At 39.4% G+C, this 288,358-nt stretch overlaps 3 protein-coding genes across 5 annotated transcripts; all 3 read right to left on the bottom strand.

The window, feature by feature from the left end:
- Nucleotides 1-142,667: 142,667 nt before the first annotated feature.
- Nucleotides 142,668-184,223, bottom strand: TRIM66 (tripartite motif containing 66; the record flags this gene model as incomplete). The annotated part of the gene is made up of 20 exons (XM_079537534.1): nucleotides 142,668-142,727; nucleotides 143,055-143,273; nucleotides 143,871-144,023; nucleotides 144,796-144,870; nucleotides 146,095-146,218; nucleotides 147,725-148,032; nucleotides 148,865-149,027; nucleotides 149,731-149,791; nucleotides 152,256-152,484; nucleotides 152,669-152,938; nucleotides 161,233-161,394; nucleotides 162,168-163,060; nucleotides 164,402-164,519; nucleotides 164,665-164,811; nucleotides 165,647-165,761; nucleotides 166,422-166,538; nucleotides 168,056-168,188; nucleotides 170,990-171,137; nucleotides 174,364-174,467; nucleotides 184,004-184,223. 20 exons carry the CDS (start codon nucleotides 184,221-184,223, stop codon nucleotides 142,668-142,670), a joined length of 3,819 nt encoding a protein of 1,272 aa, XP_079393660.1.
- A 2,748-nt stretch (nucleotides 184,224-186,971) lies between these two features.
- RPL27A (ribosomal protein L27a) lies at nucleotides 186,972-189,776 on the bottom strand (the record flags this gene model as incomplete). Its single annotated transcript, XM_079537329.1, has 5 exons — nucleotides 189,764-189,776; nucleotides 189,440-189,503; nucleotides 189,089-189,164; nucleotides 188,096-188,270; nucleotides 186,972-187,100 (listed from the first exon to the last, which is right to left on the bottom strand). Exons 1-5 carry the CDS (start codon nucleotides 189,764-189,766, stop codon nucleotides 186,972-186,974), a joined length of 447 nt encoding a protein of 148 aa, XP_079393455.1. The 5' UTR covers nucleotides 189,767-189,776.
- Nucleotides 189,777-191,911: 2,135 nt separating this feature from the next.
- Nucleotides 191,912-277,905, bottom strand: DENND2B (DENN domain containing 2B; the record flags this gene model as incomplete). 3 transcript variants are annotated; one of them, XM_079537114.1, is made up of 19 exons in its annotated part: nucleotides 191,912-191,946; nucleotides 192,350-192,436; nucleotides 192,575-192,814; nucleotides 193,737-193,848; nucleotides 194,805-194,846; nucleotides 195,804-195,981; nucleotides 211,022-211,170; nucleotides 213,587-213,727; nucleotides 217,239-217,316; nucleotides 225,153-225,222; nucleotides 226,705-226,814; nucleotides 227,467-227,651; nucleotides 230,631-230,675; nucleotides 231,556-231,652; nucleotides 234,179-234,394; nucleotides 237,203-237,351; nucleotides 248,232-248,368; nucleotides 251,438-252,649; nucleotides 277,826-277,905. In XM_079537114.1, the coding sequence occupies 19 exons, from the start codon at nucleotides 277,903-277,905 to the stop codon at nucleotides 191,912-191,914; spliced, it is 3,363 nt and encodes a 1,120-aa protein (XP_079393240.1). The 3 variants fall into 3 exon arrangements, with proteins under 3 accessions (XP_079393240.1, XP_079393242.1, XP_079393241.1); XM_079537116.1 differs by lacking the exons at nucleotides 234,179-234,394; nucleotides 251,438-252,649; nucleotides 277,826-277,905 and having other exon boundaries at nucleotides 248,232-248,361; XM_079537115.1 differs by lacking the exons at nucleotides 225,153-225,222; nucleotides 226,705-226,814; nucleotides 251,438-252,649; nucleotides 277,826-277,905 and having other exon boundaries at nucleotides 248,232-248,361.
- Nucleotides 277,906-288,358: the final 10,453 nt, after the last annotated feature.

Here is a 288,358-nt window from a genome sequence, read left to right as displayed (position 1 = left end):
TAATGACCCACCTGGCATCCACTGCCTGCACCTCACTTTGCTCCCAAACCAAAGCACTCGTGTAATTTTGGTGTTAGCACATCACACTACAAAGTACATTTCTGCTGACTTTCCCAATCCAGCCAGTAGTAAGTTTTACCAAGGCTGCTTACATTTAAATACTGCTTTCACTAACCAAGCAGATCCATGCCCTTCCATTTCACTTCCTCTTGCTTCTTCAAGAAAGTTTCTGTTGTGTTTGCTCAAATCACTGCCTGTTTCTAACTGCACGATTTGAATTCAACAAGAACAAGGTAATTAGGCCAACAACCACACTGCATCACTTTTTCCAGGGTAACCTCGTCAAGTCTGAGCATTCAATTTCTACACAGAGCACACTCTTACTTCTAAACACATTATTCTTTGCTATAACTGGTAGAGATAAATCCACTTAAACAGTGGAAGAATTTAAAAATTAATTTGTAGGAAAATAATGACAGGAGTGAGGAATAGCCTTCAGAGATTCTTTTCAAAGACTTAATACAGAATTGATTTAAAAGAGAATGTGCACAAAGCAGCCCCCTGCACAGAGCTGGTTCTGTTAAGCACTTGAGCTGGTGCACATTGGCATCCAGGACCTCCTCTGCTTGACGTGTTTGCAACACATAAGACCAATTAGCAACTTGTATGCTTCTCTGAACTCCCTCAAAATTCTCATTTCAGGATTGTTCAGTGAAGGATAGAGAGTGTTATACAACTCATCTGCTTAAATCTGAATTATACAAAGGTTTATTGTCATTGTCTGTTCAGAAATCCTATTGCTCCTGCTGAAGTAGGTACATAAATCCAGTACCAGGAATGAAGCCTGCCTTCTCCATGCATTTTCCTCATTTTCCTGGTAAATTACAAACAGCTAAATTCATGACTACGTTTTCTGTATTTGTGCATAGCAGGTAATATTGAACAATGTTAAACAAGAAAGGACTTTCTTTGGGAACTTATGGGCAAATCTGCATCTTCTAGAGTCTGTAGTTTAAGCTCGCTGCATTACATCTGGTTGGTTGGATTTTTAAGTGTTGAGTTTTTTGATTATTTTCTGGGGATTTGTTTGCTTTTTAAAATAAAATCCTTTCATATATTCAAGAACCTAGGACAATTTCTGTTCTCTTCTAAAAATTTCTCAAAACATGAAAAAAAGTTTGATGGATGGAGGAGGCTGACAGGTATGTTGAATCACTGAGCCACTTTGGCCCATCTGAGACTGTCAGAAAACAAAGGAAGAGTCCATAACTGAAAGCGTCAGCTCAGGTATAAATTCACTGAACCAGTATGACCTCAAGAATAAAGTTCTAATTATGATATGCATGGCAGGTTCTCTGAGAAATAAAAAATACACCAAAAGTCACAGATACTATTGGGACTTTTTCCTTCCTCGTGTCTGTTATGTTCAAATTGTTTTGTACATCAAGAAGTTGAGCATGAAAATAATCCACTGACCTAAAAGGCTGAAAGTATTGTATCACGGCATAGCGGAATGATCAAGCTTTTTCCTTTTTAAGGAAAAGTACTTGTGATAATTCTCGTTTACCTAATTTGCAAACTATATAGAATCAAGACTTGAAATCTTTTTGTAACATTATATCCCTCCTGGAATGAGTCCATTAATAACAAGTGTTAAATAAAACAATAAAAGCAAGGATTTCAATTGTGAATATAGCTAGATGCTCAGTTTTATAGATGTTCTCCAAGGGTAGCATTCTTTGCCACTCTTTAAAAAACTCCCTCTTCTCACATCCCAGCATGCTTACCAGGTTAACAGGGACATAACTCCATACTTTGCAACACAGCAAATGGGGAAAGGAAATTTGGACAACACACAGCAGATAGTCATCTGCTTTTGAAAAAGTTAGATAGCCATCTTAACTCTACACAGAATAATACAAATTTTCAATTTTAAGATTACACAAAACATAATTAAGGATGATTGAGCTACTTTCATCTGCAAGAAAATCAACCACTGAATCTAAGATGGAAATAAAAGCTTAAAATCAGCACTGGAATCATTCTGCATGGGGACATCCAGAGTTTCTCAGTCGGACCTTCTCAATTCACTCTATGAAAAGCCCTGCCAGAATACCTCCCAAGGGAGGTGTCACTCAACACCAGTACAGCTAGCAAAGCCTGTCCTTATTAACACGTGTTGGGATTCATCTAATCTAGCTTTAGACATCCAAAGGGTAGACATTTAATTGTGAGTTTGTCACTGTAGGCTTTTCTACAGTCAATGGAAATAAACAGGCATCTCCAGGGGGCAATTCATCTGACTTGCCTATTTTAGGCTGAGATGAATCACTCTCTGAAGGTGCCCATTTTTCTTCAATTGACTGCAAAGTGAATCTACAGTAACTTCCCCAGATTTAGACATCTACATCTCATATTCTGTTAAGACTTCTGAACTCTACCTACTGCTTCTGGAGCTCAAATCAACATCTTCAATAAATCAGCAGTGTTCAGTAGAAGTGAAGTTTTCACAGCAAACTACCAAACTACATTTCTGTTGATTTTCTAAACCCTGCCATGTATAAGAACATTGACTTTGCTTGAGTTAGCTGCAGTTCCAAACCAATAAGTCTCCACAATACAAAAAATTAAAAGCAAAATTGAGTTTAACTCTGTCTGTTGCAGTAATAATGCCTTGGTTTATTTTGTCCTCTTCAGATCTGACTTCTACAGGGTAACTCTTCCGACTCCATCACTGAAGCACTTTCAGTACATACTCTTGTATTGCTATAGAACACAATGAGCATCTTTCATCAGTAATTTTTCTTTCCATATAGTCACAACAAGCTTTTACTTCCCAGACACATCCACTGACACAGAATTTCAATTTTTAGTTTTAAACCTACTTCGTAGCAGCATGCAAGTTGGATGTTCTACCAAAAGAGTAACAGTGTCATGTATCTCCCTTTCATAAGCAAGATCTTCCAGATACATATTTTTCCCCATGGGATAAGCTGATATTGAAAATTCAGAAAGGTCCTTTCAGTTGTTATTTTTAGACAGATAAACCATTGGAGAAACACCTAGCATTACCACTGTATTCACAGATATACTCTATACCTTAAGGCTAAAATGAGTCCTCAGATAGAATCTAGTCCATGATCCATCAGCATTTAAATTAAATGACAATCCTATACGTTTTCCCTTTAATGAAAACCTTTTGCTGTATGTCTTCTCTAACCAATGTACAATGTATCCCCATCTCTTTCAATCAGAGCCTGAGCCAGCAACAGCATTTCTGTAACACAAAAATACAAAATATTCCAGTTAATATGTTGCCAACTTGTTTGCTTTAAGTATGCTTCAGATTTTTTTTTCTTCTGGCTTTTAAGAAGTCAAAGCTTACAAAATGACTTAGATTAGTAACTAAAATTACATACGAGAAAAGCATAATGGGAAAAACAAAAGGGAAACTAAGATGTGAAACTCTCTTCACTACTAAGATCTCCTTTATCAACTTGTTCATTTTTAATATATCACAACTATTATCATTAGAAAGAAAGTTTGGGCATGTGACCAGTTAAACAATCAAATAATCAGTTTTGTTCTGCTCTACCAATTCATTTCAGTTTGCCTAACCTGCAATTTCACTCTATACTGTGTTGCTACAGAGCAACATAGTTACTCAAAATGTGCCTCCAGCAGTCAGTCAAGTTATTGGGTATCTGGTTACTGATCTTCTTGAAGTTGCCTTCTGGCAGATTCTCCTCTCCCACTCATGTGAAGGCAGAATACTAACCCTGGCTCGAGTAAATCTGTGTCTAATGCCAACTCTGAAACCAGAGCTGCCACCTACCAACGTCCTATCCATTTACTGAATTTCAGCACATCTTAAACGTTGTTGTATGTAACTGTCTGCATTTAGATGCTATGCTTAAATGCACTTTTGCAGAAGCACTGTGTAAACTCTTTGCCATCATTCATAATAGTGCCAGAAAGGAACATATTTAACCAGAATTTCAGCTTAAACCCATGACTGATCTCAAATGGGAGCAACATGGTGGGTTTTTTTTTTTTCTATAAACAAGTGTTGCAAATACTCTTTATACAGATCCAAAGTGTAAATCACGAACAATTTATTTCCCAAGCAAGTATTTTATTTAGGTGGCTGCACAGTAACCATGGGAAATCACTACTCCTACACACCGAATTTAAGAGATCAGACAGAACAAAAATAATCTGGCCATTTAACCAAATACTGAAAATATCAACTGCTATATAAAAAAGAGATTACATGCTGCACCACAGGCCCCTGCCAAAGCTGCCAGCAGCCTCGCTGAGGACCAAGTTCAGTAGTGAGGGGGTACTCACACTAACACTGAGTGGGATGCTCTGGTTGCTCTCAAAGGTGGTAGGACTTCAAGTGTAGATGTGGCACTGAGGGACATGGTTTGGTGGCAAGGTGGGGATGGGTTGAGGTTGGACTTGGTGATTTTAGTGGTCTTTTTCAACCTTAATGATTCTATGCTCTAAAGGGAGCAGGAAGTGTACTGCCTGTTCAGCAGATTTCATGTCTGAATTTCTACATTCCTCAACGGAGCACATCACTGCACACAGACACTCAGGTGAGCAAGCATCACAACAAGGTCTGAAAAAATGAAGGCCTTAAAAATGGCCTGAGCTCTCAAAGCTCTTGAAAAAGTACTTTAGCACAAATTCTGGTTCCTCATTGTATCTTGAAGAGCCACCCTTATTTGGGGAGCCTAGACTCAAAGGAACAAGAGAAAAGAGGCAGAAGCAGACAGCTTCTGCCCTACAGAGTAAGTGCCAGGAGCCAGCAGAAACTGCTGGATGACAATTACAGGGCTACAATCACACTGCCTGTAATTAGCAACAGCAGAAAGAAAGCGTATGTTGGTTTAGGTTGCCTAACTAAAGTTCACGACTGGACTTGATAAAATTGCCCCTTTTTCTGAAGGCTTCTTGTTCCTATGCATTCCCAAAACCCCCAGCTCCTTCTATTTATTTATTTTTTTTAGGAGAAGGAGTTACATTCTCTGTGCACTGATGCAATGTAAAGTGTTTTCCTTCAGGAAATCAGCACCTATTTTGTTCATAGCATTATTTTTGAAGATTAATTTCGGTTTGATTCCTCTCCATGCTCTCTATACTCAAGTAGATAATGGTCTACAATTTCAATTTTAAGAAGTGCAGTATTATTTCTTTGCAAGAAAAAAAAATTCTGGAGGACAAGAGTGACACATAAGAAATGTTTTTCTAATACAGTAAAAATAATTATTCTGCACTTATGTGAAGACTTTACAGTCATATTTCAAAGCAGAACAAGATTTTATTACCAAAATAAAATCCTGACAACCCAGACTTATGAGGGGTATGGTGACACTAAATAGAAAGCCTTATGAGTGTCCATAGATGAATATGTTAAAGATGTTGAATGGAAACATTTTCCTCCACAGTACTGGCGGAAGACTGTCAAGTTTAGGAGCAAATACTTTGGCTTTAATTTGTCCCTGTAAAGCTCTTAGGCTTTGGCTACTAAGGAGAGAAATGAAGAGGAAGTATCTACCCAAGTAAATTGCATGCCCTGTAAATCACAGCACTTGGAGCCTTGGCTCTCATAGTAAAATAAAACGTCTGGATATAAAACTAATAGCAAGTTAAAGAAAATACTTTCTGTGATAGGACATATTGGCACAAACAACCTGATTATCATTGTTAAACTTCCAGAAGAAAGGTCAAAAGCTAGCTTATTTCTTGGACCCCACCATCTCTTTCATTCCAATTGTGTTCATGTTGACGATACTTGAACTGAAGAGATGAAGCAGAATTTGGCTCCAGAAAGCTCAATAACAAAATTCCACTGAACTTGCTGGATTTCATTTGTGGGGAGTAAAATATTCTCTTAAATCTAAGTTTCTTGCCCCTTGGTCAAGTCTGAGACGAAACGTCTACACGTGGTTACTGCAGGAAACCTGAACTGAGTCATAGGTTATTAACTGGTTGTAGTTCATTTTATACCAGAAGGCACTCTTCTAATGTGCCATCTGAAATACACATATACCAATGCATTGGTCAAGCCACCAAGAACACCTGTAAATACAACTGTGCCAGGGAACTTCCCCATTGGATTGGAATGACAGGATCAGCAAGATCCATTTCCTTTCTCACCAGAATGCCCTTGGGTGAGGGTCAACACAGCTGATCAGTGCACATGCCCAACTATCAAAGTCAGTGGCTATTAGCAGTATTCAGCCCTTAAAAATGATCGAAAGCATCACATTGTGAACAAAACTATGAAAACAGGTCAGAAAAAACTGTGAAGACGTACTTCCATTTGCATCAAAACTAGTTGGCACTAAACAAGAAGTCAATGGACATCAGTAAACATCTCTCATGGTCCAAAAATATCAAACATTACTCAACATTATAGGCAGCCTTACCTGATCTCTCATCAAAGCAAAGCAAAAGCCAAAGGGCACCTTTCATCCATATAACTCCTTGTATACTATTCTGCTGCATCACATCTGATATAAAACTTTTCCATACTCTGTGTTTCACTGGAAAATTTCCAGCCCTATGAAACATTACTAAAGTATTCAAATTCACACAATACGAATATATGAAAAACAAGGCTTTTTCCACATAAACATATTCACTTGCATTGCTTAGCAGAATGACAATATGTTATTCTGGACAATCAACTCTGGAATCTTCCTCCAGGAACATACAAAGCATGTAACATCAGAGGAAAAAACTCCCTAACACTTCATATCTCACAAGTGTTAATTGCACAAAGCTGCAAATGGCGGGAACAAAAAATAAATCATTAAGCATGAAACATTTTGCTCTGCTTTTAAGTGTTGTGGAAATGAGATAAAAAATCCCCATGTCTAAACACCTTTGTTTCATATTTACCAAGTGATACTTGGAACAGACTGCAAACAAGACAAATCTCTGTATTCTGCAGCCTTTGAATGGAAGAGGACCAGCAACAGCTTGCAGATTTTTCCTACAAATCTTTAATTCCACATGTAAGTAGAAAATAAATGCAAGAGCTGCTTCCCTCTTCAGTAACAAGCAAACCCAGCAAGTTCAGGAGCTGGCCAAACAGCACCAGCGACTACTAACAGATGAAAGAAATTGCCATAGTCCCTTTTCAAAGCTAACCAGCTTCAATGACTTTTCAGGCAGCCTACCTGGTTTGTTTGCAGTTTTAATACACTGGTGGCTACTTATGCAAAAAAGGGGAAAACTAATTAAATTTGTTTATGTATGTTATCGTGTGGAGCACTCATTTCCAGACATCAAGCTATGAATCATTAAATAACTGCTAAATTGGTCTCCAGGGATAGATGATGCCTCAGCGTTGGGCAGGCCCCCATCCCAGCAAAGCCAGGTGTGCTCTGCAGCGAGCAGGCATTAAAACTGCTTTAAAGGCCACGAGTTGGGTATGCAGCCAGGTCTCACACTGTGCTGTGAGTGGTAGGAAATCATGAGAACAGTGACAGCCCTCCTGTCAGTGTTACTCCTCCGCTTGATTAATGAGGGCATTTGAAAGACAATTAGCCAGAGCAGGTTTGGCTCCAACTAGCTTATCAATCAGGCACCCTCCATTCAAAACACTATTGCTTTCTTTTGTTTTTCCGTGGCAAAAGAATTGTATCTGTGGTACACAAACAACCAGGGACCTTTAGATGATATTTGAAAAGAAGAGAGCAGAATGCAGCTAGCCACAGCTGAAATAGTATAAAAAGAGAGGAAAAAGCCACAAGGTACTGATTACTGCAACTCTCACCATATCAGACACCTCCAAGTTTAAGCTAAGTTTTCAGCAACAGCAAAAAAACCCAATTACAAGTGGTCAAATTTGTAATGAAAAAATAAAATATTCTTTCATTAGAAAGCCCACTGTGAGCACTACTCTAGCTTCAATGCGTTTCAAACTTGAACTGTTTCAATTTAAAAAATGAATTTGTTGTAATAAATCATCAGTCAGATTTATCCATTAGTAATGCACCCATATTGCTTTTCAACTACCAGCGCGGGGGGAATTTAACATAATGGTGACTTTTCTTAGACAGCCCCTCTCCCAGGAGGGCATTTCATCTCTCTGCTTTAGTTGAGAGCTTTGCCTCAACTGGGGTAGATCCTGGCCCAATGTAAGCTATCAGCAAGATGGAATGGCCTATTTAAACTATTCAAATATGTAAATGCTTTTCCTCAAGATTTGCGTTTCCATTGGAACAACTTTCATCAAACTAAGAAAATGGTGATTTTGTTTTTTCCACCTGTCAATAAGTAGAGCTGTATTGCTGGCTAATGTACTTCAATTGTTCAGGTACTAGTTCTGAATAATTCTGAGCTTCAAAGAGTAAGATTGAGTCTGAAGCGTGATGTACCGCTTTTCCATTCTGTTTACAGTTAATTTTCCCTTGTAATACCAGATCAGAAGCATTTTTAATGCACGACTATTATAGTACTAAGTGGCTATATCTGCAATGCTAGCAGGCTCTTTTAAAAAAAAAAAAACCAACATTGCTATAATCTATTTCAAAAGTGAGTTCACAAAATAGCTACATTGTGTGTGTTTGAATACTGAGCTAATAAAGAAGCAAATTAATCTCTGATTAGATTAGTTAGAGTACAAAGACAGAAGGAGCTTCAGCATAGTCAAAAAAATCCTCTCTTGCTTTCTCATGTTGAAAGTATATAATAGTCCAGCAGACGTGGATAGAGAACTATAATTGTTTATAAAAATCTGGGACAATTCCCACTGAGAGCTCAGAGCTTGTCACGGGGTTAATCTGCCAAACTACTTTTGTTAAGATCTTCACCGCCCCCAGCAGTGGCACCCACCAAGGGAGCGCTGCTGTCAGCTTGCCACAAGCAGTTCACCTCCTGGCCCTGATCCAGGATCTGCTGCAGAGCACCAAAGGCTGTTTCAATGGATTTTAAATTGGTCCCCACACTCCTTTGAATTACAGAGGTGGTGGTGAAGTATTGGGAGATACCAGCTGAAAAATAAAGACAACATTAGTGGGTGTTAGATATCCAGCGAGTTCCCGGAGCCTTACTGTTTCTTGTATGGCACAGCATGGCTCTGGATCAAATTCTTCTCTTATCCTTACTGCTTATTAAAAAGCCTTTGGACAGCCCAAACCTGCACCCAAGCATCATCGTCCTGGAAAGAACTAGTTGACATTAATAAAAACCAGGCCTGAAACCTGGTAGCACTGAAGCCCTAGAAATGCTTGTAGTGCTGTGCTCAAGTCAATGTCTGGCCTTGCTTAGTTTACTGATGAGGACATAGCCACTATATTCTACTTTAACTGGATTCAGGACACACTAATTGGCCCCTTACAAGTCCTAAATGCTACAGTGCTTCAGCAAGAGAGTGGAAGTGCTGGGATAAATGCAGGCTCTGACCTGCACTATTAGCTTGTGATCATTTCAGAGAAGGGGAGATCAAGTGGACAGAAATAGGTCCACTATTTTTATACAGATTAATGCAAACTGCCAGCTTCCTCTGAATAACAAAATGTTAGAAGGATCCTGGGCAAGTGACAGAAGCTTTGGGTTTTGTCATCACCTCTAAGAGAACAATTGTCTCTTTCTCCCCTTATTCATCAGAGACAGAAAGCATCCAGACACTTTGCTTTCTCAGCAGTTTGATGAAACAGTAGCATGAATGAGAACAAATATTCTGCTACACACCCCAGGTATTACAAATTCGGGGTTGATAAATGATTTACAAAGAAAAAAATTAGGGCACTTCATGAAAGCAGATCCTTCCATTTCCAGTGATCCTCATCTCCATCTGCTGCTGGAGACAAGTCACAAATGCCTTTTGTAAAAAAACAAGCAGAGATGTTTATTATCAAACAGAGATGATTACACTGCAGATTTGACCATTGCATGGACATTACACCTACTCCTCTGTGATGCAAGAGGATTTTTTGCAGTGTTTTAATTCACAGGGGCTGAAAGCCAAGAAAAGCATTAAAGAAAATGTCAATAGCTTTAGTTAAGAAATGCACCTTGTTCTTCTCTTCCAAAGGCATCAGATTGCTTTCCAGACAACTGCAGACATTTTCTTCTCCCTACAAGCACCTATATGGTTCTTCCACTGGCTCCATCTCCTATGGCATACTTAGGGAGACTTCAAATGTTTCAAAACAGTTTGAATCAGAATGGCTTGGAGTGGGAAGAAACCTCAAAGACCACCTGGTTCCAACACCCTTACTGTGGACAGAGACAAAAGCTTACACTGAGCACAAGATCAGGCTGCCCAGGGCCCCATCCAACCTAGCCTAGAACACCTCCATGAACAGGGTATCCAAACTTCTCTGGGCAGTGTGTGCCAGCACCTCATTACTCTCTCTGTGAAAATTTTCCCTGACATCTAACTTTTGCGCCCAGCTATTTGGAACAAAGAGCCTAGCTAACCAGAAGCAGCAAAGAAATTTTGTCCCTCCAAAAATGTCAAACAAGACCTAGATCCATGCAAGCATATAGACTTACCCCAAGGAAAAAAGAAAGTGAAGGTGAGTTGTAGCCATGACTGAAGAAATTCATTCTTTCACTGTCTATTTGAACCTCTGGCTCAGGCACAGTAGTTTAATTGACTTTCATAAATCAGAAAATAAATAAATACAACTCTGATCAGAAGGTGCATAAAAATGACCTTGCATCCTTCTTCCTTGGGAGAAGGTGGAGAATAGCTATCTGTTTAGGACAGATGGTTTTCACCTGGGCAAAAATGACAGAATATGCATCTCAGTTGACATTCCATTAACTACAATTTAGAAATTCCTCCTTAGCCTTATGCATTTTTTAATGCAAGTAAAGTTTACCTTCCTAATTGGCTCACTAAGTAACACATCATTGTTATTAAAAGGAGAAATGAAAACTTGCTGACCTAACATCCATGGCTATGATTACTTTTGTCAATTATTTTACATTTGGAAAGCCAAACAAATGTTGTATATAAAAACTAAATACTGCATTTGGCATATCTTCAAATTAGCTGTCTCACCATGCTTATAGCAAGCAAATTAAATGTCCTGAATAAGCATTAATCATCATAGTAGGCTAATTATTGTCAGTTAGCTATCAAATAACATAGCTATTATACCTTTCAAAGAATTTGGGAAAAAATGTTAATAAGATTCTAGCTTCCTAAAAACTACATAAAGAAATAAATAGTAGAGTTTTTACCACTGACCATTTGTAGAAATACATGTACATTATTTTGACTAGTTTGAATGTTACTCCGGTTTTCTAACATATAAAGATTTAATGTTTTTCAGCAAATGATATTTAATCTGAAACCCTTTTTGTTTGCAGGGTACACCTGCATCTTCTTTGCTTTCTTTGGCCATTCATGACTGCCACAGTGCCTACAGATAGCAAGGAATTTAAATGTTTTACACAGAACTAAATGTTTTAGAAGGGATAAAGTATGCATGAATGTAGAACTGCCACTTGGAGCCAGTATGTTAGGACCTCAGAGTATACATTTAATAAAGCATGGATGTATTCTTGAATGTAAATGGATACACAGTGCTTAAATGGAAGTGAAACACACAAATATACAAGTACCAACACATTGAAAATTAAGTCTTAAGCTTTTAAAAATATCCTTAGAACAAATGTGCAGATGGCTTTCAAGTAGCCTGTCTGGTATTTCTCTGCAGTGACAGTGAGGAAAAGGCTTCTCCCAGCCGATTCATTTATATCCCCTCACACAACACATTTGTCTCATTTACAGAGAGGTTTCCCTAAGGTGCCCACTGCTGCAGTATTTCCTCTCTGCTGTTAATGTACTCACCTTCACACTGCCTTCAGGACTGGGGAGACACCGGCGTTATTTTACAAATGGAAAGCTGATGTACAGAGTGTGATTTCTACAAAGTCCCAGAGGAAATCCACCTCAAGAGTGGAGATCAAGGCTTCCTCTCCCTTTTTCTGACCAGGTTGTTAAAAAGGGCTCCAAGTTGCAAAGAAAACCTGTGAGAAACGAGTAAAATCTCCAGGACACTCAGGTCTTTCCTTACTGTCCTTGACCACAGGACCATCTCAGGGCAGCATTTCTGCAGTTATTTTTTTTTCACTAAATTGCTGGGTTACCTAAGTTTTTCTGCTTCATAACGGTCTGTCTATAACACAGGGTTAAAGGAGCATGAAATACAAAAACAGGATAACTCCACAGAAAATTCTAGAGATAAGAGAACAGTTAGCAAGGTATTGACTGGCAAACAGTTATTTCCAGAATATAACATCACTTACCAACCCACCGCTGCCATTTAAGCACCCAGAGTACAACAGAACTTTCTGAGCATCTCCATAGGATCTCCAGTTTAGAGCTCTTTCCACTGACATCATCAACTTTTAGGACAATGCCTGTTTTATAGGATGCAGTTGCCATTCCTGTTTAAATTCACCTTCTTTGTACAATCATATAACTGTCAATGTCAAAATACCTATTTTTCCAAGAAAGTAGGTTACGTAATACGAAGTAATAAAAGCCTGAGGATGACCTCCCTCATAATTTGCTGCCAATCTTGGTCCCCAAGTGTTCTTAGCCACATTGTTGTGCTTGCTGTCCAGTCACTGAGAATGACACTGATTGTGGCCAGAATCAGTTTCTACAGAACACCTTCGGAAGTGGTCAATGCAGTGAGGGCTCTCCACTGATAGCAGCCCTTTGGCGTCTGTCAGTGAGCCTGTTCACAGTTCATTTGCTTCATATGGCAGGGACATGCAAAGCACTGGTGTTTCTCTTCATCCAGACGTGGTATCTACAGTTTTCTGAACCCTAAATACTCTTTGTCTATACAGTTCATTCACTAGACTTTTTATTACATGAGAATACTGGAAGCTTCTTTGATGAACTCTTTTCATCATAGAAGTATGTTGACAGCCAATAACCAGGTTTCCATTTTTAATTCCATGTATTGAATTCACTATCAACCTTTCCATTAGCTTACTCGCAATCAATTGCGAGCTGACTACTCTGTACAAATCAAAATTTACAGTTTTACAATCTGGTACAATATTATCACCCCATGTTTTAAAATGTGTGCAAAAAAATCACATGCTTTAACAGAAATGTAGGTAGACCAGAGATCACCTCAGCTACGTCCTTTAGGACTCCTGCATTGAGATCCCGTAATACTGCTTGAACTACTACTACAAAAAAAAGTTTATTTTTAAAAGATCATTTCTAAGTAAACTATTAAAGGGTTTTTACGTTGCTCATTGCTTTGAGATGGTATTTGGACACAATACCACGCTTCCTTCCCAGTGCAGTGAAAGTATTTATTAGGTCATATCTGGCAAGTGTTTTTATTCATTAGTGAGAGATTTTTTTTTTTTTTCAGGATGAGGAATTTTGAAGTATCCATCTGTTAAAGGATCTAGACAATTATTGGAGTGTGGGATCGTTTTTTGGTAACTAAATATGCCATAAAAACTGTTGTCTTTGATCCTGCCAGCTTCATTTTTCAATTTTTGTTTCTAGTCTATGGGAACTTAAATGTAGTTACCAATTGATATAGAAGGGTATGTATAGCATAATAATCATTTATTCCAAGTGTGACTTCTATCTGTCTCTGATACAAAACAGAACTTCTAGATTTTCAGTGTCAGGTACTCTTAAAATAACTCTCAATTTTGATTCCCATTTTTCTCCTTGTGATTTTCAATTTCCACTGCTTCTCAATGCAGTTTTGCCATTCTCTCCAGATTAAGATATTCCAGTTTAGAGTAGCCTGATGGGGAAGTAAGGTAAGGCTACGATGCAATTGTTTTGTTCTTTTATGGGAAGGCAGCATTTCAGCCCAGAGCTCTATGAACCACCAGAGGTGATGACCAAGCAAGTATTTTGGCATTAACTGTGGGACTCGGGACACTTACATACACTGCTCCTCTGAGAGCTTGGGTATATTTCTACCTCCAGCATGACTGAGATGTAGAGAACATCGACGTTCAAATACCACCTTGCTATAAACAGTGGCTACTGCCCTACATAATTATTAAGGATGATGAGACCAAGGAAGGTATTCTTCCATAACATTTTCTTGCCTTGCCATCAACTACTGTGGGTTTGCCGGGTGATAACAGACTGAAGAGGAAGATGACTAATAATAACAGCTCTTAAGAAGAAAAGGAACAGAAAATAAATTTACTCTCCTAATGGACATAACAGCCAGTCTTCCAGATGAAGATCCTACTTTTCTTTGTTAATATAACCCTATTTGAATGCAAATAAGTCTTTTGAACAAGTTGATGTAAGAAGATACTCAAGAAAAACACAGCTGAGGTCTAAGTTTTCTCCTTCTCTCCCACACAGATAATATTTGATAATAAAATATTTTTAGTTCATTTTAGATCAAAAGTCAGTTGTTGCTGAATAACTCTGCTAAAAAACACACTGCAAAAGCTCTATAAGAAATGAGTAGGGATAGTGTCATTGTTGCTGGAATGAATGTGAAATTGAATGTAGCACGTAGTGTCACAGATATTTCTATAAGGATAAGAAATAGAACCAAGAGAACTGTGGAATATCTTTTCATAAAGAAGTTGTCCTTTTCTCCTGCATAGCTGTGTATACTCATGAAGTCTCCTGGAAGTGGCAAATATCAAGTATTTTAATTCTTAAGTCAAAGCTTCTCTTTTGCAAATTATATTGAACTACAGAGAATCCATTAAACAGATAACAGCTGAACAGATCCCAAATTCATCCCGCTCACACACCTCACAAGAAATAAGAGATAAGCAAGTTTAAGTAATTATATAAATTAAATAATCTTTTGATAAATTTTTCTCAAAATGCCTTTGAAAAAATCTATTCTAAATGAACGGAACTGATTTGTGATTGGTTAAGGACTATTTTTGCAACAGCTGTTTAAAAAAATATTAACTGTACAAAAGGCATAATCTTGCTGTTCCAGCAGAACTTGACCTCAATAGATGGAATGATGTGGGATGATTGAGAAAATATGAAAAACAGTATCAGAAAAGTATCAAGAAAAAAAAACCCAGAACATTTTTTCCATCATCTTTAGAATCAGAACTTTCAACATTACTTTTCCTATTTGTTAAACTGGTTAGCAAAAGTCATGGAAAACCTGACTGACTTTTCAAAATATCAGCGCAATCACAAAAGTATAGGCAGCACCTAACATAGAGCTGTAACAACTAACCATTCAATAAGAATTTGTTTTGCTTCAAATTCTGCAGCCTGTTATGCAATGCACACTAGAAGAATTGCTACATACTTGGGCAGATAAAGTGCTTTGATAAGATGGACATATACACTGATTTGTCAAGTATTATATGTGTTCAAGTAGTGAAATAGACTCCAGCTGTGCTTTCTACCTCCTGGGTGATATAAAATAGTAAGTATTCATTATGACCTTTAGTCAGCAGCTTAATGGTAATACTAATGGACCTGCAATAAAATTTAGCTGACATACTGCTTAAGAATATTCTTTGGCTATTTTGTGGCATTAAGTTGGCATATGTAACTACATTTAAAGTCTAGATTAAATAATGCATTTTCAATTAAGAATAAATCACACAGTTAAAAGAATTTGGGTAGATTCTGATGTGACAAAAATACCTGTTCACAAAGAACAATTCCCAGCTAAACATCGGCATTTAAATTTTAGCAAACAAGGCTAGATGTTTCAGATACCAGGGCTTGACATGATTATTATTGTTTAGCTAAATGGCAGCCTGTGAGAAAGCTTGGTTTACAGACACAGTCTGATACAAGAAACGACATGAATTTTCTAACCATCATTACAGAAGGAAGGAGGTTAGGCTGCTGTATTCAGTCTTACCAAATAACATTCCAGAAGAATCAAACCTTTTCTAACAGTGAGATTTCTACATTGTTCTACATTGCAATTGCCCACATCAGTGGTGCAATATCAGAGAGCCTGCAGTCTTACTTAGGCCTGTTCATCTTAACCATCCTTATAGTAGTGTTTACTGGACAACTGACTGGGGATTTTCCTAGAGTACACTGGGCGCAGTCCAATGTACAAAGTTCAGTAGAAGAGCTTCCTAAAACTTTGCTTCTAAACTGCAAAAAAAAAAAAAACATTACAGGTCTGGCCTTCTCCAATGGTTGCCTCTCCCTGTCACTATACCCTTAAGAAAACTTAAGATTTTTTTATTATCTGCTCTTCTTTTTCTCTTAAATATACTTTTCTTATCATGGGATAATTTATGCTACAATATCTTGGGTTTGGTTCACCTCCAAATGTGCTTCACTGCTTAATCACATTTTTTAAAAATCTGATAGAAATGGTCTGATAAAGATGTTTAATTCTCTGTCCCAGCTCATGGGTAGTGTATGAAAGAACTTTCCTTCTGTTATGTTGAAGTTCAGAGGTTTTTGGTTCTGAGATGGATATTTCTGTAAGGTGACAGATGTGGACTGATCCAGTACGGATGCACTACCCATCTAAAGACCAGAGTTAAAGAGATTTTTTACAGCCTGAGGATAGCTTTCTGCAGAGAAGCTGAATAAATTATTGAAATTGTAGTCTCTACATAACCATGGATATGAAAGCAACAATAATTTACTTTTAGAAGGCTGAGTGGAAAAATACATTTTCTTCCAACTTCCTATTTTACCCTAGGATTTTATTTTTATTAATATGGTACAAACCCCTATTCATTCCTTCCAAATTTTCACATAAGCCTTTCTTGCAATGTTTTATCTGCATATTATTATTTTAAGGACAAAAGTATCTTTCAGAATAACGTTATGTATCTGTTATCCTTCTAGCACCAGCTTCCATTCCTCCTTTTGATATCACACAGCCTACATCGGCACTATATTAAACCTAAACTAAGACAAGCCCCCTGCTTCATTTTTATACTACATGATACAAATATGTCTTTTTCTCCTACCAAAAACAATTTCAAAAGTGTTTCAAAAGACCTAATAAATCTAATTTGGATACAACTCACAATTTTACACCTGTCTTCTGTGGATTTGATTTGTCTTCTACACACATTTGTACTAATGAAGTCTAATTTTTAAACGGCTTATATTCACAAACATCCCAATAAAGCCACCAAAACCAGTTTTATCTTCTACATTTCTAATCTGTTTGTCCACGTACAGAAAAAATGCAATTGATGCACAAAGACATTTTGTCTGCATATATTGAGATGTTATCTGATTAGGGAGGACTTAATGAAAAGGGAAGTCACAGAAATGTTGATTTGGAGGGCTGCAAGGGAACAATGCTGAAAGACAACATGCTTTTCTATAATTTTGTCTATGAGAATAGGACAAGCAAATGCATCCAGATAACAAAAATAATGAAATATTTTCCAGGAAGGATTTTTAGAACTGCTGAAAACAATGCTAACTTTATTCCCACACAGGTCTTACAACCAACTTCAATAACAGTAGACTAATTTCAAGTGCTTTTTAAAGTCCTGTGTAATGTATCCCAGCTATAACGAAAACACAAGAGAAACAAGGGCTTGTTGAGGCAGTTTCACAACTTCAAGGATATGTAACTGAACATTATTTATACTTGGAGACTGAGAGAGAAGGCGATAGCAGGCAACTTGTAAAATCAGGGCTGCAGTGCTACTAGCAGAGCTTAGATGTGTCAAGAGATAGAGTGCACACACAACTGACTGCTGTCTTCCTTACTTCCCTACAGACCATTTTGCTTTCTGTGGGGCAGAAGAGATTGAAGCAGTCCCATAAACAGCCACCCATTGACAGGAACCCACTTACCAGTAGCGAATTAAGATCTCTGTACAAATATATTTCCTTTTGGCAAGCACAGGGCATGATACACACACTACTATAATGAGATTTATTTTGTGCCACGTGACAGAGACAGTGGTAAAGAACACCATTTTCATAGCTGGTATAGGGAGTGTCAACTGTAGTTTCCAAATCCCAGACTACAAAATAAAGGTTGCATCTAAACTGCAATTCTCAGAAACTATGGCATAACCTAGAAATATCCAAGCCAGCAGTAGAAGCAAGTTCACCCCAACAGCAAGAAATTCAACTGATTTTAGAGAGAAATGACCATCATCACACACGCCCAAACAGGAGAGATCCTGTGTGGAGACAGTGTATATATTAACAGCACACAGATCTGTCTCATCCAAGCTGCACACGGGGGAGTTGTGGAGAAAAGAGATCCTGGCAGGCTTCACTGATGCTAGAAAAGCTCTATCTTCAGGTAGCATCATACAGGCTGTGTCTCACAGGCACCACTACACCTTCAATTACACATGCTGATGCTCAAAGTACAGTGTTACAGATTGCTGCTATTCTTTATTTCTCCCCCAAATAAGGTATTTCAGAATGAATGCTGTTTTTACAAGTGGCTGGTCAGCCAGCACACTGAAGAAAGGCTGGAGCACAAGGCTGATTGCTACCTTGCTGCTCAATACTACCTTCTTAGCACAGGCCAGATGGGGTTTTGCCTTCCTAAGTGTATGCAAAGCTGGGAAACAGACCATAAGAATCTATGTCTTTTTTAAGCACCTGTAATAATACAGATGCATTCCAGTGAAAACAAGGCTACATGCAGGGTCTCTGCTAAACACAGCAGTGCATACTGTCTCTGCTAAGAGTAAATTACTCCGATCACACACTTCCCACCACAATCTCTTTTGAGAAACACCCACGTACAGTATTGCTTTAAATTGTTTTCTCTTTTTCCAGATCAGCAGCTAGAAACTCTCCCATTTTCTGTGCTTTCAAAGTTTTCCTTTTCTGTAAAAAGAAGGCATTACCACCTATTCTGTAAACTAATTAACTATCCTTTTTAGCTATAATTTCTCTTCATATAAAACATTTGTGAAAGGTCTGTTTTTCCCCATGCCCTTTTCTCTCTGCTGGCTCTTCATTATGACCATGCCTAATTGTGATGAGCTGTCCACCATTTACTCTACAGGATTGTATAGCGCTTTGTAATGTGCCTGCCACTGATGTACTTACAATTGGAAGCAGTTAACTCTTTAGTCCTGCTTCCTTGTTCAAAACAATGACCTGCATGAGGAACTAGGGCTAAGCCTTAATTAAAGATTTTTAAAAGTCTCAATTTTAAGCCTGAGTTCTCTAAATTGAGCATTTGTCAAAGGCCCAGTCACAGCTCCAAATGGAGAGGGGGAAATCCTACAGAGGAGAAGAATAGGACAGTTAGAGTGAAAGTTCTTCTCAATCAGCATCTTAAGCATGCAATCTGTACTGGATCTATTAGGTCTGCGTTATCCATATAAACCCATTGATCTCTTTCTAAGCACTGCTAACAAACACTAAGTTTACTGATATTCACAATTTTTGTTTTCTTGTTTGTCTTTTTTGTTTTTCGTTTTTGTTTTTTTGTTTTGTTTTTCTTTTGGAAGAGAATCTAACTCAACTGTTAAAACAGAAGAGAGCAATACAAACATGAAACCAACTCCTCTTTCTGCACTGGGAATTCCAGCATTTTGTTGTAAACCCAGCACAATACATGAATATGTCAAGAGAAATATCCTCACTCTCCCTCTCTCTCCTATTTCTCTTTCCAGAGTCAGGAAACATTAGCAGTTTCTGCAGTTCCAAAATTATTCTCCCCAGCATGCAGCAATTCCACATGTAGCTCCTTTGCACTCTTATTTCAGGGAAAATTCCCTCAGAATTGCACAAGGGTGGTTCTAAAGACTTGCATATTCAGCTGTCCGAATATTTTTACTGTTCTTCTATAGACTGTGATCATCTCTAGAGTTGACATTCATGAACAGGTATGAATTAATGATTATGCCTCTTGATCAACTCTGCACTGGACAGAGGTTATAACACTGATCGTTTTTCCTAAAGAAAACAGAACATTTTACATGTGTTGCATACCTGCATGGACAGACACCTTTCTGAGCAAAAGTGTTCATAGTATACAGTATCTTGATATTGATATTTTTACGCAAAGTAAAACAACTCTTTTTCAGCAAAGTGTCTGGATTCTGGGCTGTAAGACCAGAACTGCTAAATCTCAGGCATTTTAAAGATTTAAAGCACAGTTGTGGGGTTTTTTTGTCCGTTTTTAAATGTAGGGTCTTCAAACTTGGGACAGTACTGTTGTGCTGTTCAAGACCTGGCTTACGAGTGAGTAAGAGCAGCAGGCAGAAGAGCAGAACAGCACATGAACTGAACATCAAACTACACTTATCCCAACTCCCCTGAAGGATCCAGGAGAGAACAGTAGCACAGTGTACCTGAAGCTTAAGTGCTTTTAAACATTACACAAGGAATTGTTTTATAAAAAGTTACAACTCAGGGCTCTCCTGTTTACATCTGCCCCTTAATGTATTTGCTTATTCTGTTGTAACTGCTGTCAGTAATGTCAGGAACTAAGGTGACAGAATTACTCCTGCATGTCAGCACAGCCTGCTACCATGGGAATTGTAACAAAACCAGGCACCAAAAGCTCTCCTCTCACAGATACGTTTTGTTACTCTAGCAGCTGAGGGACCTTGAGCAGAAGGATTTCTTAATACAGTAGCTCAGGAGTGCCTACTGCACTCCCACCTCTTTATCCACATGCAGAGAGCCCCCCACAAAACCAGAGCTTGTCTACCACTGAGTGCAGCTGCCTGCCTTTAGCTGTTCCTATCCCCCACAGTGGCCAAAATACAAAGTAAACAGCATGCCAAATAAAAGCAGAAGCATGGTTCAAGTTTCAAGACTAACCTCAATGCTTTATCTTAGGCCAATTCCCTCAGCAGATTTTTTTCCTCATCTTCTGTAATTTCTTTCTGCAACTCTGAACACCCATCCATCATTTGCTCACTGAGCATAATTAGCCCTCGATTATCACCAGTTAGGTTTCCACCTGTCCCTTTGCACCTCCCTGTAACAAATCATGGCAATTCTGGCACAATTGACTGACACATTCAAGCCATCACCCCACCAGCAGGGAGCCAAGTCCTCTGGCTGTAAAGTCCACACTTTGCTCTTGGGTACTAAAATCTCAATGAGCATTTTAACACACAAGTAACTATCGTATGTGACTTGTGTCACATCCACTGAGAAAAAACAAGCCATTGTTAATTACTTTTGAAAATATACCACACACATGGTAAAAGCCACTAGCTTTCTCCTTGTCAGAAACCAACCCTCGGAAAACAACTGCATGGCCATTCCAAGCACTGCAAACCTTTTGTAGCACTGCTTCCTTTCCTTCCTACCTGGTCGCCTCAGTTTCTGCCTTAAAGGAGATCAACTTTTTTTCCAGAACAGAAGCAGAACGTGGTCTCCTGTGCTCAGTTATGGATCAGCTTGTTAACATTCCTCAACTGATAACTGATAAGAGTAAGCAGCCCATTAACTGTTGCCCAGTTTCCAAGGGTCAGCTATACACTTTCTATACTCTTTCCTTGATAGGCAAGGGCACAGTTTCCTAGTTTGGATCATTTAAGCTCTCTGCTTTTTTTTTTTTTTTTTTCCCCCCTCTATTCCTTAGTAATTTCACTCTCTTCCTTTTCCACTTATAAGAAAGGATCCTAAAACTGTTCTAGCCTGAACTGTTTCTTGGTAGAAAACATACAACATAGCCATGCTATTTATGCACTTGCCAAGCAAACAAAAGAACAAACCCTAAATTTTCAGCCAGGGAAACGGGTTTACTTCTAGCTAACAGAAAGCAATGTCTTTCCAGCCTATAGGTTTTGGGGACAGCCTTCACTAAATAAAAGAGAGGGGATTGTTATGAAAATAGCAATTGCTCTTGTTTTGTGTGAAAGTGTACACCTCACATTCTGAGCTATAAAATGTGCTGCATTACCCCCTGGCAAAGGAGTGCTTACAGAAAAGATGAACAGAATGCACATCTGCATCAGGAAACTGTGTACATCACATTCATTTCACAATGAAGTCTTTTATTAATAATATCTTTATAACTCCCATAATTTCCCATATGTTCCAATCACAGTTGTGACAGCCCAAGAAAATCAAAGTTTCCTACACAATTCTCACTGATATGGCCTGCTGCTCAGTCTTATTGTTATTAGAATAATTTGCTCCCAAGTTCTGAAATGAACTCTGTGCCCAAGTAATTAAAGCTCTTAAAGTTTCTAGTCCTTTGTTTAAAGAATTCGTCCTTGTGCTCTCTATGCCCCATCAGCTACCTAATTAGCAGAGCCTTTGCGTGATTAAAAATTCTCACAGAGATTCTGCTGGATATTTGCCTCTCTTAATGAGTGTTTGTGGACAGCTGGGAGCGGGAGCTAGTTCCCTCCTCCCAGGACCTCCAATGAATTCTGCAGACCTCTGTCAGGGCCCAGGAGTGAAAGCTGTCATTTTAGTAATGTGGATGGAAATTGGTCAAAAGCACTGTGGTCCTTGAGGAATGAAAGGCCTTGAAATATAAATGAAGATGAATATTCATATTTGGTTCAATAAGTGCCAACTATTAATATACATGTCTGTCAGTAAGAAAAGTCAGAACTTATTCAATTGTGCCTGGCATAATTTGGCTCCTAATTCACAATTATCCTCCTATTCTTTGCACTACATTGCAGTTAATTTTTCAGTTAAAAACTTGCAGGAAAATGAAAGCATTGTTATTTCCACAAAAGTATTCTTTTCTATCTTTCTTTTAAGAATCACCTGTGGCTTTTTCAGAGATGATTTTGACTATCTTGCTCTGATTTTTCATATCTTGTTCTCTCTCAATATCACCTTTCAAAATAGTCCAATCATATACTTCTGGAAGCACACCAATTTTCTTCTGAAATTCTCATTAAATTCCCTATCCCCCCGTACTTACTTTAATTCCAACCCAATTCGAACTTCATATCTGCTAGGATTTTTAGGGATCACTCAGTTTTTAAGGACTGCAAAATGAGATTCCAATATCAGAATGGTTTTTTGTAGGGAGGTAGTTGTTTTCGGTTGGTTTTTTGTTTTGTTGTTTTTTTTAGCTGTGCTGGTAGCGTGATGGGTTTTGTTCCTTCTTGTTTTAGTTTGGTTTTGATGATCTTTTTTTTAAAGTGGCGTTCATTTGGATAGGGGAGGGACAACCAAAGGCACCACAGAAAGTCATCTTATTTTACTATCAGCAATAAACTGCTGATTTCTGAAATGGAAGACCAGGACTACAGAAAAATCTTGGTAGTATTCAATGCTAGATAACCCAGCTTCACATGACAGTGATTTCTTATACAATGACATTTGAGAAATTACAGCTCAATAACTTTCCTAATCAATACATTCTTATTTACCACTTTGCCCCAGAACCCATTTGCACTGGAGCCAACATACACGAGACACTGCTGAAATTACCTAGTTCTTAGAAAAATAAGAAGTATTGGAGAAAACACAGCAAAGTGGGATTATTGTTCGGTTTATGAAGATGATCTGATAAAACTGAAACTTCTACATGAGGAGGAGATGCAAATGAATTGAAATGTATTTTGGGTATCTGAACTAGAATCCATGGGAGATGGAGGGGGGAAGCACTGAGGAGAGCATTCATTTCTTTTACCACAGTACTACAGATCACAAATCAAAAAAGAAAGCTCAAGATGAAACAACCACCAAACCTGCTACATCACCAAAAGGATACACAGAGGCCACAGGCTGATTTAATTCGGCTTTATGCTGGAAACCTAACAGGCCCAAATCCTGCAGAGACATGCTTTTCTAAATGACAGAGGAACACTTATTGTTTCAAATTTAACTTGGTCAGGTTCCTGCTGACTTATAATGAGAGTTCACCCAAGTAAGGCATAGGTAGGAATCAGTGAGACTGTAGCCTAAGGAAACGGCAGCTTGAGTGGAGGATGTGAAACACAAGGCTCACAGTGGAATGAAACCCTTGCATAAGAGGAGAAGATGTCCTGGGCATTTAAATGCAACTAACCAGATTCTTCTCTCATTTATAATAGTCCCAGTCCATTAACTTCAAGGTGGAATGTTTGTGAAGCCTGCAAGTTAAACAGCTTTCTCTTCAAAGCTTTCAGATGAGAGAACTTTTTTTCCTAAGCATTCCTGTCCACATATCACAGGGCTTTTTTTTTGTTTGTGTCAATAGGAAATGATTATTCATTCTGCTTTCTATGTGTAGATTTGTTTCAGTAGAGAATGGTGATCAGCTGTTTTCACTTGCAGTTTGAAAAATGGAAGTACTAAGTTAGGACAGGTGTGGGTACACATTAGCAAGGCAATTAGGTTTGGAAATATTAATTTATCATTTGTAATAAGGTCATGGATTACAGATCTATATTCATGATACACCTATTATCTCAGAGGTTCCAGTTCAAAGGATCTAAAAGAAAGAGCGTTTCGTTTTGCATGTTTTCAGACACCTGCCAAAAGCTTAACTTTTCTGGGATTGGAATTGAAAAGCCATGACTCCACTTCTGTGGCACGATATTCCAGACAGAAGCCATATGATGGACACTAGTCCAAAACTCAACTAGAGCAGACTGAAATATTGTGAGCATTTTAGACTTACGATTAAAAATGGCTACGGTTCCATGAAGTCCATGTTTTAACTGCACATGTCTGCCCATACTTGCACAGTGCTCATAAGTCACAAGCCCAGGCATATCATCAGGTCATTTTTCACAATCCTTTTGAGTTTATTGGCTTTGCTGTGGATTTAATATCCAGTCTGTGTCAGAAGAAGGTGCCATTTGCGTTGCTATCATTACTGGTCAGGATTTTTTTTTTTTTACCCCCCAATGAAATGAACACTAAAATAATAATAATAGAAATAATAATAATGGGAGAAAGTCAGTTTAGAATATAACAGACCAAAAATATTTGCAAGGGTATCCATCACCCTCATTTTCTGTGATTTCATGTAGCACATTACCAGAAACTCGAACATTGTAATTGCCATAGCAGAAGCCCAAAGGTCAACTAATTCTGTCTCATTTACAGAAATTAGCAGCATACAGGTGCTGCAGTAGGCAGTTCACTAATCATGTGTGCAACTACCAAATAATGCACCCCTTTATTTCCACAACTCACTGTACACTTATGCCCATGTTATTTAAAATATATATATATATCTACCTGTGATAATATAGAAATTAGTAGAGCAAAAGTAAATTAATCGGCTAATTAAAGGGCATAAAAGGAATGTAATATTTGAATTCAATGCTTGGCAAAGGCTTTGATGAACAGGCGGAGTTGGCACCACACTGTAGGATGCTAACCAGTTTACCAAACTGAGCAGATGCAAACTCCCAAGCCAGGAAACCTTGCTGAAACAGCCATCTCCTGTCTCTGTGGTATGGGCAATGGCTGCAAAGCACCCCAGATGCATGCTCAGTCTTAAACATACACAGGAGTTCAGAATGATGAGTGTGGCAAGAGCAGGAAAGTTGATGACAGCAAGAATCAGCCATGTGGGAAAGATTATAACGGCATTTGGTTACTCTGCACTTCTCCAGGTACTTGGTTACAGAAGATACTATGAGATTCTAAACAAGAATGCTGCTCATATTTAAAACATTCGCAAAGCGATTATCATCCATTCTGCATATTTAAAGTTAGTCTTTAGAAATCAGTCTGTTCATTTACCTTGCTTTTGAAGTCTTTTTTTCTTGTTGTTGTTTTGTTTTGTAGAGGTACAATGAAAAAAAAAATCAAGGAAAAGAAGTGTTTGATATTTTTCTTAGAGCTTTTTTTTTTTTTAACTATTCTGAACACAGCAGTATTAGGTTCAGAAATTGTATCATCAGCCACATGTGCTGCAGTAGATGAAAGTCTGGTCTCAAATCAGTATGGATATCTTGGGGGGATCATTACAGGAAATCGGTACAGAAGAATTCTCTTAAGGAGGGATTTCAATTGAGACAAGGAGATCATTTGACACACAAAGCGTTGGGGGAACATGGGGACTGTGAGAATGAGAGCAAGGGAAGGATAAACAGGAGATAGCCTTCTTTCAAATAATAAAACCATCACACGTAGGAAAGAGACTATCTGTGACTAGATACTGTCACAAAAATGCACTGAAATTGGCCATAACTGCAAAGTCAATAAGATGCTCTTAATCTTTCAATAAACAATTTATTTTTAAAAGTTATTTTGGAGCTATTGAAGCTCCTGGGGTGGGGAAGTAAATGCATTTTAAATGTGCTATCCAGTATGCAGTATCACAGGCTTAAGTTTCGTTTTATCAGATGTATGGTTCAGTCATTTGAACTCTGGATTAGAAGCCAAAATTCCTCCAACTCTTAACACTGACTCCTTTTCTGGCATTGAACAAATCATTTAAGGTTAGATTCCAATAGCTCTTCTCATTCAGAAGGGCAGGTACCATGAAGGTAGAAGACAGGAAAGAAAAATTCACCATTCAAATCACACTGCTTCTATAACCAATGTAAAAATAATCAGTTTTTTGCCAGGTGGTTAACAGAATGAATTACTGTAGTTAACATTGGAAAGAGCTTTGGATATGAGGGATGCTAATTTGAGCTGGAAAAAAGTTCTAGCTAAAAGAAGGACTTTTCAAGCTCTAAGATAAAAGTCCTGAAGTAAGCAAGGGCAATAAAAATTGTTTTGTAAACACATTACTTATCTTCTTTGATTTCTCCTATTATGTTCCCTACTTCATCAATATAGAATGACTACAAACAGAAAGGAACAAAGAAAGAAGGAATAATGGCAAAGCTATAAATATTTTCAGGTGTCAAATGCCCCAAAAGTCATAGCATTAAAGTACAATTTGTCATTAAGCATTTGCTTTTAAGAATACTACAGAATACACCAGGTTCAAATAGTTGCTCAGACCAGAAATCACTCAGAGAAGACAGCATTTCAAGTTCTCATTCGCTGGCTTGATCCCAATTCTGCCACTTTAATGTCTCAGCAACAGCAAGGAGGGTTTGGGGAGGTCATTCTAGCAATTGACTCGTTCATCAATTATTACTAACCCTTCTCAAAGATACTACGACAGTTGCATATATTTTCATTACACAACTGGCTTAAAACAAATCTCACTGCCCAAATTGGAGATAGCATTGTACTATGTAGAAACCTACATTAAAGATCCAGCATCAGTCTCTTGCTTCAGTGGTGACTTCAGTCTGATTTAATAGGGAATACACACATCATTAGAAGATTTTATTCCTCCTTACTCCTTTCTGCTCTAATCCCTTCTGACAGGCCTTATACAGGACTTTGCAAAGTATACGGAACCAACATCGGTTCAAAATACATTTATCCAAGCAAGATACTTTAAGAAGAAAAATGAAGATACACAGAGTCACAGAAACATAAAGGCCGGAAAAGACCTTTAAGATCAAGTCTAACTGTCAAACCATCACCACCATGCCCACTAAACCATGTCCCTCAGTGCCAAATCTACATGTTTCTTGGACATTTCCAGGGACAGTGACTCCACTTCTTCCCCAGACAGCCTGTTCCAATGCATCACCATTTTAATATCCAACATAATAAATCAGGACTAGTACTATAAGCCCTTCCATGAGAAGAGTGAGCTAACCTAGATTTGAATTCATTTGCCAATAGCCAACCGTACTGTTAAAGCATATTCTGCAACTATTTGATTGAAAGCTGTGAAGTTAAGTCCTGAGGAGGTGCCAGAGAATTCCAAGATGTTAGGAGGTTTCTTCCTCAAGGTGACAGAAGGACCGCCACAGAACAGAAAAAAACACCAAGAAAGATGAACAGATTTGCAGTTTGTGAAGTTAAAATGTCAGATGAAGAGTGGTTATTAAGAAACAAACTCAAGAAATTAGCTACTGCTGTAAAAGTCAGTTAAAACTAGGCAATGTACTCCTATGCAAACATAAGATAGGGAAAAAAAAAAAAAAAAAAAGACTTACAGACAAATGAAACACATAGCACATTAGTGAGTTTATCCTTCACAGCATACTTAGACTTCTTGGTAGCTTCAAATAGAGGCCAGGGTAAACCTGCAATCTATGTCCTGAAATTAGACTCAAGACATTCAATTTATGTAGCAATTAAAAATAGAGGCCAAATCATAAATGTGCTCAGAGAGCACCCATCCAGCAACACAGCCCAGCTACCTCTGGAAATCTGCCCAGTTTGTTGCCTTGGCTGCGTAAGCATGTAGTAATGCTGAAAGTACCAAAGATGGTCCTTGAATTTCAGCCCGGCTTCATAACTTGCAGAAACAAGCTCAGGTACCAAGGGAATATTGTAAAAAGTAATGCTGGAAACAGTAGGGAAAGTTAACACACTAACACTCGTTGGCATTACCAAGGGACTCTTCAAGTACTTCTTTATGTCTTGAAACACAGCTTCTGCCTTTAACCATGCAGAAAGCAGACAAATGGTGACCTAATTACTATGAATTCTTCCATAACTGCTCTGCTAGTGTTCCAAACCTTGGAAAGAAGACACTTGCTTATTCTACTCTTCCATTTGCTGCACTTGATGACCTCTCAAGTGTTCATTTCTGAAAAATGAGTATAATTTATTGTGGTGAGTAATATACTTTATTCTGGGGTTTAACAGATGCATTTTAACTTTATCAGCCTCATTTCAGTCTAGAAAAGTCCTGTGGAAGATTTCCTTCCCCTCCTCCTGCACCCTCCATGGAAATCAAGCTCCTCTTGCATCCTCTGTCGGTTTAGAGTTCTGTAGCTATTGTATATACCAAAGAATATTTCTCAGCACAACCCCATTTTTTTTTTTTTCTGGCAGATCTCCAAAAATCAAAGACAAGGAGCCAGACATAAAGTTATGTTTGACCTACAGTATTTCTATACTGCCATTCCCAGTTTTGTGTTACTTGAGCACTGGTTACTTCTTTATGCAGATTGAAGATTTAAATATTCCATTCCATCTTTCTCTATTTCCTAGGTATGGCAGATAAAATCTCATTGTTTTGTTTTTCATTTAACAGATCTCTGAACGGACCTAATTTAACCTCATTTCTTAGAATGAAGTAGAGAAAGTTCACTAACATTAAGGCAAACATTTAAATAAATATTCAGCTATTGCAAAAAGCATGGTTTTTCTCAAAAAAGAAGTGAGATCCAAATCCTTCCCAGTTCTTGCAGGACTGGAAAAGAATAAAAACTGTGCACAGCCAACTCTTTTCTTCTCTTTTTCTACACATGAAGACAAAACAATCCTTGGTCAGATATTGACTAGCTTTAAAACTCTACACTAACCTCATTCTTCTGATATACGTTCTTGAATCATGGAATCATTAAAGGTTGGTAATGATCTCTAAGATCATCAAGTCCAACCATCAACCCATCCTCACCATCCCCACTAAGCCATGTCCCTCAGATTTCAGATCTGTCTGTCACAGAATTATCACATCTGTGTGGTTATACTCCCTTGCTTTCAAAAGCAAGGTGGCTGGCTGAAGATTGCCTAACTGGCATGTAGGATTGGGTTTTGTTGCAGACACTTTCTGAATTTCCCCAAAATTTCCATTCAAAAGAAGTTCACCACAAATCTGGGATTTGTGGCTTGATCAAAGATTTTAATGTGGGTGGAGGACAGAAGCAAAGTACAGCAGTTCAGGAAAGCATATTAAATAGCAATCAATAGTGTGTCTCAAGTGCCAAAAACTCCCAACTTTTCAACTACTATATTCAGGCTAGTAGCTCCTCAGAGCCACTTCCTCAGAGACTTATGCTACAATCATATATATGTATGTAAATATACTAAACTTATTACCGTGCCTCTAAATATCTTTGCAATAAGAATTAGTTTAAGTGCCATGTCCTCATTAACAACATGCTGTGAAAACATGTATATAGCATGAGTAAGAGGGAAGCTGGACTTCTTTATTTATTTTTTTTTTCTATAAAAAAGAGCAAGGTCACATCTCAGCAACTGAAAAGTAGCAGAGCTCCTTTCATCAAGTTTTTAACTAGAAAAATAGTATGCCCATTTCTTTGTAATACACCTCTGGGCTTTTTTATTATGACTTCATTTCCCCTTGTAATATTGGAACGTCTCTATAATTGTAAAAGTGTAATAGAATCTAATAGAATTTCATTTGGAACTCTGAATGGTCTATGCCATCTCTGCTCATTTTGAGTAAAATAATGATTTTTAATGTCCACACATGGCTTCCCATGACCTTATTCAATCTTTGGGTTGATCAGGAAATATATTGATTCAATTACATACTGATGACAAATGAACTAAAAGAAAGAGGAAAAAAAGGTCAGCATATATTTGAAAATGTAAATCTTAGCAATGTCTTTTGGGTTTGCCCAAAAAAAAAAAGTCATTTCAAAATGCCATTTGTGGCTAATAGTGTGGAGTTCCAGTTCCTATCTATGAGCAGCAAAGAAATCATTAAAGTGTAAGGAGCGTACTCTCCTCTCCTTTTATCATTACAAAATCCTCTTTCCTTTAGAGGTTTGCATGGAATGACCTCCTTTGGCTAAAAGACCTTTTTCCCCTCACTATGAAGAGAAGACTTCAGTTCATAAATACATGACACGTCGCACTTATTTTTTCTTCTCTTCCTTTCTCTTCCTCTTTTTTTCCTCTTGTTTCCCTTGTAAAACAATTACCAGAGCAAACATTCCACCATCACCACTTCATACCCTCACTGTTTTTCAACATCATCACACCTTTATCCCCTCATCTTCTATCACATATAAAATGCAAAATGGATTGGCGTGCATCAGTGGAGTTATTTCCAGTTTAATAAATTGTAAGTGTCCATTTGTATTGTTGCAGTACTTGATGGCATCTCATACTAAAACCCTTCTTAATCTAGACTGTAACTTCACATCTGCTCTGCGAAGCTGGGCTCTGAACCTTGGAAACGAAACATTTAATTGCTATGAAGCTGTAAGACGTGAAAAGAAATAAAGAGCACTCCAGAGCTGAAGCAGTCACTGCATCGTTAGCTTACGTGGTAATGTGGATTTCACAAAGTATGTTACGCATCCAAGGCTTTGGATTAGCTGTCTGGTCAGTATCATTAACTTTGAAGAGCAAACCATGGGTTTGCTAAAAAGAATCCAACTGGCAGCTACCCACATTGACTTCCAATTTTTCACCAAAAACTTTCCAGTGTGAAAAGCCACTGCCCCTGGAGGATGCAGTTAAGCCCATGAGTGTACTCTCTGGGTCCCCCCCCTGCATCTGATAGTAGCATTGCAGAGCACTGAGGCTTTTTGATTCAGAAAGTACACTCAATGTGAGTGGAGGGAGGATCACTGCCTACCTCTGTGTATTTCAGTGAAGAAGGTCACATCTTATTGGGGAGAATAACTTTCATCCACTCCCAAGACAGCAGCAGAAAGCTACGCCCCTCGTGCCTTCTGAGAGTCCATTCAAATCAGTCTCAAGCCTTTAGTGAAGGACTGAAGGGAACAGCAGCACAGGGAACTGACCCATCATCTCATCCAGGGAGGTACTAGCCACACTATCTCTTTCTGCAGACAAATCTTGCTTTTTAAATTTCCAGATCTATCATCAGGATATACAGGAAGGCAGACAAAAAAAAAAAAAATACAGCTCACCAGGATATGGGCAAAAACTGCAACATCAGAAACAAGATTTTGTCCAAAGCAGTATATTTGTTGATGCAAATTTTTAGAAAGCTATGCACACTGGAAAAGATCAATCAAGCATTGATTCTGAAAAAGAAAACACACGGAGAGAAGTGGCTGCTTTCTAGAGATTAGTGTTACAAAATAAATTTCAATGTGTCATAACAAGATTTCTCAGCTTTTTTTTTTTTCTTTTTTTTTCAGACTCAGTCCAGAACAAAAGCAGATACAGTTTCCAGGATCTAATCAGCTTTAGAACTGACTAGCACCACAGAACTTAAATTAAATTGATTTTTTAGTTTAAATCACTCCCCTTTCCCACCCTCCCACCCCAGTTTTGACTCAAATACTTGAAGAAAGTCTTTACTCATTTAGAACAAAATTACCATGGGAAGGACGTTTTGCTGTTAATCATGCAGTGGAAAATGCAGTTCATTGACAATAATCTCTTGAAAATGTAAGCATGCAATAACACTTCTAATCTGCAGCATTTTTTCTTTGACTGGAACAATGTTGGAGGATTAATTTGTCTACAGCAGAGTGCTGCTTTATGCTACTGGTGATTGCAGGGCTGACTTTGCAGTAGCAGAGGCCCTGCAGGCTTTTGGGACAAAATCATCAGTTTTCTGGGAAACGAACGTAAATTAAGTGTATTATTTTCTGCAAGTAGTAAGGATGGCACAATGCTTTAAAGAAAAAACAAACAAACAAACAAAAAAAGCCAACCAAAAAAAAAAAAAAAACAACACATACGCGCGCACACACACACACACACACACACAAAACCCAAACGTTTGATTCAGTAACAGGTATTGGATAATGACACAATGGAAAGTTCCATGAAAGCACAGAAAAACAAAATTAAAGACCAAACCTCAGACCTCCACGTCTGATGAAATTCAGAACTAGTCTATTCTTTCTGGGCTATATGGTGAAATAAAATATAGCATACCATGCAACATCACCAAGTATGATTAAATTCCTCCAGCTACTCGGCGGAACTAAGGCACAGCATACTTACATAAATTCTATTTGCCTAATATTCTTTCATTTTTCAAAATCATTTAAAATATTATAATAAATAAATACATAAAATATTACTTACTCCAGACGCAATATTCTGCAAAATCTATAAAGTTCAGATCATAAAAAAGCCATTCAAATCTAAATATTTTCAATATACTTAAATATTGAATGTTTTATATTATTCACCATGATACAACTAGTAGCCAGTTACACTGAAATCTAGCAGAATATCGCATAGACAAACTAGACTTCTTCACAAGTCAGCTACCATAAAGAATTCTGTCTTGTCCTACTTCTCAGCAGACACTTAATGGCAAAGTGTGATACTGAAGTCTCATATTACCACGACCTCATTAATTTCACAAAACAGACTACAGAACATTTGCTAGCATACTCTAAAGTATTATTGTAAATTATTTAAACTAAACTACACTTGTCAAACAAATGACTAAATTACATTTTGTGCTGCAGAATCCTAGATTTTTTCACTCTGGTCATGTTTCCCAGCTTGCTGATTGTCCAAACAAAATAAATGCACCTGCTGGTCTCTTTTTACACCTACGTACCCTGAGACCAATCATCCTCATGCCTTGTTGCTCTGCAGTAGCCTCATATACCACAAAGTTCAGATGAAAACCGCATTAAAGCCCATGGGTTGTTTGGCTCAGCTGAGTCTTGCACTTTGACCTATGGCAGAAGTCAGCTTTATGTGGTTAGGAAGGCCACGAGAGTTCTCAGTGGTCAGCTTTGGATTCACCACTGGGAACAAGACGACTCCTTTCACGCAATACCAAAATCACTGGAGCTGCCAACATCATTCTAAAATATCTCCATAGCCAAACTACTTACTATTCACCACTGCCACATCCTTACCTGTCAGATTAAGTGCCAAAAAAAAAAAAATATTCACAGTAAGCTCCAGTGGTCCTGACCTATCCTTTAATAACCTGATCATTCAGGTTAGGCACACAGGAACCCACACAAGGACTGCAGATGTATCTTAGTAATGAAGGGTGAATGAAAGAACTTGTTTGCTATGTCACTTGGGGTACAGACTGAAAATGTCTTAAATTAACATCATTTAGAAGAATTGAAGCTACAGGTTATTAAATATCAACTTTGTGCCAGGAAAATTAAAGACACTAATTTATTTTTATAATGCTTTGAATTATTGTATGGCATTTTTATTTCTTGATAACCTTTCAGAGTCTAACCCCATTTAATTTACATACATAGTTAGCAGCTCATTAACAGCTCGTTAGAAACACCAGGAAAAACATGAGACAATAACAAATCCAGTGCAGCAGAGGGGACCAAAAATCTATTTGGGAAATTATACAGAAATTTATGCTTCTAAATGATAAATCTATGGTGCTTTGCCAGTACCGGGCCTTCAGGGCTCACAATTATTACAGAAAAACAGTAAAAATAACTCAATTTCTATAGCTGACTATTCTCATATTTATTCAGACAATACTAGAGGACAACACACTGAAAGATGACCATACAACACAGGGGAAGGAAGACACAACCAAAGTTAAATATTTCCTCATGTAGAGTGCTGCATTAGACATGATTGCAACCTGGTAGTTCGTTGAGGATGATCATTAAAACTGAGCTTTTATGAAATATTATTCCTTTTTAACTTTTAAATTATCTGCTTCGTTATCACAAAAGGCAAACGTGAGTGATCTATTCTCAAGGAAGCCACAAGAATAGATGTACCACATCAGACAATAGCCTACATAGCCCAGCAAGCTATCTTCATCAGTGGAGATGAGCAGTTTAAGACAGAAAAGACTGTTTCAAAAGTAATCATTTCATGGGTGCCTCTTCTGGCAAATAACAAGAGAACAACTAGGTTTGATTTCTGCACTCCCAGTGTGTCATGCTGAATAGTGACTAATGGACCTACCCTTCATGAAACTCTTTGACACGGAGACTCCATGCACATACTATAAATAAGGATGCTGCTTTCATGAAGTGCTATTAGATCCATGGAGGAGAGCACTTCCAGTGAGAATTGTCGTCACCTTGACATAGGAGAAAGAGAAACAAGTGCTGCCAGGAAACCCAGCACAAATCTCAGCAATGATGTCAGATAAAATAGCAGACTAGTGATACCCAAAGAGTTGATTTGAGGACGCCTAGAAGTATGCGGGCCACAGAGACCACCTGAGAAAATTTCCACATTAGAAGATGAAACATGCACATCCAACAGGGAGAGCCTATTTCTCCAAATGCTATACACTGTCAGGTTCTCTGAACCTTCTCAATTAATCTGCTAGTGTACTCTGGCAAAAATTGAGTATGTCTTACATTTTTCAGAGTAACCCCCCAGAATTCCATGGATAAGGTAATCTAGGATGGACTTACTTCAATGCCTTTCCCTTCCTTCACATTATTTCCAAATTTTTTACTTAAGTATATTTAAAGTTCAAAAACCTTTGTGCTTGCACCGCCTTCTCTGTTGGGTAACCAACCAAAGTGTTTTCTTAAAACTTTGCTAGACAAATTTATCTTGTATTTCTTCCCCCACCTGCCTACCATCTCAGTAGCCTTTCCATACTACCAGTCAGGCTGCTACTTCTGTTCAGAAGGGCATTACTCACACTAATGTAAACTATTTCTAAAAATCCAGCCCTAAGAGTCACCTGTAGAATACGAGTGTGCTCCTACTTTACCAGACAGCAATGGCACCAGGATATTTAGCTAACTAAAACGATTTATCACAATCACATGAGTGTAGCTGTGTGCATGTGTATGGCGATCTCTATGTTGCGGCCCCTTGCTCTTCCTGGCTTCATCTGCATTTTCTATCTTTTGCTCTCAAACCTGCTTGCTGTCTCCCACAAACAGAAGCGTGCCCTTAGTGATTTTTTTTTTTTCTTTCCTCTCAGTCGCCTGCCAGCTCTGCAGCTGCTTCAGCCATAAGCAGCACTTGAGCAGAACCGCCTGATCGGGCACACGAAGCTGCCGACAGCCCGCACGCAGCGCTCCGCGAACGGACGCCGGCCGGGCTCCGGGCCCACAGCGAGGCGGCGGGCGCAGGCCGGGGCGGTGCTGCCACCTGCTGCCCGCAGCACGGCGGTTCGGCCCGGCCCAGCTCAGCCCAGCCCGTGGCAGCTGCCGGGCCGCTGTCGAGCATCCAAGCCGTACCGGGCCCCGACGGAGCGCCCCGCAGAGCCCAGCGGGCGGCAGCTGAGCCCCCTTGCGGCGATTCGGTTGTGGTTACGACAGCAGCAGAGCGATGGAAAGGAAAGGGTTAATAAACCTTGGATGAGGTCACTCTGCAAATACTACTAGATAATATTAGCCAAACTAAGCTTCAAAGGAAAGCACCTACCCAACGCACTTTCTCTGTAATCTTTAATCAGAGAGCTGACTCCCTTCCAGAGTATTGACAAGCAGCCCTGGCTGCTAAACTCGCACTATTAAGTGCAGCTGCTCATTCGCTGATGAATTCTAATTTCAAATTAGTCTAATGTCTATACAGACATTTAAAATGATTGCAGCTCTGAGCTTAAACGTACAATGAAACTTCTCAGGAGAACAGGAGGGTTTTTTAATTGTAGGATCGCTTCCTTTCAAGCAAGAGAGAACATATTAAGGCAGAAGATAGCCACCTCTCCGTGAATTTTCCCACTACCTTCACAATTAAGGAGGTGTTTCTAACAAATTTGTGTAATTAAGCAGCATCTAAACCAAGCTATAAACATGGGAAACCGAAGTTTGAATAAAAGCTATGCTGTTATTTAACCAGCTACAACTCGACTGCTCATTGTTTACCCACTCCAAATCCTCCTCTTCTACATATTAAGATGTATCTCATCCTATAAACCTAATATTATCTAACTGCTTTATATCAACCTTCCAGTGCATCATATCTAAGGCCTTTAAGACATCTCTACATCTTTTTTACTCTAGTCCATCGAACGATCAAATATTTTAAAAATCATTTGAATCAATCACAACAACTCTGCTTCCATTTTACATTGATGCTGTTTCTTTACAGCAGGAAAAGAAAAAAGAAAAAAGAAAAAGAGTAGCTTCTGCGGCCCACATATGAAAGAGTCATGCAAATGAAATCAGTCTGTGTTGTAGCATAGAACGAAAATCTGTGATAAAAGGAAAGAAAATGAATTAATTGAGAAGTGCATGTTCTGATGTAAGAGAACAGAGTGTGGAGATCCTGCAGCTTTGTACAGCAGAAATGGTGAGCATTTGGAACTCTTTAGGATGCCTCTGCATGCAGCAGTTCACTGCAGCGCACCCTTCATAAACATCCATAACCAAAACACACAATACTGTGGGCAAATATAACTCTTTGTATGGAAGTTTTCCTCCATAGCTAACCTCACCTACGCACTTAAATATGCACTTGAAATTCTTGGAAGCTTCCCCTTCACATCATGTTAGCCAAGAAAACAAAGGTTGGAATCCACTTAGTCCATCATCCTATCCATTTCCTTCCAGCAGAGCAACTGCTGTGGTTTGGGCATTTAATTCAAGAATCAAAGCGAAGCACCCTCCCACAAGCAAGAGATTTCTGATGCCTTGAAACATTACATCAGGGGAAAGGCTAAAGCAGCCATCATTCTTTCCCTGGATCACAATGACTCTGGACCATTACACTGCAGCACTCTTCTAAATTTGTACCAACTTAAAATCACAGTTCAACTCAAAACAAAATGGAAAACAAGTTGGTGACATTGAACTATACTTCCAAAATTACATTGTACTCAAGTAGTCAGAGAGTGCCTGTTCTCTACATTTGGGATCATTTCTACTGTGTATCACCTTAAGTACAAGGTGAGAACAAAAGGAAATGCAAGAGTGACTTCAGACAGAGCGCTGAGGAGAATCCTTTGATCCGGGCTGGGGAAAAAGTCACATTTACTGTTTGCCCAGCAGAAGTCACGCCGGGTGACTGCATTCCCTGCACAAAACATGCAGTGGCCATCGCTCACTGCTATCCAACAAAAAGCAGCTAAAATCGTGTCATGCCACAGGAGAAAATACAGAGCATAAGTGGCTAGAATCCTGAGGAATAGAGAGATTTATCACAACCGAGATAAGAAAGGACTAAACTAGTCACACAGGCACAAGATCATCATAATTCTAATCTTCTATGCAAAAGCATTTGAAAATATGAAGTATGCAGATGTCAGTGCTTGATCTTAAAAGGGAAGCTTTTATTTTCCATCGATCTAAGGTGCACAGAAGAATAAGATGCACAATGGGGATCAGATACCTACTGAATTTGGTCCTCATTCCCTGTTGCATATTTGTTAAGAGATTTCTTTTTAATACTTTTAAATTCATTATTGTAAGTGTAATCTCAGTCAAGTCAAATCACTTCATTAATTAAAGGGGATTGAAAAGGTCCTTAGCTACTGGATTCCACAAAGGCCCAGGAGCTCAGGCCTGTTTAGAGGAGGTCGTATTTCATTTGCTGCCGATGTCAAACCAGTACCCGTCAGGCCTCTGCCAGGCCCCAGAGACAAGCCAATCAATGTCTGCTCACTAAAGCCCCTCGCATGAATCCATTTAAGCGATGTGGATGCTTCCTGTCGAAAAAAGAAATGGTCTCTTGGTATCTCTGATAGAAATTAGCCACGAATTAAAAGAGAAGCACAGTTGTTTTGGAAGAAAGCCAGAACCAGAATTAATAGGCCATCTGAGCCTCTTGAGTGTTGAATCCCATTTGTTAGCAATTCTTTATGAAAGGCTTCCCCTCCCTCCACCAGCTCTGACCAAACCCTGTACGCTGCCTCCTGAAACTCAAATCATTCAGTTACGTTTTAACCAGCTGAAAAAAATATGAAAAACGCCACCTTTACTACACATAGCTTTAGAAACTTGTTTGGTATTTGTACGGCAAAAAGCCATTTGCCCTTCATTTCTTCTAAAATACACATTTCCTCATGACTCACCATCTCCCCAGACTTGCATGCAGCAGGACCACTGTTACAGATGGATTTGCACCAGACATGAATTTGGCTCAGTATAATTCAGTAATTTTGGCAGAATCTTGTGAAGGCTTTCACTATACATTTAATTACTGTTATCCTGTGTGGATGGAATAATCTATCTTGTTGCCAATCCTCCGAGCCTCAGAAGTTTTTCCATATGAATTTAGTAGCAGTGAAATTAGAGAGCTTTTAAAGATCTTGACTTAAAATGCTCTAGACTTCCAGTTTTTACAATCAACCATTTAGTTCAAGTCTAAGTTAACAAAGTTAGCTTAGTTTTCTCCAGTTTTTGTCGTCTAAGCATAGGATTTATTTTTCCAAAAAGATAGCTTCAAGTTCTGTGTGCCTAAATAGAAAAAAAAAACATCAGATTTTATAGAGAACTAAATATTCAGTTCTCAGACTTCTGAGGTGGCACGTCTCAAAAATCCTACCACTAACATCTGTTCTTCTCAGTACCTAAGTGAAGCTATATGATCTGGAAGCTCCAGTGATGGATCTCATTATCCAAACACATGAAAAAATAAAACCACCTTACCTCTGTTCTCATTAGCTTTTTTCTCTTGTTTTGCGACTTCTCTTGTTTTGCCATTTGAGGTAGCATATTGCTACTTCAGACTGTAACGTTTATCATGGTCTGCTTTTAATTCTATTTGTATAATCCCTGGAACAGTGAAAAGTTAATCTAGGTTGATGCTTTGCATGCTCAGGCTATGCAAGTAAATAATTATTAATAATTTTTTCAGCATAGAGTCAGGAATTTGATTAGTTTTAGAATCACTAGCCAGTTCAAATGATCTCACTTGGAGAGAACGAACACTTGGAGCAATAAATGTTTTTCTTAAATTACTTGTTCAGAATGTTGATTTTTGTGATAGGGAGGGTTAAACCTGACCTTTATTGGCTTCACTCCAGTAGAACAAGGAGGCAGGTTTATTGCTTATTCTGTCTTGCAGATTCATGCACCTCAAGAACTTACAGGACAGAAGACATCGCTTGTATAATTTAATTTTTAACATGTCTGGGAAGATTGCCTCTGCTCAAAGAAACCAGAAAACTCGAGTGATTATTTGGCTACTTCACAACTTGTCCTCATTTTCAAATACTTTTTTTTGATTATTGAAGAACAAATAGCAGAATTATATCAAATGTCTCTGCCACCTTAATTCTATCTAATTGCAGTATTATTTCATCATTTAGGAAGTCTTGGCAAAAGTACCCCACACGCTAGAACACATAGAATAATCTTGTAGAATCTTGTAAACAACCAGTCTGCCAGGCATCGGATCTAATTCACTTTTACTTGATTTGCATTGCCTGACTTAGTTAACAACTAAAAGATACTCATTTCTAAACAGTTCACCATATAAATGCTCCTCTTCCCCTATTTCTGAAGGAGGCTGTGCTATTTAATCATCTGTGATCCGTTCTTTTGTTTAGTTCTCAAAGCGTTGCAAAAAGAAATGAACGTGACAATTTACTTCCCATTAAAGGAGAAGGAAAGTTGTCTCCCATTCTTCTTCTTCTTAAGCTATTTCAAACCACATTAACTATGACAGTAGTAAAAGGCTGTGGACACATCCCCATTGAAAAGTTCAAGAATAAGTCACCATTTTAAAGCACCACTTCCTAGTGTATATGGATCATCACCAAGACAACTGCTCAACACAGCTTCAGCTAGTGAAACACAGTAACAGGTCCTTCACTAACGACAATCAAGTTTCTTCCTGGAGAAGTTCATGCCCTACACCTGCAGGTTTGTAGAAGACATTTGGATAACGCTCTTAATGGTATGTTTTAACTTTAGGTCAGCCCTGAAGTAGTCTGTAAGTTGGACTCCATTATCTTTGTAGACCCCTTCCAAATAAAACTACTCTATCCTATTCATTACATGTCCAAAGTGAAAAACAAGGACAGTTAGAATGTAAAGTTTGACCTAACTTCATTTTTGCACATATCAAATATAAGCAAACCACAAACATTTCTCCCAAGTCACCGAAGTCAAAGATTTACTCTGCAAAGATGCACTGACTACTCTTACTCTGAGGAGAGATGACTGGGCCAGACATTTTTAATTATAAGGTTGACAGGTTAGATAACAGACATGGGTGGGCAGAGGAGAATACCACAACAACAGGACCCCCACCACATACTGCACCAATTTGGTCAAATGCCTTTTCTCATTCACACCCAGAAGAGGATAAAAGGAAAAATGCAGTCAGTACAGCCATAGCAGTACTGCCAAACAGGCCCAAGGAGGTCTTAAAATGGGTAAATGGAAGAACAGACACAGCTGGATTGAAGTGGTTTCATCATTTCCCAGAGTTCATCTAGAGGAAAATACAGGAACCTGAAGCAAAACATGGTAAACAGTGAGGGCTTCAAGAGCATTTTTCCAAAACAAGGCTGATGAACAAGAAAGGAGAAAAAGATTTGACTGGTTACAATGTCACAAGTAGGCCAGAATTCAGATCAGCTTTCAGGAAATCCAGATCCCAGCTGTCTTGCATATCTGTCTCCATCACAATGCCTGATGGCCTTTAACCACACAGCTCAATGAGACAGTGGCACACCGAGTACAAACAATCTCTATAAAACACCTTGTTTTGGACAACTGCTTTGGTTTGCTTTTGCAAACCCTGTTCCAGGTCACAAGGAATGGTTCATTCTGTCTGCTGAATGTACACAGCACTAGCTTCTGCACAGTAAGCACCATGTTCCAGCCCAACAGCTCTCCATAGGTTGCAAAATACTGAAGATTCATACTTGCCTAGTACAGTTGGTCAGCTTTCCCTTTTAATTTATCTTACAGTCTCAAGCGAATTCTTTTCAAAGAACTATTTTTGGAATTGCTGTTCTCTCCCTCCTCTCAACAGGATTCAGTGGGATTAATTGATCTGAAGAGGTGCTGATGCTATTAATATGGCTGTTACTTCCAGAGTGGCTCTGAAAACAGCATGGATTGTTGTTGCAGAAATGAATATGAACCAAGAAACGTTGTCTTAAAGACAACAAGAATATCAACATGGCTTAGAAGCCATTTTCTGCCTTTCAGAAGTGTTCACAGAAAACACACACAGATAAGAAATGAGATACTTACTATATGCTTTAGTTATATGGTGTATTCTACACTAAAGGTAAACCAGGATGCACGTCAGAAACAAATGTCACTTGTAAATAGTTGCGTATGTTACAGAAAATAAAGATACTTCATGACAAAAGCCAGCAGAAACAGCAGTGTGCCGTCATCCAGATATAATCCTTTGGAAGGTAAGTAGCATACAAGATTCACATTGCAAGTTACTATGTGAATTTAAAGTATTTTGATTTTAAGCCACTATTAATTTCAGCCAAATACATAGTAAATCAGAAAGCAATGAGGCTAAGACAATGAACAGACTGAAGAAAACTTCTGAAGTCTGTAAATACTCCTCAGATATCTTTTGTAGGTACAAAGGATAGAAATACTATATGCCATCTTTTCCAGAAGTAGAATTCGGGTAGATATCAATCAGCCTCAACTTCCTTAGCCATATCAAAGGCATCCTCAGAAAAGGCTTTTGTACTTTCCCTTCCAACAAAGTTGAAACATTAGAGCCCTTAGTTGGATCCCATCTTTCCTGACAATTTATGTTGTGCTGAGGACAAAGCAGAAAAGTCTCTCAAGCAAATGGATTTTTGCATACGTACTTCAGAGGCTGTAAATTGTGCTATTAGTTAGATCTGTCTTACACTATAAGTGCAGACACGACTTCAGAATTTTTATTAACGTCAGGCTAGGCTACAGCATAAGAGCAAACATAGATACAGCTGTATGCTAGTTCAGCAAAGCACCTTTATTAATACACTGGGAAGTTATAAAATTAATGCATTCTATCTGCAGTAAGCAGCACAGTACTTGCCCTATCTCCAGACAAGCAGTACTGGAAGCAGGGATTCAAACAAACTTTCCAAAACCTTTTATCCTGTGCATCAGGTAGATCATGTGCCATACAAATTTCTCCTGCGGTTTTTAAGTACTCTTGTCTTTAAGGACTCTCCAGTATGTGATGAGCCCTGTGTGTTTGTTAGGGCACTGGTAATGGCTCCATGAATGTTTTCATGAAAATTTCATTAACTTAATATTTTGAAAGCACTGTGCTAACTACTTAATCCAAACATTGTCAGCAGGAGATGAGGAATGAGAAGACATACATAGAAAAGGCCATATCTACAAGGAAAAAAATTCACAGGGATTACTTCTGTAAGAAGCAGGTGTGACAGCCATCCTTATCCTACTAACTGGCTTCCTGAACTTCTTAGCTTAATGTCTCTAAAAGGCGTGGAACATATCTTGGCATCTTGCTGCTGATTGGGGTTTAACACATTGACTTCAGAGTAAATCAGCCCTACCAGAACACTTAGAATTTCATCAGCTGCAAACAAGAGATTAATTCTTCAGAGGGAGAGTCTAATTGCTTCTCCAGGTAGCATAGTAAAAGCAAGGTCAGATGAAGTTATTCCCTAGCAAGACTCTTCTCAAATTTCCTTTGAACGTCTCTTCTCTGTGTAAATGAATATTTATGCTATCCTGGGATAAGAAGAAAACTACTACAAAATAAACAAAAACCCAGCACCCCACCTATGTTATGATTATTATATAAGAAGAAAATCTTGCACCATGTGGCATTTATAGCCAGTTTAAGAGCTTTGTCTACTTCCAAGGCAGTTAAACGGGCATTTGTGTATGTATGAAGTGTGAGTCCTTTGTTAATGAGGAATTAAGGTCCAAAGCAGCTGAAGTCTAACGTTCACTATTTGCTTTGAGCACTTTTACTATTGGTGCCAGCTCAAGACTCAGTTTAGCAAGGCACCAGGCACATACAAAAGCTCTATTCCATCCCTGTTCAGCAAGTCCTTACACTAGCTCTTTCCATCTCTTCAGAGTGCCAAAACTGCAAATGTTTCCTGTTCAGGTGCCAAAAACGCTAACTTCCCCACATCATCACCTAAGATGCTGTTCAGGTTCATTGGGAAACCAAAATAGTTCCAATGAACAGCTAAAAAGCAATTTTTCTTCTCATTAGGTTCCTTCCCCCCCTCCTCCTTCTCCTTATGTTTCTTTGTTTCTTTCTCCTTCATGCTATAGCAAACTTTGGCAGCAGTGCAGAATGCTGATGAGACACACACTTACTGGGTGAGATCCCAACAGCTTTTTTTGGCCAATACCTGGCACAGACTGCCTCCTCTTTGAGAACTAATGGAGTTTGCTTATTAGGCTGTCTTGAAAAATTTTAGTGCTTCATTATGGTTCTCTGAAAAGCTTGCAAGTTTTACAAAACTACCACATTAGCAAAGTCTAGCAAACCCTTAAGCATTCTTAGAATTAAGGCACCAAGCTGGCCTTTCTTTTGAGAATACAAAAACTTCAACAAAAGTATTTTTATCACCTCTGAAAAAATAAAAAAAGATGATCACTGGATATATGAAGCACTTGCTCGTTTACTTTATCGCTGTTCTCTTTTTAAAAACCATTGGCAAGTGTAAAGTAACCACAAAAGGCAATTATATAGTCTTTATGATATAGTATTACCAACGTCTCTCAATTCTGACTTGTCACAGCCCTTTAACTGCCCTAAATAAGGCCTGTCACTCATAGTCTGCACTCCACAGTGAAATGATAACCATTAGCATCCAAACTGAAGCCTTAAGAGTATTTGGCAGAAGTGATTTGTCTGGTCTCTAATAGTAGAAGAATAATTCCGAAACATTTTTCGCTTTCTTAGGTCTGAAGATTTACAAATCGCTGCTCCAAACCCGCTCCTGCTATTTCTGAACACCAAGACTCAAGGTAACCATCTCTCTTCCAACACACATCTAAATAGATGGTTCAAAAATTATTTGACTTAAATTTTAGCAGTGATTGCATTTATTTTTTGTGCTGCCCAGCGTCCAAGTCTTATTGAAAGAAGAAAATTCAGAACTGTTAGTAAGTAAGGTTTTCTAAAGCTACCATTTACTATGGGAAGTTGAAGGTTGGGATGTGGGAAAATGGGCACATCCTATCTAACTTTTCTGAACACCAACCCTCCAATTTTAAACATGATTTCAGAAAGAAAAATAACTGAAAAACAATTTGAAGGTGGCTTACAGAGACAGAATTTAGACCGCATTTTGCACATCTAGAACAAGTTTTCTAGCCATTTCTTGATATCTCATTTGATTTTTTGGCATCTAAAACAAGTCCCATATAACTCCTGTCATAGAAATGGTTCTTAGGGCTGTGAGCTTGGATTTGGTTGCTTTCACTATTTTGCTGTTAACCTAATAAAACACAGTAGTCTAACAAAGGGAACCATCAGCAGGAGAATGTGCTTTATCATCCAGTTGCCTCATTTTGTAAAGTTCAGTTAGGAACTGTATCTAAGGTATTTTTGATTAAACAAGTCAAAAAAGATCTTCTCTTTACCTTGAAAATGATGTGGTCAGGAATTTAACTGAGCTGAAAGGTTTCAATTTCATTAGGGCTTTAAAGTTTGGTGCTTTTTTTTTTTCTTCCAGACATAACTAGCAGCCTTTGTTCTACACATCAATACAGTGATTTGCATAAAGTATTGATTAGAAGTCATTATAATCACAAAATGTTAATTACACCAATTAATTTCCAATCTGTTTGTACCTTAAGCCTGTTTGCCTTCAGCACAGAAGGTTAAAGCAAGAATGAATCAGTCTTGGCCTTCTCTCTGGGGACAACTTTTTATACGTTGAAAACTTTTATCCTGTGAATAGCAAATTCTGTGCATGACCAAGCTTACTCCTTACTTTCTTTAGTTTATCTCCATACTATTTTCAAGTATTATACATAGCCACCAAATCACTGGTCTTCTCTCCACCAAGCAGTTTCTTACAGTCATAGTTAGTTTGTGGTTTTGAAGATAATGGAGTACATTAAGATGTTCTAATGCATACCAGCTACCAAGTGGAAAAAGCACTACTATAAGTCAGGTAATAATTCAATGCACTGATCGCCTCTGAAAAAATCAGAGCCTGCAGTGTTACTCATCTGATCGCATCCCCTCTTCCCTTTCTGCAGAAAGTTTCATTTAATCCATTTGTAGGTATACATCAGTTCCTGCAACACCATAGGTTCTGCTCCTAAAGATGGCCCCGTCATATTTGCTCTGAATACTTCAACACAACCCCATTCTATTAAGGGTTTTAGCAGCCCTCTTACTAGCCAGGAAAGGCAAAATAGCTGTCACACAGGCACAGACAGCGAGTCCACTTTCCTTTCTCTTTTCTTGAGCCATCAGTCAGGTGATTATCTTTTTACAAAATATTTCTTGGAACAAAATACCAGGTGAGTCATATTTAAGAAAATATTATAAGGCTCTGCTTAAGGGGATATCATCAACTCAAATGAAACAATAAGCTGACGGAAACTTGCATTTGATCCTGAACCCTAAAGTGCTTGTTTTGGAATGGTGATATCTCCAGGTCTTTAGAGACTTCTCTACTACTTGAATGAGAAATCACTTCAACGTGATGTAGAAGCTGTCTGTGAGCCCTGTTATCAAATGCTCACAGAGATCAGACCGTGAAGGATAACTTTCTTGTATCAGGACTGCAGAATTCAGAATACAAAACTTTTCTGTTCCACTGAACAGATCATTTCTTCACCAAAATGACATATAATTTAATCAACTGCATGCAGCATATCCACTGCTTTAGCAAGACTCATTAGTAATCCCTCAACACAGTTTCACATTTGTCTCAGACATTAATAAGATATCTGTACAGGTAACTCCTCTATTAGCCTGTATGAGAAGCTGCAAAGTTCAGGGAAAAACATTAAAATGAAAGGCAACCACTGAAGCTGTTTTAAGATGGGGAAATATACAGCTTACCTGAACTTAAGCTGAGCTCCTCTGACTTGCTAAGTGTTGTTCAAATAAGGATAACACATAAGTCACAGTCCTGGATCTTTATATACGTTTCTGAGGTTATCAGAGCATTGTAATATTAACTCTACTGAGAAATAGTTTCGACTTCACACTTGCATAACTCAGCAAAGTCATAGATGGAACGCCTGTCAAAGTCAGTGCATAACAAAATAGATGTAAGGGTTCATGCAACAAAGAAAGATTTTGAATGGAACAGGAAAAGCATCACAAGAATATGCATCAGCTAATGCAGTTGCTTCAACAGAAAAACTGTTTCTAGAGGTTTCAAGTTCAAAGAAGATTTTTAAAACCCTAGAAACAGATTAAAATGTGTTGTATAAAATGACAGAGTTCTGCGCTAAATACTGGAAAGCTGGCTCACCTAAGATAAAAAGGATTTCAAATAAAATAAGTTACTGCAAGCCTCTCACAGTAAAAAACAATTAAAAAAAAATAAAAAGGAAATTAAGATTTCCTTATAGTTTAGCTTTTGTAATAGACCACTGCATTTTAACAGGCAAAAAGCTAGGGGTGTATCTTTTTAAAATAGAATAAAAATCTCCCTCAGCCCCCTGCATTATGGTTACAGGCATAAGCTGATAATCAAAAGATGTTTAAAAGAACACACGCACCTCTTTTGCCATCCCTTTGGAAGGGATTTCATGGCTTAAAAACCACAGCTGGATAAAATCAAGTGCAAAAATACTTGTACTTGCATTTCTGCCCCCCCAGCACTGTTTCTTTAAAGATGAAATTCGGGTTTCAAAAAGGGAAAAGCAATTGAATGCAGGCCTAAACCTTGGGCTCTGTTAATTACTCTGTACCTCCTTTCACATTTCTTTCAAGAGAAGTACAATGGTAGCAGCTGGTAAGAACCTCACAGCCAGAAATCCAGTGGAACTGGGGCACCAGAAGAGTAGTGAGAACTCTATCAAAATACATGCCTTCTGGCCTTTTACATATTCCAGGGGGCTATAAGACTTGGGCAAGAATGAAACACATGCTGAAGGGTTCTGTGTTGCTACATTGCCTTGTTTCTGTGAGAGGAGATGATCCGCATGGGAAGCACCCAAAACACCCAAAAGACTACTAATGTCTTCTCAACACAGGGAATCTTGACCATCCATCAAAGAATTATCAAAGACAGGTTTACGAAGAAGTCAGACTACAGACCTACTATCATTTATGAGGTAGGGAAGACATATGGATATTTCATGCATGTCAGACAAAAAGAGCATACGATTTCCTGTCATGATCATTTATGAGGTCCTGACCTCAATGAAACCACTCTTTACAGTGCCTATGACTTGTTTTCTTTGGTAATTTCTGTGAATTAGCTTTTTTGCTTAGCCGTGTTAACTAATTTTTTATAACATAAAAAAGCCTTTTAATGAATTAACAGAACAACTGCGCTTTTTACCTTTTTTTTTTTTCTTTTCCCTGCGCATTGATACAATTTCATAGCAAAGACAACTTTACATAAACTATTTTCCACTCCACTGAATATTATGCCGTTGTACATGAATATATTTCTTGGTCGATGCTAAGGCAAAATATTGCTGTAAATGCTGTATTTTCATAAATGCTATTCTTTGACGATTCATTCTATGCATAGTGTCAAAACCAAGTGTTACTGGTGGACTTGTATTAAGCTGCCAGCATAATTTCTTCTGTTGTCCCCAGAGTTTTCACCTGAGAGTCAAAGGGAAAAAGAGATCACTAGCTAGTCTGTATTTCAAGGCAATGAATTGATTGGCATTGAGGGAGAAGCTTTAGTGATTTGAAAAACTCCAGTCAGTAACACAGTAACAGAAGTAGAAAGTCAAAAGGTGGGAGCCAAAAAAAAAAAGCCACTGAAACAGCACCAAGACATAAAGGCAAAAACCAGAATGAACAAATGAAAATTCAGAGCCAGCTATGGATATGGGTAAGTTAAACAGTGATCAGTGAATGCTAATTCCAGCAAAAATATTGCAACTGCAAGTTTCTGATAGCACATGAGAAATCCATATGATTGTGATTCTGACAATGCAGAAGGTGACAGACAGCATGACTTTTGCAAATTCAGACTCCTTTTAAGTATCTTTTGGCTCACTTTGGGATATACATTTTGTTCCCTTTTGCATTAGCTTAAATCTAAATTTTGAGTAAGTGACTCCAGGGTTATACTATTCTAAAGGAGACTAAAGATCAGTGCTGCCCAGACTTGTTTCTGGAAAACACCCAAGAATACTAACAATAGATACATGTTTTATTCTAGCTCTTTGTGTTGGGAGCCATTAATTAAACAAAGTGCATTAAATCCTGATGCAGTGATTTTGATTCCTCATCAACATATCTACACCCATTTTTTTCCCTTGGCTTTTAAAATTTTTTGATTGCTGACATATTTTTGTTTGAATACATCAATTTTGTACCTGCCTAGTTACATACCATATAAGTACACATTATGAGTCACCTTAGCCTTTTTAGGGTTTCTGAAACATCACATAAGATTTTATCCATTTTTATAAAGATATCCATTATTTCAGAATGACTGAACTTCTGAGATGTAGGTTTTGTCACTTTCTGGAAATAACAAAGCCATAAAACCGTTTCTTAAGCTATGCTCTAATTGTTCTGAGTCACTGCCAAATGTGAGATAGCAAAGAACACACTTATCGCCTTCATCTAACCTGTATATCACATAATAAAGTCATGCAAAGTAAGGATATGTTCAGAGGCAATTCTGTCCAAATTCCTATTTACCCACCAAGATTGTCTGTCACCTTTCAACAGCAGTGCCAAAGTGGTTCCCTTAACACAACATAATAGCAGGAACAAAAATTCTAGAAAGAGATGTTGGTGAATTCCTATTCCATTTTCCTTGAAATAAATACCCATTAATTTCATTGAGAGCAAGAAGGGTGTAAGACACGGTGTTTTTTTGTAGGAGAGTTCTGGAACAAAACTCTATCAGAGACCACAAAGACAATAAATTCTTGCATATTAAAGTCTAATCATCCACACCAAAACATGGGCTAAATAGCAAGGAATTCAGATCTTCAGCTGCTTTTATCCTGGGAAATTCAATGTTTTGTGTGAACCAAGTGAAAATGTGGCCCTGTGTGAGGCTGTAGCCTAGAGAATATAGGCAGAAAGAGATGAAGTCGCCACAGAGTTGTCTGAATACATTAGATCACACTTGTTCTTGAACATGTAATCTTCTGTGGTTTATTCTAGAAGCTGATCACTGCAGAGAGCATCTGGCCTATCAGAAAAGGATCTTTAGCCACCACCTTCAAAAAGACTTTCAAGACATGGGTTACAGGAGACAGGGTAGTCTAATTACAGACATGAGAATTCAGAAGAACCAGTCAAACATATTACTAAAGCCTTCCATATGCAGAAAGTTTGGGACGTAGCTGTTTATCATCCTTACTTTCTTTTTCAGTAGCAAAGCTCCACCTCACAAAAACAACAACAACGAACACCAAACAGTGAAAAGAAACACATTCACATGAAGTATTTGTTTCAGCTTCAGAAGACCAACCAGGAAAGCCCAGGAATGGATGCAACTTAGGCTTGTCTAGTGAGGCTAAGTCAATTTGCATAGAATTACCACCTATAATGCTATTATTTTATTTCTTAGCAATATTTGATTTATTCATTTACAAAGCAGTAGCTCTGAGGTGTTTGCTGATGTGAAGTTCAATTTGAAATTTCCCCTATGGTGCTGCAAGAAAACTTGTATGACTGCTGCATTGGCCTGAGATGGAAGGGACATTGAGTCATTAGCAGTAATTGTGCACACCAGATAGGTAGTTCCTGGCACAGAAGCAATCTATCATCATCCTGACTTAGTGCATTGCAAATTTCAGCTTTTACAGTTTAAGGTCTCCATCATCTCAGTTCATATTACCTAGTGCCGAAATCTTCACATCTAATTAATGTTGGAGCTGCAGAGCACCTGAACAACCTGCATGCCAAGTGAACATATTTTTATGTCACTTTTAAAGCTATTATTCTCGGAACACTGTATTGATGTGCAGGGTTTAGGTTTCCTGCCATGGAGAACAAATTGTGACTAGGACTTTGGAGTCAACGTCAGTTATCAGCTGAGCATGAATCCTAAACGCAGTGACACTGCCAACGAGCTAATCTGCTCCCAAAGTGCTTAAAGAAAGTGAATATCAACATGGAATAAAGAATTTCTGTTAGTTTTGCTTTAGGGTGATTAGTATTGGAATACAATTTCATTTTAATATCCACAGTCAAGAAAGCCTATTAATAAATTACAGGTGAGAAAAGCCTTAAGAATAAGGAAAAATTGGAGGATACATATTTTTTAATAATGACTTGTGCAGCTGAACCTGGGGATTTAAACAAGACGAGGTTAAGGTGTAAACTATGATTGCAGTCTGTGAGAACGTAAAAGAGTAACAAAGTCATAACAGATGTCTTCAAAGGCAAAAGAAAGAAGTCCAAGTGTCTGGTAGCTAAAAATCAAAGATGAGTAGAAAAATGCTAGAAATTTAAAAGTAACTCTCATATACAATTATCAGTGCATAAGACGCAAGGGTGAAATTTCAGTCTTAAAGGCCTAAGCTGAGCCTCAAAAACTAAGAAGATCTATAACTGGTACACTTTGTTCTGTATATGAAATAACAGTATGTGTCAAGAAATTTGCAATAGAAGTTTGTCATTCTCAAGCTCATAGAAGAATGCTTTATTGATGCGATTCCATCTCCCTTCACCACCTCAAGATCCCTTTATTTTCCCCTTTTTTATTTTCTTCACCATTAAGAATCCTTATAAGCTGAGTGCCCCCAGTTAATTGGAGGAAGAGGTCAGGATGAAGTTCCCTCTTCCTTTTTCCATTCTGCATCCAAAATTAACACACATGCTTTGGGCATGAGGGCAGACTTTTATCACTATTATCTTCTCTACAGCTGGAGATGGAATTGGAGATGCTCTGCCAGTAAGATGGGCTGCATGAGATGGAGGACATAGGGATGATTAACCCATTCACTCCCACCACCTAAGACAACACCAGTTCACAAAGCCAAGGTCCAAACACTGTAGCTGTTGCCCTTGTCACTGTGGAGGCCTGGATGGTCTTGTTCTGTGTCTGCATATAATGCCTTTTGTTGTTTTTTGAGAGTTTTTTTGCTGACGATCAGGGACCAAGTTTTCTAAAAGCCCATAATCAACAATAACCCCAGCCACTTTTCCAAAACCTCTCTTATAAGCCCATGTTTATTGCTTAATCAAGCAGCTTAGGCTGCTCCATTCTGAAGTCTACAGAACTGCTTTATCATAACTGACTACACTTTTGCAGTAATCTTTAGAATGATGAGCAAACCAGACAATATTAATAAAAAATGCTTCAAATGAAAAAAATATCATGTTCTCTTGTGAGGAATATCTTGTAGTCAACTTTTAAAATTTATCTGTGAAACATAGGCAGTCTAATTACTGCAGAAGATATGAGTTTTAGGCCCATCTTTTCTTCTATTAGAATAGTATAATTTAGTAGAAGACTCCATAGAAAGGAATCTGAGAAGAAAGAATACTGAATTTACAGTAAGGTGGAATAGCACTACTTTCTCACTATGTTCAGCTGAAGTTAACTACGAACAAATAATGCAAAACAAGATGGGGCTGAATTGCCAGTCTTAGCTGTGATCAACAATGGACATAAAAGAGAATGGAAAGAGAGGATGTGAATACTTGCAGAGGTACTTGAGTCCGCAGCCATTACACCTTCCTAAATTTTCCAAAATAAAACTAGTTCTTTCCATTCTTGGTCCTAGCTGGATTTCTTGTTTTCTGGATCTGCTGTATCTCTTTAAAACTTTGTAAACTTTACCATGAACAACATCCTATGGCACTGAGTTCTCTAGATTTACCTACATGTTTGCATGTGTAGGAAGGAAACATCACCTCTCTTCTGTTTCTCCTCAAGCCTGCTGGTGCTTTTATTTGATGTCCTTTACTTCCTGTGCTGGGAGGGAGAGCTGGGGAGTGAATATAAGGGAGAACATTACCATCCAGCCATCACTATTAGATTCCCTCACCCTCTGTCCATTTAACTGAGGCAAAGGACAGGGCAAAGCAATAACTTGTAATTGGATAAGCACAAAATACTTCCAATCTCCCTTAGCCATAAGTGACTGTCTTTTGATGCACTTGTATTCAAGGAATAAGACATTCCTAGAGCACAGGCTTTGACTTCTGGTATTTCTGTACTTTAAAAACGCAACTTTATTATGGACACACACAGCTATCCTTGCCACATCTGCCCTAAGATTATTTACAGTATTTTATCTGCTTTGTGAGGAAGCCTGCAATGAAAATAATCATACAGAGAGTTGAAAATATGACTTCCATCTAACAACAGTACATTCAAATGCTTAGTTTTCCATCAATTTCCAAATGAATGAGGTTCATTGTATTGAGAAATAAAAACAGCTTGGCCTTTGACTTCTTTCAAGATTACTCTCTTACATTAGTGTCCTCAACAGTTTCTTGCAAGCTTTGAAAAAATTAGATGGAATTCTAATAGATGGCATTCAAGGAACACAGACATCCATTTGTTCTTTACTCATTTCCACCCACTCTTACGGCCAACAAGACAGAGAAGCATTTAAAGTAAATACACATTCAAACATCAGCACAATGTGCCTCAAGGAGAAGAGAAGGCACCGGTGGTAAAACCTTATTGAGATGTATTGTCAAGTAAAAAGATCTACACAAAGATCAAAACCTCATTTTCACTGTGTTCATCCTTCATAATACATCGGTAGCTTTGTCTCTTCTGTTACGTTTTTTCATACTTACTGTTCCTAAAGAGAACTATTTAATTAAACTCAGAGATTGAAGGAGGCTTTTCGCTAAAATTTGAATTTAATTTTGTTTTGCATCCATTGTCAATGAGCATAAATTGTAGAGCTATTAGTGATAGTCAAAGCTTCACAGTGCTTAAGCAAAGCAAAATGGAGTTTGACTACACGCATATTGACATTGCAATCAGCCAGGATATATGATTGGAGCACAGTCATATATGTGCTAGTCCTAATCAAACTAATTTAATCAGTAGAAGAGAAGGTATTATACAGGATTAATATAAGCTTAGGGTAAGCAGTAAGAGGAGTGGTAAGCTTGTACAGCCATATCTCTTGTATGTCTTTGTGACACTTTGTCAGAGAAATTATTTCATACATCCTGAGTCCTTAGGAAGTACCTGAGCTCTGCACAGTCAGCTGGGCATCAGGAAGGGAGGTAATTAATATCAGCTGGCAAGATGTGCTTGCTGAATTTGTTGGGAAGACTGCACTCATTATTTACCTACTAACATTTGCTTTACATCACAACAAACCAGATGATGCAAGAGTCAGGTGTTTAGTTCAGCATTATAGCTCCTTACACTAGGAATTTCCATCTGGTCAGGGGTCAGATTTAATTCTTTTGTGTTCGTCAGATTGAACTAAGTATGAAATTACATTCAATTTTTATTCCATGCAGACAAAATCCACCACATTTACTTAAGAGGTACTGGAGAAACAAGCCCTCATGTTAAGAGCTGATAAATGGAATGGATGCATCTTCAACAGTGTCAGCATCTGGGACATTACTATTTTAATATTTACTTTGTCTGAAGTGTTTTATTTTAAGAGTGTAATTCTCACCTCTAGAAGAACTAGCATGATGTAGCAAACCATTTTTACAGATTCATCACTAAGCACGTACTTCAGAATAGTAAATGACATTCAGAAATGAGTCTGGCCCCAGTGGTGGTCAAGAGCAGATGGGAGGGTAAGAGATTCTACCTAAAATGTCACAACATGAAATGGAAAAGTGAATACATGTGAAAAAACTATAAGGTATCAGTGATAGCATCCAGTGATTTCCATTGCTGCCATACTGAGAAAGAAGAAGCCACAAAGCTCTTGAAGTTTCAGTTTCAAAGTTAAATCTTAGTGAACTTAATTTAAAACTTTCATCTCACTGGAAATTAAACAAATTCCAGTAGGAAGAAGCAAAAACAGGTTAGCTCCCCCACATGCAAGTATTTGGCTTGGCCTAAAGAATTTGGCAGCTAAAGCCTGAGATCCAGACAATCTATTTAGCTCTGACTTTGGACTCATTTGCAGACTCATATTCTCTTTCACTGCAATGATGACTTCATAGAACCTAACCTTTATTTCTTATAACCCTGCTCAAGCAATAGCCAGGCACAACAGCTACTATGACTGATCTTGATGATCTGGCTCAAAGGGAATTCGTGAGAAACATAGCACAATAGCCAAGAACCTAATTTGAGCAATGTACCCAACTAACCACAGTGCTGGGCAGTGTGCAACTCAAACCAAATTTGGAAGAACATCCAGCCCATTCCAAATGTGGAAGAAATTAATGTCTTCAGTTTGTATGGAAATATGACTATGAATTAATTCCACAAATATGAGCAGGGACACTTCCTGCAGAGAGCCCTTGCACTTGGATGTGCAGAAATTCCTTGCTGCTACACATCCTTGGTAAGTGATTAATAGTGACTAAACTTTGTAATCTAAGATATAATCTTAGCAAAAATTAACTGTATACAAATAATCCTTTAGACATAAACCACTGATCAAGTCCAGGACTAAGTGCAACTGAATCCACTCCTAGGCTCATTACCTCTTCAGTTCAAGATGTTTAGAAAGCAGAGTTTACTCTAGACCTTGAGGCTCACTGTGAGCATGTCCAGGATGAACATGTTTAACCCTATCCTTAAGCAGTAAATAATCAAGTGTACCTTCTCATTTTTAATCCTGTTAAGTCACTATCTTATTTATGATTGAGCTGTGTTGAATCAATATTTTATATCAATAAATATATTGCTGCTTCTGTCTTATGAGTGAAGCTTATCATTCTATTTACTACAAGTGCTCATGATTTGATTTCTTTTCTTTAAAGTAAAACCATTACAATAAGTTACAGAAAGCACTAAAATATGGACAATATATATGGACAATGTCTTTCTAGCCTTACAAAAACATATTAGGGGGCAGCACAGCAAGTTGTGACCACAGAATAAAAACGAAAGAAATTTCATAAAGCCTTTCCATCAAAATTTTCTTAAAGTGCAGCAGCAGAGCAAGGAACTGTCTCAGGTATCATTGAGGAAATATAGCTAGTCCCCCTCCAGCATTTTTTCTTTAAAAGAAAAAAAAAAAAGTTAAACAGTTTCATTTTTTCTTTTTTGTATGTCATTCAGTTTTCAAATGCATGCCTAGCTCGATATATTAACCTACTCTATATATTCTCAAGTTGTGTATCACTCATTCCACTGCTTCCTACAGTTTTCAATAAAGTTTCACTTTATAAGGGATGGCACTACTCCACCCATCATCAATGCAGGATAGCATGGTTTTCACTAAACAGTTGCAACATGATTTCTCTCTGATTTCTACTATTCTGCTCCACTGGAAATGACACAATGCTAAATATATAAAGTAGGAAGCAAAGGCGATTTACAACTCATCTCCAACAATATTCTTCCATCTTATTAGCCTCCTCTAACATTAAGATATTACCTATCCTTGAAAAAGGATAACTGAATCTTGTCCTGAGAAAGTTTACTTTCAAGTTGCATCTAAAATTGTGCTGGCAGAGAGAAATAGCCATTCCAGCACAGACTTGTTTTTTTCTCCTCGAGGAAATAAAAAGTCCCACAGCTTGTTTCTATTCCCGAGACATGTAGGACACCTGCTGCACCCTCTCACCCTATTCCAAGTGTCTCACAGAAAACTTCCAAGTACAGGTTTACATGTTCTTTTATACACTGGTGATTGTAACACAACGGAAAGCGCAAGAAGACAGCAGAGCAGAAAGGTCCCAGATCACAACAAGTAAGGATCCACCCAGACACAACGGTAGTGGACACAAAAATAAGAGAGACTGCTTACTTTCAGAAGGCCTATAAGATCCTCAGGTTAGAAGAGATCTCCAGATGACATACTGTCACCTCCATTGCCAACCCTTAAATGGAGTCTGGGAAGGGGCAGATCCTGGCTCCATCCCTTCCTGTCATTCAGGTTCACTGCATGCAGCTGAGCTCCCCTGGGTTGGCCCTGCCTTCCTACCAGGTGCTCAGTCACTGGTTTAAGCCATGACTCAGCATTCCCACTACAGCAATGATTGCTCTTCTTGTGTTAGACAATTTATGGAATAAAATTTTTCCATATACAAATTTCACCAGAGAAGATTGCAAAGGTGTTCTTCATCATGTTACTAAGAAGAGCAACCATATCTTTTTCACTGCAAACTGCAAAACTGTCGCTTTAGAAGTATAAACTGGAACTTACAAAGCCTTGAGTCAAATGAAATATCATACAGGCATTTTTCTTCATAACATTCAGTAAGTCTGAATTTATAATATAATTTTACAAAATGCAATTTATTTCTTTATTAGGCAAATGAAACACACCTCGTTTAGAAGCATACAAGCGTACACAGTTAATCCCAGTCTTGTCTGTTTTTATTGTCTTTCGTATGTACCTTTGTTTGGGTAGGAAAACTCCAGAAGGTTTTATATTGGGTTTTTCTTCTCTTTATTTTAGTCCCACTAAAGTAAAAGATGACAGGTAATAATGTAATGTGTGGTAGAAGGAGAAATGCTGACAGATATTGTGTTACTTTGCTTCAATTAGGCTCTAATTACTTCTTCTCTTCAATTAGAAAAATCACATGAGCCAATTATGCCAGATAATGTGTGCTTATCCTATTCAAACTGCACAATGGGTAAGGTCTATTCACATTGATTATCTTCAATTTATGCTTTTAGCCTTTTTTTTCCTTCTGTCTGCATGGCCCATTACAGTTTTAAAGTGGAAGCTCTTAAGCAGTTCACAGTATTATGATATCATTCATAACAATTGTTATGTTTTGATGGAAGAATAATTTTGATGCCTTGAATGCAGAGGGGAGAAATCTCTTTGGATTGAATGTATTCCAATTTTGCCATTTTGGTTAACAGTATTCCCATAGTTTTTTAAATAAATATGATACAAGGTGGTCTACCATTAATGGGCAACTGACTAAACAGTTGGTTCTGTGAGAATAAAAAAGGATTTCAAAACCAAATATATGGTATTGAATACAATAACTCTCTCATTGTCAGCACAGAGGTATCAGTCCTAAAAGCCCCATCAGACCTCATTCGTGAACGATCTGAAGAGCAGAGAGCAATCAGCAGAGGAAGAGTGATAAGTATAAAACCTGAAAGTGGAAAAAATGTAAGAATGTTTTCCTGCAAAATAAATGAGGAAAAAATGTAGTGTAAATCCTCACCAGCCATAGAACAGCCAATAAATTTGGATGAACAGAAAATACTAAGAAACAAATCTGAATACCAGAGACAACTTGGAGAACCTCAGGATTTAAAGGATTCTGAACAGCTAAGGAATTAACTCCTTTTAATGCTCCAAAGATCAAAATACAGAATACATCTTTTGCTTTCCAGCAGCCTCTAGAGATGCGAAACACCAGGTAATCAACAGCTGACTCCAAATGACACTCATCTCAATCAGTGGGAATCTTTCTTTCTTAAATAACGCAAACTATGCTCCCACGGGATTGGTTAGATAGAATTTATAGGAAGAGGAGTTGATTTCCTGGGGAACTGAGTTGAAAGACAGATGGAAAGACAGAAAGAGCAAATACAAACAAACAAAAATGCAGCAAGAGGTTCTCAAAAGCAGTATTGTTGTTTCATCAGAAAAACAAATCTAGACAAAAGCAAAAACAACAAAAAAAGATCGCAACTGCAAGAACCATCCGCCCCTTGAGTGCTCAGTCATCCTAGAAAAGATTTGCACTGACCACTAGAGGCACAGCTGTCTCTCCATAATGCACAAACTGCAAGACAAAACAAGCTTCCTCCTGAGTGAAGGCAATCACCATAGATGCTACTGTTTAAAATGTGAAAAGGATTATTTTACAGTGTTCCTCATCTAATATATATTATGTGCCACTGCACAGCCCAGTCACTCAGCATAAGGTGTAACTACAATTGCTTTTAGTTGCCTTTTATCCATACCACTCTGAATGCCTTTGCATCATCAGCAGATGTTTCTCTTCTTCAAGTTTGGAAGATACATCAGTTTAAGCTCTTTTTAGTCCACCACATTATGTTCAAAATTCACCAGAACTTAATGGTTTTTTATTTTCTTCATTTGGCCTCAATTTTTAAAGGAAATTATTTTGCTATTAGCAACTTTTCCTGCCCTACTATTTAGCTGCCCTAAACGGTTTCTATCCTTTCACAAATCTTTACAATCAGGCATTATGCATTGGTCCTATGCTTCCAGTACACTGTTATTAAGCAGCATCTAAGCTGCATGCAAGGATTTAATTCTCTTGGCTGTCCCTTTTAGTTTCTTTTTAATGAGCTTCCTCATTTTCACATAAATCTCCTTTTTGAAAGGGAAGCACAACTGCAGACGATTTTTTTGCCTCTTTTGCTCCTGTAGGAATACTGACCCTGTGTGTGTGGTGATGACTTTATTTAGTAGCTATCCATACAAGATTTTGAACTAGTTCAGAAACACTGCTCAAGTCCCTGTGAAGAATGCACTGCCTTCTACGGGATTGCTAACTGGTTAGTTTTTACTGACAGTCAAAATGTTTATGGTATTCTTCTGCATGACTTCCATCCAGAATATAGAAGAATGGAAATTTGCATTATCACTGTATTTCCTGGCCTCAGCAGTTTCCTGATTTACAAGCATTTAGAACAACAATTGTTTTTTATGTTGCCATCTTTCAAAGGAATTAACAGGGGAATATGAATATGAATATCCTACATCTTCAGGAAATGTTATTTTAGCTGGCAAAGTATAAGATCAGAAGCTAGACATTTATGGAGTTCACATTAAATATAACACGGAGGTGTTCAATATAAGGGTCATTAATCCCTCCTGATAAGCAATGGAGAGGAGTCAGTAGGGCTTCTTAGGTAAGTGGGGAAAAAAGTCCAGAGAAATTTCTGCATACTCACAATGAGAGCCAGTAAAGTAGCTTAGCCTAAGTGCTTAGCTTCTTGATGGGTACACTAGGTGAGATGAATCCCATCCTAAAAGTTTTCTATTATGTTAAAAATAGAGCATGAATTAAGTATAAAACACTTTGTTAAATAAACCAAATTGTGATGGTACAGAGGTTAAGTCACTTAAACTAGTTTTCAGTTATGCCTTTGATATGCAAGTATGACAAATATGAACACACATTAGGTATAAATCTGAGCTCATTTTTACATGTGGCATAAACATATTCCCTAAAAAGAAGGCTGCTCAAGAATACTAAATTCACATAGTGCATCATAGGGTGGAAGCTATAGAGTTTTTTTTTAAAAAGGTACATGTTATATTCTGTAAAATTACAATATGTGTGTTTATCAATATATAATTAAAAATAACTTTTTACATGACATAATGAATGTCATAATGGAACTCTAGCATTACAGGGAGAATAATAACCTGTAATAGGCAAAATCATTTTACAGTTGGCTGTAACTAAGGGATATCAACAACTGATACAGTGATACAACTGAGACACCCCACATTTCTAAGTTGCCACAGCGTTCTCTACAGAGTTGTAGGTAAGACAAGCCTGTAATAATAATAAAATTAAATAATTAAATAAAATCAGAATAATAAAATAATAAACTGTGGATAGGCTAACAAGGTTCTCTACAATTAAAATGCACTGTAAAACTCAATGTCGGGATTTTCTCCCCTCCCTCCATCCCACATGTCTTTGAAGGCCAGATCTAGGTCTCGTCAAAGTCAAGGTATCTCACGGTCACCTGCCATGTGGGAAAGGACCCAAGAGAAAAAGAATTTCCTCACAGAAATTTTGCAGTGGCAGAAATTTTTAAAAGTTAAAATATCAGATGCCAACAGACTTCTAGTCAATCTGCCAGATCAAAGACTGGAATATGTTTAAAAAAGAATTGAAACTCTTGGAAGATGATGTAAGCAACATATTCCCCTCCAAAATCTTCCTACCATCACTCAAAATTCAGTCAACTTCACAGTCTTTCTGGAATTCAGAAACACTTTCTGAGTCATGAAAATGACATAGAAACAGAAGCTAAATTTTTAAAATGCTTTTTGCACTCGAGAAAAAGTATCAAACAGATTTGTTTTTTAAGACTAGACTTCCATTTCTCAATGGCTCACACCTCTTCTTCAATTTAAGGACATTGAACATGGCAGCTCTTGCCAATTTGATTAGGATGATTATAAAGTCTTTATAACTGCACAGTGAATCAATCAAGTTGTATCAGTTCATTTTACTAAATAGAATCAATTTCTATAAATTGTATAGAAAGAGTTGACAAACTAATTGTTTTTGTTTGAACTTGGATTCTTCAGTTGAAGGAATGGTAAGGTCATTGTTTTAAATATAAAGGGCACTATAACATCAAACTGGCAGAGTTATTTCCATCATCTAATAAAAATAAACCACAAAGAAGTAAAAGCGTGCAGTTCCTGTCACTATACTGGCTTCTCTGCATAAGCAGAAATAGCAGTACCAACACCAATAGTTCCGTGAGTAGGTTACTTTATTGCTTAAAAAAATAAAATCTTTCTCTCTAATCCAAAGCACTCCATTAGTGGAGAGATCATACAAGAAGGGCTGCTATTGAGTTCAGACATGCTCTTACCTTAATAGAATTGCATCTTCTTTTTGCATCTCTTCAGCACTATTACGTGCTTTCCAGCTGGTAAGAAAAAGAAGGAATAAAATTAGATCTTGCATATACTTGCAATTATTTGGGAGCAGGTATGCTACGGTAATAAAAACAAGGTCAGAGAGATGGGGTAGCAAATCAGAAAAGTAGTAGTTTTTCCATGTATACAAAAAAAAAGGAAGAAAACTCAGGTTTTAAAATGTATGTGTGCAAATTCATTGTCTCCTGGGTTTTTGTAACAGTTTAGAAGTGAAACGCAGCTTACGAGCATGAAGTATTCTCATGGTTGGTTTAAACTACTGTAAATTGCACTGCATTTACTCCCTATAAATACTACTTAAAAAAAAAAAAAACAATTACAAACTATAAGTAAATGCTTTTAGTTGAAACGCTACTTTTTATAGAAGCACGATATCTTTATCATTTGCCTCAAAGTTTCTGAAATAGATTACAAGACAGATTGAACTGAAATATTTTACCCATGATGAGAATTCAAGTCAGTCTCTTCCTATACATTACCTGTTCTTAATCAAGAACTTTTGTATATAAATGCAAGCAAACACAAACAGACGTCAACAGGAATCAAACAGCACAGCAGGGAAGCAGACACCCCGAGGAAGCACGAGAGATCAGACTGTCAAAACAATTTCCTAGTTTTAAATATGAACAATAAAGACGTGGAGGTTAAAATTACAACCTCACTGAAAACGTAGCTATGCTAAAAAGATCACATTTCAAATGGATTACTTGAAATCAGTTTTAGCACTAAAATGAAAAGCAAGTATAAGCAACTCAGTGGGAGACAATTAAGATTCTTCTAGGTAGACAAACTGCAGTAATCATTCAGATCTGGTTAAGGGATTTATGGTTAATAATTATAATTACAGAACTGTATCTGTGATGAATACTCTGTGTTGGGAATACAATAATATTGCATTTTTTAACTATGAAATAATTCCTGGGAATATTTAGCTCTTTTTTTTTTTTTTTTGGCATCTCACCCATTTTATGAATCAGCAGAAGATCTGACAAGATGACAAAAAAAAAAGGTTTCCTCCTCCCTAGACTTATATATGCTCAGGTATGCCCATTGTTACTGCTGTTCTGAACAACTTACTGAATGTGGCACGTGCTCTCATATGCATTGTTTTGTCAAACAGGATTTTGGTACTCAATTTAAGTATACGTTCACAAGCTCTACAATGATTTGGATCTCTGCCCTTCATTTCTGGAAAGGTTAAGATCTTCCCTGTTCTAGTCCCCTTCTTCTCCAAGAAGGCTACACTGGAAATAAAGCAGTGTAATCTTCCTTGACTCCAGGTATTAGGCCTGATTTTTCTCTCTTCCCCATCCACAAAGGAGAGGGAGAAGAATCTAAAGGCCTTGCTGGTGGTACCTTCCTTCATTCCTTTCCATGCTCCTCCCTGCAACAGATGGGCTGCTCAGCTGGGTTACTGTCCTTTGTGTCTCAATTATTCTCCTCTCTTACCCTCTGAAAAACAGCTGAAAGTTAAATATAGGGAAGAGAAAATACGCTATTAGTAAAAGTTGAAAGGAAAAGACTCTCTCTTTTTTTCATAATTAGACCCATTCTAATAAACTAAAGCAGGTGCCACTGCAATATGGCACTTAATCACCTCCAAGGTTCCTATCTAAAGTATTATTGGTGCCTTTCAAAAACAAAACAAAAAAAAAACAACCAAAAAAAAAAAAAATAATGAAGATACAGACTTAAAATTCTTTAAATAACTTTTCAATTTCTGGGCATCCAGCCCAACAAGTCCTTACTGCCATTGTAATGCAAGTAATAAATAATTATCTTCCCTCTCCACTGACTAAGAAAATGATTGTTGCAATTTCACAGTTGGGGGGTGGGGAAACAAAACAGTGACTTTCCAGATTCCCTGAGCTTGTCAAGGTCTCTTCTTTTTAAGGCATCAGTTGACTCTCCTATTTCCTACAGAAATCAAGCATTCTATAGAAGGAAGCCAGTCAGCACTTGAAAAAAGACAGGGAAAGGGCCTGTTCTTATGTGCTGTCTGGCTGGGTCAGCACACATATGGAAAGATTTTGCGAGTTTGTACATCCAACGCCTGGAGCGAGGATTCCTCATAGAAGGAAGATAGAAAACCCTACTGAAGGACTCCACAACAGAGAATTTGACAAAATGTCGAAGCACCGAGGACAATACATAACTCAAAGTAATGCTGCATGTTCAAGGCTCTTCATTATAATAGTAGAGGCAGACATGGAACAACCGAGACTTTCTTCCCTGTAAAACAGCAGTCTAAAGTCAACTGCTAATTCAAACAATTCTGGGTATCTTAGCAGCTGCAAACCAGCACGATGGAACTAGAGCCAGAAGATAATGCTGAAAAGCAGTTGTTAGTCCACAAGCACGGTTAAAATACGCTTAAATAATACTTTTCAAAGGCACTTAGTATATAGAAAATCAAAGTGCAGTTGGAAGAAATTGAATGCATCAGATTTAGTGCATAAAAAAAAGGCAAGTCATTAAGTGTATTTTGGGTCCACCTCTTCACTGGAAAAAAACGAGACTAACAATAGAACCAATGTGACATATCCCACAGTGACAGAGAACATGCTGGGAACAGCTTGTCTGGGCACATCATGTACAGCAGACAAGGTAACACTGCACACCACGTCCATGACTTTGGCTATGTCTCCAGGAGCCAGCACGCTCCACAGGCTCTGCACTCCTCTCCATTTGGCATTCAACACCCCTTCCCTCTTTCAGCCTGGCATCTGCAATGCAAGCAGCAACACGCTGCTGTACCAAAGCACTGCTCCAAGGTCAGGACAGCAGAAAACAGCTGCACATTCCCTTCCTGCTCCCACCCACCCATGCGCAATAAATCCACAGCATCCTGGTGCAGCTGTACTCCCAGTGGTATCACTGAAAATAGCCCTGCCCTGCTCACCCAGCTCCCTCATGAGCCAGACCTGAGAATATACTAAATCCTAGACATTGTATTTTGAGAAACAGCTTAATGGAAGTTACCAAGGGATGCAAATTAGACTTCATAATAAAGAGACATGTACCAATTCAAGTTTGAGTCCAATTCCCAGAATGGCATTACCTGTGTGGCGTTAACTCTTTATTATTCAAAAGATTGCTAACTGTTCAGATCTGCACAAATGCATTCATGCTTCATTCATTTCAAGTCAATAATAATGGATTCTTACTATTGATTATACATGAGCCTTTTTGTCCCATCATAATGAAATTTTAATGTTGATGGTCCCCAAACTATTATTTCAACCGAATAACAGTGAGACTTGACAATTACCATGCTCTGCGAATTGCAGGGAGAACTAATAAGGTCATCCTTAATAACTTTTTGTTTACTTGACATTTGGTAATTCTATACCTATTATGTATTATTTTAAAGTCAGAGGAGTGCTTTGCAAAGAAATGTTGTCTCCCCATGGATCAAGATACTATTCCAGCAGGAGGAAAGCCTCCTCACACCTGCTACCTGACCTGTACTCGCTGCCACAACCTACGCCCCGCAGCACAGGAGCAGTGTGGCTCTACCACCACAGATTAAAAAAGGTAACTACAAAATTACAACAAAAACACACCTGTGTTGTTTTCAGCATTTTTAGATATTGTTTTTTTTTGGAGAGCCACAGGTGATAAACAAGGTGGTGGCTGCCCCAAGGCGCTGACAGGAAGCTCTGTGGAACCTCCTAGAAGCCACACAGGGTCCCTCAGGCACCAGAAGGAACCACACACAGCCTCTCACACTTGACTTTTTCCCCTAAAAAGCAAAGAGTGGCAAATGGGGAGCCCTGGGGGCACATGTGGTGAGGGATGAAGGTTTACATGAAGAGAAAACAGCTGTGAAGAAACTGCTGCATGGATGATGCAGCAGCAGCTCTGGAGGCAATAAGGAAATGGGATTCAGGGCAAACACATGCATAAGCATAGTCAATATTCGTAGTTTAATTACTTGTATAAACACTGCCATGTATCTGAGCTCCCCAGGAGTGTGTTTCCACACATTGCACCCATTCAGACCTGTCTGGATGCTGTGGTTTCCTACAGGAGAAACACTTGGTTGGTACAGGCCTGTCTGCACAGCCAGAAAAGACACAGTGCTTATGGGTCATCCAATCTTGGAAAGAAAATTTCCATGAAAAGCACTTTTCTGTTTGTTCTGGTCCATGTGCTTCTGGCAAGGTGGCTAAAACCAGGAATGTGGCTATTGAAAGAAAATAAATAAATAAATAAAAGTAAATAAATGGCATTGAAGATGGATTCTTTTTAGAAAGCTGGAAAGACTTGCAAGGGACTTGTGGAGGATTCCACAATCCCAGCCACTTTCCAAGCAAACACCCACAGTCACTCAGAGGAAACAGCAGTGCTCCTCTCACCAGGGCACAGTCATGCTCACCTGGCACTGCTTTAGTGCTTGGGATCAGCGGGAAAACAGGAATCAGCAGAGAACTCTCTTAATGAGCACCATTTCTGAAGCAGGAAAGGGAAGAAGGAAAGAACAAGCTATATTAATAAACAAAAGACATCCCAGGTCTAGGGTTACTTTCCTGCCTTCAGTGTTATATGTGCAGTTTCTTGGTTATCCTTTTCCCGTACTGCAATATCCCGAATACAACAGGGATACAAATGCTAGGAATAACTATTTGCAACTGATACAATCTGCTTCAATTACAGCATTCTCCAGACATACTGAAATAGTTAGGGTTTGATTTGATGTAACGCTTAACTCAAGATAGGCAATTTGACATGGTTAAGAATGCACGTGAGTAGAGGAGAAACAAGTACCAAGAATCTGTACCTGATCCTGCTGAGCAGTAACACCTGCTTCCATAACTTCACTGCTTGTCACTGGTTATGCAAATGGAGAGACAGGATTTACATATGCTTAAATTTATTTTTTCACTGCTTTATTTTACTGTCTCCTCTTGAACAGTCCTTTCATGACACTGTAGTAGGCCAGGCAAGGGAGCAGTACCCATTCATTATGCTCTGAAACTCCTACTAAAGAATTTTTCCTCACCTAAAATTTGCAGCAGCTGCTTAAAACAGGGAAAGAACATCTACCCATACCACTCACTATCTCCAGTGCAAATCTGCCTTTTCTACAGATCTTTATCTTTTTCTTATCAAAGACAAGAATGCAAGCTTTTTTATTTAACAAGCCAACCCTTCCCACACCCTCCCCTATAAAAAGAAAAAAAACCAACAACAAGCAAGCAACCAAATAGTGACAAATATACATAAAAACAGATATGTTAAATATGTTATGAAACTGCATGTCAATGCTGCCCATACAAAGAATCCTTCAGTTTCAGGAATCAAGTTTCTTTACTGGCATTACGTGGAGGATATTAAATTAAAAAGGTAGAAGAAAGAGGTCTTGCAGTGAAATTCCCAATTAAAAACCTCCAAGTGATTTTGCACTGAACCTGGAGTAGTGTATGGGGTAAAAAAAAGAACAAGGACCTGAGAAAACAGGATCAAGAATGAAAAAAGAAAAATACTTAAGAAAGACTGCTTCGGCTTTCTCAAGAAAATTGAGTTCTGTTTGGCTCAGAAAAGGATAAAATGTACAGAGGTTTTTCAAAGTCTTCCTAAAATTAAACCAAAGTCAATTACAGCTCAGTCTCAAATTGAAACAAAAAATTATTTAGAAGACAGGCTATTTTTCCAGCTTTTTTTCCCCCTCATCTTAAAAACATCAACAAAATGAGAAATGTCTCTATTCAACCTCAGCCTTGCTCCCAGTGCGATCTAGCTGTGGAAGATATACTGTGCATAAGTCACAGCCAGGCCTTTTTTGTATTTTCAGAATCATGGATAAAAGAATTACGAAAATCCCTGTCGTCATATATTGGTATTCAGATTTCTAAATTCCTTTTTTTCCCCTAAATTATATGAAAGTGTTATTGCTGCAGGGTTCAGTTTGCTTTTAAAGCTATTTGGGATGAATATTAGAGCTATCGGGATTTCTTGTGAAAGTACACACACTGAGACCTCATTTATTATACTTGAGTGATCAATATATTAATAAAAGTGAAAGCAGGGAGTTGGTTAATTATTTCCATTAACAGAGCAAATGGAAAGGAGAAGAAAATGCCACCATTCAAACAATACCAATTCTAAATAAGACAGAAAATCACTTCCAGCAGCAGTCATTAAACATCTGGACAAAACTTACACAGAGTACACTGCTTGGAAAAAACACAGATCACCACACCAAATCTGCTCTAACTATAATGAGAGTAATGTACCCCAGAAGCAGTCTAATCAATAGCTCAGATTTTGTACAAGCATCCACTCTACTAAAGCAGAATTCTCCATAATAAATAGATGTTTAATGAATTGCACAAGGATAAATACAACATACCTTAATAAACGCACTTATTCCCTCCTTAAAGATAAAATGGAACAATAAAAAATGCACACATCTAAAACTCAGGAGAACAAGTTTCTACCACAACAATTACATGAAGGCTCACGTATTCCTGCTTCAGATAAAAGATATACATTTGTCTTGTTGTAAAAGCTGCCTAAAGTTTCAGATACGTGAAATTTTTTTTGCTTTGCTGATTACACAGTAAAATGTAAAAGTTATAGCATAATCTTAGACTTCAAGAGAATTCCAATCTCTCAAATAGATCTGCACCACCACTGCCTGTCCTGTGTCTGATCACATCACTCCCTCTCACTGCTCTGCATCGTGAAGCTAAGCTCTCTTAACCAATTTTGAGCTCAAATTTACAAACATGGGGAAAGTTTCATTTGCATTTGAACATCCACATTCAGAGCTCGTAAGTAAACAAAATTGATGCCACCTCCTGTCTTTTTAGGGAACTGTAAATATTCACATGCCTATCATAAATATGATTACTCATATCCGGCTTTAGTGCTCCCCTCCCACCTGGAGGTCCCAGCACCACTTGTTACCAATGAGTTTTGGGAAAGGATTTGGGTGTCTCTTGGATTTTCTGGGCATTTTTCTGCTTTGCTGATTTTTCAGGACATCTCTCCCTCTGACTGCTGTTCTGCAGAACGTCATCTCTGACCTCTCCTGTATTCTTCCAAAACACTCTGCCATTGTATCACTGCTGCACCCTCCGATGCCTTATCAACAGCTCGAGAGTTAATGACGCACCTCAGCAGAAACAGCCTCACAGCCATTATCAAATGCATCAATATTGCAGTATATAATAAATCCTGAGTTCCATTGGAGCACTATTTGTTCACAACAATTCATTTTCCAACTGCACCTTCCCAACCTTGAAATCAGAGCACAAGCAGTTCCCCCTCAAAGAGCTCTTGCACGGATGTTTCTTGGACAAGCACTTGCCTTGCACAGCAGAACAAGGTTTTCGATCTCTCCTGGCATGCACCCATCGTACGCCAGGAACTATAACATAATTATTTTTCCTGTAATTTGTTCTATTCACTGAATTTTAGTTCTTAGCTCAAAGAAAAGATGTGCCTGTCTGTTGGGCAAAAGCATTGCTTTTCTTTTTTTTTTTCTTTTCTTTTTTCATTTTTTTTTTTCCTAAATAAAAGCCAGAACCAAAAGCTTCTGTTTTGAACAAATTAGTCTGTGAGACATTATACTGAATTCTGAAAGCTATACACTCTCAAGCCACCACCTTTCTTAATCATTAAAGAGCTCAGATTTGTGCTACAACTGCATATTCTATTTCTGAATGCACCAAAGATCTTTTAGAATCAACAGCCTTTAACATGCTCCCCAATTACACATTTGTCACTTTTCCCCTGAAAAATGAGCTCCAGCCATCAGAGGACAGCATATCTGGCCCTACAACAGGGACGTCGATGCTGCAGAACCAAAATCAAGTATTCAATTTACAATGTCAGAGTGTGGGCCCTCCTTGTATTACATAGCTCCTGTTTTAGATTTAAAGATTGCTTTCTATTTGAGACCATATGCCATAAAGACTGACAGTTTTGCCTGTAGCTGGAGAAACTATTAAGTCTTGAATTCCCATGCAAAACTATTTTCACAAGTGACATGGCCTGAAATCTTGTCATGAGTCTCCATTCTTTTAGACTGGGTAACCATGTGTTGCACTAGTGTACTGCCACTGCCATCTTTGCTTGTCATAGCAATGGTACAGTTTGAGCCATTGCAAACCCCACTAGCAGCACAAGCTGGAGCTGGCCTTAGGATTATCTTGATAGTGAGCTTAGAGTTAAGTTATAGGCCAACCAATAACTGCACAGCGATTGCCTGCCAGAACTAAGGCATATCAGTATTGATGCAAGAGAGCTTGAAATTTCATTGAAGTGACTTAATTCCCTACCTAGTTAAACTATAGCTTCCTCATATTAAAAATCTGAAGAAATAGTCAATCAAAACCATCTTCAATTTGGCCATCAGCACTCCCAGGGCTTTGTTCACCTTTTGGGAGCATGTTAAGACAAGCCTTTTGTGTTGTTATCCAAGTGACTACTGTACCTCTCTTCTGTAATCTTCTAGTTATCCTCTGTGTTTCCAAGTTAGAGAACAAATATAAAAATCTTAATATTAGGGACTAACAACACCAAGAAATTCTGATAGACAGTAGAGATGCTAAAAGAAAATGGCACCTGCCTTTCAAGCTGATCTTTTGCAGCAGTTTTAGGGAATCACCTGTTCTGCCCTTGTAGCAAGATTCTTCATTGATTTATTCTCCATTTGATCCATTATATTATATAGCACTTTTGAGCAGAGTACGCAGTAATAAAACAAAGTATAACAATTAGCAATGACAAAAGCATGAGCCAACAACTAGCAGCCTCGAGTGAGGACAAAATATTAGGCTGACATAAAAAGGAATCAAATCTATGGATGAAATGCTTTTAAGAAGTCAGGATAAAAGAAGCATTAAAAGAAGACATTAATAGTGCAAAGAGCAGCAGATGAACAGAAAAGGAAAATCCAAAATAGCAGGTCCAAAAGAAGCAGCATGGCATCCTATTTATAAATAGCATTTAGAAGGATTAAAAAAAAAAAAAAGAATAAAAAAGGATTGCATGGGAAAACTAAGGAAGAATCACTTTCAATCTGGGGAAATGATGAGGTAAAGGAAGAATTTGTTGCCAGGAAACAAAGATTAAATTGAAAATATGTCTCCAGTCTTATACAACGGACTGGGATCTGAATGTTCTGTTTATAGATCTGTCTCAGATCTGCACTGACTTGGTCCAATCACAACACTCAAATCCCATCTTGCAAAATGAAGGTGCTTCCTTTCTAATTCTCATTTAAATTGTTAGAAATACATCTTCTTCTGTACATTCACATGTTATCACAGCAGCAGCTGCTGCACAGGTCTGTATTTTAGGAGAGGCATTGGTGAACAAACGCTGTGAGAAGAGAATTGAAAACATGGCCAAGAAAAGAGAACACAAGGTGTGTGGCCTACTTAGAAGTTGGCTGAACAACAAAAAATAAGTAAATAAATAAATAAATAAATTAGGTGCTCTCTATGCGAGTAACATCGTGGAAGCAACTATAATTTAAGAGGAAAAAACAAGCACAGAGCTCCCATATATAGCCAACTGACTAGCATGCCAAGTAGTAAAGAGAGCTCTTACAGGATGCTCCCCCTCCAAGAGAACTTCTACCAGACTTTGGCTTCCCCAGAAGCTACTTTTAGGTGAAGCCTAAATGATGGATGGCATCAGGATGATGCCTGACTGCTGTGTTTTATTTATATTGAGACATAACCTTAACAGCAACTGACAGGTAACAGAGATGCACGTCTTCATTCCTCTGCTCCTATATGAGCATCAGCTTCACCACTTTCCAGAGCTTGAAGACCCTCCTTCCCCTCTCACAGGTATATCCCTCTATTCAGCAACAAGCTGCTTCTGTTTTAATACACTTTATGAACTTGCTAAAGCACATTCTTTAAATCTGCACAAATCCACCTCCACTCAGCACACCATTAACGTAGCCCTGCTTACTGTAAAGCTTTGCTAGCTATTAAAGAAGATACACTTGAAAAAAAAATCACTAAGGTGGCTCAGGCAGAACAGGTATCACGCTGCCTGTATTACTTCCAAACTGGCTGACAGTGTTATTTGCCAGCACAAATTATCTCTGAGTAGTTCTGCACATCTGCAATTTTTAGTACCCACTTTCCACACCCCCACACACCTCCCTTCATCCTTATTCCCATTAGGAATAGCCCAGATTCTTTAATTGACAAGAGACTGCCCACAGTTTGACATTTTTATGTTAAACTAACAGTCACATTACTTTTTCATTTTTAAAAGGTACTATTCTTGATCAGCGCCAACACACATATTATTGAGTGCCTTTCAAAGATGGCATTTAAATATTGCTAATGGAATTTCTTTGTAATCAGTCACAGAGAGTTTAACTCTACCACACAGTAAAGCCTTCCTAGCATCTGCCATCGACTCAAATAACACAAGATTCATAACTAACTCTCACTTCAGTTTTTGTAAACATGTTAAAACAAGAGAGTGGCTTTTCAAAAGAGAGCTTTGTGAGTGCTGCACTGGTAAATCTCATCTGCAGATGTGCAGTGTTCGGTGAACCTCTGAAGACTTTTCTGATCATGGCAATTAAAATAACAATTATGCAAGGAACTCAGACCCACTTGGATTTCTTCTCTGTTGTCAAGCTCCTTCCTTTGTCGACAGAGATAACTCTATTATTAGCCTTACCACAGATGCATATTGCAGCACTAACAAAAGTGGTTTTCAGCCTTAGACTCCTCTCCTCTTACTCTTCAAAAATAATCTTATTACCCACACTAAGTTATTATGTTATTGAAATAAATTCTGGACAAGTCGGTGGGTTTTATTGTAGAAAACAGCCAACCAGCTTCCTTTAATCTGCTCTTACTCAGGAAGACATGAAATATTTTTAACACTTCAGAAATCTGCCACCCTAGTTTGGATAAAAAAAAAAAGAGGTGGTTGGCATCATTTTGGGTAACATCACTCTGGGGATCACAGGCCAGTGTAAAAAGGTTGGCCATACCCTCTGCAAGGCTGGGATTTGAGCAGTTCCCTAGTTAATTCTAGCCTATCACAGCTACCTTGATAAATACTAATGAATCAGACCCTGTCTCTATCCGTGCAATGGACTGTAAGTTTGGCATCAGTGCAAAATGCAAATTTGAAATCCAGGGGCAATTTAAGTCAAATACTGCTTTACAAGGAAGTTCCTGATGGTGCAGTTACTAGAACTACTTGTAATTGAGAGCTCAACCTCATCTTACATAGAGCACATCCTAACAAACTGTATGAGCTTTCTGTCCAGGGAAAGGAAAGAAAACTCCTCTTTACATATTAGGAAAAATTCTTACAGTGCTTTGCCATCTGTCCTGTCCTGTCAATGTCTGTCCCTTGGGAAAAAGTAACTCATCCAACCCAACTGTGGGTTTTTGTTTCATCTACACTGATATCTCATCTATTTTTTCTTTTTTAAAATAACACTGGCTCAGCTGTATGCTATACCAATGGATACCACAGGGTAAAACTTCCTTTAGAAGTTTAACGTCTCTTGGTTTAATCAAAAATGACAATCAAGCAACAATTTAGGTTGAAAGGGACCTTAGAAAATCATCTGCTCTAAATTCTCCACTTTCCAAAACAAAAGCAGCTTTGTTCATGCAGCAATCACTAAAGATTCCCTAATTTCATATATCTCTGTCATGACCCCTTAAGAAAGCAAACTAATCAGCTTTCAGTCTCATGTAGTAAAAATACTTCCTCTGTGTTTTTTCATACCTCTGAGTACTTTTTCTCTGACATGTCTGATGCTTACAGGAAGAACTGATCATTAGGAATAATCCAATCTGATGGAGTCAAATCCACTTGGCATCTGGTAACGGGTGGTCCCCCCCAGGGCTCAGTACAGGGGCTGCTTCTATTTAACATCTTTATTAACAATCTTGACTAGGGGATTGAGTGCACCCTCAGTAAGTTTACAGATGACACCAAGCTGGGAGGGAGCGTTGTAGCATAAACACCACGCTTGATTTCACAAAACCTGTTTTACTTCTTCATCAGGTACAGTTTGGATACACTGCAGGCCTAATCTTAACTATCAGTGACTCAGCCACAAGGCTTCTAAAGATTTCACATGCACCAACTCAATTCAGTCTCTTCCTTTAGCCAAAAACTTTTGGTGTTGCATGTTCTAGACAGGGAAATTTATGGGTACCCCCTATAAATTGAACCATTTATTATCAGAAACCCATTCTTCTGATGAACATATTTATCTTTGGGATCATCTCATGCTGGAAGGACCCTTACTTCCTAACACTAAAAGGGTATGTTCCAAATTCCCTGAAGAGTTCTTAACATAAACCAAGGATTCTACAGTCTGTTTTCCTGTTTTGTTCCATTATTATTTTGCACCTCCCTAAGCAGAAGTGGATTTGTGGTAAAGTAAAAGCTATGCAAAACAAAAGTTTTCTCTTTTTTTTTTCTTCCTAAAGCCACTAAGTAGTAACCAGGGTTTGAATTTTGACTTACCAGTTATCTGAAAATGTAATTGCAGAGACAATACGCAAGCAACCCTTGAGGAACAGGTAAAGAAATTCAAGAATGTGGGAACTGACAAATGGTTTTCTGACATCACACACATCAAGTTACAGATGAGTGAAAATTATACGGTGCACTCAAAAAACAGTTAAATTTTTTCCTCCATAAATGATGATTTTCAAGCTTTTAAAATTTTCCTAACACAAACCACATTATTTTGAATGATCAGAAACCCCAATTCTACTTGTTTTCCCACTCAATAGCTTAAAATGAAAAGTTATTCTTGAATACAAATAAAACTGTACTGTGGAATTGCAAATTTTAAGTATTTTGGGTCAGCTGGAAATACAACTATTATTAGCTTGTTTGCCACCTGAGGGAGAAGGTAGAATTAAAAAAACAAAAAAAAAAAAATCACAAATCCTGTGCACTCAAATGCACTCTCAACTGAAATATAAGCACAGTATCTCTATTGCCACACTGTATTAGCTCAGTCAGAGAAGGACAAAGAGATTTCCTGGTAGCCAGAAGGTGGTCAGAGCCTGACTGAAAGACCTCAGAAACCCTAGGAACCACAGAAGTGTTAAGGACATAGCTAAACTGTTCCCTGGCTAACACTGTCACATTAGTTCCAGAAATACTACCAACATTGTGGCATTCCCACAGGTAAACTAATGGAAAGCTATTCAAAATGAGAATCCTTCATGCAGGTGGGAAGGTATTTCTTCAATCTCAGGTTTAACTGTGTCTCAGCTGTGACCTGGAGCCCCAAGAGCTCCCCAGGAGCAAAGAAATCATGCTAAGTTACAGTGTGCTTATACTAGGCTGCTGGATGCTAGCACTGAAACTATTGCAATCTCATTTGTGACAAAAACCGCTTGAAAACAGATTTGTGTTTTTCCCCAAGCACAAAAGCATGCTCACTGACTCACTTCAGTCTTCCTCCCCTCCTCCCCCCCTCCCCCCAGGTTTTCCTGAGTTACATGGCATTTCAACCACTTAGAAGCAGAAGTCATGATTTCCAGCTTTCAACAGTTATTTAAGAGTAGCTCCTAGAGCCAGGGGCTGCATCCTGCTTTCAGTTACACCCAGAGATCATTGAAGTTACTCCAGGCTTCTTAGCTGAACAAGCCCACTCAGTGTAATGAGCTACCCATGCTTTAATTATTATTAATAATATTCTTTATTGATTCTCTTATGGATATTAGCTGTCAGCAGGGGCATCACAGCATGAATGGAGAAGGGGAAATGTAATAGAAATGAAATGATAGCCTGGAACTAGGCACGGAGAGACCTGTGCCAACCTTGTACTTTGGAGTCCACAAAGGCTTGTGGCCAAACACGTGAGACGTCTTTTAGGTTACACAATACGGAATAGAAAAGAACAAGGTGATACCGTTGCCTTGCCTGTTTCTATTGCAGGAACAATCCACAGTTTTTCATAGTTTATGGGCTGTAGTTAATAACCTAAGCTCAGATATTTCTTCATGTCTATTCAGAGCTCACTGTGTTCTTGAGGATTTTAATAGCTTAAAAAAAAAAAAAAGTGTCCAACTCACCTGATTGCAAAGTTAGTTTCCCATTTGTCAATCGATACCCTACTGTTTTGCAAAGTCTGCTGGCAGAGACCAAGAGAACAGTATCTAGCAAGTTGCACATTCCTCCCAGCCAGTCTAATGCAGGGTAAGATGTTAATGACAAAACCTAATTGCAACCACTTACAGCAGCCACCACTGAAAAGCCCCAAGTCTCCTGCAGGTACTGCCAAGTCAGCAGGTTCCTGCTGTGCCAAGCACAATGAAATGGACCTTTCCCACTACGCTCACAGCATGTAGGGCCTGTAGGAATGAGCCCTGCTCTCTGCAATGATACCTACTTTATATGCTAATACTGTTACAACAGCACATTGGGACTGCAACGGTCTGGGTTCTAGCTCCAACCAGCTACTAGAAAGACAATTTAAGAAAGAACAAAAAGATACAATGCTGTAAAGCTTGCTCATTGCCAGCCCAGTGAACCAAAGCAAATCTATGTCACAGTAATTATATTTGCACTGTAAATCTAGGCAGTAGCTCTTCGGGTGATATAAATTGGCATTAGCCCATTACAATCAAGGTAGCCTTATTGATTTAGGTGAGCTAAGGCTCTTACACCAACTTTCTATCAGCTTCAAACCAAAACCTACCTCCAGACCCAAATCGACCCATAAACAGTACACTTCTAGAATGTCTGCAATTCCTCTTCCCTGTGTGATTTTTATTTCTAAGAGCTGAAAGTTTGACCCATGGTATGCAATTTCTTATGACTAAAAACTGTGCTAGGAACAGGCAGTCACAGCTTCAGGTTTAATCATGACACCAGCCTTAATTATAACAACAAATCATGTGGTTTCAGACAATGCTGTATCAATGCTTCTGATGTAAAGGCTGAATTTTCAGGAGGTCCAGATGCTCTCCTACAATATGGAACTTTGTTTACAGCCTCAAAGCTGATAATTTGCTTTCTTGTTTTTAGGACATAATGGCATTTACATGCAGCCACCTAACAGGAACCCATATGAAATGTGTTGGGTTTTTTTTTCTCCTCTATGAATTAAGAACATCTGAGATGTAAATAGTTCATATGTGAGAATGGGTATTCTATAGCATTATGAATATTTTTATATTTTAACTATTCAGCTATTGGGATTAAAAAAAATGTTGGGGGCATCTGAACAATAAATCTTCTCAATCAAAATTCACCAGGCCAAGAACATGAATCAGAGGTAGCTTTCCAATACTTTAAGCAGGACATTAGCTACAAAATTTCCCTGAGAAGCTCATTTACAGCATATGGAGAACTTCTGTATCTATCAACAGATTATTCTCTCTCCTAAAAATACAATCTGAGATGATCACTTTAAATACATACACTACCAGACTGTGTACATGTAGCCAGGGCAGAATATATCTTTATACTTCAGGGTACCCTGCTAATCACATGCCATCTGGTAATATATTATATATTCAAAGATACACATAATATATCAAGACACATACTATAGGTGTTTTATAGTGTGAGGCAGGAAGGAATTTATCAGATGTATTCACACAAGTGTAAATAACTTCTGATCCAGGAGAGCAGAACAGTTTTTAAAGTACAATGACATTTTGAAAGATCTGCATTATATCTAGAACTAAGAATTTTTTTTAATGAGTCTGAGCACTCAGTGATGCATTAAAGACTTCATCTGATTCCCATAAAAGTAATTGGAAAGACCTGCTGACTTCAACCATCCCTGAATCAGGCCCAGTAGCACATTAATTGAGGGTGAGTTTACATCTGCAGCAAGCCTAAATTAGTTCTCCGGACAGTAAATCATGGTTTCATGCATTAAATAGTGATATGCAGTTAATTTTACTTCTTGAAAGAACTCTGTTAAAAAGTATGCATTTCAAAGCTTCTCACTACTTAACATTTTAATGCTCAGGAAAATCTTTATTATATTGGTTTAGGCTGCATGCAGAAGCAGGCAGCGGTCCCTTGGAAGATGAATGTAGATGTTAAATTGCTCCTATCCAGAGCTAAAAAATGAAATGCACTATCAGATGATCTATTTATCTTTTTTTTAAAAAAAACAACAGATGGGGTTTTGTTGGACTGTGTGTGTGTGTGTGTGTGTGTGTGTTTAAAGCTATGGCATTTAAACTCTGTTCTACGGAAAATGCATTTAATTTCTGTCTCCTCTGAGATGCTCAGAGTAAGGTTGGACAAGCACACTCAAACACTTCTATTCCACTGCTTTACCTTTTGCTGATCCTATCAGATTGTCATTAATATGCAAAGGATGGTATTTATTCAGCTGTGTAGGATTTTGTTTTCAATCCTCTTTTCTTTGCCACTTGTTTCATCTCCTATTCAAAGAAAGGAATGATTCATGCTTACATATAAATACGGTATAACAACTTACAGAAGCTGCAGAAGACTCCATTTAGGAAAGAGCAGAAACAAAGCTATTTGAAGATCTTAACCATCATTTGAAGTAGTTCAGAAGACATACCCTGCTCCCCCTGCAGGGCTTCACATCCACCTCAGCCCAACTCCCATAGCCGTGCAGCGAACACAGGCACCCATAGTGCTCAAGGAGTCAGGCACGAGTAACTCCAGAAACACCTGCTGGACAGGAGAGAATGTGTGATTTCCCTCTTAAAATTCAGACCCAATAAACTAGGTATCATTGCACAGAGCAGGGCTCATTCCTGCAGGCCCTACGCACTGTGAGTACAGTGGGAAATGTCCATTTCACTGTGCTTTTCTTCTGATGCTGCAGATCGCTCTGAAGTTCACTGAAACAAATAATAACAAAACAAGATACCCAAAGAAACTAGATTTCCTTCTGGAAGGGAGACAAGTGGTGATGAGGAAAGAGGCAAGTATCAGTAAATCTCATCCACATAAATCAGTATGAAATGAAATATGTGCAGCATACTGGAAAACTTGTTTCCCAAGCATTCACTTTCAACTGTCTTGCTATGTGATAGCTTTTTTTTTTTTTTTAAACAAATCAGTCCACTTTCACAGAAGAGATTACTGACATCCAATCTTGTTTTCAGTGACCTCCTTAGAACAGGACTCTTTTTAGCAGAGTCTGTGTAGTCTCCACATCTTGGTTCCTTTACAGGTTTCTCAAATTGGGTTTCAAGCGTCTTAAATTATGGTCACCTCAAACTACATATCCCTGTTCCTTTTACCCTGCAGCTTATTACTCTTAGTAGAGTTAACCCATTCCGTCTTCACACCAATGCCAGCAATCTCTGCAATTGCTGTCTGTAATTATGACATCATCAAGGGTTAGAGATCACCAATAAACAGCACAATATTATCATAATAGAGACGGGAAGAACAGAGATCAAAGAGTATGGCCACACTGCATTATTTGAGTGACATACCGAACTGACCCAACTGTACCCATCCATACCTAGGCTTTTCCTTTTCATGGGGTCAATTTTACTTAGAGAGATGTGGTTTCACTGACAGATAAGCCTTTATGGGGACATAGCCAGAGTGTTCTTTGACGAAGATGCTGTATTGCTGTGTTCATATTCTTCTTGCCCCCCTCCTTTCCCTCTCCATCTTCATTCTAACCTGTCCACCATCTGCAGATTCAATTGTTCAGAGATCAAATTTTGATTCCTATGCATGCCAGATTTCAGCATCTCTTAACTACAAGAAAGACACTCCTACACTCTGCAGGTTACTGGCTTTCTCAGTAATTACTTCTTCATCATCATCCCCAAGGGGGAAGAAATCTGCTGTTGCCCCGTTACCAGCTGTCTTCTGATGTTACTGTAACTCCTGTCTCCCTCAAGGTATTCTTGCTATTATTCACCCTGTATTTTCCGATATAATTTGTGATATTTTTCATATCAAAAAGATCACACACATTTATTTGTACATACAACTCACTCATGTCTAACCCAGGTCTCTAACTTGTGTTCAGGCTGCCAGTCTGGAGGCTGCTTCTAATCTCCAGACTACTTTATATTCTGTATTTCTTCCACAAATCTTTGCTAAAATAAATTTTGATGCAACTTTAACCTTGTCACAGCTTAGAATCTTGAATGCAATGAGCCTTGTATGGAGTAGAGCATGCAACATCCTCCCTGGAGCACAGGGGAGCTCAGATTCTCTTTTAATTCTGTTTCTTCCCTTGGCACTGTTCCTGATTCTCTACCCTTGGAGAAAAAAGCTTGCTAGCTTTGATCTAAGAAATAGAAACCATTTCTTTTTCATTTTAAGCTGCTAGTTTCTTTACTGCCAGTTTTCTACCATCCCCATACAGTTCTTTCTGAGAAGACAGTCACGTTGGTAGGGGCTGGTGTAGTCTGGTACCTGGAGACAGGTCTGTCTTGATAGCTCCACAAGATAGCAAGCATTGGCCTGGCAATGACAATCATGCAGGCCATTTTAAATGGAGTCATCTTGTGTAAAAGATCAGACACAGTTTATTTTCAGTAAAATGAATCTAAATTAGATCTACCCTTATCTAAGGCCTAACAGTCTTTCAACAATTTTGTCTTTGTATTGAGAATCAACACAGCCTTTGAATCCAACTTAAACCTTTTCCCTGAATGAATTTCAGCAGTGTGCTAGAACATTTAAGCTAGAATATTGCATTAATTGTTTCAAGAGGTCATTTTTCTTTGGAGAATCCTGATGAGCAAAATTTGGGTACTAGCTGCCACCTTCCCAGCAGCAAACACTTTCAATCCCATCTGCTGAGATACAGAGGTGAAGAAAAGAGGAAGGGAATGAAATAAGGTTGCTTCACTAAACACGTTGCGCCAAACTCTTCATCTCACCTTGTCGTATCTCCCTCATATTGCACACATATTTGCAGTGTACTGTACTTTGTTTTTTATGCATACATATAAGAAAGAGTCTCTACGACGTGTGAACCAGCAGGAAGTCTGTCGGCTGCTGGAAGGGTACTGTTTTTTTTTTACTGTTACTTTATCTTACTAAGTGCAAAATCTCAATTAACCTAGCATTTAGGTCAGTAGATACTGTAATCTATTTCTAACACATTTAATGCACCAACACAAGTGGCTTAGGGTATAGCTGGTGAAAGGAGGAGAGGAAAGCAGTTGCTTTTCTTTAAGCTAATTTACACTATTTTTCCTCACAGTAACTTTGTGATTACTAAATTCCCAGACTCTGAAAATGAAGCATTTCTATCAATCATGCTATTCACAAGCATGTCTTTTGGTCACCTATGCTGTGCAGAATTATTCCTGCATCTTTTTTAACCAAGTTAACATTTTATGTATACTATTATGCAAGCACTTAGAGTTTGAGTTCTCAAATGGATTTGAATGGAATAAAAGAGCCAGGTATCAACTGACCTCCAGTAAAAAGCAGTATTGTCTTTCTTGTGCCTTTGGAAAAGGGCTACACAAGGCTGATGGTCTGACTCATGGAACCTTCCTGTTTGCAAGTATTTGTTGAGCAGGTCTGTTGAACTATTCATAACAAACATTGAATTCACAAAACTTATCAGGCGCTTATAGCAGTGTTTTTATTCATGAATATATTCTAAAATGCATTGTTTAAAACTCACCCAGTTACTATAGAGACAAATATTGCAGGCAGTGGTGTAAAATAGATGAGAGAGCAGCCCAATTTGTTGATAGCCCAGTATTCAAAACAGCTCAGAGAGAGATTTACAGTAGAGGGTTATTTCAAGACTGAAGGCAAATACATTGCAGAGATGAATCTAAGCATATGTTACCAACACCCCAGAAGAAACAAAGCTAGTCCTGGATGTGAAAGTGTTTGCAGATACCTTCACTTTACATAGAAGAAAAGGAAACAATTTGCCATTCACACTGAGAGATAACAGCTTGCATTCTTGTCTGGCCAAGGCTCCTTGACCCCAGAGAGGTGGTTGAGTTCCCCAGGGAGGTGGTTGAGTCATCATTGCTGGATTTAAAAACCCTTTGGATGTGCTGCTCAGGGACATGATTTAGTGGAGGATTGTTAGAGTAAGGGTAGTATGGTTAGGCTGTGGTTGGACTTGATTATCTTTAAGGTCTTTTCTAACCTGAGCAATTCTATGATTCTATGACATCAGGAAAATGACTGTCTATGTGTTTATGTGACAGTTTGCATGCAGAAACTTATCTTGACCAAAATCTCTAGATGTTGCTTAGATAATGACTATGCTTCTGAAAGGGTTAGTGGCTGGCTCATGATTTCTATGACATACAGAATGTAGTGCCCTATTCTAAGCAATGCAGCCTTATTTCCTACAAAATGCTTTATATAACACTGTGTCAAAAGCTAGAAATATTTCCTAACTACAAGCCCTACTTTCTAAAAGCTAATTAAACTGCTCTAGGATTGCAGGATATGTAACACCAGAAAACAGGGAAATGTTAACAGTGGTGGTAAGAGGATCACGCCGAATGCTGATGTAGTGATTCATACATAAGTCTACCCAATTTTTCAGCTGCAGTACGCATTCACTGCATATAAATTCTTCACTCAACACAGGCAGTATGCAGTTAGCTCTGTTCCTTGAGAACTCAGCCCCTTATCTGTATGCACACTGCTTTTGTTCTGAGCCTTTCTTCATGTTCTCCCTCTCTTCTTAATTAACAGAAAACAGTTATGAATATTAAAGAAGAAATTAACAACAGTGTAAATAATTTCTGGGTGTTTGTAGATTCCATATTTAGTTTTTAATTAACCCCCACTGGTTTCAAAAAGCTGTTTAAGAGAAAGATATACTTTCAGAATTTCCCTGGTGTTTAAAAAGAAAAGGAAATAAGGTAAAACTGTAAAGCAGCATCTTGACATTGTGGACTCCAGAATCACACGAGGATGTCATTCTGACATTATCTCTCCTCCACTCAGCTCAGATTAGGACCAAGTTTCACTAGAACTGTTCACATACTTCTGCCTCCACTCAACAAGAAAAGCACAGAGGATCTGGCAAAATGCCGTGTAATTGCAATAACATAAGTCATCTTCTGCTGAGTTAAATTCCCCCAGAATCTAGGAATTGGTCAACTTTAGTGGGCAGTTAAATCCCATATTTTTATCACCGACCACACCTAATAGCTGCTATTTTAGAGAAAGATGCCAACAGCCCTGGTGTAGCTATTACAGAATCCACTTTTTTATGTGTAAGTTCCTTAGTCATCCCAGTCTTATGGCCTTGGGGATTTTGTTCTGACTTCTCCAACTCTTGTCACAGCCACCCCATATGTCCTCACTCACCACTGAAACATCCAGTTTCAGTCATCTGATCAGATTATCCTCCTGCAAATTCAGTCGGCAACTATGGTCACAGAATAGACTCTTCTGGTTTGAAGAAAAGTTCCTCACCAGCTTTTAATGGGCTTATTTTCCCATTGTGTTGGCACTCATGTAACCTGAAAACACGTACCTTGAAGTGAATTGCTGCCATATACACAGGCAAGCACATGCATATCACATCATCAAGAGCAATTTGTGTCTATTTTGCACTTCTAGAAAAGATCCAAATGAGACATTCCCAACCATTGAGCTGTGTGCAACGAACACTGTTGAGTCAGTGGGAGATCTGCATGTGAGACAACTCAAAGTAAAAAAAAATATATAGTTTAAAGAAGCCCCAGGAAAGCTTTAAATTGCACTTCTCAGTGCCAGTAACGGAGTAGAACATCCTCTCCCTTGTGCATAACACCCATTAGTGTTAATTTGAGTTACCCATGTTCACTGGGAGCAGAACATGGCCTGGTGCTGCTAAAAGAATTCCTTGGTTTCTCACCAACACCATTTATTCCCTCTGCTTCCTCACACAGCCAATGTGCACTCATGTACCAGGGAAATACTCTGTGTTCTGCTCTCAGCCCGAAGGCTGCACAGCAGGCAGAAATTTCTAATCTACAGGAGCCTAAAAGGTAGCTTCAGAACAACTGACAGATACTTGGGTCTTGTTGCCTCTGCAACAGCAAAATGACAGTACACTTGCATAAAAAAAGATACACAGGGAAAGATGTATCACACCTAAAATTATACTTTTAGGAACAACTATTGAGATGTTACTGAGAAAAGCTGACAATGGCCACGAGTAAGGCAAGGCCTCTTCCTGCACAAGGTGGTTTTTGTGCTAGCTAGGCCATTAGCAAATTTAAATCCCTACACATAGGAATTAATCCTGCCTCAGGCAGCATCAACTTACACATTAGCTCCTTAATGTAACAGCCGCAGTGCTGGAAATGAATCATCTGGTACAAATATTTTCCCACATGATTTTCCCAATTCCTACAATCCCTATTCTCTTTTTCAGAAATCTTTTGTACACAGTATTACCTTGCAGGGCTGGAATTATCATGTCAGTATCACATGAAGTTATTTTTATCCCATATACAGTAACTCTGAGCCTTTTCTGTGCGTGCGCGTGTTTGGATCTCCAACAACACTCAGTGAGTTGTGCACAAGGGGAATTGCGATGTGACACAAAACCAAGGCTACTGCTGACCAAACAGCAAAGATTTTAAACGTTCTTATGAAAAACCCTTTGTGCATTTTTCTATTAGCAGTTGGGTCATAACAAAGGTGCTGTGTATTTGTGAAAACATGTACAGATCAAAGCACCTTGAATTTCAGGACAAGTGATGACTTAAAAAAAATGCATTCTAAGTGCCTGATTTATAAACTATTAATAACCTAACGAGGGACAGAATCTATTGTGTTTTACTTGTAGACTTCTCATGCAAAAATTGCAAAATAAGTATTTTAAGAATGAGCTGGATTGATTTCCAACTTGTGGTAAAAATCAAGCTGATTTCACTGCATCTACTTTTATAAGGCCAAATTCATCTGTATTTATGAATAATAAATACCTTTTCAGATAATCAGAATGAGATTAAATATATATTGCTATCTTAAATAAATCTTAAAAAATCTATTTCATAAAGAAACTGCCTTAAAATAGTTTGAAAAACAGTCCTTTAAATTGCATATCTAGATAATGCTTACAGAAACATCACAGAAAGAATGCATTGATAGAAATTAATGCAAGAAAGTCACTAGAATAAGAACAGCAAAATTGTTATAAATAGGTCTCTCAAACTGTTTCACGGGAAAGTCACTAATGAAACCCTTGGAGAGACTATAGGCAATCTTCAGTTCAACAATTCAACTTCCCCTTCACCCCCAACATATTTTCTGATGTTCCCTAAGGTGCCTGTGCTCAGAAAATACCTTCACAGAAAGACAAGTTCAAACAACTTGAAGAAAAATGCATGTTATGTCATTTTGATAGGGTGAGGCTATCACTTTCTTGTTCAGAGACATCTCTGGCACATCAACTGCTAAAGAACCAAGGACACTGCTGCCTAAGTCAAGGTGATGAAGCCTCTTTTAGTTAAAGCATCGTACTTTTCAGTAAATGCTTCTGACATAACCCTTCAGCTGTAGGACACATGTGCAATATGTTTCTTCTCTGCAGCCTTATGCCCAGCCAAATAGAGTACTCTCATTCCTTTAAAGAACTTTGATCCCTTTCCTTTAAAGACAAGGAATCCAGAACTGGAGATACCAAAAGATAACGTGGTGGATTGATCACATTGCCAGAGCAAGATCATCACCACTTTTATGTATTTGATTGTTATATCAGCATGGGCTTAAATTACTTCATCAGCAAGACTGCCACCACTCTCCCTCGGCAGATCATTCACATACTGATAGACATAAAGGGCATAATTTCCCACGTGCCTCTAATTCTTTTTTTAAAATCTATCTCATTATAAGCGGATAGGTTGATATTTCAACAGAGAATAACAGAATTAAGCACCTAGTATAACTCTTAGCTGTGATCTATGCACTGCTGAAAGGTAACAGTATACTACAGTACGACAAGTAGAGTCCATTCATTGTGCAAAGTGCTCGTCCCCTCCATTATCACTGAAAAATGTACTGCGTTTTTAGTTTAAGAGTAATGTCATATGTTGATGCCTTGCAATTTGATGGGATTTCCATTCATTAGCAGTAATAAAAGAACGACTTTTTCTTCATCAAATTATTCTAAATGACAGGAAAAAAAAAAAAACTATCTTAAAAAAGCATATGCACAGCTGCTTGCTTTCTTGTGCAGTTGGGATCGCCCATCTCAGCGCATTAATATTGTATCAGAGGATGTAGATCGCTTTTTCATTCTTAATTGGTACTTAAAATTTTCTCTCTAGTGAAAATACTGATTGATTTGGTGTTCAAATGAACTTGTTCATCGCAACTGCAATTACCCTGAATACTAAGTGGTTTAAAATAACTTATAACAAAAAGGTTGATTGAATGTACCAAGAAAAAAACTGTCGTTGAAATTAACATTTTAACTTCAGAGCTATTTTATAGTATACCTGAGTAAATAATGTTCTGAAGGAAGCCTGGAATAAGTTTGTTCTAACTACACTCAATTTTTCTGTATTATTTCTCTTTATTGACAGCTTTGAGGGGTCAAAAAATACCAAACTGTTAGAGATAATGGTCAGACTGTATGACAATAAGTGGTGCTCCTTATTTTGCTTTTTCATTTCCGAATGAAATCAGCTTTCTTAGTTTCAGAGTTTTCACTGCAACCACAAGAACTAGTTGCTTTTCTTTTTGGACATGTAAGAGAAACATGCAGATACTTCTGACAGCACAGTGCCTTTTACAAGTCTCTAACTTTAAGACAATGCTGAGCCTGAAACCCTCCCCCTTTGTAAGGGAGTAGCCCAAACTGACAACATTCTACAGCTTCTAGTACTTTGGAAAGTGTAGGTTATATGACACCACTTCATTTTTATCTTCATTTTGCAGGAATTCATTTGTTCTTAGTGTTGTCCATTGTTTTGCTTTGTTGTTTTTTTTTTTTCCACTCCCTGTTCTGCTCCAGCAGCGTTGATTGTTTCATCAGCAATGGTCACAACTCAGGAGAAGAGGGTTTATGCAAGTCAATTAACACTGCTGTAGAGCAGAGCCCAGGAGAGGAATGGACATATGGTATGTGATGATGTGCAGTTTACTATTTTTTCATTTCTTAGTAAAGAGAATGAGCTAGAGGACATTCTTGGTCACATTAAAATGAAAGACCAACTATAGAGCTTTACTAATCTGGCCTCACTTAACATTCATAGATGTTTTACATGTCAAGTAACCTAACCTCTTGAAAATACACAGGAATGAGATTGAAAAAAAATGGAATTCTTTCGCTATACCAAATATTTGCTTTCATTATACATTCATTAGACTAGGAGAAGAGCTGGAGGGCAGAACTTAGGCTGCTTAATGTTTATTAAAACATCTTTTGTTAGACATGAAAAAGTCCTAATAGGTCATCAAATTGATATCATTGCCCACTGCAATCTGACCCATGTTTATTTCCTCACATGCATCTAATCAATTTTTATAGCTGCTCTACAGTAGTCAATTAAGAGTTCAAATAATAGTAATGAATCCACAGCTCCAGCAGGCTGGAAATATCTGCCAGGATTTCCTTGTTGAGTATTTTTTTACTGTGAGAAAGAGAAGTACAGGGAAGCGAGCTCCCGAGCACCAGCCTTAGGGGCACTGGCATAGGTCTGCTTTGCAGCCCAGGGTGGTTCACTCTGGCCAGCTGCGGGTAGGTAGAACACAGGTCTCCACAGCTCCATCTTGCTGGCAGGAGTCAAAACAAAGCATACAGCCACTTCCCCCTAACTTCTGAATGGAGAAAACAGGACCAACCATAGGAGCAGCCAAACTATTTGAACATGGTTTTATTTCATCAAGCCAAATGCACACAGCTTTGGCTCAAAGTGGTCAGAGGACCTTCCCCCTTTTAACAAGCAACAACAAAGAGGTTTCCCATGCTCTCTTTTAATGGGGACACTCAGTGAATGGAAAGTACAGGAAAGAGCAAGCAGAGTTTATATACTCTCCTGGGTACCTGTGGCTATGAAGCAATGTGTTGGCAGTATGGAACATTTCTTTTCCATCTTTCCATAGGTGTACACTCCCCCAGCACGTAGTAACTTTAACTGCATGCTGTTCCTTCTTTAAGTCCATATAGGCAATATAGTGTTAATTAATACACAAACATGCGTCAATACAGTGAGGCCTTTTTAGCCATGCAGACAGACAGCCAATCTCACCATTCATACATGCATGTGATTCTAACAAAGATGGGAAGCAAACTAACATGTAACCCCCTTCTCCCTCCAAGTTTTTGACCTTTCTGGCTACTCCTAATGAAACTGCTGCTCACAGGACCTGGCAAGGAAAGCCACCTATCGATCAGCAGCCACAACAGAACAACAAGGCAGGATACAGCAATGGTTCTGGCAGCTGAAATGAAAAATGAATCTGCCTGTCTCTAGCTGGCCAACTCAAAACCAGGTTAACAGTACCTGAAATTCATCACTATCTAATGTCTTTGTGAGATGAGACTGATGTCAGTTTAATTTAATAGGCCAGGCTGAAAAATGCGACAATTCAATAATTGATTCATGAGTGGATTAGACATTGCTGCCTCAGGGGTGGCAGCATCCACCAAGGGGTGGGATGATGGTCGGGGCAGTAACAGCGTTATCAGTGTTATCTGCCTCACGCAGTACAGCTGATGAGTCTGCTGGGCACCAGCCCGCACCCACACTGCTGCAGCAGCAGGCAGAGAGGCCCTGAGCACGTCTTGGGAGTAAAAGCCTACCCTTTTGTCAACTGGTAGGGGATAAGCGGGGGAAACTAGTGCTAGAGACGTCTGTGCTGTACACCCTGCTGGGAACAAACCACAGACTACAAGGTACAGAGCTGTCAGCCAGGTGCTTTCTGCAAGCACTGAAATTCACTAAATAAATAAAGGGAGAAAAGGGAGATGAAAGTAGTCCTTTCAGCTCTTTCAGAGACGTTCCTGCTGACTTTCCTCATTCCAGACTCATTCCGGTCTTGTTTCCCTACTGGATACCTGTAACAGCAGTTACCCTTGGGCTGCTGTTTCTCTCTCCAACTCTTCATCCTCACAATCTCTTTTCCTTTCATGGCATGTATTAATGCACCACCTTTTTCAAAATGCTTCCTCAGTTAATGCTGAGAAGCCTCCAACAACTCCATAATGCATTCTTCAGCTGTCACACTTCAATTATGACTGCTCCTTATATGTATCTTTATAGGCAATTAGCAAAACGGTTACTTATGGGTAGGCAGTAATCGTTGTTTCAATTGCCATCTTTTATTTGCACAAGCAGAATCAGATTTATCAGTGGCTGATCATTTTCCACAAATTATAAGACATAATGTTACACTACACTTTCTCACAATATTAGCAAGAAAGACTCACTTTTAGAATGTACTTTATGTAAACTTCACTTCTACACTAAACTCAAGCTTTATCAGAATACAGTAATTATTCAGATAAACCTTGCATCACTTATGTTGTTCATTATTATGTTTTAACATATTAAGGACAGTATAACAATTTTCAATAATGGAAACTCCAATCTGGATGTAGAAAAGCAAGCCATGCTGCATGCTGTAGAGCTCTTAGCAATCTAGGAGTTACCACAGCAAACTTCCACCTTTGGAAAGCAGATATTTCAGAGGGGAAGAGTCAGAATCTTGGGGAATTAGAAGATATACATTGTTTTTAAGAAGTTATTTCCAAGGCTGCAATCAGACCAAGCAGAGGACAAGCATATGAAAGTGTGCAGCCTTGAAGTCACTTTCACCAAAGCCACACTCTCATGCAAACCCCAGTCCTGACCACAGGAGGGGCCTTCCTGCTGCACCAACTCCTCCAGCACTCTCACAACTGCTTGCAATTGTCTGGTCCCAAGCACCCCACCTTGTCTTGCTTGGACATTGAGGAAATCACCTTCACCTATCATTGCACTGACATCACAAGAAATAAAATGGTGTTTTCTCATTTTGTCTTCAGAGGACATAAGCATTTCTTGTGCTATGAATCTGAACCTAATACTAGTAAAGGAGAGATGGAGAGAAGAATCAAAAAAAAATTCACAAGCTTATTCTGCTTTCTTAATAAAGTTACTCAAGTAATCAGAATTGGAGACTCCTGAATCAAACAGATCCTGTATTCAAGATACTGTAAGTACAAAAATGATGCATAGCTATTATAAAAAACCTATTCCCTTTCTACATAGACCAGGGCATTGTCTCAGCTGCTTTCTTCCTGGAAAGAAAGTCTGTGTTAGACTCAAATATGGATTAAGCTTTAATATCCAGACAACATATAAACAACAGCCGTTCATTCATTAACCCCTCTGAATGTAACAAACCAAAATCTATCACATATGATTACTAAACAGAAATTCTAAGTAGACAGGCTGAGAATCCATGCTAGAAACAACACAGAAATAGCATAGTAGGAGTAGCTGCAAAATATTAACTGGTTTGCTCCATGAAGGAGGAGTTAAATGATGGTGTTCTTTTAATTCCTATTACAGACTATTAGGATATGCCTTCATGCTCACAAGTGAAAGGTGCTATATCTAGACCTGGCTTTACTAGTGTAACCAATTTAAAGCCATTGCTGGCCACTACAACTGCAATTTTATTGTCTTCAGTGATGATGCTAACCAGTGCCTTAAGCTCTGGCAAGCTCAGGTTGCAACAAGTGCCCTGTAAACCTTGAGAAAATGGCCATTTCTGCTCCCCAGTGCTCAGGGTAGCTAGGGAACATTGACAGTTTTTAGGCTCCATTGACATACTACTCCTTTTAAACTTGCACTTTGGCCAGCGGTTTGGTCCCCTCAGATTTCTATTTTTATTTCTTTTTCATGATGAATCAAGACTTTCGGAGTGCTTCTTTCCAGGAATGTATTTAGTTCTTTCTACCATTGTGCTGCTGAAAGAAATCCAACCTGCTTCTAAACTCGGCAAAAGAAAACCTAGGAGTTCTATGCTTGAAATGAAGGCTGAAGTTCATCAAGAGGTGATCCAAATGAGAGGCTGACACTGCCCTCTTTAAGGAGCAAGGGATAGATTCTCACTCCATGTAAACTGTCAGCCTCTCCGTGGAGTCCTGGTGTAAACTGTCAGTGCATCAAGGTCAGAATCTGCCTCAAGCCATGTTTCTTCTGAGATTAAAATATTAGCTGAATGCAGCTTCAGTAAAGGCATTTTGTATCTGTAATGGTGAACTGAAATATCCATGCTTGAATGATATGCTGTCAAGAGGAGTAATAGGTTAGCCTGCCAACTTAGGTGGAGCCCACCACTCACCCTCTGAGCAAACTAATGATTCAGCAATGGCTGGTGGCTACAGATCTCCTAGTTTAATAGTGCCACATAGAAGATGCAGAAAGGAGACTTTCCAGGGAATTCTTCCTTCAGAGGTGTGCATGTGCCACTTAGTGCTGCTCAGGACAAAGAGAATCATACACTGATGGAGACTTTAAATTTAACTTAACTCTGAGGCTCATACTTCCTCATTGCAATGGAGTACACTGTGGGTGTGTAGCACAATTTCTGGTGCATGCCCAGGGGTCTACTCAGGCTACAAGGACTTTATTTGGAGAAGCTGATGCTATGTATCCCCACTTTCTCTCATATGAATTTATACATTAAATTTAATTCCAGTAAGATGTTTGCTAACAGTCACAAAACTCTCCAGAGAGGAAGGAAAATAAAAAATAAATTCAAAATGAAAAACACTGTAGAAAATTTAAAGTTTTTTGGAATTATTTTTACAAAGCCGAAAGAATGAATCATGGTCAGTGTAATCACTCAGCCGTTCTATAAAGGAAACATTTCCTGCTGTCTTGGACCTGTTTCAATGGCCCCATCTTGTGTGCTAGTTATTTTTAAAGCAAGATTTATTTACTGTGTAAATAAGGATGGAGGTGGGGAAGAGAAGAAAAAAAAAAAAGCCAACAGAAAAAACAGCAGTCAGTCTTCTCTTAGGAAAATAAGACTTAATTAAAAAGTCTGCCATTGCTCTGCACTTAATTAGGGCTAACACAGCTGTTAATAAGTTTCTGATTGATAGTAAACCTGATGTCTGCACAGAAAACTACTTACTTGGTTCAAAGATGCTGATAGTTCCATACAGAAAAGATTCTGTTTTGTAATTGTGCATAATGTTAATATTTGAAACATCCTTAAGGGTGATTGTACCTATTAAAATTTCATATGTGAAATGAGAAATAAATGAATTGGTGTTGCATTTTTAAAGGATCGGATTACTGTTGATTAAAGCTTTGTCTACACTTGAAATTTCCCAGTAGAACAGCTCTACCAGTGGTTCTGGTAATAGGAGGACAAGCAGAGATAGGCTGCCAGCAACTACCGCCATTTAAATTACAATGTCATATAGATCTGGTGGGTAATGTGTTACACAGGACTGTGGTTATAATGTGGCTGTTACAGTTACTGCTGCCGACCTCAGTACTGTTACTGAGCTTGCAATAGGAAAAAAAAAAAAAATGGAAGAAAAAGCCAATATAAACGCAGTCAGAAAGTCCGTGTTTGTCAGTAAAGCTGAGACGGGTTGGAGTATTTATCTACCACATGAGATGTTAAATATCAAGCAGCAGTAAGTGAAGGGGAAGACATAGTGGAAGGACAGAGCAAGAGGGAAAGAGGAGTAAAATGATTTGGAAGTGGAGGACGAAAGCATCTGAGGATGGTATACTTCACAGAAATAGGAGGAAAGAGAAATGGGCTTCTAGAGGTAAAGGAGAAATACGAAATTCCCATGCAATCTACTTTTAATTTTTCAATAGCGTTCCTCCATGTAGCAAATACAGTGAAGAGACTAAAGTAGGCTCTGAGGGTTGAAAGAGAAACACAGAAAAGCCACATCAAAAGCAGAAACGAGAAAGAGATTTGTGGAAGAAGAAAAGAAATCTTCTGACAAATGAAAAAAAAAGAAAATCAACAGAAAAAACGTAGGTATTGAAAAGAGTGAAAAAAGGCATAAAGAAAAAAGAGGATAAGGAAGAAAAAGGAAAAATGCATGGAGCTTATTGTAAGAGCTCTGTTTTGTTTAACAAGAGGTTTAACGCTAGGAGCGTCACTGATATAATGAAAGTTTCTTCTCTGGTCTTCGGGAGGATGAGGTTCCACTCTTCTGCAATTCCAACACAAGCTCGACTGCTCTATCCCTTCCATTCCCTTGCCGGAGCCCTGCTGAGGATGGGTGCCACCAACAGTGCACCATGCTGCCTTCTGGATACATGCATCCTGTGGCCTCCTCTCCTGAAAGAACTCAGTGCTGATCGGGAGGCTGGTGATCAGCTGCAGATCTGACAGACAGACATAGGAGCTGCCCTCTTCCATATGAGCCTCACATCCCCATAAGCGGTCAGTAAGCGCCCACACCTCGGGATAACAGATCTGCACAGGACGTGCACACAACAGCATTGTGTGAACATCAGGTCTGTGGCCAAAAATAAGAGGAGCTTCAGAAATGCCAACATACCTAGCCTAAGAAGAACAAGCAAAACAAGACCAGGGGTACAGAATGTAATCAGAACAGCTGAGATCAAAGTCAAAACTGCTGAGGAGCCAACCACAAAGCATTCACATTAACTGAAATATCTTCAGATTGACAGAGCTAGGAAACGTTTTAATACATCCAGAAAGAAGAATGCACCCATGACAGGTAAATAGCTTGCACTTTAAAGATAAATTAGACTTACTGTGTTCGACTAGTGCCGTAGAAATGATAAAATCCTTTGATATGAAGTAGTAAGTCTCCAAGCTTCCTTGGTTCTAAGGAGTACTGGTGATAGAAAATGTCAGCACATCTGCTGGGCTCCTGAAAATTTTACCTGTGTTAGAAAGGAGCACGTCTGGAAACAGAATAGCAGCACCCTCAACACTGTGCCCCATCAGGGAAAGGAGTTCACCACTGTGCAACTACAGTGATCAGGTAGGACTGCCCCGAGGTTGGCTAACGATGCAGCTGCTGTTTTAATTGAAGCAGCCCAGGCATGCCCTTCCAGTGACTCTCTCGCTAAATGAAAAGAATGAGCGGTGTCAGTTAATAGCTGAGGAGATGGTTATTTAGGCCACAATCTGACCTAACATTTCGGTGTCACGAGAACCAGAAAGCAGTCTGGACTTTGTAAAACATTTGAACCACATCAAATAAAACCAGTGTGACTATTAGAGCTCATATGTGAGGTAGACTTCACTGCTGTTTGAGTGCACAACAAAAAGAGAAAGAAAGGACAGCTTCCTACTTACAGTAAAACTCTTACTGAATTCTGACGGAAAAGCATAGAAATCAGTGGCTGTCTTCCAACTTGTTGCATTTTGCAGAGCACAGCTTTTGTGTCTAGCTGCTCGACAGACCTCACAGCTTTGATCTCATCTGAAAAATGGAAACTAGAAGAGGAATAGTCCCTAAAATGTGCCCGATCTCTGTTTTTCACTGAGAACGTGAGTGATCCATTACCTTTTTCATATTTTAATCTGTCAAAAAGTTCCTAATTAGCTTACTGTAAACAAGAACTCTCCAAGTTTTCAGAGGGGCAGATGCTGCACCCGCAGTAGAATTACTTCACACTGAAATAAAATCAAGGTTGCTGCCAACTGTAGGAGGAGCTTCATGATTATCATAAAGAACAAGGGGATTTTTAGCTGCTGTCTCTCCTCAGACTGATGTTTGCAACAGAATTACTCCAATGAGCCTCAACAAAGAATTTAAGGAAATGTTTATAACTGGTGAGGAGAACATAAAATACCACAACGGCAGCCTACTGGTGAGACCTGTCCATAGAGAATGACTTTGCCTGTGGAACTGTAAATCACATTGCAATTTACACATACATATAGTAAACGTAAACTTAATGGTAGCTCATCCCTTTGAAAATGGAGATTAACAAACTTGTAAAGGCCGTTACTCTAACACCTGCTTTATTTAAAGAATTTAATCAACACACTGGAAATTCAGCTGAGAGAACCACAGCACTTCCATTGTACTTAAAAATACATTTTCTATTTGTCAAGCTTAAAATAAGTTCTGCTTTAAAATAAACAATTGACAGCAACCTAAAACAGCAGTTACAAATTCCATAGACTGAAGCACTTGTGCTATAATGCCTCGAGCAAATTTATAAGCAATTTCCTAGAATATTCTCGCAGTGCAAAGCACACAGTTATCAGGAATCCCTATTACAGATTCCAGCCTCATTTTTCCCTCTAAATGTTTGTGACAAAAGTAAAGAAAGTAAAGGCAAGTAAAACACAGCAAAATGGATTTGTGAAAGCAAACTGCCTACCTGGCATAGTGCCTGTTGCTACAGAACAAATAAATTATATACCTTTTTAGGCAATTCTATAATTTTTTTCTCTAACAAAAATACTATCAGTGGATGTCCTCTTATAGGTTAACAGTTCACAATGTTGTTAGGTTTCTCAGTGTTAAAGGAAAGCCAAATCTCTCTGATTAAAGGGTTCAGGAGATAGATAAATAGACAAACACTTCAGGATATATTTGTCCGTCTTCATACAGTCTGCTCAATCTGGCACATATAAGAGTTGCTTACTCTTAAGTTATTCAGAGCTGATGGATGTCCTACGGTTTCTTTTTGGTTCTGAGTGAGACAGCAGACTTTAGTATGCTTTTACTCCCCAGTCCCAGGGTTGGATGTGGCGAGGACTTGTTCAACTCTCCCAGAGCCTAGTTAATAAAATAAAGGCTACATCTTTAAAAACATACTCAAAAGGTGGGAATGACATGGATATGAAAAAAAGCATGCAACAACTACCAAGTATTTTTCTGGTGTAACTCTACTGTATTATCGTAAAAATATGTCATCAAAATATAGGATAACACAAGAGCTGCATTATAGCATTATTTTTAATCTCTCCTATGATACAAAGAGACAAGCTTGCCTTTAAATTTAAAATCCAGTTCTGAGGCAGAACTTCCTTGCTTTAACAACCATATTTGACTATTTTCCTGATTCTAACCTCCACTACCAAAGCTTCTGAGTCAATTCCACAGTTATTAACTCATCACAATACTCAAATACAACTCTAAATCATGCTTTCAGCTCTCATAAAAATGGTGCCCTCTAATATCTCTTTCTTCAGTCTCCTTCAAGGTCAAAATTCAGCCAGCCGATCAATGGTTTTCAGGGTCCAAAGTCTGATTTTTGGTATAATATTCCTCTCTTCAGAAAACAAGGCAAGGCTAATAAAACAGCAGGATGTTCCAAGGTACCGTTCTTTAATTGGTAAGAATCAGTAGTGTTAATAATGATGTAATTATCATTATAAAAGTTTACATCTACTGAAGAGTTAAGCTTTTTGCTTCAGTATAGTGACAACCATTTCTTGGCTTTCAAACATCATTCTGTAAATGATCTTGAAAAAGGAAATAATATTCAGTACCAGCAGATGAAATTGTCCCAAGTTTTTAATGCTTAAAATCATGCCCTTAAATCCACATGTAGGAGACCAAGTATCTACTAAATCGTGGACATCTCAAAGCATATCGGGCCCTCAGCATTATGTTTCCTACCTAAAGGCAGACCAGTATTATATCAGGACATATGTAAAGGAAGCAGACTGCAATTATACATTGCTTTATCCCTTAAGTTAAACAGTCTCCCAATAAAATGTTAGCAAAGGCACTTCTTGAGAAGATACTCACAACGCTGGATGTGGGGTGAGATTCTTTTTACCAAGCGTTACATTTGGAAAAGCAAGTGTGCCACTTCTTTCTTGCTGATCTGTAAAATACGGAAGAGGCTGAAGTAATAAGCTGATACACCTTGAAGGCTTACAAAGGCCCTGGAGAATTTGCATCAGTGAATTAAATCTGAGCATTGCTGTATTTGGGGGAAAGGAACAGTTCAGCTGAGTGAAAACATCTGTACATCTATCAGCAGTAACATTCTTACACCTCTAAGCTCCTGGAAATGTGCTAAGCACACTTTCAATCCTCGGTGAAATCATATTTCTCCACCCCTGCAAAACACAGAGAAACAGACCTCAAAAAAGAAAAAGAGAGATAAATTAAGTTAATGCAATATGGGAAAAACAATCTGAAGGTCTACATGATGCTCAACTCAGAATTGGCATCTGTGGTCAAAAAAATCAGGAAAGAAATCTTGGAGGCATCACAGAAATGCTCTCTGGAATTTACATCATGCATTTGTAGTTGTTGAGATTGGTACTGAGAAACAGACAATATATAACCTTTTCCTAATACATAAGACTTTCATGTCTCTGCATCTTTAGCACTGTATGCAGTTCTGGTCTCCCCATCCCAACGATAACATACAGGATTCAGAATGGCAACTAAAATTGTGGTAGAGCACTAATATCTGAGAACAGATTGAATAATCTGGGACTTCAATTTGGTGAGAAGGCAGCTGAGGAGAGATGACAAATTTTATTCAATAGTGACTGTGAGACCACATTCTGTACTTCTAGAAATAAGGGCCCTTCAATGCAACTCATATTCCACATCTAGGCTATAGGCTATCATAAAAAATGACCTGTAGCACTAGCATCATCACCTCTGCCTTCTCAAAGCTCATCTCTAACAAGAAGTAGTTTTCAATATTTAATATAAATTCTATCCCTATTACACTCTGAAAACATTGCCTCACCAAGCTCTTCAGAAAGACTGAGACCAAAGAAGGCAAACCTACAAGACTTGACACTTCTGGGCACATTCAGCAGGCAAAATCTTGATGCCCATGAAGCCTGAAAGAAAGGATGGTTGTTTCGGTATCTCCAGTTAGGGTGACATGAAACAGAATTTCTAGAACTTTGATTTCGGCATATCAAGTGTATTTAAATCCTTTCTTGTATATAGACCCCTCACTTTCAATTCACACAAGAATATTCAGCTGTAATAAATATGCATTAATACTCCATATCAAAAGCTCATTCTTCACCAAGCAGACTCTTTGAAAGCGGAATCCACCCAATGTAACAATCATGCCTTTAGACTGCAGCACAGCAAGCTACCTTGTGACTGATAAATCTGAGAGCCTCAGAGGTCACAGCTAACACAGAATCCCTAGTATTTGCATTATGTTTTTTCCTTACTGCAACTGAAAGATAAAGAAAGGAACTATGAAAGAAGACTCAGTATCGTAGGCAATCGTGGGAAGAAATAAAATGGCTATCCTAAATGTTAAACTGGACTTCAATATTAATTGGGGGATTAGATGTTTCTTCTTTATGAACAATCAATCACTTCTTTTTTTCCTGTAGTTAGCATCCCAGGATGGCTGTTTACATTGAATATTGCCATCTTATGACCCTTTTATCTGCCACATTTCTACGTCCATGCACACATACACACTTGGAGAGAACAGGAGACATGACATGGTACAGAACTGATACCTGAGTCAAAACGGTTTCACAGTACTTACACAACAGTTGTGCAGTGGAGAGTTCATCTTACATTCTAATATTTATTTCTATTCTTACTCTACATCAATTGGTATTTATAAAATATTTCCTTTGCTTGGAAAAATTGGCTATGAATATACACATACCAAACGATGAAGGAAGAAAAGCTCGCAAGCAGTAGACAGGAAGTTTTCAGTTTTAAAAAGCTCCTCATCTTTGGCAGATGCAAATTTACATCTGCAATTATAATTACACTGGGCATAGCTGAAGGCCTCTTTTGCAAAACTAATTACGTAGCTAAGTATGTTGTGCGCAGTGAATTGCGCCCACAAAAATCAGAGGCTGAGTTTAGGCCTTTTTAAACGATCTAGGCCCTACAGTGCACAAGATAATTGCATGCTGCATAAAAGAGGGAGTTTTTTAAGAAAATGGGCCTATTTAAGTTAATTATCTATGCTGCCTCATTTGAACACCTGTTGGTTGTAATTCACAGGCACCTGGTGCCAGCAGTCAGCTCACCAACTGACAGACCATATTGTTTCTGCTTCTTTTGTTTCCATTTCAGTTTTTTTTCTGCTCAGTTTTTAAGAAGCAAACCATAGCAGAGATAGATATACAACTATTTATGGAAAATAAAGTATTTTCTTTCCAAGAACAAGCACATCGAACATACCCAGAAATACACCAAGTTTCAGCCCATTGACCTTCATTCTGTCAGTCTCAGTAGCACATCTACCAATTAGAAAGCACTAAGGAGAAGAACAGGCTGAAGTGATCATTCTGTGGAACTGTTTGGAGCGTTGGTCTGAAGTATTTTAGGTGATACATTAGGGAAAAACATTCACTTACAGCATTGGGAAAAATCTTTTAGATAGCATCAGTAAGCTGAGAGCAGGCAACAGAATTGGCAAATTCTTGATTCCTTATCAAATGTTCAGAATCCCATCAGCATACCACTGAGAGAATTAAAACATCAGAGAGACCAACAGAAGAGCCTCCAAATGAGGCACAATACACAGCAAATGGAAAAAGAATGTATCTAAAAACTCTAGAAAAGCTCTGCTATCAGGGGTAAGTTGACAGAGGCAAAGAAACACCTTGATGCGTGCAGAGAGGTCTAAGAGTCAAAACAAAAGTCAAAGTAACTACAGACAAGGAAAAACAATGTCGCTATCTTGCCTGTTTCCCAATGTTTCTACACAGGACAAGAAGCTAGAGACAATAGTTCTGATTTACTTCAAAGAAATCCTGAGCACAACTGACAATTGTAAAACAAGATTCTGATCGTCAGAAATGGAAAATCTAAGCATCAGGTAACTGAGATGGAATAAACTGAGAAGGACAGCCACAAACCAGCAAGTAACTATGGAGCAGATAAACAAAAGGGAACTTGTGTACTAGAAAAATATCAGAGCGCATCAGGCAACTGCTATTTATGTAATTGAGAGATGATAACAGAACCTGTTATTTTGCTGGTAGCAAAAATACTGAAGCTGTCTCAAATTCCCTATTTTGTGCAGAATTAAGGCGTGCATGTGAGATTAAATCCACTTGCGTTCTGAATATTTTAGCCCTTGTTGTTCTTTTCAAACACCTCCTCTACTGAAGCACAGAAATCACCGCATTAAAGTCATCCTCTCATATGTCACCCAACCTGCATGCCATCCCTCCAGTCAAGAGAAGAGAAAGAAATACTGTGATCTCACCCTGCTCCAGCCTTTGCCTCCAGGCAAATTTATACAGCAGGTTGAGCCTGGGGCCCCTGCACCTTCCCTGAGCTGTCTCGCCACTGGGCTGCCACATAGGAGTCACACCTCTGCCAGTCTCTGAGAGAAAGCCATGCTTTGCACTGCCTTCTGTCAGGAAACTCATTAGTTCTGTCTGAAGACAGAAGAATCTGAGTGCTCTGTGACTCTCCTCATCCTGATTGCCGCAGCTCAGCTCCAAGCAGCCCAGCACTGCTCGGGGAGAGATGCAGGCAGAGAAATATCCAACCCTGATAGTGTTAAAGAGGCGTCTGGATGAGGAGCTACAAGATATGGTTTAGTAGCTTGTGGTAGCAATGGTAATGGGAGGACAGTTGGACTAGATGATCTTATAGGTCCTTTCCAACTTCGTGATTCTATGATTCTATGAACCCCACACAGCTAGGAGATTGGAAACGGGAAGGGGAGAGGCGTCCTTGCTGAAGTGTGGGCTCTCAGATGATTTTTTTCAGAACCATTATGCATCTTCAGACACTTCAGTCCTTCATTGGATTGCATTTCTCAGGTCCTTTGGAAGTGCATTTCAATATTTTCCAAAACAGAGACACATACAGATGCTTGTTGCTTATTACCCTGCATTCAAGTGACTCCTGTACCTTCAAATTCCACCCAAAATCAAGAACACAGAATTCTAACCAAGAGCCAAACTCCAACATGCTGAAAACCTCTTCCAAGAAAAGCAAAAATCAGTAGAGGGAAAGAGGCAAAAATGTTACAACATGAACAGAGGCACTATCTTTTGTTAAATCAGCCCTAATACTAAGTTCTTGTGGGAAGTGAAGAAAAGGAGGTAGAGTATTCTCACAGCTAAAGTATACCATGATCCTAATGATAGACAGTATTAAGTAGGAAAAAAAAAAAGGAATAGAGAGTATTTTAAAAATCTAGCTTAACAAAGCATTTGGAAATTGGAGTTTCAAACTGAAATACATGCATCCACAATAATATTTATTGAAAAACAAAATTTGCTCTGTATTTCATGATCATTATGCTTAGTATATAAGTAACATGCAGCTGCAGGTTCTGCAGAAACACTGCCTAGAGGTAATTTGATATTTATTTGCCTTTCTTGAAAACTTAATAGAGCTCTGCTACTCTGATGCCTTTTTTTGCTTTTACTTTTTGGTAGACTTTAATAAATGAAAATATATCTGGAAAAGTTTTAATTGGTACAAAGCTCAAAAAAATAATCAAAACTAGTAACAGAACTGCATTAATTAGTATTTCTGGTAAATAATTAATCATCAACCCTTTGCATAGCCCCCAGCCAAAACTATATATGGTCTTAATCTGACAACATGTAAACCTCCAGAGGCAACAACTTACTTGAATTGAACTCGAGGTCATTTGTATAGCTGTAAGTAGATGGCAATTTTTAAATGAAAATTTTTAGTGTTGAAATATTGTTCCAGAATATAAAATCACTGCACCTACATTTAAGATGCCAGTTTTAATCATATGGAGTGACTTGTGACTTCATAAATTTTTGGTACAGAGGGTAGGGATTTGCTGGTGGGAGACTGTGGTGCCAAGTGCATTTACTCCTGCGCAGAAGCTCACGTGCCACTCGGCACCAAGGGGTTAATTTTTTTACACGCAGAATTCTCTACATGATAATGCACTTCCAGGTTCCCCATCTGGCTATTGTAAAATCACAAAGGCTATGAAGGCACGAGCATGAAGTAGAAACGGCTGTCCTGATTTTCAGTGGTGATAAGAATCAGTAACTCCCACTGAAGTAAGTTGGAAGCCACAGGTGCTCAGTAGCTCTGAAAACCAGGCCATAGCAAGATATCTTAAGCAGCACCCATTAAAGAAATCTACACGTCACTGACCACTGCCTCCAATGGTCATGGCAGGCTAGAAAGACCTTTTGCATTACCTTGTGCAGCCATTCTGACGTTCCTAGCTCCTTACACTAAACAAATAATTTTTGCAATTGAAGAAAACAAAAAAAAAAAACAATATATGAATTGAAAACCTGTACTGAATGGAGGTGGGAATGTATTTACAGGTCCACCGATATTCAAAAAAACAGGCATGTTGGTCAAAAACAGAGCCACACCAGGACCGTGTGCCACCATAGCAACCAACATGGGGTTGCATTTACAAATTTTATAGTTGAGACAATTGGTCTGCTGCCTACTGCTTTACTGAATAAAAGCACCACAAATTCAAATCTATTAGAATTCCAACCTAAATGATTCTATGATTCCAATAAATATTGGTTTGGCTATGGAACACAGTGTCAAAGAATTTTCTAGCTATTGAGCTTATCCAAAGCACATCAGTTACGATCTAAAAAATGCTGATGGATTTGGGAGATTTTGATATGTCCCCAAGAAGTGTTCTGTTTCTTACTGTTTGTTTCCTATCTCTTTTTCCTCCTACTGAAAATAGGCAATATAGCATCCCTATATGCCAGATACTTAAGAGGTGTAGCACAAGAAGAAGGGGACTTAAAAAAAAAGGTTAAGAGTGACTTCTAACATAGGCAGATGGTTATAGGACAAGGGGGAATGGTTTTAAACTGAAAGAGAGGAGATTTAGGTTAGATGTAAGGAGGAAATTCTTCACTCAGAGGGTGGTGAGGTGCTGGTACAGTTGCCCAGAGAAGATACGTTGCCCCATCTGTGGAGGTGCTCAAGGCCACAGTGGATGGGGCCCTGGGCAGCTCAGTCTGGTGGGAGGCAGCCCTGCCTGTGGCAGACAGTTCGGACCAGATGGGTTTCATATCCCTTCCAACTCAAACCATTCTGTCATTCCACGAAGTAATGGTATCTCTTCAAAACTCACCATGAGTCATAGGTTATAAAATAATTATAAAATTATAATATATAATTATTGTGTTTATATATTTATATTAAAATGCATATTATATTTATATAAATATTTATATAATAATTATAAAATTATAAAATAATTTGTTGTGGTTCGGTGAGAAGGATCTACTTTCAGAAGTAGTCTCACTTTATGTTTTGCTAAAAAACCATCTCATTGTTAGCTGAAATGAGATGCATTAACTCAACACATTTTCATCTGAGTGCTTTAATTCAGAAGAGAATATTTTACTTGCAGTGCTACTTCATAATATCACTTATGTCAATTTATTTTTAACATCAGTTTCACTTTCCAGAAAATGCATACTACTTAAAAGCAAAAAAAAAAAAAGAAAAAAAAGAAAAAGAAAGATCAAAACTACTGATTTGTGGAATTCATGGCAATTCTGTCCATGTTTGTTTTTTGTGAGCATCACAGAATCACAAAATGATCCAAGTTGGAAAAGACCTCAAGGATCATGGATCTCCAACCCCCCTCCTACCAGCAGGGCCACCAAACTCCCTATTTAATACTAGACTAGGCGACTGTATACTTGCCAGTCTGAATGTTTCCCAGATAAGATTTTCAAAGCACTTCTCCTTGTCTTATTAGGTCAGAAAGCTTCTCTTCTAAGCTTGCTACAAAAGCTGGCCCATCTCACAGCCTATAAGAAAATTAGGGTGAGTGAATGAATACCTACTATTTTTTCCTCGTGAGGCAAAAACTGCCTATTTTGTGATCACTGTAAAATAAAAAAGTTCACAGGACTGGAAAAACTTTAGAAGACCTCAAGGAAAGTAATTCACGTTCTGAAAAAATACCTCTTTCAGAGAGGTTTAAAGGGAAAAGGTTATGAGGTTAAAAGGTGATTTGCTCTTGTTCACCAGGTTTCTGCATAAGGAAAAGATAATTGATATTATAGCAATTTTTCAAGTGGTGGCCAAACATTTAACAATACATAGCAACCAAGCATACAAGCTAGAAGAAAATTAAACTGAAAATACACTATGCTGCTATTCTATGACCCCAAACCACATGGCTAATTGAAAGCTAACCTGTTGCCACCTTATGCAGTATTTCCACAACAGAAATTTGTTAGCTTCATGTACTGTATATTTACCGTCGCATTTGCTGTTCTGTAGAAATATTTTACCCCCCATCGACAATTCAGTAATTCTGCTCCAGCAACCACTGCATTTCAGTAATAAGAACCATTGTTAATTCGCATCCCCCTGCTTTTAGACTGGTGAGTATCAACTGAGTTTATAACCACCACAAGTACTGGAAAAAAACAGCTACAAGTCTTCTCTCAGAATAAATCGGATTTCAGAATGAACAAAGGTCACTGACTCAGTATATGAATCGGTAAATAAATTCTCTACTCTTATACCCTTACTTTATTCCTTTATTCTGCTTTATTCTTATTTTATATAATAATTCATTTTGGCCGTGCAGTTTGTTGCTAGCATCCCTAAAGTCAAATTTACTGCTGTTCAGAAAGTGATACGCTCAGTTCCAAAATCTTACAACCTAAGAAATGTGCTCAGTTCACAGTCTAATATCAGAGCTGGTGAGAGAGGGAGAAGGCAGGGTGAGGCTTTTCAGGACTAAGCAGAAGTAAATCAAAGCAAGTGTGATGCAGACAAAAGCACACATGTGTGTAAAAGTCTTTTAGTAGTACAAATAGTGTTCAAAAGTTACTTCATTATTTGGTTCCTGTTACTGTTTACCAACTGAAACGTTGACCAGAAATACCAACTATGAATGTTTATTAGCAAATAAAAAGAAGTTTTTATTCTTTTGAATTTCTTTAAAAAGAAATTCAAGAAACATTTGGATGTTGTACTGAGGGACTTGGTTTAGTGGGAAACATTGGTGGTAGGTGGACAGTTGGAGTGGATGGTCTTGGAGGTCTTTTCAAATCTTGTGGTTCTACGGTTCTATGAAAGAAAATAATGATTTATGCTCTGCCAATCACACCACAAATGGAGAACTGTATCATGTGGCCTGTATTTTCAATTAAAACTGATAGATTAAATTTCTGAAAGATTTTATATCACATTCATGCACAACCAATATGCAAAAATTACACTGCAAATACTTTCAAGAAATCAATACATCTATTTGTTGCCATTTAAAACAAAACAAAAGCTAAGTTGGCCAAATTATTTGCATCAAATTAGGTTTTTAGTTCTACTCTCAAAACACAGAAGTAGCAGCTGAAAATGTAGCTGTCACATAGTGCTGAAGGACGCCTGTCACTTTATATCAAAGAAAAATATCCCTGAGTTACTGTTACAAGGTTTAATTTTTAATTTTAAGTTAAATCATAACACCAATATCATAGCATTTTCCTCAATACTTCTAATATTGCAATACCTTCTAATAATTGCTGTCTACTTTTATCTTCCCATTCTCCTTTCCAGTCTTCTCCCTTGGGACTTAAAACCACTTGGAATTCAATTTAAGGAACAGAATACTGGAGAAACATTTTCATTTTGGGACACAGTACCATAAGTATCGGCTGGTGACAACGCCCATCATTCTGTTACTCACAGACAGGATAAATTCTCCCCAAACTAAAGCAGTGACAGAGATCTTTGATTAAAGAAATCAAGTTCAGAAGGAGAAACACATCACATGGAATCTTGAAAAACAGCAAAGAAGTTTTCCACGCCTTTAGAAAGAAGCAAAAAGTACTGCACTTTCGCAATAGGTTTCTTACTGCTGCAGCATAGGAAGTAATTTATTAAGCATTCCAGATTCTTTAGTGCACAAAGAACCATTGCAGGGGCCGGAGTCTCTGAGCACGCTCAGAAGAATACATGACAAATCCAATAGCACGTTCTGCACAGGAAAAGCAGCCCCTGCCCCTTTCCCATTAGAGAGCAGCATGTGGCCCACAGTCCCCAAGTATGACAGGCAGCGGGACTCTCGCTCGTCCACTCCATCAATGTGCTAATACACTTTTGTACTTTAATGGATTTTCTTTTTGTTGGTTACTGTTGTATATGTTTCTATTAGTATATGTTAAAACAGAAATGAAATGGAAAGTATAAAGTACACCTCAATTTAAATTACATATAAAAATCCATCATGCTGGCATTGCCCCATTATGCAGAGGCAACCCTGCGCATTAACATTCATGGAAGCAGAGTTCATGAGTCACCTCGAGGCTTAAGCTCCACATATAGGTAGAAACTGAGGCTGTCGTGGTAATAATACCCTTGGTGGTAGGATGGAGCATGCCATCTGCACTGCAAAGGGAGCTCTGGCAGCAGCTAGCAAATTGCCAGGGAGGCATTAGCTGCAGCCCAGAAGGGTCAAAGTTGTGATGGTGGCAATAATGGCTGCAATGGCATCTTTCAACCGGTTAGAGGAGCACCAGCAGCACAAGCACCATACAGAAAAGTCATTTGCAAAAACAGAATTAAAATCAGAAGACGATCTTATGGCTTTTGTATTACAATTTCCAAATTAAGCCATAAAAAGGAGTGTGAACTATTCCATTAATTCATACACGGTATTTTCATTCTTGTTTAGACAACACAACAAGGGGTGAATTAATGTTACTCTGTTCTGACACAGCCGTGATTACAAAATGCTAATTTTAAATAATATTTATATTGCTAATTAAGGAAGAAGGGCCAAAGTTCTGAGCTCAATCCACAATCAGCACAGCCCCCTGCTCTGAATGTTACAAGTTCCCAGACGTGAGTTGTGCTGATTGCAGGCATTGCTAGGGGCTCTTATTAGCCACCCAAAACATCCAATTTCTACTGCCCAATTTATAATAGATTATGTTATGCTGTGATGTAAACATTAATATTGAGAAGTACAACAATAAAACTCATTCTCTATCAGCATAAAAAGTGCCCGCAGATTTGAGAAATAAAAAACAAAGGCAATAAAGCTGTGAGCACTTCATCACGCCGACATAAGAAGAAAATTGAGCTAATTGCGTCGAAAAGAAACTAAGCAACCACTGCCAAGAGTGGGGAAAAGTCAAAGAAAACTCAGCAAAGAGTATATGAAAGACTTCAATACTTCAACATATGCATGTGCTTTACATATGTAAAGATTCATTTCTTCCTCTCTTAACACCAGACTGATAAACATTCAGAGGACACAGATAACCCACACAAGGAGCCCTTGAACATCCCATTACAGAGTTACCTCAGGCGGACATGGAGAAAAGCCCTTACCCTGATTGCATGGTTTGTGCAATCCACTTGAGGATTTGACCAATAATCTGTAAATCAATAACTTATTTCTCATACGTAGCTCCTGCCAACGTATGAAAAAGACAGGCCTAGGCCCTCAGTTTGTCTTCACAGCACTATGCTTTAATATTCTGCAATATGGTGTTATTTCAGGATTATAGAGCAGCTCATAAATAAGATGCCGACGCTCAATCTGTAACACTGAACTATCGGTTTTACTTTCTTTCACATAGCAATTTGCTTGCATACAAGGGATTATGAACATTTGATCTTTTGCTAAGGTTTGGCACAAAGATTTACCTTTTAATTTCAAAGCAAAATTTTAAGTACTGTATCGTAAACAGCTCTGTACATTTTGAATTACTCTAACAAGTACTCTTACAGCATGTATGTGAAGACACCTATGCTCCAAACATCATGCTGTTGACTGTAGTTGTGGGCAATGATAACTTTGGGGGCTGCCACCCAAGCAGAAAAAATAATATTAATAATACAAAAAAAAAATTAAATGCTTAAACAAAAAAGCATGGAGAATGTGCTGATGTGGTATAATTTATTCCCATATGTAAAGAGGAACCAACAGCAGATGTTTAAATGAATAATGTACAGACCTTAACAATTCATGCTGATGTGTCCTCACTTTTATCTTTTAGCTCTTAAGGGGGGCGGTGACATTGTGACTTTAGCTGTATGAATCAACTTTGCATTGTTTTTCCCCACAAGAAGATATTGAAGTAGCATTCACAAAACACTGACTTACAGCACTACAAGACAACCCACAAACTTCTTTCTTCTCCCTGAAATAGAAGTACAGAAGGGCACACGGATTTTGCAAGACACAAGAATCTCTGTTTGCACGAATGTCACATAAAGAACAAAATCAATGCTGAAATACTCTAAAAATTAAACCATAAAAATAGATTTATTTATATCCTAGATTAAAAATTCAATAATTATAGTTAATTCATTTATCATCTTACATTGTTTCAATGGTGTCGAATAGATATGGTTTGGGCCATACTTTCTCTATTACATCATGGCAGATGTGGTCATAAGTTGAAAGCAAAAAACTACCATCTTCACTTCCAGAATCAATGGAGATGACATATTTAGCCCTAGGAAGGAAGAGAAAATTAAAAAATGTAATGCAACGGAAGAGCAGATTGGCAGAGACAATTTTATTCAGTGCTGTTGCACCAAACCAAAAATATCAGTTGATTAACATTTCAGTTTTTACTGATTTAGGTAGGTACTGAGCTTTAGATATGTGTTTATTGTGTCAAATATTTAGAAATGGTTAATGGAATGATTTGATAATACCATGGGTTGTTAAAAAAAGATCTTAAGTGAGGTACTGCCAAAGTGGCCAAAAGCCACAAACCCAGATATCTTGTTCTTAATTGACTCTTTGTAGAACAACCTAAACAAGTAACAGGACACGTTATTAATATCACAGCAAAACTTGCTCTTGTATTGGACTTGACCATCTCCAGAGGTTCTTTCTATCCCTTATGATTCTATGATATAAGTTTATATCCTCATATACACAACCAATCCAAGAAGTGCAAGTAAGAACAAACAGGGAAACAAATGGAGAGCAGGGCAAAATCAGAAAGGAAAGAAATGAGGAGCAACTAGTAAAGGATGTAACTGAAAATGGAATAAACTCTACGAGCATGAGTAATAGGAAGACAATGAATAAAGGGGCTGGTATTGCACTCAGCAAAGAACACTCCTGATAGATGATGCTCAGAAGCTGAGTGTATGTAATGTCTTCTTACATCAATCTTGACCAAAATGTTAACTGCGAGCAGGGGATAGCGCTATCAATATCCATGACAAAGGAGCAAGACCTCAGCTTTTTACAGAGAAGCAAAAGGTTAGTAAGTACTTGGGTTGGAAATTTTAAAATCTGCTATAACCAGGAACATTCATTCTAGAGTACTATAAGCATGGACAAGACTTTTTAGAGCCATTAGTGGATCAAGAACTTTACAGAAGGCAGGTAAAGCACTTGAAAACTGAAAAAGGTAACCATGGTATCTACTCACAACAGGGTGAAAAAGCTGGCATCATCAAATTACACATGCATACTATCAGCGTTAATTCCCAGGAATATACTGGGAACAGTAAGCATCTAAAAGAAAGGAGTAACAGCTATTATGTGCTTGTCAGCAGCAAACGCCCTTGTAGCATAGGTTGACAGGCGTCAGGGTTGGAGGAGGAACTCACAGGATCACAAATCTGTTTTTGTAAGGCTTTGGATAGTGTTTGATATGATTCTTTTCATAATATTGTCTACAAGAAAATACCACAGCAACAATGCACACATGCTAGCAAAAATGTTCCTCAGAAAGCAGCTATTAATTGTTCATTATCAAAGCAGAAGGCTGCATCAAGGGATACTTTGTAGGTGTCCTAAATGTGGTCCCATTATAATTGATGACCTGGAAGATCCCAGAGAGAACAAGTTTATTAAATCTGAAAACATCAAGCCACGAATGACTGTAGGCATATTGAAGGACAGGCTCAGAATGCAAATACATGGAGAAGAGTTGGTTAGACCTCAGTTCAAGGACTGTTGTGAATCACAAGCTGAAAGGAGTTAACTGTTTTAGTACAACCTGTGAAGCAGGATAAGTGTAATGCAGCCACTCTGGTAGAAATTCTCTTTGTGTACATCTGTCCTTACTGAGGAGGTCAAGGCCAACACTTCTCCATCTTTTCTGAGTTAGAAGCTTATTTGAACACACTGGGTGAAAAACAGGCTGCCAGCCCAATTCCCTGCACCTACCCCTTGTTCATTTATGTGGACTGCAGGGTCCTTAAATAAATGGAAAAAAAGACAGTTATCACCTGTGTTTTACAGGCATTTTATAGGAAAGGTCTATATCATTCACAAAACCATCCTTCCACTCAGCCCAGAACCTGGGCTTCAACCAGATACTGCGTTGTGCTTTGGATACCCTTTTTTTAATATAAGAGATACTAAACGGAGCATGCTAAATCTTGAAGATCAGAAATGCAAGACAGGACTGAGAAAACTCAAGTCACTCAGTTTAAAGAGCAGGAGAGGAAGGGAGAAGTGTGGTATCAGATTGCTGAGAGAAAGAACGTAGCTACCTGTTCTTCATATCAACGATAGATAGACTGAGAAATAATAGCCTGAAAATACAAAGTGCAGTTCCACCCTTCCCACAGCCTCACACATAGGTTCCCACCACCTCCTCTAGGTCAGCTCTGGCAATTACGTGGCTAGAGGTGAGTTAACTGAAAACTTATAATGAAAAAAGTGATTAGATCATGGCCTGTAGGTGTAAGTTTAAGCTGACTGTCAAATTGAAGGTTCAGGGCAGACAGGAGGAAAAATTTCTTGGAGGATAATGAAGCATCAGAATTGACTGCCTGGGAAGATTAGGGAGTATCCATTACTGGAGGTCTCGAAGTACACTTTACACAAATATTCATCAGAAATGTCTTAAGTATAGCTGTTGCTTTCTTTGGACAGAGAAATAAATCAAAGAGTCAAAGTCCCTTCCAGTGTCGAGAGCTCTATGTTTCTGTTGTGATTAGCAACTGGAAAATAATTTCATCCCAAGCAACCCCCTCGCTTAAAGACGTATTTAATGTTGCTAGTATTTCATCAATCAAAATGTCAAAAGGACTAATTATGTTCCTCCAAAGAGGATTTCTCTTTCACTTAGCCCGTTACAAGCAAGCTGTGAAACGCATTGCTGGTAGATACCATTGAGGAAAAGAACTTCAGAGAATTCAGAACCGAGTGAAATATCAGATAGTGAAGTGAAATATATTATAGCATGCAATAGAAATAGGAAAGGGATAAAAAGCTTCATGTCATGAAACGCAAGGCATTTAATGCTTAAATAGGTGAAAAAACTCACCTGGAAAATAACTACATATAGAATGAAAATACACAGTAAGGATTACCTGCATGGAGAATATGGTAATGCTCACGAGAAAATAATGGATCTATGCGACTGTTCTGCTTACTTACCAGTGATATATCACAGAACAACCCAGGTTGGAACAGACCTTGAAAGGTGTTGTTTATTTTAATGTAACAGTTTTCTCCTTGACATTCAAGTTTAAACCAAGCATCCTCCAAAGAAACAAGGTAAATCCTGGCTGATCACTTCACCTTCTGTCAATAAAGTGGGTCAGGAAGCCCAGTCAAACAACAGCAGGCTTATGGTGGAGAACACTGTATTGCAGTGGTCAAGAAAGGACAGGTGGAAGGTAAATATAAAGCCAAGCTGCTGTAAAATCAGATTGCAGCTTTTTAAGAACCTAAATGAAAACCTAGACTGTCACGTCAACAAGGAAAACCACGTGACTTAGAGTTACATGACGCTCTTGGTGGATTTGCTCCTTTTCATGTTATCAATGTCTATGAGACAAACTTTCTGGAGTTCACCTTATAGAGGAATAAGATTATTGCATTCTGCATCCTCATCTCTTTAAGCACTGTGCATTTGAGATGAAAATGAAATGGAATGGAGCCATATTACAGTTGCCTCTATAAGCTATCTGTCAAATAATTGTCATGCCATAAGCAGAACAACATCAAAATCCCAGAACTAAGAAAAGATAATTCAGAGGTTTAGATATTGTACTGAGGAACGTGCTGTAGTGGAGAAATATTGGTGGCAGGTGGATGTTGGGACTGGATTTGGAGCTTTTTTCAACCTTGGTGATTCTATGATTTTAATCTGGAAAGCCTAACCAACATCCTGTAAAAAGGATATGCTAAAAAAAAAAAAAAAAAAAAAAAAAAAAAGAGAGAGAGAGAGAGAGAGAGAGAGAGAGAGAGAGAGAGAGAGAAAGAAAAAGTTCACATTGTCCCAGTTCTTAAATCTGTCAGTTACCTAACACGACATAACAGAAAAACTGGTTGTATAATTATCAAATTTACACATATTTTCATAACTTCAGTTCATGCTCATATTCAAAAATAGCGTTTATTCCTTTTCAAATGACTACAGAGAATAAACAAAGCTCCCAACAGATCCTCGTTACGGAATGTTAAATATGTCCACGGGGGAAAAATAAAAGGCAACATAAGGATTCTTACAAGCAGAATGCTGTGCTGGAGACAAATAATTTCTATATCAAGAAATCCACAAGTGTTTTTGAGCCTATCCATCCTACCTGCCAATTCTAAAATTTTAGCTGGATGGTTTAACTCTGCAGTGTGCTATACAGAAATGTAACATTTCCACGTGGTGGTTGGAAGGGCAGATGATAACTGACTCCTAAATGCAATAACTGTGAGAACTCCACTTCTGTAACAGATTGTGTTTTTAACTAGTAATCGAAATTAATGCTACCCTGCAAAGCCATCACAAGTCAAGAAATAATAATACACGTCATTATCCACAGCTGGTGAAGAAATAGAAACCGAAGAATATGGAAGCAGTTAATGGAGTTGTAAGAAAAGTACAGCTCTAAAATAGCATAAATGTAGAGCATGCTACTTTTTCTTTACCAGACTATCTTTATAGTATGAAATAAATGGATAAGAACAGCAATGAGTAACTATTGTCAGATATATGAACACATGGAGATCAGTGAACATACAGGTGAGACAGAGGAATTTAATTACCATTGGTGTGCTGCTGCTGAAGTAACATTCTAAGTGAGGCACTTCGTCTGAATTTCTTTAAAATGCCTGTTAGTACGAAGATTTCTCCATGCTCACACAGCTCTATTACAAGACACATCTGCTAATGTTCATAAAAAGGCGATGTAATGGTTTTGTTATTTCTCAGTTTAGAGCTTATTTTAATATAATGAAAATATATAAAATGGCATTTCTCCATCTGCAGTGATGACTCAGAAGCCTGATGCAGTTAGCATTTTATGAACTCAAAGCAAAAGACAATTGACCTGCTCCAAATACTGCCGATGTTTAGAGTACTACAGCTCTCAAGCATGCACTTTTAAAAATGTACAATAATACTACAACTTCAAAACAAGGACTATTTATGTATTTAGTTTTACCTGTTGAATGGTCCTTATGTCAGTCCATGAGTCCTCACTCTTATCTTTCCAGTTTTATAATTCACCCCATTTGCAGTATCCCTTTGAGATAAAACAGCAATGCTCCATCTCCCTAAAAGCAAAGTTTTTGAATGTTCGATATTTTAAGGTAATTGGTTTGACATATCTTCCAGTGCCCAAAAATCTCAAAAATGGTGAAAAGCTTCTGATTTTTTCCACACCTCCAGGATTTCTTGGAAACCAGAACTTTCTATAACCATTGAAAGTGATGGCAAGTTGTCACTGCATGCAAGAGTATGAACATTCTCTGTACAAGAGATTTTACTGTTATGTAACACTTAAAGGATTCACTGGGGAAATACAGTCCTTGCTTTACTTCAGTGAAACAACTGCTAATAACTGTAGAATATGAAGAAATACCTACTGCTGAATACAAACCTCAAAAATACAGACTGAAAAAGGTCCAGTCCCAGACTCATCGCCCCTGTGCATGCTGAATCTCGCTGAAGTTGTCCACAGATTCTGTGGCATCTCTCGTGACTTGGCTGGATGCCTCTGCTAACACACCTCCACAACACATGGGATCTTTGTTGCAACGGGGGCAAAAAAAGAATACAAAACTGATGGGTTTAATTGTGTCCAAGCGCAAGGTACATTTTGTAGTCTTCCCCTCACTGTTTTCAGCCATCTGTTCAGGCTTATACAGGCTTAAATAAAAGCATGGAGACCAGGAAGAACATGTCCACTACTTGAAGAACTGGAATAAACCCAAGAGAGGAGTGGGACGGAAGAACACCAACGCCTTGTGTTCTAACCACACTGACAAGGATATGGATGGCATGGCATACCAGTTTGGATGTCAGTCCTGCAAAAACAAATTCACAGTCAAAAATTATACTTCGACTTGTCTATCTACAGCACAGAACTGTATTAGATCATTTTTCCTTCAAAACAAATGATATACAATATATTTTTAGCGGATATCAAAATACTTCATTAAACCTGAGAAGCCGTTGAATCTGTTTAAAATAAAACAGCAATTTTTCTTCTAACTAGCACCATGTGAAGATACACTTCAGCAATGCTGCCACTATGCTGATAACAAGAGCAAGTGCTTCTGGGTACTCTTGTAATTCCACTGGAGAGCTTCAAATTTCCATATGATTCCTCAAAATCTACTTTTCTCTAAAGTAGAGTCTACTTTACTGCATAAGTCCTCAATGGAAGCTAAAAAGCACTCAAGAAGGCAAACTTATCTAAACATTTTCAGGCAAGAAGGCCACAGCTCAATTCCTCCATAATGGAGGACCGAAAAAATCTGGGATTAATTAGAGAACTGTTCACTGCTTTTAATTCTAGGAATGCCATCAAGTAAAAGATGTCCATCTAGAAAGTGAGTCCTTCTATTCCAGCCTGACGATATTAGCACTCTTTTTCTAAACACCTAATATATTTTCACATGTCATTTGATACAGCTTTTACAATCTTTAATTCTCTGAAATTCAGTAGAAAAAAAGATCTGATAAGTAATATAAGTAAGAGATAAGCTTAATGGCACGTAAAAAATATTTTTGTTCTTTTGAAGATTTTCTACACAAAATAGTTAAAATAGTGATTTGTTTGTTTTGCTTCTGTTGACCAATAAATAAATAGAAGGATGTAAGTGTATATAACTTTATCAAGAAAAAAGGAGGTCATTTATCCAGAAAATTCTCTGCCCTAAATATTTAGCTACATAAGTATGACAAATGTGCATTTTATACAATTAGAAGCTGTACAGATCGAGCAGACAAATCCTCCCCTTCTTTTTAATAAACAGGGACAGTACCATATACATATGATACAAAGAGGGAAACAGCAAAGGAAGAAACGTTACACAGAATTTGCAGCTTAACACGACAGCTTCAGGCACCTCGAAGCATTTCCCTATCACACTTGCTTTCTTTTTCCACTGTGAATTAACTGTGTGATCAAAAAGCAACGTGAAGTTATTTTTCCTTTCCAGTCCTGAAGTATTTTTAAGCGCTTTTGAGCAAAGTTCAAATGGTAAGGGATACAAAAGGAATGTGAGCTCACATTGATATATGTAGTTGTTACTGGTCAAGGCAGAGACACTAATGGGCACATTGTCGGGAATAAAGAATGGTCACACACCAGGAATTCCCAATTTTCTAGTGCTGAAAGGCAGGAGTTACTTGGCCCTTCATCTAACATCCTGAATCTGCTTTTTATTACAATGCTATGATTTTTAGCATCTGCAATACTCAAACTTGAATAAAAATAAATAACTAGCAGAAGGCTAGGTTTTAAGCCTTACTGATTGCTCATTTCTAGTTTTGCAATACCTGCTTCTAAACTGCATCAGAAATTAATTATTCTCTCAGGCATAATACCGCCTTTGGGATCTGAGAAGTTACACCACCCTCCTGCTATAATTTTCCTCGTAAGCTAAATTGAGATAATGCCACTTATAGTACGCTTCATACTGTAAAACATTAATACATGAGAAATATTTTGTATGGGAAGATGAGCACTTCAAGAGCTTCAAATTAATACTGTGGTCTCCTCCTGCAACTTTACATGTAAAAGAGTGGTACCAAGAACATGCTGGCAGGGCCAGGGCTTCAATGCATCTGGCAAAGTGTGCATGCAAAAGCAAGATGACGGTGTCTGCCTACACATAGCTTACAACAACAAAGCACTAAAAGCATTTTCACACTTTGTAAGTTTCCCAACACCTGTCAGTGCACCATTCCTTAAAAAGGTCAGAAGCAAACCTTGCCTCTTGCAAAAAAAAATAAATGCTTAGTAATAAAAGACCTTCATATCCAAACAAAAACAGTTGATCCTATTAGCTAATAAATTAGAACATAACTATTCATAAGGAATATGTGTTTGCCATCAGTGTAAATGAATTTATTTCCCAATGCAAAAAGTTAATTTCAGGGAATCGTATGATAAAACCCTGGAATCATAGAAAGGCCTGGGTTGAAAAGGACCATAATGATCATGTAGTTTCAACCCCCTTGCTGTGGGCAGGGTCACCAACCACCAGACCAGGCTGCCCAGAGCCACATCCAGCCTAAATGTAGAGGGGTAGTTCTCCCAGATGTGTGGAAAACTCCTACAAAACACACAGAAAGCATTTTAGAAAGCAGAGCAGGCATTCCTAAAAGAGAAAATATCTGGAAAGTGCAAAGAAAACTCCTAGAAGGCAGAGGAAATGTCTAGAAAGCACAAGGAGACTTTTCTAAAATGCATAAAATTAAATACCAAATACAAAGGGCAGAGCTAAAAGCCTGCAAAGTCCCTGGAGAATTAATGTCCAGATGGGAGATTTTTCAGAAAATACAAGGAAGAACCTAAAAACCCAGGAGGAATGTTCCTGGGAAGGGGAAAAGAAGAATTATTGAATAGCACACGGATATTCCTGGAAATAGAAGTAGGAATTTCTAGAAAAGACACTGAAATTTGCTGAAACTCATGGGAGAAAATTACTGTGAAGCACTGGGACAATTACTAGAAAGCAGATGGGAAATACTCCTAAAAAGAAATGGGGAAATTATGTGGAAGGAAGGACTTGGTTTTCCTAGAAATTACAAGTAAATGCCTACCAAGCCAAGGGGTGAATTCCTTGTAAGAAGGGCAGGAATTTTGTAAGAGCTAATGGAGAATTACTTTGAGAGTCACAGAGCAGGCTCTTTTCCATAAAGCATTACAACATTACTTTAAAGATTGCATTCATTTTTGTTGGTAAATAGACCAGAAGTGCTGGGATACATTATCACTCCTTACCCCAATGACACTAGGGACCAGCTACACAAAGAAAATATAGAATAGGGTTTCTATACCTACAGATTTTTCCCTATAGGTAGGGAAGACCTTCATTCATTTAGCTGCATACTATGCAGTGTTGAAGACCTCCTTAATTCCTTGAGGGGAACAGCTCAAGGACTGTCCTGAAGCTGAACACCTGGGAACAAAAAGGACAAAAGACACATCCCTTCCTGAACAAATGCCATACAAGGCAGAGATGTCTCCCCATATCAGACTGCAATCTGAAACTTGCTTCCTTAATTTAATTACCTAGAATCATGATGTAGCACTGACTATGAAATACTTCAAATATTTTTTTTCCATCTAGCCTAAAAATTCCTTTCCTTTAGGGCTTTGGAAATGTTTATTGACAATTATTTCTCCATGAAATTGAAAAACCAAGGACAGAGTTTCATTAAACTATATTAATGTGCTGCAGTAAGCAGGTATATTTTTGGTACAGTACAGCCTGTGCAAACTTTCATCCATACTCCTCCTTTCTTCTTGGTTTTAGTTAACAGTACTGTATTATACCTTAATTATATTGAAGATGTGTAAAAGTTATAGAGGACCAACGTACTAAAAGAAGTAAAACAAACTACTGCAGTTACTACTTAATTACTTGTTACGAGTAACAGTTAATAGTTATTAGCATAAATATCTCTGACTTTCATCAAAAGGTAGCTTCTATTTGAGGCTTTAAAACACTGAGATGGGAGATTTGGAGTAGCACAAGTAACAGTTGCATGGGATTCCCATTATTTTTCGTTGGGATGAAAAAAAAAAAGCCATCAACTTCAGCACCAAATTAAATGGTCTCATCATGTGGAAAAACAAAACAAAACAAAAATCCTACCACACTGAATGGTCTGCTGGGGAGGGTTGAGCTTACAAGCCTGAAGGGTAAGCTTCCAATGTCAAGAAAAAGCCTTCATACTGAACACAGACATCTGTGGAACATAGCTTGTAGAACAAGCTACATATCTGTTCCTCATGAGTCTAATGTCTCCATCCCTGCTGTGGGGACAGAACTCCCGGAGACAATACCAGAGATGGAAAAATCAACTGCAGGATTTGATCTTACATTTCAGTAGCTTATTTTATTTATGGCCATTTACAAAAAGTACTCTAGAGTATGTCCAATGAGTCCGCCCACCAATTAGAATATTATCAGTTTTATACTGACTAAAGTCAGCAAAAAATTTTGTGAACAAAGAAAATCTAGTGACAAGCTGTTGGAACCTTAAAGCAGCTCAGACTGACCGTAAGAGAATCAAAAGCCAACCACCACGAGCACTTGGCACAACAACCTTGAGTATTCCTTCTGAGCACAGACTGATACACAGCAAATTTAGCAACTGGTCAGAGATGAGCACTATCTGAATAGCAAGCTGTTGTGAAGAGGTGCAAAAAGTCACTGCACCTTTCTTTCTTTGGTGACTTTTGCAGGTCCTATAGCTGAGCAGTAGATGCAATGAAATGAATTCTGAGATCATTTGCACTGAGATGTTGATGGAAAATCCAGTGAAGTCAATGAAATTATTCTGCATTTGCACCCAGGTCAGTGGGATCAGAATCAAATGCAATGTGATTAAAATCAACAGAGCACATCATCTGCAGATGGCACTGCCCGCCCTTCCCCCCCCCCCCCAAAATGCAACAAGCTTCAGGTACACTATTAGCAGATTACACAGTTTCACTGTCAGGTTGACAAGGATCCTGTCAGCCTGTGGAGGATTTAATTTTCACAGGTAAAGGTTCCTTCCTTCCAATTAAAAGAACAAGAATATCATTCCTTCAAAGTTAAAAACTAAGTTTGTTCTGTGCTTGTAAAGTGATAGACAGAAGCATTCTCACCTTGTATTTTACCAAAACAATTACTTTTTAGGGAATGTGAAGAATGTAGAAGTTTATTTTTGATGAAAATTGACAGTGCCTTCATGCAACACCACCAGAGATCATAGCACTGTTAATACCCTCATTACAGTAGAGGTAACACTTCACTGTGACTCTGCAGATTGTACAAGTGTCTACAATGATACTGGTGATACGCTTTGAAAGCGTTTATTTGTTCTTCTCAATTCAAGGAGAAGTCTATATTATCATGAATGGCATTATATTAATCCCAGTTCTGAATACTTCTGAACGTAAACTGATGTGTTATGTTATCAACATGGCACTTCCAGGTGTCCAACAAATACCTTTCAGGTCTCTTTCACCCATGTCAAAGGATATTAATCAATGTACTCACTGTACAAACTAAACATTGGAATCTGTTACATGATCCACTCGGATAGCCACAACAAAACCACTAATCTGAAACCATCACAGGCAACCTGTGAGGCTTCCAAGTCAGAACTGAAAGTCCTGTCAGCAAAATGTATTCAGACTCCACCAAAACCATCAGCCAACAAGATCAAATTAAGTAGCCATTACTGATATATTTGAGAAAATCAGGGAAATATATCAGATACACAGATAAGCCTGAGGGACTGGGAAACAATGAATGAAATGCATGGGAAAATCTCAACGTCTGGCAGCCAAGAACAAGACAACAGCTCAGGCAAGCAAAATTTAATTAATTGTTGCCTGCTGAGATGTGCTAAAAATTCCTTCCTGCACTCAGCAGCTAGAACACCCAACCTGAAGCTGTAACTGAAAAATGTCTCAGCACTAAATACACGCATCGCAAGCCATTCCATTTGACATCATAGCACTCATATATACTGCCAGGCAGTTACCTGCACATAAGCATGCAGAAATGACACAGTATTTTGTTTCTACTGGCAAAATAATCTAAGTCTTTAAATAAGGCAATCTATGTTAAGTTGTTACAGTGTATAGTAACAATCATTGTAGACAGTTACAGAAAACCCAGCAATTGATACTTTAGGTGAATATGAATAAAACATGGTTTTTAGATTAGAAAAACCCTCTGAGGGTAACCATCACGATACACACATTTGAGATGTGCAAACATGCACGTAAAAGTGCACGATTGCACATGCAGTGTAAGTGCACATACATCTCAATTACGTGCTATTCTCAATTTCTTTGGTATTTTCAGATGCAACATGTTTTGCATCTGTCGTATCTAATAGCTATCTGACTGTCCAAGGACCACGTTACAGGAGAGAAAAATCAGGAGTTTCCACAAACCTTGGCTGTAGCTCCTTAGGTCAAGTTCTAACATGCCATGGAGCTGGGCATAAAGCTAGCTTTGGTGTCCTTAGATGCCTTGTATGTAACATTACTGACCGCACTTTAATTAATAAGAAAATGATAGATTTTCACCTATCTTTTCCTGGAATTGTTTGTAAAAGGCTTCTTCAGCTTTTCCCTCAGCACATCAATACAGCTCTTTCATACACTACTTCATCCCCTCATCCAGGATCACAATCCCACAGCTCTTGTCCAGGCAGAATTCCATTTGAAGTGTGCTGCAATGTCAGAGCCAAAACCCTAAATCCAATGAACACAGAACTGCTTTGCCTAAAATAATTAGAAACAAGAGACATCCCTTTGACAAACATGCCTGACTGCATTCATGCACAACTTCACTGAAAAAAAAAAAAAAAAACAAAAAACAAAAAACAAAGATTTTATCACCTACTTGAGTGCATTATTTGAGGCATGTCCTCCTGTTGCTATTCATTAAATGAACGCACAAATAAATAATACTAAATGAATTTTTATCTTTCTTTTCGTTCAAATATTTCACAACTTAAGCCTACCTTATTACAAGGCTCTTCAGGAGACTTAAATAGTATTAAAATACTATCTTCAATTTAAAGGGCAAAATACCTGGAAAATTAAGGTCACATAATGTTACAAAACCTAATGGAGTATGGATTTCTGCTTGAAATACTTCAACCAGAAATCTCAGTAATCTTAAATCTGTCTCTTCGAGGCATAATAAGTTTTAAAGGTTTGAATGAATTTCAGAGTATATTTTGTGCGCCCCCTAATTCTGAACAGGGAGAAAAGTACTGCATTCAGAATAATAAGCTGCCACAGGAAAGATCAATCTTTCACAACAAAGGCACTCTCATAGAGTATTAGAAATAGATATCTGCACTAAAATATTTTGAACCAGTAAATAAGATACGATTTTCTTGCACTACATTCATGTTCAAATACACATAAACACCAGACTAATAATAAGTGAAGGTTGTAAACCAAAGGGTGTGGCAATGCTCAAAAGATGTGCAGTCATATCCCAAAAAGCTGCATCTGGCAGTTATCGCAAGCGTATTTACACCTGTGTTCTTCCACCACTTGTATAAGTGCAGTCCACTATTAAATACTTGGAGATGCCAGACATGGGGAAAGTAATTGTCAGCCAGGACTTGTTCAACTGCACAGAACTCCCACCTGCCTAATTCCAGCTGTATAGCCCTCATTAGTATCTAAGTCATTGAAAAGAAGAAATCTGCCTAGGTATTTATAAAGGTTACCTTAACAATTCTCCTGAAACCTACAGGCAAACTTTAACCCATCCTTTAGAGACTCTTTGAACTTAGCAACCTCCAGTAGACTCTGATGTACACATGAAACATTTAAATGCAATATAGTCTTAGACACGAAATTTCTCAGAAAAAAAAAAGGAAAAAACCCAAACAACTATTTAAACAAAACTTTGAAAGAATGCTACAAGCAAGACCTAATTTGATGACCGTTAGATGAAAAACAAAATCAAAACATTACAGCTTCTTTCCAGGAAACATCTGTTAGCCTACTGCATAAAACAATAGAATTACAGCCAAAAGGCACCTCTTAATCATGTGCTGTGTTCACGTGGAACTTGTTTCTATCCTTTGTTTATAAATGCTTCAAGCTAGGACCCTGTTATCTATTTGGCACTAGTCTATTGCTCTATAGTCCAGTGGAAATGCAGAGTACTTTATTCATTTCACTCACCATTGACTAAGTCGAAAAGGATAGCACCACATATCTCTGGATACCTTTCTGTCAACAGTTTACAGGCTGGTTCGTTCCAATTCCATGCGTAGAGGGGGACCCACAGACCCAATCTGAGTAGTAGCACTCAGCATGAACACCGAACTCTGCATCATCATTGCCTTTGGTCAAGAGCTCTCATGAGCTTATTTACCCACAGCATGCTGGTCCATATTTTTTAAGTATTAATATCATTTCCCTCAGTTGCATTCCCCAGCACTGATGAGAGATCATTATAACTGAATAAAACAACAACAAATCTTAAAAAACTAGAATGTAATATAAAAACCTGCCCAAGAAAGGGATTAAAAACCATGGCACCAATGTCTGTAGAACCCTGGTATTCAATTAGCTGCTATGAGAAATCCAGTATGTGAAGCTGAAACAGATAAGCTAATACATGTAACACAGTGATCTGAGTATGTAACAAGAAGAATTCCAGCACAGAAAGCCAAATGCATCATCATTCTATCTTTACATGTGGAATATCTACAAAACCATGAATTTTGGTTGCTCACTCAGGTTAGAACAACTGCATCAAAACTGTGCTTTAACACATCAGGAACGATACTTTGAATTCCATGCAAAAATTATATGGTAATTAGGAGCATGGATGAAATTACATTTAAAAATTTTTAGCAGTCATTTCACTCTTAAGGCCAAGGGGTCAAATTGCAGTTGCTGGGATACTTTGTGCAGAAATCCTGAGTGTAAACCCAGCAAATAATTGTAAATGTCTAAAAAAAAAATATAAGCTACAATGCTAGCAATGAGTTACAAATGCACATAATCTATTTGGTAAACAAGTTATTTTCAGTCATGTCTACTGCATCATTTATTTCACCCACAAGGTGGCATTTTTATTCTACGTTTTCATTAGTAGCCTGGATGGCCTATCATTTATTAAAAAAAAACACTCAAATGAAAACTGGAAGACACTGTACAAAGGCACACCAAAATTTATATTCCTTGATCACCGATACACCCCCTGTAAAATCAAACATTTACTGATTTTACTGTTTAGATACAAATCAATTTGCAAAGTCATGGCATCTAGTTCAACATTTTTCCAACTCCACTTATCTAACAAATATAAAAGACAAATTGCCTTAGATGTGATTGGAGGAAATCTCTTGGTATTCTGTGTGCTAATACTCAATGTTTTCAGCATAAAAGTCTTAAAAATGCAGACATCATGAACAACGTGTATGGCCGTCTTAACCTGTAAAGTTAGCCTTGTACTGACCAAAACATTTCAGGCATTCAATACTTCTGCCAAAAGATATGTACATTTTGGGAATTAAAATGATACAAATAGAAACCAAAGCAAAACAAATATCAGCTAAAATAAGTGCCTGCCAAGAAAAAAAAAAAAGATTCTGCTCTGCAGAATGTAGTAGATATTTTATCGCTAAACGTCTGCATCATTATGTTTTTAAAACAAACTATATCACTACAAGTAATTGCAGATTTTACTTCATCTGTAAGGAATGCACTGAAGGCAGCACTAATTAAAAATTAATCTTACATTACACAAAGATTGCTTCAACAACAATAAGTCACGTTCTAAAGCAAAGTCACACAGCAAGTATACTAACATAGAAATAAGACGAGCAACTAAACATGCTTTTCTCTAATGAACTGATAGAATCTCTGCTGTCTTGTTTCAGTTTCCTTCTAGAAACAAGCAGGCATATTCTGTACCTTCTTACCTTGGTCTGAGAGCATATCATTTTTTCTTTTAAATTAAAGACAGAGAAATTCTGAACATTGTTGCATGCATACAACCACGTGCTAACTGCTTGATGCAAAAAAAAAAAAAAAAGTTCAAAATACCAACTATAATTCCCAAGATTGGCTCTCTGGAGAGAGGAAAAGGCTGCAGAAAACCACTCTTAGCATCTTCCAGAGTATAATATATCACATTCATGAGTTTTACTTAGATCTTTCTTGAAAATGAAAACTCAGTGGTACTAAATTAAATGTCATTCATTTTTATACTGCCATCGACATGCAATTTGAACAGTAGTAAAAGGTAGAAACCTATCAGGATTTAAGAATACAAACAGAGAAATATGAATTATACGCACTGTTGTAAAACTGTATTTACTGAATAGAAATGTCAAGAGTAAAAGTTAATTCTTGCAGTTACTTTACTTTGCCCATCCAACACACCTTCCTATATTCGCTTTTGAAGACAGTCTACTAATCTTCAAATTTAGTGCAGTAGTTTCAAACTCCTGCAGTCCAAAGACCTCTAAAAGTTTTCCAGTAATGATACAAAGCATTTCAGAAATGTGTGCTATATAACGAATATGAAATTGTCTTCTTACTAAAAACAAAACAAAAAAACTACTATAAATGAAAGAAGGTGAGGAAAAGAGCACCCTCTTACATAAACATTATCTGTGTCATTGATCGATGGCAAATAGCCTCCAATAAACCATAAGCACCTGTTGTTATGGCTTATTAAAGATTTGTTCTGAGATAATTTCCTACCTGCAGCAGCAGAAAAGCAGCAAACAACAACCTGAAATCTATTTTGTTGGTCTTTCTGTAGGCAGGTAGAGCAGCAAGCAAGCAGCAGCAGCCCTGGGACCTCAGTCTGAGTTTGATAAAAATTTATCCAAAAAACTTATGAGCTAAACTAGCATGAAAACAGAGAAGAAAGGAAGGGTTTTTTGTTGTTTCTTTTACTACTATGAAAGAAGCTGAAATTTGCAATGTGATGTATCTAGCTTTTGTAGATTTCAGAAAGACAAGTAATAAAGGCCATTCAAAGATGGAAGAAAACCCTTTTTGCCACTGGAATAAATAAAGAACCGTGATGAAGAGCCAGGTGGGACAGTGATGTGGTTTGAAAAATAAACCTCAAGAATATTTCTGAAACATTAAATAGGATCTATTTCTGGCAAAATATTCCATTCTCACTGACATTTAACATGAAGAAAGATAATAGTCTCTTCTCCTGTTCAGTGGAGCCTATAAAAGAAAGAAGTTTATACAACAAGGAGCTTACACGACAAGAAAGGTTTCTTTGAGTCAGTAGCAAAAGGAATACTAGGAAAATGTGGTGCTGAATGAGGTGGGTGCCCAGGTGACAAAGGACACTGAAAAGGCAGAGATACTGAACACCTTCTTTTCTTGGTCTTTACTGCTGAGACTGCCCCTCAGAAATCCCAGGCCCTGGAGATAAGAGTCTGGGGAAAGGAAGATTTCCCCTTAGTCGAGGTGGATCTGGTCAGAAATAATCTAGGCAAACTCAACGTACACAGACGTGTGGGCCATGAGAGGATGCACCACGTGTGCTGAGGCAGCTGGCAGAAACAACTGAGAAGCTGCTCTCTATTGTCTTTGGAAGGTTACAGAAAACAGTAGATGTGCCTGAGGACCAAAGGAAAACCAGTATTATTCCAGCCTTCAAAAAGTCCAAGAAGGATGAGATGAGAAATTGCAGGCCAGCCAGCTTCACCTCCATTCCAGGCGTTGGAACAACATGTTCTGGATACCTTCTCCAAGCAAGTGGAGGAGAAGAAGGTTATCAGCAGTAGTCAACATGTACTTGATGATTTCCAGAGGTCCCTTCCAGCCCCTGCAATTCTGTCATTCTGTGATTTCTGGAACTATCTGATCAAGCATCAAAATAGATTTCATGCAGTTTCAAGCAGCCATAAAAAGGATGGTTTGAAAAATATCCACAAGGCAATATGATCCACATGCTAATCTGTACCCCATAGGTCAGGTAACATTTCTATAATCCTGTAACAAATACAGCTGCTGTTACAGAAATGAATGAAATTAACCAAAACTGTCAACTACAGCGGGCCACAGCAAGAGGGAAGCAATTAACATCCTTCAGTCTTTCAACTACAGTTTGTTGCTACACTCCTGAACAGTAAATTATTTATTAAATGAATTCTCCTTTCTTTTGAAGGTTCTATTCCTTTCATTTTTCATATTTAAAGCTATATATATATATAAAAATTACACTAATCAAAGCTATATGCTGCTTCACTACTCTTTATTCATTTGATATTTTGTTGAAAGCTTCCAGTAGCAGCAGTCCCCGATCTTGATAATGGACATACAATTGCTTCTGGAGCTCCTAGGTGCTCTACTGAGTACTAAAGCAGAAGAGCATCATTTTTAACTTTTGCAAATTAGCATCTGCCATGAAAAACGCTGTACACAACATCTGCTACTTCTACAGATGGAAACAGCTCAATTTACAGGGAAACGAAATAAATAAGATTCAAAACTTGAAACTTTTTCTCCCAAGCGTATGAAATATCTGACGATCATAAATGCCTTTCCCACACCAAAGACTTTCTAAATTGATTTCCTTCCTTATGAAATTAAAAGCAGTTACAATTACATACAATTTCTTTCCTTCTGAAGAATTCCAAAAAGTAATTCTTGCTGACAAGTATTTCTCAGGTGAATAATGAAGATCACAAGATTTTACACACCTTACAAACCAAATATAACACACATAAAAAAGTTTTCATTGTCTACACCTTATGCATAAAAGCATATCCTGACTATTTTCAAGACACCACTTCTCGTACCATGAAAATTCATAGTAATGAAACATGTTACATCTATTTTTCCCTCCTCTTAATGCTGTTAAATAGCATATAAAACATGTATCCTGCTTAGAGTTATGTTCAGGAATTGTAGAGAACACTGCTTTTCCAATCCACCTCTTCTTGAATCTAAGGGAATCACTGACAAAGAAAGGCAGAGCAGATAAGACATTTCATAATATTAAGATATTTTCATAAAATTATAACTTATAAAAAATTGTTCTCTGAAGGACACCAGCATTTTCTATATGAAATAGAATATTTTTTAAAATAACGTGTAACAGTCCATATATATTACAATCTTAAAAAGCTTAAATAATCAAAATCTCTTTATTCCGTTAAAAACTGCACACTTATGATATATGCTAAACAAATACATGCAAATTGGGATACAGTGGTGAGAGTACAATGATTTCAGTAATTGCTAATTTCAGTAATGTTTCTACATACAAAAAGCAAATTCTACTCTCTCAAACGTAGGTGCGAAGGATTTGATCAATCCGGTCTTTAGAAAAAAAGTGACTTCCCAGCTTTCATGGTATTTATTATCTCCTCCTTTGCACAACTGTAGTTCATTTTTTGACAAGCAGAAAAGAATGGAGTTGTGCAGCCCAGTTCTGACATTTAGATACGTGCTTTTTTTTATTACCAGGGCTTCTAATAGTTCAGCTGTATATTTGTTTCACTTAGACCATCCTTTATTCTCAAGAGTTTTCTCTAGACATAATCAAGAATTATGCAAAGCATTTGACCACACAGGTATTAATTAGTGTACATGCTTGCTCCAAATGGCTATCAAAGAATATGTTCTCTCAAGAACTGTGATATATGTATAGGACTATAAATGTTATGCCACAGAATGTTCTAATAAAGCACACAAAGAAAATACAGAAATGCTTTTCAGTAGACCAATATGTAGCTAAGACCCACTCTTTCACCCTTAGTTAAAATATGCGTTGACAAAAGAAATAAGATACGCAGCTGTTGACATTGAATGTCACACTATGTTACCACAGTTTTATAAGAGTATTAATTTAAGAAAACATAATTGAAGTATTTCCCTTTTCACTTCAGTATTAATTATTCCTGTGTCTAGCCATTGCCAGGTAATGCTTCAACATTTTTTTAAGATGAGTTAAAACGTTAAAAGCATTGGTATACAGCAATTTAATGGAGATAAAATTAAGAATTGTATCCAATATAAAAGCTGAAACATTAAAGATAATGTTAAAAGCATGTATAGAAAAGAATAAAGTTAGCAAAGGACATGATAAAGGTTATCCAAATGTCTTCAAGAAGAAAAAGTTCAATCTAACGAGTTTGGGTTGTCTTTGTTTTGATAATGACTTATCAGTCAAAACGTACAAGCAATTAATAGTCCACAAGCAAATTTTCTGAAGTCAAAGAGGTGCATATTATACCTGCAGACAAGAAAGCACTATATGCCATTTTGTCATTTCTGCTTACATCTTATCAGGAGTTATGAAACAAATATTAGAAGCATTTAGAATTCTCAGTAGTTCTGATCATCATTTTCCTTTTTCAAGTAACAAGTTATTGAACGCAATGGACCCGTTCTTCTTCACTAAACTTTTTTATTACAATGATACGAACTGAAATTTTTCCCCAGTGCAAATGAGAATGAATCTGTTACCATTACTGGCAACATCATGTTTTATGATAATACCAAATTTGAGGCACTCTCCTACAGAAACCTAAGATGATTCCCTCCAAACTACAGTGGTATGAATGAACACCTTTCAAACCCAACGTGACAGAAACCATAGAGAAGTTAAGAATGAATATCTCTTCTTGGGTTTGAGAGATCATGCTTTCTCAGGCATTCCAAGAAAGGGAATTTATACCTTGAGGTCTTTCAGCTGAACCAGGATCTGATTCCTACATCAGGTGAGTGAAGATTTATTTACCTGGATACATGTTAAGTTGCAAAATTGCAGAATATTGAAATCCCAAAATTACCAATACCCTGTGGGCTTGTGCTGCACCTTGTGCTCATGTTACATTCCACCTATGCTCAAGGGAATAAAATTCCAGCTTAGGGTGGCACATCAGTGAACCACCATTTGAATGCTAAAAAAGACAAAACTGCCAATGGAGATTTTGCACAACATAAAAATATGCTTGTCCAGCATTCAAGGTTGTTCCACAGTGTACTTGGCACAGCAGGCCAGAATTACTCTACTACAGGATTCAGTCAGGAATCTCAAGAACCTGTAATTTCAGCAGATTCTCATTCATCTATTGACCTCCAATAAAGTTGGAAATTTACTTTAAAGGAAAAGCTATTATTACCAGCATAGAGATAACAAGTGCTTCATCGCACAGCCAAAAATTGCATAGGAAGTATGTACCACAAAAAACAAACAAACAAACAAAAAATAAATAAACCAAAATTGGCATAACATAAATTACTTTGAAGCAATTGATATCTTCTGGTTTTGTATGCAAGTGAATAGTCCACTGCAAAAAGAAAAATATGTACAGGAAAAGAGGTCTGTTATTTAAATGTATTTGCATAAGAAATGGCACTGGTAAAACTTCACACTCCATCTCCCTCACTCTTTAACTATCTTCTTCTACGAAGTCTATCAGCAAAGCTGCCACGAGCAGATGCTAGTGCTGTAATTAATTCTCAGGACCCTTTTGTTTTACCATAGGGAAAGAACATGAAATACTCGGGTGAACTAAATTGAGCATCAAGTACATTCAGTTTGCTGATGGCAAATTGATTTTTTCACAGCAGGCTATCAGTACAATTTCAGACAAGCATTTCATTAGGATACAGCATACATAACTCCTTATAACTTTGAACTACCTTCAAGACAATACTAGGATCAAAGAGTAATCAAGTCTTTAAGGCTACTCTTAAAAGAAAAATGGGCACTTGACACCATGTTCTCCAGACAGACTGAAACAAAATCAAACTCGAAAGCTTGCTTGTTCTGCATTTCATTTCACTAACAAAATAACTGGCACGAGCTGATTGCCGCATGGCAATTTCAATATGAATTTCCCAGCATTTTCTTTAAAACACTTTAAATATTTTTAAATACCTGAAGCCAGTTCTAGATGAAAACCTGCATAACCCATTACGTTATTTTGTTCCTGAAAGGCTTGTCACAGCAGGGCTCCCCTGATCAGAAGAACAGAGTGGGGGTTGCTTAGCAGTGCAACATGACATGCAGGAAAATTCTCCATAGTATCCAACAGGCCATTCCTCTGATCCTTTTAGAAAGTTCTTCACAAGGTTTAAGTACTACCAGAGGAAACGACCCAAAAAAAGAGAACTCCAACCAACACTGCTCAAGAAGACTAGACTCACTGCAAGCCAATATTAAAACTGTGACATTTCAGTAGAGTCAAATACGCTAATTATCCTTTTAGGTTGTAATTTGGCTTACAAGTTGATGCTGAATACCTGTTCAAGAAAAAAAATGATTCATGTTGGTAGTTCCTCTAGGTTCAGTTCAATTAGCTGCACTTATGATACTCCCGACACTCCCCACCCCACAGAGTCCTATCTAACCTGCGACAAAGCTGCTTCTCTGTACCAATCAAGCACTTCCTGCTGTCCTCTGGATTCCTACTCTGTCTTTACAACAGCTCATCCTGTATTCAGCTACTGCCTCACAGGATCCAGTCTTTTCAGTGATTCTTTTTTTTTCCAGCTTCTTCCTCAGCTGTCTCTGAACAGATTCATCCTAGTGCTTCATTCCTTTCACTGTCTTTTATCCTCTTGATATTCTTACATTAATTCTAGCAGAAGAGGCTTGAATCTCTCTGCAAGCATCCAGATTTCAGTCCCAGTGGGGGATACAAAAAGTATTGGATGTGTTTGAGGCCAGGTTGGATGAGGCTCCTTGCAATTTGCTCTAGTACTTTAATCTAGTGGTTGGCAGCCCTGCCTGTGGCAGGGGGTTGCAACTTGACAATCTTGGGTTGTCCCTTTCTACCCAAGTCATTCTATGATTCTATTGATCATCTTCACTGCTCCAAACCAAACCTGAACTTGCAAAGTCAGCCACACAGACTTTGGAGAGCCCACAGTTTCACAGCACAGCCAGTAACTGGATGTGTGCAAAATGTATGTAAGAATGCCTCTAATGGTTGAGTTGAATTCTGTTGTGAAAGAAATATGCAAAGCAGGCCTGTAAGTAAAACAAAAGCATTTAGTTCAAGTGACCCTGATTTAGGACAACATGTTACACTACAACTCCAGTTCTGCAGTTGCAGGATTTTGTTTATTATTTTTTCACAGCTGACTTTAAGAAGAAACATTTGTTAGCTAAAAAGAGCTTTGAGTGGCTTGTTTGGTTAATTTTAACACAAGCCAATTACTCTGTACACTTGAATATCTCTAAAAAAGAAAGCTTAATACACAAATATGAGGAAATACATTATTTTTTCCTTTGTAAACATGAAAGACTCTGAAAAATATCTAACTGCATGCGAAAACTCAAAGAGCAAATGGAATTAATAAATCACAGGCAGAGCTTCCCCAGTTCTGTAGCACCTCCTTAAGAGGATGAAACAGCCCACTTTTTTAAATTGGCTGTTCCTTGTTACCTTTTATACAGCGTTGCTTTCCCTGTGAGATTTAAGTGATAAGTAACTGGAAATTAGGAAGAGAATTAGTCCATTATTCTGTAGCAATGACACAATGATTAATTATATTAGTTTACTGCCCCTTCTGCTTTAAAACCCTGCAGTCATAAAATGAGTTTTGTTCAATATTCCAGAAGGGATATGAGAATTAAATTTATACAATTTAACAAATTCCTGCAGGAAAGCCATTCTCATCTAAGATAGTCGATGGATGAATCTTCTAATTTGCAATAATATGCAGATGGCATACCCCTTACTGAGCAATGCACAGATAAGGAAGCCTCCCAGATGAATCAGAAAAAGACTGTGAAGAGACTTGGGTGGAAATAGATCTGGCAAAGTCTGAGTTTGTGAGTCCTCCTGGAAAGCAGTTAAAAGCTTTTTACTCTAATTCTATCTATGCCTAATAATTACACTTTCTTTTACCTTGTTCTTTGTAAACCACAAAATACGCTGAACACCCCTTGCGTCTCCTAGGCCTGAATGAACACGCAATACACCAATGTCTTCTAGGGGCTAAGGGTGGCAGATGGAGGTTTACAATCACTGCTGCACCAACGCAAATCTACAAATCTTCCTTGTTTCTGTTAAATAATGAATTTTAAGAGAAGGATCTGCTTTTGGAAGAAGAACATTTCTGCCACGTTTCCAATGTTGGAAGACAGCCAGGCGCAGTCTACCCTGCTCACTGTTTGCCTTTTGCATGCCATTATTACAAAAATAAATTTGTTTTTCATTAAATTATTTTTTAACAGAGTTGTTTGTGTAAGGATAATATCAACATTCTGAGAAATTACAGCCATATCTTAACCACAAAGCAGCTATAGGGACAGAAGCAAAATACTGAGTCTAACTCCTGTACCTCAGTCTTGACTAGAAGTCTATTTCTTGGTCTTGTTTTCATTTATATTTCTCTTTTTACAATATCAAAACAAATGTATTGCAAAGCATTACTTCTGTGTTTATACGAATAATATAAAACAAAACTCTGTGAAGAATGCTTTATAGGATTAGGAACTAAACAACTATGAAGTAGATATGCTCAAGGAATTTGAACGTTTGTACTGAGATATAATCAGGATATGATTATATTATTGTAAGAGAGGGAAATAAAGTAGCAGTAAAGCTGAAGGACATATTTATGGCTTGATTTAGTCAAATGGCATTTAATATCACCAATATACTGCATTTCAGTAAAGTAACTCTTAAACGACCTTTCCTCTAATCTCTGGATAAACGGGAGTTCTATGGGCAAACAGAGAAGGATGTCATTGCCTGTTACCTAAGAATACTTTTAATATCAAAATTAAACCCTGTACTTTCTGGCAAATTCAGTCCATAATGAAAACAGACACGCCGTTAAATATGGAAGGATACCTGTCTCTCTCTCTGCTAAATCAGAACAATCTAGATTGCAAAAATCTACTCATTTTATGATAAATTAACTTTGTAACATTGAACTCATTTAAAATAAACTGTGTTATGCCTACAAATAGCATTTGACACATAAACAAACACTGCATTGAGCAGAACTCCAACATGATGGCTAAATGTAATTGGCTGAGCACAGGGAAAGCATCCTCCTTTCTACTCTACTGTTGTATTGATCCCTTCCACATCTCCCATGTGCTATGCTACAGCCACATTTACTTACTGCAGTCAGCTGGGGTTCCATTTAAATGGTGGTCATTGTAATTTCAGGATGTCCTTTGGTAGCTAACTCTGAGAGTGAACCCAGGCCCACAGTTTTAGATTTGTAAATTCTGGTCTGTTCACAAAACTCTGGAAGAAGTTGAATGATAATTGCCCATTGAAGTAGCTTCATCTCTGGCATCACGTTAACTCAGATCCAAAGAAGTTTATCTTTTGAAAAGTACAACATTCTTAAATATTGGTATCCCTAAGCACTGTTCTTAAATGTTAACATTTGCCAAGAGCACCACTTTTAATTGTATTTCAACCAGCTAGACTTGTTTTCCCAATTTCACACCATTGGAAAGCCAGCAGGTGCACAGCATCATAGCAACACCTATGCATGCAGGTAGCTCTCAGCTCAGGAGACAGCACCTTTGGAGATTAGAGCATTAAAGGCTACATTCAAGCAGTAAATACAGTTGTTGTTTCTTTCTTCTCTGAGTTTTCCAATAATACTGGCATGGGTACAAACATCTGGAGGACCCGACTGAAATGTGTTTGATTTCCTAGTAAAACCCAAAGGCAAAAGGCTTTAAATGTTCTACACAACTGTTGCTACCACCACACCAAATAGGCCTCTGAAATCAGTGTGATTCAAATAGGCCACATTGCAAAGGTTTAATGTCACACCCCAGACATCCTCCCATGTGGGAACTGGGCTCTTAAGGATTAAAATAATAGCTGAATCATTTATACTGCCTAAACTAGTTTGAATTCCTTGTGTGCCAGCATAGTCATCATTATTTTTCCCTGCAGAAAGGTTTTTCAGTGCCTAGACATCAAAAGATGGGTATTTGTCAGACAGCCACGGAATAACCTGAAAGCAAGTGAGATTAGCTCCTATCATAACCTCAGGAAAACCATTTGGGTACAATTTCAGAACCTTCTCACTAAAATTGGATCGCTTGTGCTACCCTTCTTTTAGGGTGCTGAACTTCTCCTTGCATGGAGTATGTAAGTATGCTTACACCCCTTAACATTTTCCACACCTAAGAGTTTGGGAAGAGCCCAGTTACCTAACCCATCTCACTCATTCTGTCAGGCAGCCCATCCAGATGACTTCAGGTTTCAGTTTGAGAAAAGAACGGATCACAGCAAGCAGGACCTGAGGTGACAGCGACTTTGATATGCCACGGCAGTCTTCTTCCAGCAGAAGAGATCATACATTATATGTCAGCTACGAAAGAAAGATTTCATGTTTCACCCCTGTAGCTTGCGAATCAAGAGCAATTCTAACTTCTCTACATAGCAGATTTATGTTCTGATAACACACCTGCCAAATAAGTGCATTATTTCAGGCATGCTCACCATTCCTAGGAAAGCAGGTGAACAGCAGCTCCTGCAGCCACTCAGAGCATGGGCAGGACACTCTGCACAGGATGGGCGAGAAAAATGCAAAACCTAATCTTACATAGGTCTGCTTTCAAGGCAGTTTGCCCAATTGTCCTCAACTAGCTGCCTGACTGGCCAACTGCCTTTTTGGGTCAATTAGAGGTGGATTGCTCTTCTGAAGTAATTGCACACTTACAATGTGCAGACTCTTTGTATAACCTGTAGTAATCCCCCTATTCAGATCAGAGAGGTTTTAGTATAACCTTTTCCAGCTGTTCTGGTGGTTGCTCCCAACCTGCCTGTGCCACAATTTACCTCCATTGTGTAGGGGTTGAGCTGACCTGCCTTGTTCACGTACAGGTCCATCATTTGTTTGTTCCATTTGACAGCCTGTCTCTGTGTTTCTTCTATTGAAAAGTGCAAGTTGAAATTGCCTATGTACCTTGCCAGGGAACTTAAGACCAGCAGAAGCAAGTAGCCCTGTCAAATAAGGGCATCATACGAGAGTAAGCATTCAATATTAGACCAACCTGACAATAGTGAAGCTAAAAGACAAAACACATCAAAGCCTCACACAGAAAATGAGGCCTTCTCATGCTGCATTTCATCTTTTTAGTTCAAAATGTTAAGCACAAGAGCGACATGTTTCACTTCCCACTGTGAAAGCTGCTGTGCTCATCTCAGTCAGAACAACACAGTCTTGACCTTCATGCCATAATAGTAAGCTAAAGTTCTTGAAAAGGGGCATTGTTTCAAAAGCAAACTGTTTTTACAAGGGTGAGAAATGCTTATTAAGGACTGTGTTGAAACCCCTGAGGTCAGATTATATTTGACATGTGACATCCAAACTTCTTTATCTGAAAGGGGAATTTAGAAAGCTCTCACTCTGTGCTACTCAGCTGCGCTTTGAACAGATCCAGTGCAAGTCTGCATTAAAGGGAAGTCCATGGGAATGCTTTTAGTATGGCTTTAGATATCCTTTCTATTTATCTAAATATTTATCTTGTGGTACCTGCTTCTCTTCTTAGGGCCTACAGAAAGCTATTTTTTGTCTTGAATAGATATGGCGTTACATACACAGTAAATAAGGCACCACCACTACCGTCAGCAGCACCAGAGGAAACAATTATAAAAGATGAGAACTGTTGCAGTCCATCATACAGTCTCATGTCACTGATACGAAGCCAAATATAAGGTGCACAGGAATTTTTGCACCCTTCACATCACAGAGCATAACTATGAGCTTATAAAGTGCCAGTACCTCTAACTAATTGTCACAACAGTGACAGTATGACACGAAGAGCTGCAGTATCACTGCCATGGGCGAGATTCTGGAAGCATCATTTGGACAGAGGAACATAGCAGTCAGAGATAACCTAAAATTTCATACAACCTGACCTCTTGGATCACAGAATCACAGAATGGCCAGGGTTGGAAGGGACCTCAAGGATCGTGAGTCTCCAACCCCCTGCCACATGCGGGGCTACCAACCTCCCCATTTAATACTAGACCAGGCTGCCCAGGGCCCCATTGGATCTTGTGAAATGCCCCACATTTATTACTTTCTGCCCACAGATTCCTTCACAGAGGAGGGAAGTGATGTGACAGAGGGCAAATATTAGCAGTGCATGAAAAAGAAAAAAATTTGACCTGCATCTTCAACGCTAGTTTTGCTGCCTCTGTAGTAATTGGGATCCTTGAGCTCCATCTGCTGGCACATGCAGCCCACAACAGCTTGCCGGGATCCTCCCGGTACGCGGAACAACCGGGGGCAACTGCAGGTGGAATTGCAAGCTGACTGTGACCTTTCCTGGGGAGCTGCTGCAAATTCAAGAGATCCCAAGTCCCAGCACAGCAAATCCCATCCGTCTGTGCAATGAGAGAGGTGCATAGACACGTGATACGTACTTGAAAAATAAGCACAGGTACAGGTCAGACAGACAGAGAAAGTTAGCTTCTTTTGGCTGCTGGAAATCTGAACTACCTTCAAAAGCATTCAGAAAGTCACATAACAGACACAACAGTAACCTCCACGTGGTACCATCGGTGAGGACGTTTCAGAAGGCAGGAGGAGCTTCAATTCAGGCACTGTGGTCATTCCCAAATTGTCAAATTCTTGCAAGCTGCCCCTTTTAGAAGTGTGCAGTGCCATATATCCTAATACAGGCAACCTCAAAACAGGTATCAACAAGTGCTAAAAACAAAGAACACACCAACACACCAGTGAACAAGCTCCCTTATCCAATTCTTTTTCACATGGGGTCTCAAATCTGTTCTGGTTTTGGCTATAGACATATCAGAGTTGGTTCCTCTCTCCTGCCACATGGGAGAATGGCTTTTCCAAGTCCTTCTCTGAGGTATTCAGAGTTACCCTAGATGAGAACCTGGCTCAATAACCACAGAACAGCCAGGTCACAAAGGTAAGGATGATTTGTGTAACTTCTCCATGCTTTTTACAGATATTTGCAATGCTGCTTTTATAGCCAACAGCTTTGGTGCAACTCCATGCACTTTTAAGAAATATTACGTGTGTATTTATCATTAATGTCTATTTACGTAGCCATAGCTTCACTAATAGTTGCATTCTATCTTCTCTTTCTGTCTTGGCGCATAAAGATTTTGGAGAACTCCATAATGCTTTGACACTGTATACAAATAAAGGTTATTTGACAGCAAAATACAGCAAAACTTTCAGGTTTGCTCTCTCATCTATTGAAATTTAAGCACTATCTTTTTCAGGAAAGAAAACCAGGGGAAAAAATTATTTTCCCTCTTTTTCCATAGTACCAGATTGAGAGCGAACTATCAAAAGATATATAAGCACTAACTGTTTCCTACAGGATACTTAAGGCAAAACAGATGGCTGTTATTATGGCTTTATGGAGGTCTTACCTAAAGTGCTTATACTCATCTGCCACATTACAGTTTGATTCCCTGTTATAAATACATATATTTGTCTTTGTAAAGGACTGTACAGATTTTAAGCTAGAGGAGACTGTACAACTAGGTAGCTACATTACTGGGAAAGAAACCACATCAGAACCAGAACACACAATGACACTGGAACTTCTGGGAGCTAAAGTGGCTGTCACTTACAGCAGCTAAAATCATGCAGCAACTCAGCAGAGGGAGCTAACAGCCTTGCTTTAGAGGTACCAACTTTGCCAGCCCAGCAGCTTGCCCACCCAAGCTGCGCATTGCTCTACCGCAGGGGATCCAAAGGGAAAACCTGAGCCCTAGCTCAGCAGTCATTTCCTCCTGCCATCCATCTGTTCCTTTGTTTCCCATCCTTCGTAATGCTGAGTTGGAAAGCTAAACTGCGTGACCCCAGTTAAATCAATCAGCCTTCAATGCACTTACCCAGGTACTCTTGGGGGAACAATTTGATCAGCCAATCATTTAATTACCAGCCACTGAATTAATAATGCAGGAGAACTTAACTCAAAATGAGAAGGATGAATGCAATCAACATAAAATAATTTGTAAAGCAGACGTGTTATTTAGAAGTAGAAAAATGCCATAAATGCAGAATGATTCGTAGATATCTTCCCCATCTCTAGCAGAGAGCTAGAGCTCTGTTGCTGTGATGCAACACAGCACAGCACTACCAGACTACTACAACAGATACAATGTAAGAGCTACAAACAATTGGTGAAACTGCCACATCAAGAGATCTCCGCTGTGATTTCCTTGCCCAGCAGACTCCTACCAGTCAGCAACTGCAGAGGTTTTTGAAATATATATACATATGATTAGAAGAGAAAGATAAAGGCGTTCATTTCTCTTGAATAGTAGGGAAAATTACTTTGGGGAAGCCTTTATGAACTTCGTTCCCTGGAGATAATCCATCCTTTCTGTAATAACTCAGAGATAACCTCACCTAGCCAGAGATGATATTTAAGCATCCACGTTGTCCAGGCCATGCATACTGTAAGACAACAGGAGGTGTGCACTGGGGGATTGTGCGCTGCCCTATTCCCTTCACAGGCTAAAACTTCCTGAACATGTTATTTTTCACTGCTGACATATTCATAAGCACATCAGACATGAATAGGAACTGTCTTATCAATGTTTCCAAAGCCCTCAGAGAACACAGGGAAGATGAAACAGAGGAGTGTCCAGCATCCACTTATTGCACAGATTTTTTTTAAATGTTATTAAATGTCATAAGCCAAAGCCCAGCTATATGTGCTAATATATTGCACTGCAAGTGCCTGAGGTACTTACAGTTATATGTGATTACGTGCAATGCAGAGTTTGAGTGGGACGTCAGGATGAATTCTGAATTGAATTTCACTTCATCTAAGCTCTATATTGTTTGGGGCTGTTTTGTTTTTTGAGGGTTTTTTGTTTTTGTTTTTAATACAGAAGAATAAAATATCCTGTAGGGTTTTGTTTAAATTCTGTCACTTACAGAACAATTTAGATGTCAGGGGGAAGTTCTTTACTGAGAGAGTGATGAGGTGCTGGAACAGGCTGTAGATGCTCTGTCCCTAGAGGTGTGTAAGGCCACGTTGGGCAATCTGAGCTAATACTTCATCTAGCAGTAGGCAGCCCTGCCTGTGTTGAGAGGTTGGAGCTTGACAATCCTCGAGGTCCCTTCCAACTCAAGCCATTCTGTAATTCTTTGAACACTTCTGCAATTATAGCTATCATCACCACCTCTTTATCTTTCCTAATATAACACAGTTTATAATGACAGTTTTATTTTCAGTGTCTGAAGATAGCACTGTTCTGCTGCTTTCTCCTGATTGTTCAACAGTGACATTTTCTAGACCCCATACAAAGCCACGTTAGGCTCTGTGAGTTTCTACAAAAGTAATTCGGTGCCTGAAATGTTGTTAGAAAGCTGTAGTTGTCCTCTCTGCCAGGGGAGAAGTTCAGCACAGTGCAGGCAGTGACCACAACGGGTCCATCTGTAGGAGCAAACCTCACCTCGTCTCAGGGGAATGGTGCAAACATCAGGCCTAGTTTGAATATTTTATCCTGTTTTCACAGTAATCTTCCCAAAAAGGGTCTCAAAAATTCCCAGCTCACCCCATATCTGCACCACATGAAGAAGGTGGAATTTTGCTGTAAAATAAAGAAATAACGAGCAGTACTGGGTTTATAAGAGGTGCAGGAACAACTCCTGCTCTTACTAACTTCATCAGAAGGAAGAGCAGGCTGATAGGTAAACAAGGTAAAATATTCAAGCATACTTCATTTTCTGTCCAATGTTAGTACATAAAAATGTGTACTTTTTAAATCTAAAGTGAATATATAACTGCCTGTAATGAGAAACATTGTCAGTGAGTCATTAGAGCATGGCAAGCAGCGTTAACCACATTACATCAGGTGAGAGCATTAGAATACAGTATAGATATATTATCTCAGCACAGAGCATCTAAGAACTTAGCATCTATGTTATGCCTAAATACCAAAGTGACATCTCTATTATCTGCAATGGAAACCTGAATTCTGTCACTGATGATCAGAACAAATGCACCAAGTGCTGCTTCAACATCAGACTGCCTCTGGAACACTTCAGTGCAAACATGATTGTCTGAGACATTACAGCCAGGATCCAGGCTAGCATCTTGCAGACCACCAATCTGCAGCACAACCAAAAACCAGCGCTGCTGCTTCCATGGAACCATTAACCATTTGGAATGCTCTCTAAGGACAGTGACATACTCCCTGACCTCCAGTTACAAAATAAACAAGAGAGTTTGGCAAAGCAGATTGTGACAACAAAAAGAGAATAGATAGAAAGCTTACCCCTATCCTGGGCTCACTTACAAAACTCCAGCAGAGCAGATCTCCAGAAGAGATCCTTCCCCACTGGTAGCCAGCTCTTAAATAGGTCTAGGAGGCACGGAGCCTGGCACCCCTCCTAGACAGGTGAATTGCCTTCACCTGTGCTCCTCTGGCTGACTCATTGCTCACCTCAGGTGATCAACCAGAGGTTCAGGCCATGACTCAGCAGTTCCCATACAACTGTGCAGTGAAGTGGACTTCCTAAATGTTTATTAGATGGGAACAGACAGTGGGGCAATGTTTCTCAAAAGCAACCAATCCATCTTTCATTTCTTGCTCCCAAAATACAACATAACTACAAAAGATATGCATCCTCCTCAGCCCACACTACAGCCAATTTTTCTCATATTTCCTCAGCCTACTTTTATTTTTCCTCTCACTGATAACTAATTAAGATCAGAAAAAAAATCAACTGGCATCTAGTTTTGAAGTCTATTGCCTGTATTTCATGTTTAAAAGAATTGCACACCCCAGAATTTGTCTACTTTTTCCCATCTATACAAAGATTAAAAGCTTCCTATGCCTTAATTACATTTTAATTGTCTTTGGAGTAGCACAGATGTGATCCATGCAAAGGAAGGGGGATTCCTCCCCCTTCAAGCTGTTAGGCCTTCCGGACACAAAGTTGTTGCCAGTGGTTTTATATTCCCATAAACCAAACAAGGAAGAACCAGTCAGGAAAACACTTGCATTGTCTGACTGATGTTTTTGCCAATGGAATATTCTTATTAATATTTTTTTTATAATTTTTTGTATGATTTCTTCTGATCAAGTACACTCAAATAGTTTTCTCATCTCACTAGCAAGTGTTGTGTTCCCTGGAACATCAACATACGTTTAACTCCAAGCTCATCATTTTTTCTTGCAACAGACCTGTTACTGAAGTGCAATTCTTCTCTTCCACAACTGCTGAAACATAAAGATGATTTTCCTGTTGCACACATAACTAAAAGGAAAAAATGTGACCTTGGTTGCTTTTGCAGGAGCCTCGTGCATTCACTGGGGTTTTTCCACAATGCTCCTGGAACTTGTGTCTGCTGTACTCCAATGGAAAACTTCAGGGATTCCTCCTTGTTCCTACTTATTCAGAATTGTGAAACAGGTTGTGTGATAGAAGAAAAAGTAACTACCCGACATACCACTTCTGTATGGGGCACATGGGCTATTTGATTTTAGAAGGGAGATCCTTCCTTTCACACCTTACCAAGTACCACCGCGTAATTGGGTTTCAGTAAAGTAAACTCCCTGTGAATTTATAGGCCCTGGTTGTGTGGTGCTCAGCAGAGGAAACATACCAAGCCAGCAATCCTAGGGCAACTTCTGAAAGGATAATGTTATGTTTACTACACACAACGCTTTCTGAAGCTGCTCACCCACAGATTTGGGCATGAAACTATGTGAAGTCATACTTCACATAGTTTCATACTTCAAGTTCAGTTTTTGTTCTCCTTTCCAGCACGATCTGTAGACCAGAAATACTTTCTGAAACTGTTGCTATGCCTTAAAGAAGTAACCCCAAGAAAAACAAGTCAGGCCATAGTGCCCTGCAGAACTTATCCTGACCAATATCTTACATACAATGACAAACTAGTGCACTTCTATTTTAAATGAAGAGAAAATATGTCTTGGATACATTTGATTAGAACAGGCAATTTCCAAAACTAATGATACAGTTTACAAATGTACAGTCTTTATGAAACAGAACTAGGTTTTTGTTCATTCAACTCTTCCAGGAAAAAAAAAAAATGTGATGAGTCTTTCCTATTCCCACCTTTGCCACCAGCTGAAAGCTATACAGCATATCATTCTTGTGCCACTAATGCTAAAAGATCAGTCTTTAGCAGAGGAATTAGTTCCCAGCTGAGAAAAGGAGACACAGATAAGGGTGATTAATTCAGTTATGCCAAGATAGTTACTGCTTTGAGAACACAGATTTGACAGAAAGCAAGCACACAAGAATTCACACTTTGATCTCACAGTTTTCCAGTCAGCTTATAATATCCAGAACTTTATTTTTCAAAGAAAAGAAAACATCAGGTTAATGGGAAACAGTAAGTCACAGACAGCAGAATATAACATTCACATCTTACTGTTTCATATATAAACCTTTACTTTAAAGTGTTATCTAAAATAACATACATGGTTACCAGACCAAATAGCCCATTATAACCTATGCTGAAAATATCATCTTTATTTACAGGACACTAATTAAAATGGACTCTAATTGGGTATGAGATCTGCAGCAAGCTATTTCTCTCTCAGAGCCAGAGCACAGCCCAGCCTTAAGCTGCTAGGCAGAGCTCTATAGAGAGAGATGCCCCTCACATACATGGGGAGAATGCATTGGCAAGTGAATATCTGGCTCATCTGCTTCTGGAAGAGGTGGAAAATAGCTTGCAAACCATTACTCTGATCAGGCACCATGTTTCGTTACCTATTCCACACTTTAGGCTTTACAAATTACATTCTATCCTTTGCTCCAGTGAACTCTTTCACTGAAAGTTCTCTTTCAGCCCTTGGAGTTGTTCTGCCAATATGATGCAGAATTTAGGACAACAAAACTTAAGCATCCTTTCATCCTGTATGAACTTCTACACATATACATTTATCATCATCTTCTAGCACTGCTAATCATCACATCTACAAGAAATAAACAGAAATAAGAGAAAATCAGGGGTACATGATGTTATTTTATAGGCACTTCTATAACCACGTAAATTGCTCCATTGTGAACTTACTAAAGTGATCTGCTTTAAAGAAAAACAACTGGCCTGGGTAGCACTGAAATGCTGCCTTTGAGGATCCCAAAAATTCTGCTCTGTCTTACAGAGCATGAATTAAATACCAGGAGAATCATTCCTTGCAAACCGAGCATCCAGCGTGCACGCAGCAGCAGCTCGCACAGAGCTGTGTCACATAATGCAGTAGCTCTTTAGTCATTTAATGAGAATGCTCTGCTTCAAAAGAAACAGCTAATCAGATAATCACATTAGACTGTATCCCATAGGCCTCGAGCAGTCAAGCTCCCAGAAACATCATTGAATAAGACAACAGGATTATGTCTTATGACCACACATTGTATTTATCACAAAGCACGGCCGATATTCACACTGTCATTATAAGATTATTACATGGTTACCCGTGTTCTATAAAATAGAGATGTCATGTTGAACCGATTATGAAGTGGTACTGCAATTTTAAATATTCTTAGCACGTTACTTTTATTATTAATCATTATGTATCACCAAAACATCAGTACTTCAGTGTAAACATTGCAAAACATACACGTGACTTAACAGACAAAATATGGACAGAATCAAACACTCCTGATCTGTAATCTACCCACAAGATCTACAAATAAGGCATATGGTCAGCAGAGTAGGAGAATATAAATTAACAGCCCGAGTGCTTTGCTTTCCTCCCACACACCTTAACTCTGTCAGTTATTCTGCTGGATTCCTCTTAGCAAATCAGGTATCTTCAGGAGGTCACACCTGAGGAAGGCTGTTAGCAGTCTGAAACGTCATTCTTTTAGTTTTGTCGCTTTCCTGTGCACAAAGGAAACAAACAGTGAATAGCTAGAGGGCTCAGTCTTTAAAAAAAAATATATCAAAAACTTGACAGAGTTTTCTGCTAGGAAGATAACTGCGTGGCCTGAGAGACTTCACTTGTTCACTCTCACGCTCTTATACACAACTGACACTTTATCCCACCGAGAGGATCTTGACATAAAACTGCAGAACTGATCATATCTCTGTGACAGATGCTTGACAGTTTTCCCACACAGCAATGTCAAAACTTCCCTTCAGTAGCTGCAAACAGAATTAGCAGGGTGGCCACTTAGCAACCAAATGCTTTTGTTTTTGCAATCTTACAGCGTGGCGTCGCCTCTTTTTAGGTTGAACCCACTCCTGTTCGTGTGATGGCCAGTGAAAATCCTGGTGGGGCATTTTGCTGTTGTGGTTCTCCAACTCTTCACAGTCACTGTCATCTTGTTGCGCTGAGGGGAAGTGCCTATCCGGATAAATCTCTTTCAGTTTGCCCTCAAAGAATACATCTAGACATCGTCCAGCCTCAGCAACCTCTGAATCTGGCTGTAAGAGAATAAACAACCATTCAGTCTTATTGCACACAGAAACCATCAAGGATGAAATAAATGCCCACCTTTTCTTAATGTCTTGTCTTGGTTCTCCCTGCTTCGTCTCCATTAGTTTCCTGCACTCTTTCTACAGGCCATTAGTCCCTCTGTATTAACAGTGTAAGTAAAAACCAGATGCTGCTATTAAGGAAGATGATTCTGCACCTCTAAGAAAAGAGATGTTCAGTGGACTAGAAAGAATAGCATTTGCCATCACTCATGAATTTCTATGCACCTGAATTTTCCTGGCTATTCTTCTGGATACAGATGGTTTCTCACAGTAAACTCAACGTCACTTTAGAAAGTTGTCAGCTAAAATATCCTCTTTAATTTTAGACCCATATGCATCTCCAGCTCTCAGCTGCACGTTATCTTCATTTCTGCCATCAATAAAAACATACGTGCTTTCCAATGAGTAAAACTGATCAATACTCTTGCTTATCCCAACCCTATACCCAGTGTCAATGGAACCAGTAGTGCTATGCCACTGTGACAGCTTTAAAGTGCAACCCTCCATGTTGTGTTCCCTCACCCATGTATATTAGAAACCTACATAATTGAACTTTGCACAGTTCCAAAACATAAGACGCACGTCAGACACAAGCTCCTCAGGTGCAGAATAGTGGAACTTATCCTTTTTCTGCAGCTTTTTTCTTATGATTGACAAATCCATTGGCCTTTTGATGATCTGATAATAATGTCGAGCCTGCAATAAGAATAGAATACAGGTTTGTTACCTTTTTAATTAAAACATTTTCTCTCCAGCAACTTCTATCCAAGCTTGGATTGAAGTTACTGCAGAGGATTCCTTGCAGCAAAGAAAAGAACTCTGGTCTTTTGATACCTATACTTGCACACCCTTTTCCTGTGTGCCTTTAGGTTTGATTAAATGATGCTTGCTTGCAAAATCAGTCTTGAAAATAACATACTTCAATGACTACTGTGCTATTTGCACTTCCTAAACTTTATCCCCAGATAGAAATGTCATCATTTAACCTTAATCAATAATATATGTAACACTGATAATTGGCTGCCATTTCCCCCAGGCCTTTATAAAAATAATGTGCCAAGGTACTGGAAGCTGATACTGTGGGAAGCAGTCTGCCAAGAGTGACTGAAAATATACTAATATGTGCTCTTCTTAAAGGTCAACAAAAGTCTTTTTCAATGCCACCAACTACCAGGATTTCTCCCTCCGTAAATCTTTCTGGATCAAAACTAACTTGTTACATAACATTACGTAATTCCATTAGATCAGTGCAAGCTTTATTAGGTGGAATTGTTTTTCTCTTGTTATTTGCACAGTTCCTTCATGTCTACCTACTCTTTTTCTCTTGTTTTGCTCCTCTAACTTGTTTCACTTTCACTGTTAAAATTGCAAGAATCTAATTCTTGCAATTCATTGAATTCTTCAATTCATGACGTGTGCCAGAATATTCTTTTGGCTTCCCTCTGACACAGAGGTGCTCAGTACTTACCAGGGGGCTGACTGGTTCATGGAATGGGAGGCTCATACTACTGCAGAACAGGGAAAGCACCAGCTTTTCACACTTCTGTGGAAGCCAAATTTGAAATATATTTTAATCCAAAACAAGTGAGTTTCATCCTTGTTCTTAGTTAATCCTACTAACCACAAGGGGAGTTTTTACAAATCAAAAACACTTTTGATGCAAAATAGCATGCTTCATTCTAACCTGTGGGATGCTATGCCTTGCTGCCTTTTATAGTTTAGAAAGTGAGAATGGTAAAAGAAATGGGGGGAAAAAAAAAAAAAAAAAAAAAAAAAAAAGCTTTATGGAAAGTATTTTGTATGCACATGTTTTTCCTGGAAACTCTTGGGAATTCCTCACTGACGCAGTTTCTAACCAATTCCATTTTCTAAAAAGAACTTCACAAATCCACGCTCAGACCACGACTATTTCTGGTCAGTTGTACCCATTCTACTACAAAGAGGAATCACATAAAAGTTCAGAAGTCGCACCCAGTTCTTTATGTAGCTCAGGTCTGGAATCATCACAGATCAAATTGCGTGGTGCTGTGGCTCATAAGCCTTGCTGCAGTGCTCTGAGAACCATTGCTGAGGCCCTTAAGTACAGTGCCTAATCCTAGGTTTCGTTTGTGCAGTGCCAGCTCAGCAACTGTACTCAGCAGTGTGAACTCAGTATCTCTGTCCAGCTGTCACTGATATACACAGGACATCTGTTTGGAGCTTTAGCTTCCTAGCATCAAACAGGCTATAAGAAATGGTAATTTTAATAAGAGGTTTGGAAGAGAAAACTGGTAATGAAGATACAAAAGGATAAAATTTCCTCTATGCTGGTTTAGCAGTGCCTAGATGTCATCCTAAAGGTAATTAATGTTCAGTATGAACTAAGTAAGTTGACTGCAATTCAGCTGAGAGTCAAAAAGCGTCCGTGTCAGAAAATGCCCTTGCAACTGGCCTGAGCAGATGTCTGAGAGTGTGCAAAGTCTTGAAAGAAAAAGATTTGGTGGCACAGTGCCAGGCACAGTCGACACAGAGAGGGGTGCTCTGCTGCCGAATGTGACTTCCTTGTTCATTTTTCTATTGCATCACATTCATTTTGAATTAAACAATTTTCTAGAAAGAACAAAACGACATAAGTGAATATTAACAATTCTTCCATTGTATTTACTATCCTCAGAAACACTCTAGGAGCAACTAACTCAAAACAGTTGACTTTCCAGTGAAGAGACAAAGTCTCAAGCTGAGGTCATATGCCCTTTCCTATACAGTAACAGGATGTAGTTATTCCCACCTTCTGATCATAGTCATCAAGGCCATATTGTGCATTATAACTATGAACATAGCGTGTGTTTTCACAGTCGTATTCTACCTCTGGTTTCATTGGATTACGGCAAAGTGTACACACCCATTCTCCCCTGCAAAATAAGAAACCAAGAATCTGTGTAACAACTGGTCAGCCACTTTGCCAAACAACAAACATCAGAAATCACTATATTCAAAACTCATTTTTAACACATATTGCAACTGCAGATAACCTTAAATCTCAAGCCTGTTCTATTAGATGCTTTCTGAAGGTATTGGAATACAACTCAAAATGCAGTCATTTCAGATTTTACTTATTGCATTGCTTTTGATACAGACAAAAAAAAAAATAGGTAGCATTTGAAATCATATAACCAAAATGTGTGTAGCTGCATTCACTAAATTGCTAATTCACGAAATCAAATAAAGAAATCAACAGCAAGCAAAGTGAAAAAACAGCCAACAATAAGATGGTAAGACAAAACTTGATCCATTAGATAATAAATATCAAGGAAATAATCAAGGAATATCAAGGAAAATAGCATTATCACAAAAGTTAGTGTGCACAAGCATGTGGGATCCCAAAACAAGTAGACATAATTATAGACATAATTCGGCATGAGGCTAAGCTCTGTTCCTAGTAGATCTATTTTCAGAAACCCCTTGAAGAATGTCCTGAGGAGAGTGCCAGACTTCTGCAACATCAGGACCAGACATATGTCTATTACAGAACTATGAATACAGAAGTTGAGTTAGCAAGAGTAACTATATTTCATTAGAAATTAAAATTTGCCTAGGAAGCTTATTCTACAAGGAAAATTTGTTTTTCAGTGCTTTAAAATGAGAGGTTAGTGATGACTCAGCTCTTACACAAAAGAGGGAAAAGCCCAAGACGTGGAACTTACTGCTTTTTGAACAGACAGAACAAACTAGTCTCCAAAGTAATATCCCACAAGGTATTTGCACAGCAGAGACCGTTATTTGGCCTTAGCACAAAGTAGTCTTTGGACCCACCTAGAAATGATTTGTAGCTGACTTCAGAATGACACAACACCAGGAATGCATATTACTTCTGAAGTTTGGTATGTGGACGTGTAACTCAGTCTGTATGATTGTCACATACCATTTGTCTACGTGAAGTCGCTAAGGACTGCATGTCTTTGGAAATCTATTCTAAATGAACACTGCCACAAAAACTTCATTAATCCCAAATTTCCCCTAAGCCTGGCTGGAAAACTGAACAGGAAGGAGGTCAATGATTGCCTTTCCTCATGCAGGGAAGAACTGACACACAACAGATGTTGCATTCAACATCTTACACTGCATGCAATTTAGAACTTTATTTTTCTCCAGTAAGGTATAACAATGTTTTTAAAGCTCTAGGTCTGCTATCTACCTCATTGTAGTGGCCAGCTAACTTTATAGAAGGCACACATGGCTTAGAATAGTTGTTAATATTTCATCTAGTAAGACAATTCTGATTCTAGGAAAATAACTTAAAAAGTAAGAAAGAGATGCAGTTACCCTCCTGTTAGGTTGATACATACGTCCCTAAGGTGACATTCTACCCCAAGGAAATAACCAGAAAGCACATTAGCAAAAAAGCCACGTGTACTCACACTGGAAAGCTGAGTAGGGCTGGAACATGGCAGGAGAGATGGAAGACCTTGGGACAATGATCACAGCACAGCAGTTCTCCTCCATTAAGACACACAGCACAGAAGTCTTCATTCTCAATTGTATTGACTTCCTGAGTAACTGGAGATTTTTTCATGATGGAGGTACCATTGGTGAGCTTCTGATCGACAGATGGAATATCTGCAGGAGGAGATTTTATTTGTCCTGCATCCTGGGTTATGAGAAATTTTCTGTCATCTGTGTTCTCCTCTTTGGATTTCAGTCCTTCAGGTGAACCACCTTTATTTATCTTGAAGAAAGAAAAATCTAGGATAACACAATCATCACTTTCATGTAGAACATATAGAACAGCAGCAGTTATCTGCAGAAAAAAAAAAAAGTTTCTCTACAGTGAACTCTTCTGCGGAGGAAACTGGGGTTTGGCAGGCCTATGCTCAGCTCAGCACCAGCCAGTGGTTGGCCAGGCCAAGTCATTTCCTTTACATACCATTGTGTTATAGCACAGACAGAGATGTACAGATCTCATGTCATGAATACCAGATACAATATCTTTGATGACCTTATTTTCTCTTCATGGAAACTGCACATTATACAGGCGCAGGTGCAATTTTTACAGGAAGCAACTGAAAAGAAAAAAAACCAGAACCCAAGAAAATAGTTTTTTCTTCCCAATACAAATTCTAGTTTCCTTCTGTGGAAAGAAGTTCACTTTTAAGACACTGGGGAAGTGATAGAATATTAAGCTTTCAAAAATCTGTAACACTGTTATTTCTGGAATTGGTTCCCATCACTCATGTTGCGATGCCTGAACAAGGATTCAGGTCAGTTTCAAGCTATTTATGCTATGTGTGTAATTTGATAGACAATCTACGCTGTTAGAACACAAAAATGCTACAGCTATCTGATCTCAGAGAGGGACTTCTCACAAATAGAAGTAACAGGAAGCTACACAGCAAACAAAAGCTGCGTGCTCTTACTTCAGCCCATCACAGACGAATTAAGAATGAAATTAATCAAGAAACCTGTGTTAAGTGTATAATGACTTTCAGGAACTTTGAATACTACAAGTCAGCAAGACAACAGGGAGAAAGCAGGTAAAACTTAAAGCAAATCCCACTCACTTTTATAGCCATACTTGAAGACTGGGTCCCATGCTCAATTATCAGGAGAAAATTGCCCTCCTGCCCACTCTCCTGTGGCTGGAGCTTAAAAACTGGTAGCTCGCCAGATTCCGATGCACAGATTTTCAGACGTTCCAGTCTCACGTAGGGGATCCTTGGCTCTCTAGGGCAAGCACCACCATTAAAATAACATATGGTTAAAGTCAAGCACATTCCACACAATTCTCCTCCCTACTCATTTTCAACATTTTTCATGTACTATTCTCTTTTTCCTTCATTAGCTGTGGCTCTAGTGGCTAAAAGTTGACTAAAGGGTTAACTGGTTAAAAGAATTTTTAAATGCCAGTTCTTTATGAAATCAGAGTGCAAACACTTTCATTTAATCATGTGTGCAAATGCATCAGTACCTTCTGCCCTTTCCCCATATACACTGGCATACAACCCAAGTCATGTTCAATGCTTTTCAAATAAGAACTCAGCATAACATTCAACCTTAAGATATTAGCACAGCAATAGACAAAAACAAAACTTATTAAAATTCTCAACGTAATATTAATCCTGTTCCCAATTTACTTTTTTGGCTTTAAATGGGACTAAACAGCTTACAGTTGTCCAAATGACAAATGTTTTCATTTATATATTCTGAAAATCACAAGAGAAATATAGGCATGCGTGAACACATCACTTCTTTTAAGCTGTAGTTTTTAAGTTTAAGAGAATACTCCATAACTTTCAGAATTATTATCTATAAGGAGCCTTGCATTCTTCTTAAAAAAACTTTTCCATTTGCATTAAGTAAGAGACATTTTCTAAACACGTGAATAAAATTCCATGACTAGTGCTGTTGTATTAAAAAAGACTGTTACCTGACATTCTGATTGCCTTTCATAACCATTTCAAAATGTTCCTTTTCACAGTTATTGGAAACTGGAACAGAAAAGAAGAAAAAATAAAATATTTATAATATCAGAGTCAGATTTGGGTAGAACATACTTTAATATTCATGTACTTCTGACTGCTTTTTAATATGATAACATAAGTGAATTATGTGATCAGTTCATCAGTATGTATATTAAATGTGTGTGCTATTTTCTATTCTGGGGAACATTCTTTGTCTTTGTCTTAACTAGAACTTCTGTACTGTATATGAGGAGCCTTTCCAAAACATTTTGCTGAATTGGTTACATTCCCTTGGAATTATAGACATATACAGACACACTGCACACATCCATACACAGGGAACATTATGAGTAATCCTTTGTGCTATATAGCCTTCACTTGGCAAAAGCAGACCCACAGTCTAAGGCTCAGGAAGTTTTTGCAGTCTCCTGTTCCATGCTTAGAAGCCTCTGGATAATTCTAGTTACTCAAAAACAGGAAAGAAATTATGACTCTCTTAGGGACAAAAGCTACATTGTATGATCCTTTATACCCTTCAGCATACGTAACATAAAAACATATTAATTCAAAACTATCCATTATATAAGCATGTAAATAGCCACAACTCTTGACCAACACTAGGCACAGGCAATGAAACAACTTTGGAGAGATGGACTAGGGGCAAGGATAGAATAGGGGCAGGGATGAATGCTCTAACAGGTGCTCTTGTATAGAACAGTCCACTGACATCACCCGTAACAACTTTGTTACAAATTATTTCAACATGGATAATATTAACAAGAAAATAAAGCAAATATGTCTACCTGGAGACAAGTGTGTGCTACCAAAACATGCTTTTTTAAAGGAAATCTAGCTGGGGTCAATGGTCCCTATCCTGTTGTGTAAGAGCAATGTACCTTCATGATACTCTATCACTGTTCTCAGTCACTGGGAACAAAACAAGACAAAACAAGTAGAAGTGTATTTCATGTCGTTCACCTACAACTGTTGCTCAGTTGAAATTTAATAGATGAGAATCTGCAAAGAATTACTAAAGCATGACTGCATACTGATCTGAAGCTCTTGCTGCCCTTTGTCAAAACAGGATTTTCCAGTGGTGCTGGAATCCCAATATTAATCAACTTTTCCATCAGCTACTTGGCTTATGAGGAAGCATACTTATACAAATTTGAGAAAGACATCAACCCAGAGGAGTTGCAAGAACGTTAAAAACTCAAAACTTATCTTAATACATCATGGAAAAACCTCCAAAGTCAGCAGGAATTAACTGAGACAACATCAAGTACCACGTGTATGAAGGAAAGTGATTGAATTAGCATAGGAAAATGACTGACTGAGATGAGAACTGTTTTGTAGAAATAACTAAGGGTGAGTGTCGTACTATTCACTACATGTAAGTTAATCATGTAATGAAGCTGCAGAAAAATGGCAAATGCTGCCCACTGCCTGTAGTGAGGAATATAAAACGCAGGAGCTGCTTTGCTCAGTGCCCCAGAGGCCTCAGCTGTAACACTGCATTCAGCCCTGGGCTGCACAGTAATTGCAGAGCCCAGACATTACACAACTGCTCATCTCCAAAAGACTTAAGCCTAACTGAGGCACAGCTTTTTAGGGGCACAGATGATCCTTGCTACTCACTCACAGCTGATTGTGGCATAATTGTCACAACTTGGCATAGTACATCTAAGAGAAGACAAACTCATCTACTTGGCTCACTGAACTACGTCTTCTTTGTACTAATTAGAATTCTCGGAATAAAAACACAGCATGGAGATAGAAATATTAATTCATCTTTTACAGGGAAATGCAGCCAAATATTGGCATAAGTCACAGAATAGCAGTTTGATCCCGAAATCCCTTGCTTGCATGAATAGTTCCATTGACTTTTAGAGTTTGCAGGAATGAGGCTATACAGTGCAGCACAAGGCTGCTGGCAATTTGCCCACGTAAAGAGTTAAATAAGGTCTAATTCCCTATTAAGACTAAAGAAATAGGCCTTGGCTGAAGGGAATGTTCCACAGTAGACAGAGCCAAGCAAAAGCACATACTGTGCAATATATTAACCTCACAAAAATTTGCTCTGCTACTGACATGAAGGACTTAGCAGAAGGCACATCACATTTTGGAAGTAATTTTTTTTTTTAATTGAATTTGGACTCTCCAAACCAGCTCTTCAATAGTCATAACTGCAGGTCTCATTAATGGGAGTGTTTCTCAGAGAACTAATACTCCAGGTACTTCACACAGATGCATGCGTTTCTGGCTCAGAGCTGAAGGATGTTACAGATTCAAGGCATATCATTTTCAAGTTTTTCTCCACAAATGAGATCAAATACTTTTCCATTGGATTAAGTATTTGATAATTGAAGCTTGCTGGGGAAGCACATTTGTGAAAGTACATCAATATGCAAACTGCTTTGCAATGCTTGTAATGTACAGTAACAAGAAAGAAAAACCCCAAACTTAAATGAAACAATGAAAAGCCTGTTACCTTCTTCATTTCTAAGTGATTTTATCCTGGCATTCACAGGAAGAAGAGAATTGTTGCTGAGCAGTTCAGAAGGAGAAGTACAACGCTGAGATTTTTTGACCGAAAGATTAATAGGTTCTTCCAGAACGTTTTGCATAGAAAGACTTAATTCATTCACTACATCTTGCCCTGCTGTAGCCAAGCTGTTTTCTGGCTGGTGATCCACAGAATTGAAATCTTCATTTTCCAGCTTCAGAGGAAAAAATATTAAACCTAATTATTAATTTTCTTAATAAAAATAACAATGCAATCAGTCTTTAAGTACCAGAAGAAAACCATACTTATTGAACAGCTGTTTTTACATGACTAACTACAGCGCGTGCTATCAATGAAAACAGATTCCATTTCAGTAGAGGAGTTTGAGTGACTCCTACCTTGCACTTCGTGCTGCCCTGATGTGCATCATCTGGTGTGAGGGCAGTAGAAATCCCAGGGTTCAGCTCAACTGGAGCTCTTCCCCGTGCCAAACTGTAGCTAGGCACTGGCTCTGGTGGAGTATCACAGTCACAGCGGGTGCTTGGGGATGGGCCAAGTGCCACAGTGGCTATGCCTTGCACCTGTGGGTCGACCGACCTCGATAGTCTTGAAGGCAGTTCCATTTCTAAATCGTTTGAAAAGCCCACAACGCCTAATGATGCTGAAGGCTGGGAAAAGAAATAAAAACAGTTTGTTAACCAGGTTTTAGAAGTAAAACACTGCTGTTTCTGTAACAGTTTAGACACTGCTATTGTTAAAGAAGCAGTTGAGTCACAAGGTCATGAGAGTATCTACCATAATCCAATACTGTTTCCAGAAGCTTCACAGTACCCCTATTGAAACTGAAAACTATAAAAGGAGGTGCCTAGGTTACTCCTCTGTGATTTATAAAAATTGCCATCCTTTGATCACTCCAAGGGATTCAGATTTTTAACTCCCTACAACGAAGGGGAATATGGAGAATATTGAACTTACGTCTATTTTTGATGTCAACCCTAACTTCCGTTATGTCACACCCGGAGAAATATGATTCTGACCAGAAATTTCATCATTTTATTCAGAAATTGTCAGATAATTTTACTTAGAATGAAGATTTAGAAGAACTAAGATTCAGATCTGACATTAAGTGGATGAAACTTGTTACTTTACGATGCTAAATACTTTATGGTAGTAAATCTGTCCCGTTTAAACTTAAGATACTTGCCCTTTAAATATCATAATGTAAAGTCACATTACATGTACTAAGAAGGAAAAGGGTCTACAAGTGTGGCTGCAAAAGAAGTGGAATAGCCTACTTACTGAAGCCTCTACAAAGGCATTTTTAGCCAAATGCACATGCTAATGTCTCGTGATTTGTCACTGTCAGAAATACTGCCATGCAAAACAAAGGAAAATCCACTCATGTACGTGACTTTCCTAAGCTGCCTTACATCCAGGAACACGTGGCTGAACTGAAATCAGGTCTCTGCTAGCATCCGTATGAAGCAAATACAAGCAGCCTTAAGAATTATGCAGATCTGTGTCATTTCAATATGCAGTTTTCCATAGTTCATTGGTGTTTCATTACCCTTGAAAATCGACTGAATAAATCCTTTTTTGACTACAATACAGTAAGTAGTACTTATTACAAAATAAATCAAGGCAAAAAGAAATTTGATGATTGCATCTGAATCAGAGTTGTCATTTTTATACTGATTTTTCTGCTAGGGGCCTATGACTTAGAATTGAATTCGAGACCTATTTCCTAGATTTAATTAGCATTTTTCTCAACTGTTACTCCAGTTTGGATTTTCACTTTGTCCATCAATCTGGCAGTGGTAAATACAGTATAGACATATAGACATACTGAGCTGTCAGATGTGCCCGTGTAAATCCTGCATAGTGCCAAAGACATCAGTCTCAAATCTCTCCGCCTGCAATGCATGTCACCTATGCTAAGACAACATTCCGCCCACGGACATCAACTTTCATTTAAGGAGGTAATTTTATTTCCTTTTCCTCAATTTGCAATACAAGTGCTACAGCATTGGCCACAGATTTGGGATCACACTCAGTGAGACAAAGTGGCCTGCATTTGAGACAAAAAAAGTCAGTTCTTCTGCAGTGTTGGTGAAGGTCTGTGCCATTCTACCATCAAATGTAAGCAGTAAGTAGTAGTAAGTTTTAGCAGTTCTGGAGGGGCCTTTTCCACCAGAGATCTTACTGGGTCTCCACAGCCAGAGTATTAGACACCTTCCTCTTGAGGTCACTTTCCCAAATCTAAGATTTCTGGACTAGAAAAAATCTTGGAACCAGCAAGATTTAGTGAAACATGTTCTTCCTACCTCACATTAGAATAAAAAGACAGAACACAGCATAACAGGAAATGCACTGATGGAGGCAACATTTTCCTTGTCTCCCATTCCTCCATTGCAGAGGTTTAGAAGCCAGTCTTAATAGTGACACATAAGGATGACCACAAATACTACAAGTGTTCAGTTCATGCCATAATTTGTTTGACAGGCTCCTGCATGTGGCGTGCAAATGTGGTATCAAGAATGCCCCAGAGAACGCGTACTCTTTTTCATTCCATCACTCTTTATCACATGGCTTTTTCAGATGGTAAAATGAATGCGTGAATTGTGCTTAAATCACATACAGAAAATAAACAAATAAGAAACAGAATTCCTGCTTAAACTGAACAGAGGGACTGTAATCAGCCTTGCCTTTTCCCCTTATTTCAAAGTCCACTGTGGGTACTACTTAATTCCCTGGGACGCAGTTAAATTCCTATTTAGCTAGATTCTCCAAAGTACTGGGGATCCATAGGAAATCCCTAATGATGTGCTCCATTAGGAATGGGCATGCTGGGTGCACATGTGGTAAGAACATCACCCAGAGCTGTACAGAGCATTCACTAGAGACCTTGTGGCTGTTCACTTCTTCTAATCATTACACACATTGTCCTTTAATTGTACTATAAAATTGTGCCATCACGTGTTACATATCGAGGCCTCAACCTGTGATGGTCTGCCTATGCATAACTGCAAAAGCTGTGGGTAAAATGTTAGCTCTGTTATGTAAGTAGGATTACTTCTGGCCTCAGAGAGCCAAGTTTACTTACTGGGAGCAATCATTGGGTCTACTCCTACTGAAGGAAAAAGAAATAGATATACACCTAAAATTTTATTACAGCAAATATTGTTAGAAAGTTGAAAATTAATGGCATTGTATGGATATATATTTCTTACTCTTCTAGCTGGCATCAGCTTCTTAAGAGATCTCTTTGGATTATATAAGCTAATATAAAACCTTACTCTTGTTAAAAAGAAAAAAAAGAATAATGAGGCCATCAAACTGCCATCTGTCTTTCCCTTGGGGCAAAAGTTAATTTTGTAGTTTTCTTAATGATGAAGCAACATTATGATCTTTCAGTGCAAAATATTAAAACTCACAGTTAAGAACAGACACATTCCATCCTGATCCATGGAGCTGCTGTCAAGTGTGAAGTGAACAATGCACTGGGAACAAGGCTCATTAATAACCTATTAATTCACTCCCTAAAATAATCATTTCTTTTGCCATTAGCAAAAATTTCTCTTCTCCCTTGACAGTTCAGATAGTTTTTGCAGATGGGATGCCTTTAAAGAAAGAATTGATCTCTGTTTTATAAAAGCTCTATTGCTTTTATATCGCACCCTTTGAACAACAAGCATTAATTATGCTCTTGGGTAGATAGTGGCTTCAGCTAGGTTAATTCTGAAACTTTTGACATTTTAATGTACAGCCTGGCACATCCAACTACATCTGTGATATTATAAATAAAATTCTCATTGTTTCATAATTAATTTTGGTCTGATGATCCTTATAGTATAATGGCAGTAGCATCACCACCCCAAAATGCTTCCTATCACAAATTCCATAGCTATGGTACTGAAAGTTAAGAATAGAGAACATGCAAAGTGCCTTCAGAGAACAAAAAATAAACACACTGTTCAGTTCAAATATTTCTTTGATCACTCTTGCATTTAAAAATGTCCAGTGTAAACATGCAGCACTAATACAGAAGAATTCTGAGAAGCAAATACTTACCTTGAAACACTGGGATTAGGATTTGTTAGGATTGTTTTGGCAAAATCTCAAAGGCTGTTGACATTCAAGTGTCACAGATAAAGAAAGCTAAAACTAGGAACCGCCAATTCTCTTTGCTATAAGAGAAATAACACGCCGCAAATGCTTGCAGAGTAATGAACGGCTGCTATTAAGTGGAGCAATCCCCCTGGCAGCTCGTTATGCTAGGAGGTTAAACAAATGTACTACTCCAATCCAGTTGTTTAACTCACCACTTACAGCGGCACTGATAACACAGTGTACACATGCTTCCTTTTTCCTATTTCCCCACTTCAGAATAGAATCCAAAGGATTTCCTTTCTGTTTTTATGAGAAAAAGAATCCAAAGCTTCCTTAACATTTTGTCTGAATAAATTGGAGCTGGCTTAAAGTGGAAGGAGGAAGAGATTGTATGGAGCAAGCAGCATCATGTTTTATTTATTCTTTTTTTCCAGGTCAAAGCAAAAGGTTTCGTTAAATTAACATTCTGGGAAATGTACCTAATTGCATTAAGCATGAACACATCTGTTCTGTAAGCAGCTCAATTCTTTAAGTAAAAAAATACTCTGCTACCTTAGAAATTTGCATGACCGCACATTCCAGACTGCTAAAATCATTTATTTCCTATCTAATCCCCTTAAAATTGCCAATAATTAGGAAAAAAAACCCCAAAAAAACAGCAATAAACTCACTCCACACATAAGCTCAGATAAAAAGTTCCAGGGTGAGGTATTAAGTTATTAGTTTTGATCAGCAAGCAATGACAGCATGTTTAGTGCTATACCAATGACAATAAAACCTGTCCCTTGCTCCCTAGGGCTTCCCACAAATTTCACATTGCTTTTGAAGAAAAAAAAAAAATAAATAAAACACAAAAACAAAATACCAATAGTAAAGCCCTTGCCACTAAGATGGAAGAGTTGTCCTTAATAAATAAATTCAGGATAAATGCATTGAAGGCAAAATACCCAAGAATGCCACCTCCAACAGATGGAGATCAACCACTCTTTCTGATAAACCTGCAGCAATGGTGATGTTGGTATGGGGATGCTCAAGAAATCCCGACGCATTGAGCCCACAATGAACCACTGTGTCCCACCGCCCATCACATGCCACTGTTGCATACAGTTGGACTAAAACAGAATTATCTTTCAAAATGCTCTCAGGAATGTTCTTTGGATAGTATGGAATTTTTTTTATTATTATTATTTCCCCATTTCATGTCACAGAATGCTGAGACCAGCAGTACAAAGTGAGCTCAAAAACTATTAGACAAATTCATAAAGAAGGGGTCCATGAACAGCTGCAAAACAATTGTCTGGGTACACCCTGCAGTTCAGAAAGTCTCTAAAGAGCTGGTTTTCAGAAGCAGGTGTGGTGTATCAACAAACGATCAACTTAAACTTGCCTGATTCATGTGCCCTTTCCTAAGCATCTGCTATTGCATATGATTATAACTGAGCAGATAACACCATTCCGTAATAATTTACAACTACTGTGTCTGACATGTTCAGAGATTTATTTTAAGCAAATGGAGAAACAAGCACAAGGGAAGAAATCTTCAAAAGCTGCTGAGGAACAAAATCAAACCTTAGCTTTACAAATGCTGTCCTGATCCCAGTGTTCCAATGGGCAGAACCATGAAAGCCAAAGCCTATCATGTTTTTAGGATGAGCAGGGACAGGACAGGATGTACCCAGGATCCAATCAACAGCTGGACAAGGTGAGGAATCCTTCCCTCCCAGAAGTAATGTCTCTGCTCTTAAATAAAGGAAGGGATGCACTTCTAGAGTCTAAGGGGGAAAAAGCTCCAGCTAGTTCTACAATAATGACAGAGTACATTGAAACAGTATCTAAGCCTTAAACTATAAATTTATTTTAGATATGCAGTAATAAAAAAAAGAAATGACATTTCTTTAAATATTGGGTACAGCCTTTAGATCCCTTGCTCATCACATTAAAATAGCAGTTAGGTATAGATATGGAAAACAAGGACTGTATGCTCCTTATTACTCCTACAAACACAATTAGGCCAAAAATATCTTATTATTCTTGCCTCTGTTCCTGAATAGCTCTCTCTCCAGTTTTGTGTGCAAACACTAAGATAGCAGTTGCTTTGATATCAGTGTTTCTAACTAACACCGACTAGAAATTCCTGCTTTATACTTATGGAAAGCCAAAATTCAGTCCACTCAATAGTGCAGTGCTTAATTTTTGCCCTGACAGAGGCTGAGGTGTCAAGACATGAGGACTTTTCTAAAAGTGTCTGAAGTGTTTCATCATTGCTTTTCTACTTTGGTTTATAAATGATCAGCTTTAAATACAAGGGGCAGAAAACAGTATTCATCAGAATAACTCAAATAAGCATCCTTGAACTCAGGAGCACTCAGGGCACACATGAATACAATCCCATATACAGACAATTCAACTTGTCATCAGTCCTAAATTATAAATGCATACAGTAAGCATGTTTCACAGTTAAGACACAAGTGATTAATTACAATAGTAATCAAGCTTTGTGCCTCTCCAAAATAAAGAAAATCGCTAGAGTAATGGAAGCTGGTTTTTGGGGGTTTTTTTGGACAGATCTGAGCAAATACATCACCAAACAGTTAACTCTGAGTTTTGCTACATCCTGGTTCACACAGCTTTCTCCTTAAAGAAAGAAGCTCAGCAGTCAAGGTCCACTAGCAGTGCTTCATACAGTGAAGGGTGTCAGAGTTCAACAGAACTGCAAAATGACACCAAGAAGTCCAACACCAAGTATTCTTTAAAAGGCAGAATACAATTTTTCTCCTCCTGTTAGCAAAAGGTTTCTGTAGCCATTTTCTCTACCATATTTTCCAAGTGCTATCTGTGCCATCCAAGAACATAAGAGGTGAAATGTTCTGAACATAGGCCATATAGAAAGTGTACAGACACCCATACAGAATTTTTTTTGTCTGAAGACAAGCATGGAAACAGATGATAATGAGTAGATACATCCTCTCATTCTTTAAAGAACCAATCTCCCATTTAAACTTAGCTTTATTTTTGTTGCCAGCAAAAACAGTCAGATGCATTTAAGCAGCATTCATGACAAATATATTTCAAGAATTTCATTACTGTGCTGCTACCCTTCATCATTTCTAATCAGCCATTGCCAGAGCTTCAGGATATTATGACTTCACCCCAAACAGCTCAGTAGAAAACATAAATACAAGCAAAGATGGGGGTACTGAAGCTCTTAAGCATCCTCACTTCTTGCAGATACACCAGAAAACCAGTAAAAACTTTAGAGATCTGTGTTATCTGCAAAAGAATACATACATCTCAGTACCACTAAAAAAATTCCCTTATTTTTTTTTCTAGGTCTACTCTCTTCTTGCCATCTTCTCAACCTGCATGGCCTTTCTTTCTTCTTTTCTCCTTCTTTTTTACATCAGACTACGTTAGTCTCTTGCACTTGTACTTCAGTTTTCTTCCCTATTTCTCAATTCTCATTTCAGCTGTTAAAAGAAGTCTTCCATTGTAGGTCCAGAAGAAAAGGATGGCTTCTTCAACAAAGCTAATCCATTAATATTAACATTTATTTTCACAAATAACTTTGTGGGTGTGTCTGCATTACAAGAGAAGGTCGTGGTCTTATTTACACCTTAAGTATATCTTTTCTTAGTCATTTCCTACGGCAGAGGCAGCCCATTTGCAGACAATGTACATAGCTTTCCTCAGTCCTGTGCTCTGTCATCAGAGGCTGAGTGAGTTCTGTTTCCACATACGAAAGTTCAGAGGCAAAAAACATCATCATCTCAGAACACTGTGATGCCACCCGCCCAATTCAGAAGTGCCATCACTTTTACAGGATAAGTTAGCAGTTGCAGATTTCACTGTGGCTTCCAAATCTGATTTCTATGCTGCTTCCATACCCTCAGTAATCACTGCCTTTCTGTTTCTCTACAGTTCCCAAAAGGATCATAAACACATTGGGTCAATAAAGCAAGATAGCCTAAGAAAAGTTGTTAGTTTAGCATGGAAAGACAAGTTTTTCCACAATGTTATACACACAAATTCCGAGAAAATACATCCATGAAACACTTCTACATGGCACAAGTTGTGCACAGAAATACCAGACAGATTTGAAGTGTACCAAACAGAACATGAAGTGCAGTTTGGAGTATTTTAAACAAACCATGGAGAGGCAAAAGGGAGTTCAGGCACCTCAAGTGCACTGGCGGTATTCAAAGCCAGCAAGAATCTACTGAGAAAGATGAATTATCTTTTGGTTTTGCTTTTGCCTCTTCTTCAATAGCAAGGGACGCCCAGTAGTGGGTGTAAAGGATGGCTATGTCATATGCTAAAATTTTCTACAGATACAAAAGTTTATGGCTTTCTGCTTATACACAAAGAGTGTAACAGAATTGTTATAACTCTTTCAGACACCACATCTCCACTAACAATTCTTGTTATTTCCACTATTTTGAAGGATGCCTTTCAGGATTTCATCAGAAACGGAGTCCTTTTTCAAATTCAACTGCTGTTAGTATGATAGGAGAAAGACCTGACAGTTAAATCACTAAAGACAGGAAGTGACAGAATTTACTCTGTGAAGAAGCAGATATTCTATTTATTCACTATCCATGCTGAACAGTCATGCCAGTTATACCTAAACAACACTGGCTTATTGCTATCTGGGCTACAGCACAGTGTATACACATTTCTGGAGGATGTACACAAGGTTAGGCAATGACTGTCTCTCAAGATCTACAAGTTAATTTGCCAACTTTTAGTGTATTTTAATTTTTTTCACCTTGATTGCAAGTTCCAATACCATCTTACACTCAATATCAAATTATGTTTTCCCATTCACATGTTTATTCTTTAAAGTTCTTTATACCTTTCTCACTGGATGGAAAGTTGTTTGTTGCAATGTTGTTTCAGGGGAGTGACTGCTGACACTGATTTCTTCATCCAATGATTGAGACATGGAAAATATCTTGCTTCTGTCGAGAGGAACTACAGGCTTCTGGGCATCAAGTTCAGTGGAATTCTCACAGACCTATAAATCAAGATTAAGAGTTAGTGTTTTCAAAATCTTAGTAAAAACAGTAGCAAACTTGCATCAACACAGCACACACAATACAAAAAAACTGGAAAGACTAACACAACAAGACATTCAAACTCTAACTGGAGAGATAAATGAATAAATAGAGAAATATTTCTCTCATATATTCATAGAAAAAGATCAATAAACCTGCTGAAATGCATAGGAGTTCCAAAAGCCAGGTAAGGTACTAAGGTAAGTCATTCAAGGTGGGAACTCCACAGAGTTTACAGAATGGGAGACCTCAACCACCCTTCCACTGCAATTCTCACTGTTCTGAATAAGTTTCAAAGCCTTCTTATAGTGTCACCTTATCTTCCTTACACAGTTTGGATGCCCACTATCAAGCACTGACCCTTTTTCAAAGGCAGGAACTCTGGGACAGGATTCAGAAGATGAGTTTTATTCCTTCTTTGCTATAAAAATAATGTCAGTCATTCAATTGTTCTGTCCTTCGTTTACCTACATACAAAGGATGAATGATGATGCTTTTATCCTCCCACCCGCTGCTTGCCTTGTCTCTTTAGAGAGCCAGATCTCAGGATCTTTGTTATTTATGCAGCACTTTACAAAAGTTTTGGACAGATCACTGTGAGGCATGAAGCTTCTGCTGATTACTAGCATAGATAAGGCAGCAGAAAGTTCAACCTACATGAAATCTTAAAGGTGTCCCCCATTTCCGAGCTTACATTGACCAGAAACAACAGGAAAGAACTTTTAAAACTTACTTGTGCTTCATCTTCAATTTGCTGCTGAACCGGGGCTGGTTGTCTCACTATGTAATTTATCTGACCAACTATGGTCTGTTGAACATGCTGAGGTGGCTTAGCTTGGTTCAGCTGCAAACTGGACTGCCCTTGGGCCTGGAGAAGAAGCTCCAGATCCTTTTTCATTTCCTCCAGTTCAAACTGGTGGTGCATTATGTCCAGGCTCTGCTGCATGACTTGTTTGTGAGTGTTCTCATATTGACTTGGTGGTGGTGATGCTGGTGACAGCTGCTGCTGCTGCGGTGGTGGCTGCTGCACGTGGTTAGACTTTATCTTCTGAAGATGGCCAAGCTGCACTTGCACAGTTGATGTCTGCAGAGCAGTCTGTGAGCGAAATGGCTGTGGATGGCTTGTGTGAACCTGCTGAGCCTCATGTGATACAACAGCATAGCCCAGAGGCACAGTCTGTTGCAGCTGCTGGGATGGTAAGTGTTTTCCCGTTCTCCCAGATGCACTCTCTGACTCAGCCCTTGACTGCTGCTCTCGTTCAGAGTGCGTTGGCTTCAAAGGCTGGGAAACACCCCTTTGTTCTTTGTCACGTTGCTGCATGCTGCACTGCAGGGGAAAGTGCTGCTGATGCAGTTCGGGAGGCTGTCGAAAATGTTGATGGGGGCTTATGTTCTGGTGAGAAGGCTGAGCTTTGTTTGGGTGAGGTACACTGAGGCAGTGAGAGCAACACACAGGAATAGGACACTGAGCGGCAGGGGGAAACTGATGTGGCTGGTTATTCACAGTCTCCAGCTGTGACACTGGGGAACAGTGCCCATGATACAAGGGTGTCTGTAATCCTTGTACATTGCCATATAGGAGGACATCTGAATGTGAAGTGTGTCCACCTTCCGTAGTGAAACCTCCTGCAAAAATAATAATAATAACAGCAAACTTATTCTCCCAAGATCTTGACAAATTTACAGAACGGAAACTCTAAATGACAGTCATTCCTTTATTTTTGGTTCATACATAAATGGGCTCATACCCTACCAAACAATCCTTCAATATACCTTCAAGATAAATTTTTTCAGGACTTTGCAGAGATTTAAAATCACACTAAACTCCTACAGATGTCCATGGTACTCATGGTTGAAATATCAGCAAATGCTTTGAAAAACTACCCCCCACTCACATTATTTTAACTGATGTATACGGCTTATACTTCCACTCTTCACTAACTACAAGCACATTTTCCCATCCATAAGTGCAGGTAGAAATGACTGCTTTCAGGGTTAAAGTGAGAAAAATAAAATAGATTGATGTTATGTAAGAAAGAATCATAAAAGCTAGAAGTAGAAATGACCTATGAACTGATCTGTTCCTTGTTTTTAGCCGAGAGAAAATTATTCTCTGCAACTCTTTTGCAACTGTTTTACCTCTTCTAGTTTTAATTGTCCCAAAACAGGACGAGAAGAACCCTTTATGCCATTGATCTGCCCACCAAACTGAATTTACTGTAAAAACCCATAGCACCTGGAAAATGTATAACTGGTGGGCAACAAGCTGAAAGTATGCACATTCATTACATAAATAATACTGTCAATATTACATAGTCAATGTCTTAAAGCCGTCTTTGCGCCCATTGATTGTAAGCATCTTAAGCACTTTTCAGATCCCATGGCCACTAAGATACTAACAGATCTGAAGAGTGTGAGCATAGCTATCCCTGGGTAAGGCAGAGAAAATAGCATCAGTGTCACAATAAGTACTCCGTTTCAACCAAGGATCCATATGGGACTGGCAGGGTCACAGTGTTGTAGTTACATAGCTATTGCTTGCTGGCACAAAATTGCATTTCACATGCATCAGGCAAAAGCTAAGACTGTTTGGTAGCCAATTATGCTGCACGTTACGTAATACTACTTAAAAAATTATCCATTCTCACAGCCATTTGATTAAATTTGTAGTTGTGTTCTTACACCGTGATTTTCTAAGACACAAAAATGACATTTATAGAGTACATTCATAGGCAATGTTTATAGAGTAATACTTATAAATAATGATGCCTTCTAATAGAGGAAAAGCGTGAAAGTTTTTAGTCACAACAGCATTTCTTCAGGACTGTGACAGGTAGAACCTAAACCACGATTCAAAAAAAAAAAAAAAAAAAAAAAAAAAAAAAGACGACTCCTTTTGGGAAAGTACATGTATGTCTTGTCTGTCCTTGGGCACTTGCCTAATAAAGAACACTATGTTGTTCTTACCAAAATTGGACAGTTGCTTACTCCAGTAGGAGGGATCCCAAGTGAATCTGATCTTCAGAGGAGAGGCTACGTCTGTGTTAGAGTTTGTCTCTAACAAGCGCTGGATCTGAAACACAATCTGGTGACAAATCAAAGGATTATGATTTTATTAACAATTAAAAGATCATGAAAAGTGTTTTATTGGAGAAACATTAAATCCTTAAAACATTTCTCACATGTGCTGCATAATTTCACTTTATTGAGAAAATAAGCATTGCTCTTACCAGTTCTTTACTGAAGAGAAATGGGATGCTATTTTTACTGCTCACTGCCCAGTTGACAAAGTTCTGCACGTGTTCAACCTGTGTACTTAAAACTGCAACACCTTGCAGTTGTTGCTCCAATTTCTGCTTCCTTTCATTTGTGATTTTCTGTTAATAATGTGGAACAGTAGGAGATAGTTGTCATCCCTCGAGCAAACATAATGCACACAATCACTGGAGTTACAGCATGCACATATGCTCTTATTTAGAATCACTCAATCATCAATCATAGAGATAAAGCAAATCCTATTCAACAAAAGTGTCCAAACTCAGGAAGAAAAATGGCTTCTTCAGGAACAAATTACAGCATTCTGGCCTTGTCTTAGCAGAAAAACATAGCACAAGAGAAGAGTAGAAGTCAGACTGAATTTGCCAATGGAGCTTTTCCTCATCTCTTACAACACGTAAGAGAGAAGACCTAAGAAAGAATGCCAACAGAGGGGAAGCACATAGTGATTCCTCAGAAAGTTCTTCCAGTTTCCAGCAACTCATGATTCAGGGACCACAAAGAAGCAGCTGTGTTACCACCCTCAGGGTACCTCTATCACACATGCTTCAACTGGACATGTAAAAACTGAAGTCAAAACCGTAGGATCTTTTACAGAAAGCAGACCCGAGGATCCTTTTCTAAACATGCTAAGTGTAATGCTAGACAAATGAAGCATTAACATCAAAGATGTTTTTTAAGTACTCAAACTGTGCACATATTTCTCTATAATAGCATTATAAAAGGTGGTTAACATGATAAGCAAACATTTTGCTACTTAATCATAAATCCTTGTCAACCATTGATTCCACGTAAAATTCAGCAATAAAAAAAGTATTTGAAAACATAAGCAAAGGGACAATAACATTCACAGTCTATATTCTTTTCATTGGCTCTGGGATTTAATTTTAATTTAGTTTAATTTCCCAAGGTAGGAAAGAAACTAGACTCACTTACTTCAAGTTGTTCAAGAAGGATGTTTGTTCGTTTATTGATTTCATTTATCAAAACCATCTTGGCCATTTTGATTTGATTTTCTACTTTTTTGTATAAATGTTTTACCTCAAGCAACCTGCAGGGAAGAGATACATATCCCTGGATGAGCCAACTGGTATATCATTTATTCAGTGCTTGGTAGGTATTTGTTACAAGAACTGATCTAAATGTTGACTAAGAAATCCAATGAAAGCTGAACCATTTCCTCTAGGTTCTGCTATTCTTCTCTTCCCATTTTATAGTAACCTTGACTGGAAACACAGTTTGTTCTGAGATTTCTGAAGAACTCAGTTATTTTTGAATCCCTGGAGGCATTCAAGCCCAGGCTGGATGTGGCTCTGGGCAGCCTGTTCTAGTGGTTGATGACTCTGCACACAGCAGGGGATTTGAATCATAAGGATCATTATAGTCCTTTTCAACCCAGGCCATTCTATGATTCTATGATTTTTAAAATAATTCTTATTTCTATTATTTCAAATTCTAGGTCAGAAACAGTAGATTATACAAAGAAGTCTTTGAAACTAGCTGTCAGGTGCCTCATAAGGACTATGGAATCCTGTATTACAATGTTGTGAACGTGACATAATTTAAACATAAATTTGATAGTTTTAATCTTCATTTTACCTATTCTCAAAGAAAAGGAATAGTATCTGTGTTTAATTATGGTAACCTGTGTTCAGTGAAAATAGTATTTTAACTCATAACTCATCTTCTGAAATAAATGCAAAACAATTACCTGTCTTCAATCTGTTTAGTGGAAACCTGAATTCCACTTTTTTTCTCTTCCACTTTAGCTACAACATTTTCCAGGATAGCTCTCTGATTTTGCAAAGCTTCATCAAGAAGTCTGAACCTGCAAAGGAAGGGGAAATCTTTACTGTATGTTCATTTCCATTGATAATGTCTTGCTTTTTCTTTTATAAGCTTAAATAAAGCCTTGTTTACATTTCCTGCTATTATAATAGGTTAGAGGGATTTGGTGTCACCACAGCAGCATTATGCCATTAAGTACAACTGCCCATTGCTAGTCTTCATCTGCTGCTCTGCATTTCCATTGGGTAGGGCTTGCTTCTCCCTGCAGCCACAGACTTCTCTAAGGAACCTGGGCCAGATGCACAGCTCACAAGGATCAGTTTTGCTTTATCTTTAAAATCTGAATCCCACAGTGAAAGGAAAGGAAGCAGTTCCAGCTGCTCCCTAAAAAAAAAATAAAATAAAATACAATCTAGTTCACGCTCACACGTGGCCTAAACATTGGTTTTTGCTCTTCTTTCCCTGGGAGAATATCACAACTGCAAAGACATAGAGGTATTTAAAAGAAAGAGGTCATTCTAGATATCTGGTGGATGGCCAGAAGGTCTTGGTTTCAATGTCTTAAAATATGTTCTTAACAACATTCCTTACCAGCTCAAAAATTAATTATTTACATTGCTGAAGGTTGACAGTCCATGCTGATTAAGGAGTTTATCATGTGTGATTTGATTAGTGGGGACCTACTTGAACTTCCAAACCTGTACGCTGAACACTCAGATATGGACATTCTTTATTTTTCTGCCCACTACCCGGTGTCTTTGCCTATAGTATATGTATGAGGGAATTTGATTCTGCAACCCAGACAATCCATTTTAACTGTCACAGGCACTGTTCTTCTCACATTTCTCCTGCCTTTTTCCAAACATAATTCCTAGGGATCCATTTTAGCCTTTTGTATTTGAAAGCAGAAGTTGTATGCCTGAGGCAGAAAAAAATTAGGTATGTTCAAGTCAGTTGCTCTCAGATGGACAGTCTGGGAGAGCAGCTGCCTTCATGTCTGTCCGGACATAACCCTCTGCTTTTTCCTACCACAAATGCTGTAACAGCTATCCCAGATTTAACACCCTACATAAAGGCAGCACATCTCACAAAAAGTCATGTTGCCACTGTGTATAGATAATTCCTTACATGATTCATACACCTCAGAATAGAATAACAGATTTGGACCATGCCAAGGATGGAGCTGAACTCTCATCTAGAGTCTCACGTTTGTTGGTCATGGGTTGGCAGTTGGACTTGATCTTAGAGGTCTTTTCCAACCTTAATGATTCTATGGTTCTATGATGGTGCTTAAAGATACTCCTGTATACTGTGACTGAAAGATCAAATAATTTGGAAGGAACTGCTGAGAACAGAGCAGAGTTCTGCAGGGGCTGTAACCAACATATTAAGCTCCCTGAGCAAAAGACAATGGAACTGAGTTTGTTGTGGCTATGAAGCTACACTGTGCTGAAATTTCAGTTGATAGGAAATGCAGATGGAACAGTCCTAAATCTGAATTAGATACGCTTTTAGGTAGAATCATGCGAAAGACATGAGGCGACTAATGTCTGGTACCTGTGCTCCTTATGGTCTTTCAGCAGGCAGCTGCTGCACGTAAGGATATCACAGGTCTCACAGAAGAGCTTGAGTGGTTCTTGAATGTGCACTGGACAAAGCAAGGGCAATTCATGTGCCTCTTCTTCAGTCACTGAGGAACATAAAGCAACAGTGTCATTGACCAGAAGTGCTATTGTAGGTCAGCAAAAGTGTTTCAAACTAATAATTTATAAATCTTGATGTTACTTCTAAAGACTCAGATCTTGGAACAATTTGATTATGTGAAGCATGGGAATTTGGTTTGAGGTTTTTGTTTGTGTGCGTGCATGTGCTTTGTTTTGTTGTTTTTTTTTTTTTCCTCCTAGCACATCCTACAAATTGATCACATCAAAGAGACTCTGGAATTAATAATCAGACCTCTAAACTCTCATGATATTTAAATCCCTCTAACAATTTTGGGTACCTGTTTCATGATTTTGAATGTGCTGATCTTGCAAACCAATTAACAAAACCACACTGTAAAACACAGAAAAGCAAATACATTAAAGAAACTTGAAGTCACAGTGCAAGCAAGAAAATCTTCTGTTTTTAAAAAGCTGTGTGGAATTGTTTTTCATAAACTTATGTTCATTTTGAACACAACTTCAGCAACTAAAAAATATTGGTATTAAGCACTAATATCTGTTCTTATAATGATTTTCTAAAGATTAATGTGATGAAGACTACAAATGGACAGTGAACATGTAAAGTGGGTACATTCCACTCTGGATATGGTAGAATTATTTTAAAAGGAAGGAAGGAACACAGTCCACAATAGAATGCTCAGAAACTCTAAAAAATGGCAAAGAAAAATCCCTTGCATTACATTCACAAACACAGCCACATTGATTTTATTTTAATTATTATTTAGCAGATAAGCAAGCAGGTGGATGCTCTTCCACCCATACGGGGTTTATATATTTTATATTTGTATATATAAGGAAAAATAAGAAGTCCATAATATTTATCTAAAATTGAGTACAAGTTGGATAAAACACTTCTAAGTGTTGAGCACATGCAGAGTATGCAAGCTCACAATATCAAGTTATTTCTATTAAACTCCAGCTTATAACAAGATCTTAAGGATCGAAGTATAATGAAGCTTAATAAACATTTCATGTAATGATTTCTCTTTCTTCTTTTCTTTCTTTCTGGCAAGTTTTTTACTCTCTGGATAATAGTAATCATCCTAGAGGAATTAGTGTTTTTTTCAGTTCTGTGTCAGATTTAAGAGATGAGCAGATCTCAAATGCAAACTGAGGATAAAAATCAATATAATCTAATTACAGCACAGACCAGAGCCTCTGCCACTAGCAAGTCCCTGATTCAAATGATACACCAGTGGGAACTACCACTGAGTCATGGTATTCTCAACCTATGCTACACTAAGATCAGACCTACATCCCTCTAGTTTTAAAATGAGTTGAACTCTAAGAAATCTGACATGAAACAAGGGCACAAGCCTGCTTGTGCTTTTCCTAGAAACAAACATCTTGATCAGAACTCAAGTTAGAATTGAATAGAATTGAAGATTAAAAAGATGAGAAAACATTTTAGTTTGTGTTTTCATCTTTGTATTTTTACAACACACACAAAACCACAACTAAGCCACAGATAGATTTTCTTACTATCATTTATCAACAACACGAGCTCGTAAGCTTACTCAACATGAATTGAAATTATAAACAGTCGGAGCCTCAAAAGTACTTTTCTGATCTTGCCATCAACTCAAGAAGAAAAATGTATTGTCCATCCAATCAGGGTATTTGAGGGGGTGCTAGAGGTCTTCATTTTACATTATTCTCTAGAAAAGACCTAGACAATATTTAAATGTCATCTGTGCTTGTCCCTGGAAGTGTTCAAGAGAAGTTTAGACCACGTACTAAAGCACATGCTTTAGTGGGGAAATGGTGGTAGATGGCTGGACTGGATGATCTTGGAGGTCTTTTCCAACCTTGGTGGTTCTATGACAATTACCATTATTACACTTTCTGTTCACATTCTATTTGTCAATGGCACATCATGTGCCAAGTTAAGTGCCTCAAACTGTGTTTTGCATGAACAGCCAGGAATTAAAAGAACTCAACCTATGGCAATAATGAAGTACAGGCTTCTTTAAGCAAAATTCTAAAGTCACATTATAATTTGTGTAAGCAGTGAGCTACTACTATGTATTTTCCTTGTTCTGCTTCCTTATAAAGAGGGCGATAGGGCAGCACAAACAACTTCACATGAAAGCAAAGTGTAAACTTGAATCATTCTATAGAATTACAACACTCTTATTTTAGGTTACAAGTCGCTTTTGTAAGTTTAGGTTAGTATATGCCTCAATACTGACTCGAAGTAAAGAAAATAATGATCAGCAACAAGAGATGACCATTCTCTGTGGATTACTACTGTACAGGGATGAGACATCTGCAGTGGATTTCATTCGTAATTGCTGATAGTAAAACTCAGAAACCATGCTTTTCACTTATGAAAGGAGCACCCTACAGCAATCACAGCCTTTTGCTGTCTGGCACTCTCCTTCCCACACCTTGTCCATCAACATGACAATTGCTTTATGGCAGTTTCCCTAAAGAAATCACCCAAATGGAGACAAAGATACTGCAGAGTCAAGACCAGATGGTCTGGTAGCCCACCAAACCCTAGCCTAGCACTCCACAGACTGAAAAATACATGGAACAGACTGTTTCCATGAAGCACAAATATCAAAATCTTATAAATAACATGGAACACTGATTGTGGCAAGTTCAGACACAGCTACAGAAAATCCAAATAATCTCTCATTGACTGCATTAGTCTCACTCATGCAGAGCACAATATCTCTGGCACACAGCCTGCAGCTGTTCCATTTTCTAGTCAATAACTGATATGAGATGAAATATAAATATTCAAGTGTATTTTCAGTACCTGTGCAGCCCTTCAGGGATACAGACAGGAAGTGGTCCCCGGTTTCCTTGCCATGCCTGTGTTCCTCTGTACATGTGCTGCACAGCCACTTATTGCAGCTTGTACAGAGACTATGAGCAGGTCTCTTCTCTTTACACATGGAGCAGCTCTAAGAACAAAAAGTGCAATTACATACAAGGATAACAAATCAGCCTTTAGAAAAAGACTTACCTACATTGGCAAGCTTCCTATTTTGCTTTCTTAGATTAGTGTGACTTGAGTGATTTTAGGAATTCGGTTATTGTTGTAAAAGGGAATGGAATAAAATTAAGATCCAAAACTCTTAAATCACATTGGTTGTCTTTCTGTGCTCCAGTACAATAAGATGTGATTATAACAAAGTGCAGGAACAATTCTGCAAAAACCCTAGGGTCTGTGTTACACACAAGGTCAGAATAAATCACCACAATGACTTGTTTCTTGTGAACCAGAAGAGCCACAAGACTATAAAATAAGACTTGTATGATTTCAGTTTAAGGAGGGCTATGGGAAGTTACTTTTGAAAATGATTGATGGGATTTGTAATCCCTTTCTCTTACTGTTTTTAGCCTGATGGCTGTAAAACATCAATAGCACACAAACCTGACACACACGTGAATATGTGTAAGTATAGAGAGACAGAAAGATGTTTCCTTATTTTCACTGATGTGAAATTACATATATAAAATGGAACTACTTCAGTAGTGCTACTCTAAATCTACATTGCTTCACTTAAAATTAGTTTATTTGTTGTAACATTGTATGAACCACTGACGTGATTTGTAGTGCAGTTGTAGAACAGGCCAACGATCATGCAATTTAGAAAACAATACAGAAATACCCACATATTCTTAACATAAAACTTATTTCCTACTCTCTTCAGAGTTGACCAAACCCAAGATCAATTTACATATTGATATCAATTGTGATGAAATGGAAACGCAAGACAGACATGGGAACGTCAGCTGAACACAAACTTGTAACTAACGATCATCTCTAGTGATGCAACAGTATAGGAAACACCTTTTGTTATATAGGCCATGTTGTCTGGAACTCTCCCTAAGGGTGAAATGAATAAAGCAGCATGTAATTGAAGTGGGTGATTTGATTCCTTTGTCATCCAGAATGAACTCAGGAGTTATTTCAAGAGTGTAATGATTTTTCACTTAAAAAGGATTTGCACAAGGCATAAAATACCTTATTTGAAAAGTCTTAACGTTAATGTACTAATGGGCAGAGTGAAGACAGTGATGTAATTTTACCATCAAAGCATAAAAGCTTTGCCACTAGTTTGTCATCAGATGCAACACGATGTATGCAGTTACAAAATACCTCCTGTAGTTACATATAGCTCCTGAGTATTACTGCTACTGTCACAGCTTCTAAAGCAGTGAATAGATGCCAAAGGGATTCTTATGGCGTCCATTCTGTTGCCCATCAGCTTACCTTCAATACGGTTTGTTACAATTGGACTCCAGCTACTCTGATGGGAAACACTGACATATATAGCAGCACGCATTCAGAATGTAGGCCCTGATGAAGTAAAATTATACATATATTCTCTTTGCTGTGTATCAGAGGATGACCTTAGAAATCCTAAGGGAAGAACAATTACACCTCTTTCTGTGTTGGTCTTCTGGGTGTTAAACCACAGTATCAACATTAAGTGGAACACCATATTCACCTCACTCTGAGACTCAAGATTGGCTTAAAGGATTTATTTCACCAGAGAAACAAAAACATAGTTGTTATTATTCATTTGAACTTCATCATTCTCTTCAGTGGGGCTGTGCAGGCAGCTCCCAGAGTTAGGTTATTTGATGACGTAGAAATGGTCTTTTCAGCAAGAGACTTTGAACTGCATACTTTTGACATTTCTGCAGCTGGTAGGTAGCACATTCTATCATTTTTGAATGATAGAACTCACTGAAAAACCTCTTGCACCCAAACACTCTGTTTTGGGCTTTGGCAGATTTCCATTTGAACATCAGGTAAGCTAAGAAAATGATGGCTGTACTTCAGTTGGATGAGCTGGTGCTTCTCCCCCTGATACCATAGGTAGTAAGAATGTGGCTCTAGTTTTAAGAGGAGGGTGTTTAAAGGACAGTAAGCAGGGCTTTCTGTCATATGAATGTCAATAAAAAGGAAGAAAGCGAAAAACTATTAGGAATGTTCCCGAGTCCCTCTGGGGTATTCCTGTGCTCCAGTGAGAATTCTGCTTTACTGAACTGCTCGTAGGACTCCTAAGGGGTTACAGAACAGAAAGAAAAAAAAGAAAAAGAAAAAAGAAAAGCACATTCTTTTAACAAAAGTCTAAAAAACCAATCTAGATAATAGATTTTCTCATTTGATTTCCTTTCTATACCAACTCTCATTGAAAGGTAAATGAAGTGAGTCATAGTAATTAAGAAATCCCATTACAATAAGGTCATTCTACATATTCAACAGTATCCTCTGAATTTAGCTCTTTTCAGAGAATATGTGAATGTATCATTCTCTTTTAAAGTTACATAGCACTCTTCAAGCAACTTAGAGCTGTAGACCACTCACTTTGCTCACCTTGATTTCTGAATTCCTCTAGAGCACTGCATGGATGAGATTACACGTTCTCTCCATTTTAAAAATGGAGAAAATGAAACATGGAAATGATTGATAGGGAAGACGTACAGCCCATCAGTATTTGCTTGCAACTATATCAGTGGATCAATCACGTAACTTCAAGAGGTCTGAAGCCTTCTGCATGGGGCAGAATTGACAAATTGTTGCTGCACCCACAGGAGTTTAGAGGAGTGGAAATATAGATCTTCCACCATATATTATGGAAAAAGTATTCCAACTATGTTTTACATCCATTCCCCCAAAAAACATTGAAATACAATGTGACTTCTTTTATCATTAAAATAATCAGAAAATTATAATCTTCCACAGGTTCTAATGGGTAATCTTAGTGTAACCATTCACCCAATAGTTTTGTTTCTATTTGCTTTGTGTTGAGAGCTGAAAGGGGATAATGAGGCACCCAAGAAATCCATTATCATCCAGATAATACATAATATATACACAGTAATTATATGTGTAAGCAATAATTATAATAATAATATACACAATAAATTGTCACAGATTCAGTCTACATCACTAGCATCAGTATATTTTTTTTTATTACAGTCAAGGTCAATCTTCAAATAAGGTTACAAGAGTACTATGAAGGCAGGAAGTTCATCCCTAGCAGTGATGTACTTACAGTCTGCAGAAGCAAAACATAAGATTCTGTTGTTCAAAATGATCTGCTCTGTTTGTCAAACAGTGTCAGTGCTTTAACAACTCCCAAGGCACCCTACAGTGTGGTTTTCACTCACCTTTGCCATAGCTGAATTTGCAGTGGGAAAATCCTTGAGAAAGCAATTTTCAACTACATCTCTTGCAAAACAGGTCTGTTTGCACACCGGGCAGGAAAGAATACCTACATTTAAAAAAAGAAAAAGAAAAAGAAAACACAAACACAAATATAACAGTGCACACCAGCAATGTGAACCAGGAAATAACAGAAACCACACTTAGGTATTGCTGGCTTTTTTTTTTTTTTTTTTTTTTTTTTAATTTAAATCACACTAACACTTATCTGCAGGAAACTATGGTATTCTTCGGGCCCTAAGATACCTGTGGTTAGATGCAGTTAATCACATACGGAAGAAAAAAAATAAATCCCTAGAAGTATACATCACAGTTCAGGTGATTTCTTGATTTATCTCAGTATTTATTAAGGATATCCACGAGTGCAAATTGCCATGAATTGATCATGGCTTACAACTTTGATAAAAACTGAGCTACATATTAAGCTGCACACTGTTGTGACATACATACCTGTGCTTTCTACTAGCTACTATTCTTCTAAAAGAGCTTTGCATTACCAGAGGTACACCAGAGCATAAAACACATACTGCCTCCTACCACTTCTACAGTATGCCATGCTATTCAACTGAAGCCACGGAGAAGTAACAAGCAGTTAGCAGATGCAAAGAAAATCAGAATGAAGGTTAAAAAGTTTCAACTTCAAAAACCAAAATTACAGGACATCTACTACAACAAATCCACAAGTGACAAAAGGACAGTGGGCCATGTTCTGCTGACATTCCTGAAGCAGTGAAAGCAATGCGAGCAACATGAGCAGCAAAACCTAGCTCCACCTCCATAAGCTAATACACAGCTGGTATAAACCCTTGTGTTAGTTTGGCTGGGAACTAACACTGCAGCTTAAGAAATTGTCCTTAGAGAGATTCAAAAATGCAGTCATGCAGTTACTTCAACCCTGGGCTTCTGGGACTAGCATTCATATTTTGCTAGATGGTCCAGTGCTTTTTTGAAAAGGGAAGTGCATGTTTCGATCACGTTTCAGCAAACCACCTTTAGAAGTTGTGGTGTCAGTCTATTTTTACCTTGATTTTTTTTCAAATCTAACTCTTTCCATTCCATTGAGAAATTTCCAAAATTTCAAAGCTGCTCTTACCTGGTCGAGTGATCACTGACAATCCCTTGTGATCCCAGTGATCCCTTGCCCAGGGAGGTTGCGGATGCCCTGTCCTTGGACGTGTTCAAGGCCAGGTTGGACGGGGTCCTGGGCAACCTGATCTAAATGTGTATGTTTGGTGGCTCTGCTAGGCAGGGGGGTTGGAACTACATGATCCTTGAGGTCCCTTCCAACCCGGGTGATTCTGTGATTCTGTGACAATAACAAACAGCAACATTTTCCATGGCTAAACGATGCAAACTCATTAAGGCAGGTTCTTAAAAGAAAGATCAATTACAACTTTCTACTAGACTGGCGTTGTTCAATGTTCTCTTTCCTTCACTAAAATTACTTTTAAATAAGGAGAGTGGCTTGTAGACTAATTTAATCTGAAGTTGTCTATTACTCTTCACATGAGATGGTCACCATAGACCCTGATGTTCTCCAGGTACCTAGTGCTACCTGCCCTCGTGGTACAGCTCCTTGATTCCTGACCACAAGTACACTTCAAACCCTGCCTGCCCCTCATTTTAGACTTGGGCTACTGCTGTTTTAACAACAGGGCATCACGTTATCAGAGACACACAAACCAAAAACCCTTTCTACATTACCACTTCTGACAGAATCAGTCTGTAGTTAGATACCTGACTACATTCATTTTCTTTCATATTCCTTTGAAAAAACATTGAGTTCCATTACATGTCCTATGCAGGAGGACTTCTTACAAAGAATTGCTGCCACAAGTTTTAGACCTTTTTAGCCTCATTATTCTAAGAAAAGCAAAAGTATATTGTCTGCTATTTTCCAAGGTTGCATTTACAACCAAACTATGGTTTGGAGGCTCAGGTAGCAGACTACTGCCTGCCTCACCCTTGTTTCACCATGCATTTTGTACAGTGGTGCACATGAGCCCCCAGGTGGCCATGCTACCCAGCTTCCAGGCACCCCAAGGGAAAGGGTAACACAAGCAATTGCCAACACTGTACTCATCCCCTGGGTACAGAATCAGCACCTCATCTAAGAGTGCTCTAGTGACAGAGCTACAAAGAGGCTATTAACCCATTTGATAAAGATGCTCACAATTGCAGAAAGCTGTAGAAGTCTTTCAACCTTTTCCTCTCCTTTGCATCCTTAATAATAATGAGCACAGTTAAAAGTTATCTTATTTATCCACAATCTTTGTAGCTAATCACCTTCACACGTTACACCCTAAGACAACAGCTTTTGTATTGTCACAGAATAACCATCTCACACTTTCCCAAATTATGATTGTGTGTCTTTTAGACATTCCATTAAAAGCTCAGTCCTCCGGAGAAATATAATAGCAGGAACACTGCAGCAGTTAAGATGCATCATCCAAACAGTGCCCCCAGCTCCTTGCAAATGGTGTGCACTGCAAGTGTCAGGGAATTGCAGCACTAATTCCTAGAAGGTGAAACTGGGCAAGCTTCCACATGAACTCTTACAAAGCAAGACAGTCACAGAAATAAAGAGGCAAATACATTTTGATTGATAAGCTGGGAAGCAAAATAGCTACTTTGCAAGCAGCGTCCCAAATAAGTCCCGTGGGACATGCTCTAATTCTTGGTGCAGCTGATAGGAAACCATCTAGTGACTTCACAGGGAATTGCCTCTAGCCCTTTGAGATCGCAAACCAGTTTCTTACATCAGTAACAGAAATTGCCCAAACGGTGCCAGCTCTTGATCTGGCTAACACAGAGATAAAGCCTCCATACTGAGCTACATAATGTGCCACAAACTGACCTACGAGAAAATTCTCAGCAGGTTACTTTCTGAAGGAAAGAGTGCACGGCCATCAGAGCTTCCTCCACTGACACACCACACAGGTGAGCACACAATCTTAAACAAAGCATTTCTGGGAGCAACAGCTTACAGGAAAACAAAGGTAGCACTCAGGACTTTGCTACAGCAAGGACAACTTCTGTCAATTCTCCATGAGGTTGAAAAAAAGTTAATATTGAAGTTACATATTTTATTATACTTCAACATACTACCCAGTTAGTACAGAATGTTAAACCAAATTATACCAATTGAAAGATATTTAATGTGAAGCTCATGGCCTCAGGCTAGTTCACATGAACTTTAAATTGTGCTAATCTGTTTCAAACCAGCAAAGTATAAAATACAGTGTGTAAAGAACATTATCAATTTAAGAACAGGCAATATTGTGTTTTTAAATGTTCTTTAAAGAAAGCTTCAATACTTCCCACCTGAACAAAACATATTTTTCGTGTGTCTTTTAGTACTGCACAAATGCCTTCTTATGCATACTAAGAAACACAATTGTATTAAGGAGTTCAAAACCACAGAGATTTCAGGGGTACATGACACTACTGCTGTTTAAGAGCTGAGGATATCTAAAAGCAATGCCCAGCATACCATGTTACAATTTATCCCCATATTTTAGATTTTAGTTACACTATTTGCACAGATCAAGTCCCACACAAACAGGTCAAACATTGTGTCAGAATCATCACTGCAGACCACCAAATGGTTGCTTTGATTGAATGCCTCAAATAGCCAAATAACTGAATTACAATGATCTCCAGCCTAAGACAGAACGAACACTATAAGTTAACAGATGAAATAATGGGGACACCATGGCAGTACTGGAAGTAGTTTCCTACTCATACAAGAACAAGCCAGCCTTTTTGTATCTCCTAATACTGGATTTTATGCTTCAGACTCCACCAGAAGCATAGAGGAAGGACTCCCTGAATGTGGAAGCATTGAAGATCACAATGGTTTATCTGATTTTACTTCTCATTTCATGCCTTTTTCATTTAACAGAAACATGTGCTCCCTGGAAATTCCCAATATTTTTCAATATAAATTCTCAAGGAGTCTAATAAAATTTTGGCATCATAAATGCACTACAGAATGATTTCTGAAGCAATTGTTCAGAAATTAAGCAAATCTTACATAGATGTTAACCAAGAACCCCAAGCAGCAGCTACTTCAACAGTACAAAATGAGTGCACCTTGCTGTGCTTATGCTTGCAGTACAAATCATCATTTAAGTATGACTTCCCAGAAACTCCTTACCTGTCCTTAGGATAGCCAGTCACTTCACTACACACCAAGTCACTCGTGTCAGGAGCAGAGGGTTATTAAGCACAACTGCACACACAGTGTGCTCCCTGGAATCAGCCTTTGCTATACTGCAGGTGGAAGCGGCTGCACCTTTGGCAGAGTATCTGGGGGTGCTCTCCCCTCCTCAGCAAGAAATGCTAGTGAATCAGCAGGGCAGAGAGATGTACTGGTCCACTGCAAAGCGAATGGGATTTTTCTCTGGCCTTCCTGAGATTCATTCAGCTCTGCATAAAGTTGCCTTGGCTGCATTTTTCCTGAACAAGTGAAATAAAAACCCCACAGATGGAATGAATATCATCCTCCTCCTTCTCTTGCCTGGGTCTTCTCCTAATCCTCACAAAAACCTGGAGCCAGTGTGCAGGAGGAAAGAGTAGAGCTTTTCCAGATTCAGGTAGCTGTAGGTCTCATAATACCAGTCACTCCATGGTACAATTCACAGACCATTCCCTACATGTTTCTCTTGCCTTACCTCCTGACCGCTGCTTCTGAAAAGCAGTTAGCTTGTTAGAAGAATCTGTACTTTGCAGACAGCTCACTTGCATATGTTACTGTTACACACTGTGGGTGAAGGGAAGAGTAGCCAGGAGCCCTAGAGATTCACTGTTTGTACATACGAGAATGATGCAACTTCTGGATCTAAATAGCAATCCAACATGGAATTACTGCATTCAAACAACAGAGTTTATACATTAAGAGATCAGGAGACAAATTCTGTTATGGTGCAATCATGATGCCCAAATGAGGGACATTATTGCTATCAAAATCTCTTGAGGTAGAAAAAAAAAAAAACACTATGAGCTGTTGTCATGAACTTCATAGAGTTTGCATCTGAACTATACTGGTAGAAAGGAGATAGCAACATTTGCATAAGCTGTTTTTTCAGAAGTTCATTACTAACAGCTCTTAATCTTCTGAAATCACTATTTGCGACATCACATTTGGTTGCTAATGATGTGGGTATGCATTTATGAAGGCTAGCAAGGATACTTACATTGGATTTGTGTGCCATGTTACTGTGACATGCAGGACAAAACCTCACTTCAGAACGATACGCAGCAAAAACACAGATGAGCTATTCTCAATGTATCTGAGCTATCAGGTAGTATTGAGCAATCGCTGAAGACTGCATTGAACAGACTCCCAGGAATCTCCATCACCCGAGGGATGTGAAGATGTAGTCTATACCTCTATCTTTCCAATAGTAGCTAGACAGTAGGTTGGAGAAAATTCCACACTGTGGATCCAATAGGCAGACACAAACACCCAACCTGAATGTTTCAATCCCATATCTGGGATATCCAAAATCAGCTTTCAGGAAAACAACAGCATTCTGCCACTAAAGCCCGCTCAGGCATATACCATTCAAGTCCTAACTCCTTGCAGACCAGGTTGCTCACACTCTAAAACAGTTTCATTTCCGCAAAAGGGAAAAGTATGTGGACAGGACATTAGCAAAAATTTATTTTCCAGAAGAGGATCAACTGCTGGAACAGACTCCTCAGAGAGATGGTGGAGTCACCGTCCCTGGAGGTGTTCAAGAAACTTTTAGATGTTGTACTAAGGGACATGTCTTAGTGGGAAATATTGGTGATAGGCGGACAGCTGGACTGAATGATCTTGGAGATCTTTTCCAACCTTGGTGATTGATTCTACGAGTCTATGACAGCAAGGTAATGACCCTTGTACTGAGAGTTCCTCTGTAAAAACACAAAGACCTAAAATTTTGGGGAGCCCTCATGTTTTTAATCCACCTATATGCAATAATCTAATTTGTAAGTGACAGAGCTGAAGAAAATTTGCAGCAATCATTCCTGTAAGTGCAAACTAGTGTCTGCAGCCTGTACACAAATGAAGTAGAAAGACCCTTTCAATACCTAAAGCCTTGGCTCACAGGCTTGTTTCAAGGTCCTCCAGTGTAGTCAGGTTTGAACAGGAAGAGCCCTTAAGCTGGTAGTCTGGGAAATGATCCAGCACAGATAATTCACCTGTTATTGCCCTAAGAATTGATTAGCATAAAGTAACAAGCAGTGGAGCTATCACACATACTGGCTGTCTGCATGCTGCACCTATCCCTCCACTCTTTTTCCTCCAGCAATCAGCAGAATAATTATTCTCACAGAGCATTAGCTACAGCTCAAGCTGCAGGCGTAATTTACGCTTCCTTGGAGACCCAATTAAAGGTTATAGGAAACAGTTCTGAGGACAACCTCCTGCTCTACAGCTTCATATTTATGTAACTAGTCCCCCACTGTTTCACTTGCCCTTTGGATCAGGCATCTGAACAACCACGTGAGAAAGGATGAGTAACCTCAAACACATTCTAGGATGACTAAATTAATATATTTTCAAGAGTGCCCTTTTTGGAATAACGTTTTTACTTCCTTTTTTGAAATGAAAGATATACTTAGTGTTAAGTGGATCTAATTAAAGCAAATTGGTGTTCTCCTTCAGAACTAATAGGAGCGATGCATTGCATCACTTGCCTTGTATGATCGCACCAAAACAATGTTATTTGGGGCATCAAGTCAGAAAAACTGTTACACCAAGACGGCCAAGGTGCTCCACTCCAAGCCTAAAAGTGGGCTACAGAACTCAGCAGAAGTGCATTTTGTCTTACACACAGATATAGTATAAGTCAAGTCACTGCGTTTGTGCCTGGAGTCCGCTCTTATGCCAGCATACCATACACCTTATGCCAAAATATCACTGTGAAAGTCTAGAGCCAAAAGAGTCAGAGCTCAACCTCCTTAAAACAACCCCTTGATGATAACTCTGAAGGAAAAATGCAAGCATGGCCAGTGCTAGGCCAACTGTTGGATGTCCTTCACTGAAAGGCCTTTGCAATGGGGAATCTGCAGTTATACAGAACACCACTCTTATTAGATAAGAAAACCATGTATTTTCAGCCAGCAGTAATAGAGCACAGCAAGCTGGCATGTGTCAACAGCTAAGTCACATTTCTTCTCTTTCATATTCTGTTCTCGCTTATTTTATCTGTTCAGTTTGCATTTCTCTAACATGCAACCCTGCCACATTAGTTGGCATTTAAGCAAGGATCTTGGACCCTTGGTTGCTCATAGAAAGCTAGTATCAAACAAGTGCGGACAGTTTTAGACTTCTCTGCAGAATGTTGAAAGAAATTATGCAGCCATTTTCCATGATTTTTGTTATCTGAGCCAGAGAAACGCATAAGGCCAAAGCATGTTTCTAAAATAGCATTTCAGAAAAAAATAACACAGAAGGTTAGTATAAGAACATTGCTCTCTGGGGCCTAAATTATGATTTAAACAGTGGCTGCATGTGATTTTTTTTTTTTTTTTTTTTTTTTGAGGACAAATAAGCAGCCTTCAAGATGTCTCCGAAAAACATGAACCTTTCACAACACACCTCTACAGCTCCTCTTCCTGTTCCTTCCGGAGTTATGACATTGAAAGTATGAAAATGATTTACATCATCAAATATCTGAAGGAAAGAAAGATTTGCAGACAAAGAGGAATTTATTTTGATGCCAACCCCCAATTCAGACAGATTTGGCTTTGAGTGCTTTCAGAACTCAGCGAGAAGGAGACAGGCCCAGAAAGGCGGCACACAAGAACCAACCATTTGTTTTCACAGTGCACCGTGAACGGCAGAGGATTTCACCAACGTATCCTGGCTGACTCACAGTGGTTGCAGTTTCAATCACTGATTGAAGAGACACAGATGTTTTGGTTTTGCTGCTCTTGTTGCTTATATATGAATGGAGTTTTGCACCTGGTGTCTCACTTCATTTACAGTGGGTCATCGTTGTGTGTTATTTCTTTCCTCTACCGTTTCTCCAGTCTTTTCCTTTCCCATAGAAATTTCCCAACTACAAGAGAATGAGGAAGTAAACAGAGAAACTTCAAGAATATAGATGTGGACCATTCTTTCTTCCAATCTCCTGTAGACAAATATTTCCCAACCCGCTCTCAGGTGCCCAAATAAACATCTGATATTTTAATGATTCATGAGAACCCCCAGCTGCACTTCATCCAAGATCATCAAGAAGCATAAATTCCTTTTTCCACTTTGCAAACAAAAACAAGGAGGAGAAAGGAATGACATGGATGTCAAATGAGCACACACACACAAAAAAACAACGTAGTGGTGGTTTTCAACATCACTCAATTACAAAAGAGGCCCCTCATACTTAAAACCTGGTGTGACTGGGCATTTAACATTTCAAGGAGGCATTTTCTTGAAATGACTGCTTTGCTGCCTGCTTCCCCTACCTTTATGTCTTTTCCTGTCTGCACCCTCCCACAAACAGCCTTTCTCCTTTGCCATTCAGTTATTCCTTTATCTTCTGTGTTCTGCCAGCTTTTCAGCAGTCATCTTCTAACACTATTTCCACTTGTGCTTGAACCTGAACTTATCTAGTTTATTTTATCACATCAATGCAGATTATCATCACCTTAGGGAAAATGTCTTCTATTCCTGCATGTTTCTAAAACCTGCTTTGGAAGAGATAATAAACGATGTGATTTATTCATCTAGAGTTCAAAGCCTGTGGAAATACAAGCAATCTATGTGCCTTTGCTCTCCTTATAAATTAGTAATGAGTTTGGAATGCTTCCCCGTGGTAATTAAGCCTCATTCAGTTAAAATGACTGTATTCTGAGATGGAAGTCCCTTTTCATTCCAAAAAAAATTACATATTTTCTATTAACAGCATCACTAGAAACTGTACAAATGATTTCAGCACTTGAAAAGCTACACAGCCCAAAATGCTTCATGTCCTAGCCAGCTTCAGGCAATTTGTTAGGACGAGTTACAGCATATCCCTCAGTCATAAGTGCTTAGATAGAGTGAAACCACACTTAAAATGAGAACAAAAGGAAAGCACAAAGAGTTTCAGTGCACCACAATACCCATATTCTAGTAACAATTGCTGTGCCCTCCATGAAGAGCAAAGAGCCGGATGTCACTGTTTACTGTGGTGCTTGCAGGGACAGGAAAGGGAGAAGAGGAGGTATATTAACTCTAACCACAACCACAGAGAAGTCCAACATGTCCAAAAGAATAAATATTAACTTAGCCTAGCAACTACTTTCTTGCATTTCACTGTATGTTTTAAGCAAAGCAAATATTCATAAAGTCACACTTGGTAAATGAAACCAAGACCCTCCTGGAAAACATGATTGTTGTCTGTCTGCATCATTTCTATTCAAAGCGCTGCTGCTGGATGCAGAATGTGCTAAAGGAAGTTTTCCTCAGTCCATTCCTTGCTCATACACACCTTCAGTCTCCTAGCTTCTTCTTTCACAGTAGCTACATAGAAGTGTTCCTCAAGCCACACAGGTTTATAATACTGTATTACAAAGCACCTAAGTCAATCAGAGGCTCATAAACATTACCTTCATATACAACTTCATGCACAGTGGAAATGTAGCTGTATCCTTGAATCAGCTCTGGAAGGCAGTCCTTACAGAAGGAGTGAAGGCATGGCAGCATCCTGGGGTCTCTCCTGCACAGATCCCATTTGCACACCAAGCATTTCCTCAGCACATCCAGGGGCTCCATTGCCGTTGGCTGAGGTTTGACATCAAAAACACGAAGAGTCACAAAACGGCTCATGTCAGCCCCTCTGCTTCCCAAAACACTTGATCTCTCAAGCACAAAATAGAAGGCAGCAGTGGGATGCACGTTCTCAGAAACAACACTTACTCAGTCCCTTGAAGAAAGAGGAAGTTCCTTGCAGCTAAAAAAAAAAAAAAAAAATCACATAACCCGCTTTACCAAAAAAGAAAAAAAAAACCAAAAACAAAAACCAAACCAAACCTTTGCAGATTGTTGTGCAGGAAAGTGTGGTTTAAGGTTTACAAACCATGATCCCACTATCTCTCTATAGTACTTGCAGCTTTTGTAAAAAACTGAAGTAATCTGTTCTATTGATCTACTTACAAAGCTGGTATCGGGCTGAACTGTCACATGCTGTACATTTCCTGCCAGAAGCACTGAAACCATGCAATAAAAATAATTATATTCTCTGATTGCTTTTATAATTACACCTCAATATTTCAGAGCTTGCAGGTAAAGCAAATAAAGACAATCATAACTGCTCGTACCTCCATCACTTCAGCAATGCCCATTAGAAAGCTGCCTTGATAAATGCAATGCAACTTCTGTCGAGCTTCTTAGAAATCTCATAAAGCGCACTTTGCAGTGATCAAATTTCACCAGTCAAGACGAACACACATCAGATTATAGACCAAATTGGAACTTTCTGCAAGCAGGACATTTCCTTTGCCAACCTAAGCTCCTCAAGATGAGTACTTTGCAGATCGTGTACCACCCTTGATTCTCAAATGTACAGAGATGTCAGATACAGCCTGCAATGAGAAACTTTGGCAAGTTGCATCCAAGAAGGAAAAGCAAGCAGTCTCATCTCCTTTGGAAGCACCCCTCTGGCTGATTGAACCCTCTGGTGGGGCCAGAGCCCTACATGACTGCTCACTGCCTTGGCGTGGTGGCCTTGCTGCCAGCAGTACAAACTTGCAGCTGTCTCCAGATCTCCCCATCACAGAAGAGCAGCAGCTCTAATCTTAGGGACAAACATCCCCTTGGGGGGAGTCCAGCTCAAGCAAGATTCCAATGGAAATGGTTAGCAGAAAGACCTTCTTCTTTAATGAAACAAAATTATAGCCGTCTCAGAAGTCCACAAATAGTTTTGTTTGGTTTTTTTTAAAATCTTTTTAAAAGAATTGCATCCTGAAACCATAATTATTCAAACTACTTTAAAAAAGTAGTTTCGTACCCAAGACCCAGTACTAAGAAAAGGTAGATATCCATCAACTTTACTGAATGCACTTCAACAAATTCAAACCCATCACTAAAACATAGTTGTAGCATCAAAACAACTGGTCTGTTTAGAAATGAATTGTGGTGACTGTACCTGTAGTTTAAGTAATAGATGGTACAAAAGCAATTATTACAGGATAGAATCACAAAACGATTTGAGTTGGGAGGGACCCTTAAAGGCCATCCAGTCCAACTACCCAGCAATGAGCAGGGACATCTGCAGCTCAATTAGGTGCCCAGAGCCCCTCCAGCCTGACCTTGAATGTCTCCAGATATGGGGCATCCATCACATCTGGCACGTGATGCATCACATCATCTTTCAGAGACAAATGCCATTAGGGCAGCACAGCTTTTTGGCTTGCGCCACCTTCATTTCTTGCAAATACCATTGCTAAGATGACAAACCAGATCCTACAGAAATATGCAACGTCTGCAATAGGAATTTGAGGTCTTAGACTACCGCAGTTTAGGCAAAGAAACCACAGCCCAGAGCCAAAGCACAAATGCAGAGAATCACTGCAAACACAAAACCAAATACTGGGATATGTTGCACCACCACGAAGACCAGACAAGCAGCTGAATGAGTAGAAGCACGTTCCATACTCCTTTAGTTTATGTTTTAGTTTTTCCTAACAGGAGAAATTAAGTACAAGCATTTTGGAAGGATGGAGGACGACGGTGAGAAACAATTTCCTGCTGAGTCAGGAATGCAAACCAACAGTCAGGCAGCTACATTACCAGTGGCCCATGGGAGACATCATGTCCAGCATCAGAGGCTGCAAATGAAGTATCTGCGTGTGAGGGAGCCGGGGGAAGCAGCTGGCAGCAATCTCACCTGCAAGGCAAAGGGCCTGGCTTTCGGGCCATCAGCCTAAATGAGGGAGAACAAGTTTTTTCCTTGCCACTCAGCACATAAGGACTCAAATTCCAAACATCTGATGACCTTCCACAGAAATACAAGGTGAGAATTTAGTCACATTCATGAAATCAGGTGGTAAAAGCAGTAAAGTTGCAATTTACTCAGGCCTCTTGTATTCCAAACTTTCCCCAGATATTCTGGACTATATGGGAGATACATCTGAGGAATAAGCTCTAGGATAATCGGGCTGCAAAACCAGCCTAAGCCTCAACAAGGACCAAGCCTGATAGCCATACACCCTGAGGTACCATGGCCCCAAGCTTGTGCCCAACAGCTGCCCAACCCTGAGGGAGAGTGGGTTGTGATACCTCCTTAATGCATGGGAAGTCTGGCTATAAGAAAAGCCAGTATACACTGCTACTTTGTGAAGGTACCATAGGAGGTACTTCTTCAAGTGCCAAATGCTGGCACTGTGACCAGGCAGTTTCAAATCACCCTAAGCATCTGCCAAACCACTACACAATACAGCCAGAAATAACTACAAGGATAAGACTTAATGTGAACGGCATAGGACAAGACAAAAAAGAAAAAGTCAGAAAATTCTATAAATCAACACATTTTACACATTGGTCTTTATTCAGAAAGTTTGAATAAAACTAAGGCCTTTATGCCACAAGCACACAGGCACCACCAACTTCTTTGATTTTCTCCTCTGCTCTTCTACTGAAGAACTTTGCTTTCACAATTACAGGCTGCTTGGGCAGCTTGCCCTTGCCCAGGACTTTGTAGTAACCCTAGAAAGATTAAAGAAAAACAACAAAAAAGACAACATTTAGTGTTTGCAACCAACTTCCAGGCTCTTCCATTCTGTCTTTTAGCACACATCAATAAAGACCAGAACTATGATCATCACTGCGACCTAAATTCCTCATCCATCTCTTAAGTTGGTAAAATATATCCTGCATGAGCTACTGCAGTTGTGTTTGTTCAGAGAAGTAGAAACTATGAGGTGGTTAGGCTTTTTCAGTAATCTAGAACATGTGAAGCTGTTACCTTCCCAAAGCCACATACAGAACACGATACCAAGTCCTGTAAAGAAGTTACCAACTGCTTCCCACTTTTCCAAAGGACAGAGCAGCAGACTGCACTGCTACAGCTAACTACTAGCCAGTTACATCTGGCCCACGCTCTTTACATCACCTCTCTGTTGGAATCCCCTCATTTCACCCCTGTCCTCTCCATTAAAAGGACAATGGTGGCACAAGGCCGATCAGTAATACAGCCTTTCAAGTCATTGTTTTTTAGAAGTGGCACAACCGGCCAACAAGGAGGCTTCTCAGATGCAGAGCATACCTACTTGATAAGGTAGTTACTGTCACTGATTTGGTGGCTGACCGAGATATGAGGTATCGCAGCCAGTGAATGAGGATCAGAAGTTTATGTCTGAGAACGATAGCACACCAGAACAACAGAACATGTAAAGATGTGACTCTATTCTCAGTATTAGAAATGGCTTTCTGTAAGTGAGAGCAGCACTGTGATGTTTTCACATGTGCTTCTGGTAATTAAACAACCTACCACTTTTCAAAAAAAGAGAAGTCATTTTTACATTAACAACATAAACACCAGTTTATCTACTGATATGCTAAGATACACAATTATGTTCCAGGTTTACAAATATTCAGGCACTGCAATTTATTTGCAGTTTACCATTTTAGCCTGAAACACAAAGCTAAGTAACACGTTAAATGAGCAGGAACTGCAGTCCTGAATTTGAGCAGAAACTTACTGAGCGCACAACATCAATGACTGGGGCCAGTCCAGCCTGGTTTTTTGCATAATTGAGTCTTGTCTGTTCAGTTACAAGGGTCCATAGTTTATCCAAATTGACAGTTGGACAGAACTTTTGGTTTCTCTTCAAGTGATAGTGCCTCATACCCACTTTTCCGAAGTAGCCAGGGTGACTGTGAAAGAAAATACGTTTCTTGTTAAATCACATTTTTAATTCATCCTTAATCGGTAGGATTTTAACACTGAAACAAGGATCTTAACTTGCTCAGAGTAATCAAAAAAATTAAAAAAATTATTTCACTTTTGCATTATACATGTAGTATTCAACTGTAATAATCACTGCTACCCAAGCCACAAAAAAAAAAAAAACTTTTCATTGCCTCTTCTCCCTTGAACTTACAATTTAATCCTCCTCATGGTAAGTCTGGCCCAAATCTGTATTTCCATTGCAAAATCAAGTCAGTGAATTCATGCAAGACTGCACTGCATGAGGAGCTCCAGAGCTCCTGTCACTAATCTGGTGACTGACTGAGACAGGAATGCTCACAGCCAGTGAATATAGATTAGTGGTTACTTTTCGAGTACTCTAGCACATAAGGACAACAGGCACTGTCCAGACGTGACTCTAGTCTCGACATACAGTCAACAACCCTCACTCCCTACAGTAGGCAGCTAAAGAGCAGTTCTAATTTATGTAACGTTTCTAATTCATGTAACAATTCATGTGTGCATCTGTTAGCTGGACACCATTCTAACCAGCAAGTTTGGTCAAATTCACCGAGTTCTGCAAGATGACTAATTTAAGAAAGGCCTTTGATTTTAGATAAAATGAGGACATGAATTGATGGCAGCTGTGAAGCCACGCTTTATATTAGAAAAAAAAAGATACAAGGGATTGTAAGTTCATTCAGCGGTTCACATATAAAATATAGTTGTTTCTACTTCAGAAATGGGCATTTTTTGCTAGTACAAACTTAAAATGCTAGCTTACTATTTATCAAAATTGATCCTGTGATGGTGCATACCACCAGCATTACCACGGCCTCCAGGATGCTTCCTGTGTTTGCCTGAAAAGAAAAATTGAACCTGTTACACCAAGAATATATAATGCTTTAACTTCAGACCACAATTAAATGCCTACTTCAGCTAATTACTCTGATGTCTGCAGTCTTACTCTGTCCTCTGCACACACAAGAACAGGCACTGCATGTTTAACATGCCGCCGAGCCCCGTTCTCAGGCTCTACGTCCCCACATACACGCACAACCCGGTACCCGGCGACGCTCTCCCGCAGGACAGCCCCGCTCCCTCGGTCCCTCGCCCGCACGGCACCCCCACTCACCGATACGGCCGTGCCCGTGGCTGACGTGTCCCCTCAGCTTCCTGGTCTTCCGCAGTCTGGAAGGCTGTGAAGGAGCGACAGCGGCGGTGAGCAGCACGGCCGCGATCGGAACGAGACGGCCCCACCCGCTCAGGCGCCATGGAGGCCCGGGCCCGCCGGCGGGAGGCCCGAACAGCCTCACCTCGCCGCCCTCCCCATTTCATCCCATCCCGTCCCACACCATCCCGAACAGGCCACGGACAAGGAGAAGCCCCGCTCACCCCACCCCCTTCCCGGCCACATCCCTCAGCGACGGGAGGCGAGAAGCAGCCCGGCTGCACCCACCATCTTGTCAGCGTGCGCGCCAGCAGAGAAAGAGCGCCGCGCTCGCGAGACCTGGGGAAGGCACGGCCGGGAGAAGACAGCTCTCGCGAGACTGTGCAGAGGCTCTCGCGAGACTGTGCAGAGGCTCTCGCAGCCAGCGTGGAGTCTCGCGAGATCGGCGACGGCGGCGCTTGTTGGATCCCGCGCAGAAATGGGCGGTAGCTCCGCCCTGTGTGGGGGTACTCGTGGAGGCATGTTCCCGAGGACGCGAATGGGTAGCGCTTATATTTCCGTTGAACTTGATATTTTACATTGAACGTTTATTTGATGTACACTTTCAAAGTACTGACTCATAGAGTAGCAGAACCATAGAATAGCCTGGGTTAAAAAGGACAATAATGATCATTGGGTTTCAACCCCCTGCTATGTGCAGGGTCGCCAACCAGCAGACCAGGCTGCCCAGAGCCACATCCAGCCTGGCCTTGAATGCCTCCAGGGATGGGGCATCCACAACTTCCTTGGGCAGCCTGTTTCAGTGCGTCACCACCCTCTGAGTGAAAAACTTCCTCCTCATATCTAACCTAAATCTCCCCTGTTTCCATTTAAAACTGTTCCCCCTTGTCCCATTGCTATCATTGATACATGTTTGAGTGTGAGGGAGGCAAGGAAAAAAAGGAAATGACTTCACCTTTTCAATGAATAAACCCTCGCTTTTGCTCTATGAGGCTGATAGCAAACCAGAACCACTGTCAGGTTTGGAATTGCGCGAGCCTCAACGCCGTAAGAGAGAAATGACACTGCAAATGAAGAAAAATACAGTGCTTTTTTCATCCTTCAATGCTCTAACTGCAGTGGACACCAAAGAGCAGCAGGCTGTATGGAAGGCAGCTGATAGCTCATCAGAAATTCAAGCAACTCTCCCCCCACACACACCAGCTGTTCTTATTCTGCTCAGGTCACTGAACCGAGGCAGTGCCAAAGCAATTTGAAAATACTACCGTGTAATTGTGGATTCACAGAATCACGGAAGTTGGAAGGAACACTAAGATCAACCCAGCCAGCAGTGCACCCCCACCATGCTCACTCACCACAGCCCTCTGTGTCGCATCTCTATGGCTCTGGAGCACCTCCAGGGATGGCAACCCTGATTCTAGGAAGTCTAGGAGCAGTATGATACATACAAAGACAGAAAGGGATTTGCTACTGACCCACTTGAAAAAAAATGTTTAAAGAGATGCTTCTGCTAGAATAAAATTAACACCTTAGTAATATAAAATGCCTTAGCTCTGGCTAAAAACATTAAGTAGAATTAAAAACACTTTATGTCACAAAATAGCAAACTTACTGAGAGACAAATTTGTAACAACCATTTTGTATTTTAACTGCAAATTCACATTCACAAGTTCCTCTGGTTCGGTACCCACTCAGCATCAGAAGTACACAAAGACTGTAAAACAGGTATATTTACACGGTTTATTGGGAACCATACTTACATACATGAGGAAAGGACATACTGTACCTACACGTTGCAGCTTGCATGTCAAAAAATGGAGCTCTCCTCACAGTTAGCAGTCTTAGTGCAGAATGGATTACAAGGAGTTTACTGACCAGCGTTCAAACCAAGTGGAAGCTTTGTATTGTGAACCAAGTACCTTATTATCAATTTACTTTCTTACTTTGTTTTTAAAATTTATGAGAAAGAAAAGTAGGAAAAAAAACAATACCAACTCTGCCACACAAAGCCAGCCCTCGCACACACAACCTCTGCCATGGACCCATGGGTCCATTTGTTACCGCAGTACTCAGGCATCAGTGCAGTTCTCACAAACATCCCCTGAAATCAGTGGTTCTGCTGAGAGCTGCATGCAGTCAGCTACTCATCTTTGCACCAAGCGTAACTCAACTCATACTAGGAAAGCACCTGTTATTCTCAGGAATATACAAATATTTACCACAGTTTTCTTTGCTCATTACAAAATCAGTTACAAAAGCTTACAGCACAGTATTTACAAATCCCATCCAAATACACGGATGCTCTGTAACAGCACGGGCAATCACTCAAAGCTGCAGTCAGCTTTTTTCATTCTCCCACATCAAGGTCTGCAGCTGCAGGTGTCCCAAGCACAGTGTCATACGTAGTCTTTGGGTTGGTGGTTCAGCAGAAAGGGATCAGTTTTTCTTGTGAAGGAACTTCATTTTGTTTCCTAAAGAAAATGCACCACCAGTCACTTTTTCACATACTGGAAAAGACAACTGCAATCAAAAGTTACTGAACGAATGGGTTAATTTGCAGTGCAATTGTTTAACACCAGGAGGGAGAGCCAACTAACAAAATGCTTAGTAGTCAACTTTTTTTTTTTCTTCAATTATGTTTGGAAATGAAACATTTGGAATTGGAAATGAAGTGAAACCGTTTCACAAAGACCATAATGAACTCTGATTTTAAGTATGTTTTCATTGTATTCTTTTGATGTTTCCCATCCCGTACCTAAACCTCTGCTTCATTATCTGATTTCATCTCAAAGATTTTATATATTTTTTAAAATAAAATAGCACAGAAACCACGTGAAAATTAATTCTAGAAATACTTCTATACAGTTTGCTCACCAAGGCCTCGCAGAAACTTGTTCACTCCACTTTGTTCAGTGTCTGGAAGCTCCTCCAAATACTGTTCAACCCTCTGCTCAAAGAGACCTACGGAAGAGGGGAGAAAACTGAGCCGGAAAGCGCTGTGCCGACAGAGATCCCGCCGTCCCCTTCCTCTGATGCTGCTTCCTCTCGCCGCCCCTCGGCTCTGCCCCCTCCGCAGCACAAAGCCATCCGCACCCTTACCTTTCGCCCTGCATTTTCTCAGTTCTCTGTCCTGAATGAAACCAGCGAACATTTGGGATTCCATGAACACTTCCAAGAAGCGGCGGATGCTCTTGGAGGCCACGGATTTACGGAATGCCTCCCTTTGGAAGACACGCTCTCCTTTTTCATTCTGGGTTAGGAACAGGGAATAATGGCCAACTGTCTCCACAAAGAATCGGATAAAAACCTCAGACACTAATCCATTCAGGGTGTTACATTCTGCAAAATAAGGCAGCAATAAGACACCACAATCAGCTGCTGCGGCTCTCAGCACTGTCCCCATCCCGGGCTGGGCACCGTCATCTAGCAGTTTACTGATGCAATGGTGATAAGAGAAAGGACTTTTGCAGCTCCTTTGCAGCCCTGTAACTGGTGTTTTGCAACCAAGAATCAACAAGAAATACAAATCCTCAGGAGACAGCTCAGAAAATTAAAAACTTTGTGGGTGGAGCATTGAAGTGATACCTCTAAGTTTAAGTATGAATAACTCTTTACTTGACGAGCTTCTGTGCAGCTCTAAGAATTAAAATGGATGCTTGGAGTAATAAGCTTGTACACTGAATTTAAAGTATATGTTGTAGAATTTACGCTTTCACCACTACTGGTGTACATATGCCTTTACATATCTAAAGCAAAGATGAGTAGAAACAAATTTTAGAAGCTGAATAGAGTCCTCCCTCATACCTGTTAACCACAGGTGGTTACATTCACCCTGGGTTCTTTTTATAATTGCTGGAAAGAAATGTGAATCTTCCAAGGCAATTCAGCCCCTCCAGCACTGAAACCACTTTCTGAGGTACCTGCTGCTCTCCCTGAAGATAGCAAGAGCCCACAGGAGACTCACCTCTCAGCACAGATAGTTATTCTGGATTGAATCAGAGCCAAGTTAAGTACAACCTCTGTTTGATTAAAGGCTTAAAACTACTCGTGGAAGTATGTTTCACTTACAAAGCTATCAAAGTAGAATGCTGACAATGTATTGCTATGTGCTGATGCTATCAGTCCTATTCCTTGTGCATTCAGAGACACTCTTTGATACTGCAAATTGTATCTGAGTACTGGAGTCCGCTCTTTCTTTCTCCTGGGTTGAAACTAAGAATAGTACCTACGTGGCTGTTTATGAGTTTCCAAATGAGCTTACCATCATCTGAATCACTATCTGAGTCCTGATTTATCAGTTCATTCTTTCTCTCTAGAGCCTGCTCCAGAGCAGCTTGCAGCTTTCTAGGTAATAGTGTGTCTTCATCATCCATCTGACAGAGGAAGAAAACATCCTTAAATCACATTCATCCTGTGCAGCAACTGCAGCAATTAATTTTGCACAGTTTAAGGTTCAGAAGAAAAGCATTTTGCATCAGCTGCTATCATGCCTGCTTAAATGAAATAATAATAAAAACCTGTGTGCAGCTATCATGTATTTCTAAACATTTCTTGTCACTCTTAATGAGATTGAAGCCAGAAAAGATAATCCGAAGAGCAAGGTAAAGATCTGTATGCTTGGAATCAGCTCTTCACATGCCAAAGAGTCCAAATAGTTGTTTCACTGAATACACATCATGCGAAGAGCAGCCACATGGACACACAGCTGCTCTAGTTGCTTTTATTTAACTTCAGTTCTCAGTAATTGCTTTTACTTATGTCCTAGCACATCTTATTTTCTGGGCTTTTGTCCCATTGCTCCCTTTGTTTATTTAATGCTTGTTCAGCAAAGGTGAGCACACACTGGAATATTTATAGGAATATTCACAGTCATATTTTCCAGGGAACCTTACAAAGAAAATTTACTCACCTTGCCTACTGGTGGATACTTCTGAAATTACCAAGTGGCACATTTCTACCTGCCTGTTCACAACCCTTCTCCCACCACACTCAGCCATTCCCCATGCTCCCTCTCTCACTCGGAGACTTCTCTTCTTTGCAATTTTTGTCCTTTTCACCTTGAACAATGAGTTTTCTTGCTTACATGATGCTATTTTTGATGGTTTTCTTTGCACTGCCAATACAGTTATTGGTTTCTTTAGCAGCTGCAATCCCTTTCGCACACCTGAAGACACTGGTGCTAATTTCAGATGAAACAGAAAATGAGCTCCTTTTTGCTAGTGTCTTGCCCACTGCATATGGGCATCTATGATTTAAAAGCAAGCAACCTAGTATGGTAAAATTAAGCAGGTTGCTAAAGTATATGGCAACATTTCAAGGTGTAATTTACCTGTCTGATGAATCGATCTGATCCCAGGTTAACCATCAGAGCCTGAAGAAAGAAAACATGATGGCAAAATATATCTTAAGAGATAGAAAACATTCATTTAGTCTGCTTTCTAATGGAGAAGGATTGTCTGAACAATCCCAAGCCTCATCACAGATCAAATTCCTACTGTGAAAACAGTCATAAAGGAGGTTACAAAAGAGGAAGATGAAGTTCCTTCTGTAGAACTAAAGTCAGATTTAAAATAGATCTGTAAATATGTGCAAAAATTAACATAGTTGGGCAGATTTTGTTTGTTTTACACCTTAGCATGTTATTAATTTTTGCTAATGAGTGATTGAAAAGTATCTCAGGGAGTGGGTTAAAGAAAATGGTGCTGTCTGAGAACGGGGCTTCTGGAGGGCAAGGGTGTGACATGCCAATGCTAATGGAGCAGTGAAGCTGTGAGAAGGAGCTGGGATGTGGGAGAGCAATGTTAGGACGTGGGAGGAAAACAGCAGAGATTTACAAAAGTCTGAAGCACAGAGAGCCTTGTAAATGAACACACACACACACACAAAAAAAAGGAAAATGACAGGAAAGCAGTAGGAGTAAGAAAAGAAAGAAGTGTGTGGCCTTGAGGATTTTGGTGGTGTTTTACCAGAACAGCTGATGAAGTGCAACTCTCATTTGATTTCCAATACAGTGTTAGCAAAGTCTTAAAAGTTACCTTCCCACCAATAAAAAAAACCAAAACCTTAAAGGTTTTATTTTCTCTTCTGCCTATGGCTGCATGCACAACTGCCATTAGCATTAGCCAGTGTCACAGCAGCTTGCATTTCGTGATCTTGTTGTGGCAGGTACAACACAAACATAAGAAATCAGAATATTGGCTCTGTACTTAATTGTTGCCCCAGTCAACATTCACTTCTTTCTGTCCTCAGGACCAAGGAGCAAGCAGCAGGCTCTCTCCAGGCCAGGCCAGCTTTAGCCCTGGCAAATAATTCTGGTGCCAGCTCTTACCTCCTCCACAGGCAGCTCCTTCAGCTTGGGCAGAGAGCTGGAAAGCAGGCCCACCAGGAAGGGCGTAGGGCAACACACGATGTCAATCATGGACGAGGGCAGAACGGGGATGAAGGTGTGCTGCCAGGAGAAAGGGTACAGCAGGGCCACCACGGCGTGTGAGCAGCTTGAAAGGGTGCTGAGGAGAGAGGATGTTTTCATGTCAAGCACTGACAAACAAACAAGAGACAGCGAAAGGAAAACATAAAAATTGAAAATGCTAAAGAAAAACGACTACATCAGATAAAAACAAGATAAACAAACAAAGCAAAACCAAACCAACTAACCACACAATAATAATATATTTTGATGGACGTCAGACCAACTGTCATGATACTGGTATTATCCCTGTTCAGAAAAGTGCTCTGAAATACCCATGAAGTTGAGGCTTCATATCATTCGTGGAAAATTTACATCATACACCATCCCTCCACTACTGAACCCGATTCCCTTTTACAGTCACATGGTTTCCAAACATTAAAAATAAAGGAGCCTCATTACTGCGCCAGTTTGAGCAGCAGGGGAATAGAGGCATGCTTTCTGTTACACAGCTTTGATTTTGGGCTGCATTACAGCATCTCCTTCTTGCAGGCAGTGGATGACAGAAATTTGGACTGTTACCCAGCCCAGCATGACCGAGCTAATTTTCTCACAGTGCAAACTTCTGCTGTGCTTAATGTAGCCACAAAGAACTATAAATAACTAATAACTTCAGAGCTGTTATTGCTTGAGAATGCTGAGGGGAAACGTCAATTTCTTCACTGCAAGTCTTACTGGAAACTTTAGGGGGCATCAGACTTCCACTGGAATAGCTGTCAGAAGCACTTCTGGTTATAGATTGTGCCAGGGCCAGAAGAAAGGTTTTGCCTGTTTGTTCCTGTCAGTGATTAACTTTTGAAGATTGCTGAAGGGGAAAAGTGAGAATAAGAAGAGAAAGAGAGAAGTTTGGGGAGCAGTAAATGCATGCCTTTTTAGCCTGTTGTTTGCTGGTTTGTTTAATTTATTTGATACTTAATTAAAGATCTGTCAATTACAGCGTGTTTTCATAACTTATGTAGTCTGAAACAGGTCCTGCACATATGAGGGAGGTTGAAACTAGACGATCATTAGGGGCCTTTTCAATCCAGGCCATTCTATGATTCTATGAAAAATCAGAAAGTTAGAGAAATACATCATTTTAGAGCATGCAGGGTTCTGCCATTGACTCATGCTTTGGTCCTACGAGTGTGGGTGATAGCAAATGTAATGCTGTTCTTCAGAAGAGCTGTGGGGCACAGTGCAGGCCCCCAGCATGATTCTCAAACTGGTTTTAATGATGCTGTCGCACTTTTAACTGCATCCAATTCGGTCTTCTTACACGACTGACTAAAAAAAGAGCCCCGTCGAGCTAAAAGCAGGAAGACAAACATTCTTCTAACATTCGGTTAATATTTTTCTCCGTTCTATAGAATGCCCTTTTGTAACTTGCTGCTTTACACGCAGTGCCGTGACGTAAATCAGCCCCTGCATCCTCTCTGAGCGCCATTCCCACGCCAGGGGAGGACACTGGGTTCTCCTTCAGAGCTCTCCCAGGGGGCGGATGGGGCCAGGAGCAGCTGAGCACAGCACGTGGCAGCACCCTGCTCCATGGCATCCTGCTGCCCTTGTCAGCTCCTCCTGTGCCTGGTAGGGCTCTGCACATCCGTTTGGCAAAATTCAGTCCCAGAAAATGGTTTCCTGTGAGACATCTCAGGCAGGAAACACTCACTGTGAGCCCCAAACCCCCAGAAGAGCATACTCCTGTCCCTTGTGCTGAGACTGGGAGGCCTGAAAGACGCATGGAACCAAATTTTTACGTGTACAAAGCATCTGTGTACATCTGTGTACATTCTTACGTGTACAAAGCATCCTTCCACAGCTTGAAGGAGTCCCCATTAGAAAGGGTACACACCTCCCACTTCAGTGTGAGGTTTTAACATTCTGTAAGGTCACTTTCAGAAATGACAGCCATAAGGGAACTTTAAAACTCTGCCATACAGTTCCAATTCTCTCAAAAGTATATTCAGTAAATGAAAATAACAATAAAGCCCTAACCTGGAAACAAGTCCACTCCACTTTTTCCTTTCTAGCTGTGCAACACATACACTGCTCCAGGTGTTCTTGTTGATGAGAAACATGAAGTAAATAAGATGGTTTATTTTCTCCAAGGTATGTGAAGCACACAAAGTAAAGCAACAGAATGGTCACAGAATATTTTCATAATATTCTCATTTTTAATAGACCAAGGCAGTTTTGATGAAGATGAAAGTACTGACATGATGTCATACAGTGTTATTAATGCATGAGTCTATCAGTAATGATAGGAAACTAGTGACATTTTTCCATTACAACTTTGGAACCGGATGAATCTTTTCAGACATGGAACGGCTATGTCATCATCAAAGCAGCTACTGAAGAACTGATGTGATAACACTGCATCTTCCCCACTCAAAGTTGACTTCTCCTTTTCTGTGGTACATTGCTTTACAAATCATTTTCCTGTGGTGGCACACAGAAGTTTTCCCTGTTGCATACTTGGACGTGGAGACCCACTCAGACCAAGAGCTGAGGTACACGTGTTTTCAGACATGGCCATGACTCAGCTGAACTGTGGGGACTGCTGCTGGACATGGTTAGCACCCATGTCAAAAGCAACTTGACTCAACTTTGACCACTAATAGAATAAAGGTAATTAACTTCCAGTTCAGTTCAACAAATATCCCCAAATCCAGGCTATTTTAAAAAGTAATCATCAGTGTATTACTATAGAATAATCATCATATTCTCAGAAACACAGCTGCTGTTGAACAGCAAACAGATGCTGTGCTGATGCTGCAGGGAGCACTGCCAGTGCCACTGCCAGTTCTGCATGTACCTGCTTCAAAAGACCAGAGATCATCAACTCTCACAAAATATTGAAGTCATATTCAGTTACACATACTACTCACACTGGAAATATTCCACACGTACACTTGACAACTCTTTTTCCTCTGTTTTAACAGCTGAAGACTGTATTCCCTCTTACTCCTCCATCCACCTCCTGCAGTTCCTCAGAGACCTGAGGGAGCCTTACACCCTAAGCACCTCCTAAGTCCATGACTGCAGTGCCTCCGTTTGCTGGACCAGACTCTGCTACCCCTGTGCACCTCCAAAAGCTTTGGCACTTGCACTTACGAAAGGCATGAGAGAAGACCCCTGTGTCCTCCTCTTCCTCCCCCCTGGGACAAGCAAGCTACTGTACCAGAAGCAGAGGGGAGACCATCCCTTCCACGTGAGGCCAAGTCACACAGCAGCTCCATTTCACAGCGCTGGACCAGCTCTAAGCAGATACTCTGAACCATGCACCAGTTTGGCCCCTCCATTTCTTCAAATGGAGAAATGAATATAAAAATGTAAATTCACAAATAAGTCTTTCTACTGCTTGTGTTTACTTGTCTACAACCTTTTCGTGATTCTCATTTCTTCCTGCTGCCTTAATTATGTTAGTCTGTCCTTAGTTGCTGAACTCTTTCATCTGCTATTGTAGCATGTTCATAATCCAACCCACGGCTGGCCGAGTTCCCTTCCTGATCCACATCCTCCATCTGCCTGGGAGAGCTTCCTCCCTTCTATGATTGGAGCCTGGAGGCCTTGTCCTCCTCAGGTGCAACACCTCAACACAGGTGGGTGTTGCACACCCATGTGTCTCGTGGCAGGTCATGGCAATGCTTTTCTGTGGTATCTCCTGTCCTTGTGCCATTGGTGAACTCCATGCAAAACTATCCATCTGACACTTCCCTCCTGGACCCCTCAACACCTCCCCAGACTTTGGTTTAACTTCAGTCTCTGAGAGAGGGCAACATCTGCAACAACTCTGCAATGGTCTGAGAGGTTTGTGGAGAACTCTGTAAAGAGTTCTGGGAAAAGACCACAAGGCCAAGAATTTGGCCAGCCTCCTTCACCACACAGTATGCAGAGGCAGGGGGGAAGGACAAAGCAAAAAGCTAGAAAGGCATCACATAAAGAGAACATGGCAGTGACAATTGTAGCAGATTGCTGCAGTTTGGATGAGATATGAGCTGTGGAATTCCTTCGCTGGGCAGGCAGCCTTGGGAGCAGAACTGCACTGCACCAGATGCAATGCACAGCTAAACGCTGGAAAAGGAACAGTTTCTCTCAGTGGATAGGACTAAACAACAGCAGCAGTTTCACTCAGGGGGATAAGCCTAAGAAATAGCATCAGAGGCAAGGCATAAATCAAAATATATCAGTATCATGAGGGATAGAGTCCATATTGCAGCATTTTTGCTGACATCTCCCCTTGCAGCATTCCTGCTTTTAAAGGAAGCCCTTGAAGATCTCTGGGCTGCCTGAAGAGCTGGGTGATGATAGGGAGATGTTGCTGCTTTCTTTCTGATCCCCAGCATGGCTGCTCTGCTCCAGTACAACCCTTGGTCCCCAGAACCCTTGTTCTGCAGCTGCATGTACTCAGAGCCCCCCCAGTCTGTGGCTTGTGCTTCAGTCCCAGAGTTGTGTTTGAGGTTCTGTGCTTCAGCAACCCACCGCCTGCCCACCAAATAGGCCAGGCAAGGACACATTTCAGGAGAATTCAAGAACAAGTCACTGATACAGCAGTGCAGAACATTTAGTTTTCTAACCTGTGTGAAATAGGCACGCTACATATGCAAAATTATTACTGCTTGACTCTCATTTACCCATTTATCATTTATCCTAGCTGTTTAAAAGATGGGAAAGGAGCTGGATTTCCCCTTTTCTGACACAAGCCAAATGAAGTGTTTTTTGCAGCTTTTTTAGCTAGATCTGCCCCATTAACATTTCAAAACAAAATCGTGTGCTGTAGCTACAGAAGAGAATGTGGTGATGGAGCAATCTGGCTGTGCGGCTGTGGCCGTGAAAAAATGCCCCGAGTCAGGACTGGATATGTGTAAACAGGCACAGTGAACAAAAGCTTCATTCAGAGGCACAGCATCAGATGCAGGGGGAGCTGGGGGGGCATGACAGAAGATGATTGCAGGAAGTGCATGGGACAACCTTCTGGACAGGAAAGCAAGAAATACCTTTGTGCTTGTAACTCAATACTAAAGCCAAGCTGAAATAGAAATGTTTGAGAAATGAAGCTGTCACAGGTAACCCACTGCTTATTAGAGATTAAAGGATGCCCCTACGTGTACATGCGTAAGGCCTGCAATTACTGAGGGCCCAGGAGATCTGTCTGTTTGTAGCTCTGCTTTCTTCTGATTGCCACTATGCATGTGATCAGGATTCAAAATTTAACTTGTTGTCACTGACATTTTTAACCATCTGCCTCTGGATAACACCTTGTTTTCCCACTTCATGCAGAGTGATACAGAACCATGAAATAACTGAGGTGGGAAGGGACCTCAGGAGGACAACTGGATCCAACCCACAGGCCTGATGTTAGGTCAGGTGGTCCAGGAACAAAGCCAGATCAAAAAGGCCATTATTTCACTATGTAAAATGTGCTTTTGTGAAATGATTCTCATTTACCCAATCCAAGTTGCGATGAACTTTTATGTGAAAAGGTTGCATGCTTTGGTGGCAAGAGCTTGGAGGCTGACAGGAGGGGATAATATGTGTGCCAAGGACTGTGCTACTGAACTGTAAACACAAGGACATTCTGCCATATTAGAAGCCATCCTAGAATAAATTTTTCTGCATACTTAAAAGAGACTTTTCTAGCTGCTAATTTCTTCAGAAATTGCTCAGACTAAGCAGAAGATTCCTTTCCACTGTAGCCCTGGGCTACACAAAGAAATGGGAGGCTCAGCTGATATAGGAAAAAGGAAGGGAAAGGAAGGGAAAATGAGCCTGATGGGGAGGTGAAAAGGGAAATGGACTGAGGGCAAAGAGACCAGGATTCAAAACTGAGGGATGGGACAGTGAGTTGCTGGGCTGAACGATGCAAGGAGAACAATTTAATGTGAACCTGGATACGTCGTGCACATGGGGACAAATTATCAGGCCACTGCAGAACTTGTCCCTCCCCATTGCTTCTTTGAGATGTAGGAACAGTGATGCTGCTTAATGACATCTGCCCTTCTTTTGATAATGCAGATGCTGTGAGAGGGGCTCAAACAGCATAGGGGGAGGTTGGTCTCCAGTAGGACTGAGCTTGCACAACAGAGGCTTTTCTGAGCTTGCACAACAGAAGCTGTCTCAAGATGTAGACAAAAATCAGCTATAATCCACGTGCTTACACTGCAACGACCTTGCACCATGCCCCTACACTACGCACAGCTCGCTGATAAGCAAGCACAATATCTATCAGGAAAAATTTGCCATTTGAAAAGATGAGTTTCTGCCACCACTACGATTATAGGCAGCTGTATGCAAGAGACAAAAAATTACAATCAAAACAAACATCAGAATTTGTGTTCAACTTATTGCTGCTTGAAACAAATGCAAATTAATTCTAACGCAGTAACCTACCTGAGCACTGATGGAAAAATTATTTCTAATGATTGCAGAGCAGCAGGAGTTACAGCTAGTTCATTGGCTTTCCCAACTGAAAACCAAACAGGCAAAATACTACTTTGGATTTTAATTCAACAAAGTACTTGGGGACAAGGTTCAGCCTTAATTTACCTTCACTGTACTGAAATGAAGCCTAAAATACCTTTTATTTTTCCACTTCTGTTCTCATTAGATCTGCTCACAAATACACAAGATGTGACAGTTGCTTCGAACCAAGAGTACCTGATGCTATGGAAAGAGAGCTGTGTGAATGGCTGTACAGTTGTCTCTGTCAGCAAGGAATGTTTCAGCATCTGAGATTTGAATATTTAGTGCTTGTCTAGAAGCCCTTCAGGGATAAAGGACGCTACAGAGAATCCTTCAAGCCTTTATAAGGTGCTTTAGAAGGAAGCACTGTAATTTCTGAATGAGTCAATACATCTTAATTTTAGTATATTATTAATGTATTTATTAACTTTTAATGGTTTAATTTAACTTTAGTTAAATAATTAGATTCTCCTCCAGACAGAGAATTCCACATGGTGGAACCCCCTTACAAAAGGCTCAGCCCCCATAGTGGTACATGAGGACGAGGACGTTCCTGCTGCAGCCGTGGCAGTTCTCTTGCTGTCTGACATGGCCCTGTGCCTGTGGGAAGCACTGTTCAGAGGGAATTAAGAGCAGCTCTTGTCAAGCCAGGTACAGGTGTCTGTTGCTACGTCTGACCTTTCTCTAGAATAATCAATGAGACATTTAAAATGAGATCTGTTTGCACCTATTACAAGGAAAGCTGAGTGTGTATTGCTTGTAAAAGCCAGAGTAATGTTGTGCATTGCGATTTGTTTTTTTAAAGCAAACATGTAAGAAAGAAGTAAACTAAGAGTCATGACATGAGGCTTAAAGCACACAGTTATACTGCACCTCTGATCAATATCCAATTTCCCTCCTTTGGGTGAAGGAATAGAATACACCCTCAGTAAGTTTGCAGATGACAATGATAAGTTTGAATATAAGTTTGAATGATAAGATGATAAGTTTGCACCAAGGTGGCAGGAAGTATTGATGTGCCTGAGGATAGGTAGGCCCTACAGATCGATCTGGATAGGCTGATTGATGGGCTGAGGCCAATGCTGTGAAGTTCAACAAGTCCAAGAGCCAGATCCTGCATCTTAGAGGTGATCTTAGAGGTCTTTTCCAAACTTAATGACTCTGTAATTCTATTGTTCCTTCTTTTCAGGAAATATGGACAGATGCTTTCTTGTCTTCCAAACCAAATATTTTACACGTAGCAGAAACTTGATGCAGAAGGCACTCTATGCACTCTATGCATCCTAACTGTGCATTCACCAAGTGTGAAAGAAAGTCAGGAGTTAGTGTTTCCCCTAATTTGAGTGCTGATGTATTCTGCAAGCCAGAATTCATGGAGCTGGAGTACAATTCAATGAGTACAGTTCATGGAAGAGGCTTGCTCAAAAGTTTGCATCACCTTCCATGGCCCATTTCTGGTCCCTCCACACTATGTTTTATAGAAAATTGAGCAGGCAACATCTTCATCCACAAATTCTTTTCTGACCACAACCCCTTTAGCGTAAGCTTTCAACACTCTCCTCTATTTTGTGTTACCTCATCCTACCTGTGTGGCTGCACCAGGAGCCCCACTATAAAGTACCTGAACATCTCCTGACAGCACAGCGAGAGCCCGCAAGACAGAATGGAGCAGGAAGAGTGAGAGCCCACAGCCCATTTGTTGCACAAATCAGAAGTGGGAAAATGAGCTTTAGTCAAAGCCTGAAGTCACCTGACCAAACATCATTGGAAAGGAGAGCAGGAGGAAAAGGAAAATTTTACAAGCTTATTGTACCCTTCTCGCAATATGGCACATTAATAAATGCCATCAAAGTTCACCGTGTATTAAAAATACCATTATTATATTTCCTTTCTATGGGACCTTGGAATCTTAAACAAGAGTCCCTCCCCAAGGAGCTGGTTGAGTCACCATCCCTGGATGTGTTTAAAAACCACTTGGATGCAGTGCTCAGGGACATGATTGAGCAGAGGGTTGTTAGAGTTCGGGTAGTATGGTTAGGTTGCGGTTGGACTTGATGATCTTTAAGGTCTTTTCCAACCTGAGAAATCCTATGATTCTATGATTAAGACAGACTTAGAAAGTTCATTTGGTTTCTCAGGCTCTCTCTTCCACCTGACACATTTCCTGAGAAGTTACATTAGAAATACTCTCAATGCACAGCTCTTCCACTGCCATCAGTCATCGCAGAATCAGAATGCCAGATTGGTACCTCTCCAAGTGGTACAAAATGTAAGTATCTCTTGAGAAGGAAGAACACAGTGCAAAAATTCTCTCTCAAAAGTCTTTAGAGGCAGCAATTGCTAGCTACCTTGAACCACCGATTTCACATCACATTAAACACTTTCCATTCTAGCACTTAGATGGTAAGACAAGGCACTCTGCATCTTGCAGGATTGGGCTGCATACAAACATCCTACACAAAGAAGATGATAACAAAGAAAGAAAGCAGAATACCAAGCAATTGGAGCTACATCAAGACAAATAATCACATACTTTATGAAGGGCTTAAGAGTTTTGAGACTTTTTAAGTATGCATGCTTCTATTTAGTGGTACTTCATAGTACAAGCAGACAGAAAAATCAGTCTCACAAAAGGAAAGTGATTGCAGAGAAGGCAGTGGAGAATCAGGCTGTGGAGGATGGTTCTTGATGTAAAAGATGAAGGCAGCTGCAGGTTACTGTCCCCTAAGTGAAACAGGAGTGGTCTGCAAGTTCTAAATCACAATCCAGCTCTCACTGAAGGAAATGGAAAATCTCTCTAGTTACTTATATCAGAAATTGATATTCTTGCTGTAAAATAAACTCTTCATATTGGGCATGATTACATCTGGGGTAATCATAGAAGTGATGACTCCTTTCGCTGCAGGAATTAGTGAAAGAAATTTCCCAGCTTGTGTTCAAGCATGTCAGACAGCACAATAATCCCGACCATCTTCAGAAAGCACTTGATGATTTTTGGATAAAACATCCTAGAAGAAATGACATTCACACTCCGCCTGACTTGAGATAGAAGATATACAATCTACTGCACACTCCAACAGGTTCCGCACATTGTATCTCTAAATATTTCTTCGATGAACAGTGGATAATGGGGGAAAAACTTTTGCTTGAGACAAAGAGTTGAACTTCTAGCTCAATAAAGGGCTGTGCCAGATGTGATCAAAAGAATACACTGCTGGATCTTCTCCAGCCTGTCCTAAGAAAAGGTACAGATCACATAGAGATTGGACACAGTAAACTCTTCCTCAAAAAAAAAAAAAGGTTTCTGGCAAGCATTTGCTGTCAAGTTCCCTGCACTGTTTTTTGTGGAGTTTTGTTATGATATGGGAAGTAAAAGGAAATCTTTATTACTGGGCGAAGTTCACGATCTGTTTGCTGAGCACGCTTTGCCTCTTTGTCTCAACACACATTTTTACCTTTTAACCTGCAGGCTGGCAGATTTTACAAGTTTTATGATATAGCAGCTACTGGAAAGGAGCAGCAAGCACATGAGCCTAGTAAGGCCTCACTACCATCATTAGCTTGTGAGAATTGTATCCTACTTTTATTACATAACAATAAGAATAGGGAATGAGCCTCCACATTACTAATCTGTCCAAAATTTTAGCTGCTCTTTTCCATTTGACCTCAGTACCGAGCTGAGTAATAAGTTCACTCTTACTACTAAGTAAACGTTGCCACATCTTCTATTTGAATTTGCACAACTTGAGCTACAAGATCAAAAGCATCACTAATACAGATTTTCTAGGTGGGCACTGGGAGACTGCAATCAGGCTGCCCTGTAACTGCTAAAAGTGCTGCTTCCTAGCGTGAGCTCGTGGCTTCCAAGACAACAGATTCAAATAGGAGGACAAGCCTCAGTACTCTCTGAACATACCAAGGACAGTCCTAAACCATCTCCATCCGTGAGATTAGGAAAATACCACTGTTTGTTCTGAAAGCCTTTGCACTTGTGTACAAGTACACTCTGCTCCATTTTTGCTCCTCAAAGTTAACAGAGACATGCCTGTGGGGTGACTTCCTGCAAGTATTTACATATTTATGCTTCTGATCTGAATTAGTCAGTTTTTCTGTCTGAAGCCTGACCTTTGGTCAGGTCTGAGACCTGCCTGAACTTTCCACTTCTGCTGGAATAGATTCCTCCTGGAAGTCCCAAATATTTCAGGAGCAGACACAGAGGTTTTTACCCTTAATAGCTGTTAAGTCCTCCCACCTCATAAGTGCCTAGCTTCTTCCCACAGCAGTGCCTCTTGGCTTTGTGGGGTAAATGCTGCAGAGGAGGGTTGTCTGGGGCTGTGGCCCACCAGGTGACAGACTGCTGGTCTGTGTCACACTAGGTTGCCCCATACAGCCGAAGGGATGAGAGCAAGCAGAGGGACAGAGAAACAGCAAATCTCTTCTGGGAAAGATGGAGTCATCTGCAGTCGTCCCTAAGGGAGAAAGACACTGATGTGCAGAGGCGGAAGCTGCACTGAAGTTCACTGTCACAGCTGCCATTATTGCCTTATCTTTGTTCGCTCAAGCTTCTCTTGCACATGTGTAAAATTTGTGGGCTTATTTATGGAATGCCTGAGACACTGTAAACTGACCTGGCTCACACCAGCCTGAAATGTACCCAGCCCAGCCCTGTTGCCCATTCTAGCTTCCTGCCCTTCTCCTGACCCAGCATGAGAATTCTCACTGCAACCGGGCTGAGAGGCCCAACTGGCTTGGAGAAACTGCAAAATGAATAATCCCCACTGTGCCTGAGCTGGCACAGCCTTCTGGGTGAAGGAGGGCATGGCCTGGGGCAGGAATTAACAAGGGAAGCCAGAGAGGAGACTGCCTTAGCCTGGCAGTGCTTACATAAATGCATTTTCCTTAGGGTACATTTTTGAGCTCATCTATATGATGTGGGAGCATAAAACCTGTGTCTTTCTACAGCAACTTTCCTTGAGGCTCATACTCATTCATCATTGCAAAGTAGCTGAAATATCTTGGGAAAACAAATAATGACAACAGTAAGAACTTGCTTTTTCTCCTGCAAGAGCATGGACTCTACAGATACTTTTCATAGCCTCTACAGCTTTCCACTGAAAGAAATACTTCTGGATTTCAATCCACAGCAAAAACCTCATCCAGACACTCACACTAATTTATGCACAAAAAATGAGATTATAACAAAGGGACACTGAGATGTCCAAGCCTTTCCTTTCCCTCTGTTCAGGAAGTCAGGGGAAAAGCCAACAGACCTGTTCTCACAGGCATGGATACCCTACCCAGCAGCAAACATGCCTGCAGTTTTTTCCCTGGAACAAAACTAAAACAAGCAGAGTAATGTTTTTCCTCCAGTGTTTGTGTTCTATTTATTTTCTGTTGCTACCTTTGTGCCTGCAGTAACACCAATGTCTGCTGTGCCTAGGAAGCCCCTGATTTTGCATCTGCTGCCTCACTTTGTAAACCCCAAAGGACTGCAGTAGATAAACTCTCCCTTTGCAGCTGGCAGCATCGTGGGATTATTCAAGATTGGGGTGAACAGGCAGAATACAACAGGTAGGAACATAAAAAGAGGCTTCCAGCTGGGACAGGGATTGGAAATATGGTGGGACATACATCTCAGCTGTGCTCTCAGCAGATGTTTGAGGAACTGGAGCGTTGCTTCCTTTTCTGACTTATTCTTCCAGATTTGTCTCTTACTGCCTTTATTTCTCTGTTGTCTTCCTGACAGTTCACAGAAAGCAACATACTGAAAGGCCACTGGCAGATTCAGACAAATTTTTGAGGGTGAGCGAATAGTTGCAGGGGTTTATTCACTCAGTTTCAAGTAGAAAAAAAAATGCACAAGCAACCTATTGAGGAAAACAAATCAACAAACCCAACTATCTGCACACATGCACAACTAACCAAGGCTAACTCACAGGCTTGTCATTCAAACCTTACTGTTTCCTTATTTCTGGTAGCATCACTTTCTGTATTGAAAGATGGCAACCTCTTCTCAGTAAGGAGTAAGGACTCCAAGTTTTCACACTCTGGGCAGCACAAGAACCATAAATAACAAGTTACTGAATGAGTCTCACTTCACTAGGCATGACTTTCTGAAACCTGTATAATGTGTGAAGTCATTTATTGCTTGGAGACCTGTTAACTAGGCAGCCATAAAAACCCATTGCATCTCATTGTTTGAAGCCTGAACTCCATCATTTCTTTCTAAGCTGCTTTTTGGGTACATGCGGAAATCAAACCCTTGTAAAATCTTTTTAATTTCCTGCTCTGGTACTTTGGGTCCACAGACCTGTAAGATATTTCACTTCTTTTTTTTTTTTTTTTTTCTTTTTTTTTTTTTCCTCCACATTACTGGTAAACTCCTTCACTTTCAGCCATGATGCCTATAAACAAAATTCATGTCAGACAAGGCAGGGGTTCCAAGATAGACAGTTATTAGCTCAGAGCCAGAGTGTTTCATTTTAGACTTCATCCCCATTTAAACCATGAAAACCTCAGTAAGTATTGAATTTAAATCCACTTCTTACTGTCGCTTTCTCTGGACCTTTGTCAAAGGACTCGTTATTAGTTTGTTTTACTCTTAGAGCCCTTGTTCTATATCAAGTATAACTGTGCACGTGCACAGAATGAGAAACAGTCTCTGTCCTGGAGCATTTAGGATCCCAGACAGACCAAACAAAAATGAGGAAAGGAAAGAAAGGGAGGACCTGTATTTCTGGCATGTGCCACACAGCAGGTGAAAGGGTTCAGAAGGAGAGCTCAGTATTCCCAAGACTTAATCTTACCTACCTTACCTACCAGGGCAGATTATGTCATACTCTTGTTAGAGGAAACAAAACAAAGTGTATAATAAGGGCTGGGTGGCTTCTGTCCCTTGCAGGAACAACCATAAGACTTTGTAAGCCTCAGCTCAGCAATATGACTGTTTTCCAAGCCAAGATGCCACAAGTGTGTCAAAGTAGGTTTAATCGTTGTTTCTTTTCTCTGAATAGTGCTGAGAAGTATTAGAGGACATCAGTGAGATCAGCTGTCCCAGAGAAACTCCAGGGAATGGCTGCTCTCTCTCCCCTGGGCAGCAAGCCTTCCCCACTCTACTGTGCCCACAGCCAAGATCAAGGCTCAGGGTACTCGGCCAACCAGGACAACATTGCCAAGGAGCAAGTAGGAGCTCCAAAGCAGTGCAATAGTTGGCATCAGCATCATACAATTCTCATTTCCTCTGTAATAATTAAGCATTTAGTAGGAAAGTATTCAGAAGAAGTACATCAGAGTATTTTCAAAAGCCACCTGCCCCAGTGTTCCTGGTGTAACTCACATATCTTCTAGGGTACTGCAGAAACCCTGAACTAACTCCACAGTTCTCAACAGGAGTTTATAGGAAATTAAGTCATTCCCAATGGTCATTCAAAGTAAGGGTTACTGACAAGGAAAGGGATGAAATAAAATGTTCTTGTTGTTCTAGACAACAAAAAGGACTACTAAGGAAATAACTTTATAACCTGAGAAAAGTCTGCAGCTTTAAGGAATTCTCCCCTAAAGGTTGTAAAGCTTTTACTATGCAAAGTATTTTTGCTATTATATACACTGGCGGCCACTAAGTGCAGCTATTATTTCTGGCGGTCATTCAGAGAAGGTCAGGACAGATAAAGTGTTTAACAGAGGTTGTTTGGGTAGATCCATCTGGGTTTTTAACAACCCATACTGTCTACTGTGCCTTTTTAAAAGATGCTCAATTTTTTTCTGGATCTAATAAATTACAGTCTTTCCTTTTATTTGCTATGTTTTATTATTTGTCAGGCTACAGCAAAGAAAGTCTTCTTTACAATGCCCGCATTTTCCTATAGAGGTTATACACAAGCACTCAAAAAAGGGCTGATTCTTTGCTGAGGGGTAGAGGTGCAACCTACATGGAGCTCCCATTTTCTTGGTAAGGGCTCCATGGAGCCATGACCTGGTCCCTCTCCCTCCTTACACCATGGGGTGAGCACATGCCTCAGAGGGAACAAGGAGGGAAGGTTGCAACCATAGGGCAAGGAAACAAGATGTTAAAAGGCCGTAGCAAGGAGCCCAAGATGGAATTTCAGAAAGAAAACATTTTCAGGTTGTGTGAGCACCTAAATAAAGTAGCCTAACTAGTTGGGAAGGAGTGTATTAGCATTCTTAATGCTCACACTGCATGGTTTGGTAGTGCAGAATTTCAAACCTAGCCCCATCACAAACTCTCTGCACTGCACAGAGCAAACCAAGCAACTCTCAGCATCCCACTGTATGGCCAACGCTGTCCAGTGAGGATCTCTGACACTGTTTATGGGTACTTTGTTTCAAAACAGAAATGAAATATCGCTAGGACTATATTGCTTTGAAACGTTCTGCAAAAGGCTTGTAGACTGTGAAGCAGGTATGTGTTGATATCCCTATTGTACAAGCAGAGCTAGAAAGCAACAGCTAGAAAATGTGTTCCCCATCTGATGCAAATAATTTGTGCTGAAGTAAAATTATTTAAACCTTGCAGGGAGAGAATAGTCACATCCAGCAGTCATTCTAGACATACATTAAAGCTTTTTGTATTGGGAGACAGCACTGCCCCAGCCTGTGATTCAGGTGCCTTTGTCACTTACCTGAGTTTGTCTGCTACAAAAATCACACGCCGCTCCAAGAGGAGAGAAGCAAAGATCCTGATGATCTGACGCACACTGAGGCACTTGAAAAGGCATTCAAAGTCCACATGTTCCAGGCGCGAGTCCATCGGCCGCCGCAGCTCAATGACCTGAACACGTTCAACAGGTATCAGTCAGTGTCACTGGTCAGGTCTGACAGACCCAGGGGCACGCAGCACCCCGGCCCAGGCATGCCTGCTGAGGGGACAAACACAGCAACCCCCATCCTCTTTTGGAAACTGAGGCTGGAGGCATAAAACTCCAGAGAAACAGTGCACTACACAGTCCGCTGTCATTTCATGTTCTTCCCAGAATACAGACACGCATTAAATCTACTATCATTTCCTAGGGAAGTGTAATTCTGCCTTCTAAACACTATCTCACAAATGTAAAGCTTGGCTGAGTCAACAGAATTAAGTACATAACAAAAAAGAACTGGAAGTTTCCAAGGTTAAAACAGCCATAAAGCCAAAGTATATTTGGTATCAACTTGGCTTGCAATTCAAATTCACATCTAGATAGGAGCCAGGGACTGATCTTAAGCATCGTGCCAAGTTTAATCCCAATTTACTTCATCTTTCCTCCTTTATAATGCACAAGTCACTAACTGGTGTTTAATCGTTTTGCTGTCATAAATACATGTACATACGTGTGTATATATATATATATATATACATACTTAACTGGGAGTCAGGACAAGGTCTTAGATGGTGACTTGTGACATCCCTTTAAAGTCTAATTGTCATACTTCATCCATGACCTCAGACCCTCTCCTTCCTTTCCTCAAATGCACTTTGCTTGATTCCTTTATTACATCTTCCTTTTATTCTGCAATTGACATGCTCAGATGTGGAACTTGTAGGCAGAGGACAGAAAAGAGATAGAAAAATATAATGAAGAAGAGAGTAAGAGAGGAATAAAGATATGAAGTGCAAGACAGAAAATGATGAACTACTGAGGAAACTGAGGAAACAGAAGGGGAAGGGGAAAAGCAGACCAACTTAAAGCTGTGTCGAAATCTTTGTAGATGTAGCAGCAGGAGCACATATACATCTCCTTCTTCCCATATGTCCAAAAATCACCATCATCTTACTGCTTTAAACCTCCTTTATGCTTTCATGCACATGAGACCACATTTCACTAGCAAACTGTATTAGGTTTAAGGTTGAGAAGCTCTTACAAAATTCCTCACAGACATACTGTTTTAGGGATATGAGCAGCAGCAAGATCACAGGATATGAAACACAAAACCAGTTCCTACTGGTTAAGCTGTAATACTATTCATGTTTGAGATGCCCACTTTCATTCCTTAGTACTGGGGCTGGAATCTCAAACCATATTTAAGTGCCCAACCATGAGGAGCTAATTTTGCTGCAAAACTTCCAACACTAATATCTCGCTGGGGTGTAGGATGCAATGCAAGTTACAGCAGCTTTAGATGCCATAGATGTTTTCTGTTATTTGGCAAAGCCTTCTGCTTCAGTCTGCTCTTCACAAAGAAGTATACTGTCTACTTCCCAATTAATCATCATCTTTGTTTAGGCCAGAAGAGCCACAATGGAAGGACAAGATTCTGTTCCTAATTAAGATGGTGCATTCCATTTAGATAACGAGTTTGTACTAGCATAACACAGGGTAAAGCTCAGCCTGAAGAGTTGTTTGTTTGTTTGGAATCATCGCAATATTATTCTCTGGGAGAGTTCAGATGCTTGAGCGGAGGATAGAGAAGCTGGAGATCCACGGCTCCCAGATACATTCACATCACAAAGGCATTATCAGATCTTACTGCTGCTATGCCAAGCAGCCCCTCAATTTTCCTTCGCTTCTCCAGAAGAAAATGCATGTGGCTTAAAAACATCCTGCAAATCACTTTTACAAGGCACCCCTCATATTTCATCCCAAGTGACATTATAGGTCCACTCCATTACACTTGGAGAAGATATGGTTCAATGTGAAAAACAGTAATAGCATTGCAGAACTAACCCTAGGAGTTGTAAAATAACCAAAAGAGAATTTTCTTGCTTTTGCTAAGTGGGACAAATTCTATTCTTACCTGCAGTGAATAATTTCTCTATACTATTGCTCTTCTGAATGCAGCTACTGCATATTAACGTCAGGACACATAGAGTATAGAAGGACATGCCAGATATCTAGTAACTCTCAAGTTAAGAGAAACTTTAAGCAAAATACCACCACTGTCATTTTCCATAAGGTCTATGTTTCACAATGCTAGGTTTCTGCCTGATTGAGACAGTAAAAAAAAAAAAAAAAAAAAAAAGTTGTTTGCAAAACCAAAGCAACTTATTAAAAATTATGAAATAACAAATACGTAACCATAAATCAGTTTATAATAATCAGCAGGAACTTATTAACGTATCAACACTGTAGCAGCTCCTGCACTTCTCATTTTAAGTACCATCCCGTATGACTTGCACTACCTGCACCTCCTGCTTTTCTTTTGCTGTTTGTTATAGGCAAGATGATGGTGAAGGCTTTGGTTCTTAATGTTTCCTGTTATTTTTTTACCTCATTGCCAGCTCCAGGGAGAAAAGTTTTTACTTTGATGGTCTTTCCAGGTGCAGGAAAAGGAGATTCCATCAAACTCCTCATAAATGGATAAACCAAAGCAGCAGATATGCCCCTTCTCCTTTCAACCTCATCCAGGATCTAATCCATTAGTAAGACATAAGAGAGAAAAGAGAGAGAACAGGTCAGCACCCCATACACTTTTGAAACATCTTCTAATCCACATGTGCTTAAACACATGGCAGATCTAAGTTTAATTTTCTTTTTCCATACATTTCTGCAATGCCATTGAAACCACAGTATTTGACCCTACAGTAAGAGTGACTCATCTTCCACTTACAGTATGAATTCCTTCCATGCATGCAGTTGAACAAAGAGACAAAGAAGAAACAACAAATCTGCAAAACTGAAGGAAGTTCAAGCATGGCAAAATGGGACCTATATTGTTGGGACTTGACCCGAACAACAGCGTGAGCTGGAGAAAGATCAACACAAGCCCCATGGTTACAGGCCAAGTGAGTGTCAAGTCTCAGTTGTGAACCCAAGGTTTGCATGAAGGAGCATTAATAAGGAGCTCATTTTTTTTTCCACTGCGCCTGACTGGGCAGGAAAAAGCCAGACTGACAAGAAAAGCACCCCCGACATGCAATGACACCACCAGGAGAGAGCTCTAGGTCCAGGCTCAGCCATGATGACAGCAGTCACTTCACAGTCTGCGCCAAGCTGGAGCCAGCTGTGAGAAGCCTTATGAAGCATGCCCAGCTGTTTACAGAGGGTGTCTGCACTAAGGTCATTTTCTGTTTAACATGACGCAGGGCTGGCAAGCCGGTTCTGAAATGAGCAGATGGAACTTCTTACAGATAGAAAGGACTATCATTTTCTTCTCCTTTTGGTCACATGGAGCAGCATAAATTAGATCACAGCTAAGCTTTCCCACATTAGACAGACCATATAGATGATAAACCTAAAGTAGACAAGAAAGCAGGCTTCAAAGCAGTTAGTGGTTTGACCTGAAAGACTGATCTCCTAACCACCACTCGAGACCAAAAGGCTATGCATGTGTTAGTGGATCTGAGCCAGGCATTTTCCCTTGTTTCTTTTGGAAATGCTTTTTTCACTGAAACAGAACATTAAAATATACTTAATCATAAGCTGGTGACTTACAACGATAGCTAATGACACCAAATGCCAACAGAAGCATTCACTGGTGTATAGTTTCTCCTTCCTCTTCACTGCACACTGAAAGCTGAACTCTAAAGCAAAGCTGCAATCCTTGTCTGTAGAAGAGGCAGATAACCCCTATCTTGTAACTGACTAGGTCCAGAAGTAAGGACATACTTGGTTCTCAAGTCTCTCTTAGTAGTAGGTATTGCAGCAGTGAACTTAAAAGGCTTCAAGGAAGATGAAAATAATGTAAGTTATCCAAACCAGCATGATACATATTTCAAAACAAAGAACTAATTTTGCTTTCCTGATAAATAGTACCCAAGGTTCAGTATCTTGTGGTCTTTCATCAGTCACATTTTCTCTGTAAGATTGCTGTTCCTTGTTTTGACTAACATTGCAGAGGGCACCATTACCGAACTGTGCAATTAGGACAGCCCAGGTTTCCCTCCGAAGAAAGAGACTGATTCAGTTTTCAATAACTGCCTTCATCCACATCTGTCTCCAAAAACAATGAAGAAGCTGAGACTTGAACTCTTCCTCCTTCCCTTAGAAGCTGTTTCATCCAAAACCTTTCCAGATGTGTTGCTTGGAGTTTGTGCTTAAAACCTGTGCTAAATCCAGCCCAGAGCTGGAGTCTGCACCAGGTCTTTCCAAGCACCCTGCTCTCATTGTGGCACCTGTATTTTCAGGAGATGATCAGCTCTTTGCAGTACAATAGGGATCCAGTGGGGATTAGGCCCTTTTGTGTCCCAACCCCTCCCTCAGCCCATAACTTAAAAAAAAGCATGGGTGTACTACAGCTCCACTCACGGCCTCATACGTAATTCAATGGGAGCCTTCCCTTCTGCTCAAAGGTCAAGAATTTGAGGGTCTGCCTGCCAGCTGCCTGATCTGCTTCTGTTAAAACCAGTGAAATCGTGCTTACCAGTCAGCCCCCAGTTGACTTTGACTGGATGAACAGACATTTTGAGACTAGAGATTGAACTGGGAAAGCAGTCAATGTGCAATTTCGGTTTGATCATTCCTGTCTGCTGCAGACTTTACATTCCAGCTGCAGAGATATTTGGTGTAAGTAGGACACTCACATTTCCATTTTTCAGACTTTCTAGATTTTTCCCCTTTCCCAAGGTTTCCATTGAAAATTAGTCATTATCAAAATTAGATAAAAAGATAAAAGCAAACAAAGAGCCTCGGGACCTCTCTCCACAGAGAGAGCTTTTTTGAGCTGTGTTATCCCCCCAGAATAATGTGTTTCATTTTGCTTAGGATATCTGTGTTTACATATGTGTTATGTCTAAGGGTCACTGTTATAAACCCTCAGATGCAGAGCTTTATGGAAGACCTCAGAAGCAGAACTGCAATTAACTATTTCAACACCATTGTTTTTCTTCACACAAGAATTGTGTTAAACTAAGTTTTATCTGTGAAGACTGTTTTGATGAAAGCTAACATTCCATGTGATTACTAGATCCTATGGACAATATTTTTATTAACTTCAATAGTTAATGTGCTTGTTTCAACTTTATTCTGTACAAATGAAGAAACAAAATTCATGTTTAGGTCCTGTCAGACTCTTTGTATCTGTAGTGAAAATCTCTGGCAAATTAAAACATTCCTATGAATACCGTATCAAAATTTGAATGGAGGAAGACAACCATCTGACATCAGACATATTATCTTTCTCCACAAATTGCCAGCAAATCCTATAGGGTAGCTCTTGAGGAGCTCACTGGATTTTGCAGGACTCTTCCAGACGACTGGAGGTCCTAAACTGGCAGTCAGAGAGATGTTTCAAATGTTAACCAATCAGCAATGTTTTAAATAGCTTATTTTAGCCTTTTGTCTTACAAAAGAATAATGCTTGCAGCCCTGGAGCTGACTAGCAGTTAACTGCTTCAATGGCAGTGCAATCTCTGTTTAGCTGCAATGTTCTGCATATTGTCTTAATACTCTTACGTCAAGAAATTTATTACCTAGGTAAATTACGTCAGCATATGATATAACTTTATTTGTTAATGTAAAGGCTTATTAGAAGACTATACATCCTTCCCTGGTCCCTTAGAATAAAAACATCATGTCAATGCTGTTAAGCATGCAGACTTCACTTATCAAATACTCCTTTTTCTTAACCTCATTATTCCACAGGGTGCTGGAGTAAAAGTGGTACTGGCCCACCGTTTGAACTGTAGATGCCAAGAGTTACAGCTCAGCACAGAATGGCTTTGGAAAACAATGGAAAAACCTCCAGTCAGCCAGATGATACAGACACTCAGATGTTTTTTGAATCAAGTTCTGCCTCAGTCACAGAAGTAATAAGACATTCTTTGATGAATCCAGTCATAGAGATGGAATATCCAAAACAGCAACTACAAAATACAGTTATCTCCCATCAAAGGAAGAAATTCTTCTCGTCTGGTTCATTGATGTGGATATTTCTCAGTAAACACTCAAGTTCAAAAACAACATTGTAAAAAAATCCTCTTACCTTAGAAAATAAGTCAAAGCACCCCAGGCGGCTGATGACACAATAGACTTCAGGTAGGCGTGGCCCTTTTCCACTAGGCTGATAACAGTAAAAAAGAGACTGAAATTACATACTGATTTGGAGCCATGCAGAAATATACTTCTCTCTCTAATCACATAGTTGGCCGTCGTGCAACGTCTTTCACCATTCATTTCTCCATCAAAATAGCTACTCTTGGAAAAGCATCATGTTTCTCCCTTAGGACAGTAGGCTAAAAAGCATAAGTAGTTCTTACCCACTTTGAAAATCTCAGCGCATTGGAACTGTATTCAAACATTGCTCTGACTTGAAGTCATAAAAGCGCATTTAACTATGGCTGTAACTCATGCCTTATACCACCACTGTCCTCTGCTCCTGCTGTGGTGAGGCTACCCCAGGATCATATGCTGAGAGGTGACAATTACAGTGCCAGGGAAGGAAATATGGCTGTAGTTCCCGATTCTCTCATGATGTTCATAGACAGCTTAACTTCCAGAAAGCAAACTCACAGACCTAAACAAAGGCAAGCCGCATGAGCTGAATCATTAACTTTCTTAGATTCATGCATGATAAACACGAAACTCTTAAATAACTTAAGCTGTGTCGAGAATGAGTCAGTGGTGCATATCTCTTCCTCCCCAAAAAACCTGTCAAAACGGTTCTCTGAAACCATCCTATTAAAGATTTTTCCTAGAGAAGCAAACGGTTTAAACCTACATGACTGAACTGTAATCTCTCAGCCTACTGTAATCTGCAACACTGCCTGTGCTTGTGAGGGAAAGGTCTGGTGGCACTATGTGAAAAAAGGTGAAAAAAGGGTACAACCACTTGCAGGATTTTGCTTATGTACTAAAAGAGTTCAAATCAGGCCAATACCAAACATTTTAGAAAAGCATCCTCACTGGCAAGGTTCGTAGAGCAGAGAGGCAGTCTGCCTGTGTCCTGCATGCATACAGTGAGCACAGATTGAAACACCCCTGCACAGGAGATCACCACTGTATTTTTAACAAGCTGTGATACAGCACTGCAGTTTCGTATAGTTGTAACTGATTTTCATCAGTTACACAGGCACACACTTCCTAAGGGGAGTCATTTCAACAAGGCAGTTTACTGACTTCAGGTACCGTGATACACATTCCCAAGATACAATGCAAGGAAGTCCTGGTGCTGCTTTTGGCAGGAGCTATATCCACTATGGCACAGAACAGCTGTAGAACAGTCCCACACCAGCAAAAAACTGAAAGCAGGGTCTGAAACAACAGATAGGCCTCCTAATTCCTTTTATCTAGTGGAGTCAGCTGTACTTGTGAAACACTGAATAAAAAGTGTCTGTAAAAGAATCACCTGGCACCACTTACCCTCCTCGCACAGCTGTACATTATTGCTATGCAGGAGTGATAGAATCATCCCCAGAAATGCTGTGATAAAGGAGTTCAGAATCACTGTTTCCATCTGCTCTCTCCCACTTGTGCATTGAGCCAAAGTGGCTGATCATCTCCTGCGCATCCACATAGAAGGCTGGCGTATTTTTTTAATCTTTGTTTCATTGTTTGACTCTGCAGGTACAGTAATTAACAGCCCTCAGTGTGTTTAGCATTTACGTGTCACATCCATCGAGAGAAACTGAGGGGTAGCTGTGTTTTTCGAATTGGAATATCACAAACTGGGCTTGGACAGTCAGCAGGTGCCTGGCCTATTACAACAGAGACCACAAAAAATACTCGGACTAAGTGAATACAGATGTGTCTATTTCTGGATCCAAACCTGCTCACTACACGTCACGTCTCTGAAAAAGCAGAATCCTTTTTTGTCCATATTAGGTATAAAACCCTTTCTAAAGGCACTGAGTGATTATATCAAGCATGTGGGATTTTGGTTAAAATCATTGTGTCAAATCTACAGGAATGCCGAAGCCATGCCAGGAGACTTGGATAGCTCCCAGCCAAGAGCTGTCTCAGTGACTGCCAGTAAAAACATCACATTCCTGGGTCATCTATAAGATCAGAAACAATAACAGCTCAGCACTTACTAAAAGATTCTGCTTTATGAAATATCATTGCTTTCAAACGTTGTAAAGGCTACATGTCTAGGAGCTCTTTCCTCCTCATATAGAACAGACTTCTCTATTATTTCAAAGATGTTTCCTTGCAGACAGCACAGACTCCCAAGTGAATGCAAATCATCTGCAAGAGGCAGCACATAAAACCCTCAGGCAGAGCCATTGTGAGAGGCATTATTTCTCAAATTTCTAGCACTGGCAACTCTTCGCATAACTCTCCTCTCAGCCATTAGTTTACAGTTCAAAGACAGACCTAAACCACCTGCTCATTGTTTTATAGGTTTGTCTTTTTCCCAGAAAAATGTATGGGATAACTCAACCTTCCCATACTCAGTGTCTTCCTTCTCTGCTTGGACTTATCTCTCTTATCTAGCAGAGACTTAGGGACTGCACACAGCATACAGTGCTGGTTTAACCTCCCCCCTTCCCAGAGAGCATTTCCAGTTTGAAGGTTGTTATCAACAAGATAGCTGCAGCCTTGGAGCCCCATCCTGCCTCATTCTCTTTTCCATGCAATCGATACGCCCAGTTCAAGGAAGCTATGTCCTAAAGGAGCACCAGCTGACTCTGCCTTGACATATTGCCTTCTTCCTGAAGGAGGGAGGGTGGAGAGAATGATGTTTCGGTTTTTGAGTTGTTTTCAGAAAGCTCGGGATATTTTCAGCCTTAGTCCACCACAAACTAAAACACTGATGAGTTTTGTTGATAACAAGAGACAGATTCCCAAGAGCATGAACATAAACTGACAAGAACTTGGCTATGGGATGGAAGAGCTGAGATTTGCTTCAGGGCTGATCCATAAGTGGTTCAGGACAGTCTTGTTACAATGAGTTTAATGTGATGTTTGCTGAGTGACGTCTCCAAAACCTGCTTCATCATCTGCCTTCAGCAGGTGGAACAGACGACTTTTGCTTCTGAAAATAAGCCTACCACTTTTCTCTTTCAAAGCTCACCTCCCTACCCAGGTGCTTGAAATCCAGAAGATGTCTTCAGAGATGATCTCCCAGTCTGGCATTGCTGAGATGCAATCACACACCACACACTCCTGCTTTCAAATCAGGCTGTGTGCACACCCACCAGCCACTCAGACACCTAACTCAGTGGTTTGGGGCTTTAAAGAGAGACAAAAAAGCTCCTGCTTCCCTGGCTCCAGAAGTAACTGAGGAACACTGGTACCAGTGTGGTGACATCAGAGAAACCAAAGCAGTAGGGATCGATGGTAATATTTCTCTTCCTGCACTTCTCCCAGCCTTTCCATCTATCTGAAGACACCCTGTGTGGAGGGGGAATGCAGCTAAAACAGACCTACCAAACATCATGGAAGAGAAACATGCAACACGGTCCTACGTTCCATCTCAAAGCAGTAGAAGAGAAGGAAAAAAGCAGACTAACATCAACCTGAAGACTCCAGAGGGGCCATACCCCTTCCTCCCAGGGTGAGCCAAGATATCTTTAATGAGACCTGAATAATTCTCCAGAGAGCATTACTAGTAAAAGCTGAGGAAAAAGTAAGGGCTGTCCCAGGCCAGGCCAGGAGAAAAAGGAACATGACAAACACACAACAGCTTCTTTGCCTTTTTAAAGCACATGCGTTAGCTCTGGGTAAGCCTCTAGCATCCTGGGCTGTCTTTGAGATCAGAATTGTGAATGCTTCAATTGCAATTCACAGTAATTAAGGCAGTGATCATATAACAGAGATGATATATACTCTAAATGGCAAAGGAAATGCACACAGTGCACAATCTCTATTACTTTCTGCAGGACTGTGAAAAAAGACACATTCTGCTTGGCTCTAGGACTGTCTTGAAGAATGTGAGATGCAGACTCAATCCAAAAACCTTAAACAGGGAAACATGAAGATGAAGAAGGGAAATCCCATGAGGCAGGCTGGTGATGTCCAGCTAATAGGAGCCAGAAATTCACAACCAGAGATGTTCCTCAAAAACAAATTCAAGTGTTGGGAGCCTGAAGTTATTCCATCAGAGTCACAAGCCAGCTTCTGCAGCAGCTTTGGTTTCCAGCTAGGGCCAATCCAAACACAGACCATGAAAAAGCTGTCGGTGTTTTAAATCCAGAAACTCATGTTAAAGTCTTATCGTTATATGTGAAACACAAACTCTTACGCCAGAGCACTCAGTGTACACTGTCAAACATGCTCGAGGGAAGGCAGGATGGAGGGAACATGGCAACAGGAAGAAATGCTTTTCCAGTGAGCTCTTCTCAGCTCCATAGATGTTAATCTGCATCCCAAGAGTTGCTTCCACAGTGTAACAAATGCCTCTCTCCTGCTCCAGCAAATGCAGGATGTTTCACCTAAAGACTGCTTTTCATGTTTTAATGTACACACTTTCTGCTCAGGCATCTGCTTCTCCCCTGACTCCAGGGACTCACTTGTCTTAGCCTAGAAAAGTGCCCCGGGCAGCATTTTTATGTGAGAGGGAAGAGAGAGGTAAGATAGGGTGAAAGACATGTATATTTCTGCAAGTACAAAGTTAACAGCCAGAAAATCCTGATATCAAACTTTCTATTCTGAGAAAGAAGTCTTCTCAGACAACTGCCCAATGTGCTAGATAGGTGTGCTTCCTACTGTTCCCATGAACCAGCTGCCTTCTATGGCAGCTGATAGCAGGACGTTGTTTTAAGGATGCAGTAACTTAGATTCCGGTATTGTCTGACGGGAACTAGCACTTCTCAGCAACTCCCATTGCAGTAAAGCCCAAGACGCATTCCAGTTCCCATTACAGCATCCTCCCTTTTGTTCCTTCTCCACAGGGTGCTCTTGCTCTCCCTTTCTCCCCAGCCCCATAGCAACTGAGGTATTGCAATGCCCACCAAGGAAGGGAGTGAGCTGTGAGGTGAAACTGAGCCTTCAGCAGGAACTGCTCAAATCACCTTTGCTGCTGACAGGAAATTATCACAGAGCCACAGCCCAGACACAGCCACTGAAACGAGCCTGGCAAATAGGTGGAAAGAAGCATGGAAATGAAAGTAAAATTAACCTGGTTTAATATGGAAGAATGTCTTATTTGCAGTAAAGTGGAATATTAGCGATATGTAATATCTCAAGTATATCGACCTATCTGCCTTTATATGAAGTTGCATACTTCTGGTATCAAGTCACCAGGAAAGCAGCTACAATACTGCCTTGGAGGTAGCAAAATGTAACTGGAAAAACTTCATGCTATCTATGAAAGTGCAGATTGTTTGCAGTAGTACAATAGGTTACATTCCATTCTAATCCTGTTTCAAAAATGAAACAAAATAATATAAATACATTTTAAAGGGATACTGTACGGGATTTACTATACAAACAGAACATAATTGTCACTGTATCCCTTGAGGTACTTTTGGCAGGACTTTGGATACACACACAGGCAGAAAAAGGGTCTGGAAAAATGTGAAATCCAAAGGCAGAAAAGTGGGACAGTTTGTTCATATGTCAACATACCAAAGAAGAACTAGGATAGCAGAAAGTTCAGTAGCTAAAAAGTAATTATTTTCTAAGCAGAGGCACCAGAACACCTAACTCTGCAAAAAGGCACAAGCAGTAAGATGGGCGCTACCTCACAAGGTTGGATGGGTTGGTCCATTTGACCATGGAAGCTTCTTACCATCCTCCCTAGAAGCATTCAAGGCCAGGCTGGATGGGACTTTGAGCAGCCTGGTCTAGTGGGAGGCGTCCCTGCCTATAGCATGGGGTTGGAGCTAGATGATCTTAAAGGTCCCTTCCAACCCAAATCGTTCTATGGTTCCACGGAGCCTACTGCCAACAGCTGCCAAGTTCTCCAGAAGATGTGAGAAACTCCAGCTGAATATTATGAGCACCCCTCAGGCTGGGGAATATTTTCTAAGGAATTCTCCCTGCAGCTGTTGGCTTACATTGAAGTCGGGATTTTGTTACAGTTCTATACTGAGCAATGCGACCCCATCTTTCTTATACACTGTGTTTGCTGAAAACTTTTTGTAGTTCCCAAATTAGGGTGGTTGTGTTTGACATGTTGGGAATGGGACTCCTCAGAGCAGATACTCTGGACCTTGTCAGAAATTGCTCAGGAAGTTACACACTTAAACACAAAGATCTGTTTTAGAGCCCAAGCCTCTGGCATATAAACAGTTTAACCTGTTCGGAGTCTGATACATCTTTTCATTGTGGCTTTTATTTCAGTCTCATTTTGATCCAGGATCAACTGCTTTGCATGTCACAAATGTAAGTTCTGTGCATGATTCCAAACTCGCTGATATTTTCAGAACTATGAAAGCCTTAAACTGCCCTTCTATGGTAGAGGGAATACATTTCAAAATTTGATTCTAGTCAACATTTTCTGAATATACCTTATTATCCTTTTAAATAACAACAGACACACTAAAAATTGTACTGCTGCGCTATATCTTGTTCTGCTTATTTACATCAGCAAGGATACTTTCTAGCTGCTCTACTTCATTATCTCTGAATCATCTCCTAACCCTGTTGTTTTGGCCCACTCTTCCACACTTAGACACACACAGTAAGCAAGCCTCCACGATGCTACCTATAGCAAATACCACCCACAGAATTGATAAACAAGCTTTCTGCTTTGTTACTTTAAGTGAAATCTCTTACAAATAGAGCACCCGTATACAGCAATTCCTCCCAGACAGAGCATCTGTTATCTGCATGACAAGGAGCATTGCCACAGACTTGAGTAAGGACAGGGTCAGGTGCCAGCAGCACACAGAATGGAGCATGCTGTTCTAACACAGCAAGTTGCTCTGTCTACTGGAAGCCTCCGAAAACTATGGAAGGGAGGTGCTCCCAGCTTGGAAAGATGGGAAGTAATGACAGCGAGGGAAGAAAGGGGAAAGGGGAGAGTTATCAATTCATTTTGCACAAGTATGTAAAACGTTCCTATGGTATTTACTATCCATATAAGCTCTCTAACGAAGTGTAATCCACTGACATGTGGATAGTACACGAGTTGTCTCACCATTGCAACCCTATCCAAGTGCAGGGATGGCCAACGGCTGTATGCATTGCTGCCATCCCAGCAGTTATGCATAGATGTGCAGCAGAAGCCTGTTCACACTGTGCTTCACCTGGCTTAATGAAATTTGCAAGTCTTTTGTGCAGTTTTCTTTCTCTCACAACACATAAGCAAGCTCTGTGCTCTGAATTTATCTGGTGACCAGTTTATTTCCCTAGTGATGAGTTCCACGATGAGACAGAATCGTGCAGCAGGTCAGTACTCAGAATCGTGCAGCAGGTCAGACTGGGTACCCTTACCAACAGCTAATCAGCCTTGGTCACAAGGACAGAAAAGGAGCCTCAGAGCCTAGACTTCCTGTCACAGGCATCACCTTATTGTGTGGCCCTGAGAAAATGCTGACTGTGGGCTGCCCTCCACTGTCACCCTGCTGAGCAGGGTGGCATATTTGCCTGCACCACAGATATGCTGCAGTTATTTAGGCAACACTGGCAGAGAGCTTTAGAGATGTAAGCAGTCGCACAAGAAATAAACTTTATTCAGAAATGTTTAGAAATACCACGTTTGCCTTTGCTTGCAGTGTTGTGGTATTTCTGCTGCTGTTCAAAAGCACATGATATAAAGAACTTGAAAGGTAAATGCTCACAGAAGAAATTTTCCACATTCCTATGAAATGGGATCCCATTCCTACGAATGGGATTTGATTCAGACAGACATTTCAAAGCCTTATTTTAATAGTCCTTTCACTTCCAAATCTCAGAGCGAGCAACCCAGTTTTCTAGTAAAATAGCAGGAGACACCCTCAAAGTTCAGACTACAGTTTAGAGATATTGTTTAACAGAATTCCACGGTTTGAAATAAAGGTGATGTACTTACCAACAGCCTCCTGCAATAGCCAAACCTCCGGCTCCCATCTTCCCCAGTCAGCATGAAAGAGAAAGTCTCACTAGAAGGAAGAAAATTGTCCTGATCTTACTACCAGAACTGCAGCCTAAGTAGAAAGTAGGTCATGTCAAAAAGAATAGCGCTTTATCCTATGATAGACTGTTCCCACTGAAAGGTCTTGTCTCCCTGTCAATCATCTGGACATACTCTGAGGCAAAATTCCATCAAGAGTAAAGATGTCTGCACAGTCCTGGACAACCTAGCTATTTTCTTATAAGAAGAGATAGGTGCTGAATTTAAGTGGCATAACAGTGTCTTCATACTGCAGAAGGAATGTAAGAATCAGATTTTGAGAGCAGTGTTCAAATGCTATGTATCCCTTATGTTTTAGTTACATCCTCTTTTAGACTGTGCCTTGTTTTTAAAGGGAGAACCCTAGGTATTCTCTTAGAGTAGAGAAATCATTTGCTAATCTAAAAATAATAGATTCACCATGTGTTTGTGAATTTGCATACTGGCTGATAACCGCTCCTGGCTACTTTGCAAGTTTGAAATGGCATTATGTAAAACACTTCTTGATGCCAGGCTTTATGCAATTGTAGCAGAATATGATAGGGATATCTTATTTCACAAACATGGGCTCCTGGAAAATCTGTCTAGCAGAGCAGCAGCAGAAGAGGTGGAATGCTGTGCAAGCAGATCTGCATGCTGCTTCCAGCAATGTTGTCCACAGAGTTCTACACTTCAGTGTGTTCTACACTTCATTGCTCAGGTGATTAAAAATATTGAGTAATACAGCCAAGCAACACTGAATATAACCTGGTTATGTGACACACATCATACCTAAGCCAGTAAAACATTCCGTGTGTATTTTATTTTTGGCTGCAGTGATTCCTAGGTGAATGCTAGTTTCTTGCCATTGTTGAAAGTCCCTTAAGACACACACTGAACATTTCATTTACATACACCTCATGCCACGCATCTTTAAAAGACATTTCATATTTTGGGATATTTCTTCTCTCTTCCCCTTCTGTTACTACTATATCATCAGACCAGCAAGTTCAGATTCACTGATTCAGGGAAAAATAAAAAAAGATTTTTGAGGTTTCTTTTAAATGAAGAAGAAAATGGAAGGCTGGCTCTCCCTTCCTTTACCCTCTCCTCATATATATTCATTCATATATAAGCATAAGAAGACAGTAGAGGTGCCATGCAACATCAGGTAAGCATTCTGGGGTACATGAGAGAACAGGTAGTGGGCAGGGTTCTTTTTAAGGTTCATTTTAAATACTCCCATTTGCATTTTTGGATTCAGCACTGAGAGGAACCTTCGGATCTTTTCCCTTCAGCCACACAGGATGGTGAGCTGGGCAGAATGGGGAAGAAAAATAATAGAGAACCTAAAAAAATTAAATACAGCTGCTTGAGCCTAAAGTGGCCAAGACTTAAACTGCTACTTCCATAATTGGGCATCGGCAAGCCTGCAGTTGCTCCAGATGCACTGCATCAGCACTGTGAGGCAGAGGAGCATCAGAGGATATACCTGTTGTATTCAGAGACAGGGAGCCAGTCTTTAGCATCAGGAAAGCAGAACTGAGGGATGGCCTTGAGACGCTCCTCCGCTTCACGCATTTGCTTGGTTGGCCTTTCTAGCTGTGGGGGGGAAGAATTGAAATTAAATCAGTTACTGTTAGGGCCAGCTTCACAGCACCTCTCAGGAGTTGAGGGGAGGCGGGGGCTTGCTGTTGAGCTCTGAAGAGCAAGGGCCCATCAGCTGGTTCCTTACTGGTGCTTGGCAGAGTGAGGCATGACCCCAAGAGAGGCTTTTAGAAGCTAGTACAACACAAATAATCACTGTTGGTTTGCCTAAGTTAACCCAAACTCCCTGTTGCACAGCATCCAATTAAAATGCACTCCTATCTGAAATTTCTTTCTGTTGCCAGAGTAGCCCTCGTTCAGCAAAAGTCTTTCCATTGACTTCAGTGAGTTTTGGAACAAACCCTGACAGAGCTAAATGGAGTTGAAAGGGAAATATTTAGAAACTGAATTTAAACACAATATTTAAAGCACCTAAAATCAGGTGAAACTCTGCAGCGCAGGAAATGACAATTTTGTAAATAGGGAAAGCTTTCTGCCACCTTCTCAATGCTCTTTTCTTTATACAAATTCTGAAAATTGAATGATTGACTCCAATTAAGAAATAGATTTCGATTAATTTTCCCACTTATTCGCATCATTGATTTTAGCAAAATAAGGATCTTAGAAAGCATTTAGAGTAAGTTCTATGTAAGAATTTTTCTTTTACCTTGGGAAACTGATATGTCACTTCTGGGAGGTAAGTATTTTTAGAGGGCTTCTTTTTCAGTGATACTACCACAAAATATTCAAATAACTCCCGTTCCTGCCATTCAATGAGCTCCAGTTCCAGGGTTCGATAACTCGGAGCTCTCTTCAGCATTGACTGGATATGCACGAGGCGCTGGGTATGAGCTAGCATTAAAAAGAAAAAAAAAAGATACAGATCATTACCTGGGAGTATAGTGTGTACGTGTGAGCCACAGCCATTCACAAAGGACTTCCAGTTTGCCAGCATGTTATTCTAAGCATGTTTTCCTTACAAAATCAGGCCCTCGTACTGCCTCACTAATTCCACCCATAAATCAAACCTCTCTCCAAGTAGTGAAGTGATGCAACACTAAGTCACTGAAATCATTTGCAGTTCATAACTGTTACACTGCCAAAGGTCTGCTTTTTCTTCACGTCTAAGACTATATTATAATCTCTTCCATCAGCATGCAAATGCACTAGAACCTCCAGGATGACACTTCACCTCAGGCCTGACTTGCATGTGGCGAAAAATGGTTCTGCGACTGGTCACTGTGCAGCACAACTCTGTGGGAACAGCCCTGATGCAGTGATGCGTCTCCAAATCTCTCAGTTCTGATCAGCATTAAGTGAAAAAAACTAAGTAAAAACAGCTGCTTGCATGTTCTTCCCACCTCTTCACAGCAGGATCTCTCTGCAATGGCAGTCAAACTATTAGCAGCACACGTCCATCCCATAAGGTTATATTTGTAGACACAGTTCACAAAAGGCATGTTTCTCCTTGCAGTAGGGAAATAAGATGTCATAGCAGCAGTAATTAACCAGCAAAAATAAAAGAATCCGCTCTGATGACCAGCTGGCATACAACTGGTCCAACAACACAAGAATTATAAATTATTTTGATAGAGAGTTTGGATCATTATCTGACTGCACAAGTAGGGAAGCCAAATCCCAAGAAAAAAACCTGCAGTAGATAGATAAGAAGGCTTTGTCCTCATCTTATTACAATAGCTCTGCATTCCTGTGGGGTTTTTTTTTTTCAGCTCTCTTACTAATAACACGATAGATTTTTAGTAATAAAATCTGATTTTTTTTTGTAATTCTCTCCATTTATCAGGTCTCTTGAATATGAGACACTAACTCACTGGTTTGATCTCAGTGGAGTTTGTTCAGATGCTGCACACTGATAGAGGAATTTCACAGAATCATAGAATGGCTTCCACTGGGGGGAACCTTAAGGATTCATCTAGTTCCAACTTCCCTGCCATAGTCAGGGTTGCCAACTGACAGGATCCCATCCAATCTGACTTTGAATGACCCCAGAGATGGGGCATCCACTCTCTCTCTGGGCAACACGTTCCAGCACCTCATCACCATCTAAGTAAAAATATTTCTTCCTAATATCTATCCTAAATCTCCCCTCTTTTAGTTTAAGCCATTCCCCCTTGTCCTATCACCATCAGACCATGTAAAAAGTCAGTCCCCTTCCTGCTTGTAAGCCCCCTTCAAGTACTGGAAGGCTGCAAGGAAGTCTTCATGGAGCTTTCTCTTCTCCAGGCTGAACATCCTTCCTATACTGAGGGCCCCAGGCTTGAATGGTACTCCAGTTAGGGCCTCACAAGGTCAGAGTAAAGGGCAACAATCACGTTCCTCTCCCTGCTGCCACCCCCCTGTTGATGCAGACCCAGATGCTGTTGGCCTTTTGGGCTGCAGGAGCACAGTGTTGGATCATGACCAGCATTTCTTCCATCAGGACCTGCAAGTCCTTCTCCTCAGGGCTGATCTCAAGGAGTTCTTCTCTCAGTCTGTAATCATCTCTGGGATTGCCTTGACCCAAGTGTAGCAGCTTGCACTTGGCCTTCTTAAAACTCATTAGATTTCCACTTTCCAAGCATATCCAGATCCTTCCATTTGGCATCCCCTCCTATTTTGTCAGCTGCACCACTCATCTTGGTGTCATCAGCAAACTTGCTGAGGTTACATTCAATCCCACTGTCTATTTCATAGATAAAGATGTTGAAGAGCACTGGTCCCAAGACAGTCCTTCGGGGGACATCACCTTTGTCCAGTCTCCACTTGAACATTGAGCTCTCTGGCTATGACCATCCAGTCAATTCCTTATTCAGCTAATAGATCAGCCTTGAATCCACCTCTCTCCGATTTTTAGAGATAAGGATGTGGTACAAGACCATGTCAAAGGCCTTGCACAAATTCAAGTTGACAACATCAAGTCCTTCCTTTGCCCATCAGTGCAGTCACTCCATCACAGAAGTCCACCAGATTGGTTGGGCATGATCTGCCCTTACTGAAGTCATGTTAGCTGTCTCAAATCACCTCCTTATCTTGCATGTGCCTTAACATCTCATTCAGGAGAATCTGCACCACATGATCACCTAGGCACAGACACGAGGCACACCGGCCTGTAGTTCCCTGGGTCTTCTTTTCTCCCTTTCCTGAATACAGGAGTGAAGTTTCTCTTTTTCCAGTAGCTGGGGACTTGTCCGACTTGGCCTGACAGCCACAATTTTTCAAATATGATGGAGAGTAGTTTGGCAACCACTTCAGCCTGCTCCTTTAGAACTCTGGAATAAACTTCTATAAACTCTCTAAATTCTATAATATATATCCTAGATGTCCTGTAAGTTCTATAACATCTATAAATTCTATGAATTTCTATAATTTGCAGACTGTATACCTATGAAAGAATATAAGAACTGCTAAGCTGGATCATACCCAATACCTTGACTCCAACTGCAGTTAGCAGTTAGCACTTAAAGCAGTGTATGAATAAGAAGAGAGCTTATATATCCAATCTCATTCCTCTAAGTTTGCACCCGGTAGCTATTCTGGAAAACAGAAGCATCCATGCAGTGACCAACACAGCAAACCTATTGAAGGTCCTGTTCTTATTATAGGACACAGTGGCCACATCCTTGTTAGATCCTCACAGTTCTTTCTGTCTATGCTTTCTACATTCATACTCCTGTGTTGTAAATTTTGTTAGCTCTGCAATAATAAAGTTAACATAATTCACGAAGGAAAATATACACATTATGGACAGGAACAGTGCTCAGTAGTAGGAGATTATGTGTTGACAGTCTGTGACAGTGTCTGATTAGAAGGTACTGAAGTCTGACCTCTTACCTTTAAACCTGTCATCTGAGTCACTCTCACTCTCACTGTTCTCGTCTGGAAAGGAGATAAAGCATCAGTTAATGCAAAACCAAAGCAAACATGAACTCAATTTACTGTGGAGAAACTGGGGAAAAACACATCACACACTGAACCTTGTGATCCAGACGCTCTCTCTGGAATTTTCAAAGATCTTGAAATAAACAGTTTGAGTGATTATTTTTCCATTGGAATAAATTACAATTCTGCTTGAGAATAAAAGCTTCATGAAAACATAGAATTAATTCTCCACTGTAGCAAATCTTTGCACTGAACCCCAATTTCTGTAAACCATTCCGATTCTTTTTCTAACTTGCAATTTTTTTTTTAATACAGTTATGTACTTGAGAAGTCAAGGGAAACCTTTTGAACCTTGTCTGAGTATTATTTTCAATTGGCAGAATTGATCAGACTGAGTGAAAGTACCATGCAAAAGTAACTTTATAATAAGATGTGTTTCTGTCACATTAAAATTTCATCATACTACAAACACAGCCTGAATTTCCTTCTGGAACCGCGCTTTTCCAGTAAGAATCTGAATTGCAGGCAGAGCTTATATTCACACGTTCATGCCAGGAAAAAATATAGAATTAAGAATTATAGAGTTAAAATAGCAAATTTTGGAAAAAACTTCCAGACATAAACCACTAAAAATCTGAGCTAAAGAACAGGCTGGGTGAGTCTAGATGGTCAGGAGATTAATAAAATAGACAACAGTGAAAATCTGGTTTATTTTTAGCTCATTCCCATTTTTTTTCTTCTCACAAGAAAAAATTATCGTCTTTTACAGCAGAAAGCTCTAAACAAAGTTGAACCTGGAGCAGATGTGAACAGAAGGAAATCTGTTACTTCTGCAACAGTCAAAAGGATTCAGTAAACTATGGTGTGTGTGTCGCACCTCTCAGGGATGCAGTCTCAATGTTGGACATAGAAAGTTTCTTCAATCGTTTTTTTCCTCTTTTTGCACTGTAGATGGAATTGATTCTCTGGACAAGCTGGAAAATAAGAAAGAGAACAACCAGTAAGGCAAATCACTTTTCTGCTAGGAAACTTAATTAATTAACCGATCCAAACAAACAGTTTGACAGTGGATGACAGACTAACTAGGTGCCCTAAAATCTTTATCAGCTCAAAGGGCTTTTCTCTGTTTTTGCATCCTGTATGCCTGAATCACTTTTTGCATCTCACTACCTTGCCTATAGTTATATTTTCAGAAACAGAGAACTCCAGAATCAAGATCCTATTTTCAAAAATGAGTTAGACATTTGCAGTAAAATCACCATGAGACTGAGTGTTCAAAGACATCTATTATCCTCTGCATTTCTCTCTCTTGGAGAAAGAGCTGGCCTTAGGTTTTTAAAGCCTTTACACTTAACAGAGTACTGTGCTGCTTTGAAGCCCTATTATATCAGCTGAGGATTTGGCCCATACGGATTCCTCCCACCCCCTTCCAACTTGTGCTGTCCTTACTGACCTTCAGGGGTGCTGCATTTACTTTCTCCAATCTTATCTACAACATTATTTTGAAATTGGCCGTGGTGCTGGCTAAAGCCAGCAGCAGCCAGAATTTTAATTCCTGGTAATCATCTTTATGACTTCCTTTCACAGGGCTAACATGGATAACAATCTTCTATCCAAAATAATCTGAGATAATGGAAAATATTCATGCTTAATGACTTTAACAAGAGATTGGGATTACCAAAAATTAGTAATTAAACAATATACTATAATTTCTGAAGAGTCATGAATACGAAGCAATTAATCTTCATAATGACCTAATGAGTCAGTAACAGTTTATTTCATTCCATAGGAGCTTTACTCATACAAGTATAGTTCAATTTGCAAAGGCTGTTTTACCTCAGCTTTAAGAGGGAAACAGAGTGAGAAACTAATCTGATGTAGACAGAGGAGAAAGTCAGTAACAGAGCACAGATTTGGAACAAATTTTCACTCAGTTCTTCCAACAGCTGAATCATGCTGGCTATGTTTTATCAGGAGTGTTAATTGAAATACATACCTAATTTTCATGGTAAATTTTACATTTACTGTATAAATTCTTTTTATACTTCTACCAAGCACAGGAAGAACTAAACAAGTTCCCTCCCCTCCATTTCCAAGAGTTCCAAGAGTGGCTGGGTACATGATGCACAGATAGCAGTGGGAGAATCCCAATGGAGCTGGGACAGCAAATCAGAGGAGCTAACCATAACTAAAGCAAAATCAGTCCTAGGAGAGAACAGAAGCCATCCTATGGTCTTGCTGAAATATTGTGCTCCCTTCACAGGGCTGCCCAGTGCTTTGTTTGCTTGGTTTGTTTCACCAATAGTGAAACCTGCACAGCAGTGAGTGAAGTCCAGGGTTTTTTTAAGCATTTGGATATGGTTTCATAAAGCATCCCTGTCATCTTCCCTTTACATTTTGCATCTGTGGAGGCACAGGGTAGTGATGCAGAACAGTTATTTCTCAGATAAGAGTTTTTTATCTAATAACTAATATTTATTCAATAAAAATGTGAGATTATCCAGTAATACGAGACTCTAGGAGCTAGAGTTGTCAAAAGTAGAAATAATTGCGGGATTTCTGATAAAATTCTGAACATTCATATACTTAAAATATAATTTCATATGGGGAGAATATCTGTTCCCTGAATGCAACAAATTTTAAAGTTGGGTACAGAAGTAACATCCAAACTTCCCAAGTTTTACTGAAAACCAAGAAGTATGCTACTCTGTAAGTTACTCTGTAACTTCCTCCACAGATGTATGCTCATATGTGTAGTAGAATAGTGTATCTCATGAAAATAAAATTATAGTAAATAGTAAGGACATTAAATTAACTTCCTTCCTTTTGATTGCTTCTGGCTGAGTCAAAATTTTGTTTAATCAACAGGAACATAAGAATCTCCATCCACTCACAATATTTACAGCTGCATCCTTTAAAATACACTCTCTAAAAAGAGTAGAAAAGAGTTGAATATACAATAAAAGCTGACTCTGCACAGACCAACAGTGAACACATTGCCTGTTCTCTCTATTGCTATTGTACTAGAGAAGGTCTGGCTGGTCTTTCTGGTTGATTTGTTGTTTGGTTTATTGGGATGGGCTTTTTTGCTAGTTAGTTTCTGCTTTTTCTCTTACACATCTCATTTTGAGTTGGAAAGTTTGAACTCCTTGACAAGTAGAAAATTATTTCTCACTTCAAATCAAGACAACAGGGTTATGAGGATGGGGCAAGTTGTAAATAAATGCAGAAACTCTTTGCAAGGATGGCAGTCCAATATTTGTGCGTGCAAACAAAGTGCAGAGTTACTCACTCCTAGGGAAGGGACTTTCACAGTTGGGGTCTGTGTAAAAAGGAATATATTTTGTCTACCAAGAAAAAGAGCTTTCAGTAAGGGCTACATGTTGGATAGAAAATTGCAGGTTTTTGCAGGCAGGTGACCTATCCCCAAGCATAAGGCTTGTATTTGAAGCCTTGCAACCAGAGCACCATTTGTTGGGAAAAGATCACCCTGCCAGTACCTTTGGGATCCTCCTGGCCCGGCGTGTAGACAGCAGCTCACTTGCAGTACTCAGACTGTCCTCATTAAGGCTGGTGGGGGAGGAGGGAATGCCAAGCTGAGCCAGCAGCAGCATATCATCATGGCTGTGCCGCTTGGGTAGCCGTGGTAAGCGGTGGCTCTTCCTTTCTGACCAGTTCCCAACGCGCAGAGACTGGCTGCTGGGCTTTGAAGGTAGCTGTGGGAACAAGAACAGCTTGAGCTCTTCCCCTTCTCAGCAACATTTAGTGCAGAAGAAGCTCTGCGCATGAGTGGTGGCTGTATAAATGCATCATGCAGGTGAGCCACATCTCTGCAAAGTACGTGCAAAAAGAGGGGTAAAGGTCCAACTGAAGAGATGGGGGTCAATACCCTTATCTAAGAAAACAATAAACTGCATCTGGCTTTGAATTTCCATGTACCCACATCACATCAACGCTATAAGTGCTCAAAACTAACCTAAAGTTTGGCTGACATCAAAACACTGATATGATGAGCCTGATCTCTCTCACAGTGGTGAAAATCAAGAGTGACTACATTGAAGCTGCTATTTTATTCCTGAGAAGGTAGGAAATCAAGCTTGCTGTATTTCCATGGTGTCAAAGTTGTTTTGAGATCTGTTAATATGCAAAGATCTTATTACAAGTCTGTCCTGCCTTCCCAAGGAATTTACTTTAAAAGACAAATTGGTTATTACTGCAGCAGGAAAGCAAAATCTCACTGACAGGATTAAATACCAAGAAGCATCTATCTTCAAAAAACTGGGGGTCTCTCGGAACAGATCTCAGAGCAGCTCTGCCTACTTCTTGGGAAGATTAATTGCAGGCTGACAGGGTCAAGTCCTAGGGTTCTCTTCCCAGCTTCCCTGTGATGCAAGTGAAAGACAGAAAGGGTTTCCCTCCATAACTCTGCACCTCACCCTGACTGTCCACCACACAGTCCTTTACATATCTCCTTACAGCAACATGCCTTAAGAAAGAACCATTTTCTTGAACAGCTGGCAGCTGGCATTCATTCATGTCCTATCAGCAGAGATAACAACAGTACACCTGCAGTAGTAAATATCCCATTTGTAATAATTGGAAGGCGTACCCATCACAGGGCCATATGATCTGGAATTAAGTGTAGGGTGCCTCTGCATGTGCGGGCTTTGCGTCACAAAGAGAATGTCATCAATAAGACATCCTTTTTGCAGCTCATGACTTAAAGAATTGGAAATAACAAACAGGAAAGGAGAAGTCACTACGGGATTCAAAATTACCACAAGCCAGTGTTTGAGGTCTCTGCTTACCACAGGTCTGCATGCCAGGAAAATCTACAGCAGACTATACTTCAATGAAAGAAACACTTTGGGAGGTGACTGGTGAAAGCCTGCTGACTTTCTTAACCCTTCTGTCTTGTTTATCATCTGAAGTCATGTTGCTAACCCAGCTATGTTGCTATGCTGGAAAAACTGGTTGATAAATTGTTGCCAAAGCTGCCATTTTTCAGGAAATTGAGACTGTTCTATTTCTGGTCATTGAAGAATTACCCAGGTTCATAGCTGACCTGCCCTTAGCGTCCCTTTGCTCTACGAATCAACAGAATGACACCACAATTATGGCACTAATGAAAACTCCTGTCAGCACTGCAAAAAGAAGCTACCAGAATAAAGAGCCCTGTTGCATAGTTACCAAAGAATACTTATTTATTGATAAATCTTACAGAAGTCAGTGTAATCCATAAATTCTTTGGTCTCCCTTTGTAAAACACAGAAGAGTAAACAGCATGTTACTACCATGGACCTATATGGTTCATCCTTTTGGATGGCTTAAATGCTACCACAACTACTGTTAATACACAGGGTACAGCCCAAAATAATTGTTCTTTGTACTATGTCTCTCACTACAAAATTATCTTTCTCCTCACTCTGCCTGATCACTCACTTTATACTCTCTATTCACAAAATCAGAATCATTGGGGTTGAAAGGAACCTCCAGAGGTCACTTCCCATTTGCTCCCTTTTCAGTAGCTTAGCAGAAAACACTTCTGTTTTACAGATGATGAGCCAGGAGTATGCTAAGAATCTTGGTAATACTTTTATCTCTAGGACTGTGGTGCCCATGTGCACCCAAATATGGCAAAAGAAAATATATTTTGTTTTGTTGTAGGTCAGTTTACGTGACAAAAAAGTAGACTCTTGTGTCCTGTCATTAAAATGCAAATTTTCTGTTGATTCAGTGCAAAACAAAAATTCCTTTAAAAGAGGTTTCAAATCTCAAAATTAAGCATGCGATAAATTTATATTTCTCCTTATGAACACAAAGATCCCATAAGCAACAAAGCAACCTGGCATTTCATAGCTTTCACAGCAAACACACTGCTTTGGAAAATTCACCACAAAACAGAAAGTCTGCAGGTGTTTTATTTTATGCTGCCAACATGGCTTATACAGCTTTGTTAAATGCAGGCACTCTGGTTTTTCTGATTATGTTATTATTCATTTCTTCACTGGGAGGGGGAGTAAAAGGGTATACTTGGCCTTCTGCATCTTACAAGAAGCCATGCCACATTACATACTTCATATTAACATGTCACAATAGGCCTCGTGTACATGGGAAAGATTAAGAAGCTGACCTCTCCCTCCCATCCTGCTAAAAACCCCACAGCAAACATTGAGGTCGTTCTCAAAGAGACGCAACCTACACAAAAGATTTAGGGCCAGATTCAGCTCCTCAAACAGCTGGCAGAGGGTTCTGCTTAAACTCATCTGGCCGTAGCTCATCAGGACTGCTCCAAACAGCAACCAGCTTCTTCAGTGCAGCACTGAGACTCCCGACTGCAGCTGCCAGGAGCACTCCCAGCAGCAATTTATGGATTTGATTGCACTCGTTTTCCAGATACTCTTTTTCATTCAGTACAGCTGCTCTTCCTCCTCTGCCACGATTGATTCTCTTGCAACAGCTTTAAACAAGCTTTCAAGTGCAGAAAGAAATGTGCCCTCGCGCCCTGTGACGCCGTGCATTACCTGGGGAGGTGATGTGTATTTCCTGTCCTGCGGAGTCCACATCCTGTGCAAAGAATCTAGGGAGTTCTCGGAGAGCTGATGGGATTTTCGGCCCGCGTGACGGCCTTTCAGCTCCACATCCTCATACGGGTTTTCCTTGGATGATTCTCCTTCACGTTTTTTGGGTTTTTTTTTTTTGTTTTTTTTTTTTTTTTTAAGAAAAGAAAAACAGAAAGGAATGCAAAATTAAAAAAAAAAAAAATAGTCATGTGAACCAAGTGAAAAACTTTTAGAAAAGCTGCTCAGCTTTCAGCATGACTCATCCCTCTCACTGCAGCTGGAAGTATTTGGAAGAAAACTTGGCTATGAAGACAACTTTTTTTTTTTTTTACTTTTTTTTTTTTTTTTAATAAAATGCAAAGATTTCACAAGATGTGCTTCTGAGCATCTGCAGCTGTTCAGAATTTATTGATATATAAAAACTAAGGCACATAACTACGTTAAAGTATATCGGTAGATTTTACAAATCTATAGCAGCCACTCACAGGGTGAAAAGAACAGCAATAAATAACTGTTCTCACCATACCACCCTTACACGTGATAAGACAACTTTTATTCGATGCTACTTTCACTTTTCTCTCTGCTCAGAGAGCAGGCAGAGAAAGAATAAGCACTTTAGCTCAGCAGTGTCAAGAGAGAAGATTGGAAGATGTAGAAGATACAGAAGATTGGAAAATGTAGAAGATGAGGAAAGAATTTCTGCACCAACCATGCTGCATCCTCAAAGTGTTGTTTAAAATACATCATGCCTTCTAGCTAAGCAGCCATTCATTTCAACTAATGTGAAATTAGTATTTCCTGGAGGGGCATTCATCCCACCAGTAATATAGAGAGGTTTGATCAGCTGACCACTAACTATGAGACAAATGAGAAACCAAGTGAAAAGCATTCTGCCATCTTTGTCTTTTCAGCCTTTGAAAACCAGAAACAACATTTACAGTATGGATTGAAGGGAGATCCAAGACTCTTCAGCAGCCATTTCCATCTAAGGATTGGTAGAGCAACTCATCATCTTTGCAGGAATTCTGAACTCAGTAAACCTCTCACCAAACTAAGAAGCACAAAGTTGAATGAACACCATTAATAAAATGAAAGTTTTGCATCCCCTTCTTTAGACAGTACATAATCAGCAACTGGCATGGAACTTCAGGCTTTTCAAATACAGAGCCCTTCCAGTTTTCTGTTTTTCTTCCACCTTACCTAGAAAATCATCCCAATAAAATCATCTGCTCAAATTCAAATCTTGAGTTTGCAGAAATGTGAAACATGCAGGAAGTTCAAAGATTCTGGACAAGCTGGTTTTTGGTTTTTGTAGTTTTATCTGAAGGTGACTATAGAACTCATGCATTTAGTAGAATTTATATCACAATTCAAACAATTACGTATAAGCTTTAGAAGAAATCCAGGCTTTATTGCATACTGTATTAATCAAAAATTGAGGGCAGAAAACTACGGTATGGTTTACATTTCACACTGTTCCAGAAAATATTCACCACTTCTACAGAGGTGACAGCCGAGTTACAGTTATTTTCAGTGAGAGCAAGGCTCATATTAATATCCTTTTGACTATCAGTTTCTTTTTTCTAGACAGAATATTGTATTTCCTGGTTGCACACAAGAAAACAAAACCAGTTTGTGCCTTCTACTTTACTGAACTACAGGACTGCTTGATTCATCAGTTACAGTGATAAGAGCTTTCACTTAGCAAGTTCACACATTCGCGTGTTACAAGTAAAATACAGTTTTGCTTCAGCAATGCATCATACTAAGATTTCTAGTCAAACATAAGGAAAGACTGAATGCTTTAGCATTGTTTTAATTAGAGGCCTGAATGACTGCTGCTCTTGAAGAATGTTTGAGTTGGCAGTCACAAGCTATTATTTCATCCAGAGGGAATCTGATTTTAGAGGCTGCACTATCAATAGTCTGTCCACATGCTGCGTGGAAAGAATGTCTTCAGGTGCATGAGGTATGCAAAAGAAAGACCTTTTGATGAACAAAATGAACAGAACAAATGTGAAGCGACAAATATTCTTAAAAACAATTTAAAGCCATGTACATCCTTACAGGACTATGGAACAGATTAACTCCTGCAGAAAGAAAAACAAATAGCTATTGCACAGTAATCGTTACTTGTAAATGCTGCAGCTCAAGATGCAATAATCACAGCAAGAGTCAAAGTGCTTTTACTTACTCACAGCTAAATGGATTGCGCTCGCATAATAAAATTTCTTGTAAGCCCAAGTCAAGTATAGGTCAAGCAAGAATTTTAGAATGGATTAGCAGATTTCAAAATACTCAGCTACATTAGGCAGTGATTAAACATATGCTTCCTTGAGAAAACAAATCGTATTGCGTTAGTCTGCTTACTATCCAAACTCCCAAGGAGAAACAAGTTCATTAGCTGAAAAAAGAAATATTTTCTAAAACACAAAGCAGTTTATAAGTTTGTGGCGATTCTCCTTCCAAGACATCACGGAAAGCAGAATTGTTTGAACCCAGCTAAACTCAGCAATACTAATATTGATATAAAATATTAAGCTTAGAAACAGGCCAAGAGAAGTCTTGGATGAGAGGAGAGGGAGGAGTAAGAAACCAAGAGCAGAGGCTGCTTTTCTGACTCAGATCCTCTACCAGAAAAAAGCTCAGGCCAAATTCCTCTTCAGTGTAATGTGGAGGTCAGTGGAGACACGACAGGGATTTTAACCCTTTCCCAATTAGGGAAAGACCCTTCTGATTTTCTTCAGAAGTTTCGCTTGCTATTCAATAACACTTTTATTTTATTGTTCTCATTTACTTAAAAATAAAATTATCTCTGTTGTCTTTTGGGGTTTTTTTTCTTTTTTTTCTTTTTCTTTTTCTTTTTTTAAATGATGTGTTCAGATTAAATTTGCCTCACCTATTTTTTTTTTTTTTAATTAAAAAAAAAAAAAAAAATAGCCTCTTTCTCCATGAAATTTCTGGCATTGAAACAGCTTGATCAATCTGGTTTAGCTGATTCAGCATTTGAACCAAATATTTTGTTCAGTCAATGAACTAAAAGAGATTATTTATTTGTGTGGGTCTTCAGCTGTTTTCAAGCCTGAGATAGTCACTATTTTTTTTAATTATTATTTAGTTTATAAACTGTTCTTGGTGGATAAGACACAAAGATCATACATGCATAAAGAGCACTAGGAAGCAGAAACCAACTGGCTTCTGGGTGTAAAGAACCCCCAAAAACCCAAGATTAGAAAGCAAGCAAAAGAGATGTGCATGGATTTCCTAAACTGACTTAGGACAGCAGTCAACCCCATCTAAGTACACAATTACACCCTTCCATAGGCACGAAGGCCTGGGGACAGGTGGCTACCAGCAGGTTTGGGTCCCACACCAGAGGAATGGTAGTGGTGGCAGCTGCTGCTGCAACATGAAAATGAGGAAGGCTTCCATATAGCTGAGTTGGTTCCAGAAGTTTGCAGCTTTGATCACTGCGTTTCTCCTCAACACAATCACTGCTCTAATCCCAAAGACCAAGGCAAGGAATGTTTACAGTCTGCATGTTGTAGTGGCTTTGCATTCATTTGGATTTGCTGTAAAAGGGAAACACATTTACAATGAAAGAGTAAAGTAATGTTCTTGTTTCTTCCATATGGATGTCTCTATTGAATGCCAGAAGGACAGAGACTGCACACTAGAGCCACACTTGTCCTGATGAGGCTGATCTAAGTGCTGCACAAGAAAAGAGCAGACAAACTCTGACTTCAAAGAAAGCTGAATCAGACCCCCAGAACAAATATGGTCACATGGAATAGCAAACTTTTGGTAATTAATGTCTCTGATCACCAGCCCTGTTCCCAGATGAGTCTGATCAGTTCCCTCTACAGCCTTCTAAAGTTTCCCATTCTCTCAAATTCTATGTACCAAACTGCTGAGTAAACACAGGACATTCATCTACGAGACATTTATCTTCAGAAGGTCTCACAGGCAATTTAACAATCTGTCCGTAGGGGAAAAGGAAAAAAAAACAGATGAAATAGCCAGGGACTTTTAGAGAAGCCATGAGGAATGCAGTGCCTTGAGCTTAAGCATCAAAGAGTTTCCTCTAGTGGTTGCAGTTCCTCCATCCGTGACGCTCTGCAAGTCAGCCCCACCAAGTCCGGAGGCAGCACACAGCATTCCTCTGTTCAGCCCCTCACACTGTGGCAAATGGGAAGCAGAGGCAGATTCAGCACGCCTGCCTCATGCTGAGAAAGGAGAGAAAAGCAAGATCGAGGGGGGAAAGGAAAAACAGGCAGACTCTTCTCTATAAATGGCAGAAAAGAGGGAAATGGATCTTTTCTTTCTAGAGTGGAGAAACAAGTAATGGTTATATGGCAATGGAAAAGGCTCATTAAAGGCCCTAAATGTCGTGCCTAAATTAGGAGCCAGTGCTCACATAGAGAAGATGCCATCTCCAGAGAATGATGCTGAAAGCCCAGGCTCCACGTGGCCAGGGTAGGTGGTGTCAGCACCTCACAAATGACAAAGTGCCCATTTCCTGTATTCTAGAGCTTGCGCACAAAATACAGTGCAACTGATTTATCTTACAGTATAAAGAACAGGGAGATCAAAGTTTCAACTGCCTTTGCGGGGAATATTTGGGAACAAACACCACACCCCTCAAGAGGCAAGAAGTAAGAAGCAATGGCAATACACGGGCAGGAAAAGGGAGCCAGATAGATGGAACTCAGACTAAGTAACATTCGAGTGCTTGTACCCAAGCAAGCCATCTGTCATAGGGAATAGCAAAGGAGCCATACACTGTGCAGTCTTACAGGTCCCCAGCATTTCTGGGGTACCTAAGTTCAAAGAACTGCACAAGGCTTCTCACTCTTCTACGTATGCACTACTCATTCATTTTATTCATAAAATTACTTGCACACCAATTCACACAACCAGTGCTGGAGGAGCACTCACCCATCAGGATGTTTATGATCACGTTCAGATGAAATGGATGAAAACCACAAAATCCCCATGCTTTCATAAAATAGCTGAGCTTAGATCTTTAAGACATAGATGAGCTCTTCCAACATCAGAGAAGCTGCAACTGTACATCTCAGCTAAGGAATTTACCCCAGGAATCTGTTGAAAGGGGAACTATTTCAATGTCAAATTACAGCTGAGATGCATAATAGTAGCTTTGAAAAGCTCTTTCTAAACAGCACTAGGTTACAACTACCTGCTTAAAGTCCTGTCATCTGATTAGTACTGTGTTCTCAGAAAAGTAGTAGAGCATCTGCAACACGTAGGATGATGAGTCTAAAATGTGATCAGCCTTTTGAGCCCTGGGCAATGGAGACTGTATCACTGTTTTCTAAGCTTGTCCAATTGTGGCTTGCCAGGCAATAAATAGAAGAAAAATTGCAGAGACTTTCAGCTCTCCGCTCTCTCTACAGGATCTGTAAGATCTTCCATTTGTAACCATAAGCAAGAATTAGCTGCAGAAGTTTATCTGATAAATGAATAAAAATATTCTCCAAAAACTTCACCCATCTAGCACTCAGTCCAAAATTACATGAATGAAAGCAACCAGTGAGCAACTGTCACCACAGGACAGCAACACCATGCAAAAAAGGGCTTGCACTTCAAAGTGGTTGAACTCAGTTGACTTCAGTGCAGTCTCTCTATGAATTTAAATTAGGGTATGGGAGAGCATCATCACAATCATTTTACTCTCCATTTCACTGCTGCGCAGTAACTGTCTTAGAAAACCAGGATATAAAGCTCACAGAGAATCCAAAAGAAGCTGTAAGGGTGATATAGCAGTGAAACAAATTCCACAGAGAAATACAGGAATCTAAACGAATCATAATATGATGATTAAAAATAACATGCATCCCAGTGTGGCATACAACAAACAGCCTAATCTTTAACAGAATGAGACAGCTAGAGTATTTGGCCCTTCTCTGACAGGCCTATACGGAAACTGTTTCATTTAATGTGCTCTGGCTGCCATTACCCTACATTAAAATTACCACAATTGCACTGTTGAAAAATCTCACATGATTTTTAGACTTTTAAAGGCAAGTGAGGGTCGTGGAAGAAAACAGAAACGCACGTTTCTCTGGTGACAGCCTGCACCATCAGTCATAGCTCTTTTACTAACAGATTATCTCAAGAACTATTGCTAAGGGTCTGACGAAAAGCCCAGAGTGCCTTAGAGATGACTAGCACAGCACAGTTGGCAGAGGTGCAGTCTCTCCAAGTTCGCTTCAGCTTCACAGCAGCCCAGCAAATCCAGTTTCTCCCAGATTCATACAACTACTCTGATGTGAGATGATTATATGATAGAAAACAATGTGGTATTATAGTATGACAGACAATAATGTGGCATGTGATGATGGGATTTTACTGGAAAAATGAAGAGCCCCGGCTCACTAACCCTCCTCCACGTTTACGGGAAGAATTTTGCAAAATATTCTAATTTGAAAGCAATGTGAAGCTGAAACATCTTCCAGCTGGACCACAGTCATCATCTCTGCAGCTTTTGGCACGCTTAATGGAGTATTCAGTAAAACAGCTAAATCATCCCATTTGTTACATGACATGTACCATGTCCAATTTACATCAGAATTCAAAACAGCTAATCTGTTCAGGAGAGATGAGGTGCTCTATCACAATGTTTTGAGAACTGGACTCCATAGGGAAGGAAGATTAAGCCACCGGCTTTCCTTCCCCTCCACACTCAGGATCCTACTTGAAGAGCCACACCTGCTTTTTTTTAACTGCTCAGGCACTCACCTGGGTTAGGCTGCCCTGATGCTGTATGTAATAATACTGATTTGATACATATTGCTGCATTTCCTCTCTTGTGTGGTCTGACACACTGTAAAGTAGTGACAAATCCAGCTCCGTACACTCTCATTTCTCTGGAAGACTGTGCTTACTCACGTACAACAGTCACCTGTGCTCCACTCATTTCAAGGAGAGCTGGAAACATCAAAATAACAATTTGCTTCCTGAGTGATAAAATGAAACTTGAATACAAGACTACTGGGAATATAATTAACTCTCCCTCAAAAAAAAGGAGGGTTTTATAACGATTTATTCATCACCCAACTCTCTGACTACGAGGAAGGAAGGCCCATGCCAACTAGAGCTAGCTGTCCTGTGGTAATGCAGAAGTAAATAAGAAACTCATTCTCCCCAAACTGAGATGCTATGCTCAGATGGACAACAGAGAAAAACAGATAAACAGTTTTGTATGACCACATGGTTTTACTTTTCAGTCACCTTCGGCATCAGTTATAACAAGGTTTCATATCTCCAGAATCACAGTGATTGAGTTGCTATCCCATCTCTAACTCATCTTAAGATGCAAAAAAATACTTTTCAAGAGAAACACCCAGTTGTTGGAAGGATTCAGAATTACCAAAAGGTGACATTGAACAGGTCCAGAGAGCAGGAGGGTGCACAACAAACTCTCCGAGCAGATCCAGCTGCCCCTCGGGCAATGGACTGTAGGAAGCTCCCACCAGGAGCCCACCAGCAAGATTCCACTTGGAAACTCATCCTGGTTGCACAGATTCCATAGCAATAGGCTGGGCGTGTTGCTTTACTTTCTACTCTGCTTTGAGCTTTCAAAATAGACACAGCAGCTGTCCTTAGCTCCTTCAACTGCCTCATTTCTTCTGTTTTTCTCCTTTTTTCATTTTCCTCCCTTTGCAGAAGGCCAGATTTCCCACACAATTTAACTATCACCTTTTATTTAAAGCCAATCTGAAATAATGTAACTCAGATAACTGACAACTTCACAGGTTCCAGAAAAACTTTCTGACTGGCTTCTCAACAAACAAATACAAACACAGGTGGGTCTGAATCCAAACTGTCTCTGAGCATTTATGTGCTGGGAAGAAGACTTCATTCTCATCAAGAACATCTGATGACTGTCTTACTCTCCTCCACAGAACATTGATAAACTGTAGTGTGGAGACAGGGAGGTGAGAAGAGGTGGAGGAGATTTCAAGACAAGTTTTCAAGCTGGCCTCTGTCATAATGAATCCCATCGAACCCCAGACACAAAAGCATGAGATCTGTCAGAATCTGAACACTACAGCCAAATCTCTATAGACTTTGGATTCCCAGGGTAACACCAACACTTCTTCAGGGCAGGAGCAGACATTTATGCTCCTCGTCTTAAGACACTGATGAAGAAAAATGAACTGAAAGACTGATTTAGAGGAAATTTCCACCTGTTCCACTCTGTCCCTCACTCTAAGGAATTACAAACACTGTAACAGTTCTTGCCCTGCCACACCAGATTTCTTTCTCTCTATTTAATTTCAAAATTGTGAAAGCAACTTCTCTTACAAAAACAAATGATAATTTACATGGTTTTATTAGATATTCTTAAGACAAAGATGCTGCTGTTCCCTTAACATTGCTTTCACTTTACTCTCACCTTTCCTGGTGACAATAACAGGTGTTTTCTTCTAGATGTCAGGTGAAAAATACCATGGAGGCAGCGCAGATGAAGTAACAGTATTTAAATATCTCAACTGTATTTAGGGGAACAGACTGGAATACTGAAACCATATGGCACATATGACAGGAAATACTGTTGTCCACAAACACAGCAGAAGCAACCGTCTCAGACATCTCTTAATACTATGATAGTTTCTTAAATTTGCACAAAACCAAGCATGGTTTCCCCGACTGGATTCATAAAGCCACATCAATTTTGGTCTGATTAAAGACTCACTCGAAACCACAAGAAGCAAAACAACGTTAAGTTTACTATGACTGCCACATTCCTGTGAATGCTAGTACAGAAGATGAATGAAGTCCACATGGCTCTTTGCACAAGGAATACAGCTTTGTTTAATATTAGGAATACGTGCCCCTTTATAGAGGTGATTTTTGGTTATAACAGAATGGATCATTATGTTTCAGTCCAGTATCTGTCCTGAAATGAATGTGCAGATATTTCATTATTAAAATGTACATTAATATTACAAAGTTGAACGAAGACTTTTTCATTATGTCACTGGACATCAAAGAATAATCACTTCAGCTTTAAAGTACCTAAAGATATTTATTTTTTTTTTTGCACAAAAAGGGCAGTTCTCTAAATAATGTAAATTAGCCACAACAGTTCATCAGTGTTCTCATTCAGTAAAGAAGGAAATAATGATGCTGTTTGAGCTACCTATAAGCATTTAGGGAAGGTAAGATACCCATAGAGTTGTAGAATCCCGGGATGGCCTGGGTTGAAAAGGACCACAATGATCATCTAGTTTCAACCCCCTCACCACGTGCAGGATCGCCAAGCAGAGATTGCCCAGAGCCACATCCAGTCTTGGCCTTGAATGCCTTCAGGGATGAGGCATCAACCTCATTCAACCAGTTATAGACCAAAAAAAAAAAAAGCCAACCAAACTCCACAACTTCTTGAGCAACACTTTGGAAAGAAAATCTAACACAGCAGTGACAGAATTATTTCTAGCTTTGAAGCAGATGTAAATTTATACAATAAGCTCACTCGTACAGGCACCTGGTTTGCATGATATATAAAAATGGTACCTCGAGATCGAGGTCTAGCACTACTGGTATAAATTATGCAGATGTGATACAGAAAACTGTGATAGTTTCTATAAGGCTGGAGATCAAACTACTTTGGCTTGTCTTTAATCAAGCTTGACAGCTTATAAGAATTATATTGACTTGGTACTCCCCCCGCACTGCCTGTACTTAATGAAGTGATTTGGAATAAGACTGTTAAAGATCAGTACAAAATAGTGAAGTTCTGTGTATATCCACAGATGAGAAATTTTGCATTCTTTTCCCACTGCCAAAGTACCCAAATTATAATCTGCAAGAGCAAGCCTATAGTTCCCATGAGCTGGAAGAGACCATTGTGATTTTATTTTACTGAACTCGAGATTTCTTCTCATTTGAAGAAAGATGCTTACCAGAACAAAGTCCTGTTTTCACTTAGGCTGACAAAGCAAAGACAGAATTTATTCAGTAGGTCAAAGCCCCAAGCAAAAATCTGTGGTCACTGTCCCTTGCTGTATCAACTGTCATGAGCAAAAAGAGTTTCGTTCTATCATATCTGATTGCCTTTCAAACATTTTATGCAGTATTAGATTGTCTCTGGGCCTCCTTTTCACTAGACTAAACAAGCCCAGCTTCCTCAGCCTGTCTTCAGGGGACATGTGTTCTAGGGCCCCAACTATCTTGGTACCCCTCCAGTTTTCAGTAAATAAGATCCACTGTTCAAAGGAAAATTAAGTATCCTTTGTATCCATTGCAGTAGCATAACACTGAAAGAGTTAAAAATAGTGCAGATATTCATCATTTGTGTGGAAAATCTGTGCTCTGAAGGGCTGCCCAATTTTCAGTAATTATAACAACTTTTTTGATGTTAAAAGAATGTATGCAAAGACCATACATTTCCTTCTAAGACCAAAAGAAACATGTTTTTCTGGTGAAGCTTAATCAAAACAGTGTTTTCATTGTGCATTCCTGATGGCTCTGTAGCTGAAGGAAATTAATTTTTCTTTAACCAGCAACTGGGACTGAAGGGAGACCAGGAATTGTGCTGTATACAACCATTTTGGGGTAGTCCTCCCATAAGTCCTGAAAGGCTTAGGCTGACTACACAAGGCCTCCGAGGTTAATCTTGCTATTAGGTAGCTCTGTAAACTGTATGTATTTACATTTTTATATCTCTCAATGCTTCATGACAAGGCTGTAGTAAAGAGAACGTGAATGCTTGTATCTTGAAAAGCATGGAACCAAGCTAACAAGCCTACTTCCAGTACCGCTCAACGAAGTTTGAGAGGACCAAGACCTCCTGCATGCTGAGAGAGAATTATGCTTGCTCTGATACATTGGAGTTATTTACCCTTCATTTAATCTCTCTTTACTCACTGCACTGAATGTTCTTGCACAAGGCACATGTTCAACAATGCATGCTCTGAACTCAACAACGCGTGTGAATCCATGTACTGCAACAGCTTCTTACCTACAATGTCTTCATAGGCATTTTCTTCTAAAGTGCTCTTAGATCCAAACTTATGCTGGCTCTCGGTCCCATTTTCAGTGGGGGAGGAAGGGTACAATGACTGTAGACTTGACGCATCCTCAAACTCAAACGATTTTCTAAAGTTCAAAACAAGAAGTAATTAGTAACTAGAATGCAAAATGACTCAAACTGTTATCTGAGAGGTTAAGAAATGCATATAAACTGACTAAAAAATAAATTGCACGTCATGCTTCAAGAGGACTTGCAGAGGACCCTCAAGTCCTGTACTGACAGCAGTCTTCAGTATAACAAACTATGACACTTTTATGAGATTGGAAGTATTGTTATCCCCATTATACAGAGAAGGAGAAAGTATGTGACCATTTTCAAAGGTTACAGAGTAAGTCAGCTACACAGCTCTCGGATTATACGTTTTTTTGCCATTGCCAGAAGTCCAAGAAAAATGCAGCTCTTTCTCCTCAAGAAAAAGACATTTCTCTGGAAAGCTATTCTCTACTGGTTGCCCTAGGAGATGTAAACCTTAGTTTGAAAACACTTGCAGGTCTTGTAACTTCAGATATCTCTCCATGTAAAGGACAGTGTGAAAATGCCAAAGTCACAGTCAAATGTTAAAAAAAGTCACCTAATTCTCTTGCACAGCCCACGTGAAGCACTGGCAGCAAAGCACAAAGTATGGAGGAAATAAATGCTATCTGGGGTTGATGAGTAATCCTTGCTGATGCTTGGGTTCTGAAGATTTGGGCTTTCTGGTAAAAAAAAGAAAAAAAAGAAAAAAAAAAAAAAAGCAAGGAGCAGCTGGCCCAGATGGGTTCCTGGAGGAAGAGAGTCCTGGCCCCTCTTGCTCGGGTTTACTCCCCACACCATGAGTGAGAAGTCTGGCCCCATACCTGTAACTGGACTTAGGATAATAATGCACACTGCAGGAAGCTGGTGTTAAGACCTCCCTATTCCCTGGTTTGCACAACTCATGTTCTCTAAGACAATATCCACACTGAAGTTGGGAGGTGCATGGTCTGCACTGCCAGCTCTACCAGAGCTAGTGTTCATCTGATTGATTGATTTAGTGCTAAAGATGAAATGGACTGAAAAATGGGCTCACTGAAGAGTGTTGCTGTAAGGCTTGCGTAGGCTGTGCTGATTCCCATACTTTACTGTTACCCAACACAGATTAACATTAAATCATCCCACCACTCCTCTCCCACTCGTCAGTATCAGACCTCCAGCCTCCAGAGAACATTCATCTCACGTGGATATTAAATGTGGAAGCTACCTGGGCACCAGGTCCTCAGAATACGAAGTGGTTCTTTGCTATCAGGCTAATAAGACAGACTTCCCCCATTTCATTTTGAAGTTCAATCAACAACCAGAAAAGCTGCTCTCAACCAAATTATTGAAAGAATATATATCCATAGTCCCCTCTCATGACATTCCAGCTTGAGAAAACCACGCATATGTTCCAAGGAAATGAATACCTACTCTGTAAAATGTCAAACTGATTTACAAGAATCAACAGATACACGTGATAGCACCACGAAGTCTAAAGCCTACACTTCTCTAATTACACCTTAAATTGATAAACTTTGCTTCTGCTTTGAGTTCCTGCCTATCAGCACCATTCAGGACCAAGAGTCCATTGCTGAACCATGTTGCCCCATTTTCTAATAAAATTACAGGAATCTCAGCCTGCAGAGCAGCAGGCACAAGCACAAACTGCACTTCTCCCTGAATAAAGCTTTCAAAATTTCAGCTCAAAAATGAACTGCAACAAAATACTGTGGTTCTTAGATGACCTGTATGGCCCCAAATTCAGTGTGAGCAAGTAATCAAAGATTGACTTTGTCTACTTAGTCACAAGGTGATCCTGTGGCAAGAATAGCCTCTCGTGATCCATTCCTTCCTCCACTCACCACGCAGACTTTATACATGCTGTTTTATGACTTGTCCCATAGCTTTCCAATAAAGACTATTATTTATATCTGAACACTGAAAAAGCATTGTTTGTCTTCTGTACTTTATATACGCTATGCCGCAAAATGAGGTAAGCTTTATTTCATAGATTCTCATTAAAACCTCAGTTTGCTCTATCTGAGATTGCCAGGACTCCAAGATAAGCACTGCTAATCAAAGCTTGGCTTCCCACATTTTACCCCTTCTCTTTCTCGGAGACACACACACACACACACAAAAAAAAAAAACAAAACCACCAGCAGAATTGTCTGTTCCACTTCAGAAACAGGTGTTTCTTTAAAGAAGATAATCTGATCTTCTTTTTCTGCCCTGGAACACTTCAGGTCAGGTTGTGCTGACATCAACTTGTAATTAATTAAGACACCATCAAGCTCCAAATACAGAATTCTTAGTGCTCCTCTGAAATGTTGTCTAGTAGCTACTTACAAAGTTCATCACTAGATTTCAGCTGTACATTGTACACATTCACAGACAGCTGAACACGTTCAAAATGCAGTAGTTTAAATGTTTACCAATGATTCCTATAGTTTTCTAAACAGAGAGCAGAATGAGTTTCACCATTTCCAAAAAGCCAATGGGAATCATGTAATTAAAACAAGTCAAACTCCACAGGCTACTGTGGAAACATTGCCACATACTCTGCTCATTATTAACTCAAGAATATTTTAGCTGTGCTAAAATATAGTTTTCTCAACATTAATTCTCTGCAGCTGCTGATAGTAACTTAGGAGAATATTTCTAAACACTGAATTAAACAACCTCACCACTATCGTATAAAACTGACACAACTGTTGTGGTAGCAAGCTTTGGAAACACAAATCTGCTGCAGCCATGTTTTGCAGTAAACAGACAGACAGAACTATAACAGATGAGTTACGGTCCTGCTACAAGGGGGTAATGAAATTATGCTCCATTAAAAATCTCGTGTAAGGGCATTTGTGCCAAAATGACCTAAAGTCTTTTCCAGGGATTTGAGGAACGCAGGTTGGAGAACTCCAAAACTGTGGCTATGCAGGAGTATTTCACCCATGCATCCCATCCATGCAGTCCAGCAGAAAGAAAAAAAAACAAAACACACAATTCCTAGCATTTCTCAGGTCAAAAGCACTCTATCGGGGGGAGAATCTGACCTATCGTTACTAAAAGTAAATAAACAAATAAATAAACCACAGCTACTAATTCGAAGATCAAGCAGGAGACATTTCCTCGAGTTTTACCTATTCTGGGATTTTCTGTGAAAGCGTGACTCTTTCTTCTGCCGTCTGGTCACAGGGGGTGCAGGGGTGGACGGGAGGGGAGGAGGAGCAGCAGGCGTAGGAGATGGAGGTAGGCCATTGCTTGGTTTGCTCTTGTGGGTTTTGTCTGCTTCGTACTCAAAGGTGCGTTTGGGCTTGGGGACAGGATTCACCACGGCGTTTGCTGAGCTTTCAAGGAGCAGTTTAGGGTCGGCGGAGTTTGCTATAACTCCCTGCTTTGTCTTACTGCTTATCTCAGCCTCAGTAGGTGTTTCTGGTTCACTCCCCAAAATAACACTCCCTCCTTTGCTGTTACTTAGGTTTTCACTCAGTCCCTCCACTGCACTCAGAGACTTTTTCCTCCCTTTATCAACACTGTAACAACTGCTTGGTAACTGGGGGAGGCCCCTGCCAGGCTGCTCTTTTAGCGCTTGCTCGATCTTCTGTATTCTGTTGAGCACAGCAGAGGACTCTTTCCTCACGTGGCCCTTGAGAAAAGCGGCAGAAGGAAGATCACTCCTGCCTGGTCTCTTTTCCACCCGATGGCAGGAATCCCTGTCCAGCAGTTCCTCCTCCTCTGTTTCTGGGTAAGAGCACTCAGAAAACGTTCGGCTCATTCTTCTGAACCCTTTAAAATCAAACGTCTTGTCGCTGCAAGGAGAGGTCAGCACGCTAGGGCAGCTCTCACTGCCTGACCTCTCCGCAGCGTCCCTCTTGTCCACACACACGTTCATCCTGGGAGACGGCTCCCGACGGCACTCCCATTCTGTGATCTTCTGCCTGATGTCCAGCACCTGGGAGCGGACGCTCGTCCGACTGAGGGATAGGCTCCTCAGGTTCACAGCAGTGCCTAGGGACAGAGTGCTCCGGGCCAGAGGGTGGCTCCCTATTGCATCCCCATCCTGAGCCTCCTTCGGGCTCTCCTTTTGGTCCTCCGCCTTGAACACAGACAGCCTTTTATCCAAAGCTCCCACGCTGATGGCTTTGAGAGGGCGGCTGGGAGAGTCAGTGTCTGATGGGCTGGTGGAGGTGCTGTGCAGCACGGATGCGCGGCTGCTCCAGTCCTTGAGGCGCAGCCGGGAGCCCGAGGCCTTGGTGAGACGCGTGGCCTGGCAAGAGTCCTCGCTGTCACTGAGCGGGTAGGCTGGGCTTCTTGGCGGGGACAAAAGAGGCGGTGGAGAAACTGACTGACACCTAGAAGCAGAAAGAAATAAAACATCAAGTCCTTAGGGAAACTACAGCTATGTGCCAAGCTTCTTCTGGCTGCAGGCAAAGCAGAGGCTGTTCACAAACCACAAAACTACCCCAAAGGCACGAGATACCGATCAGCCACAGAGTCTGGAAAGAGAGAAACAGCACTTAGCTGAAGTCAGTGACAAGCTGAGCATTCAGCACGTTCAAAGCCAGTTTTCTCACCTCTATTTGACCCCAACTTCTTCAAGTTTCCTGAGTTTAAATACAACAAAAATATTCTCATAGCAAACCATTGCCTTGAAAGCATCTACCAACTCCAACAGGACAGATTCCTGGCCTCCCAGATAAAGGATTCCCTCTGCAAGAAAAGGAGATCATCAGGGAGAAGATTCCCACTGCAATAATTGTTAAGGCTGACCAACAAGCAGACGAGTTTACTCACTGGCTGCTTGGGTAAACCAGTTTCAAAAGCTGTCAGTTCTTAATTCATAATATCTGAAGCAAAGGATCCTTGTGGTCAGCAACAGCATTTTTGCCACAGCATTTCAAATCCCCAATGTATACAGTAAATTAAATAAGACTGGAAAAAAAGAAGATATGTTTTGTCTTTGGTCTGATGTTGTTGCAAATGGATTAAGTCCTCCTTATCAAAGAGAACAGAAGTAACTCTATCGAAAGAGTATTACAGACTGAAAAACACAAACTAATCTTCCCACATTCCACGCTGAAGAATATTAACTGTACAGAAAGGTCTCAGTGTTACCTTGGAAAAAACCCTCAGAAAAAGTATTTGCAACGATTTGCAAAATTAGCCATTGTTACTTGGATGGTGTACATTGCTACAAAGACTTTAAAAACAAAAAAGACAAAAGGAAATTAAACAACCCATTAATCACCAGTGATGAGCCAGCAACAAAAAGCAATAAAAAGCCAAAACCATGTCAAAAAAGGGGGATTTTTACTGCTCTGCCACAATGCCTGCTTACAACCACAGCAGAAATAATCATGGCTCCTTTGACATTTTGCCCTAGGAACCTCTCTGTTTCAAGAAGCAAAGAAAAAAAGGAAGGACCCCTGTGCACTGACTTGCATACACAGCCAAATTTGCATTCTACAAAGACTATGAACATCAAGTTAAGTTTTTCTTGTTTGGGGGTTTTTTGTGTATTTGCTTTTTATAAAATATCTTGTACACATAAAATCCAAGCGGAAGATTTTATTTTATTTTATTTTATTTTATTTTATTTTTTGACCAAAAGAAGTCGCAGGAGCAAATATCAGCTGCAGCAAAGGAGACACAGAAGATCCCTGCTGCTAGGTGCTTTTCTTCCAGTAGCCAGTAGAACCCACAGACATGGGTGCCAACCACTATGCATGAATCTAATGGTCTGGAGCACCGACGGAATTCCTGAGAAACATACTTTAAGATATTTTCTTCTCCTTGAGCAACATAGCCCCAAACCAAATCATGAAATTTCATCCCAGTTTTTTATAGATAGTAATACTTTGCAACCAAAGTTCAGAAGTATCAGAGAAAAAGGGAAGTTCTAATCAGAAAAAGACATCTATGAAATTGTCACAAAAGGCACTTTTCTCTTTTTCAGAGTCCTGGGAAATCAAGCCTTTTTTGCACAGAAGTTACACTTTTTGGTGCCTTCTCCTCCTTATTCATTTTAAAAAAATAAACATACATTCTTACGGAAAAGACAGATCTCACGCCAAAGACGATGACAAATGCTTCACTAACAATTACTTAAAGCTCAGTGAAAACTTCTCTTCATGTTAGGTCAGAAAGGATGCATATCAGAACACGTTCTTTTCATTTTGGGTCCCAGAAGTTCAATTTCCTGTCATTCTATGCAGCTTCAGACAGGTGTCTTAAGATATCTCAAACAATCAAAAGCAGGTGACAATGGATGCAGTTTTGGCTGGTTGTCACAGCAGAGTTTGCAGAGAATTACCTAGAATTACCTTGGCCTACTGCAACTTAAATCAGCCTCGTCAGACCTGGACGGCTGCCACGACTCTTCATTTTTCCCTGCTGTCTTGTTTTGATCTCTTCAGTTTAACACCATGATTATCAAACGTATATTACTCTTAGCACTCCTCTAGCTTAGACTCAAGTTCACATTCTCCTTATATCTGTATGTCACATACGCCTGCCCTAGAGCTGCATTGACATTTGCCTCAACAATACAAAGATTTTGAAGTGGAAATGTATTTCACACATAAAGAGCACGGCTTCCATTGCATCCTTTGAAGTCACATTAACTAAATCTACTGTTAGATTCTGCTAAGGGACTGGACAGACCCTGCAAAGAGGCTATGCAGAATTCTTCAGCACATATTAACACTTCTTCCCTTTGCGGCATGGGAAAATTGACATCCAAATTAATTAGGCTCCTCGAGATTTAAAAAACTCAAATGATAATGTGTTTTGACAACAGGAATAAAATAGAAGCCAATAGGGGGCAAATTAGTAAGAAGATAGCAGAAGCAAAGAAATACAGACAATTTTCTCATTGACTCTTGGTCACTATAAGAAACATACTATATGTATTTCTGTCACTTTTCCTTATCTGGGAAGCTGTGACCATCTCCAGTCACCTTTATGATGCAGACAGACATTTTCCTATCATTATTAATATCATTTTTTACTTACGCTGCGGTTGATAGATGCCAATCAGACCAGGAGCTCAATCTGTGGGTACCACAGAAATCATTTCTGCAACAGCTCTGCTGCAAAGAGCATAAAATCTGGCAGAAAAAAATCCTGTACCTAAGAACATACAAATTCTCCGAGGAAATCTACAAAAGCTATTCTAAGATGCAGTTTATTAGCCATTCCAGGATAACTCCACATAAATGCAACACACTTATCCCTGTGTACGAAAACAGCCTTGTGAAGGAGGTACCTTACTTCAGCTCTATTTTACCATAAGGGGTATGGAGCATAGCTTCTATTTATTGGATCCATGCTTCCCATTCTAGGCTCCTGTCTTATATGTGACTCACCAAGCAAATTTCTTTGCGTGATGGACAGACCATCAACATCTTATGTTTATCTAATTGTTCATAAATTCTAAGTTGTCTTTGTGATGAGGTGTTAACAATTTGTTGTTTTGATTGTTATGGCTTCGTTTCTCCGCTGTGCAACTGTACTTAAAAGGCAATGAAGAAAAATCAGGAATAATGTTTACAAATGCCTTATGCGGAATATCTGGACCCCCCAAAATAGCAAGCAGTGAACACAATGTCCCTGAAAGCATCCCGCCATTCATGTGTGGACCAGACTCCTGGTCTCTGTTTGATGTTGCTCATCCAACAGCTTTTAATCATATACCACTGCTGTTTTCATTCAGAATATTTATGTTTCTGATAGAAATAGGAAAACCATCTCTCTCTCATCTTCCCAGTTGTTTTCACTTCTGGGAAGAGGTTTGTTGATTCACCAGGAGATGTGCAAGGGGGAAAAGTAAGGTTTGCATGACCTGCAAAAGTTGCAGTTGCACAACGTTTCTACTTATAAAATACAAGTCACTCTTCTAAATTCTAGGCTTCTAATGAAGCGGCGGCACTTCATGCTTGATCTTGAACCCCTGAAGGCAGTTAAACTCCCACTCACTTCCTCTGCACAAGTTTGGGACCGCAGAGCAAAAAGCCCTTTTAAGATATGTGTGTTGTCAAGTACTTTGGGTAGGATAGTTAACAGATTGTTTCACATCGTGTTATTCTGTAAACTTCAGTCATTCAGGTAGAAGAAATAGGAATAATCCAACAAGAAAGAAAAGCAAAACCTTGTCTCTTTGGCCTGAGGCACACTTTCACTGAAGGACAGTGGCAAATAACAGAATCAAGAAAATAATTCCAAAAGCCAAACAACAGATCATAAAATGTTCCTTCCTTCAAGTAACCTACTTCTCTTAGAACAGTATTCTCTCAAGGGCAAAATAATTCCACAGTCTTTTAAATGGGTATTATTGGACAGAAACAAATAACTTTTAATCATTTGTAGACAGTTTGTTAAGCAAAATGCTTTTATTGAAGTTTCCTGCATACAGAATGATGTTGTATGGCATCTTACAAACATGTCATTACATACACTGTCAAAATATTGTGGATAAACAGCAAAACAAATAAATGCAGATTTCTTAACAAGTTTGCTTGAGCAGAATCTTCCTCCAAGCAGTGCTACTTGAGTCTAACCACATTTCACAGAACGCACAGGAATGCATTGCTCCAATTCCCCAAGCGATGCATGTAATCCTCCAGCATGCACCCTGAGATGAGCAGCTCTCCAACTGCTGGTCGGTCAGTAGGCGCAGTGAATTGCCATCTCAACAGCAAACACCGGTCAACACAGCCCACTGTGACACGTAAACTGGTCATGCACAAGCCCTGAGCTACCTTCACAGTGGGACTCACTGCTGCACAGCAAAGGGAGCAGATGGAATCTGAGAGATTTCCATCCCTTCCGAGCATGCTTTACTGCTGTGAATTGTTCCACAGAATCACACGATCACAGAACGGCCAGGGTTGGAAGGGACCTCAAGGACCATGAATCTCCAACCCCCCCACCACATGCAGGGCCACCAACCTCCCCATTTAATACCAGACCAGGCTGCCCAGGGCCCCATCCAACCTGGCCTCGAACACCTCCAGGGACGGGGCATCCACAACCTCTGTGGGCAGCTGTTCCAGCACCTCACCACTCTCTCTGTAAAAAACTTCCCCCTGACATCCAAACTAAATCTTCCCTCCCTCAACTTAAAACCATTTCCCCTTGTCCTGCTGTTATCTACCCTTTCAAAGAGTTGATAAGAGTTCCGTAGCATAGCACTTGGAGCTCTAAATATATATGAACTTAAAGTTCCAACTCAATCTCTTCAGTTTCTTTTTTCCTCACTCAAACACAGAAAAAAAGTTGCTCTACAGGAACTGTGGTTCTCAAATAGAGATATATCTTCCAGTGTGTGTCTGGAAGATTATTTTCTCTAATAAGGGCTAGTATCATGTGCCGTCTACTTTCCCTAGTAGGATGGACTACAGTGGAACTCTATCTTATTCACATCAAGAGAATCACTTGCTGTGCTACTTTGAGGTAATTTGCACCCTAACCATCACAAAACAGAAAATGAAAATGCTGAAATTATACTCTCTTTGTGAGGTCCCTAAGCAAGGCTGACTGGAACTCAAAATACAGGTGGTGGAGAAGGGCTGATTCTTGGGACCATAAATATCTGAGCCTTCACACCATATCTCACTCCAAAGTTGGGAAGTTGCCAGTTTTAAACAGGACTCTTTTCCTGCCTGCACCTTGTGGGTGTTAACCATTGGCTGTGAGGAAAAAAGAGAGAATTTAATTCTTGGAGAATATTCTGAACACAGGCAGCACAAAAGCAGTACCAAAAGCAGCGAGCCTGACCTTTTGATCCAGTTAAATTGGTGTACAGCTCCTGCCCCCTTCCATTGCCAAACATTAACTCTAGAAAAGGGAAGAAATGAGTGGCAAGCAGCGTAGGCTTTACAAATCCCATAACTTCATTAGCTAGCTTTTAAAAAGAGGAGGCTGCAAGAGCTGTGGCTATAAAGCTGCCTTTATACTTCTGGATGCAAGAGCAAGGTGAGTGAAAAGAAGTTGCATTTGTTAAGCAATTTGTTTCCATTATCCACAAGATTTTGTAAACACTAATAAAAATCTTGAGTTGCATTTCTGATGTAGGATTAAAAGTGACTGGAGGGTGGTCAAGTGACTTCCTCGAGGAAGTAATTCACACCATTGTAGCTCTCTTGAAATGTCAGGAATGACTGCACTGATCATTCTTTTCTGAAGGCAGACAAATCAGGAGAAGCTGCTCAGCACTCCTTTAGTTCTGCAAATCCCACTGACTGTGTTTAAACTTACAAAATACTAACAGTTTTTCACTCTCTCTATTCCAGGTAATTCCCTGTTCCAAAAAGGTCAATCCTGTGGGAGCCCATTTATTGAAGGATGAACAAGGAATGTGTTGACAGAAAGATGGTGGGTCTTTCCAGGCTCCTGTTGATGAAATCCCATCATTTCATAGAAACATGGAAGTTTGGCAAGCTGAAAGTCACCCAGCACTGTTTATATTCCTCAGGACTTTGTGCTCCTTTTGCTGGGAAGATGTTGCTTTATTAGTATATTATTTAGCTTTTCTGCTTATCCCTGATTTTTTTCAGAGCTTGGCATCCTTTTAACAAGATAGCCTAATGCATATCAGAGCAATGTAAATAAAATCTGAATTAGCTGTAACTGTACACGTGTTAGTTTGTGTATTTAGCAGATTTGGTTGCCATATAAGAAAAGAAACTTCTCATTTCCATAACAAGCATTTAAAGAAATCTGAAACTAAAGCAACAGACGTTTCCTCCTTGTGTGAACAGCAAAACTCAAAAACAACAACAAAAAACACGTAATTTACCCAGTAATTGTGTTTCAGAGAGTACTTCTCAAGAAAAATGTGAATAAAACTATTTTTATTCACTATAACATGACCGTCACACAGACACCAAAAAAAAAAAAAGCAATTTTTAGTCAGCTGAATTCTGACTGCTCTCTGTACAGTCTCACGCTGCTCCAAGGGCACTGTTGCCAGGACATCATGCAGCAAACAAACAGAAAAGCCCTCCGCTTTTAGAGACATATTTGTGAAAGCTCATGACAATAATCCATACTTTTACACAAATAAGATATGGAAGAACTACTGCAGTATAAAAAGATGCCAGGCATGTCTCTGTAGGTGTAAAGCAGTAGAATAACTCAAAGGCTAAAAAAACATCATGATTTTGAAGAAACGTTGAGGGATACTTGGCAAAAAAAAATATTTCTTTCTCTGCATACAAGGACTGAGAATAACTGGGAAGTTAGACTGGTCTAACTGGGTGCTTAGCACAGGGGGCAACACATCACAAACGTGTGGCATGAAACAGCTTTGCTGATCAGCCAAGACAACCAAGAGGAACACGTGTAATGATGATACCTTGTATTCTGACATTCTCTTTCCAAAGATAAATGACTGTCTAGGTTTGGGCAATTTCTCTATATGCTGCACTAAAGACAAATCAAATCTTTCTTTAGATTAATTCTACCAGGAGCAGGAAGGGATGCCAGGATGAGTAATGCTGATACTCCTTGTAACCGAGGGCCATGGGAACATTAAGACCAGCCAAAAGGGACCTCCTGGACTACTGAGTCTAAATAGATCCCACAAATGTTAGGCAGTAAGCCTGTCTGTTACAGCATGTTCTGTACGTTGGCATAGCATACACTATCGTAATTCTCTATATTTGTCAAATAGGCAACTACAGGAGATACTTAATTTTCTTAAATCTAAATAAAGCTTATGATAAGTAAGGGAGATGAACTTTTCACACTCCATGCCAGGCCATGGCAGTTAGGTGGTTTTTGAACTGATTCAACATGGTAATGAAGTAAGAAGTAGAACTTGTCTTTTCTTGCCTCTGGCTTGGAAAGGAAAGTGATGTAAGTGGCAACTTAATAGCCACTCTTCTACCAGATCCCCTATTATTTTTGAGCTCTCACCAGGAGTGCAGCTCAAAATCCCCAAAACCCTGCATAACAGTTCATTTCCTCCTTTACTGCTGACTTAGGGAGTTTGGAAAAAACAAAACAGAAATTACTTTCCAAACTTAACAGTGAATTTGCATAATAAGATTGTTTGCAAGAGGGTCAGTCTCATGAATGTGTGCTCTTGTTAAAGGAGTCACAGCACTTCGACAGAACAAAGCAATAAGATCTGCCAAAGTGTATGAAGATCCTGAAGTGCTTAAAGAAAGAATGAAAAATAGAGAAAGTTTACTGAATGATGGCTGCTAGGACTCCGTGAATCAAACAAACAAACAAAAATATTAAGTGTTACGTGCTATTTTTAAATAGATAGTTCCTGTGTTCTCAAATACTCAGTTCACAGGAGTGATGGTGGGCCATGCTAGCGAGACAGCACTGTCCTACAAACCAACCCCTTCAAAGCTCTGAATCCTTATGGCTGGTTACTAGAGAGAAGTGCGCAGAAACTCAGCTGGCTGTAGCTGAACTATTTTTTTATGGCTTACAAGCAGCGTCTGATTTACACCAGTGAATTTCAGGAGTCGTTCTGCCAAAGTAGATTACGTGAAGTGGCAAATATGCTCTATAACTGTACAAAAAAAAAAAAAAAAAAAAAAAAAGAAGTGTAACAAAATCTTCAAATAAATCAAAGTTGATGAGTCAGGTCCTAAATACTCAAATTACATTGGATTTGTAAAGCAAAGACAGCAAGAAAATCTGACTGTGACAAATGACTGTAAGACAAAATGTGATCAATCAACAGGCAGCAGTAGGTACGTGCCTTAGCCAAGAAATTTCTAAGGGTGAAGAAGATAACAGGAAAATGTGAAAATATCTGGAGTAAGAGGGCTAGATTCCCCACTGATCTAAATTTATGGCAGTCTCCTGCACTGCTAAAGCACAGACACAGGGTGGTTTTTAGACTCTGCCATGTTTAAGTTTTTTTCACCCCCTTTGTTCAGATACTGCCCCAAACACAGGCAATCAGGCGCAGAAGATTCACACACGTGCACTGCACCTTCCATCCCAATGATCAGAAGGTGGCTGCAGGTGGAAAAAAAAAAACAACCTCAGAAGCAAGAACTGAAATGTCAGGGGCATCCATTCTTTCTTTCCTAATGAGGTACAGTGAAGATTTCCTAACACTGGCCCTCATTTTCTCCTGAAAGTAATGAAAGTGGATCAAAGTTGAGAATGAAAGCCTCCCTCACTGTTACTCTTCTCCTTTATCGTGTTCTGAATAATACTTGCAACAGATATTTCCACTGTTATGTCTTCACTTTTCCTGATTTTTCGTGATGTTCTGGAGGCTGTTCAGAGCAATTCAGTCACACCTGCTTTCTTGTGATCTCAGCTTTCTTGTTAAAGAGTGTCAGGACAGCAAATGATAGCATTTTCCTAAATCAGGCAGAACACACAAGCTCCTGTGCATCTATTTAAGAACCACCAGTCCTTGAAACTTGTTCTTTAACAGCATGTCTGAACATGACCATTCCAACAACCAGAGCATGTGGAAGCTCTCAGCTCTGCTTTTTCAAAGCACAGGTAATTTTTCAACGTGCTTTTTTATCTGGCTGGGAATCTCAAAACATGAAATGTTTTGGAACTCATTCTGTCAGAGCTTTGCAAGTCTTCCATGCTTACATGCACACACCTTGGGAAGAAATAAAAATTGCTTTTATGAATTGTGGTGTTTAATTTTTGACATAACTGAGGCGGTTCTGGGTTTGGCAACTTCTAAATCTAGAATTCTGGTTTAGAAAAGCTGTTGTAAGATAGGTCTTGTTCTTTTTTGCTCTCACAAGCCAGTAAACCACACAAGGTCATTCTATACTTCACTGAAGTACTCTGTACCCAAAGGCAAAAGAACAGAATTATAAGACAGAAAGCTGTGAGGCCTGGCTGCACACATATCCAGAATACAGATAAGCCTGCTCTCCCTGCTTTGCTTATTAATTAAATTTTAGATCACACAAAACATCACCAAATAGACCTATGAATAAATATGTGGTAGAGACAGAGAAAAAGAAGGGAGATGAGGACTGTATCTGGTCTTTAACAACTTTTCTATCTTGCCCACTCGGACAAATTGCTTTCAGAATAAAAACAAAAATGTCTTATTTGCTTCTCCACAATGACATACTGTCCTTCCAGACCTACTGGTTTAGTTCTGATCCCCAATTTCTACTGCTGTATCATGCAATATGTCAGTTAGCACGTGCCAAACTTCCCTTTGCTGGCTGTGTTACCTCTTTGTTAAGGTATTTCATCATTCCAAGGGATAGAGATCTGAGTTTGGAAGCCCATTGGTGTCCTGGGAGACCTTTCTGTACAGATTTGCTTTTCTCAGTTTTCTGTTCTCATAAACAAGTCTAACACTGCGAGAAAGCATCCTTGAAAAACAGGTTATAAAACTGAAAGCCATTATCCATATGTCTGTTATGAAACAGACATTCCTCATTTCTGCCATCATTTCAACTATTAATATCACAACGCAGCAAGTCTGAGGCCTGAGACATCTGGACCCAGTGAGAAAGTACTATGTGCCACAACAGGATAACACCAAATTGTTTTAAAAGGTCTAAAAACGTCTGTGCTGCTTCTGGAGTTACTGCTCTTCATGCGAAATAAAGTACAAACTATTAGAACCTAATCCAGCACATTAGAACCTCCTGAATTATCCCTATGAACACAGAAGAACCTCGGTTTCAGCCCTGGGTGCAGTCTGGCTCAACAACCTAGTGTGACCTGGGTTGTGAAGGCATTTCAAATGCAACATAAAGGAAAAGTAGTAACTGACTTTAACTAAAGAGTGCTCAGGCCTCTGAGTAACCTCATATTGGCAATAGCTGGGGGCCATCCTTTCATCATAACAACTGCAGCAACTCGGTTCAACTTTGTGCAAATTTCTGCACAGGCACAAAGCTGAAACAAGGGCACATAATCAGCAAGCTCCAGCTTACATGACTGAGACAGGATATTTTTCCTCACAAGGGCACATTTTATGTTTCTGTTGTAAAGATAAAGCAGCATAACAGCTTTTTGTTTGATACTATATTACTGTTACAATGGTAAGACCAGAGAAATACAGTTTCTCCATCTTGAGGTTAATTTTTTCTAAGTTTCTCCTTCCTCTATTGGAAGAGTGCACTGCAATCTGCCCAGAGCTCCATATGTCTATATGCCTATAACTGACTGTTTCTTTCCAATGCAATAAAGGGAATTTCTTTCCATTAACTTTCTTCCATTAACTGTCCAGTCAGTTTTGGGATCAAATGCAGAGAGTCCTCCCTCCTACCAATGCATTCATATTCACTTCAAGCCCTGAAGATGATCTAAACAGTTATCCTGCGTTTGTTTTTTTTGTTGTTTTGTTTTGTTTTTTTTTTAAAGAAAAGAACCAACATTCATAACAGACTTTGTAGTGGGGAACAGCAACAGTATCCCTCAGAAATCACAACTTTTACATAAGACCTTATAACTCTCTGTAACTACCTGAAAGGAAGTTGTGGTGAGGTAGAGATTGGCATCTTCTCCCATGTAACTAGCAATAGGACTAGAGGGAATGACCTCAAGTTGTGCCAGGAAAGGTGTTCAGGCTAGGTACTAGGAAAAATTTCTTTTCTACTCTTTTCCAAAAGAGTGTGAGGCACTGAAATGGGGCTGCCCAGGGAGGTGGTGGAGTCACCATCTCTGGAGGTGTTCAATAAACGTTTAGATGTTGTACTGAAGGATGTGGTTTAGTGGAGAAATACTGATGGTAAGTAGATGGTTGGACTATATGATCTTGGAGGTCTTTTCCAACCTTGATGATTTTATGACTCTATGAACCGCAAGAACAAAATTAAAAGATATATTCAGCACTTGGAAAAGCAGAAAAGAGCAGATGCAGTTGCTAAGTGAGACATTGCTAGTGGTGGTCCAAAGTATGGGAGAAGGAAGGAAGATCACTTGGCCCTTCCTCAAATACCAGAAAGAAGTGCTCAAGTGCAATGCAGCACTTCATGTGTTCAGAAGAAATCCACTCGAAGTCTTCTTTTCCCCAGCGGAGTGAGGATACAACAAAAGGAACAAAGGAGCACAACTACAGGTAAAATAATAAAATACATATTAAGAATTGACCCTGTACATGTCATGAGGGGAACTAGCTTGTCTCCTGTTCAGAGGCTGCATTCTGCCTCTTTTGGAGGAATGATGTGAGGCTTCAGAACCCTGGCCTTTCTTATCATCTTAATTTTCCTCAGTGGCTCTGACCTCATGGAATGCAAAATAAATTCCAGCTATGACAGACAAACATGACCCTTGGTACGTGTTACAGTGCGTACAGATTTGTGCACATTAAGCAAAATGGAATGCTTCTCTTGACCGTGAGAGGGAATTTTCTATCCATTTCAGTGATGGTATTCCTTCATTCAATTTCTTCAAATATTTCTGAACTGGAGTTTGATTTTCTTATGTCAGCGCAGATCAAGAGCTACAAAGAGAAATTGCTACAGATGCAAACTGATGCAAAACTCATTATTATGGGAAGACTTAGTGCATTGACCCAAACCAAATGCATACATCTGAAAAAAGTTTCAACTCTAAATAGCATTTGCACTGAAAATTAAGTTAGGTTTCTATATCTGACTTGTTGCTGTATCCTTTGTTCTATTTTCTGTTGTTAAATAAGCCAGGAAAATAAGGAAATATGTTGGTATACCCATCACTGAGTGACATATGAAAGACTTTGCCAGAAAAGAGTGGTTGGGCTTCGTTGTTTTTTTAGCTGAGCACAATTTTGAAAAATACTTTGATCTATTTCTTCCTCAATCTGTTGGTAGATATACACACAAAAGGAAAGATTAAGAAAAAGAGCCAACCTATAATTTGCAAGGCCTGTTGCTATTGTACTTATCTACATAACAGTCCAGTCGAGGCTAAATATAACTTCATCCTGGCCCTAATTCAGAACAATTTCACTGAATATCAACAGATGACGATCAGCCAGTGCTCAATCACTGCTGCACAGCAATAGTCAAAACTATGATCTAAAGGAAAGTTTCCTAGAGATTCAGACATTAGCTTCTCTTTGCTTTGTTTACTGGGATTTCAGTGCAAATCTCAACAGGAACAAACTTCCCTCAGACAGAGACACTCATAATCACTCTTCGCTGTAATCAAGGGTAATACAAGCATGTACATTACTCACCACACTGCAATGAGCCTCCCAGACCACATTTCATCACCACACCTACAAGAGCAGTGGGATCTCAAGCTTTAATTTGGAGTCAGGATAATATCTGGGCGATTTGTATTCCCCTTATAAAGATTTTGTTCTCAGAAGACCTTGGCTTCATATAAAACTGTGGATTTTGCTCTTTTGTTGGCCTATTTGCTTTTACAAGAAGCAGGACAATACTCTATTATTTTTCATAACTTACAAGGGAATTTGCATATAGTCCTGAGGATGAAAATCATTTGCTACCACTGACATTCAACAGGAACATTACACAATAATAAAGAACTGCAAGGTTACTTAATACAAGACGCATTAGGGTGACTTAGAGCAAGCACACAATTTTTCTTTCTCTCATCCTTTCCATCTGGGACAGAGCCAAAAAAAGTCTCATGTTCCTACAGGAAGATACAGAGATAGCATCAGGCAAAGCAGCAAGAAATGAAAATTATACAGAGCAAATGCAGCAAAACCAACACGTGTGCACAAAAGGAGAAAGAAAAAGCAACTTGTAATATTTATAAGTCCATCACCAAAAGTATTTGCTCTCTTAAAGACTATGAACACGAACAACAAACTCCCTATTACCCAGGGGCTCTCAGGTCGTGAATATTTGGAGCAACAAACTAAAGTCTACATTCTGACCTTAAGTTACTTCCCTCAGAGCCCTATAGACTTAAGCCTGTGATACTGTTATTGTTTCTTGAAAAGCACAAATCCCTGTTATTTATTCAGTGGAAAACATTATCCAAGATGTCTTTCGCCTAGAAAGTGAATTTCTTACAGTGCAATGAGTAATAACTTAAGTAATAAAAAAATCAGGCATAAAAGCCAACACACACAAGTGCTCCAGCAGCACTACAATTAACACTGGCAGAAGGCATAGGTAAAAGTACATCTTTGTGACTTAAAAAACACTTTTAGCAGCTAAAGGGAAATGTGGATTTTCATCAGACTATACAAGAAATATGCACTTAGCTAGGCAGAGAAATTAGGTTCTGTCTGAGAGCACGAGAGATAGGGGAGAAAGAGAAGAGATGCAGTGTACAATCAGGTTTTAGCTCCACAGTGTCCTTTATCCTACACCAGAGCTGCAAACGTTGATATTAAAGACCTTCCTAGCACTATCTTTAGCAAGCAGAAAGCTGATGCTGAGTTCCTGCCTGTGAGCAGCCGTGTAAGTACAAAACCAGGAGAGAGCTAAGGAATTCACTGCTACAGCACTTTGCGCTCTTTCACTTCAGTTTTTGCTCACTTCCCCCCACACCTCTGGCAAGCATACAGCTGTCTCTCACTGTGGTCACTCAGCACTCCCAGCCAGACTTACTCACAAGTTCTTCCCTCCGGGAAAGGTGCAGAATGCAAGGGAGGAATTCCACGTCCAGCCCTGCGCCTGCTCTGTCCTCTGTGCTTCCTGAGAGCTTGCTGCTCCGCTTCCCAGGCAGCAATTGACACACAGTCTGAGGACGTTTGTCAAACCTCTGCCCCTTTGTGTGCTTAAAGGGAGGAAACTGGCATTAATGTTTAACAAGACTAACACCAGCAAAGCCTTTCTCTGCTCTCTGACGTGCCGATTTTGTAAGGGCAGGTGTGTGAGATATCTGGCAAGCCAAACATTTCCTTCTGGTTGCCTGCAGCTTGGGAAAAAAGTTCTGTTGTTTTGTTTTTATTATGCTTTGGTTTGGAAGTTGCAGGGGCCAGTCATTTACAGTTTGTTTCTGAACCTTTAAGCTGAGGTGACCCGGCTGCCTGCTGCCAACAGAATAAGTGGAGCTGTACCAGGCACACCAAGTCACATGCAGATAGACAGGGCTAACAAGCCTGCCCGACCTGAAGACCACATGGATGACACTGCTGTCCAGAAAGGAAAGGAAGAGGTTAAAAATCTACATGCAAATGCTTTCAAGTTTCTGCCAACAGTTTGGAAAGGACACAGGCTATCTGCCATCTCCTCTATTTGCCTATGTTGACATAAAGTGGTTTTCTAAATCAGCAGCAAATCAAGGGGATAGAGGTTTCAGTCGAGAGCCATCTGATGGTTGAGCAGTTATTCAACTGTTGGCACTGGCAAGTCTTCCTCCAAGCCTCCGCTGCAGCCCCAAGGCACAGCTGCGTCCCTGGCAAGTGTTCCCTTGCACACACACAGGGCTGAGTCAGCTGCAAGCACCTCCTGCTGACAACAAGAAGGTTAACCAAACTACCCATACCTGAGCATTACCGATACCAGTTTGTCCCACTCCACTGATGTGCCCACAGGAGCAGTCCTGCTGCCAGACAGAATCCACCACAAAAAAAAAAAAAAAAAAAAAAAAAAAAAAAAAGTCTTTTTTTGCTAGCAAGATTTGTATTACAAAGCATTTCTATCCTACTTCAGTAGTTTCTTTCAAATAGTTGTGCTGTTACCTGGAAAAAAGACGACTTCTGCGAAATTATAATGCATAGTTCTATATACTGGAGCTGGCCCAAATGCAACTAACCTCACTGTGAACGTTATGAAACATCTGAAGTTTAGAAAAAATCACATCTAATGAAAAACATAAAGATGGATGACCCAAAAGTCCTATACATCACTAAAGACTGCAGGCACAAATTTGCAACTCCTTGGCTTTATGCGGAATGAGATGGGATTTTCCTCTACAGATGGCTGAGCATTACTGTGAGACACTCTGCTCAAACATTCTCTTGCTCAAAGCATTCTAGGCAGTATAAGCATCTTTTGTACGTATGCATTGTAATAATACAGGTTGCATCTAACTGTATTTCCATTAGCACCTGTTTTCCTCCTTGCAGGGAAACAGTTAAAGTTTCATTTCCTTTTAAAGGCCGTTTGCTGTTAATGTTCCCCTAGAGTGAATAGAAGGATGATACTCAGCGTGGATACTGTATCAAGCACTTGGCTAATTCACAGTTTCTATACACCATATTACCTGGGGAATAGTGGAATAGTCATTACAGTTACTTAGAGGACAAAGTCAGTGAAAAGAACATGAGAACGCTACATCAGTTCACTTCTCGCTCTGCCTTTTTGGACAAACTGCTTTTTTCCACCAGGGAAGAAACACACAGCTTTTCTACTCCTTGTGTCTTTGAATTTGCTGTTCTGCTCAAGTGGGAAATTACATTTTAGGATAACTAAATAGCACACTAAGCAGCTAAAAGAACACAGTCTTTATCAATAAACTTCTGGCTCAAACCTGGACTGATTATGGCAGAGAACAGAAATTGTTCCCCTACACCATTGGCTTTCCAACAGCTTAAGTGTAAAGAGATGAGGTTCATAGAGCAGCTCCTAACAGATATTCATGGAATATGAAATATCATTAGTAAAGCTCATGACTGATATCTTTGTCGGTGTATCCAGAAACCGATTTTCATTCCTAAGAACAACTTCCCCCAGAAACAATGAAATTTTGGCAGTCCGCTGTAAAAATGCTTTGCACACCACTCCTGTGCTGTAACCCCTGTGGACTTCTGTCCAACTTTTATCCCCATTCCAAAAAATAAATTAAAAAAAAAGTCAGAGAACTCCTGCTCTGATTTTCTAATGCAGCGCTGAATGCTTTAGCAAATATCTTGCTTATTGCTTTTATCCACTACATTTCAGTGCAGTAAAAGCACTAGAAAGACATCAGAAACACTTCCAAAACCCTGCTGTTGTAATAATTTGCTGCAAAAATATATAACTGCTTAGTTCAAGCCCTTCTACTACTGATTACACTCATGCAAAAATAGAAACCATCCGTGACTAAATAAATATAGATTTCAGTGTCAGTCTAATGAAGTGCCAAAAACGAGGTCCATTTTCCCAGTTTCATCTCTTCATCTAATTAGCAGCTCTCACTTTTTCCTCACAAACTGCTCTTCTCTCACATCTTTAGACCTTTAGACTGTGGTTGCAAGAACATTTCTGCAGCCCTTCTGAAGAGATTTCAAACATGGACCTCCTGATCCACCTCCCCAAAGGTCACATCTGACCAAGGCGAGGGACAGGAACATGGTGCCTCAGGCCGTCATAAAGTCAGCATTCCACCAATGCTTCTGACAGATATAGGGCAGCTATTAAATCAAAGCCTCTATTCATGATTTTCTCAATTTCAGGGTCATTTCAACCAATGCTTTGACTTGTTTCTGGTAACAGCAAGCACCATCCCATCTCCCACAGGCTGAGTTCAGGGCTGAGCTGTCCCAAACGCACCACCAACCTCGCCACGTAAATAGCAGCTTTGTATTTCTTTCTGAACCAAGCATACCGTAGAGCTGCTGGGAACCAGCCTTCTGAAATGCTGTCAGTGGCACAGTTCAAGCTGTTTCCTCTTCAAAGGAGTACAACGGATTTTGCATCATTATTCCATTTAGACAGTGGTCTGGCTGAAGCTTATTTGTATCATTTTCTAAACACCAACAGCAAGGGGTGCTCAGACTGGGAGCAATTTTAGCCTCCAACACCCCTCAACTGATGGAGAAAACAAGCTTGATTTTTGAAAGGTACAAAATCAAGGACTGGCTTTAGGCAATCGCAGATCACTCATTTCCAAGCCAAAGTCTCACTCCACTCCCACCAGAATCCTTGAAAACAAGAGCTGGACACCCAATTATGCATGAAACAGCAACTGCCAAGCCACTGAATCAGATCTCCTTAAAGGTGTGCAAAACCACCAACTACTACCAGCTCTGTTGCCTTCTCTGCTCTTGACTTTAGCATCTACACCTGCATGTCCACTGCACAGAAAAGTTTCCTTCTTCATTTGTTTGCTTGTTTTAATGCTGAGTTGGGGCAGCAGCAAACCCACCAGCATATTTTCCCACAGTATATCATTACAACACAACGTCAGTTGGCATCCAACCATCCCACTAAATTTTCTTAAGCTTAAATGGCCACATCATTCAAGACATTTTTACACAGCAAGAGTGGTTTGGTGACCCCCTGCATATCTGCAACTGATATTTTATGGAGACTCCTTTAAACCATTCAATGAAATTTTGAGCCCAGGTAGAGAGATTTTGTCCCATGCTGTTTTGAACTTGGGTGAAAACCATAACTGAAATGCAGCCATCCATAAAAGGGAAGGAAGCAGATTTTCTATCACTATTCACATACTTATTAAAAAAAAAAAAAAAAAAGAGGAGATAAGAGAACATCATAATTATGCTAAAACGATGGGAACCACACAGTGATTATTGGGAAAACTGCACACTTATGAGTTTCAAAGAAGAACAAAGCCTCATTGTTTTAGAGCACGGAGAGCCTCATGCTTTGAAGAACATGCAGGAGAAATATGTTAAAAGAGGAAAAAATAGAAGGGAAAATGCACTACCAGCACATTTTTAGGATAGTTGAAGGACACGGGCTTCCTGCATGCACACAGGATCTTGAGGCACACACAGAAGCTGAAGATGAGTCCTCTGATTTTCAAGTTATTGCTTTCTTCACAGCAGCTCCATCCAGAAAACCTTATGCAAGTAATAAATATCATAAATCCTTAAATTCATATTCACATGAAATGAATATATGCTAAAAATTACACCGTGTTTACCTTTCCGTTTCATTAATATTTTTCTCATGGTGAGACCAGAGCTCTACCACGGTGAACACAGCCAGGTATCTCCTTCAATACTCACAGCAACAAAAAGGGAGCTGCTTCGCAGTGACCTGCCTTACCTGTTCATCCACAGCACTGAGTCTGGCTCTGAACACAACTCCTCTGCACTAGTCAGAAGATCATTTGTGAGTACAGGCAGACTGGATTCCATCTTGACAAGAAATTTGGACAGTGTCTACTGTTTAACATGGAGATGAAACTCATCGTGTGTTTGGTCTTAGAGTGAACAATTGCCACTGTTGCTCACATTACAGTGTGGACATTTTCAGAGTATCAGTTAAACCTAATGCCAGATACATCTGCAAATTCCTTTATTTAACAATTCTCAAGGTTTCAGTTCCTAAGGCAAAATATTTCTAAATCCTCTGCCCAAGCCACAACCACAAAATTCTTTCTTCAAAGGAAATAAAATATTCCAGCTAGGTTTATTAACGAGTACTAAGAATTAATTTTACTCAAAAAAGGTATTTGCTGTAAATTCAATGAATTTGGCTTGACTAGGACTGAGTTATCGGTAACAACCCAAAACAAGAAGTAAGCACCAACCGTGTGCAAAGATCTGCTGTGTGAGAGACAGAGCATCTGGCCTCCCCTTCACAGGATTGATAGGGGCTACGCAAAGACCCTGGAAAGCCAGCGCAGACCTGATCTCTGGTTTAGAAGCAAGAGGGTGCATCAGCCTGAGGACTCTTCCCTCTGAATTTCAAGCAATGTTATCTATAATAACAGCAAATAATCCAGGATTCATTATCAGCTTGGACATAGACTTACTCCATGGGCTCAGTTAGCTGGGAAATACATCATTATTTTATGTTACATGTAAAGAATTATAAACAATTAAGCAAGAACACTGTAGGTATCTTTGAAGAGATACGAGTCATTTGATTTATATTGTGCATCATCTTCACCTACGCTGGAAGTAAGCCAGTTCCTACCAATTAAAATTCTCTCCCATTAACATAAGTTCTGAGGGCCTGAGCCACAAAGTCAGCACAAACAAATCTCGGTGCGTGTCAGGCTAATGGAGCTGACAAATGGTTGGTGACAGCTGGAATGGCCTTACTCACTGCTGGGAGGTGAAAACCAAAATCTATACTTAGAGGTTTGCAGGTTTCCAGGCTAGAAGAAAGATGCATCTCAGAGATCAGAAATATCCTAGTGGAAATCTGATTGCTAATGTGCACAGAAGTCGCTGCTTCAAAGGTACCAGTCAATTAAAGCAGACGGAATGAACTGAAAACAAAAGCGCAAAGCTGCATGGATAAGATCAGTCCAGATTTTAGTTTTAATCATGCATGATTGTATCTGATTCAAAGATCCAACTAGAAGTATTTAGAAAGAGAAACATCTACGGATGTTATTAGACCAAGATCTTAACAACTTGCAACCCTGTGCTGAAGTAATTTGAAGAAGCAATTCTTTGCTGGTGCAAATTTCAGACGCTCTGCTCCATAACCCACTGACATCAGCAGCCACAGTTTATCAGGCTATTAAATCATGATTGCCCAGCTGGGGAGCACTCTCCAATTCAGTGAGAATGATACCACTTCTGTGTAGATTGGGTGGAAAGACAACAGCCTACACCACAAACCCAACCCGTGCCGAAACTAACAAGATTACAGTGACGTACTTTTCCAGACTAAAAGCCACAGTCCTTTCGCACAACTGGAACAAAGACTGGCTTCTGCTTTGGCCACCTCCCAAATCAAGCCCTGTGACATGAAACTAAAAGGATGTTTGTTCCAGTTTATTGTGGCAGTCTCTCTATGTACATGCTGCTAAAATCAGCATAATTTTCTTTTAATATTTTCTATATTAAAAATTCATCTTCCAAAATTTATTCCGTTTCTCATTCAAACGCTGTTTGTTTCAAGGCAACATCACCTAGCAGGAGCACAGTTCTTCTATTTCCAGTTATTTTTTAATTTCTTCTCCTTTTTTGATAGGCCAAATAAATTCAATAGATTTGAAAACTGTATTTTGCTAGGTAGAACATAACCTTAAAAACATAACTACGGGCTTATTTTAGTACTATACAGTTTTGGTGCAGTTTTTAGGTCAGAGTGGGTAGAGTCATTTCTACATTTAAAATTGCACTGGAAAAATCACAATATTAATCGCAAACACTATAAATTAATGCATTAATTCAAGCTAAATTTCTGCATAAATTATGAAGACAACAAACATGAAATGACTTCAAATCAATATTATTTTTTAAGGAAAAGCAAGCCATTGTAGGTAGAGCTGCAATTGATCCTATGTTGATGCTCTTAAGTATGGGCATGCAAACCAAGAAGACATGTGCTGCTGAACAGTCACACACCAGTTGTTCGCTGTGCTCTCCCACTGGAGAGTAAACAAGATTGCAGAGCTTCTTCCTGACAGAATTGTTAAGAACAATCAACTACACATGAGGTGCTTTCCTGAGCTTCTGCTCCTTGGCTTACATATTACTGACTCACAAGATAGGATTAAATTTGTGTCCTTGAAGTTCACTGTAAACCAGAATTATAGTGTCATTTCGTAACTTTAACTATCATTTTGCAGATGTATCAGCTACATACCAGGAAACAACAACAGTATGTTCCCACTGGGCCAAAAAGCACCCCTAGTCCTGTCTCCGATATCGACCAAGACCTAGGCAGATGCCTAAAGAAGGAAGCAAGAACAAGATGTGCATGCAGTGCTACTGAGCCTAAGGCCTAAGACTTGCTGCCTCACAGATTTTGCTGCTGTAGTTAAAAGCCTTTTATAGATTTTTCTTCCATGAATCTGTCAACTGCAACCTCCTGCCGAAGTTCCACTGCTTAAAGACATGTTGCATAGAAGTATCTTCCTTTCAAACTGTCTCCTTCTAGTTTACATTGAAGCCTATTTGTTTTAAAATGAAAATAAATGCTTTCTTCCTTATTCATCGTCACTCTTCCACCTATAAATCCAGAGACTTCTCTTAACGCCACTCTCCACTCCTTTCCTCTCCAGGCTGAAGACTGCAGGTCAATCTATTCTTGCCTCATAGAGACAGTGTTCTATAACTTTAACCATCCTTGTCATCTTTTTACAATATTTTTTCTATTCAGAGCACGGTCAAACTCATACCACCTAAGGCACATGTAAACGTCCACTTTTAACAAATGATCAGTGAACTCCAGTTATTTTCAAAAGTAATCAGTACGTATGTTTATTTAAACCATCTCACTGTCTTCAGATCAAAAGGTTTTCTCCTGTGTTCATAGAAGAAATCAATGAATCTCACAGTTTCTCAGGTGAGAAACTGATTATCCTCCTCTTAAAAAGTCTTCATTGTCTTCTGTCTCCTCCTCATTTCCTAAATTTCCACTAGCACAACTGTGGAGAAGAAGTGGCATGAAGGGTACCTCATGTCAATGGGACCAAGGGGTTACTGCAAGAATCTTGATGCTTGAAAGACATTGTGTAGTTATGCTATAGGCAATGTAGGCACCTTCTCTCCATTGAAGATTGTTGTGATTAAAATTCAAATCTATGGTCTACAATGATTTGCTTGGGAAACAAAGTTGTCAGAAAGACTATTATAGATTTCACTGTGATTTGTACCTGAAAGAGATAGGAACACTACATCACTGTATCACACCTTGCATCTGCATAAACTGTGACAAAACTAGGACAAAGAAATAACACCAAAAAGAGTTCTTAGACACCAAGAGACAAATGCATCTGTATTACGCCAGTATCAGCCCTTACTGAAACTATACACTACAAATTATATATGCAGCTTTCCAAATCTCCATTCAAATTAGGTACTACAATGAGACAACAGCTGTTTAGTTTAAGTGGATCTTTGAATGTGTTTGCAATAAATTCTGCAGGCCTTCAAGTTTTATAATGCCAGCATTTACTCCATTGATTTACAGTCTGACTAAGATGAAGAATCCCCGTTGCTGACTCAAATATCCTCTTACAAGGTTTCACAAAGACAGGTGAAGAAGATTACTTGAGGCAAAATAATGGATGGAGAACTGGTGCATGACAATCTGTTCATCTCCTCACCTGTCATGCAAGTGCAACTCAAAGATTTTCATCAGCTTCAGGTTCATGCTTATACTTATAAAAACATTTTCTAAAAAATTCTAATCAAAACAGATAGCAATGACAAGGAAAGACAGTTTATTTGACAGTTATTATCCAATAAATTAGTATCTTACAGAATTTTCAAAGATATTAAGAATGGAAAAGATTCTAAAATGGAAGAGTAGGTGCAAGGTTTGCTCAAGTCCAGACCAAAGTTCCCAGCACTTAACAATCTGTCTGCACTGTTGAAAGGATGATTAATGACATGAGAATGCCAGATATTATTAAGGATTTCGTTTTAATAACTACATGTGTGTATGTCTCGAGGGATTCCTTTATCCATTCCTTCTCCTCACACCCTCACTATTCTGTTTTCTACAGATTTGAAGAGATCCCAAATGCACAAACTAACGAAGCAGGAATTGTATAAGGATAGTAGGTCAATTTCTGCTGAGCCTTAACAAAGCTACTGTTGCATAATATGACCGACAAAAGGCACGAGGATGGATGCAGCCAGATGCCCGATTTAAAAAGTGAAACTAGAACATTACCTGGAGGAAGAAAGGCAAATCAACATAATGAAAGATTAGACAAGGGAAAGGTGTGACAGCACCACAGAGGAAGTCACTAGCAGAAGCCAGACCAGGGTCAGGGTTCTGCCTAGTGCAGATTATTAAGGTGATTGATTATTAATTCACCTCTACTTTGTAGTCAACCTATCCCATGGTAATCAGGACATGACCATCCATCCAACTCAGGAACATCTCCTGAAACTACTGTGATTCAATACGATATGTAGACAAGAGAGAAGGTACAGCGAGAGAAAAGGATGATTAGACACAAAAGGCAAGGAAGTGGCAAACATATGTGCATCAGATATGGAAGGATGATCAAAACTGAAAAAAAAAAAAAAAAAAAAGCCAGAAAGTTTAAACACAAAATGGAGATTCTGCTTTAAATAAAAGAAAAAAAATTTTAAAAAGTAAACTACTAAAAGAAAAAATTGGTTTCATTGCCTCCATTCTAAAAAAATCTCAAAAATTAATTCCTGTTTCCCTTTTTTTAATTGTGTTCTACTCACTTGAATCACAATCTTTACAAATTCATTTGAAACAACAAAGATCTCCCAGTATAACTCTCTGATACATACAATGTACTGCTGGCTGCTAGGAATTGCCTTGGTACAGCTTATCAGGTGTGCTACCCTCAGGAAAGCATGGCTGGAACTGATCCAGCCCTCCCTGTTCAAAGTGACTGGAGCATGTCAATTACATTAGTACAACCATGCTCCCAAAGTGTTCAAGGAATAAATGAGAATTCCATCATTTTTCCCCTCTAGCACATTCATTTCTGGATGCAAAACTATTCTACTGCACCCTGCTTAATGTCTTTCAGGGTTCTGAACTTCCTAAGGTAGATAAATGAGGAATACACTATGTCTAATACCTAGCATAACAGTATTACCACAGTACAGAGACTCCATAAAGTCTGTGAAGATACTGACATGTTATTAAGCAAGGCAGTGTAGAAGAGAGATTCAAAACAGACTGTTCTACAAGAGCAGCAAATGTCTGCAATGGTTTTGCAATTGTCAACAACAGAAGAGGAGGAGCCAGTGGATCTGTCCTCTGTGAAGGCCACAAGCTGAATCAATCAGCATTTTGTGAAGTTTTATGAAGACTGTGGCCAAGAACAAGACTCCTTCTGACTGGGATGTATGAACTTGTTGACTGCAGATGAGTTGTTTATTTGCATTCCAAAGCAATATTCCAAAGAAGAGTTGCCCAAGGGAAACATCTTCTAAACAGTCTTTTTTCATTGTAAAATAATGCACAAGGAAGCAATTACTGACACTATACTTTCTGCTGTATCATGATTGAAAGATACCTGTTATTTACAGGCTTTTACATCACTGTGCACAATCACATCACAGCCTCCTGATGGACTGCAACTTTGTCACTATAGCATTCCCAAGCCACACATAAACATGCCCAATTTTGCAAGCCCACTGTCTTCCATGGCCTAGTCTAAACAGACTGATTCCTTCAGGATTGCCAGGCCTGGGGAGTTAAAGCATCTTTGGCTACAGTACTAAGTCTGGGGAACACATTACATAGTAGTGAGACAGGCTACTTTTTCCCCTTACCTGTGAATGGTAAATAGTTGATCTACTTGCTCCATAAATGACCTAATGCTACAGAAAGGATCAGAAATAAGCATTTCTTATTCTTATCTAAAACAACGAAGATGCTCCCTGTATTTTACATTCAACCCTTCCACACTTGCTGCTAGACCTGCAACACGAGGCAGTCACTTCACTCTATCTGCCAAAGCAGATAAGCATACAAAATGTGACAGAAACTGATGCAAAATACAAACTGGGGATTAGCAATCCAGAAAAGCAGACACAGATACGTGGTCCAGAAATTTAGCCCTAGCCGACTGAGGCCTACACAACGCCTCAGTTCTTTCTTGCACACAAGTTCTTTCTTGCAATCATCATAACCTGCCAGTAAGCCACAATAACACAACAGAAACGTGCCAAAAACAGGACTTCTCATACCAAAGTTCCTCTGATTCACAAAACACTTCCCTCAACCCAGCAAAGCTCTCTGTCAGAGTAGTTTTCTTGCCTTTGAACAAAGACTTCCTTCCAAAAAGACAAATGTTCTTCAGAGTCCACAATTCACAGTCCTCAGAGCCTTCAGTTCACTTACCTATCCAGACTGTCCTGGGGCACTTTACTCCCTCCAGCTCTGCTGTTGATATTGGCATTCTTGTTGGCAGTCATGGTCATTTCTGCTTTCTAGAAATCTGGATATCTGTGAGAAGAAAAGCCAATTAAGCATCAGTAAGACCCAGTGACAATTAACTTTTCAAGATTGCTATAAGCACTACACTCTGTAAAAGCACAACTCCAGAATGCTTTTTATTCTATAAAATGCAATTATTCTTGTTATGGTCCTGAGAAACCACATCCTATCTCTCTACTGCTGTTGCTTCACATCCTCATCCAAGTTACTAGTAACATAGTTATGTCTGGCTTCCAGTCACACAAAAGCTTCTACATAGAAGGAAGAATTTTTTTTCATGATTCTAAAGTATAGGTGCATGAATATTACAAAAATAATTTCAAACAGTGAAATATATTCAATAGCAATAAGATTGAATATAGTTTTCAGATCTGCTTGTGACATGAAAATGTCTACAGAAGGTTTCTAGCCTATTCCTCCTATTAGCCACAAGACTGTTTAAGTAAAATTGCCTTCCACTGGCTTAAGGCCTCAGATAATATAAAGAATCATTACTAAATTCTACTTTTCCCTAGTAAGGCACGAGAATTGGGAACAAATCAAAAGCTCTAAATTAAATTTTGGTCATGTCTAAGACCCTACATTACCAGTCATGCATTCTAGAATTCCCATTACAAGGGAGCATTAGTGTCTTCCTGACTTCACCAACTCCTGACTAATGGTCATCTCAAAAAGAGAAACTAAAAAGCTGTCAGAAGCACATAAATATTGTTTGCTCTTCTGTACAACTAAGAGGCAAAAAGAATACCAGATGCATGGAAGAAAGCCAAGACACAGATGGCAGACAATATAGAGAAGCCTTTGCGAATGAATTCACACAAAAGGTATAAAAACAGTAAACAGAACATTAGGATTCATTCTTATTAGTAAAGAGGTTTGGAAGGAGAACTTGAGGGGAAAAAAAATCTAGAACAAAAATCTCCGAGATAAATGCAGAGAGAAGGCATTACCTTCTCAAGGTCCCTCACGTACATAAGAAAGGAAGGGCAGTGAGTGAAGAACTATGCTCTCAAATGACAAGCCTTACTGCTGTAACACTGCTGCAAATTTGCTAAGGAATAGCTCAAGATCAAAATACATTTCGCCCAAACCCCACTACCTCAATAGAGATGTTATGCTGAGCAGGTAGGGAAGGTAGGGAGAATGTTACGCTATGGATGTGGGCTAGAATGTAGCCCCAAGGATGTGAAAGTAGTAACATTTGCCACTATACCTCACTACTAACTGTATCTCACATTTCTCTTCTGTAGAGTGCTGCTCTTTTTAGTAATCTCCTCTGTCACTGTAATCACTTAAATACTTTGCAAAAAAAGAGAAATAAAAGCATCTTTACTTGTCTTGATTCTATCATGAAATAAATGAGAGAGAACTTATTCCACCTGATGTTACAAGGATTCTAGGCTCCGGCATACTTTCCTAGTGACTTGAGATACTCCTTCACTTGTAGGCTAAAATATGTACTGCGATTTGAAGTTCTGCCTTCCTGGGGCTGACCAGAACTACCAGTTTTTACAACCATTAATGATATAGTTAATGCAAAAATAAGGAGTGTTACAAAACATCTTGTTTACTCAAACCCACAGTAAGTCCAGACAGCTTGAGAAGCCAACTGCAATGTGATGCTGAAAAGCAAGCTGGGTATTGACAACACACAAAATCCTTGTACAAACACAGCCGTTGCACTTAGAAGGACATTCTCTTAACCACTCCGTTACAAACAGTTCTGCCACAAATTGGGTCAGAAAATCTCCTGGTGATTACAGTTCTAAATGCAGAGTTAAGTACACCGACTACAGATTCCAGATCTACTTATCCATCTCTGGTGTTCTTGTGTGTTTCAGTGTTCCCAGAGTGCACGGAGACTTTCTTTCCAGTTGGTAACAATTTTTTTTATTTTTTTTTTTATACTGAAACTCCCCAAATTCCTCCAGTGTCGCAGTTTTACTGATTTATTATCAAGATTGCAAGGCTGTAAAGGACTGCCTGTTCTGGCTGGAAAAGGACTTGCCTGGGAAAAGAAAGAAAAGCCTCTGATGTTGGTCAAACTTTCTAGGACTGTACACTCTATAGGGAACTGGGAGATTTTCTAATGTTTCCACTCCCATGTTCATTGCTTTGACTGTATTAAATCTAAAGAAATTATTAGCAGTCAAGGTGAGAAAAATAAGACATACAAGTGTGGCATAAGGTAAATGACTGTTAGCAGGCATATGTTACAGTCATTTTGCAAGACTTGCTTTTCTGTCGAAGACCAAAACAGCTTACAGGACCCTAAAATTAGGATACTGATCTGGCACCCATAAAAGATAGGAAACAGCATAAAAGCACACTAAAAGTCATCCATCTTGCATTTTTCCCACACCAAGATCAAAAGGAAAAAAAGCAAGCATACATTTACATCAAATTGTATGATTTTTATGGAAGCTTCGCACTTCTCAAATTTCAGCTTTCCAGCAGCTTGATAAAATCACTGTGGTCTACATATTTATATATAAATATTCTATATATTCAAAAATATCAAGTTAACTCCACATTTCAAAGATAACTTGAATATTAAATACGACAAACGGGTTTGTTTTCAGCAAAATGGGAATCCTAAAGTAACATTTCACAAGATACATCCATTTAGAGATATGCATATTTCTCTCCATGCAGTGTAGTGGAGTTTGTTGTACACAGTAAAGATTTTTCTATGTAATTTTCCTTTGATGTTCATTTCTCATGAGCATTTTGCTGCAGGTGATGTTGGTATTATTCCAGCATAAGCAGAGAAAATCCAAATATCCAAATAACATGGCAGAAAACTTTTCAATAATTTACTGAAGTACTTAGAAGTGTAGCTAAAAGCACTCAATAATTTAAAGTTTACATAAACAACAAAATCTCAAAGCCAAAAGGCAGGGGAAAAAAAAATGGATCCAAACCATTTTACAATCATGTTCTTTCAGGGCTTTTTAATGAGTCTGACAGTCCTGTAAGTTTATATGAATCACTTTTTTGGTAAGAATCACATCCCTTGGGTTTATGTGAGAGCATTCACCATCATAATATTTATATTTTATTCTTCATGAAGCAATGAAAAAACACTCCCAAGAATTATGACATACTGTTAAAAAACAAATCCAAAAATAGTCATGTCACACGGCTTCTGCGTTGCCTAGTGTACCAGCTAACTACACTGGCCTAAAAAGTCAAGTATTTTGATTTATTTGTAAAACCAAAGAATGACTGTTAAACCCTTAATTAGCCATAACTCGTATTTCAGCCTCTAGTGGTAAGAGGAAAAGGGTGGATTTAGACTAGAAATCAGGAAGAAATTCTTTACTGTGAGGATGGTGAGACACTGGTTGCCCAGTGAGGTTGTGGATGCAGCCTCCCTGGAAGCACTCAAGGCCAGGCTGGATGGGGCTTTGAGCAACCTGGTCTACTGGGAGGTGTCCCTGCCTGTGGCAGAGGGGCTGGAACTAGATGATCTTAAAGGTCCTTTCCAACACAAATAATTCTATGATTCTGATTCTAATGAGCTTAGGTGCTAGAATTTATGTATTTGTTTTTACCATCTGAGAACCCATGAGGGCTCAAGAAACTCTTCCATTTTCCTACACGCAATCCAGCCATCTGTTCCCGCACTGTATGAACTGTTCTCTCCTGTGAAAGGTGGATCCCACTGAACCTTCTTATTTACATTCCGGTTCAGATCTTACACATCTTAGATAAATAGATGTCTTGGAATAATTCAATTTAGGAATGCATATTCTCTATCTTCCATTCCATTAGTAAAATGGGAGCAGAAGAGCAATTTCTGTGTGAAACTTTGCAGCTCAACAAACATGCATGCTTTTTTTGTGTGTTTCCTTGGTGTCTTTGTTTTTTTTTAATATTCTACTCAATAGCTCTTCCTATCCATATGGTTCTTTTCCCTACTTAGAACAGATTCATTGCACTCCACTTACTGCACTCATTTCTAGGGTATATTTTCCATTAAATATACAGTTCCAATAAAGTAGTCCTTAGAGTACGTTGAAATCCTTCAAAGTCAGGTTTTCGAGTGGTGAGAAAACCAGCATTGTTTACGTGGCAGCTTAATGAAGAAGAATCCAGATTTGGCTGCTTACTGACCAACACTGAACTCGTACAAGGAGAAGACAGCACTCATGCAGACACAGCTCTCTCAACCAGGCATTTGCTGTGATCCAAACTGCAGCATAGAGCAGATGAGGTTTGAAAAGTGGCAAAGAAGAAGTAGCAGAGTATGCAGAGCTCTTAATGACTTGAGAAGGGAGTCTTTGAGAGAAGGCTCCCAAGCTCTCTCTCTTTGCACTGTAATTAACACAGTTGCAAATTCTACAAATAAAATGTGTGTGTCCAGCAATGGCATCAAGTGTGCTTTGACCTTCTGCTGTTACTTCTGAGCAAGGTCTGTGGGTGACGGTTCTCTGGATGCAAAATATTTGTTGTCTTACATGTTACAAAGATTATCTTATATTTAACCGTCCCAGACCAAACCAATCTGTACTGCAAACGAGATAATGCTATCAGTACAGCGTGGGTTCTTGAGATCTGCATATGTTCTGCAGCTTTTTAAAACAGACTGCTTTTCTTCTCAAAATTCCACTCATCAGGAGTGGGGTCATCAGGGGTTATATGGGTTTTGGTCTGCCCCACAAGGCAGAGACCTGACAAGAGAACACCACAGGGAGCAGCGCAGGCTGTGAAGACCAAGCCAGTTTTTCAAAAACGAACCTTGTGATAAAGACAAAATCTCAGAAATACATTTTAATAATGACTGATTTGGTCTACTTAATATTTTTTTAGCTGTAGCTACAGCAGAATGTCTGTAGGCATAAGAAGTCAGTTAAAATAGATAACTTGCTTTTCCGAGCATTTTAGGAAATCTCGCCCCCATTTCAAGAGGTGATCTACAGCTGAACTTCTATTTAAGAGATGCAACTTAGCTTTGTGACAGTTTGCCTATTCTCTTCCAGTAAAACAACTATGTCCTCCCAGAACAACACGTCAGCTTTGATAAAGTGGAAAGTCCAATTAAATCTTAAAGGATTTCTGCCTTTAGAGGCTTCTACAGAGACTCCAAAGAATACTGTTGCAAGGATTATGTGCTTGCATCAGGTATACCTGTTCTCTGAGCTGGTAAGTTTACCAATGCAGTACCGGACAGCCTAACAGAGAGTTAAATTAGCAGCTCAACAAGAGCTGGTGTGAAGAGATTCAGAATTAATTCATCTATCTCACCCCAAGTTTTCTTTTTACAGCACAAAGACAACCTAACTGTAATCACACCAACTGGTTTCTTGCAAGACAAAAAAATAAACTGTCCTCGTGGCTGGTCCTAAAGAGTTCAGAAACATCCCAGCAAAGCATACAAGCCTACAAGCCTGAGCTGTACTGTGTTCTAGCATAATTTCTATGGGAAATAAACAATATCAGGCCATTCATACAGCTGCCAATATCCCAGTCCCTAGCTGAGAATAATGCTTGCAAATAACAAACACAAAGAGTTTGTCAAATATCCCACCATTTTGACACTGCAAAAGGCACATATTTGAGCTAGCATTAACTCCATAATCTCATCAAAGTTTATCTGCTGATAACCCAGTGAAAGCCTGTTTCCAATCAAGTTGACAGCCCTCTGCTAGGCTTTCACAGCTAGGTGACAACCACACCTCTGACAGAAATTTACTGATACAACCAACAATGGGTCTTAACTTAGTTGTAGATGCATATATTGAGGTCCAAAACTTACGTCCAAATTAAGAGTTAAGTGCTAAGCTTTCCACATACCACCAACACTGCTGGGGCAACCACAGCTTCCAAATGGAATGAAGACAAGAAAATAGAAGAGTCCAATGCATAATGTAAGTTCACCAGCCTCTTAGGGTGGAATTTTCTCTAATACTAGGGTGATCATCTTTCTCAGGCTGTGAAGGACACAATCTATTTGAAGAACTTCTGAACTGATTTACAAGAACTCTCTGGAACTTAGAGCTCTTGTTTCAGATTACTTGCTTCAGTATTAAAAAGAACCAATAACGTTTTGTTTGTGCTCTGCTCTCAGACATCACCAGAATTAGATTTTAGTCAAAGAAGATGGACTGAATCCAGCTTTTGGACTGAATCTTCCCTTCTACACAAGTGAAAGATGTATTGATATGTGCCACATCTATTGCAGCCCCCTATAGCTGCTTTCTACCTTGATTGGGCTACAATCTAGCCCAGTCTGTAGCCCATAAAGACTTCCTTCCAATTTAGATAAATTATAACTATTGCCATACCAGCAGGGAAGTAAATTCATCATGACCTCTACCAATCTGTTTGTGCTAAAGGAGTACGTCAAAGAGCTCTCACTGAATACAGTAGAGAAGGCCTGTATTTTAAAAAGCACATTGACTGGTTCAAGCTTATCTTAATTTGAAATATCAGGTAGAAAAAATTTAAAACACTTAAAGCACAGTTAGCTGGTAATACTGTAACCTTTAAACTGGTTTCAATCTGGAATGCTGCAGCCCTATTCTCTGATGCTCGTGCTAGCCATACTTTCTTAGTCCCTCACAGTCATACAGCTGTCTGGTGCAAAGAATTGACTCATCTGCAAACCAGTCATGCTTTTTGTCTTCTGTTAAAGCTGATTTTCAGTCATTCATCCAAGTTCCTTAAAATGTCTTCAAATATGTGCTACTTAAAACTAAATACCAATAGAAACACACAAGGACAGTTTGTATTGTTATCTAACAAAAAGAATATATTGAGTTGAGAAGATGAAGCCCAAACAAATTGCTCTTATGCTAATGCCAAAGGTATTTAGTATGTCCCTGTGCACTTACAGATAGTGGTATTGTATACAACATTTTCAAGTTTCTCTTTAAGGCAGAAATCTCTTCATAAACAGCACTATAATCATTATAAACACATTCCCAGTGTGCATAGGAGGAAAATAAAATTTAGGCCTTGCAAATGTGCTACATATTTTTGCTTTGAATTTTTTGAAAAGAAGGAGAGACGAAAAAGATAAAAACCATTCATCCAAGTATTTTGTTCTCAGACACGGATGCAGCAGAAATTTGTGCAGATAATGTAACAAAAACTCTATGTGGATTTTAAACACTAAATCTGGTTTTAGACACAAAGCATCTGCATTACTCTCACGTACCGTCAGCAAGTAAAATATATTCATGCCTCAGTTCTGAATCAGGCTTTTGTAGGGAAAAGTGACTTTTTTCTTCTGCTCTACTTGAGCATCGATCATAATCGGTTAACTCCTTTCAACAAGTCCCATTGTAGACTTTATGAACACCTCTTTGTTGAAAGCCCCCAGTCATCACATTTTGTAGAAAGAAAAGGTTTAGTACAAAATAATCCTAGGCATATATACTTCAGTTTCTGCAACGCCAACACTTCAGCAGTGGCAGCAGCAATGTCTGTCTGAATGAAAATAACCTACTTATAAACAGTGTCTGACAAACATTCCTCGTTATTATTCTTCCTTTGTCCTTCATCTTTGAGTTATTTACATGAAAATACCCATTCAAGTCTCACAAGCTCACCTGCTCCCGTTGCTTATTCCTCAATGAAATCATAATCCTCTAATTGAAAAATAAAAATTATTTGCACAATAGCAAATTGTTCTCGTGACGCAAAAAACATTATAATTGTACTAAGGAGCAAGAGTAAATTAGCTTTAAGGCATAAAGGTTCTTTTTCATTTGCATGATAAAGACCACATGAAAGAAATGGAGAAAAGCAGTTTGCAAAAAATATTCTTCCAAAATAGGCTGTTCTTCAGCATTTCCACAGAGCGTATCCACTTCCTAAAAACATCATAGTACAATTCAAAGCTGGCCAGCACAAACTGCCAGTGAAGGAACCAAGAGACTGGAATATCATTTCACTTTTGAGCTTTCCTTACCCAAGACTGACCAATGAAGTCTGCTGTACAACTGAGAAGCATCCCAACTTTGCAACTGCTCCAAGATTTTGATTCATTAGACCAATTATGCCAAGTAAACATGGGTCATTCAGCTATAAAACAGAGCAAGCTGCTGTCTCCAGTGCTATTAGCTCACCTCCCTTCCTTCCTGCCAGACTCATGTGGCTCCCACTCCGAGCACAACTGAAGTGCAAACTGCAAAAGTAATAGCAGTTGTATTACTTGCATAAGGTTTGAATAATGTATATGATGGGAGGAAGAGTATCTTAATGCAGTCAAACAGAAACTTGAAAGGACTCAGTCTTCACTTTGCCATGGATTTCCCAGAGACACTGGGTAAATTGCCTGAGTTATGTCAGTTGGGCTGTTTCCTGGCAGCATCTGTGTATGGACATCTTCTCTAAAAGTGAGCTGTGCTACCTGGGAATGCCTGAAGTATGCACAAAGAGTGGCTCCAGCAAGATCTAGTATACTGAACTATTAAGTACTTTAAACCACAATTAACTTTTCAGTGTAGAAAAATACCCTTCATTTTCATTTCCCAATTCCTACTCTGTAAAGCAGAAACAAATCAGAACTTGTCTGTACGCAGTGGATAATTTATAGTATACTAATTACTCAGCAGTAACTCTTCATGCAGATGCTCTTAGTATGTTTAGAGTAGGTAACACCTTCCCAAAACACCTTGTACTAGGGCATACTTAGGAGTAAGTACATAAGCAGTGAATTATATCAGAGCAGGAGGAGCTACAAATGAATAACGGGTCTGTGCAAAGGGACCCTTGAGCTTCCTCTCCCATACCCTGTGAGGCAGCAGCAAAGTTTACACTTAGAGAGTTTGAAAACAAAGTTTGAAACCCCCTGAAATGATCTTTCATTTTGCAACAGACTTCTTGTGACAAATTGGGAAACTGCCATGAGAAAAGCACTGAGATCAAAGGAGTTTAACTTGAGTACTGCGAATGGTGGCACACACCAGATGACTCTTTCAAAAGCTCATCCATTTTCAGAAGGCCATTGGACTTCTTTTAGTCTGCTTGCTTCAAACTCCTTTTGCTGAGCCCTTCCTGAGAGCAAAGAGGTAGAAAGACACTTCCCAAAGGCCAGGATGGATACAGAAATGCTTTTCTTATGGTGCCTACACAGACAAGCATTATCTCTACCATGCCAACAGCAACACTTCCTTCACCTGTCAGTGATGACAGGGTGGGAAAAGGGACAGACAGATTTGTACCTCATCCTGTCTCTCCTCTCCTGACAAAGTATGCAGAAGAAAAAGGTAACAGTCTGAAAAAGAAAGGAAAAATGAAAGACAAAAATGCTAATGTGGGGAGGAAAAGAAGTGGAAAAGTAAACAAAGAAGATAAAAAGAAATAAAACAAGGACTGATGAAAATATTACCCTGAAATTCAGAGAGGCAGGTTAGGCTGCTCATCACACTGAATATTCAGGTTCAGGCAAGCTTTGCAAAGAGATGTGGTGACCTTCGGTATGTCGGCCCACACTGTAAATAAATAGAGGAACAAAGCAACTTCATTGTTAAGCCAGAGCAGTAAAGCAAGAGGCCTGGATCAACATCCAGCATGTGTTAACTATGCTCACCCATTGCTAAATAGAAGAGAATACGCAGTGTTGCTAACAAGCACAGAAGGAAACCTCAGACCACGTTTTTACAGAGATCTGAACAGGGGTCTGCTCCCAAACCCTGCTTACAGCCTCCAGCAAAGGTCAATCTGAAGATAATTAACTCTCCTGGCCAGTGTAGATATCACCAGGAGAACTAGTTCAGAGGAAGGTGGCAAGGAGCATCTGGAGAAGAATGTGGCATGGATGCTTCACAAGTGTCAGGAGGATTGAAAAACATTGGTCTTAAGTAGAAGTGATGACAACTGATGCCAACCAGCTCAAGATCCTTTGATTTATCTCTAATACTATGCGGTGAAAAAGTACCAAACTCACTGACATAAGCAGAAGGCAATTTGACATTATCTTAAGGTACTGTTTTAAGTTTGAAGTGGAGGGTCTTGGCTAATAGTGCCTCAGTAAGGTCATGAACTGATATGTGGCATTACTATGCGCCTCTTCTGTTTAGATCAGTATGTCCTACCAATTGTGTTACTGTTCTGAGTCAGTATCCACAAGAAGGTCCTGTCCATGACACTTAAGCTGTCAGTGCTAACACTTCAAGTGAAGCAAATATTCAGCGGGATGGACTGTCTCAATGTGTTGATATAAGAGTATCCCAGGAGGATGAGGAACTGGCTGGAGATTGCATGGATGGTCAGGCACTGGAATGGACTGCCCACGGAGGTGGTGGAGTCACCGAGCCTGGGGGTGTTCAAGGAAAGGCTGGATGTTGTGTTGAGGGACATGGTTTAGTGGGAGCTATTGGGAATAGGTGAACGGTTGGACTGGATGATCTTTTAGGTCTTTTCCAACCTTGGTGATTCTATGATTCTATGTAAGTAGAAAATATTTGACAAAATTGTTCTAGC

Source organism: Tetrao urogallus (genome assembly GCF_951394365.1).
Source record: "Tetrao urogallus genome assembly, chromosome: 6".
Classification (NCBI taxonomy): domain Eukaryota; kingdom Metazoa; phylum Chordata; class Aves; order Galliformes; family Phasianidae; genus Tetrao; species Tetrao urogallus.
Note: the sequence above shows the minus strand (reverse complement) of the source record. Positions and strands in the feature narration are given on the sequence as shown.